General features: G+C 53.3%; 29 protein-coding genes across 57 annotated transcripts; 12 read left to right on the top strand and 17 right to left on the bottom strand.

Annotated features, from left to right (window-relative positions):
- Positions 1-33,987: 33,987 nt before the first annotated feature.
- Positions 33,988-36,103, top strand: LOC117640286 (5'-nucleotidase domain-containing protein 1). The gene has a single exon (XM_034376649.1). The coding sequence runs from the start codon at positions 34,222-34,224 to the stop codon at positions 35,704-35,706; it is 1,485 nt and encodes a 494-aa protein (XP_034232540.1). The 5' UTR covers positions 33,988-34,221; the 3' UTR covers positions 35,707-36,103.
- Positions 36,104-36,208: 105 nt separating this feature from the next.
- On the top strand, positions 36,209-37,388 carry LOC117640290. The gene is made up of 3 exons (XM_034376658.1): positions 36,209-36,693; positions 36,770-36,980; positions 37,061-37,388. The coding sequence occupies exons 1-3, from the start codon at positions 36,354-36,356 to the stop codon at positions 37,203-37,205; spliced, it is 696 nt and encodes a 231-aa protein (XP_034232549.1). The 5' UTR covers positions 36,209-36,353; the 3' UTR covers positions 37,206-37,388.
- Positions 37,389-37,489: 101 nt separating this feature from the next.
- LOC117640285 (serine/threonine-protein kinase PRP4 homolog) lies at positions 37,490-43,019 on the bottom strand. Of its 3 annotated transcripts, none has more exons than XM_034376647.1 (17): positions 42,881-43,019; positions 42,294-42,449; positions 41,996-42,212; positions 41,757-41,896; positions 41,524-41,679; positions 41,319-41,440; positions 40,936-41,242; positions 40,771-40,863; positions 40,610-40,697; positions 40,232-40,528; positions 39,924-40,156; positions 39,693-39,846; positions 39,451-39,588; positions 39,026-39,140; positions 38,832-38,938; positions 38,613-38,744; positions 37,490-38,530 (listed from the first exon to the last, which is right to left on the bottom strand). In XM_034376647.1, the coding sequence occupies exons 1-17, from the start codon at positions 42,883-42,885 to the stop codon at positions 38,327-38,329; spliced, it is 2,664 nt and encodes an 887-aa protein (XP_034232538.1). In that variant the 5' UTR covers positions 42,886-43,019; the 3' UTR covers positions 37,490-38,326. The 3 variants fall into 3 exon arrangements, 2 of the variants coding, with proteins under 2 accessions (XP_034232538.1, XP_034232539.1); XM_034376648.1 differs by having other exon boundaries at positions 38,327-38,530; positions 41,524-41,676; XR_004587419.1 differs by lacking the exons at positions 37,490-38,530; positions 38,613-38,744 and adding an exon at positions 39,223-39,311.
- On the top strand, positions 42,768-45,231 carry LOC117640287 (NAD-dependent protein deacetylase sirtuin-2). Of its 5 annotated transcripts, none has more exons than XM_034376655.1 (9): positions 42,768-42,824; positions 43,188-43,261; positions 43,439-43,587; positions 43,668-43,764; positions 43,852-44,084; positions 44,155-44,278; positions 44,381-44,573; positions 44,647-44,830; positions 44,917-45,057. In XM_034376655.1, the coding sequence occupies exons 2-9, from the start codon at positions 43,240-43,242 to the stop codon at positions 45,010-45,012; spliced, it is 1,098 nt and encodes a 365-aa protein (XP_034232546.1). In that variant the 5' UTR covers positions 42,768-42,824; positions 43,188-43,239; the 3' UTR covers positions 45,013-45,057. The 5 variants fall into 5 exon arrangements, with proteins under 5 accessions (XP_034232546.1, XP_034232544.1, XP_034232541.1 ...); XM_034376653.1 differs by having other exon boundaries at positions 42,783-42,829; XM_034376651.1 differs by lacking the exon at positions 42,768-42,824 and adding an exon at positions 43,064-43,082.
- On the bottom strand, positions 45,222-53,295 carry LOC117640284 (bifunctional glutamate/proline--tRNA ligase). Its single transcript, XM_034376646.1, has 26 exons — positions 53,114-53,295; positions 52,770-52,951; positions 52,530-52,686; positions 52,207-52,456; positions 52,001-52,127; positions 51,721-51,913; positions 51,474-51,645; positions 51,149-51,382; positions 50,923-51,067; positions 50,599-50,846; positions 50,309-50,513; positions 50,120-50,232; positions 49,933-50,050; positions 49,019-49,174; positions 47,992-48,921; positions 47,720-47,890; positions 47,305-47,595; positions 47,073-47,225; positions 46,862-46,979; positions 46,644-46,783; positions 46,434-46,560; positions 46,283-46,350; positions 46,028-46,201; positions 45,788-45,948; positions 45,553-45,696; positions 45,222-45,471 (listed from the first exon to the last, which is right to left on the bottom strand). Exons 1-26 carry the CDS (start codon positions 53,154-53,156, stop codon positions 45,312-45,314), a joined length of 4,980 nt encoding a protein of 1,659 aa, XP_034232537.1. The 5' UTR covers positions 53,157-53,295; the 3' UTR covers positions 45,222-45,311.
- A 55-nt stretch (positions 53,296-53,350) lies between these two features.
- LOC117640289 (inhibitor of apoptosis protein-like) lies at positions 53,351-54,952 on the top strand. Its single transcript, XM_034376657.1, has 5 exons — positions 53,351-53,501; positions 53,741-54,002; positions 54,095-54,276; positions 54,365-54,438; positions 54,587-54,952. The coding sequence occupies exons 1-5, from the start codon at positions 53,475-53,477 to the stop codon at positions 54,864-54,866; spliced, it is 825 nt and encodes a 274-aa protein (XP_034232548.1). The 5' UTR covers positions 53,351-53,474; the 3' UTR covers positions 54,867-54,952.
- LOC117640288 (palmitoyltransferase ZDHHC3) lies at positions 54,896-58,481 on the bottom strand. 2 transcript variants are annotated; one of them, XR_004587420.1, is made up of 8 exons: positions 58,243-58,481; positions 57,800-57,945; positions 57,506-57,691; positions 57,297-57,433; positions 57,140-57,224; positions 56,841-57,053; positions 56,504-56,723; positions 54,896-56,414 (listed from the first exon to the last, which is right to left on the bottom strand). XR_004587420.1 is itself a non-coding variant. In XM_034376656.1 (7 exons), exons 2-7 carry the CDS (start codon positions 57,881-57,883, stop codon positions 56,565-56,567), a joined length of 864 nt encoding a protein of 287 aa, XP_034232547.1. In that variant the 5' UTR covers positions 57,884-57,945; positions 58,243-58,481; the 3' UTR covers positions 54,896-56,564. The 2 variants fall into 2 exon arrangements, 1 of the variants encoding a protein (XP_034232547.1); XM_034376656.1 differs by having other exon boundaries at positions 54,896-56,723.
- Positions 58,482-59,141: 660 nt separating this feature from the next.
- LOC117640498 (MORN repeat-containing protein 4 homolog) lies at positions 59,142-60,287 on the top strand. Its single transcript, XM_034377017.1, has 4 exons — positions 59,142-59,154; positions 59,334-59,517; positions 59,590-59,699; positions 59,818-60,287. The coding sequence occupies exons 1-4, from the start codon at positions 59,142-59,144 to the stop codon at positions 59,988-59,990; spliced, it is 480 nt and encodes a 159-aa protein (XP_034232908.1). The 3' UTR covers positions 59,991-60,287.
- A 3,675-nt stretch (positions 60,288-63,962) lies between these two features.
- Positions 63,963-101,629, top strand: LOC117640584 (arrestin domain-containing protein 4-like). Of its 3 annotated transcripts, none has more exons than XM_034377165.1 (9): positions 63,963-64,086; positions 75,279-75,511; positions 90,257-90,379; positions 95,503-95,633; positions 96,549-96,644; positions 97,659-97,838; positions 98,172-98,369; positions 98,629-98,743; positions 98,826-101,629. In XM_034377165.1, the coding sequence occupies exons 2-9, from the start codon at positions 75,400-75,402 to the stop codon at positions 98,972-98,974; spliced, it is 1,104 nt and encodes a 367-aa protein (XP_034233056.1). In that variant the 5' UTR covers positions 63,963-64,086; positions 75,279-75,399; the 3' UTR covers positions 98,975-101,629. The 3 variants fall into 3 exon arrangements, with proteins under 3 accessions (XP_034233056.1, XP_034233055.1, XP_034233057.1); XM_034377164.1 differs by having other exon boundaries at positions 63,993-64,086; positions 75,270-75,511; XM_034377166.1 differs by lacking the exons at positions 63,963-64,086; positions 75,279-75,511 and adding an exon at positions 87,218-87,287.
- On the bottom strand, positions 101,163-117,089 carry LOC117640581 (apolipophorins-like). The gene is made up of 29 exons (XM_034377163.1): positions 116,943-117,089; positions 114,875-114,910; positions 114,569-114,768; positions 113,921-114,106; positions 113,477-113,819; positions 113,165-113,384; positions 112,922-113,087; positions 112,355-112,835; positions 111,985-112,268; positions 111,504-111,890; positions 111,047-111,418; positions 110,322-110,955; positions 109,644-110,227; positions 109,350-109,552; positions 109,126-109,258; positions 108,794-109,038; positions 108,321-108,708; positions 107,849-108,232; positions 107,027-107,760; positions 106,802-106,949; positions 106,565-106,712; positions 105,567-106,481; positions 105,299-105,483; positions 104,992-105,212; positions 103,614-104,901; positions 103,385-103,524; positions 102,391-103,309; positions 102,119-102,313; positions 101,163-102,028 (listed from the first exon to the last, which is right to left on the bottom strand). The coding sequence occupies exons 1-29, from the start codon at positions 117,004-117,006 to the stop codon at positions 102,017-102,019; spliced, it is 10,215 nt and encodes a 3,404-aa protein (XP_034233054.1). The 5' UTR covers positions 117,007-117,089; the 3' UTR covers positions 101,163-102,016.
- Positions 117,090-121,568: 4,479 nt separating this feature from the next.
- Positions 121,569-132,920, bottom strand: LOC117640342 (serine-rich adhesin for platelets-like). The gene is given in 17 exon segments (XM_034376783.1): positions 121,569-122,551; positions 122,629-122,698; positions 122,780-123,065; positions 123,188-124,365; positions 124,367-129,011; positions 129,108-129,188; positions 129,288-129,680; positions 129,754-129,857; positions 129,953-130,007; positions 130,076-130,274; positions 130,358-130,413; positions 130,489-131,073; positions 131,148-131,283; positions 131,370-131,488; positions 131,679-131,849; positions 132,441-132,745; positions 132,827-132,920. Coding segments are annotated over 16 exon segments (8,196 nt in total). The 5' UTR covers positions 132,484-132,745; positions 132,827-132,920; the 3' UTR covers positions 121,569-122,476.
- A 156-nt stretch (positions 132,921-133,076) lies between these two features.
- LOC117640338 (vesicle-associated membrane protein-associated protein A-like) lies at positions 133,077-137,765 on the top strand. The gene is made up of 6 exons (XM_034376773.1): positions 133,077-133,330; positions 134,279-134,431; positions 134,526-134,629; positions 134,728-134,895; positions 134,976-135,080; positions 135,185-137,765. The coding sequence occupies exons 1-6, from the start codon at positions 133,273-133,275 to the stop codon at positions 135,353-135,355; spliced, it is 759 nt and encodes a 252-aa protein (XP_034232664.1). The 5' UTR covers positions 133,077-133,272; the 3' UTR covers positions 135,356-137,765.
- Positions 137,766-138,218: 453 nt separating this feature from the next.
- Positions 138,219-142,151, bottom strand: LOC117640335 (NEDD8-activating enzyme E1 regulatory subunit). Of its 2 annotated transcripts, none has more exons than XM_034376767.1 (12): positions 141,991-142,151; positions 141,645-141,732; positions 141,391-141,555; positions 141,125-141,307; positions 140,940-141,048; positions 140,625-140,862; positions 140,386-140,537; positions 140,165-140,298; positions 139,851-140,053; positions 139,577-139,707; positions 139,377-139,494; positions 138,219-139,298 (listed from the first exon to the last, which is right to left on the bottom strand). In XM_034376767.1, the coding sequence occupies exons 2-12, from the start codon at positions 141,710-141,712 to the stop codon at positions 139,186-139,188; spliced, it is 1,614 nt and encodes a 537-aa protein (XP_034232658.1). In that variant the 5' UTR covers positions 141,713-141,732; positions 141,991-142,151; the 3' UTR covers positions 138,219-139,185. The 2 variants fall into 2 exon arrangements, with proteins under 2 accessions (XP_034232658.1, XP_034232659.1); XM_034376768.1 differs by lacking the exon at positions 141,991-142,151 and adding an exon at positions 141,856-141,968.
- Positions 142,152-142,513: 362 nt separating this feature from the next.
- LOC117640337 (probable methyltransferase-like protein 15 homolog) lies at positions 142,514-143,667 on the bottom strand. Its single transcript, XM_034376772.1, has one exon. The coding sequence runs from the start codon at positions 143,639-143,641 to the stop codon at positions 142,592-142,594; it is 1,050 nt and encodes a 349-aa protein (XP_034232663.1). The 5' UTR covers positions 143,642-143,667; the 3' UTR covers positions 142,514-142,591.
- Positions 143,629-144,418, bottom strand: LOC117640341 (ubiquinol-cytochrome-c reductase complex assembly factor 2). Of its 3 annotated transcripts, none has more exons than XM_034376781.1 (3): positions 144,357-144,418; positions 144,096-144,186; positions 143,629-143,956 (listed from the first exon to the last, which is right to left on the bottom strand). In XM_034376781.1, the coding sequence occupies exons 2-3, from the start codon at positions 144,170-144,172 to the stop codon at positions 143,656-143,658; spliced, it is 378 nt and encodes a 125-aa protein (XP_034232672.1). In that variant the 5' UTR covers positions 144,173-144,186; positions 144,357-144,418; the 3' UTR covers positions 143,629-143,655. The 3 variants fall into 3 exon arrangements, with proteins under 3 accessions (XP_034232672.1, XP_034232673.1, XP_034232671.1); XM_034376782.1 differs by having other exon boundaries at positions 144,383-144,401; XM_034376780.1 differs by lacking the exon at positions 144,357-144,418 and adding an exon at positions 144,264-144,340.
- Positions 144,419-144,552: 134 nt separating this feature from the next.
- Positions 144,553-176,172, top strand: LOC117640332 (serine/threonine-protein phosphatase 4 regulatory subunit 1-like). 5 transcript variants are annotated; one of them, XM_034376757.1, is made up of 16 exons: positions 144,553-144,776; positions 144,854-144,892; positions 145,686-145,811; positions 152,656-152,773; positions 155,480-155,485; positions 170,243-170,349; positions 171,605-171,744; positions 171,850-171,987; positions 173,123-173,293; positions 173,379-173,665; positions 173,752-174,281; positions 174,379-174,561; positions 174,635-175,068; positions 175,156-175,377; positions 175,460-175,730; positions 175,812-176,172. In XM_034376757.1, the coding sequence occupies exons 1-16, from the start codon at positions 144,770-144,772 to the stop codon at positions 175,988-175,990; spliced, it is 2,958 nt and encodes a 985-aa protein (XP_034232648.1). In that variant the 5' UTR covers positions 144,553-144,769; the 3' UTR covers positions 175,991-176,172. The 5 variants fall into 5 exon arrangements, with proteins under 5 accessions (XP_034232648.1, XP_034232653.1, XP_034232649.1 ...); XM_034376762.1 differs by having other exon boundaries at positions 173,752-173,915; XM_034376758.1 differs by lacking the exon at positions 144,854-144,892.
- On the bottom strand, positions 176,166-177,429 carry LOC117640339 (transmembrane protein 70 homolog, mitochondrial). Its single transcript, XM_034376774.1, has 3 exons — positions 177,180-177,429; positions 176,664-177,020; positions 176,166-176,534 (listed from the first exon to the last, which is right to left on the bottom strand). The coding sequence occupies exons 1-3, from the start codon at positions 177,285-177,287 to the stop codon at positions 176,250-176,252; spliced, it is 750 nt and encodes a 249-aa protein (XP_034232665.1). The 5' UTR covers positions 177,288-177,429; the 3' UTR covers positions 176,166-176,249.
- Positions 177,430-177,718: 289 nt separating this feature from the next.
- On the bottom strand, positions 177,719-186,096 carry LOC117640333 (flocculation protein FLO11). Of its 2 annotated transcripts, none has more exons than XM_034376763.1 (7): positions 185,931-186,096; positions 181,795-182,154; positions 180,583-180,697; positions 179,185-180,505; positions 178,877-179,086; positions 178,548-178,799; positions 177,719-178,466 (listed from the first exon to the last, which is right to left on the bottom strand). In XM_034376763.1, exons 1-7 carry the CDS (start codon positions 186,025-186,027, stop codon positions 178,311-178,313), a joined length of 2,511 nt encoding a protein of 836 aa, XP_034232654.1. In that variant the 5' UTR covers positions 186,028-186,096; the 3' UTR covers positions 177,719-178,310. The 2 variants fall into 2 exon arrangements, with proteins under 2 accessions (XP_034232654.1, XP_034232655.1); XM_034376764.1 differs by lacking the exon at positions 185,931-186,096 and adding an exon at positions 182,564-182,621.
- A 3,434-nt stretch (positions 186,097-189,530) lies between these two features.
- Positions 189,531-195,460, bottom strand: LOC117640499. The gene is made up of 3 exons (XM_034377018.1): positions 195,100-195,460; positions 194,749-194,895; positions 189,531-189,994 (listed from the first exon to the last, which is right to left on the bottom strand). The coding sequence occupies exons 2-3, from the start codon at positions 194,864-194,866 to the stop codon at positions 189,531-189,533; spliced, it is 582 nt and encodes a 193-aa protein (XP_034232909.1). The 5' UTR covers positions 194,867-194,895; positions 195,100-195,460.
- Positions 195,461-196,629: 1,169 nt separating this feature from the next.
- On the bottom strand, positions 196,630-198,608 carry LOC117640340 (pyrimidodiazepine synthase-like). Of its 4 annotated transcripts, none has more exons than XM_034376775.1 (7): positions 198,455-198,608; positions 198,118-198,178; positions 197,832-197,937; positions 197,532-197,754; positions 197,315-197,435; positions 197,112-197,227; positions 196,630-197,027 (listed from the first exon to the last, which is right to left on the bottom strand). In XM_034376775.1, exons 2-7 carry the CDS (start codon positions 198,149-198,151, stop codon positions 196,899-196,901), a joined length of 729 nt encoding a protein of 242 aa, XP_034232666.1. In that variant the 5' UTR covers positions 198,152-198,178; positions 198,455-198,608; the 3' UTR covers positions 196,630-196,898. The 4 variants fall into 4 exon arrangements, with proteins under 4 accessions (XP_034232666.1, XP_034232667.1, XP_034232668.1 ...); XM_034376776.1 differs by having other exon boundaries at positions 198,498-198,596; XM_034376777.1 differs by having other exon boundaries at positions 198,118-198,175; positions 198,455-198,555.
- A 67-nt stretch (positions 198,609-198,675) lies between these two features.
- On the top strand, positions 198,676-203,217 carry LOC117640336 (dnaJ homolog subfamily C member 3). Of its 2 annotated transcripts, XM_034376771.1 has the most exons (12): positions 198,676-198,895; positions 199,378-199,488; positions 199,573-199,697; positions 199,807-199,881; positions 199,966-200,109; positions 200,207-200,388; positions 200,481-200,631; positions 200,704-200,896; positions 200,979-201,147; positions 201,239-201,354; positions 201,435-201,578; positions 201,998-203,217. In XM_034376771.1, exons 1-11 carry the CDS (start codon positions 198,787-198,789, stop codon positions 201,569-201,571), a joined length of 1,512 nt encoding a protein of 503 aa, XP_034232662.1. In that variant the 5' UTR covers positions 198,676-198,786; the 3' UTR covers positions 201,572-201,578; positions 201,998-203,217. The 2 variants fall into 2 exon arrangements, with proteins under 2 accessions (XP_034232662.1, XP_034232660.1); XM_034376769.1 differs by having other exon boundaries at positions 201,435-203,217.
- A 296-nt stretch (positions 203,218-203,513) lies between these two features.
- On the bottom strand, positions 203,514-207,905 carry LOC117640334 (sterol O-acyltransferase 1-like). Its single transcript, XM_034376766.1, has 9 exons — positions 207,560-207,905; positions 206,489-206,604; positions 205,839-206,224; positions 205,615-205,763; positions 205,120-205,393; positions 204,767-205,040; positions 204,365-204,593; positions 204,128-204,276; positions 203,514-204,041 (listed from the first exon to the last, which is right to left on the bottom strand). The coding sequence occupies exons 1-9, from the start codon at positions 207,672-207,674 to the stop codon at positions 203,973-203,975; spliced, it is 1,761 nt and encodes a 586-aa protein (XP_034232657.1). The 5' UTR covers positions 207,675-207,905; the 3' UTR covers positions 203,514-203,972.
- Positions 207,906-209,844: 1,939 nt separating this feature from the next.
- Positions 209,845-221,550, bottom strand: LOC117640346 (protein Star). Of its 3 annotated transcripts, none has more exons than XM_034376794.1 (7): positions 221,431-221,550; positions 212,845-212,889; positions 212,671-212,766; positions 212,391-212,572; positions 212,105-212,299; positions 211,812-212,021; positions 209,845-211,716 (listed from the first exon to the last, which is right to left on the bottom strand). In XM_034376794.1, exons 2-7 carry the CDS (start codon positions 212,879-212,881, stop codon positions 211,576-211,578), a joined length of 861 nt encoding a protein of 286 aa, XP_034232685.1. In that variant the 5' UTR covers positions 212,882-212,889; positions 221,431-221,550; the 3' UTR covers positions 209,845-211,575. The 3 variants fall into 3 exon arrangements, with proteins under 3 accessions (XP_034232685.1, XP_034232684.1, XP_034232686.1); XM_034376793.1 differs by lacking the exon at positions 221,431-221,550 and adding an exon at positions 215,446-215,605; XM_034376795.1 differs by lacking the exon at positions 221,431-221,550 and adding an exon at positions 212,993-213,186.
- Positions 213,340-215,394, bottom strand: LOC117640347 (R3H domain-containing protein 4-like). Its single transcript, XM_034376796.1, has one exon. The coding sequence runs from the start codon at positions 214,900-214,902 to the stop codon at positions 214,093-214,095; it is 810 nt and encodes a 269-aa protein (XP_034232687.1). The 5' UTR covers positions 214,903-215,394; the 3' UTR covers positions 213,340-214,092.
- On the top strand, positions 215,878-220,631 carry LOC117640343 (AFG3-like protein 2). The gene is made up of 14 exons (XM_034376784.1): positions 215,878-216,191; positions 216,593-216,777; positions 216,851-217,036; positions 217,113-217,197; positions 217,293-217,455; positions 217,543-217,669; positions 217,751-217,869; positions 217,948-218,069; positions 218,156-218,306; positions 218,427-218,654; positions 218,761-218,987; positions 219,074-219,274; positions 219,354-219,548; positions 219,639-220,631. Exons 1-14 carry the CDS (start codon positions 216,105-216,107, stop codon positions 219,876-219,878), a joined length of 2,316 nt encoding a protein of 771 aa, XP_034232675.1. The 5' UTR covers positions 215,878-216,104; the 3' UTR covers positions 219,879-220,631.
- Positions 221,198-222,830, top strand: LOC117640345. The gene is made up of 6 exons (XM_034376792.1): positions 221,198-221,409; positions 221,505-221,729; positions 221,811-222,088; positions 222,190-222,327; positions 222,402-222,578; positions 222,647-222,830. The coding sequence occupies exons 1-6, from the start codon at positions 221,382-221,384 to the stop codon at positions 222,716-222,718; spliced, it is 918 nt and encodes a 305-aa protein (XP_034232683.1). The 5' UTR covers positions 221,198-221,381; the 3' UTR covers positions 222,719-222,830.
- Positions 222,831-223,674: 844 nt separating this feature from the next.
- On the bottom strand, positions 223,675-231,272 carry LOC117640344 (RNA-binding protein Nova-1). Of its 6 annotated transcripts, none has more exons than XM_034376786.1 (9): positions 231,102-231,270; positions 229,201-229,353; positions 228,886-229,061; positions 228,650-228,803; positions 228,337-228,564; positions 228,150-228,250; positions 227,764-228,059; positions 227,505-227,667; positions 223,675-227,272 (listed from the first exon to the last, which is right to left on the bottom strand). In XM_034376786.1, exons 1-9 carry the CDS (start codon positions 231,241-231,243, stop codon positions 227,006-227,008), a joined length of 1,680 nt encoding a protein of 559 aa, XP_034232677.1. In that variant the 5' UTR covers positions 231,244-231,270; the 3' UTR covers positions 223,675-227,005. The 6 variants fall into 6 exon arrangements, with proteins under 6 accessions (XP_034232677.1, XP_034232676.1, XP_034232681.1 ...); XM_034376785.1 differs by having other exon boundaries at positions 227,505-227,670; XM_034376790.1 differs by lacking the exon at positions 231,102-231,270 and adding an exon at positions 230,552-231,001 and having other exon boundaries at positions 227,505-227,670.
- Positions 231,273-248,265: 16,993 nt separating this feature from the next.
- LOC117640326 (COP9 signalosome complex subunit 6) lies at positions 248,266-250,474 on the top strand. Its single transcript, XM_034376745.1, has 6 exons — positions 248,266-248,684; positions 249,044-249,217; positions 249,301-249,452; positions 249,549-249,711; positions 249,785-249,978; positions 250,057-250,474. Exons 1-6 carry the CDS (start codon positions 248,477-248,479, stop codon positions 250,198-250,200), a joined length of 1,035 nt encoding a protein of 344 aa, XP_034232636.1. The 5' UTR covers positions 248,266-248,476; the 3' UTR covers positions 250,201-250,474.
- Positions 250,475-250,595: 121 nt separating this feature from the next.
- Positions 250,596-254,983, bottom strand: LOC117640500. Its single transcript, XM_034377019.1, has 13 exons — positions 254,890-254,983; positions 254,607-254,768; positions 254,333-254,529; positions 254,101-254,242; positions 253,915-254,011; positions 253,580-253,756; positions 253,128-253,292; positions 252,739-253,054; positions 251,955-252,479; positions 251,713-251,882; positions 251,470-251,580; positions 251,092-251,298; positions 250,596-250,801 (listed from the first exon to the last, which is right to left on the bottom strand). The coding sequence occupies exons 2-13, from the start codon at positions 254,735-254,737 to the stop codon at positions 250,646-250,648; spliced, it is 2,394 nt and encodes a 797-aa protein (XP_034232910.1). The 5' UTR covers positions 254,738-254,768; positions 254,890-254,983; the 3' UTR covers positions 250,596-250,645.
- Between the last annotated feature and the right edge of the window lie 3,447 nt (positions 254,984-258,430).

Genomic DNA, 258,430 nt, shown 5'->3' on the forward strand with positions numbered 1-258,430 from the left:
AGGTCGGCGGTTCGACTCCCCAAACTTCTTGTGAAATTTTGACCGGGTCGGTCATTCCTGTCGCGTCAAGAGCCCGCCTCACGCCGCTCATTCGTCATGGGCCGTGGTGGGCGAGCGGCAAAAGTCGTGCGGTCCCGGCAGTAGGGTCCTGGGATCGACTCCCATCATTTCATTACATTTTTCGACTGGCTTCCTTCCACTGCAACAAACCCGTTGTCCAACACGACGCCAGACGTACAAGCTTGATAGCGTAGTGGTCAGAGTCACATTCACCTGGCCACTCCGCTGGGGTGTCTAAAAAGCAGCTGCGCTTCGGCGGGTTGGCCTCGGCACTGGAGCGACGGAGTATGATCCGTCAATCCAGCCACCCGTAATTGGTCGCGGGTGGGTCCTCCTGATTCGTCGGGAGGAGATGATAAGTCCTTTGAAGCTGGCCCTTAAACAAGCTGTATGTTTGGTAGAGAGCGCCGGACAGCGGGGTACATTTGGTACAGACCACCCCGCGAAAAGCAAAGCTCTCAAGGCAGAGAGAGACTGTCAAACCCGCCCTTCAAGCCCGGCCCATATACAGACGAGAACCCCTGGGGTCGCCGCCTGTAAAGCACCGGTTCCCCCGATCCACCGAAGTTGCAGGCGGCCCTCCGATCTCGGAGGTGGGAGAAGGGCCCCCCTTTTTTCTTCTTTTTTTTCGATTTTTGTATCGGGGGGGGGGGATGCATTGCGCCTAGGCTTTTTGTATCCCCCTCCGGCCGGCCGAGGGGATACTCCTCGCCTAGGCTCTTTGTATCCGGGGGGGATGCATTGCGCCTAGGCGACGTGCATCCTCCTCCGACCGGCGGGAGATACAATAAGCCTAGGCAAAATGTACCCCGGGGTACATTTCGCCTAGCCGCATTGTACCCGGGGTACAATTCGCCTAGCAACTAGGCGCTTTGTACCCCTGGGTACATTGAACCTAGTCGTCATGTACCCCAGGGTACTATGGCCCTAGGCGTTGTGCACCCGGGGGTACTCTGCGCCGACGGGTACAGTTCGCCTCCTACACCGGTACTTCACAGTGGAGGGGAAGGGGGTTGGGTCTGCACGGAATTGTTTATCAGGAGTGCGTCACGCGTTACTGCGTTACTGCTGCGAGTGCTGGGGGTCAAGCGAGATGGCGGTGAGCGATGAGAGTGTTACTTTCGCCGGCAACAGGAAATGAGACCCACGCTGCTGCAGCGACAATGCGACAGGCTGACGGGGAGCAAGGTCGTGGGTTCGAGTCCGCGCATTTCAACACTTTTTTTTGCGGGTAGGTGGCTGGTGCGAACCCTTCTTGCCACATTGGGAGCCACGGACGTGTTGCGGTAGAACATGAAATGATGAAGGCAGAGTTCGCTGGGGTGGAAAGCATGAACAAGGAAACACCAACTCACTCTGCGAAGATGGGTGGGGGATCCTCAACGTTGTCGTCGCCACCGCTTCGGTTGGGGTCAAGAGAAGGGGGCGTACAAAGACCGTGAAGATACCCCGCGCACAAAGGGTGCCCAGACGGCGGCGCGCCGCGGCGGGGTACGCGCGCCACGCTCCCCCCACGCAGCATCGGCCACGCTCCCAGACGCTCCGCCGAGTGGTGGAATCTTGCCCGGAATGGCTCCAGGGAAGCACAGCACAATGCGCGGGGACTGCGGAAATGATGGAAGAAGCTTCAGGCATGTTTGCGCCGCTGCGCGCCCGGGCCCGCCGAGACGAGAGCCCCAAAATTCAATTAAATAAAACTCGTATTCCACAACAAACAAAATCAAATTTACGTTTTTAAATTGAAGTGTGAACCAATCGGATAAGGCCGGGGTGAAATCAAAATTTGAATCCTGCTAAGCGTTTTTTACGCGGGGCGTCGGGAGCGGGGAGCGCCTGCGGACAGGGAGATAGGCAGCGCGCACGACGTGGGTGTCTGCCGGGACGGCCTACCCTGCCGTTGACAGGCGTTCCAAGCGCGCGGCGGGGCGGGGCGCCGCGGGGCGAGAAAGAACTGAAAGGCCCGCCGGTCTATACGGCCCACGGTCTGCGAGACAAAAATGGTTTCTATCTCACACCGAGACGCCATTACGACAACTACAGAGCCAGGCAGCCAGCCAGGCAGCCAGCCAGGCAGAAGGGGCCGTAGGTCGGGAAAATTGCAGAGCGAAGAAGGCGGCGTCACAGCGGCATCGCAACAGATGCAGTACCACTCTGCCGATATTGCCACCCCTCCCCTCCCCCGGCCAGTATTCAGCGCTGCATGAGAGGACGTCCTCTCCCCCTCCTTCCCTCCCCTCCGCCCCCGCGCAGACAATGAGCCTTATCTGGCGGGGCCGGGCGGGCCGGGAGAGCCACTCGCCCGGTTATGCCCCCTTGGCAAGGGCCGCCGCCACAGTCTCCCGGTTAATTCCTGATGACATGGCCGGGCCGGCCAGTGGCCCGGACCGAGCGAGGACGCCGCCCCGGACCCGTCTGGGACGCAGCCAAGGACGTCGTCAAGGACACCGTCAAGGACGCGACCAAGGACGCTCGGCGACCTGGACGCAGAGCGCACCGCTAGAGCCATCCTGGCTGTGGGTGAGTTAAATTTTTGCGACAGACCGGGTCTTTAAATGAAAACAAACGACCTGAATTCATTTGACTCCAAGCGTGAGAATTATTCGTAAAAAACAGATCACTGCAAAAAAAAATATTTCAAAGTTTAACTGTTAAAGTCGCTTTAGTTTTACATATGTTCCTAGCTCAAGTACTTAGCGGTCAGTTGACGACTCGGAAGTTTTGCCTCTGAAGTCTGAACAAGATACACAAAACCTTCCACCACCTTTCGCCCCCATGTCGGGTTCAGACGATGGGTCAAATCGGCGTATTGACGGTTCATGACGGTTAAAATTGGGTGCGGTCCGAGTCACTGAATGGCGCATTGGCCGGCCGAATGGAGCCGAATTCGGTCCGCGAGTGCAGTGGCGCTAACGACGCGCGTGGAGGCAGCCGAGGCACGCAATCATGCAAATGCAGCCAGGGCGCTACACTGTGTGACTGTGGCCCAGAGACACGCCGCCCCGCCCATTCACAGAGACTGGCCGGTCGGAACGCGTGGAGCGTGGCCCGGCAATCCGATAAATAATTGCAGTCCAAACGGCCAGACAGAGAGAGAGACAACCACACCAAAAGGGCCGGGACAACGAGGCCGGCGGACCGGCACCGAGTCTCGAACCCACGCCCAGCCTTGCGTCCAGCCTTCATGCTGCGGGAGAGCCATGCGCGTGAAGCGTGCGTCCTTGAGACAGCCCTCGAGCGCAGGGCCTGCAGGGCTTCTGGCACGGAGCCCGTCGCCGCGTCCCTCTCCCACTCGTGCAGCGTCCCGGCTGCGAGAGGGACAGCCGCGCGGCCAGCACCCCCGCAGATCATGCCTCTCGAATACCGCGCCGCTACATCGGGGTCGCTCCACTGTGGAGGGCCTCGCCGTCTGCAGGCTGTCTCCGTCGCACTCGTGCGGGACGCCCCGTGAGAGCGAGAGAGACAGTGTGCAGGTTTTACGCGCCGCGGATCGCTGTCTCGGACCGCAGCGAGGCGGATCAATCCAGGGAGCGGGAAAAGCGGCGTAAACATGCGGAGAAGTGCGCACCTGGCTGCAGGCACGCCGATAGGCCCAGAGGGCGTACACTGCCAGGCGTGCGCTCGCCCCTCGCACAGTGGGCCAGAAGACCGGTGGATGCGGCCAGAATCCCGGACGGAGCTCCAGAGTCGCGAAACAGGACTCGAATCAAACGTGTGACCCCACCAATGGATTCCTCCTTCGGAGAGCAATCCATTGGTGGGGTCACACGTTCGGTTCGAGCCCCATTTAGCGACTCTGGAGCTCAAAACGCGTCTAGAGTTTTGAAGTCCCGCCGTCGACACTGCACCGCCATGTTTGCGACCGTGAGCCCGGACGCCACAAAAACACCGTCTGCCGAGTCAAGCCGGGTTTCGTAAGCCGCGAGCAAAAACAACAACGCGCGGTCCTCTCCACCCGCGAAACGCTGCGACCCCGCCGCCCGCCACGCCGCAGGCCACGCCGCAGGCGTCCTGGCGACGGACACTGTTGCGTGCCACCAAGCCTGCCCACGACGGCGTCCTCGTCTATGACGGCATCACCCCCGAAAAAATATGAGAAAAGCCGGGAGTCGAACTCCAGACCCTTCTGATAGGGCGACGCGTCTAGCCCCTCGGCCAACACAGCTGCGCTAATCAGCCGTGTTGGCCGGGTGACTGGAGGTAGCGGTCGGCTGGCGCAGCTCTGCACGGCACGAGTTCGCGCAGGCCTTGCCGTGCCCCTTGCCCACGCGTTCCGTTTATTTGCATAATGTTTCGCACACACACACACACACGAGGATAACGCGAGCGAGCGGCTTTCTTTTTGCCTGAGCCGCTTCCTGCTGCGAGTCGATTAGGTGTTTCCTGTCTCTGTCCGCCGCGCGTATGCATTTACGTCACGACGGCGGAAAAAAAAAATCTCATTCAACGAACGTTAATGAAAGCAGATGATCCATCGCGTTTCACAACTGCTGTGATAGCCGAGAGGTTAGAGACGTGGGATCGAGTTACCGCAGGCCGGCGTTCGAATACCAGCGTCACACAAGTTTTTTCGACTGGGTGGTGGTTCGAGGCCATGAGAGCGGAGCCGTGTGCAACAGGCCCACATGCCGGAGGTTCGACTCCTAACAAATATTTCCATTTAATTTTACTGCCTCACCCAGTGCGGTTCAAACCCGTAAACGTGAGCCCACACTGAGCATGGGACGTGGTGGTCCAGGGAGTAGAGGCGTCGGTCCCCAATGCTATGGTCGGCGGTTCGACTCCCCCAACTTCTTGCGAAATTTTGACCGGGTCGGTCGAGTCCTGTTGCGTCAAGAACCCACCTCACGCCGGTCCCCTCATCATGGGCCGTGGTGGCCGAGAGCGTAAAGTCGTGTGATCCCGATGGCGGGGTCCGGGGGTCTAATCCCATCATTTCATTACATTTTTCGACCGCCTTCCTCCCAGTGCAACTCAAACCCGTCGTCCAACACGCTGCCAGACGTACAAGCGTGATAGCGTAGTGGTCAGAGTCACATTCACCTGGCCACTCCGCTGTGGGTGTCTAAAAAGCAATCCGCTTCGGCGGGTTGGCCTCGGCACTGGAGCGATGGCGTATTTGATCCATCAATCCAGACCATCCGGTGTGTGGTTGCGGGTGGTGCCTCCTCGACTTGTCGGGGAGGCGATGATAAGTCCTTTGAAGCTGGCCTAAAACGCTGTATGTTCGGTACGGGAGCGCCGGACAGTGGGGGTACCATGGGGTACACAACCAACCCTACGAAAACAAGAAGCTCCCACCAAACCTCTTCTCTGTCTGAGTCTCTCTCTCTGTCTCTCTGTCGTCTCACTCTACGTCCCGCCCCTCAAAGAGCTTCGTACTGGGTGCTCTCACCCAGCTGCCTGAGCTTTGGGGTCCTACTGGGTCCCCCGGCGAACGCTTGGGTCGCTGACGGGATTAACCCCAGGTACCTGATAGCACCGGTTCCCATCCCGAACACCGAAGTAAAGCAGGAGGCCTCCCCATTAAGACTGGGGAGGGGGTGTAGAGTTCAAATTTTTTCTTTTCCCTTTCAAATTTCTCGGTTAATACTCGTTTTGTTTCCTTATACGGGGTAGTATGCGGGCTCATTCCAAAGATAGTAATTAAAGAGGTTTTCTGGTGAAAGCTGGTCAATTTGTGTGGTGCGGGATGGATGCTGTGCACAGTAGTACATCACCGCCAGCAGGACATGCAGAGCGAAAGTTTGGCGAGGGGTGGCCGGGAGCAGCCGACAGGGAGCCGCACTACTACATGGAGGCTGGGAGGCTGGCTCCCCTCCAAGTGACCACTACCCCCTATGCCCCCCGTGGGGCCCCACCCCGCGGGGCTTCGGGATCGGTACGAGTTGCTGTCGTTGCAAAGTGTGCGCAACGAGTGATAAATGCGTGCCCCCTCCCCTCTCCCCCTCCCCTCCCCCCCCCTCTCCCCTCCCCTCCCCCTTGCACCCACGTCGCGGCAATTAACCAGTGTCAGCGTCCGCGAGCCCCCCTCCCCCTCCCCCTCCTCCGGGGACCACTGCGGCCGCGGCCCGCGAGCGATGTATCGAGTTCCGATATGGGACGCCTCAAACAACGCGACCGCGGCCGTGCTCGCAATGACACGCTGACACAGACTCACGCACGCACACATTCGCAGCAACCCTCGCACACAGACGCTGACTTGACGACCACACAGACACAGACACACCCACCGCGCACACCGACGAGGCTTCAACTTGCGGTCGTGGCCTCGCCAATCGCAATCCCCGATGCTCGATAATACTAATTTAAGGGAACAGGACGCTGCGGCACCGCGAACCAACAAAAAAATAGGGGAAATGGAACGGTGGGGGGGGGGGGGGGGCTGGCCCTTATCTGCAACGTAGCCGGGGCAGCAGGTTGCCGGTGCGGAGTCCACACAATCGCACACCAGTTTTCCTTGTCGAGAAACGGAATTGGGCGCGCACGCCGCCCGATATGATCCTTCGAGAAGTCGCCGACAGCGTCGAGTCGACGTACGTGGCTCGCCGGACAAGGAAGCTGCTTTTTCTAGTTACGCCCTGCGCGGAAATAGAAAATAGAAAAAGAAAAAAAAAGCGACGAGAGCGCACAGTCCGGTTGCTGACTATACAGCTAATCGCTGGAGGACGAAACAAATCATCGGGACGCTTTGTTGCGTTGGCTTGGTGCCTTTGATTCCACAGAGTCGCCGTTCCGAATCGGATTAGCCGCCGGGATTAGCAGTGTAAGTGCCGCGCAATCCAATCGCGGCGCGCAAGCGGCGCAAGCACACTGCCAAAAACATTTTACTGGACCATCAGCAGCAGCGCGCCGAGAGCCTCCTGGGGTATCGCGCTCACCGTCCCAGCTCCACTTGGACTTGAACTTGCACGTGCACTTGCACTTGCACTTTCATTTGCACTTGCACTCGAACTTCAACTTGAACTAGAACTAGATCTAAAACTAGAACTTGAACCTGAACTTTATCTTGAACTTGAACTTGCCACCGAGGCCACGTGCGCGTGCCAGGGGAATCCCCTGCGGGCACTTCCCACCGGCAGTCCCGAGGATGCGCGCCGCTGGAGTTCTGGAGTTCCGGGAATGCCACTCGGTGGCGCCAAAAAGGAAAATCCCCCCCCCCTCTGCAGAGGCCTCTTTGTGAGGGAGGACCACCAGGCTTGTGTCCAGGCCGACGTTCCTCTTAGAAATCTCCACCATTATTACCCGGAGGAGGAAAAGCCCGGGAAATGCCCAAAGCAGCCGTCCGGCCCCAATCTCCCGCCAAAATAATAAGACGAGCGGAGTCATTATAGACACGCAGCGTTTAAATAATAAAAATGGGTCTTATATACACGCAGCGTGTATATAATATATATACATCTTATTTTCACGCAGCGTGTCTCCAAGGCCCAGTTTTATTATTTACACGCAGGAAAAGTTTTGCTGCGTGTAAATAATATTTTGGCTTTTATTTAAACGCTGCGTGTCTCCAAGACACCAAAAAATTATTGGCACGCAGGATTGTAAAAAGTCTTCCGACCGGCGACTGAGTCCGGCATGGCGGCTTGGTGGGTGAGTGGGTCCGTGCTTGCACGGGAATTTTTTGGCCCGGGTTCGAGACTTGCCTTCTTCTCAAAAAATTTCTGCGTGTTAATAATGAAAACCGGTGTTGTTTCAACGCTGCGTGTTTATAATAAATTCACATGTTATTTACACGCAGCGTGTCTGCAAATTCGAGTTTTATTATTTACACGCAGGAAAAGTTTTGCTGCGTGCAAATAATATTTTGGCTTTTATTTAAACGCTGCGTGTCTCCAAGACACCAAAAAATTATTGGCACGCAGGATTGTAAAAAGTCTTCCGACCGGCGACTGAGTCCGGCATAGCGGCTTGGTGGATGAGTGGGTCCGTCCATGTACGGGAATTTTTTGGCCCGGGTTCGAGACTTCGTCTTTTTCTCAAAAAAATTCTGCGTGTCAATAATGAAAACCGGTGTTGTTTCAACGCTGCGTGTTTATAATAAATTCACATGTAATTTACACGCAGCGTGTCTGCAAGACCCAGTTTTATTATTTACACGCAGAAATTTTTTGAGAAAAAGACGAAGTCTCGAACCCGGGCCAAAAAATTACCGTACAAGCACGGACCCACTCATCCACCAAGCCGCCATGCCGGACTCAGTCGCCGGTCGGAAGACTTTTTACAATCCTGCGTGCCAATAATTTTTTGGTGTCTTGGAGACACGCAGCGTTTAAATAAAAGCCAAAATATTATTTGCACGCAGCAAAACTTTTCCTGCGTGTAAATAATAAAACTCGAATTGCAGACACGCTGCGTGTAAATAACTTGTGAATTTATTATAAACACGCAGCGTTGAAACAACACCGGTTTTCATTATTGACACGCAGAATTTTTTTGAGAAGAAGGCAAGTCTCGAACCCGGGCCAAAAAATTCCCGTGCAAGCACGGACCCACTCACCCACCAAGCCGCCATGCCGGACTCAGTCGCCGGTCGGAAGACTTTTTACAATCCTGCGTGCCAATAATTTTTTGGTGCCTTGGAGACACGCAGCGTTTAAATAAAAGCCAAAATATTATTTGCACGCAGGAACATTTTGTCCCACATGGCCACCGTCGGTGGACGTCTGAGGGGAAAAATCCTGCGTGTCAATAATTTTTTTTCTGTTATGTGCACGCTGCGTGTACATAAAGTCCAATTTTATTATTTAAACGCTGCGTGTATATAATATTAGTCTAAGACGAGAGAGAGAGAGAGAGAGAGAGAGAGAGAGGGAGAGAGAGCTCCACCATCTGCCTTATCAGAATGTTCCCTTCACTCAAACTGGCCGTGTGCGCTCGCGAACTGGTCTGCTCGGTCCCGCATCTTGCCCCACACCTCGCGTTTCGTTTTGCCTCCGCTAATTTTGGCGTCTGCGCGTGCCCGTGCGGCCCTTGCGGTGCGGTATCGAGAATACGTAATCACCTGCCGAAGCAGCATAGCGGCCCGCGGCGCAAATTGCCGCACGCTCGCAGTGCACGCCTTGGCTCGCCTCGCCGCCGCCGTCCACGTGTACAGTGCCGCGACGGGTGTTTCGCTAACAGCAGTTTGCCAAGTGCAGCGCAGCGCGGAGTTTCCGGTGGGGCGCTCCGCCGGGGGGGGGGGGGGGGGGGGGGGCAAGCACCAGCAAGCTGATTTCAAACAGTGTGCTTTTCCGCCGCTGGTTCTCTCTCTCTCTCTCGCGAGAGAGAGAGAGAGAGAGAGGCCGCCCTGTTTGGGAGCAGCCCCCAGTGGCACCCTCCGGCTCGCCCCGGCCGGAGTCCCGGTTCGAGGAAGTCGCCCTGAAAGGAGCATTGCATTGTAGTAAACTATGCTCGCAGTGCGGAACCACTGGGAGCGTGCACAGCGGCCGGCCGCGCCCTCGCCAATGCCATTTGCGGCACTATTGTCCTGACAAACACTCGCAAAAGCATTCAATTTGCCGCCCTGAAACAATGTGCGGAAACTAGGACGCGACTTCTTCCCGCTTCGACGCGCACAGCGCTGTGAGTCTTTTTGCGAAGACCCTGTTGCATAGAGCAGCATTATTAGCTCAGCCATAATTCCAGCGCTCGAAAAGGTCTGCGGCTGCGAGTGAAAGTTATCGACTATTTTGGAGGTTTTTTTTTTATTCCAGCGTGTGATGTGTGGATGCGATTATGGCAGCCCCGCCCCTCCCTGCCTTATTCATGCGGTGCGAGTGAGATGGCGATAGCGCTCGTAAAGTAACGCATGCCAAGGGAACCGAAAAGGCAAGCGAAAGCAGGGCGGGGCGGGGCGGGGCGGGGCGGGGCCGCATGGCTGCTGAGCATCAGGCCAGGCAGGTTTGAGAGCCAAAAGCAGCCAGGCGTCCCAACGAAAGGGGGTGGGGCGTCTTACAAGCGTCCGCTCATATCACGTCCCCCAATCGGGGGAGCGGAGCCGAGCGGAGCAGTAGGCAAGGCAATGGCTGGCAGGGACGCACGCGTGGCAGCCGCGGGGAGCCTGGGCTGGACAATCTAGGTGTCCTTGGCCCGCCCCGGCACATCTTCGGGACCTTCAGGACCTTCAGGAACACGCCCCGCGACTTAATGTTGTCATATACGTACGCCGACTGCCTCGTCGTGGGCGTGCCACGGGGCAGTGGGTTGGCTACACTGGCAGAACCGGGCGTGCTCCCTCTCCGCAAGCGTAGTCCTCCGTTCCGTCCCTCTGCCGCGTACCTCAATGCAGGGCAGAATTTCTTTCCGACGCTTTGATCTCAGGCGTAAAGTCCGAGCGTAATGCTTGAACGAAGTGGAGTGCTCCAGTGCCCTCCCGCTCGCATGGGGCCGCGCCTGCAGCGCAACCAGGACAGCAAAGCCTGTTCCGTTTGCTTTTGGTGCTTTTCGGCAGCGGTCTCAAGGAGGCGATGGCAAGTGCGGGGAGGGCGGTAGGATAACGCCATAACGCCGCCGAACCAACGACGGAACGCACTTTGCGCCAGGCGGGGAGGGGAGGGGGAGGGGCGGGGACCCCCGAGGCGGAAGGCGACACGGCGCGGCGAGGCGCGGAGCGGATGCTAGGCTTGCTCATTTTTCTAATGGACTTTTTCCCGGCGGCATACGCACGATGCGACTTCCAACAACGCACACCTACCCCGGCCGGCGGCACTTTCGCCCCATGCTTTGTCTTTTCCTCCTCCCCCCCCCCTCCTCTCTCTCTCTCCCTGATGGCCGGCGTGCGCGGTGCGCTATTATTTTCACACCCAGGCCGTGCGCGCGGCCCGTCCCGGCCGGCATCACGCCGTGGCAGTCATTTCCGCACCACTGCCCCTGCGGACCGGCCCACCAGCAGCGGCACCAGCGCTGCAATGTTAGTTTTAATGACTCGCCCCACGAGCTCCCACCAACAAGAGAGCTTCCAGCGAACGCCGAGCTTCCAGAGAACGCCGATCTTCCAGCGAACGCCGAGCTTCCAGCGAACAGAAAGCTTCCAGCGAACAGGCGAGCCAGCCAATCCGGACGGGATCGGAGTGCCACCCTGCGGTGGCGGCGCAGCGAGGTTGCTTCGGCGGGGGCGGTCAGAAACGCTGAGTTGGGATAAACAACTTTATTTTTTGCGCGCTGCAATCTCGCCCCCAATTATTTCGTCCCCGAGGACGCGACGCGGAGAAGTGGCGCCACGTGTGCAAAGCACCGCGATGACATCATTTTCGTAGCAAAATAAATTGAGTCCCGACGACGTAAATGGAAAATGTGTGACTGTAAACTCGGTATGGAAGCTTTTTCCTCCTCTCGTATTGCTTGTGCTCGGGGAAGGTCCCCTGTAACTTCAGTATTCAGCGCACGGGTACGGGGGGACTGACCTAACTACCACAAACCCGATTCACTCCATGAAAAGGAAAGTCTTGATTCAAGCGCTCAAGACCCCTGCATTCAAAACAAAGTCAGCACACTTTGGAGGGTCACCTTGAGTCAACATCGCCAATGCAAGACACAACAGTAGTATCTCCTGGGTGCAGCGCGGTCTAGGTCAGGCCTGTGGGCAGGGCGCGGTGGGGGGCTCCACAGTGTGGGCGCCTCGCCCCCAGGCCTCCCACTTGCTCATTGCTGATTTGGCCTCCCCAGTCGCGCCTCGCCTTGCTCATGAATAGGCAAGGAATGTCTGCAGCGTTACGGGCGGTGCCGTGTCGAAACGTGCCCTTTCCGTGATTGCACGCGGACGGCACGCGGACGGCACGTGAGCAAGACTCAATGCCAATTAGGACGGGAATCTGATTAATTCGGAATGCCGTGAGTGTTCTGAAAGGGTAACACTCCAAGACGTCCTTGCGGCCCAGCCATGGCCCAGCCGTCCCCCTTTCTGTCTCGGCCAGAAACCACGCTCGTGTCAGAAAGCCTAAAGCATGGCCCGCCCCCGCCGCGCCCGCCGCCCCAACAGCTCTGACGCTGGCACTGACTCACGCAAAGGGCGACATCAACTGCGCGCAAGGCTCTCAGGAAAACATTCAACAAGATACAAATTTAAGACACCGGGAAAAGATGAAGAAAAAGAAGCCTCATGTATTCTTTCTACTTTTCTTGACGAGGGTTGCCCTCACAAAACACACACGCGGCCTGAAACTGGGCCTAGCCCCTGGGGCGACTGGGGATGGCAGGCAAAGAAGATGAGCTTGAAAGGACAAGGCAAATCGGCTGAGCCCCGCCCATCCGCAGACTACTTAATTCGCTTCAGTGCCACCAGCTAGCCCGGCCCTTATGGCAGACACGTGGGGGCACAGCGAGGCACAGCGGGGGGCTGGGCGGCGCTTCAAGATCATTCCGGGCGGATGGACACGCACGCCACAGAGGGGAGTCCCCCTACGGCAGTGCGGGCAACGGGTTTCGCCCGGAACTGCCTCAAGCCCTGCTGGGAAGAGCGGAGGGGCGTGCAGTTGTTCAAAAGCCGTGACAACTTGCAAGGGCGACGTGCAGAGGGAGGCGTGGCCCTGGGGAAGCCGACTACACGACCTTCAGTCCACTGTCAAGGTCCTTCGCTGCACAGTCGAAAGGAACAATGCGGTGGAAACCGAGTAAGTGTGCGAGCAAACTTAGAACGTGTCTCTGTAAATTATCTGTCTCGCTGGTTGGACTGCTTTGATCGACTTTGATGAAGTTGTACCGCTGCTTGGTTCACGAATTCAGTCTCGAATAGAGTGCAAGCCCAGCCAAAATCTTAATTCGTTTTACTTGAAAGTATTTCTCCTGTGTTTTTTAGGGGTTCCCAAGAACCCCTATTGTCCGAGGTCCGTGGATTCTCCCCCCCCCTCTTCGATTTTCAAATAAACAACGCTAAACTATTTCAACTATAAAAAAACGAAAATTCCAAATTTTTTCGAAAATTCATCGTGGAAATTTTCCGTAAACGCGAAAAACATAAATTTGCAACAATCGAAAACCAGAACCGTTCATGATATGAAAAAATGGTTCAAATAAAAAATGTACCACTCCTCAAAACTAAACCTCCTGGCTCATCAAAGTGACAAGAAATTGTCTGTGTTCTGAGAAAATGGTTAAAACATGAAAAAAAATCGCCATGGCAACGACACGACACCATCATGCCAACTGTCAAAATTTTAAGTGACCCATCAAAAGAAATCAACACGCCGTGAAATTCGAAAATGCCAATGCTAGCGCATTGCACTGTGTCCTGACATTGGAACATCTTTGAAATCCGTCATTGGTAAAACGTTCGTAGCAGAAAAGACGCAATAAATTATTTTTCGTGGGTTGGCAACAATTTTCTCGGTGTCTGCGCCTTTCGAAAATCGCGAGACTGAAAAAACGAGTAGTCGCGCATTGAAACTGCCCCTTCATTGTTGCTGAGGTTGGATTGTTTGGCATGCTTCTAAAGGCTGCGGTTGACTTGTCATGTTTTCCTCAATTCTGTGACCAGCTAAACGGTTGGTTTGACAAACCGCACTCGCACTCCGTAACAAAGGTGTTCTAAAGGAAGGCCCAAAGAGTACCCACCCGTTGAGGGAGAACGATTAGCCGCCTTAGATTAGTCGCAGTGGGTGCCTAAAGTCAGCTCAAACCACGATTTCTACACATTTGTTACCGTTTCAACAAACTTTGCTGCAATACCGCTCCCAAACTAAGGCGGCTAATCGAACTCCGTAACAAAGGTGTTTCAAAGAAAGGCCCAAAGAACACCCACCCGTTGAGAGAGAACGATTAGCCGCCTTAGATTAGATGCAGTGGCTGCCTAAAGTCAGCCCAAACCACGATTTCTTCACATTTGTTACCGTTTTGACAAACTTTGCTGCAATACCGCTCCCAAACTAAGGCGGCTAATCGAACTCCGTAACAAAGGTGTTTCAAAGAAAGGCCCAAAGAACACCCACCCGTTGAGGGAGAACGATTAGCCGCCTTAGATTAGACGCAGTGGCTGCCTAAAGTTAGGCCAAACGATGATTTCTACACATTTGTTACTGTTTTGACAAACTTTGCTGCAATACCGTTCCCAAACCAGGACTCCTTTTTATTGGTATTTCAAAACTTACTTTTAAACTAGTTATGAAACTGGGAACATCCTGCAATGCGATTAGCATTGGAATTTTTTTTTCAGTTGACGCAAACCCTGTCTATCCCCGCGCTGTCGTGCCCACGTGGTAAGTGCCCCACAAATGGTCGCATCCACTGCCCTATTGCTCCAGGGCCAGAACGTTCTCCGGCTGGTGTCCGAACCGCGCCCTTGCCGGAAACCCCCTCTCCCTCCCCCTTCCTTCCACATTCTCCTCGCCGGGTCCGCGGTTCAATTTCGCGCGGCTGGACCAGTGTAGCGTGGCACGCAGTGGCGCGGGTCAGGCCGGACAAGCTGCCGGTAGCACTGATTTAGGTCCGACGACGACCCAGACCCCGAGACCGCGGCCGCACCCTTATCGAAGGGACTCCATCGCCCTTGATCCCGCAGCGCAGCACGGCCGAGCACGGCGCAGCAGCCCTAGGACTGCGACGAGGACGCGGCGAGGACACGGCGAGGACGAGGCTTTATATCGCGCCGCCAACGAGGCGATACACGGCGAGGCTGCCGAACCCGATCTGGATCTCTATTCCCAAAATCCCCGGGAAACGTGGACGAAGAAGGAGAGGGGGATGAAAAAGGCGTAGCGGAGATGGGAACCTGGGGCGGAGTAGTAACGGCACGGCGCTGCTCCGTCAGTAGTAAGGGACGCCCATTCCACAGCGCGCCACGCTGGGGAGGCCCATTGTTACGTGGATCATTCAGGGACTAACCGAACCTAAAACGGCTAGCGTCTTGGTCAAGCTATCCGAAACAACCGCCGTTCGCAGTAAGGCCGGCGAACGCTGCAGGACATGACACGATGCGTCACCGAAATGCCGCATGATAGAGTGGGGTGCTTTTACTACTCGCGTCAAAGCGTGACCCCACATCGCAGAAAGCTCGCGAACGCTATACGAACCCGACTGACTAGTTTACGACATTGATTTAAAAGGCGTTGGGGCAGTATTTTGGAGCAGTACCCGCCGTCAAATTTCAGGTAAGTCTCGAAAGTTCGTCGCTGGTTCGCAAACCTCATTGTGGGATCACCTTACGCGTCACTCCCAGCGGAGAAGAGTAGTGCGCAGTGCGGGGCCGTGGGGTGGAGCGGTGGAACTGGATGTTTCAAAGGGGGCGAAGTACTTGCAAAGAAAACGTTATAATTAAAACACAAAGTAGGGCAGTGCGGGGAGCGAGTGGGCAAACACGTGTTGGGCTTGGCAGACGGCCCAGACGGGCGAGGCCTCAGGTGAGCCCAGCCCGGCCGCAAGACTCACTCACGGACGGGCCGAGTGGCTGTCGGCTGGGCTGCCGTGCAACTTTTATAAAGCATCCCTGCAGCGAACGTTCCGCAAGCACGCTGGTGGTGACAGGCACGTCCTCTGCTGGCCCTGCCGTCACTCGCTGTGCGTACTCTTTCATATCGTGCCGAGCGTCGCGCGTGATTGCGTGCCGTGGCGAGTCCCATTAGCAGAGGGACTTGCCGAGTCAAGCGGCGCCGCCCGCCGCGCTGCCAGTCAAATGGGGGAGCGCGCGCCGCCGCGGTAGCGAGGCTCGCGGTACCCGCATACGCGCATACGTAGCCGCACACAATTTGCCGCGCTTTCCAGTTGATTAGCGGCGCCACTGTACAATCAGCGAACGGAGTGACGATATCCAGATCGATGACACACCGCACTTCCCATGAGCCGCTATCACAATAATATACGTCATGTAAACGTTCTGACGTTTTCACTGCTAAAATCAATCATTTTGGGACTTCATTGATGCAATGATTTTTCTGTTGTGTCAGGAAATAATGCATACTCGGAGTTGCAAACGCAGGAAACTTGGTCTCTGGCAGCTGCCTTGTGGTTGGATGCGGTCACAAAGGACGCCCCCCCCCCTCCCGGGTCTTGCGTGGGTCAATCTAACGACGCCCACCGTTGCCCAAACTTTGGCCGAACGGACAAACCGCGTATTGCTTCTGTAAGTTGGCAGGGCGCGGCTCGCTGGACCTGCCGGACATTTTGAGGGAAAACGGCACTCTTAGCCAGCCGTCAAGTACAGAACAGAAGCCACCAAAAACGAGGGGGCAAGAAGTTAAGCAAGAACCTGTATCTGTTCATACTGCATTAATCATCGTTCTAACATGTTACAAAGGTAAGACTTACTGGGCGTTGAGGAAGTTAAATGCCGGATCCACAAGCGTCTTAACACTCGCACAAAAAGATTCTTCATGCCCTTCTCAGCGACTCAGAGCCTCCGTCCTTCCATTAAGCCTCACTCAGGGTCATCTGCACTGCAGCGAACGCGGTTCACAGTGGCCGCTCCGAAGGGCTCCTCCACGACTTGGTGAAAGTACCGAGAGCGCAGGGGGTGTGGGAAAGACCTGTCGGTCCTACGCCGAGACCTAAGTACGCGGAAGCTACTTGTACTTTTCAGACGACGCGAGCAAGTACACCCCTAAAACACGAACCCTCGTGGGTACACTCTCGTTCGAGCTCTCGTCGTTGCAATCCGGTTTCCGCTTGTCGATTCTTCCCCCGACAGGCAAATCCTTTTGTTTTCTCTGACATACAGACACTTGTAGATCGCGCTATTGTATGCCGAGTCAAGCCGCCTGCCTTTTCGTTTTTCCCCGCTATGTTTTTGTTTACTCTTTCATGCCTGGATAGAATAGCAAACAGGAATCATATTCAATGCCAGCGCGTCTATCCCTTTCTTCCACCTACCACCTCTCCACCGAAAATTCAGAGAGTACAAGCAGCAGCACAAAACATCATTGTTGTACGACACTTTATGAGGGGGAAAGCCTACTCTAACTACGCACGACACTGCGAAATACCCATTGTTGTCCATACTGGAGCAGGAATTATAGGAGGCCCAGGATGGGCATGGCCACGCCTGGCATCATGTCGGTACTATCAGCCGCCACGTGACCGCAATCCGAAACGCCATCGCAAATCACTGGCCGGCGCAACACCGTATGTGTGTGCGGAGCCACTGCCACCATCTGCCTCTGTGTCCGGAGAGGAACCGAACCGCGACACATACTGGGCCACAGCCAATCAAAGAGGCTCTGCCGGGGATGCTTTTTCCTGTCAATTCGCTGCGCTCCTCGCGCGCGCAGGTAGGCGGCAACGCAAACAGGAAACTCGGCATACGTGTTGTGCGTGCCTCATTTCCATACGCCGATAGTCCTTTACCCGCTCACTCGAACATACACGAAACACACATATCCTACTGTATCTCTTCCTCTCTCTTGCCTCTCTCTCTCTCTCCTCTCTCTCTCTCTCTCTCTCTGTCACACACACAGACTCATACACTCTCACGCCCAAAAGCAAGTTCAAACACAGGCAGCGCCAGAGAGATTATTACGAGAGCGTGCGTCCTGGCGGGTCCTGGCGGATCCTGGCGGATGGCGATACGCCGTGTAACAGGTGATGCCGCCGTAATCGCCCCGCCGCTCTTCATTGTTCCTTTGGGGGCCAAAAAGACATAAACCCGCACGCGTTTGCCGGCAGCGCCCGCCTGCGTGCTCCATGGTATTCGGCGCGGCGCTACCCCGCCGTGAATTTTCGCGTTCCGCGCTGATGCCAGCTCGCCTTGCCCGTTTTTGCGCGCGAACGGGTGCACTGTCAAACACTGACAGATTGCGGAATTAAATTTTGATGAGGTCACCGCGGCGGGTTGCTGGTTGGCTGGTTGCCCGTACCGACGACGTTGACGTCATAATAATAACTTGGCCACCGCCGCGCCATATCCGACCGTGATAGCTGTCGAAACCCTTGCCCGGAAATAGGCAACCCAAGCCGGGGGGGTCGCCCGGAAACGAAGTCGGACGGACGAGACTCGCTCCGCGCGGCGCGTAAAACCAGACGGCAAGACTTCTCGCCGTCCGAGGTCCGGAGGACCAGACGAACAGCCTCAGCGTGTCCTCCAGGACGGGGAGTCTCCCCGAATCAAAGGCAAGAGTGTCAAGCGCGATCGTTATCCACCGACCTCATTTAGTGGCTCGATATTCGATACTTTCTCTCGCCGTTTGCAATTACTTCCGTAACGACGGCCGAAAAAAAGGCGCAGCAGACACCCCGAAGAGGACCCAGGGGTGCTGATTGCACAAAGGGGGGTGGCCGGGCAGGGAGATGAGCGGGCGAAAGAGGCACGGCCGTCTGTCTGCCCGTGCCGGTCGTCCCGGTGAGGTGCGGCGGGCGGCCTTGACCGCGAGCCCAATCGCTTCGGCGACGGCTGGTTTGACACGGCGGCCGGCGGTCTGCCCCGTGGGGTTGGGGGGTGGGGGTGGGGCCCCTGCGGTCCAGCCGTTTGTACAAGAGGTGGTGGATGCCGGCGCGGTCTGGGGCGAGTCGAGAGAGGCCGGCCAGAATTAGCCAGCTCCAACTAACTTATTGCCAGTCTGACCTACACGCTAACCCCCACCCCCCACCAAAACACCCCCACCACCCACCGTCCAACCCCCCAACGCCAAACCCTCAACGACAAGGGCAGGAAGCGTCGCAAGGGAAAGTCCTTTCAAAGCGCACAAAAGAGAGGGCAAAACACGGCGGGCAAAAAATAAAAACAACAACAAAGCATAGAGAAAATGGAGATGCCTTCGGCTCTCAAAGCCTATTAAAATCAAACAGGTTCAAGGGGGCATTTGCAAACGCGAATAAGCACCTTTAGTGCCCCGCGTTGAACGGCAAGGACGCGGGCGTCCTTTGTAGGGGGATTTACACACACACACGTACACAAAGAACCGTAGTGAGACTGGCGGGCTGCGCACTACCTGGTCGATAATTATCCTCTGGCCGGACGTCTTGGGCCCCACAGACACCGTGGCAACTCCACTTGAGTTCCTTCTTTGAGTTTTACTTCGGAAGAGGAGAACATGTTAAGTCAAGAGACCCTCTGTTTTCCGCGTGGAAGGCGGTGGTGGAAGGCTTGAAACTTGAGCACGGTTCGATCGAGAGCGTCAGAGGGAAGCTTTGATGCTAGTGCCGGATGGAGCATGATTGATGCCACGTAGGTTGACCTCGTTCGTCCCAAAGTTGCAAAAGACTGCAAAACTAGTCTGTGGCTTCGCGCTTTGTCCCACTAAAGTCTTTGATTTGAGATCTAAAGCGACCATTTAGCAGCCAAACGATAGACCATTTATGGCACGGCCTCGGGCACGGCGAGGCGAGTTGGCAGAGTGGGCATTCTCTGCGCGCTATTGTTCTTCTGCCATTCGTCCGCCTGGGGGTGATAGAATGGGGGCTGTCTGGCTGATCCAATCAGATCCACCAAAATGGTAAATTTAAAGTTTGTGGTTGACGGGGCCTGATTCGCTTAAGAAATTAATACTAATGATTAAAGCACAAGTTTGAGTTACTCTGTCTTCTCCAAGCGCCAACGTGTTGTTGAGTGGTTTCGCGGAGCTGAGTACAAGTGCTCGCTATGGGGCCCAGACGGGCTGTGGCGGGCTGTGCCCCAGACGCCTTACTGCTCGCTTTGCTGTCGTTTCTGCCCTGTTTCGACCCCCTGCTGCCTTGTAATGGCGGCGAACACGTGGTGCTGCATCTACAAGCAGGCCAGCAGGGCGAACACCGCGAACACGCACACGGACACAGTGTCACAGCCCCTCTCTCTCCCACACACGCAAGCTTCTCTGTGTGTCCGTCACACACTCACACACACACGCACGCACACACACACACACACAAGCTCACAGACCAACGGAGATAAACAGACATAGACGACACGCACTCACACACATGCGTTGCTGGTCACCGATTTGTCCTCGGTCCATCCTGCCGCCGTCCGAGTCCATCCCCACAGACAGGCTGATCCCAACGGGACCATTGGAGCGGCGCGAGCGCCCCGCAGGCCGCAGGGAAGTGTCTCATCTCAAATTGATAGGCTCTCTGGCGTCGGGCGCCGAGGCCGTGGCAGTGGGAGGGGTGGGTAGTGAAGGGGGCAGGAAGGAGGTTCCCGTGTCACCTACGTCCGTCCGACCGATCGTCCCGCGAGGAACAGTAAGATTCACGACGATGGACACTCACCACAGGAAGTTGGAGCCGAGCGGCGCCCTTCACTCCGGAGGTCCTTCCCTGCCGTGTACCAACTCCAGCCACAATGAGCAGCTCGAAAAGCGTGTCTCTGTTTTGTGTGTCCTGGCGCTGCTCGTGTTTGCTCTCTGTGTGGCGCGCGTGTGGTGGCGCGGCGTTAGCGCGGTCCGCGTGTTGACGCCGAGTCGTGTCTCGGGAGCGGAGCCGCACCGCGCCGAAGGGGGTCTGCCGGCCGTGCGCTCCGCGCGTCGTCACAAGACTGGGGCCACTGGGCCCGGTCTGCCGCGGCGGAGCCACGCGGAGCCACGCGGGGCGCTCCGGGTGGCGGGCCAGTCGCAGCCAGGCCGGGCCGGGCGGGGGAGGGAAGACCAGCGCGCACCGCCCTGCGCAGCACTGCGCAGCCAGCACCGTACCGCCCGCGCCTCAATGGCACCATCGAAAGGCCGCTTCGTTCTAACGCTTCTGGACCTCCGGGCCTCACGCACCCCGTACGGCGGGCCAAAGCCACATCAGGCACCATCATGGCGCCTGGCAAAGGCCGGGTAGGCAGTCCCGTCTAACACGGCTGCAGCCGCGACTGCCTGCCCTCCATTACCATTTCCATTAGAGGCTAGACCCCTCTGGTGGGAGACTCCCGGAGGCCTCCGAAACATCCCTGCAGCAAAGGCCTGCCTTTTTTTAAGGTGTACATAGTCCACGGTGGTCAGCGCGTTCCAGCCGAGAGGAGTTCCTGCGATCGTCGGCAAGGTGAACGACGGCCTCGTCCTCCACGTTCATAAGCCGCCGGTGCGGCATGCTCCGGCACTTGCTCTGGCACCTGCTCTGGCACCGCCAGCGTGGGCGTCATCACGAGCCATTGTCCGGGTCGCTGGGCCGTCCGGGCCGTCCGGGCCGTCCGGGTACGGGGCAAGGATTAGTGGGCGGTACACTCCTTGGGCTGCTCGGCCAGTGCACGGGGTTAGTGAGGAGAGAAACGGCTTCATCAGCGCCCTGCTGCCGGGGCTGCCGGGGCTGCCGGGGCTGACTCAGCCACGGCCAGGTGGGGAATGGAATACCAATCCCAGAGCCAGGACCAGGGACCGGGGCCAGGCTTTGGTTCCAGACCAGTCAACCCACGCCACGTCCCCCTATTATTGTTTTCGGGCTCATTGGCGATCGCCGAGTTGCGAGGCAACACCGGCCGAGCCGGCCAGAGCGGACTACGAGGGGAGTTTATGACCTCGCGATGACCTTGAAGCCTGTCTCCCGGAACCACCGCAGAAACTCCGGCATCATTGCGTGCGATTCCGAACTCGGGGTCGGCGACCCCCGCGGCGCGGCGAAGCGTCTCAAACTGGATACTCGCACTAAACTCTCCGACGGCCTTGCCGCTAAACTAAGCCGGCTAATGACGTACTCGAAGAAGGGATGAGGACACAGGGCGCAAGTTTGGTACCCCGAGTATCATTACCGGCTTAGACTGACGCATGCCGGCGGCGCGGCCGCCCAAAGTCAGCACTTTGCCACTCGGGGTCCGTCAACATTTGCTCCATCCAACTTTGCGGCAGCCTCGCGCGCCTCCTCACTGAGCCAAGGGGGAAATGGCGAGGGATGATTGGAATGCTCGCGAGTGCTTGAAGTGAGATGCCTGTTGCTCAGCGAAGGAAGGTGGAGTAACTGACTGCACAGCTGATCGAATTTTGGTCCCAGTTATCCTTTTCTCGTATTCAGCGAGCGTGCGAGTGGACCTGCCCTCAATACATCAAAAAAGGGACAGGATGTTGACCCAGCGCGGGTTTGCTGCCCTAGCTGTGTACGTACTGTACATGATTTCATTAAGTTGACAGAGTTGGTGGCGTGCCATAAGTTTCTGTTTTTCGTTCTCTCGGCCAGTTGATAACATTGACGTGAGGTCATCGACTGCTCCGGGCAAAACAACGCCATGACCAATGGTCTGGCTGGCCCCGGCCGAGTGCCAGGCGTCGGACAAAGAAGTGTCCCCCAGGAGGCTGGGTCCTCGACGTGGACCTCGACGGCGACCTGACGGGCACCCCGACGGGGCCGTGCGCGGAGACTTGGACAAAACAACACAGGCCCCGCTGGGGCACCGCGCCGCGACGCTCCGGCCCTTTCCATCAACGCCACCACCCCAGCCGCCCCGGCCGCCCCGGCCGCCGAGCGATTCCGACGAATCGTTTCGGCGTCCTGCCTCTCTCGCCTTACGGGACGCCCCGAGAGTGCGACAGAGACACGCAAACGACGCTTCGGCAGCAGCCGGCGACGAGTTCAGCGCTCGCACGCACAGGTCCCCCGGGGCCGCGGGGCCCCACCCTTCAGCCGGATTCAGATACGGTATGCCACAGTCGTGAGGCGGGCCGAGGGACGCGGGGCCGCGGGGCCGCGAGGCTGCGGTGTGTGCCCCACACTGGGAACGGCAGGCGGGGCTTCTCACCTTTCAGGGGGAACAGAAGACGTCGCCACTGCACTGCAGAGGTGATGATACATTTCATGCAGTTCTCCGTAGGATAAGTCGTCTTCCGAGTCCGACCATAGGATGGAGTGCTCACTCTGTCAGCTTTGTTTTACAGCAAAGGAAAAAGAGAGCTTTTTATGTTGGCACCTCCGATACAAAATGGTGACGAACAAAAGAGTTTTCGGAATTTTCCGAAGATCTGGTAATAATAACACGTACTTCCAGTCCGGGGTTTGAGGCACGTTTTCACAAACTTTGTTTGGAGGTAAGCGTCTCCCTCCTTGGTTTTCCAGTGGCCGTCACAGGGCGTCGGGGCCGGTCCAGCTTGTCCCCGCAGCGTGTCTGGCCGGCCCCACAGGACAAGCCACAGGGTGCCTCTGCGGACTGCCTTGAGGGGGGGGGGTGCGTGGCGGACCCTCCCCTCCTGTGGCGGGCTGGAAGGACTGGAAGGACTCGAGCGCCCCCCGGAGACCCGTGACAGGTGCACGGAACAGCCACGCTGCGAAGCTTGCGAAGCTTTGCGAAGCCTGCGAATGCGAAGCCTTGCGAGGCGGGATTAGTCGCCCCCTCCACCAGCACGCACGCACACAGACCCACTCCTTTCACACACGCACACAAACACGCGGTCTCCTTCACACGCACGCACTCGAAGGCCACACGTGACTGCGCATGCATGTCCCCGCCGATGACGCGGTGCGCCGAAACCAGACAGCCCCCTTCCCCAACGTCCGAGAGAGACAGCCAACCTATCTAGTCGCAGCGCAGGGGCAGTCCTCTTGAACCCCAGAGTAAGTGCGTCCCACACCGCAGGACCACAGTCATCAGCCAAGCAGCGGTGGGTCGGGCGTCCGCTACGGCCACTACGTCCGCTGTGCTACTGTACACACCCGACGGTGGGCCGGCCGGGCGCAGGGGGAGGGGGAGGGGTGGCATTTTGACTTTGACTGTCTCCGTAAGACGGGGTGCTCCGTCAGGATGGGCGCCGGCACTCAAGCGGCCCGCCGCCGCCCGGATCCCACGTGACCCAGAATGCCCAGAATGAGGAGCCGGATCCAGGGCGGGGCGGGGCGGGGCGGGGCGGGGCGTGACCCGAGTGGAGGCGTGGCAAGGCGTGGGTGGCGATTGGGATGCAGAAAGGCCGCCGCGGCTCACGGCGTTCACGGCGCTCACCACTCACTCACTGCCACCCCCTTCCCTTCCCGTGCAGCAGCATCCGGGCCGATCCGGCCCTAATGGCGGCCAGGGCTTACCCCCTGTACACCCTGTACGCCCCGGGCCCCTGGCGCCGAACGCCTCGGGCCGAGCCGCCAAGCCCACCAAACCCAGCCCGCCCAGCCCGCCTAGCCGAGGCCTCCGGACGGACATGCATAGCACTGCTGGAAAATAGAGAGAGGTCGCACCAACACGAAGCGAGCCTGCACTGAAAAAAAATTAAAGAGAGAGGAAAAATGTCGATTGCGATGGCAATGCGATGCGAATGTGGCAAATGGCATTCCTCTTATTGGATAGCTGATAATCCATCATCAACTCCCCCCTCCCCTCGAAAGGTCATGCAGTGGACGACGGGCAGGCGAGCGCGTGGCTGTGTGTGGCTGCGACATGCTGGCTGCTGTGCAGGTGGACCAGGCTGGATTAAGATTAACTCGTGGCAGCCGGGTCTGTTTCACTTCGCCTCCCATTTCGCCCGCTGCTGCGACAGGCGTCGGCGCCGCGGGTTGCATAACGCCTCGTTTCGGGGGCTTCGACCCCGCCTGGCTAATTACGAGAGAGAGAGAAAAGAAAGGTGCGGGGAGCGTCCTCCCTGTGTGATGTGACCCCAAAAAGCGCGCGCGCCCGCCGCCCGGCGACATTAACAAGTTTTTCGTAAACTAAGACTAAAACGTCACGCCTGAGCGGCTCAGAGGACGCCGCCGCGCTGCCGCTGGTCACGGTGGAAACTTTGCGTCGCGGCTCACCCGCGGACACCCCGCCCACCCCGGCCACCAACGCCCCGGGCCCCGGGCGGCATTAGGGGGCAACGGTCGCAAATTGGCCGCGCCCAGAGTTGAACGAGTTCCCCGCCCCACCATGAGGCCCGTGGTGGCGGACCTGGTGGCGGACGTGGTGGCGGCCCGGCCGGGTGTTGGTGTTTGCGTCGCCGCCACACCGGAAGGGAGGGCCGGGGCTCGGCACGGTGCGGCGCGGTGTCGGTGTCGTCCCCCGGGGCCTCGCCGTCGCCGGGCTGGCGGGGCTGGCGGGGCTGGCGGGGCTGGCGGGGCTGCCCCGGCGTCCAATGAGTGGACGCTACACGGCGCGACGCCCTGCCGGAACTTGTGTAACCGGGACTGGCGGGGCGGGGCGGGGCGGGGGCTGGTTTTCCCATCTGCACAACCCAGTCAATCCGTGGGGTCGGGCCGACCGGCCGGCGGCGAGGAATCGAAGAGCGGTGTGGGATCCGATCACCGCGTCCAGCGGAACAAAAACACGACCACCAGGACCGCGAAAAAAAGAGACTGCGTGCGCCACTCTGCGGCGCTCTGCGGCGGCGAGCTAGAGCACCGGATTATGTCTGTCGGCCCGGCCTGCCCCGCCCCGCCGCCACGCCATGCAGGCCCATTGTTGGCGCCTGCAACACAGGGCCCCCTCGGTCCCGCTCCATCTCACTTTTCGGCCGAAACAAACGAGCAGAAAAAGCAGCGCCGCGTCGCCTACACTCGTATTCGGCTGGACGCGCCCGGCAGCGTGCGCGCCGCGTCGCCGCGTCGCCGCCATGCTCACCATGGCCGCCCTCCGCGAGAAGGGCTTCCGGGACTCGCGCTGGACGGCCGAGGACAAGCGCGACCAGATCCAGGATGTCATCAAGCTGCACAGTGAGTGCGGTACACTGGCGCGGCGTCCCCGGCCCGCCGGCCCGCGGCGGGGAGCCTTACACGACGGGGTATTGTCGAGGTCAGCGACGCCGCGACCCCCAACTGCCTGCAGGGTGCGCCCCTCGGGCCCGGCGGCCGCCTGCGAGCAGCGTCGCTCTGTCTCTCTCACTCTCACGGGGCGTCTCGGAAGGGTGCGAGAGAGACAGAGCGATGCTGCTTTCGGCCCGCTCGCTACGTAGTGCTCGGCGGCGTCCTTCAGGCCGAGGCAGAATGTGGGCTGATATGGATACGGGGCCGTGCCGCTGTGGTGTCATCTTACACGGTTAGCCCGGGGTTAATGCGCGGTCGCTGGCGTCGCCCTGCAAACCCCCAAAACTTGGTTCGACACGCGGCGAGGGCGCGTTGCGTTGCGTTTGCAGCGGTTTGCGGTCGAAACGTCTCTCTGTTCCCCTCCGCTCCGCGGCCCTCCATTCCATTCGGCGGCTTGCCTCTCAGAATCCCGTTCGCGATGATTAAAGCACCAGCCGTCAATAACCTTTTGGAAAGTTGGATGTATATGCGAAAGGCAGGGGGAGTTTCCAATTAAAAATTCACGAGGGCGGCACGCCGCGGGGCCGCGGGCGGGGCTCGAACCCCAGACTCCCTTTCGCCGGCTAACCTGCTTCCTCTCTGCTCCGAGAGCGCGACAAGCTGCACACCAACAAGAAGGTGGAGGAGCTGCGCCGCCAGCAGTTCGCCGAGATCCGGCACCTCACCCGCGAGGTGCAGGAGTACCGCAACCTGCTGGACTCGGCGCGGCTCGGCGACAAGCAGACCCTGCGCAACACCCTGCGCCGCCACCGGCCCACCCAGCTCGCCTTCATGGACCACACCTTCGAGGTGGGCACAGCGACCGCAGACACGAGCACTACCGACATATTCCCAAATACGTAAAGGATGAAAACCAGGCTTAGAAAACATGTTTCGGGAATTTGGACGCCAAATCATTGATGGGAGTGATTTCAAAGCAAGCCTGCAAACAATATCGTACAGAAACAGCAACAAAAGGTCTGCATCTCGTCGCTTTGTTTCATAATTTTCCGGTGGGGCTTTGGAAAGCCGGAAAGGCTCGACGCTTGATTGATTGCTCGACAGCTCGGCAGCCCACTGGGAAATCCAGTAGGCGGTGCCGTTCGCGTGGATCCAGCGAGGTACTGCGCGGCGGGCGCACAGCGATCCGTTTGGAAAAATAGGAAATGGGGATCTGTGTCTGCATTCCCCTTCCCGCGCGCTGCGAACCTCATCGGGGGTCCGGTTTGGTCCGCCACGGAGGGAGAGGGGTTGTTCGCTCGGTGGCTAATCCGCGAAGGACGACACCGAACAGTCCATCATGCGGCAGACTCCACGGTCTTTTTCCAAATCCTGGGACTCTGACGACACCGCACTGGGTCACCGGGGCAAGCTGCAGGCGACACTGTAGGACAGTGTGTGTGTGTGTGTGTGGTTTACTCAGCCCGGCAAACTCAATGCGCTGCACTCTTTTCTTTTTAGATTAAAAAAGTGCTGATTGCATTTGTGGGTGGGGCTTCGCCCGGAACTCCTCGACCTTGTTAGTTAAATCCAAAACTTGTTGAGAACATGGCGCCGAATCACGCCGCACTCACCGCAAAAACGCAAAAAGTTGCCCCCGGCCCCGAGGGCAGGAGACTTGTAGCTCAAGAGGAAGAGAGAGGGAGGGGGGAGGGACAGAGCGTGTCTGCGAGGGGAAGGAGCCCCACTAAAAAGTAAGGCAATCTCGGTTCAATCTCCGCGTTCCGTTCCAGAAAGCCATCGACCACGTGGACCAGGCCAGGTTCGCGCACTCCAAGGAGATGGACCGGCTGCGGTGCCTGAAGAAGCAGCGCGCGCGGACGCTTTTCAGCCTGGAGGTGAGCCTCCACTGTGGCCGAGGCCCACGCCAAACACGAGGGGCTCAGCGGCACTGTCACCAGATTGATCGCTCTGTCTCTCTCGCACACCCGCCGCACGCCGCACGAGAGCGAGAGAGACAGAGCGCCGTTCGAAATAAGCCTGCTGTGTGTGCCCGAAGATGACACCACGCTGGCAATTCGACGGAGTGCGGTACGAGATTTCCTGGGCTTGCAGACTGATTCCGATAGTCTCTGTCGCACTCATGGGCGTCCCGTGCGGGTGCGAGAGAGACAGAGCGACGAAGACGGCCTCGGTGTGTTTGGTGCCCTTTGCCCTGCAGCCCCGACAAACGGCGAGGCGGCCGCTAAGGGAAGGGAAAGGACGCGCCCGGGGCGGGGACTGGGATCGAACCCGGGACAGGCTCATTCCGTACAGCGCTCCGTCGCTCTTTCTCTCTCTCGCTCACCCTTCCCTTGAGTGCGAAGGAGACAGACAGAGCGACGAAAGCTCTGCCCTGAATCAGCCTGGCTCGTCGTTTCGAGGAGCCAATGACATGCTGTCGCAGCAGGCACGCCTGTCCCTCTCGCCCTCACGCGGTGCGCCGAGTGGGTGCGAGAGAGACAGAGCGGGGCGGAGCGGGGCCGGCAGTCCAACCCCCACCCTTCGGGCCGCTGTTTGCAGACGGAGAAAATGAACCTGCGCAGGGAGCAAGAGGCCCGCGCACGGCAGCCCAGCCGCGACACACACGAGCAGGCCCTCACCAGCCAGATCACCAACTGCGCCGTCAAGCAGAACGCCGCGTCCTCCGTCACGCACACCTACCAGAAGATCCTGGCCATCCTCAGGAAGGTGGGCACATGGAGTTCGCGGAGTTGCACACAACGAGGCGGTGACAGAAGACCGGCGCAGGCGGCGGCCAAAACTCTAGACGCGCTTTGATCTCCAGAGTCGCTAAACAGGACTCGAACCGAACGTATGACCCCACCAATGGATTCCTCGTTCGGAGAGCAATCCATTGGTGGGATCACACGTTCGGTTCGGGTCCCATTTAGCGAGTCTGAAGCTCAAAATGCGTCAAGAATTTTGACCGCCTCCACCGATCTTCTGGCTCACTGTGCGTGAGGAACTGTCTTTGCTCGGGCGATGACGCCGGGGTTTTGTCAATGTCTCGACTCTCGACGAGAAAAAGGAAGCCGGAACGTTTTCCTCGTCCTGTGCCCTTTGCCCACTCGTCCCTCCCCGCAGGACACGGTGTACTTCGACGCGGTGCTCGGCGCGCTGCACGGCGACCAGGTGACCCAGTGCCGCTGCGTGGTGCGGGCCACGCAGCTGGGGCAGTCGGCGGCCGAGGACGCGGCCAGGCTGCGCGACGAGGCCAAGGCCGTGGAGGCCGAGCTCAAGCACAGCATGCAGGAGCGGGCCTCGGCCGTCAAGGGGCTGCGCGCCGTCGTGGACTCCAACAAGCGCGTCAGCAAGAGCCACGTGCGCGCTGAGGTGAGCGGCGGCCCTAGAGGCCGTGGAGGCCGTGGAGGCCGTGGCACTGCTGGGTGCCGACGAGGACGGCCTTCAAGGCCGAGGCCAAACGAGCGGCAGCGAACTAGTGTCCAAGGCCCGGGGCGGGCCGGGGTCGGGCAGGGTCAGCTCGTCCCAGGGCGGGGCGGCACGTCAAGGTCGTCACGGCCTCGGCCACCAAGACTGCGGCAGCGACTTGTCGGAGTAGAACAAGGCCGAGAGGACGAAAGGAGGGCAGGGCTCCTCGCCTCGCTGCCAACGGCGCCAACGGGGTGTGAGTGCAGACTACCGACCAATCAGACGGGACTCCAGCATACCAGCATCAAATACCAGCATCTCAATTTTTTTCGACTGGAAGAGTCTAGAACTTGTTTAGAAAAAAGTATTTTTATGGGGCCTTTTTTTTTTGCTTGGAAGCGTCCGGAGTCGATCGCCATTTTCCGGAGTGCCGGTCGGGGCCGCCGGGGCTGGGGGTGCACACGCCGCACAGCCTATGTCATCCACGTGGCGGCGCTCGATTCCCGCAGAGTTTGGCGCCAGCCTCCAACGGTGCTGTCACGCCCGCCCCGCCCCGCCCCGCCCCGCCCCGCCGCCAGAGTCCGGCAGAGTTGGGTGGTTAGGACCACTTTTCCTCCACGCGGGGCGTGGGCGCGGTGGGGCGACATGGGCCTGTTCGAGAATTCGCTCTCTCTGACTCCCCTTCCGCCAGACTCTGGCATGGGGGAACCGAGCCGGAACTAGTAGTGCGGGAGTGTCCGGGGCACTGCGAGGCGGACACGTGTGGAACGCCAACACGCGACAGCAGGGGAGGGGTGGGGTGGGGTGGGTGGACCGCGAACCACTACCACCACGCACCGCGTGTGAGGTGTTGGGCAGTGCCGGGCTGGTCTGGTCACGTCACAGGCTTCGCCGCTTCGCAGGACACGGCGGCTTTTTGCCCGGATGGAATCGAACGGGTCATAAATAAGGCCCAGTGCCGCGGCCCGACCGGCCAGCCAGGGCGGCCAGCCGACCACGCCAACCCTGCCTGCCGCACTGCCGTCTTGACACCGGAAAAAAAGGCATTGGCCCATTGGCGCAGAGCACCACCGACCTGCGCGTGGCGCTGCTGCCCGCCAAGGAGGACGCGGACACCGTGGCGCTGCTCAAGGACCTGGACCACATGGAGGGGCTGATGCAGCGCCTGCAGGCCACCACACTGGTGTCCTCGTACATGGACGTGTTCCCCAGGTAGTGCCGCGCCGCCGCCGCACAGTGGGCCGGAAGACCGGTGGAGGCGGTCGAAACTGACTCGATTTGAGCTCCAGAGCCGCTGAACGGGGCTCGAGCCGAGCGTGTGACCCCACCAATGGATCCCTCGTTCGGCGAGCAGTCCATTGGTGGGGTCACACGCTCGGTTCGAGTCACATTTAGCGACTCTGGAGCTCAAAACGCGTCTAGGCTTTCGGCCGCCTCCACCGGCCTTCCGGCCCACTGCGCGCCGCCCCGCCAGTGCCGGCGTTGGGGATGAACGGGCCGGCATGCCTGCAGGTTCGAGGCGCAGCTGCGGCAGCGGATCCGGCTCCTGAAGCAGGTGGAGCGGCGCGAGCTGCGGCGCGACGAGGTGCTGCAGCGCCGCAACCACGCGCAGTTCATCCTGCACGACCTCAAGAGCAACATGAGCGAGACCGAGCAGCAGTGAGTCGTCGGCTCGTCGGACTAGGCCGCGTCGTGAAAACAAATTGTTCCCTTCCCCCCGCGTGGCCTTCGCTTCGGCACTGTAAGCGTCAGCTGAGCGCGAACACGCTGCATGCTTCATGGGTGTCAACGCCGCCCGCGCGCCGCGGCCGGGAGTCGAACCGTCGAACCCCCGCTCCCCGCTCGCCGGAGACAATAAGCTGGGGACAATCTATTTCCCCGCGGTCGCTTAGACGTCCCCTCAGAGTCTCGGCTAACGCGTGTGCTAGCCACGCTAGCCACGCAACGGGACTACGACCTCGACGAGGAGGGGCAGCAGGGGCAGCAGAGCGGTCCGGCGCACTGCACGGACGCGACGTGACCGGCCGGTCGTCACGCGCCCCTTCAAGCTGCTCGTCACGCCGGCCGTCACGCGGGCCGTCACGCCGGCCGTCACACCGGGGCGGGCAGAACGGCAGCCTCAGCTGCTGCTGCACAATGGGCCAGAAAACCGGTGGAGGCGGCCGAAAGTCTAGACGCGCTTTGAGCTCCAGAGTCGCTAAATGGGACTCAAACTGAACGTGTGACCCCACCAATGAACTGCCCTCCGAACGGGGCATCCATTGATGGGGTCACACGCTCGGTTCGAGTCCTAGCGACTCTTGAGCTCAAAGCGCGTCTAGGGTTTCGGCCGCCTCCACCGGTCTTCTGGCCCACTGCGTGCCGCCCCGGACGCCCTCAAGGCTCACCCCGTGATTGATGTCCTGCAGGGCCGAGCTGGAGGAGGCCGAGCTGCGCGTCAAGATGGCGGCCGAGGAGGCGCGCCGCCGGGACGCCCTGGACGCCAAGCAGAAGCTGTGCACGTACATGGTGACGGTGCGCACGGCGCTCTTCGGCATCGTGCTCGTCCTCAACCAGGTAACGGCCCGACGTCCCAGGCGGCAGTCCCGCCGCAGTTCGCGCGGAATGGCAGAACAGAAGGTCGCGGGTTCGATCACCGCCAGGGGCTGTTTTATTGTCTGTTATTTTACAACCCAGGTCGTCGGAACTATCGTCACACTGTGAATTTGTTTGTTTGTTTGTTTCTGCGTCCTGGGTTCGCTTTGCTTGTGTCGCCCAGTGGCGTGACACCCCGCCCTCCTTCTCGTTCCCCGCCAGGTGAAGCCCACCCAGGGCATGGTGAAGACCCTGCCGCAGAAGTACGACTGGGAGCTGGATCAGGAGTTCGTGGATGACCTCTACGCTCGGAAGAAGGGCCCCGTGGCCGCGCCCGAAGCCAACGGTACGCGCCTTGTTCCGTCTGTGTGCGAGAGAGACAGTCTGTTGTCCAGGACACTTGAGAAAGGGTGCGCCTCGTTGACTTCCAATAGCGTGGCTCTCGTGTCCGCAGCGATGGCCATGCTCAAGAGCATCTTCATCAAGGTGGGCGTGCTGCTGAAGCAGATGGACGGCAAGCTGGAGGCCCCCGACGGCGAGGTGCCGGTGTCGCGCGCCCTGCTGCCGGACGTCCTGGCCGCCAAGCCGGAGCGCGTCGACCAGACCACGGAGGAGATCGGCGGTGAGGCCCCGCGCAGGTCACCCCCACGGGACGTCCACTGAGTGCGAGAGAGAGCGGCCTCGCGCCGTGGCGGTAGGCAGTCTGCCGACATGGCTGCGTGCGCGATGCCTACGCCCCAGGCGCTCTGCACTCTTGTCTGCGTCGGCCGGCCGCGCCGGCGATACCCCGCGCCGTCTGTCTCTCGAGCGTGGGGTAGCGACGCGGCAAATCTAGACAGGCGGCTGTAGCGCTGCAGCGGAGGCTTATTGCTGTCTCTCTCGCACTTGCGGGCCGTGCCAGGTGCGAGAGAGACAGCACACTGTTAGGACTCTGTTGTCCGACGCCGGCGTGTCTGTGGCAGTGCTCATGCTGGACTCCGCCGAGGCCATCGGCGACGCCAAGGTGCCGACGCGGGACTCGATCAAGTCTGAGTCGGCCAAGATCATCCGCATGGCGAGAAAGCTGAGCGAGCCGGAGTCGTACGAACGCATCAAGCGCGTGCGGCGCGAGGAGAAGTGGATCTGAAGCCCGAAGCGGAAAAACTGGGGCCGAGGGCGCGCGGCCCGGCGCCCTCGCAGCGACCCCGCGCACCGCACAACGACCCCACCACGCCCCGCCGCGCCCCGCCATGAGGTACGAGGTACGCACCCCGTCCGCGCCACCATCAAGTGCACTTACGCGGCGGCGTGATGGGAATGCCCCGCGGGGGTTACCACGGTTACCACCACCTCGCTGCCGCGCTGCCGCGCCACGCGCTACACGAGGCTCGAAACTCGCGCCCCCGGCCGCAGACACCGCCAACAACTCACTTCTTTCTCGCTCGGCGGACTTTTCTCGTGTGATTCGCGCCTCGTTCAACGCTTGGCGATCCTTATCTTGGAAGCCGCGCTCACTCCGCACACTTGTTGATCGTCGTTCGTCTGTTGGCAGGTTGTGCAAACACCCCATGCTCTTCGCTTCCCAGTTTCCCTCGCGCGGCTTGCGATCCTCAAATAATCGACTGGAAAATTTTACTTGCGCTGTGTGCGCAAGCCCCTGGATGGTTCATCCCAGCAGAGCAAACCTTTGGCGGTCCTCTTCTCGTGAACGGCGCCGGCGAAGACGACGCGAAGAACGACACGAAAGTACGACAGCCAGAGGACCCTGTTTTATTAGCCTACATTATGACTCGTTGTTTCATAGTGTCTGAAGCCAAAAAATATCAAATCTTGGGGCCAGCAGTTAGTACAGTGCCTCCCCTTCGCTCTTATCAAGAAACTTAGCTGCTGAAAGCAATTGGCTTGTACTCCACTTGTTCTCACATCGACCATGAAAGTCATATTTGAGTGCACGAAAGCAATAGCCTGGCGTTAGTAAAATAACTGATGCCTGAAATATTTTCTTTGCTTCATTCTCGAAGTATGTACTACTGGTATAACTCTTCATTCGGACCTTCGGACTCTGACCCCCCACCCTTTCCGTTTACTCAGCACCGAGGGGTCTTCCCCCCATCCCCCTGCCGCAATGGAAAAGGGGGAGGGGGTACATGCAAACTTGGTCCACTCCTCAAATAATGTTGGCGGACCAAAAGTAAACACACTACATTCATTTTCTGTACCACACATTTCGCTTCGAACGAACGTGCCGGCATGGAGACATGGTGGCGGACGATTGCTGTGCTGCTCCGCCAGTGCGCTGTCTCCGTATTTTCTTCTTCATTCTGTGTGTTTGCTTGAGAGTGTTTATTTTTCTGTCAGATTCTTTTTTCCTTTCTGTTAAGTGAGATCTCTTCTTAGTACGGGGCTGGTCGCGTGCTTGGTCCCGCTTGGGCCGAGGGTCGCCGCCGGTCGACGCGCCCTTCCCTTTCGGACGCCTCCCCGGACAGCTGATAGCGCCAGCAGCGCCAGCAGCGCCAGCAGCGCCAGCGGGCGGAGGCGGAGTTTGGCGGTTACTCGCCTCGTCGTTCGTCTGTCTGTCCGTCTGTCTCGTCGTCTGCAGGTGCCCGCGGGGCGGAGAGGGGCGGCGGCGGGGGAGGCGTGTTTACGCCAGCGACGCCAAAGCCTTGGCTGTCAGCTGCTGGCCGTCGTCCGAGCCCTGAGGCTGCTGCTGGCGCTGAACGGGAACGGTCAACACCTCGGTCTGGTGCAGCTTGCCCAGCAGCAGAGCCAGGGCCGCGGTGGCGGCACTCGGTCAAGGACATGCTCATTCGCCGGCTCTACTCCGGGGCCAGGCCGTTGTGTCTGTGCTCGTGCCCCCATTCGCACTCGCTGCGTGTCCTTCGGGCGGTCCCGACGATCACGTCACCAACGTCGCATTCCTCCCAGTGGTCTCCGTCTCCGTGTCACTCTCGCTCGCACTTCAGCGTTGACGCCACCCTTACTTCCAGTGCCATGGGCCCCTCAGCGAGCCCTTATTTCTGCCTCAAGGACTATGACTGCGTCGGATTCGACCTGGACAACACCCTGCTCAAGTACAACATTGCGAACATGGTCAAGCTCAGCTACGAGCTGCTCGCCCGGTTCCTTGTCGAACAGAAAGGTTATGATCCCTGTCACCTGCTCAAGCCTTTGAATTTGGATTTCCTGCAGAAAGGCTTGACGATGGATTATGAGAAGGGAAATGTGCTGCAGCTTTCGCCCGATGGCTCTATTCACCGAGCTTGTCATGGCACCAAGTTGCTGCTGGACGCTGACATTGAAGAAATCTACGGAAAGGATAAAGTGTATCCGCTGGCTCAGGAGTACACGCAGAATATGTTGGACGCTTGGAATGGTCCAATATCTGAAAAGATACGATCTGTTATGGATCATTTTGATGTATCTGCAGCTCTTGCTTTCGCTCGGTGTGTTGACAACATTGATGCAAAATCTGAAAACCCTCCAGCGGACTACAATTTGTACAATGATATTACAGACGGACTCATTAATATGTATCAAAGAGACAATTTTGCCAACAATACAGGTGGTTTCTTCTCTGCTCTAAAAGAAAATCCTGATAAATATTTGCACCGTTGCAGTAGTAATGTTCGTAAGTGGCTAGAAAAATTAAAAAGTGATAAAAAAGTATTTCTGGTAACTGGTTCAAACGAAGACTTTGCTTCATTTACCGCTAAATATTGTTTTGGTGAAGACTGGAAGGATCTTTTTGATGTTGTTGTTTTTTTTGCCCGTAAACCTGGTTTCTTTACTGGACGGCGACCTTTCATCTCTTTAGTCGATGGGAAAGAGAGTGACATTGTCCAGCCTGAAGATGTTCAATTAGGAAAAATGTATTCTCAGGGTAATTGGCAAGACTTATATGAGCTCTTCAAAAAAGAGACTAACAAGAAATTCCCAAAGTGTGTGTATGTGGGTGACAATGTTCTTCAGGATGTATTTGCTCCGGATGAATTTACTCGCTGTGATGCTGTTGCCATTAGTGACGAGATGCGAGCAGAAGGGGTTGGTGACGCAAAGGAATACATTGATGTCTTATCGTCTAATACCTGGGGGTCCTACTTCTATCAGAAAGAGGATAATCCATCATTATGGTGTGATATCATTCGTAGGCATGCTGCTATATGTGTGCCAAGTGTAGATGTTCTTGCTGAGAGGCCATTAGATTTTCAAATACAAACTTTCAAATCTATCTCTCCGGATCCCTCACAACCTATTGGCTTCTTCCCAAGTGCCCCCACAAAATAGTTTTGATCATCTGAGAGGCATCATAAGCTCTTTCATTAACTGACCCCTCCCAATTAAATTTAAAAAAAAAAATGTTACCACTGTGAGATTCAAGAAACTAGTTTGATGTAAGTGTGAAAGTTTTTTGAAATGTTTGCACATATTTTCTTGAGCTCTACCTCATTTGCGAGCAATAGAATTTCTTAAATTTGTTTCTCCGTTCTTTTTATTTTATAAATTATCGATTTTGCCTGTTTTGTTTTCAGAAGAAAAAAGACACTTGGACATGTGTTCATTTTAAAGTGATAAGATGTTCCCCCTTATTTTTTTTTATTTTATTAAGTAAGTAAACAGAGTTTTGATTGTGATACCCGATTTGTACCAATACCAATAAAACCTTATGGAAGGAATGCCTGAAGTACTGTGTTTGTTTTCCCTTCTCTCCGTCACTCTCAAATCTTCCCGCGGATGTCTCCCTCCCCTTTCGCGGGTTAAACAATTATTGGCAGATCGTTACCACATTCAGTTTCGTACTGCGAATATGGGCACGATGGTTCATTGTTTTGATTCGCATCACATGTGTTTGAGGTTATAATTTGTCAAGATTGGTAAAAGTTATTGATTCAACACGAAATTAGGATTTGAAACGCTGTCTGAGTTAATCCAAAATGGGCAAAGTGAGAAAACTGCGCAAGAAGTACCACTTGGCTTGCCAAAAGGCGGCAGCAGCAGAAAGCAACGACACTCCAGTGGTTCCTGTTGTCCAGTCAGTGCCTGGACAAGCTGAACTGCCTGTGAAACTTAGTACAGATTCCAACATTTTTGCTGGAATCACCATATCATTCGCTGATCTTAAACAAACGCTATTACCCCCCTCAACGCAACCACTGGATGTACCCCTAGGCACTGTCAGTGAGCCTTCTGTTGTCGGAAGTTTGTTCAAGAAAAACTTAAAACATGTTTCGAAGAAGGACAAGATTATTGCCAGAAGGGAAGCATTATTAAGAAGTAAGTCCGATGTCTTTTGTGTCGTAAATAGTTCTCTCTCACTTTCATTGGACTGTATTCAGTTGTTACCTTTCAGAAATTGATACTGTTAGGCAGCTAAAACTAGATGCAAGGAAGGCATTTAAACTTTCCAAAAAGAAAGAAGTCCCAAAGCCTATGCAAATGGCAACCCTTATAGATGCTTTGCCAATGCTCCCCTCATCAGACAAGGAGCCAGGTTCTAGCAAAAAGGGTAAAGTTTCCCAAGTGAAAGCTTGCCTTTCAAAAAAGAAAAGAAATAAGCAATTGTAAGTATCTTTACAGCAGTTAAATTTTTTCTTATTTTTTCCATTTGTGAATTTCTTTTTTCTCTTCCATTTCTTTCCAGCATGGATGGTATCAAGGCCTTCAAGGCAGTTTTATCCAACACCCACTACAAGGCGGATCCAGCGTCTGCTATATCCAATTATGTTATAAACACTGTTTCAAGCAATGGTACTCAGAAGTTTCAAAAGAAACTAATTTGTAAGTAACGTGAAATCATGGACTATCTATTTTACTGTTTTGTGCAATTATGTCAAAATTGACTGCAAGCCCTGCAATGTGTAAAATTAAGTTTGATGTATAAAGCCGACTTGGTTAGTTTGGCAAAGAGTTTCAATTTAATATGTTGGGAAAAGGTTGAATGAAAATTAAAAATATTCTAGAAACATCAATGATTATTTTTTATTCACTACTTTTTTTTTATAAATTCATCAAATAAAACAGTTTCCAGTCAAACACCACATACTTCTAAGAATCGGGAGGAAAAACCTATTTTACACACATGCACTACTATGAGTTCGTCTTATTAGTGCATGTGTAAATACAAAAAAAAGATTTATGAACAGAGATACAGTAAAATTAACATATCTGGTAAATGAAATAATTTTTTCATAGACGAACAGTAATATGACAAAATTATAAAGTTCTGCAATAAAATTTCATTTAACAAGGGCAACGCTTGAACTAGGTTACTTATAAAATTAATTTCCCAGTAAAGACAGTATGACCAAAAACAATCAACGATGGTGTTTCTATTGATAGGCAACAACAGCAATCAAAATTCAAATGATGCAATCTACTATTATCAAACACTAGAGATTCATCATTTTCCCAATTAGTACAATCTGTCAATTTGAGAAAATGTTGAAATTCAAAATAAACAAAGTGCACTAATGGAACACAAAGGGGGGAAGGGAGAGAAAGAGGAGGGGAACACCGACTAGAATATTAAGGTGTGAATCTGAGGGAAAAATAGATACATAAAAACATCACAGATTATGATGCATGAACAAAAGCGAACGGAACTGAATGAGAAGTGCTGTACCTCAAAACAGGCAGCAAAGAAGGGAGAGTCGGATACAAGAAAGGCAAAAGTAATATATCAGTTAAATTAAAAGATGTACATGACAATCCCCCTGCCCAACCTTCTTTTAAAAAATTTGAGGACCTGTCTAAACTTGTGACATGCAAAATACAGGATGAAGTCGAGAAACAAAAGTAACAGTCTGCCACGCCTTTGTAATGTAAAAGCTGTACAAAAATTCAGTTCATGTAACAATTTAATAATGATTTAAATGAAACATAAAGTATGACTCTAGAATTAAAAGCTCTAAATCTTCTCTTGAATGAATGGATGTAGAAGAGCTTGATTGATGGCTGGTCGCTTACTCGAATCCAACATGCATATCTTGTCCAGGAGGTCCTTCAGCTGCATTACTTTTCTTGACTGATCTTCTGGCAAGTTTTGATTTCCTACAAGTTCTGAATGCAAGTCCCTGCTTGGATTTAATGTGCTAAGCACCACAACCTTCTCCTATTAACAAAAAAATTATTTTAAAAATCAACAAGATTTTATAATGTACAGTGTACTTCAAAAATTAACAACAGATACTGACCCGCTCTGTTACTTTGTCAACTTCATGGTATAGGAAATTGCAATTAGCATCAAAGTGTTGGTCCCTAAATGCACCTTTCCTTATAATTTTATTAGGCATTTTACCCTTTAGATCCATGAAAAATTTGAGCATCTGTAACAGACCACATTAATACAATTAAAATTGATCAGAAGTAATGCAGACATAAGACTTTAAAAAAAAAAACTGATGAATAATCACCTGGTTGTTAGTTTTCCCAGAGAACATGATCTTCCCAGTGTAAAGTTCATATATAGTACAACCGGCTGACCACATATCTATGCCAAAATCATATGGGATGCCTAAAACTGTAAACAGACCCACAGTATTAACGTACTTTCTTCAAGGAAATACAGTAATTAGCAAACGACACTCAATTTGACTTCATTACTTACTAATTTCGGGAGCACGGTAAAATCGACTGACAAGATAAGGTGTGATTTCATTATCGGCAACATGAGATGCTGAACCAAAATCACAAAGCTTCAACACTAGCTTGCTCTCATTGACCTGAAAGAAAACAAAAAGACCAACTAAAAACACGCTTACAGTTCCAAAGTTGTGAGCCTAGGGCTGGTATGACAGACAGTACATAGCTTCAGCTCTTCTCAGAGAAATATGGAGCTTCAGTTCCCTGCATGGAGATGTGAGGCTAAAAGGCCGGTAACTGCTGCTCAACACCTCAAAAGCAAAGCAAAGCATTAGAACTACCAAAGAGTCTGCTTTGTAATCAAGTCAAGATGAAACTATGTATCAGGTTTAAAGACTAATTGGGAAACAACTAAGTTCTTAGTTGAATATTTGCTGAACATAGACTTACAAGAATATTGTCTGGCTTAATATCGGCATGGAGTATATTAGCCTTCTTCAATAGTTTCAGTGCCAGAAAGAGCTGCTGGCTATAAGACCGCACCGCTTTGACATGAAGACCAACGTCTTTACCATACTTTTTAAGGACCTATAAAACACCAAATTTGCATTAACTTATGAAAAGAGCTAGTCCTAACTTAAAATTCCAAAAATTAGCAAAAAAAGTTTACAACCACATTGACAAAGTCATACCTCTCTCAGGTTCATACTTAGCGGCTCAAAAACCATACATAAATGCTGCTTGTGGAAGAAATGTCTGAAGAGACGAAGGCAATGGCATCGATCATCAGGGTCAGCATCATTCAATCGTTTTAAAACCTCAAGCTCTTTAAGACCAGTCTTGTGCCTAGGAAAAATATTATCATTAAATGCCAGTTCAGTTAAAAATAATGCAACTTACATAAATATGACCTAGTTCAGTACATTATTTCATTGTTGCGGATGATCTTAACTGCCACGTCTTGATTGCCACGAGCACCATCTCGAGCTCTGACTACATTTGAAAATACACCTTGACCGGTGTATCCATAAACATTGTAACGGCCATCCAAAACTTCGCCAATTCTTACTCTATAATAGCCTTCAGCATCATCCCAGTTATCTGTTAGACTCGGGTTTTCAGGAACTCTGCCGTGTTTTTCTAGAGCACTAGGGCTCTGCAAAATAAAAATTTCATTAAGTTTGTGACTCATAAAGCAGGGAAGTGCATACTTCAATAATAAAACACTTACATTAACAGCCGCAAAATTATCTGCTTCTGCAAACATGTCCCAATCATTCTTCTTTCCCAGCTTTTTATCTTCTTTACTTTCCTTCTGAGACGCCTGCTCATCAGGTTCTTGATCAAATCTTGACTTTTTCTTTAACTTTGGTTCATCCTCCGGTGATGTGTCCTTTTCTTCAATTATTGTATTTTGACTAATATGTATAAGCTCAACAGAACCTGGTCTTGTCGCAGGACTGCCAGAATCTGACGCATTTAAGTTTGAGGTGGATAAATTGGAATCTTCACTACCAGCTCCTAGCCTCTGTAAAAGAGAAAAAAATTAAGAAACTCAGTTCAGATTAAACAAAGCAAGACACTAAGCACACATTATGCAAGGTAATACCTTTAGCAACTCCTCCCGTTGTTTCCTTCTCCGCTCAATGATTTGCTCTTCATCTTCTTCATCTTCATCAATATTAATGTCAGGGACACTGTGAACCAAATAATGACTTACAAATCCTTTCAGAAGAAATGAACGTAACAGAAACAATAAACTGAACTTACTCTTCTTCCTCTGAAGACGATTTGTCTTGCTTCAAACCTTCTGACAGACTGCCTTTAAACTTGTCATCTCTATCACGCTTGTCCTTGCCATACCTATTGTTAAATAAACAAAATTAGCCCAACCAAAAATAAAATAATAGAAATTAGAAATGTAGCAAGGCTTACCTGCCACTATAATACCGGCTACGACGGTCCCTTTCCCTACTCCGGGGTGACATGGACCTCCACGACCGCCTATCTCGGTCCCTGTCCCGGTCCCTGTCCAGCCCTTTCTCCCGTTCGCGGTCCCTTTCGCGATCCCGGTCCCTGTCCCTGTCCAGCCTCCTGTCCCTCTCCCTGTTGCGGTCCCGCTCCCTTTCTCTCTCCCTCTCGCGCTCTCGTTCCCTCTCTCTTTCTCGGTCACGATCCCGCTCCCGCTCTCGCTCTCGCTCTCTTTCCCGGTCCCGATCTGGCAGAGCGCGATGTCGTCCACCTAAGAAACAGAACAGGTTCTTTACTCAGTTACCAAAGGTAATCCACCACAGTTGAGGTTGGGTTGAAGTGATCACCTATAGGGGAACGGCTGCGGCTTGATCGTTTCTTCTCATCTCTCTTACGTATTTCATCCTCCTTGCGTCTTGAGTCATCTGCTCTTCTAGAGCGGCTATCTCCTCGAGTTAAATCTTCCTTCCTGAAGGGCATTGACAAAACTTAATGTGGTTGCACAACAAATTAATAAAAATGAGTAAGCTCTGGACCTTGTAATATAGATACCTTGATTTATCTTCAGATTTCACATCTTTTCGGAATGCTCCTTCCTCTTCTCGTGGTCTTTTACTTGGTTCCTTTAGGTCAGAAGATGATTTTCTTTTTTCTTCAGGTGCAGCAGATGAAGTTGTAATTTTAGTTTTCTTGTCCTGCATTCCACTGCTAAGATAATATAGAATGGGAGTTAGATTTACCAAGAGACAACCAAAGAAGACTATTCAAATCCAAAGATAACACACCTAATAATCCTTCGCTTGCGTCTATCATTTCTGAGACCATCATCTTTATCAGAGTCCTCATCAACGAGATTAATTACTTCCGGGTCTTCTTTGGCTTTATCCTCAAATAGGCATTCACCAAGGCGAGCCTGAAGAAGCTCCTGTAGAAACCATGAATGGCAATGTAATTATTATTTGCCCTTTCTGCTTTTCCAAACCAAATATTTCTCTGTAACATTATCAGAAAAACTTGATTATACCTTCTGACGCATGAGTTCATCCAAATCAAGATCAACTTCATCTTCAATAATAACTTCAAGATCAGAATCAGCATCTTTGTCAACCTTCACACTAACAGAGCTAGAAGGCGAGTCTATATCAATGGTTCCAGCACCATTTGTTATCTGCTTTTGTTCTTTAGGTACTTTTTTATCTTCTCCATTCTCACTCTTCCGACGTTTGTGTTTTTTATGTTTTCTGTAATGAGAATATTTTTTAGGTAAAAAGCAAACAAAATTTATCAATACATAAAAATATAACAAAATTTTTAAGCAGTACTTGTCATGTTTGGATGAGTGCTTCTTGTGTTTGTGATGCTTATGTTTTTTCTTTTTCTTCCTGGCATCAGACTCAGACTTGGCAGCATCACTTGGTTTGTCTTCAACGATTTCAGGAGAGTCCGAATCTACAGAGGCATCTGAATCGTCAGAGGACCTGGAAAGATCAATCTAAACTGATCATGATGTTACACTGAAGTGCTATAATAAAGTAAAACCATGAGCACCATTAAAGGTGATAACAAGCATTATGTAGAGTCCCTCTGTAGGAAAATGAATGTGGGAGGTGATGGGGGGAGGAGGGGGTACCGGGGAAACGACATTGAGGTTATTAAGCACATAGCAATTTGTTCAGCAGCCCAGTCACCCATTTAATGAAATGGTCAATTTTGGAAGAAAATAAAATCGGTCGATTTTAAATAAACGACAGAGTGAGTAGACTATGAACTGAAAATTTCTAGAGAAACGTAACGCACACGAATACATCTGCACTTCTGAAGTATCGGTGGAGATTCCACACGACGATCACAGAGTAATGTAATTGGGACTTATTGGGGCGGATACGTTGCTACTAGAAGAACGACTCACCCCATCACTGTTCAAAATAGTAAAATCAATGGATCAGGGACCAAAACATGCAAAGAAGACAGCGGTCGGCGGAGTTTACAAAGACGCCATTTTGGATGATGGTCACATTCCGCCCGTCGCCCGTCCCCTCGGCCGGAACATTTCCTAAGTTCCTCGTTTACTGAAGGCCCCCCGAAGTAAAGCGCCCCTGCGCCCTGCGCATGTGTGTGTGTTTTTGTGTGAACCAAAACATTTGTCTCTTGCCAGCTGGTCCTGACTTTTGTGGACTTGACGATATTTTTAATTTTCTCAAGACGGCTGCCCACAGGTTCCTCCGGCCCTTATTATCACTCCGACGTAGTTTGTCTTCAGTCGGAATCATGGCATCAAAACCAGCTAAAGGTAATTTTATTGTAATTGAATTTGCTTCTTTCAGTACTCAAGTTTGGCTGGTCATCCACTATAGCCAACAAACTTGTGATATTTTCCAGAATTAGTTGGACTGTATCCAAACTATTCAATTTTCTTTTGCGCTTTATGTTTCAAGTGTAACCTCTAAATTGATGTATTTTATTTCAGTGGAATCGAATAGTTCGAGTGACGATGAAGCAACCAGTGGTCCTTCAAGGGTCTCAGATGCGAAGGATGACTCAACGATTGAGATGATCAGGCGCTACATGGCAGACAAGCTAGGATTCCTTGATAGTGAAGAAAAATCTCATCAAAAGGTAATAACAATTGATGCAAAACTAATGTTGTTCAATGACAGGTGGTGCCGTGTGATTATTACAAAGTTACGATCATTCAGGTACTTGAAGAACTCACCTTGGATGGTGTTGTCAAGCATATTAAAGATGGAAAAGTCAAGAGAATAATCACCATGGCTGGAGCTGGAATATCAACATGTCAGTAATTCAAAATTAAAATTAATTTGCATGGTTTTGATTTCTTTTGCCTTATTTCAGTTTCTCACAACTTCTGTGTTATTTCAGCTGCTGGAATTCCAGACTTTCGGTCTCCTGAATCGGGGTTGTACAATAATTTGGAAAAATACAACCTGCCACATCCTCAAGCCGTATTTGAAATTGATTTCTTTCAAGAAAATCCCAAGCCATTCTTTCTCCTTGCAAAAGAATTGTATCCAGGTTCATTCAAGCCAACAATTTGCCATTACTTCATCAAACTCCTTAATGAAAAGGGCATGTTACTTCGCCACTACACCCAGGTAATTATAGCACGGCAATCATAAGAAAAAGAAACCTTTACTGTCAACAATAATTTTTTTGCCTTGGCAGAATATTGATACATTAGAACGAGTTGCTGGAGTGCCAGGAGAAGTCCTTATTGAAGCCCATGGGACATTTTATACATCTCATTGCCTTGAGTGTAGAGCTGAGTACGAACTGGAGTGGATGAAAGGTACTGTTTTATGTTAATTTTGTGATGCATTTTCTTTTTTAAATTGATTTGCATTTGATTTACAAAAGATAACTCAATGTTGTCATCTTGGGTGTCTTGCAGAAAGAATTTTCTCAGACCAGATACCTATTTGTGAAAAGTGTCCTGGTGTTGTGAAACCAGATATAGTGTTCTTTGGAGAAAATTTACCAGATAGATTCTATTCCTCCATAAGTAAGGATTTTGATGAAGCAGATTTGCTCATTGTCATGGGTTCATCTCTGGTTGTTCAGCCCTTTGCGTCATTAGTAAACAAGTAAGTGGCTTGTAAAGCCTTAAGATTTTATTTTTTTGATGTGCTGAAATTAATGGCATATTTAATCTTTTAGAGTGAAACATGATTGCCCCCGGCTGTTAATTAATCGTGAGAAAGCTGGTGAGGGGGATAGACTCATGGCCTTGCTCGGAATGGGTGGTGGTATGGATTTCAGTGACAAGAGCACCCGTGATGTTGCCTGGCTTGGAGATTGTGATGATGGATGTCAACTTCTTGCCGACAAGCTGGGATGGGGAGTAAGTACAGTTGCCTGCTATCTGAACAACCAGTTTTGGTTTTGGACTGAGTAATAGTCTCTGTTTTTCTCTACTTTTTCTTCTAGGACGAGTTGAGAAAACTAGTGAAAGAAGAACACGAAAGAATTGACAAAGAAAAGGAGTCAGAAACCAAAGCTGAGGGAAAAGGAGCAAAGCCCTAAAATTAACATTAAAATATTCGTTTCATCTTTTTTAAATAGTTGCTCTTTTAGGGAACTATGTACCTTTAGATGTAAAAGTTAAATCATGTTTTGCCTTAATACAGTAATCGGCACTGTAAGTACTGTACAAAATTAAAGTTTCTTTTTAGCTTCAGTATTTTTGGTTAACTGTGTGTATACTTCCAGGGGGATACAAAATACAAGAAACATACAACTAAATCATTGTTTAATTCATATTCACATGCCTTCAATATTGAAGCCAAAATTCCCAAATAATATTATCATTATTATTACTAGGATTAATAACTACGTCCAAATAGAGTGTAAGCTTTTGGTTTGGCTTTGCAAGCTGGATGAATGCAGCGGTCAGTTGCAGTAATCTGTGCAGGTGGTTTGAATGGTATGCACAAACTCTTGGCTCCCATAGCAGGTGCTCCTGAGTCCTGAGCCTCATCGTCCCTAAAAACAAAAGGCAAGTTAATATGCAGTACGTAAAAAATTGGAAACATCTTAAATCTTGTACACGAAAGAAAACACCACCTTGCACTGTCTTTCTTAATGTTGTCCTCGCAAGGTATTTCCCCACAGAATGGAGACATAATCACACACTTCTTCTCCAAAGCAGAACAGAATTCATCCCAACTTTTGGATACCACTGTGTGCTCACCAAAATCTTTGGTCGCCCTGCAATCATACACAAATAATTAAAAACTTCATTCTAGCCCCAACTTTTTTTTTGTCCCATTTCACTTTAGTTGAGGAGCTATGAACTTGCCTGTCAAACATTGATTTCTGGATAGTCTCAAGGAGGGAAGCCAGCTCTATGTCCGCCTTTGGGCGCGGAATAGTGGTCTTCTCACCAGTGTCTCTTCTGACAGCAACCAACTGCTGGTTTTTAAGATCCTTGGGGCCAAGCTCTATCCTGATAGGTACTCCCTGAGAAACAGTATAATTTCAGCATCAAAAATATTTCAAGAGAGAGAACTGTTAAATTTTATATATATTTCAATATTACCTTAAGCTCCCAATGATTGAACTTCCAGCCAGGAGAGTAGTTGTCTCTGTAGTCACCCTCAACCCGAATGTTTTTCTTGCGTAATACTTCTTCTAGATCTTTGCATGAGGCAAAGAGAGCCTTCTTCTCTTCCTCCTTCATGGAGACTGTCACACCACACGGAACAATGATCACCTAGAAAGAAACAAGAATTTTAACTTATTGAAGTAAGGACACATCAGTTTCAATAACAAAGAAACACTATCAAAGACTTACCTGAGTGGGAGCAACTCGGGGTGGAAGAACCAGACCTTGATTGTCAGAATGGACCATGATCATGACACCTGTGAAAAGGAAGAATGTATTAACAGAGTAAGATATTAACAGCAATTACCTCACAAATAGCATGAAAAGAACTGCAACATACCAATAGTCCTCGTGGTAAATCCCCAAGAATTCTGGAAGATAAACTTCTTTTCTTGAGTCTCTGGATCTTCAAAAACGATATCAAACATTTTTGAGAAATTCTGTCCAAGATGGTGAGAAGTAGCACCCTGCAAAAATAAAAAGATGAGTCAAGAACAGTGCACACTCAATACTAAAACAACTGCCTGAAATATTAAAAATTGCATTTTACTTGAATGGCTCTCCCACTTGCTGCTACAAAAGCTTCAACAGTCGTAGTAAAATCACCTCCAGCAAACTTTTCCTTTTCTGTTTTGCGGCCTTTCACCACTGGAATAGCTAGAAGCTCCTCATAAATCCTTGCATACAAATCTGGAAAAAAAAAGATTGAATATAGAATCAAACTCTTTTCATAGCATCTAAAGGGATCCCAAAGGGAAAACTATAAACCTAATATAGTGTAGACTTCGTCCTCTGCGTCCTTCTGGTTTGCATAAGCAGTGTGTCCTTCTTGCCACAAAAATTCACGAGTTCGAAGGAAAGGCTGAGGATGTTTGAACTCCCACCTCTGACAAATAAAAAATTCATTTCAGATAAGAAACCAAAACAAACCCTACTGTATGGTAATTAAAAGAAGCTACATATCAGATCAAATGCTTACAACAACATTGTTCCATTGGTTAAGTTTGATAGGGAGATCCCGATATGACTGAATCCACTTGGCAAAAGCTGGATACATCACTGTCTCACTAGTAGGACGAATAGCAATGGGCTCAGCCAAATCAGAATCACCAGACTTGGTGACCCAGGCGACCTGAAAGAAAAAAAAGCCACATAATGGAAAAAAAATTCTTTACTTGAAAAGATTGACTTAAAATTGAGCAAGCCAGTACCTCAGGTGAGAAGTCTGCAATGTGATCCTTCTCTTTCTCAAGAGCAGCACGCGAGACAAAGATAGGGAAGTAACAGTTCTGAACTCCCAACTTCTTGATTTCATTGTCAAACCAACCACTGAGCACTTCCCAAATAGCAAAAGACCATGGACGAAGGATGTAACAGCCACTCACGTCATAATATTCTATCATTTCACCCTTCTGAATTACTTGTGAATACCAATCAGGCAAGTTTTCCTCTTTGCGAGCCTCCATTCCCAAGCGAGTTTGCTTCTTAACACCCTGGCCATCCTGCAAAGAGATTATTATTATTATTTACACAAGACAAAATACACTTGCAATTATTTAATAAAATCGTGGTAATAATAAATACAATCTCAAATAAGAAAGATAAGATAGAGTCTTCCTGACCTACCTCGGTTTCTTTTTCTTTGGGCTGTTGTTTGGGCTTAGACTTTTCTTTAGGTGGAGCAGCAGCCTTTGCTGGCTTGGGAGTGCGACCAGCAACAGGAAAATCAGTTCCGGTAACGGTTTTATATTCAGCCTTTAAGCTCAGAAGTTGTTTCACAGCAGCATCAATTTCATCCTAAAAAGGTTAATGAATGAAAAAAATATTAACAACATGAACATTAAACACAAACCATTGGGCTTGAATAGTAAATGGGTTTGCTGAAGCAGATAACTTACTTTGCTTCCACCAGAAGCTTTCAGCTGTCGGACTTTCTCACCCTGTGCATTCACACTGGAAACCAACGATTCAACCTTGTTGTCAGTCATTTTGGCTGGGGTGGTAGCAGCAGCAGGAGCAGAGGAAGGGGTAGAAGACACCGCAGCTGGTTTCAAGTCTGGCTTCCAGTCTTCACCTGTGACTTTCTTGAACTCTGTTTTCAGTGCTAGCAATACTTTAACTTCAGCGTCAACAGTACTCTTGTCTGCCTTAGCAGCCTTGATGACCCGAACTTTGTCTCCCTGCTGCGCAATCTTTTCAAGAAGGCTGTTACGCTGATCACTGCCGCCAGGGGATGCTGGAGATCCAGGAGCTGGTGAAGCAGGAGCTGGTGAGGCAGGACCGGGCGATGCGGGTGAAGTGACAACTGCTGCAGTGGGAGCTTGACCTGGCTTCCAGTCTTGACCACTTGCTGCTTTGTACTTGGCCTTCAGTTCCAATAAATCCTTCACCGCTGCATCAATTTCCTGCTTCGAAGCTTTGTTTGCTTTGATCTTGCGAACCAGGTCACCTTGTGCGGTTATTGCAGCAGACAACTCATCTGATCCACCAGCTGCAGAAGGGGTGGGGGTAGCAGACACTGGAGCGCTGCTGGCCTGGGCACCAGGTTTCCAGTCCTTACCAGTTACCTTCTTGTACTCAGCCTTCAGCTCCAGTAAGATCTTCACTGCAGCATCGACTTGGTCTTTAGGAGCCTTATCAGCCTTGATCTTACGAACTTTCTCGCCTTGCTCAGCAATTTGAGCAAGGATAGCAGCTTCGCTGTTTCCAAATGTTTTTTCACTTACAGCCTGTGGCACAGCAACGCCGGGTTTCCAATCAACGCCAGCAGCAGTTTTGAATTGGGCTTTCAGTTCTAACAAAGTTTTTACTGCTGCATCAATTGAAGCCTGAAGTGCAAACACAGGAATAACATAACTCAACCCACTTTATACAAAAAATACCAGGTTCTACATCTAAAAAATAAAACTTGCATTCGCACTTTACCTTGTCTGCTTTGTCACCCTTCAGTTTCCGCACAAGATCACCTTGTTGGGTAATAAGTGTGTTGATAGTTGCTGCATCCACTGCACCGATAGGTTTGGCTGGAGTCTCTTCAACAGGAGATTTCTCGGCAACTTTGCCCTTGGCTGACTGTGCTTTCTGTAGACCAAAGGAAAATGCCACAAATAAACAGAGTTGAAACATTACCAAAAAAAAACATGAAACTAGAAAAGTTACATGGATGAATGTTAAAGTTATTTTAATAATTTTTAAATCCCTTCATTATTATTTTCATGGCTCTTCAATAAGTCTTGAGCTAACAAGACAATGCACCATGTCACAAACCCACGTTCAAGAGCAGGCCTTAACAATATTTTGACGCAAATGTATAATTTAACGAGAGCTCAGTCATCATTTCAGCGTAACACATACATCAGCCTTCGCCCTGTGGATCAGTCAACAGCTCGATAACAGATGCTGACAAGGGGCGCAAGAAAGCAACGCGCCGCAACGCAGCACACTGTCAGAACGAACAACAGCTGTGTCCCGCCGGACTGTCCACCCGTGTGGCAGGACCTGCCAGTGCCCAGTGCCAGCGTCGTCCAACTTCTGACTTCTGCTTCCAACACTTTCACTTTCACTGCTTGCCGCCGAACGCGGGCAGCAGACAGCCGACACGTCACGACGCGGGTGGTTGTGGTTCACGACCTCGTTCGGCTCCGCGCTTCGGGAGCTTCGGGTCCAGCCGGCTCGCCTTCGGGTGCCTTCGGGTCGGTCTGCGAAGCGGCTCGCCACGGCCCGGCCAACGCGCGCTCGACTGCCAAGTTCGAACCGCGCGCTCGGCTGTCCTACCTGCCCTGCCTTAACGCCTTAACACGTCAGCCATCCTGAAGAACAACTAGGTTTAGGACTCGTACCTCCTTGGTGCTCATGGCCTGCTCCTGCTTCTTGGGAGCTCCGGCAGTGGGCTGCTCCTTCGTGTGCCCGTCCGGGATGGCGATCAAGACAATAGGAGACACCTTGGCAGTGTGCAGGCTGCAGAGGGGAAAAAAATAAATTAAATGGGAAAGACTGGTCTCCAGGGATGGTTAGGCCTTTACATACCTCAATGGTGCATAGGCACTGTCAACACGGAAGAAGCCCCGACGTTGCAGTTGGATGATGTCTCCCACTTTCAGAGCAGCAAGCTCTGGATCTCCCACCATGGACACTTCCGTCTAGAAACCATGCACATACAAAAGTGAATAAAGACACTAAAAAATTTTACATGACAGGGCCATATTTTTTACTTACCCTTGTACTCTTAGGAATATAAGTCTTGAAGTCCTCATCCTTTGCCAAGACAGCTTTGCTAATGATGTGGTCATAATAGACACAATAGGTAGGAGTGAATTCAGCTTTGGGAGTTTCAGCCAACCAAGTAATCTTCAGTGTTTTCTTGAAGTCCTTATTGTCCAGATTAGGCTCAGCCTCCACTGATTCAATTTTGCCACCCTTCCTGGAAATCAATGGCCAAAGCAGTAGTATTGACTCACACTTTAATTATTACAGGTGTATGGAATTGTAACATCTTAAAATATTACCTGTTAATCTTCTTAATAATGAGGTTGCCCCAATTTATAAAAGTGGTATTCTCTCCTTCCTTCAGAACTTCAGCATCAGCGTAATCAATGAGAATTCTGGGTCCAACCCAAACCTTCTTCATGCCAATGTCAGCATTTTTGGGGTGCTTTGCCACTTCAAGGCACTCCTCTTTCACACCCTTCACAATCACAGGAACAGTCGAACCAGCCTCCAGGGCAGTGAATCGAGGAGCAACTGGGTCAATAACCTGATACAGAGTCAATCAATACATAACCAAGTGCTCCTGAGCAAACCGTGTACAACCCATAAAGATCATTCCTTACCTTTTTGTTGAATGCCCAAATTTTGTCCCATTCCATAACAACAACTGATCTAGAAGAGCCTTGGGCAATGATAAATTGCTTCAATCCTTCAACAGTCATGCCCCTGCGAAGAACTCCACGCACTGTTGGGAACCTGGGGTCATCCCTGAAAAGAGTTCAAGTTGGTTTTAATTAAAAACCCTCCTGAAAAAGGCATGCTTCAAACTATTTCTGAAAATCTACTTACCAGCCATCTACAAGACCTTCCTCAACAAACCATGTCAATTTCCTCTTTGATAATACTGTGTTTGTCATATTCAAACGACTGTATTCCCAAATGTGAGGCTTGCGGAGGCCCAATGCATCGATGAACCAATAAAATTGGTCATCGCGGTCATGGTATTCCATAGTTCTTAGACAATGAGTAACACCCTCAATGCTGTCCACAATGGGGCAAGCAAAATCGTAGGTGGGATAAACTCTGGATAAAAATGGAGGCAGAAAGGCAATGGATTAAGCAATTTAATTACTACACCTACTAATTACAACACCTACTTATTACTACAACTTACTTGTATTTGTAGCCTGTGCGTGGGTGAGGCTCTGGCTTGCAACGGTAGATAGTTGGATCACGCATGCAACCATTTGCTGAGCCCATGTCAATCTTGGCACGAACGCAACATTTAATACCAAACTCTGAAGCCTTAAGCATTTCCTTCCACATTGACATATTTTTCTCAAGGGCTGAAAGAATAGTATATTAACTTTATTAGGAGCAGTTCAGCAGCAAAGAGGAAAAATGTCTGATCAAGAACTCACAGTTAGATCTGTTTTTGGATTCAGTTCTCTGCTCTCGTTCAGCCTTCATCTGTTCTGGTTCAGTGTCATCCACATAAGCCTTACCCTCCCTCATCAATTTTTCACACATTTCAAGCATTAAATCAAAGTAACTGGATGTGTGGGTAAATTGATCAGGCTTTATTTCCAGCATTTCCAAGTCTTCTAAAATGACCTGTTAAAACAAGAGAAAAAAAACAACACAAATTATTTAACATCATTCATAAAACCTATTCAATAAAGACTATTTACAGCCAGGTACCTTTTCAAAGTCAACTTTTTCTTTGGCTGGGTTGGTGTCGTCAAACCTCATGATAAGTTTCCCTTTGAATGCTTGCTGATAATACTGATTCAGTAGTGCAGCTTTAGCATGACCAATGTGAAGATAACTACAATACAGTCAAAATATTAAAGAAGGGAGTGAAAAAGCCTAAGAGAACATGGAAAGACGATTACAATGTTTCTTACCCACTGGCCTCTGGGGGAAATCGGACAACCACTTTTCCCATTTCCGCTCCAGGCAGATCAATGAACTTGCCCTCCTCTTTACGCCCTGTTTCATCTGTCGGCTGACTTTGACTCTTTGGTGCAGCCTTCACTTCTTCAGGAAGAGAGGAAATCACCGACTGAACGGATGGCAGCGATTTAATGAACTCGTACCATCGCTTCACATTTGGATAAGTCTTCTTGTTAAGAAGAGCAGGGAATTTACTGGAACCTGTAAATGATCAGGTTATCAGGTAAGATACTTCAAAACACAATTTAGAAGGTAAAATCACCAAAACACTAACCATGAAGTGCACCCCACACTGCAAAGTCTGCAGCTGTCAATGTTTCGCCAACAAGATAAGTGACAGGCCCCAAAATGCGATCGAAATATGCCACAGCATCCTCAAAGTCATGAGCACAGACCAAAGGGCCTGAGCTGAAGGAAAGCCAGTGGTCAACCTAGAAAATAAAGCGGTAAAAACAAACAAGATCCGCAATACGCATTCAAAATAAAACATGATGAAATTCCTAACAACACTTACCTCAGTTTGTTGCAAAATGTTGCCGCCATAGAGAGCAAGCTTTGAGGCGCTCCGAGCAAGGTATCGACAAATTGTGGGGACGGAGGAGAAAGTTTCTGCACCAATTTTCAACGATGTCTCTTTAGACCATTCTACCTTTACTTTCTTTAGATCCTTCACGTAGTCAACCATCAGCAGAGCGCCTGAAGAAAAAATTAAGCATCAGTCCCGCAAATTAAGTGCATCATAACACGTTCATATTACATTAATGTCTGTGAAAGCTCTCTCAGTTCGATGGATTAATCATTAGGTACTGACAGAAAATCTATCATAGATAATATTATAAAGGTTATAAATGAACTTACCGATCGGCGCATCCGCCGAGTTTGCATACAAGACACAGGCCATGATTGGTGCGGGGTGAGTAGATCGACGTTTTAAACGCCGATACGCCTTAGAAGGTGTAGCAAAAACCTTTACAGGTTTCTGGACACAAGAAGGAAACCCTCCGGGTCCAGTCCAGATCCCACGAGTGCGAGAAGAGAACGCAACGCCAGCAGACGGGATGAACCGACAGCTGACAGCTGACTGCCTATTCGCAGAACAATTCTTTTATCCTTGTTGTTGTTGTTGTTGTTGTTGCTGTGCGTGTTTGTTGACCAACGATTCGACGCATCTGACGCACACGTCTGCAGACGATTAATTGAATTTTGAATAAGTGTCAAGATGATTCGTGAAGCCGGCTCTTCATCGGTAATAGTTGGCCTGCTTTCTTGTTTACAAAAGTCAGGGATGGTGTATTACCGCGTCAGCTTGCACCATTTGGTCCCATCCTGTTTCCAGTGCAAGTTGTTTTGCATTGGCATACTTTTTATTTTGTCTGAAGTTCAACTTTCTGATAGCGAAGGCTTGGTTTGGAGGGCTGCGGAGAGGTATACTGCGACGAATTCCCCTTACTGTTGTATTAACTGTTATCTCAATCTTTGTTGCAGATGCCTCCAAACCCAAAGAGTGTACAATTAATCCCTGTCCCAGAACCTATTGGCTTTGATGAATGCGGGATTTACAACATTCAGAAGTCTGACAACTGTTCCATCGCACTATCCCTTGAAAAACTGGGTATCCACAAGAGGTACAGCCCAGCTCACCCCTCATATATCACATTAGAGGCCCGATTGGAATCCTTCGAAAGCTGGCCAAGTGCATTAAAATTGAGGCCGCAGGAGCTCGCCGATGCTGGTTTCTTTTACACCGGTAAGCTTTCGCACTGAAGTATCACACCGTCGCTATTAAATACACAAATTTCTCTTCAATGCTTTAATCCTTTTTTTCTTTCGATCTGCTAGGACTTGGAGACAAGACAATTTGTTTCCAGTGTGGAGGAGGGCTGAAGGACTGGGCCGAGACTGATGAACCTTGGAGGGAACATGCGCTGTATTTCTCCAACTGTGGATATTTACTGCAAACCAAGGGCAGAGAATTCGTTGCAGAGGTTCTAGGGAAAAGGCCTGCAACGCTTACTCCTGAGGTAATATATTTCTATAAAAGCCTCACATGTAGTAATTCGAATTGCCGTTGTTATGGATGACTCATTCATTAGTTTCTTTTACTTGCAGGAAATCAAAGCTCTGGCTATACCTAAGGATTTTTCAAATGTAGTTAAACAGTGCCCTCAGTCAGCAAGTTCTAGGTCTGTGGATATATTATAAGATTGGCTACTAATCTTTCTTTTTTCCCTTTTTTTTTAAATTAAGAAAATTAAGCAATTAACTTCAACAGTTGAACTTACTGCAAATTTGTCAAATTTTATTTGTTGATTTAGTTTTTCTGCTTTACAGCACTTCTGAGGAAGTTTCCTCCTTAGAAGCCAACTGTTCGAGTGTTGAAGAGAATGAGAGCAGCTTGACCACTCCTAGTATCGCAGTACCTTCCAAGTCATCTGTTACCAAACAGGTGGATGATGCAAGGGCATGTAAAATATGCCTTACTGAAGAAATTGGAGTGGTTTTTCTTCCCTGTGGACATTTAGTGTCCTGTGTGAGGTGTGCCGCGTCGCTCACCACGTGTGCGGTGTGCCGTGAGCCCGTTGTGGCAACGGTCAGAGCTTACTTGTCTTAATACCTATAGTTGCTTTTAATCAAAAGAGAAAGGTTTCTATAATTTTATTTTCATTTAAATTTAATAAATCTAATTCAAGCAGGAAATGTGGGCAGACAAGGATTCAGGTACATTTCTTAGGAATGTAACAGCCACAAACATTGAATGCTGGAACAACTGTTTCATAAGAGAGAAAGCTACAGGGGTAACAATCATCAATTTCTATAAGTGCCACTGATAAAATCTTCCTTAACAGCAGGTGATCCTAGAAAAGCACATAGATTTTCAGACAATACACATGAATTGACAGTTACAGAAGAAAACAGCAAACAAAATTATGGTTCAAACAAATTTCATTCATAATTTTGAAAAGAATAGAAAACCCTCATGAAGTGACTGTTGAACATAATGTTACATTACTTACAACTTGTCACCTTAAACTTGGCAAAGCAAGATACACAACAGACTACATGAAGAGCCTTGATGGCATTTGGGAGGCGTGCAGCCTAATAAATACTGACCTTTTCTCACATTAAATACTTAGTAAATAAAAATTATTATGCATCGCATGAACTACAACTGTATGTCGCAAATAACCAAGTGCAGACGCACACTATTGCCACCACCAAAGCAAGATTTAAACTAAAAAGTCATCAGGAGAATCACTATGTGACTGTACAAAAATGTCCATAATCAAGGTACGTTTCACAAGTCTTAGCTTTGTATGCAGCACTGTAGAGGTACTATCAACAGTTAATTTGTGTTTCAAAAAAGGTTTCATATTTTGCATTCTGCAAATGCAACACTGCACTGTGCACAAATGTGCACACAAGTACATTCAGCACACATGGACTAGATATATTCCTTAGATTTACAGTCATTTGATGCACACATTCTCATAATAAAATTAACTTAAAATATCTAACAATTATTGACAAAGGAATACAATTATCCTTAGACAAAATATTTAAACTTAACACTCAAATACTTAATGAATACCTCATGATTTGGGAAGAGAAATTTTATTAAAACTCCATCACCTATTCCTGTTCTTCACAGAATAAACAAGAACACAAACAGTATATTAGAAAAGAAAAAGACCTTTCAATATTTATAAAATGGCATGATCTACTAAACCTTGAAGTACAGTAATACTGCTCCTGCACAGTACTATACTCATACCACCCATTCAAGTTATAACATTTGATAAAATTAAATTCAGGTAATCTAACAGCAACATACTGCTTAAAATGGACAGTGTCAACTTTTTTAAGTAAAATATCCAAGGCCAACAAAACATGAGTAATAATCTTACCCAGTTTATTTTACCTGGCATCATAAATTTCCTTAATGAAAAATGCTCCAAAAGGAAAATATTAAACAAAAGGGTTGAACATATTGCGTACAAGAAAATGACATAACAAGTCAGTCACACTTTAAAAAAGAAAAAGATGATTCAGTCATGGCATCTGAAAGACAATAGTAAAAGTTATGAGTTTGTTCTGGGGTGTTTTATGAAAGAGACAAGGAGTTTACAGATAGCTGTATTTTGTGCGTAAATGACTCTCCCTGAAAAATAATTAGGTAGCCATTAGTTAATTTTTCATAAAAAACAAAATAATTGCTAAGACTGTATTATTGTTATCTAGGCAGCTTACTAATAGGCAGGAGGGAAAATGATCATGACTTTAATTTGTCTTGGAAGTAAGATCAATGGTGTTACACGGAGTAAAGAAACCCTTCATGCTTCATTCGAGGAAGAGGAGTAGTGAATGGGGAGAACCATGAAATTGAAAACCGTCCGAAAACAGCTTGAATACTCTTCCAACGGGATTTTTTCACCCACCGTGCTTCTTCCTTTTTCAGTTGTTCAATGCCCTTGAGACAGAAGAAACAAGGTAATAATGAAATTATGTACTGCTTTTGCAAGGTAGTAAATACAATAATAAGGAGGGAGAAAATTAATTGAACAGGTGAAACAAAAATGATCCGTACCGTTTCATCATTCCAAATAGCCTGCATTTGGGCCGCCAACATTATGACGGTAAAGATTGCAAAGAGTAGGGCCTCAAATACAAGGAAGAGCAAGAGAACTACAGTTGCTGGTGGAGAGTAAACAGAACAATCCTTCCACTCATGTTTAACACAGGTGATAGTTTGATTCACCGACAGGAAGAGAGCATGGATTGAAATTGAAGCAATGTAAAACTGAAAGCAACATCACCAAATTAGAGTAAGACTCATAAAGATTTTGAAATAAAATTTTCAGATAAATAAAATGAATGTGGGCTTACAGTGAAGAGGACAAAATACTTCTGGTTATTTTCACCAACACAATTATTGACCCAGGGGCAGTGATGGTCCATTTTACGAATGCACCTGGAAGATAATAGGGCTGATGAAAACATTACATGAATAAAACACAGCAACACAAACCCAGAAAATTTTTACCTCTGGCATACAGAACAATGGTGAGCTCTCTCAGGTTTGATACTGCAGCACTTGTGGCATTTGAAAAACATTTGACCCTCTCTGAAACCCATTTGCTGTATCATCTCTTTTGTAGCATTTCCTTTGGGAACAGCGCCCTAGAAAACAGGACACAGATAAATTAAATTCAATCAACCACTAGGAATTGAGTTGAAAAGAATTGCCCTTACTGGATCTGTAAACATTGTGCGAAGATGTGATGCAAATGCAAGAAATGCAAGTGATTGAAAAACAACGCCATTAATTGTGCTATACACTGGATAAGGACTGGGGATTAACATGACGACCATGACCACAAACTCGGCATACAAGATTAGTAGCCATGTTAGGGCAGCACACATAATCCCACATATATCCTTAAAAACAAACAAACAAAAAAAATGACATTCAGATTATAAACGACCCAACACTTTAACCAATACAGGATAAGAAAAATGAGTAAGTGCAAAATTACGAGACCATACCTTGATGCACCAAACAAGGCCTCCACAACATCTATTATGCATGTCTGCCTCTTTCCTAAGAACAGTGTACTCAAATTCCATCATCCAAATACTGATAGAAAAAAATCTTCACTCAAAGACGACAAGTTAGGAAGGGCAAATGTAACCTGGAACACATAGGAAAACAGGAGTCAAATACATCACAGAATACAAAAGATGATAATAAATCGATTGAAAATAAAAAGAAATTTCAATCCCAGCAAAAACCATGGCCAAACGACAAATAAGTGGCCTAGATAGAAATGTTCATAAATTTGAAGGTTAAAATATAAGTACCCTAAAGGACTGGGGATGAGGGTGAACTTGAATCATCGAGATGAAAGTTAGTACTACGGATTCATTAACAAAATTAAACGAGCATAGTCAGGGGAAAAGACTAAGTTGATTCAAAACAGAATACCCACAAGCCATTTATTGGGGCCCGGTGAATTCACCGCTTGAGAGAAGACCCCAGTCGTTTCGGCTCAAATGCGCAGGGAGCTCCATGCCTTTCCGTCTCTCCCTATCATTGAACATCACCACCGGCGGCAATCTCCAATTTCAGGAATGTTTTCCATGGGCGGTGTCGAGGAACTTTTCTTCTGCTATCAAATGAAACAAGTCATACGCTGTTCACAACACAACACGTTCCTCCTTTTGTTGTTCTTTCGCCTCGTCTCGCCGATCGCCGTTTGTTTCACGCTCTGCCAATAAGACTTTGGCGCTAAATCCAAGGGCGTCCGCGTCTCTCTGCGTCTCTCTCGCACCCCTACAGGGGTCGCCCCCATGAGTGCAAAAGTGCCAAAGCAGATGAGACTGCACTCATGGGGGTGACCCGTAGGACACGGACGTCCTTGGATTTAGCGCCAAAGCCTCAGTTGAGACTGCTCTGCTCGCAGTTACTCGCAGTGTCCGAAGAAATGGGGAGGAACCGGGTTAAATGGTTTCGACGACATTGAATTTTCCCTACTGAGGAGATTCTCCCTGACTATTGAGGGACTTGCGCGGGGGTTGCGAGAGAGTCAGAGTGATAAGCAGTGCTTGGAATCAGTCTGCAGGGCTCCATCTGGGTTTCTAGTTTCTCGGCAGGGGAGGATGTTATGTCGGCGTCGTCGGCAGTGCAGTGCACGAAGGGAAGAGGAGAGAAGCCCCAGGTTGTCGACCGCACTCGCCAACAGCCAATGGACGGCCGCTAAACCTGCGCGTGCCCCCGCCCCGCCCCGCCCCGCCCCGGTCGACCTGAAGCCCCTGGGGCCGCGGACTGGCCGGGGCCCCGTGCTGTAGTCTCAGTCTGACTGCGGGGACTGCGGCGGCGACCATCGGCATGGACAAGGAAGGTACGTCGGTAACGCGACGAGCCGGTATCAATCAGGTATTCCGAGCAGTGCTTCGTCGCTCTGTCTCTCTCGCACTGTCGGCGCCTTGCGTCCGGTTCGGTGCGGGTGCGAGAGGGACGGCACGCTTGCTGAGTGGCGGACTGACGCGGACTGACGCGGACTGACGCGGACTGACGCAGGGGTGGCGCGGTCCGGGGCGCACCGCTACGCCGACGGCTCCCGGTACGCGGGCGGCTGGAACGACCGCGGCCTCAAGCACGGGCCGGGGCGCCTCGCCCTGCCCGACGGCACGCGCTACGACGGCGGCTTCAAGGACGGCATGTGCTCCGGCATCGGCGTCATGATCTTCCCGGACGGCGCCAAGTAAGAGTCTCTCCTGCCACAGGCGACGCGCCGTGAGTGCGACAGAGACAGAAGACAGCCCTCTGTCGGCAGGTACGAGGGCGAGCTGATGCAGGGCTGGTTCCACGGCCACGGCGTCTTCTGGAGGGCCGACGGCATGAAGTTCGAAGGGGAGTTCCGGGGCGGCCGCATCTGGGGCCTGGGTGAGCGACTCGTGTGGTGCACCTAACCTAACCTAACCTCCGCGCCCCTGCAGCGCGAGAGACACGCAGGAAGGCCAGGCTGGAGCGTGGTGTCCTTAACGCGTTGGTCCGTTGGCAGGCCTGGTGACCTACCCCGACAACAGCCACGGCTTCCCCCGCAACGAGGGCTTCTTCCAGGACTGCCGCATGGTGCGGCGCAAGGGCTGCCCCGAGGTGGTGCAGCGCGCCCAGAAGGTGGCGCTGCTATCACGCCGCCAGAAGGACCAGCTGCAGTCTTCCCGCGGCGCGTAGGTCGCAGCCTGCAGCAGACACTCCTCACATGAAGCCTCAAGCCACTGTGCCTGCCTGCACCCGCAAGTGGCTGCATCCTCGTCCTCGGAGCCAATCTTTTTGTCAATGCCCTGAAGCGTAGCGCATTTTCATCAAGACAATTACCTTCTCTGCATCTCATCAAGAGCATCTCTCTCTGGACATAAAACCATACTTTTTTTTTCGGGTGAGCGCGTGTATGTTTGTGTGTAAGAACATGTATGTCGAACATGACAAATTGGTTCGATCCGCGCCAAAAATAAACACTCAAGCCTCGTTGACGTGGACCGGTTATTTTTGTCGTCCCCATCGTGACAAGGACCGCAAAAGAGACTTCCTCTTTTTTCCTGCCGCTGCGGTGCTTCCCTCTCCCTTCCCCTCCCCTCCCCGTGCAACAGGTGGGGCTGGTGAGCCCCTGGCTGCCCCTGGCAGGGGGGCAGAAGGGGGCGAGGTCACCGTCACGCGGGGCACCACGGACCCCCCGAGGGCTGCGGGGTCTGGGGGCTCACCTCAACAGGTCACACACACACACGCCGCAACACTCACAAAGACGCACGCACACACACGCACGCACGCGCGCGCGCGCGGTGACACGGAATTTGATTGCGCGCGTTACGGCGGGGCACCTCAGTCCATGAATACGGCCGGCAGCGAGGAGGTGCAGGTAATGGCGTTGGCCGCCGTCCGGCTCACTTTAGGAACTCTCGGCAGCGCGGCGGCAGCGCGGCCGGCGGCTAAATGATGCACTGCAGTCTGCAAATAAGGGCGGGCGGCGCACGGATGGCTCGGGCGGGCGGGGCGGGGCGTCAAGTTAGATGGAAGTATCAATGTTTCAGGGTGGCTGGCGGGCCGCGCGAGGTACCCGGCCGGGGGACGAGCGCCACCACGCCAGGCCACTTGGAGCGCCCCGCCACGCCGCCACGCCGGCCTCCGCCCAGTCCGTTCAGGCCGTCTGCTTGGCCATGGCTTGGGCCCCGCCCGGACCGGAGGTCGCCGAGGGGGCCGCGGCTATGGGCCTCTGGGGAGGCCCCGCTACGGCCCGCCACGCCCCGCCACGCCCCGCCACGGCCCCGCCACGCCCCGCCACGCCCCGCCACGCCCCGCCACGCCCCGCCACGCCCCGCCACGCCCCGCCACGCCCCGCAACACGCCCCGCCACGACCCGCCACCCCGCCACGACCCGCACGCCCCGCCACGCCCCGCCACGCCCGCCACGCCCCGCCACGCCCGCCACCCGGCTCAACGCCCCGCCACGCCCAGTTGTGGCGGCCACCCGCGGGGGACCATTACCGCCCGGGCACGCCTTTCGCAGGAGAGAGGTGGGGGGGAGGGAGCAGCCAGAGTCACGCTTGCGCGCGAGCGACGAGGAGTGGAGTTATGCCAGCGAAATGAACGCCGAGCCCCGGCCAAGCGGCCAAGTGCACTCTGGACGTGAAGCCTTCCCTACCGTACACAGTGGACCGTCGGAGGCGTCCCGGAGAGTGGAACCTGGAACCTCAAACCTGGAACCTGGAACCTGGAACTCGGGAGTGAAAGCGTTGGCAGTGGCGGCTGCAGGAGGGGTTCGATCCCGGATCAACTCGGCACTTCGCCTCACCCCGCGATAACCCTCCCCTCCCCCTCCCTTTGCCGCCACCGCCTCGGGATCATCGCTCGCTCATTTCTTTGGCCGTGTTTTCAACCGGAGCGGGAGAGCTGTCAAGAAATTGGCGCCACGTCGCTCTGTCTAACGCGTCGTCTGATGGGGCCTCTGGCGGCTGCCGGGGCCGGACGAGGGAAAAAAGAAAGTAAGAGCTTTCAGAGGGAATACAAGGGAAGGGGGGCGGGCGGAGCGGGAGGTTAGATAAAAGGAAAACGGATGACATCGTCCCGGAAATTGGGAGTCATAGGCCCCGACCCCCGTCAGGCGGGCGGGCAGGAGGCGGGGTGCTGCTTGGAGGTCTGCAGGGGGAGATCCAACTAACTGTGACCGAGGGCGTGGTGGCGCGGCGCGGCGCGGCGGAGTGGCGAGTGGGCGAGAAGGGGTCCAGAAGAATGGCGGTGAGAGCTGTCTGTCCGGCGCAAGGCGCGCAAGGTGTTGTGGCGCACAGAGCCAGAGCCTGGCCCAGAGCCTGGCCCAGAGCACGGACACGGACGTGTTCTCCTTTTTATTGTTTTTTCTTTTCATTTTTGTTTTCTTCCTCTCCTTGTTGTTGTCTCTCTTTCGCTTCCCGTCCGTTCGCTGCGCGCTGCACGCGTTCCGAGGGAAACTTGCTGTCGCGCGAGAGCGCCCGCGGACGGCCGGGTAGGCAACGCGCGTGCAGCCGAGCGCTGTGGGTTGCCTACACTGCCTCCCGCAGGCGGCCTCCGCGCGCTGCGCTGCTGCACCGCGGTGCCTTGGCCTGCCTGCCTTGGCCGCGGCGACCAAGGCTAAGGCTAAGCAGCACCGAGCGACGCCCCGAATTATTTCTAATCCCGCAAACCGTGGCCGTGGCGCCGCGGCCGCTGTGTATTCGCACCACGTTTGCGTATTTTCGCCGCGAAAACGGAATGGCGGGAGACGAAAACGGGGCGGCGTAATAAACCGCGCGAGCGAAACGAGTGAAACGAGTGAAACGAGTGAAAGGAAAGAAACGAGCGAAACGAGCGGCAGCGCAGCGTCCTTGTCGCCTGCTTTGCCGCGGCGACTCACCCAGGTGAGTCTGCGAGTTCGCCAACAAGGACTTCAACGAGCGAGTCCGGCTTCGAGTCCGACTTGTTGTGACGGTGATCAGCCCCCCCCCCCGCAAAACGTCGGAGCCGCGCACACCGAGCACAGAGCCCCTCGCGCAGAGCTCCGTCGTCGTCGGCCGCGGGGTACACCAGGGTATACAGCGTGTACTCTGTAGCTTTTAGCGCAGCCATGAAACAAGGAAAAATGAAGGGGTGACCCGTTTAGGAGAACATAATGAGATTTTGGGCATAAACTTCCCCCCCGCCGTAGCGCGCCATACGAACGCGGCGGCGGAAGCTAATGAAATATAGGGCCGCCTTGCTGTGCCTTGCTCGCCTTGCTCGCCTTGCTCGCCTTGCTCGCCCTGCTCCGCCCTGCGCATGGCCCTGCCCGTGCTGCCGGTGGCAGGCAGCAGCGCGAGCAGCACCAGCGGGGCCCGGGAGGCAGGAAACTCGCAACACTGTTGGCTCAAGCAAGCCTTACCGGCCGTTCATTCAGCGAGCGCCCTATCGGAGTTTCGACACTTTTTCGTCGACCCAGCCGTCGTCGCGCCACCGCGTTCTGCGTGAAAAGAAATGTCAGGACGATCCTGCCAGGCTGAGAAAGTTAAAATCAGAACGACAAAAAGGATTTTTGTTTTGACGGGCAGCTTGGACTGACCGCTGGACCGACCGGCCGATGCCTGGCCTGCGACTAGTGCGCCGCGCCCCCGCCGCGCGCGTCTCTCCCAGGAGCAAGGTGAGGAAGGCAGCAGCAAGACTTATGACACACACACACACACACACACACACACACACACGCGCGCGCACACACTACACGGCGCGACATTCAAACGCAGCCCTCTCTGGGTTATGGCGAGGGGGGTGCTCCACGGCCCGCGGCCCGCGTGCTGGCGGTGGGGGGTGGGGGGAGGCGCAGGAGCAGCTGTAGCCTAGCAACGGGGCGCTCTCCCTGGGCCCTCTCCCTCTCTCTCTCTCTCTCCCTCTGCGGCGTGGGCGGACGGCCGCGGACGGGACGGCCTGCCTGCCAGCCCTGCCAGCCCTGCCAGCCCCCAGGCTCCCGACCAGGCCCTCATACAACCTCCCCTCCCCCTTCACCCCCCCCCCTCTCCGCCGCTCCACCCCGATCGCGCGCAGTGCCGCGCTCCTCAGTTCCACTCGGGGCGGTGTCGTGAACGCACGCACCCAGGGCCGTGGCTGGCGTCGCGCGACGAGTGCTCACGAGTGTTGTTGTTATTGTCGTCTGTTGTTGTCATTGTTGTTGTTGGCGCTGCGGTGTTGTTGTTGTTGGTCGTCGTCGCTGTGGCGCAGCACGCGCAGCACTCGTCCGGGAGTTGTCCTGTGACAAGGCAGCGGCAGATAGGGAGGGACACCCGTCGCGTCTCAGGTGAGCGTCGCCACGCCGACCCCCCACCCCTCTCCAGTCTCTCCAGTCACTACGCTGCCGCTCCCCGCCGCTCTGATTTCGCAGGTGGCGCGAGTGTTTATTCTGTCAGCAGGGAGGCTGTCGCCGTGCTCGGCGGCCGGGACTCTCCACGACGATGACGACGATGACGATGGCGGGGAGGAGTTTGGGGGGGGGGGATTCGGCGTAGCAGCGCGTAGCAGTGAAGCGATAATTTGGGTCCGCCGCGCGTGGCGGAACGGGGCGGAACGGGGGGCAGGTCGCCGTCAAGTGGCTCCGATTGGACCTCGTTATCCCGGTTATCCCGACGGCGAGTGCTTTCGTCGCGCTGTCTCTCTCGCACTCGCGGGGCGTCACGCACGAACGCGAGAGAGACGGCGCGACAAAACTGGCAGAACTGGCCTCTCTCTCTTTATATCTCTCTGTCTCTTTCCGAACGCTGAGCCCGAATCGGGTCGGCGCGCAGCCGCTGTGCTTTTGAGGCGCATTTGCGCGGGGCGGTGTGGGGCCTACACTGTGGGTGGGCCTTCTCCGGGAAGCCCTGGCAGCGCGCCTCGACGTCGGTGACATGTCACTGGCGAGTTTCACGAGCCCGAGTCGCGAGTCGGGCCGCGGGGACGGCCGCCGCTGTGCTGGAACCCTCGGAACCCTCGGAACGCTCAGGAACCCGCGATGGAACCCCATTCAGTCGCGAGATGAAATCTCCGTCTCTGTGCCTCGCCGCCCCGCCGCCCCGCCGCCTCTCTGCGCGTTTGCGGCACAGTAATAGGACCTCCCCCTCCCCTCCCCCTTTTCGTGTTGTATTGTCCGCCACCCTTCGCACACCTTTCTGCGCCGATCCGTCCTTCTCCTTCCTCCACCGTTCCATAATCCTACAACGGCGTCCCGTGCTCGACCACCGTGTCAGGCGCACTCACACTCTGCCGCCGTCACACGCACACACACACTGACGCACGGCACACAGACGCACTTTGCCGGAATCGAAATCTGGCTCACATCTCGATCGCGAGCGCGTGATCGGAGTCCAATATGACGTCGCGGCCAGGGCGGCTAGGGCGAACCCCCGACGGGACCCCCTTTCGGAGTGTGTGTGCGCACGTGAGCGTGTGCGTGCGTGTGTGTGCGTGTGTGAGTGACAGGGCGTGGCGGGGCGGGGTGTATATCGTTTGTACGACCTCTTTTTGTACGACCTGCCCGATTCTATCCCGACCTCGGCGGACGAAAATTTTTTGTACGACCTCGTTTTGTCCGACCTCATTTTTTGTCCGACCTCCGTTTTGTCCGACCTGTGTACACCGAGGCCGTGTCCACACACCCGAGTGCACCGTGTACACCCGTGTGCACCGACACCGTGTAAACGCGTGTGCACCGGCGCCGTGTACATCCGTGCGCACAGCAACAGTCTAAGGTCCTGCCGGGCCGGGGGAGGCGATTGCTATGCCAGGCCTAGGCTTTTCAAGCAGACTGCTGCCACGCGGCGGGTTGCCTACCTTCCGGGCACACAGCAAAGGTCTTAGGTGCTGGCGGGCCGGGGGAGGCGATTGCTATGCCAGGCCTAGGCTAGGCAAGCAGACTGCTGCCACGCGGCGGGTTGCCTACCTTCCGGGCACACAGCAAAGGTCTTAGGTGCTGGCGGGCCGGGGGAGGCGATTGCTATGCCTGGCCTAGGCCTACCCTTGCTGTGCGCCCGTAAGGTAGGCAACCCGCCGCGTGGCAGCAGTCTGCTTGAAAAGCCTAGGCCTGGCATAGCAATCGCCTCCCCCGGCCCGGCAGGACCTTAGACTGTTGCTGTGCGCACGGATGTACACGGCGCCGGTGCACACGCGTTTACACGTTGTCGGTGCACACGGGTGTACACGGTGCACTCGGGTGTGTGGACACGGCCTCGGTGTACACAGGTCGGACAAAACGGAGGTCGGACAAAAAATGAGGTCGGACAAAACGAGGTCGTACAAAAAATTTTCGTCCGCCGAGGTCGGGACAGAATTGGGCAGGTCGTACAAAAAGAGGTCGTACAAACGATGTACTTCGCCGTCAATTGTTTGTCCTTGCCTGTTGGGAAAAGAAAGAGACGGGCCAAGTTGGCCGTGCGGGGGACGGCGGGGCGGGGCGGGGCAGGGCGGGGCGGGGCGGCGGCGTCGTGGGCGAGGCGGAGTGAAAGGGCTCGCGACGCAGTCACAAACTTAGGAAAAGCGTTAAAAATAAATGAACACAACAGTGTAGTGGAACCCTGGAACGTCCCGCGGTCCGCGGACTCCTCGACGACGGAGCCGCGAAGCGCTACAGTGTACATACACTCTACAGAGACGGTGTCAAACAAACAACTCTGCACAGTTGGCTGCTGCAGATCCTGGTCACCAGCGCGCCCGGCGCCCACCTCACCCCCAAACAACAACTCCGCGTCCACGTCCTGGGTGGTTTAGCCTTCATAGTCTGTGGTTGGCACACTGTTAAGCTGTCCAAACTCTCGGGGTTTACACCCAGAAAAATGGTTTCTTAACTCAAGTTTAGTAAAAGACTTGATTTTTTTGACTTGAAATTTAGGCTTGATTCAAGTCACTCCTACTTGTTTCAAGACTGGTTGAAAACAAGTCCGCGCTAGATTTGAACCGAAATTCTTGCTGCTGATTCCCAGAAACATGTTCATCATGTCACGACAGAACCGATGCGAGGGGGACCTGTCACACCCCGTCCTTGCGCGGCCCTACTTCCCAACTACCCTAAGTGGCGACCGGGGCTGGCCCCGCGAGCGGACGGCAGCACAACGCGCGCAGCGCGCTCTCGCGGCAGCTGGCGGAACCACGTCGGGCGGTGACAAGGCGCCAAAGTCGTTTCTGTGGTGACCATCTAATTCAGCCATATTTCCTTTCGTTTTCTGAAAGGAATCGTCAGAGTCTGCCATTTCAATTACTGTGTGGCCAAGATCTAGCGGGTGATGGTATTTAAGGGCTTAACGACCGGAAATAATCCCAGACGCGTATTTCACCGCAGGCTCTATATTCAAGTCAACCATAGCCTTGGCTGCTTCAAGTCAAATTTCTTGAAACAAGCCCTAACGGAACAAGGCCATGATAGACTAAGAACAGATGTGAGAAATTTCAAGTCTAAAAAACCTTGAACACTGTGTCGCTATCAAGGCTCCATCGTGCCTGAAACAACAAAAAATGACTTGTTTCAGGCTTCTCGTGGACTTGTTTTAAGTCCGAAATGACTTGACCCACGACAAGACGAAACAAGGCAATATCTGACTTAATACAAGTCTTTTCTGGCCTTGAAGCAATCAAGGCCCATTTAGCCTTGTTTCAAGGCCAGCCCGACTTGATTCAAGACACCTTTTTTCTGGGTGTAAAGCTGTTACAGGGAGCACTGTCGGTCCTAACATAAATTGGGACGTTGATCGAAGGGGTGGTTTAATCGAACTTCCTCCGCGGGGCGGTGGTCTTTGGACCTTCCTTTCGCACGTCTTGACGAGGTCTGTGCCACGAAGTCGGCCGAAGAGGTGTGACAAATTTCCGGAAACCGTGTAGGGTGTCCACACTCCCCAGGTGTTAAACCCTCCCTCCCTCCCTGGGGGTTTGGCGGTGCGGTTTCGCACGGCCGCCACGCCCTCCACCCCATCCACCCCCTGGCGGCGCCGTGGCCGCGCCGGCGTCTCGGGTTGAGTGAAGACCGCACGCACGGCGACGACGGCGACGACGGCGTGGTCGGAGGCGGGGGAAACCGGAGCGAGTGGCACCGCGGCGAACTTCCACGGCGCGGCAAGGCGCAGCACGGCGCGGCACGGCGATGGCGGGGCGGGCATGAGGACGTCGACATCGACGGCACCGCGACGCGCCGCCAGCCAGATGCTGCCAACTTTACGAGGGTCTCGGTGGTCTGGAGCTGCGCGACTCGCGGTTCGCCGGCAGTGCACGTCATGGGCAGGCAGGCCGGCTGGAGCCAGACCGGCGGTTCTCACCCTTGGGGTCGCGGCTTGGCGCCTGGGGTCGAGGTGTTTGTCCGGCCTAGAGCATTGCTCCAGGCGGAAAAGGCATTTCTCCAGGCCGAGAGCATAACCACTCGTTTTGATCAACTTTGCGGCGATACTGCTCCCAAACTAAGGCAGATAATCGCACTCCGTAACAAAGGCATGCTTAAGGAAGGTCCAAAGACCAATTGCCAGTTGAGGGAGGACAAGATACCGCCTCGGATCAGACGCAGTGGCTGCTTAAAGTCGGCCCAAAACACGATTTTTCAAAGACATTTCTGACCGTTTTGATCAACTTTGCGGCAATACTGCTAAAGTACGAGTCGCGTGGGGTCGTGAAATTTTTCCTGAGGGTCGCGGAAATTTTTGGCTACAAATTTGGGGTCCCGAACCGAAAAAAAGTTGGGAACCGCTGGTCTATCCGCTTCCCACCATCACGTTGACATTCATCCCCCGTCTCTCTCGCACTCCGCCGCGGCTCACGGGAGCGAGAGAGACGGGCGTCGTGCTCGTATTGCCAAGTGGCTGGCAGCGCGGCTATAGCGATAGGTGACCGGGGTGCGGGGTGCGGGAGGCGGGAGGCGAGGCCGGGCCGCACGGCACAGCACAACACGCGTGCAAACACAGAGCGATCGCAGCGCCGTCGTGTTGGTCGTGTTGGTGGTGCGCGGGCCACGCCAGGCCACGCCAGTCCGCATGCAAGGGATGCAAACAATGCCATCCCGAAATGGGGCGAACGGACAGACAGACGGACAGACAGGTCGCCCGCAGCCACCCGACCCAAACCCTAATCCGAGACGCATTATCGTGCGGCCAGGATTTAGATGGAGAGCAGCTTGGCGCGGCACGGCACGGCCCAGTCGTGTCACCGTGACGCACGCACACTACGAAATCACGCAATGAGTGCCATGCTGGCGATGCACGACGGGGTTCCAAGTTCCAAGTTCGCGGCGCCGCACGGCCGGATGGGAGGTACCCTCCTGGAAAGCCACGCGCTTCGTATACCTTGGTCCTTGCCCCTGTGCGGGGGGGGGGGGGTCGCCATAGCCTAGTACACAACAAAGGGAAGGCCTAGAGATGTGCGAACAGGCTGTGTTTGAATCCGAACGAACACGAACAGGAAATTTAAAACTTAATTCGAACCGAACCGAACCGAACACGTCACTATTTTTTTCGAACGAACCGAACCGAACACAATGTTGTTTGAATCCGAACGATCAAGGCTCGAACAGTCCTCTTAACAAGAAATACTACAATGTGGATTAAAATGTAAATATTGGTTCATTTCAGTTCTCATATGCTTCCGCAAAATAATCGCTATGATTGTCTTTATCATTATAATTTTTAGAAGGGACCGAAACTTGTCGAGCGACATGCATAGAATCCCGGTTCTGCGCTGCTTGTTTAAACGTATCAGTGTAGTGTATCGGGTCGTTGTTCAATCTCGAACGCACCTTACAATAATTTTACGAACATTTCGTGTCCGAGCACTAAATGTTCATTACCGATCGAACTAATTATGTGTTCGGTTCGTTCGTGTTCGTTCGGAGCCGAACATGTTCGCACATCTCTAGGAAGGCCCTCCTAAAGCAGGAGACAATGCGCGCTGCGCAGCCGACCATTTTTTTTTTGTTTTTCACAAATGCCATCGCGTCGTTTCTCCTGCTCTTTGGGGGTGTCTCTTGACCCGGGCGCAGCAGGCTTTTGATGGATGCCCTCTCCCGGCCTAGCAGTGGCGTGGCGTGGCGTGGCGTGGCGTGGCGTGGCGTGGCGGGGGCCTAGCCGAGCCCGGCCCGGCCCGGGGTTGCGCCAGGTCAGCGACTCTCCCTTCTTCTTTTTCAAACAAGCGGGGGCTGCCGGGGCTGCCGGGGCATGGGAACGCGCGAGCAATTAATTAAAAAGTTTCCACTCCAAAATGGAATTTAAGGCCGACTGTTTGCTGGCCGGTGTGTGTGTGTGTGTGTGCGCGCGGCCGGGGACTTGCAGCTCGCCGCGGACTTGGGGGACTTGGGCACGTAGCGGAGCCGTGGACCGAAACTATTCGCTGGGCTGCCCCTTCCCCCTCCCTGGGCCCTGCCCTTGGCCCTGCCCTGGGCCCTGGTCCGTGTACCTGATTCGATTTCACTCTTCCAGCATGTCCTGGGGCGGATGACGAGTATGGCGTCGGACAGGGGTGCCGCCGGCGCTGAGAGCCCAAACTTGGGATGTACTCTAAAAAAAAACGGAACGGGAGAGGACGAGGAGAGATTCTCCTCGTGTGGTCCAGCAGCATCCCCTCCTCTCCCTCACACCCCCAACTTTCTCACCTTATCCGTTCCCCTTTCACCAAAGTTACTCGCCCGCCTCTTCCATTCATCCATTTTCCTTTTTATTATTTTCCTATTCTCGCACCCCCGCTGTGCCGCTATGCTGCGGGTAACAGGACCCGGCCCGGACCGCCCTGTCCATCGGAGTGACCTCTGCAGGCCGCCCCCCCACACCCTCCGCGCCCCTCCGCGCCCCTCCGCGCGCTCTCAACCCTGAGGCCGCCCTCCCTCCTACACGCTCACAAAAAGAGAGTGAGGTAGAATTTACCATAATTGTCCCAGTTAAAGAACTCTTCTTTTTTTTTCATCCCGGCTGAATTACTTTTATATGGGTTCTTGAACAATAATGGTGAAAGCGTAAATTTACATGAACCAGTTTTTCTGGGGTACATACGCAACATGAATCGCAAAGTAGTTGAAGTCGGGTCAGCGGTTCATGGTTCGACACTCGCGTCAAAAACCTTTTTTCTTTTCCTGTTTCTCTTTCTGGAACGTACGCCGTCCCCTGCCACGGTGGCCGCGTGGCCGCGTTGCCGCTCGGGGCGGTGCGGCCGGTCGACCTAATCCCGCTTGGACTCTTTTCATTTCGGGGATATAATTTGCAAGACAATTTGCCCCAGCGCCGGCCGCGCGTCGCCTCTGAGAGGGGCGGGGCTGGAGTTGGACAAAGAGGGGGGGGGGACACAGTGGCCCAGAAGGCCGGACGCGTTTTGAGCCCCACATGCAGCCCCACTGCAGTCGCTTACCAGGACTCGAACCGAAACGTGTGACCCCACCAATGGATTGCTCTCCGAACGAGGAATCCATTGGTGGGGTCACACGCTCCCTTCGAGTCCTGTTTAGCGACTCTGGAGCTCAAAACGCGTCTAGAGTTTCGGCCGCCGGCGCCGGTCTTCTGGCCCACTGTGGGGAGTAGGGTGTAGTAGCCGGTGTAATTCCACCCCGAGTCGCCGAGTCCTCGGCAGTACTACCAGACTAGCAGTACCGGCGCCTGTTTGAAGACACCCGCCCCAGACTTTGCCCCCCGGCCACTCGACTCTTTAAGTCGACAAGCCCCCTCCCCCTCTTTTTCCACTTGCCCCTTTGGCTAACTTTCCGAGAAGGCGACGCGGCGTGTCGATTCAAGTTAGGAGGAGAAAATGCGCACACTGTAAAAGCTTTTTTTCCCCGTTAAACGGCGGGCAGCTCCAATGTAGGTCGTGCGGTTGTTTCTTCGTTAGTGCCTTTTTTCCCTCTCTCTTTTCGTCGTGAGAGTGGCGGCAGTGGCGCGACGGAGCGGACAGAGTGGCGCGCTGGCGAGTACTGCACTCCGGACCGGAAGCAACCCATTCGCCTTGATGGCTCAATTGTTCCCCGGGGCCAGATTCCCTGACCTGGCCGAGGCTGGCCGACGCTCGAGGAGGTCCTGGCCCTCTGCCTGCGCCGGACAAGGCTTGGCGAGGGGGAGGGGGAGGGGGCGCCGAGCCAAAGTCCAACTTTTTCGTCCTCTGCGCCGCGCCGCGCCGTGTCGAATATCTAATGATTATTTTGACGCGCCGCGTCGCCAAGAATACCAACGCCTTCCTCCCCCTCCCCTCCGCTCCCCCGCGACAATGCGCCAGCAGCTGGCAACGATTATGAGGAGGCCTTCACGGCGGGGGAGGGGAGGGGGAGGGGGCGGTGACAGAAACATGTGTCGTTCGAGAAGGGGTACGGTGTTGCGAGGCTGCGAGGGGCGTGGCGGTGGTGGTGCGTGAGAGCATTGCGCGAGTGCCGCCGTTCTTGGTGGCAAAGACTATGTTCGTCTCAAGGTTTGCATTGTACGCCCCAGCTTGAACGTGATGTTGGCCGCGGGCGCTGTGTATCGCAGTGTGCTCGGCACGCTCGCCGCGGCGAACGCAAAGCCAGGCACGCTCCAGTTAGAGCGTGCAAAGCGCGCCGCAGTCGGATTTGTCGGTCGTTTCAAACGAGTTTTTCTTCTAAAATAAAAACAAACGAGTGGACCGACACTGTCCGTCCGTTCGGTCGGGAGAAAAATGAGCGCGGCCGGATGGACGCCGACTCGTTATTCGGCCGTTGTACCGATGAGTTTCTGACTGGGATTAATCTGCCGTTCGTTCGAACCCCGGACTCGGTCGTTAGCGAGCGAGGGCTTTCCCCCCGCGACCACCGCGACCACCGCGGACATGTGTTGAAGTGGTGCAGCACGGAGCCAAGTGGGGATCGGGGCGCACAGTGGGCCAGAAGACCGCTGGCGGCGGCCGAAACTCTAGACGCGTTTTGGGCTCCAGAGTCGCTGAATGGGACTCGAACCGAACGCGTGACCCCACCAATGGATTGCTCTTCGAACGAGGAATCCACTGGTGGGGTCACACGTTCGGTTCGAGTCCTTTTTAGCGACCCTGGGGCTGAAAAACGCGTCTGGAGTTTTGGCCGCCTCCACCGGTCTTCTGGCCCACTGTGGGGCGCCGAGCTGGGCCGAGCACGCCGTGCCGGTGAATATTGAGATTGAAAATGCATGACGGATTGGAGCGGAAAGTAAAGAGGGATTGTGGGTCACCCCCCTCCACCCTGCACGCGCCACTCGGGAACAAACGCGCGATGTGGAAATGATGCGCAACAGTGTGTCGACGTGAGAGCAGTGCTCTTCGCTCGTGCTCTCCGCGCGACTTCGTGCGACTCGGGCGACTCGGGATCTCGGAATGGGATTTGCGTCGACTTTTGGTCGGCGACATGCTGCGCTGGCTGCGCGCTGCCTTCTCTCTCTCTTTCCCCCCTCATCCTCCTCCTGACTCTGACGACGGCCTCCCCCAATCAGCTCGCAGCCCCGCGGCGGAATGAAACCGAATCGAAGATGACTTCTTGCTCGGCTTGCAATTACTCACAGCCATCGGCCGAGTTTTTCCGTCCGCCCGTCACGCCGGACGACGCGCAGTACATGACGGCCACGCAGTGGATTTGCGAGAAGATCGGTGGAGGCGGTCCAACTCTCGGACGCGTTTCCAACTCTAGAGTCCCTAAACGGGACTCGAACCGAACGTGGACCCCACCAATGGATTGCTCTCCGAACGAGGAATCCATTGGAGGGGTCATACGCTCGGTTCGAGTCCCGTTTAGCGACTCTGGAGCTCAAAACGCGTCTAGAGTTTTGGCCGCCGGCGCCGGTCATCCAGCCCGCTGTGCCACGGTTCGGCTGCACACTGTACACTCCGGTGCAGAAGTGTGTCTGCACAGTTAGGCCGGAGCAACACATTGGCCTTGTGGAAAAGTTTGGTTTGGAAAAAGTTTTGGAGCGTGGCGCGGCGCGGCGCAGAGCACATGACGGCTGCTATGGCCGCGTGGCGGTGTCTGTCTGGTCGGTCTGCAGTGAATCCGCCCCCCCTTTCCCCCACCTTACACTAGAAGAAAGTTTTCTTTTTCATTCATTTGGAATTGGCTTACGTCAGCCATCTTTCTTTTGACCAATCACCATTTTTCGGCAGCACTGCGTTTAACGCGCTCTTACTGCTCGTCGCTCACACTATATCTTTGAACAATCCTTGTCTAACGATCTCGCACGCCTTTCCGGTAAGTTACTGCACCACAGTGTACCTACCCGGCACGCGGCTGGAGGAGAAACAGAGCGACACGGCAGGCACACACGTCGCCCCGCCCCGCGCGGCCCGATCGCACGTCCGCCCGTCCGTCCGTCCGTCCGTCCGTCCCCGCCGCCGCCGCGCTGCACATCACCATTTTTGAAAGCGAGCCTAAATAAGAGATGCGGCATTATTTTTTCAGGGCGACTCGTGTGGGTGAGACGTGAGACTTGCCAGGCGGGCGCTGGCTGGGCCGAGCGCTGGGCCGAGCGCTGCTGGGCTGGGCTGGCCGGGCCGGGCCGGGCCGGGGGAATGCTGCTGTCTTCATTTGTCAGCCGAGGCCCCCCCCTTTCCCCCTCCCCCTCCCTCGCGCATGGCTTGGCAGTGCCCTGAACATCCCGCTCGACAAGCAAAGGGCTGCGAAGGGCCCGAAGAGCAGCGCGATATCCCGCGAGGGAGCCCTAGCTTTGAAAAATGGACGGACACACGCGAGACGCGGCCGACGTGGGGCGGCGCGGCATTCCGACTAATATTATTACGTTTTAGCGCTCCTTTCCGCCCGACTGTCCCCTGGAACCTGAAACGCACTGGCCGTCTGTCTGTCTGTCTGTCTGCCTGCCTGTCTGTCTGCCTGTCTGTCTGTCTGTCTGTCTGTCTGTCCGTCTGTCTACCTGTCTGTCTGTTTGTGCGCTTTATGCTTTTTGCCTGCCTCAGACGGAAGCGGAAGCGACCCTGCAGACCGGAGTCTGTGCTGTGTGTTGTGGGGCCGGGGGGGGGGGCATTCGTGGCGCGGAGAGACGGCCGAGTCAGCAGCGTCAGCAGGGACCGGGGAGGCGGGCCTAGGCGGGCCTGCAGGCAGAACGCCCTATAGGGCTCCCCTCCTCATAGGCGCGTTTAATCTTTTAATCTGACAAAGTGGAGGAGCAGGGTCGCCCGAGGAGGGTCCTTCCTCGGTCCTTTGCGGTCCGGTCAACATGCTGGACTGGAACCACTGGAGGAACCACTGGATCCACTGGAGGAACCACTGGAACGGCTGTGTGCCGAGTCGAGCTGAGCGGAGCGCCCGCGAGACGGGCGGTAGGCAACCCGGCGGCCGCGCCTGTGTGGAGCGACAGAGGGCTGCCTACCTCGCATTGCCATTACCATTAAGGGCTAGACCACGCAGCGCTCTCAGCGCCCGCGGACACCGAACTGTATTCGGAATGTGTGTTGGTGTTTTTGTCTTTGTTTTTCTTGCGCTTGATTCGTCACAATGATGAGGGGGTTGTGTGGGACGAGGTCGCATTGCGTGGCGAGGTGGAAATAAAATGCAAACTTGTCCGTTTGGCCGCGTTCCAGGCGTTCCAGGCGTTCCAGGCCCAGGAGGCATGCGCTGAGGCCGCGCCGAGCGACAGAGCGCCGCCGCCGCCGCCTCCCAGGCCGTGCAGGCCGTCCAGGCCGTCCAGGCCCCAGGCCCCAGGCCGCCGCCATGGACTACATCCGCGAGTTCGACATCCGGCTGGACCGCGAGATGTACTACGCCGGCGAGACCATTGTCGGCCACGTCCTGCTGGACACCATCGAGAACTTCAAACTGCGAGGTGAGTCGTAAAAACGGCGGGACGTCGCCGCCGCCGTCGGGATGGCCGCGGGAGTGCATGGGGAATGGGCTGGCTGGAGCCGCGGCGGCTGCAGTCCGATTCCGATCTGTCTCTGTCTCGCCGATGCGGCTCGCCGCGTGAGTGCGACAGAGACAGAGCGACGGACGCGACTCTCGGAGTGGGGCTGCTGGAGCCGATACGTGCCCGTGATTTGGTGCACAGATAAGAGCGCAGGGATACCCCCGCCCCGTCCGACTGCAAAGCCCCGTCGACCAGCATGCCCGTTCTGGAATTCCCCCCCCCCCCCCCGTCCCCAGGCGCGGCCACATGCTGTCGGGGCGGCTTTAGGATGCCCGCAGGTTGCGGCGAAACGGCAATGGAACCCACAGCCCGGCCGTGCGCCCCGTCGAGCCCCTTCGTTAGGGGCGGCCGAGCTCTACCGCTCTCTCTCGCACTCACGGGGCGTGCCGGCGGGCCGGCCTGCCGCTGGGGTGCGAGAGAGACTTCCGCGCTCAGCCTGCAGGTGTGGGCCAGGCAGCGTGGCAACCATTTCGCCAGGCATCGCCGGCGATTCACGACGATTCATTCATCATGCAGCGGGTGGCACGGAAGGGCTCATCACCATTAGCAGAAACTCCCTTCGAGACGACGCGTCTGTCTGTCTCTCTCGCACCCATGGGTGAAAGGAAGACAGAAAGACGGACGGACGTCCTCTGGAACAGAGGCGCCGCCTCTGATGTAAACTACAATTTAAATTCATTTCACGTCCCCTTATTTTATTTTTTCCGTGTCTCACTAAAAGCGAAACAAAAAGAAACACGGAACTTTCCGAGTTAAAATATGGAGCTTCCTCTTCCATGAGCTGCGCGGCGGTTTTAGCCGCCAAGCCACCTGTCTGGCTCGCTGTGCGGGACACCCCCCCCCCTTTCCCCCACTCCCCGTTCCGCCCCGGGCGAGCCATCACGTCTCATTAAATACCGCTGTGGCGCTGCCCTCGGAGCGCCGCCAAGGTTTGTTTAATTTAACGCCAGACTGCCGTACTGCCGTGGCACGCCGGGCCGAGGCGGCCGAGGCAGCGCTGTCTTCGCACCAACAATCTCTCTCGTCTCGTCATTCCGTCCCGACGCGCGTCATGCGCACGCCCGGGCGGACAGACAGGCAGACAGGCAGACAGACAGACAGACAGACAGACAGGCAGACAGGCAGACAGACAGGCAGACAGGCAGACAGACAGACAGACAGACAGGCAGACAGGCAGACAGGCAGACAGGCAGACAGGCAGACAGGCAGACAGGCAGACAGGCAGACAGGCAGACAGGCAGACAGGCAGACAGACAGGCAGACAGGCAGACAGGCAGACAGGCAGGCAGACAGGCAGACAGGCAGACAGACAGACAGACAGACAGACAGACAGACAGGCAGACAGGCAGACAGGCAGACGACGCAGAAGCAAAAGGGGTCGTCGGAGAAAAGATGAGAACGGCGTCTATGATTTGCTGCTGCAAAACAAATGTCCCAATGCAAAGATAAAAAGGCGGGAGGAAGTTGTTTTCTTCTTCTTCTTCTTCTTCTCGTCGGGAAGCCGCGCCGGCTCGGCTCGCGTCGGAACGTCTCACGGACAAGGCGGCAAGGCGGTGGGGCGGGGCCGGGCGGGGCGGGGCGGGGCGAACTGCGTCGCACCAACGAGCGGGGAGTCTCGCTCTCGCCTTTTACTTTCATTCCCACCGACCGCGAGGCGAGGCGAGGGCGAGGCCAGGCCAGGCGATGGGAGCGGTAAACAACAAGTCAGAGTTCGGCGCGCGCGGACTGCCACGCCATAAAATTCTCTCTCCGCCACGGCAAAATCATCGTGTATCAACACGGCGGTGGGAACAACTTTGTAAAAACAAACAGCGAGCCGACCGAGCGGCGAACCGCGAATCAAACTACTATAGACATTGGAAGTGCACCGCCGCCGCTCCCGCAGGGCCCTGCAGGGGTCGGCGTGATGTGACCCTGCCCCGCTGACCTTCGCACGGTGACATTCTGACATTTGGCGGCCGCAGCAGCCTCGCACGTGCATCCCCCCTCCCCTCCCTTCCTTTCTCTCCCCTCCCCTCCCCTGCCTCTCGCTGCATCGCAATGCGAAGCCAGCGACGAGCTAATGAGACAAGTTTTGCCGGAGGGAGTATTTCCCCCTCCCCTCCCCTGCCGCTCTCCTCGGAGTTTGATTCCGTTAATATTTGCCAACAAACTCCGCGGCTCACGGCGGAACCCGGGAACACGGGGCAACGGGGAACGGAACGGGAATTCGCCCCGCAGATTGATCGTCGGAAAATACTTTGCAGCTGTTTAGCGCGCGGGGGCCGCGGCAGGTTCATTTCGGACGGCGGCGCTTTCGTCGCTCTGTCTCTCTCGCACTCGTGCGGTGTCGCCTGGGCGAGCCTGGGTGTGCGAGAGAGACGGAGCGACGACGGCGCCGTGCGGCGTGCAGCGGCCAGGCCGGCCGAGCCAGGCGAACAGGGCGAACACGGGCGAACACACCGCCAAAGGCAACTTCAGGGCCAGCACGGCCAGCTCGGCCAGCCCACGCACCGGCATGCCCCGGCACTGCGTTCGAGTGAGGCTTTGGGCCCTTGGGGCTTCGACCACTGTGCCTGTCAGAGCGAGGGCACATTGGTCCCTCAGGAAATCCCTGAATGTTCTCAGACATCCCTGATTCCCCTCAATCATGAGCACCGCTTTCCCACAAAGGGGGCGGGGCCTCCAGGGGGCGAGGGGCGAGGCGGGGCGAGGCGGGGCGAGGCGGGGCGAGGCGGCATTTTGATTTATTCCAAGATCCCCCGGCCCGACCCGACCCGACCCACTCCCCGTCCCGTTCACTTTCTTAGGGATTCCGGACACGGCGGCTTAGGACTGAAGGACCCGGGAGGAACATTCGGTCTGTCCGTCCATCTGTCCCCTTGTCCGTCTGCATGCCTTTACGCTGTGCGGCTCCCAGTGTAGCAGGAAATTTTTTTCCTCGATGCAGCAGTATTGAACCAACCTCGGCTTACGCACAAGAAGTTGCCTTCAATTATTTTTTTCTAGTGGTGGCAACACTGCTCAACGGAGCGGCCGCTTGTCCGTCTGGGCAGAGCGCCCGCAGAACGGCGCATAGGCAACCCGGCGGGCACGGCTGCTCACAGCGCGAGAAGTTGCCTACGTCGCAGGCGCTCTGGCTGGGCAAGGCGCCTCAGTTGAGACTTTAGGGGTTCTTCTTTTTTTGTTGTTTTTTGTCTTTCTTCAGCTTTAAAAAAAAAGATTCAACTGAGGCTGGCGACGACGCGCGATTGTCTGCGCTCCGCGTCCTTTTGACAACGTCCTCCGTGAAGTCCGGACGTCCTGAATGGCCTGGATGGCCTGGATGGCCGCCCTCCGACACTTGTTGCGCGGGAAGGTGCGCACGGCGAGCGGCGTGCATCCTTTGTGTCGCCCGGCAGCCCCCGGCACGCACAATGTGACAGCGGCAAACAACAACAACAACAATGTGGAGCTCCGAAACGCGCGCTGCCTGGCGACTTATTCTCTCTTCCCGCCATGGACAGCGAGCGATTGTATGAAAAGCTGGGAAAGCGGGAAAAGCCTCTTCCACTCTCAAAGCTTCGACTCTCGAACTCTCGACTCGGCTCTCGACTTTTGGCTCGACTCTCGAACTCTCGACTCGACTTTCGACTCTCGACTCGAAAGTTTTTTCCCGAGGGTGTTGCCTCCGGGGAATATTGCGCGGCGGCCGCGAAGCAGGGGAGGGGGAGGGGGAGCGCTGCGCAAAATTATCCTTGCCAGTTTCATTTCTCTTGGCGAATCGATTCGATTCCGTTATTCGATTACTCGATTCCATTACTCGAGTCGCTTAGCTGCAGCGAATCGTGGCGCGTGGCGGCGCGTGGCGGCGCGGAGAATGGAACAAAAAGAAAAGGGGACCGGATCAAAGGACGCGGCACTTTCATTTAGGTTATCTTTTTCATTTGCCTTTCGTTCGTTTATTACCTCCGCCCCCTTTATGCGCGGCTCCTGAGTGCAAACTTTCCGCCGCCGGCATGCTGTGACAATATCGCGCGTGTGCGGCGTGCCTGTGTTCGTCCGGTCCGTCCTGGTTGTAGTCTGGAGCACAGTGTACCCTGTTTTCACCTGCCGGTTCCCGTTGGCTTGGCTTTGCCGGCGAGGCTGGGAGCGAGGCAGCCAGGCAGCGGGGGTAAGCAAGGCCGACACTGGATGTGACCTTCAACTTGGAGGATTGGCAACGAACCGCGCGTGGCGAAGCACCGCGACGAAACACCGCGAAGCACCGCGACGCACTTGCACCGAGTCAACAAGTGTTTTGCATTTTTAAAGAACCTGCTTTTCGAGGAGGGGGAATCACTCGCGATTTTTGTGTACAGAGAATATGAATATCTATGAATATTCTGAATGTCAAGAATGCTACTGCGTCCCCACCCAAGGCGGGAAATCGTACGCCCTAAACGGGGCGGTATTCTTTGATGCTTCTTTTAGCATGCCTTTTTCTACGGAGTGCGATGTTCCGCCTCGGTCCCGGAGCCGTGTTGCCGTAAAGTTGGTCGAAACGGTGACAAATGTGTAGGAGTCGTGTTTTGTTTGGTGACTTTCGACGAGATTTCTTTTCCCGTAACAACCCCTGGGGAAATATACGGGTCGTGGAGCCCAAGGATCGAGCGGGGATAGTCATACCAATAAACTAATTCGGAAGGAGTTCGGCGACTCCCTCGGGGGGCACGGCTCTGATTGTGTTACTCGTCTGTTAACACCCCGCCCCGCCCCGCCCCGCCTCTTGAGCGAGACGGTGCAGCGCGCAGCCCCCGGCCCGCTTGGCGCGCTAGGTGTCTTTGGCTGGCGTCCAAACGGCATGCCCGTCTGCAGACTGATTCCGAGACGGTCGCTCTGTCTCTCTCGCGGCCGATCGGGCCGCCGCGCGCCCCACGAGTGCGACAGAGAGAGCGCGAGAGCCCTCGGAATCAGTCTGCTGGGAGCAGTACGAGAAGGGACTCGTGGGACGCGAAGGGACTGGCTGCGCAGGCTGCCGAGCGCTGCCAAGACGGACGCGATGACGCCCCCCTCATCGCAGCGCTCTGTCTCTCTCGCGCTCGTGGTCCGCCCCGCGGCAGGTGCGAGAGAGACAGAGCGACATGTGCGGAATGAGTGTGCCCTTTGGCCGGGCTGATGGCCGTGCTAATGCAGCCCAAAGGGCTCTAGGGCCGCCGCCCGCACTGGCCTGCACCCACGAGGGCCCCACGAGGGCCCCACGAGGGCCCCGGCCCCACGAGATCCCCCGGGACGGAACGTGTGCCAAACGCAATCGGCTCCATCCCGTTGGCGAGTCCCATCCCTGGCGGCCCGGACCGCAGTACCGCCGCGAGGGCCTAGTGGTACTGCGCGGACGTGCCGAGCGGTTGTTCTGCAGGCCGATTCCGAGGCTCGTTCACGTCGCTCTGTCTCTCTCGCGCCAACACGGCACGCCCCATGCCCATGAGTGCGAGAGAGACAGAGCGAGTCTGCCGGGCCCTTTGGCCGCCTTTGGCCTTCGGCACGCCGGGGGCACGCCGGGGACGGTCAAGCGGCCGTGTACTACCTGCAGGCTGACGCCGTGCCGAGCAGGTCGCTGCGTCTCTCTCGCGCGCCCGCGGAGCGCCGGAAGGGCCCGCGAGTGCGAGAGAGACGGAAGCAGCACGCCCCGGCGGGCCTCCTGCTCGCTCCTGCTCGCTCCTGCTCCGGGACTTAGATTGAGTCGGCAATTAATTCGGGTGGCCGAGTCCCGGAGTCCCGAGTGGAGGCTGAGGGCTGAGGGAGCACTTGACCCTCGGGGCGGGCGGGCGGGGCGGGGCGGGGCGGGGCGGGGCGGCGGGCGGGCGGCTGACCAGCACGTCGCCGCCAAGCACCATCGATCTAGGCCCCTATTAATAAACGCGGCCGCCACTGCCCTACTCCCCCCCTCCCCCACCCCGCGCGCTGACCAAACCGCGCGCCGGCCTGGCGTGCCCGGCGGAATCCTTCCTGACAGGTGGCCAAGGCTGCGCAGGCTGCGGTGGCGTACGCGTCCAGCTGCCTCCAGCCGTGGACGTGGACCACCGGACTGGCGGCGCCACAGCCCGTACTCTGAAAAAAAACGGTGGGCACCAAAGTCCGTTACTCTGGAAAAAAGAGATGGGCCGGCCGACGACCAGGGACATTGACAAACCACGGAACGAGGACAGGTCGACGCGGTGCTCGGGGGGAGGGGGGTCGCAGCGCCATTGGCGTACGCGAACGTGTAGGAGGCGACCGTGGACCAAATTTGTTCCTCACGCGCCGATGATTCATGCGTTCACGTGGACTGCCTTGCCACATAATTGAGCAGAGCAGAAACCCCGACCGATATGAGCTGCAGGTCCAGGCGAACGGCATTCCAGTGATCCCCCGGCACGCCACGCCACGGCCTCCGCGGCGACGCCACGGCGGTGGCACGGCGTGGCGCGGCTGAACCGGGCCCTTTTGGCTTTTTACATGATAAGGACTGCTATAAATTCAGTATGACGGGCGATAAACGGTCAGGCGGAGGACGGGCTGGGCGGCCAAGGGCGAGGCGACACGGGTGGGGAGGGGGGAGGGGGGAAGGGGGGATGACAACAAAGCAGAGGGATGTGGGGAACGACGGAGAAAAGGGGGCGAAGAAGGACGAGGGAGGAGGAAGAAGGAGGCAGGGATGCGAACCGGACGTAACCGGAGTCAGCCATTGTGTCTGAAGGTGTGCGTGGGACACGGCAGGGCTTGGCTGGCTTGGAGGCCCAGGCCAGGGGGAAAGGGGGAGGGGGGAGGCTGGCTTATTGCATCGAGCCGAGGCTGTATTTCATCCTGAAATCACCCGGAAACTGTGTTCGGCCCTTCAGAGCTTTCCTTTCGTCGGAGGGCTATTTTTTTTTCGCCCCAAGGCGCGCCGCCGGCGGTGGGCGCCTGGCTGCCTCGCGCACAGGTGTGCGGCCGTCTGGCCGGTCCGGCTTCGTCGCTCCGTCTCTCTCGCACTCTCGGACTAGACGCCCCACGACCGGGAGAGAGACGGAGCGACGTGTTCGGAACGAGCCTGGGCCGCGCTGCGCTGCGTCAGGCTGCGTTCTCCCTCCGCGGTTTTGAGCTTCGAGACTTGGAGGCGTCGAGCGAGTCGAGCGCGTCGAGGGCTCTCAAGCCAGCTCGCCATTATTCACTGTGGGTGCACTGCGAAGCGAAGCAGCAGCCGCCAGGTGGGCAGTGGAGGCCGGGGGCGTGGTCAAGCCGCCTCGCGACCAATCACAGCGCGGCGTGGCAGTGCCGTGGCACAATGGCGGCTCGAAACTCGAAACCCGGCCCGCCAGTACAATCCAACGGCCTGCCCGACCCGCCCGACCCGTCCTCGGCCCTAGCCGACCCGACCCGACCCTATTCTATCTGGCGCGCACCGCACTCGCTTTACATTCTGGCCATTAATGAGATATCGGCCTCGCTCTGTCTGTCTCTCTCGCGCTCGTGGGGCGTTCGGTGCGGTGCGAGAGAGACAGACGGCGGGCGCGGCCACTGGCCTGGACCCCGCGGTCCTCCAGGGAAGGCCGCTCCAGGCTCCGCGGCCCGACAATCGCCTGGCAGTGGCGTAGCAGCGCGTAGCAGCGTTAGCGGTGTAGGAGCAGGGCAATCAATAAAAGCAAAAACGACCGCTTTGGTGGGTGTCGATGCCGGGACGGAAGCTGGAACCACACCACGCGTCGCGAGGCCAGATTGTTCGATCCATCTCCTGCGCCATGTCGGGGGCGGCAGCAGTGGACTGATTCCGAGAGTGGTTTTCGTCGCTCTGTCTCTCCCGCGCCGAACGGACGTGCCACGAGTGCGAGAGAGACAGCGCGACGAATACAGCTCTCGGAGTCAGTCTGCAGCGGCAGCGCAGCATCCTCCTCGCGAGCGTGCTTCACTGCTCAATTCAGCCTCCCAACTCCAGCGGCCCTCCAGTCGCGAGCGGCGGCACGGCCAGGCCAGGCTCGGCTCCACTCCAGCAGCAGCCAGCGGCTCCGGGCTCCGGGCTCCAGCGAGGCTTGCTCGCGGTGACGCATCGACCCGGCCGCCTGCCTCCTTGCCGAGTTACAGATCTATCCGGCGGCCTGGCTCAAATTTCTGCGTGTAGTTCCATGTCGTTGGCATGCAAACTCCGGCCCGGCCGGCGAAGTTGGTCGTCCACCCGAAAGCCACACGGCTCGCCACACGGCGGGCAGTCCGTATAAGACCATGAAGAACTGTTACTTCGGTCCTTCGATGCTCTGAAGGGAGAGAGCCGGTGCCAGCGGGCTTTGCCACGGCCGCCTCTGAATACAACTACGGCTTCGGAGCTGGGGCTGGGCCCGAAGGTTATTACAAACCAATGCGAAATTATTTTTTCCCCTCGTGAAAAATATGATACATTAATTATCCCCCCAATTTAGAAAGACGGTAAAAGAAACATTGAAAATAAGGGAATGACCCGCAGTTTTCTTCTACTACGCCAACATTTGATTCATTTTGCCGTAATGGTGTGCAAACAAATTTTTGGAGGTGCCTTTCGGCTTGAGCGTCGCAATCAACCGGCTCGTCTCGGAGAGGAGCGGTAGCCGCGCCGTGCCAGTTCAGTCAAACACGACTTCACAACGACATTCAAACACGCCGGCTTCTTTCCTCCTTGACAAACAACCTCCGTGAGCCGGCCGTTGGGAAGATGGTTACCTGGGCCTCGCCGCGCCCTGCCTCCACGCCCTGCCACCGCGCCACGCCGCGCCACGCCGCGCCACGCCGCGCCCTGGGAGCCCTGGGACTTAGGGGCTTAAACTGTACAAACCAGGTAAACCAACGACGTTGTTGTCCGCTGCCGCGCCGCGCCGCCCGCCTCTCCCCGCGGACCGAGGCGAGGCTATCATTGGAAGCAAAGCAAAAGCGTAGCAAAGCGGCGCACTCCACTCCACTCCACTCGAAGGGACGGACTTTTTAAAGCCACTTTACAGTGAGGCGGTAATCCCATTGGCGAATCCGCCATGTTCTCGCTGGCGTTTGATCGCGCAGCCCTTTCCCCTACTTTCGCTAGCCCCCCCCCCCCCCCCCGCCAATCATCGGAACGCTTCGGCCCGCTTCCTTTGAGGGCACAGCGGCGCGCGGCGGGCTGGCTGGCTCTCTGCAGCGCAGACTCTAATTTCATGTCATTTAAAAAGTAAAAGAAATAAAAACGGAAGCGGGGAGGAGAAAACGACAAACAACAACCAAAGGAGACGGGAAAACGCGATTTAAAAGAGAGTGCGAGAGAGAGGGCAGGGTCGGAATGATTAAAGCGGCACGGCGGGCACGTAAAAGGTGCCGGCCCTCCCTCCTGGCCGTGTGCTCATCGCCGTGCTTCATCGCCGTGCTTCATCGCCGTGCTTCATCGCCGTGCTTCATCGCCGTGCTTCATCGCCGTGCTTCATCGCCGTGCTTCATCGCCGTGCTTCATCGCCGTGCTCATCGCCGTGCTTCATCGCCGTGCTTCATCGCCGTGCTCATCGCCGTGCTCACCGCCGTGCTTCATCGCCGTGCTTCATCGCCGTGCTCATCGCCGTGCTCACCGCCGTGCTTCATCGCCGTGCTTCATCGCCGTGCTCATCGCCGTCGTTCCGAGCGCGGAAAAAAGATGCAAAACGGCTACACTTAGCAGCCTTGCCCAATACCTGGAGTGTGTGTGTGTGGGGGGGGGGGGGGGGCGTGTTCGATGAGTTACGGCCCGTGTCAACACGTCAAGTCAGTGGTGGCGATCATCCGTCACCGTGACATCTCCCTCCCTCTCTCTCTCCCTCGCTCGCTCGCGCCGACGGGGAAAATTGTTGGCCCGTTGGCGGCGGCGGCGCCATTCTCTCGACAGCAATCAGTGTTCCGCGCGGCGGTATGCGCGGCCACGACACGGCGGCGGCGCGCGGAACCAACCGACGCGTTTCCACCGGAAGCGCGCTTGCCGCCAAGACAGTGACACAGGAGCCACGCTGCTGGCCCCCATCCCCCCATTTTCCCCCTCCCCCAGCATCTCCCGATAACTTTTCCCATTACGCAGGCAATATTAATGATGCGCCCTGCACTACGCAGGAATTCGCAAATTGGCCCGAGCTGCCTGGCTCGGCCCGGCCGGGAGGAGGTGAAGGTAGTCGTCGAACAGGCCGCGCTGCTGCGGGCAGGCCGGGGCAGGCAGTCTCGAAAGTCGGAGTGCTGCTCGGGCAAGCTTCCAGCCCGCCTGACGCGGGTTTTCACTCAGACTGTACATACGCCAGCGCTGTTTGTTTTCGCAGAGAACAGTCCATCTGGACCGGAAACAAAGACAAGTGAGGTTAGCCCCATTTGGCTTTGTTTACTCTTTCATTTTCGTTGAATATTAAAGGACGATGAATGGTGAATTAATCATAAAACGAATCCGGCTTAGCCTCAATCCGCCGTTGCCACGGTAGATTACTTTTTTTCCGTTCCCTCGATTGAAAGGGTCCGTTCATCCGCCCCACTCCCTGATCGAGTCCTCGGACGTCCCTGGACGTCCTGGACGTCACGCCGTGGGCTGCGGACATGTGGGCGTGGGGCCAAAGCAAAGGTCTGCAGCGGGTCATCTCGAGCCATTCTGCGGACCCGAGTGTTCCATTTAACCGGGCTTTGTTGACGGACACATTCGAATGGGGTCGCAGCGGAGAGCTTGCTTGGCCGGGGGGAGGTGGTGGGGGGCGTCAGGGGGCGGGCCGTCACTGCTAAGTCTCGCACAGCCCGTCGACCCAGCCAGGCCCGACCCGAGGTGTATGAGTCAGTCAGGCAGTTCATACATCATTCTGACCTTTCATTAAAACTTTTTCAACAAAACCACTTCATCCCTCTCCTCTCTGCGCGTCGCTGAGCTGTAATCGTGTCTCGCGGCGCCACGGCGGCAATGGGCCGGAAAGGCGACAGGCGCGCCAAAAAAAGCGCGCCAAAACGAAACAAAAAGACGAAAGACGATTTTTTTTTCAAGGTGTCTTTTAACAGTGTTGCCAGGATGGGGTTGTCAACGAGCCAGGTCGGAAAGGGGCGCGCTGGTTTCTTTGGACCGTCTCCAGGAAGGGTTGGGGCTGTTTTTCGTATTTATTTACTTTGAAGGTACAGGCGCGGCAAGGCCTGGGAAGGCCGGGAGAGGTCTGGGAAGATCTGGAAGGTCGCCGAAGTCTATCCCCGGACCATCGCCTCGCCAGCCAGCCCTCCTCCGGGCCTCCCTCTCCCATTGCATTTGGATTGTGTTTCTCAGGGTGAAATATTTAAGCCCCGAGCAGGCAGCTCCACGCCACTGTCAGGGAAACGAACACTCAAAGTCGCAAAGCGAGAGGCGCACGCACACTACTCGCGCAATCGGGACCGCCGACATTTTGTCAAATGGAAAACGGAAACACGAAATGGAAAATAAACCTCGAATTTGTTTCCCCCTTCCTTTTAGAACAAACAGAATGGGAGCTGCTCGTCGTCTGCTCGTACGAGGCTCCTCCAGTCTGTTTGCACGCTGCTGTTGTTGTTTGCTCGAGTTGTTTTTGCGCTTTTCGCCGAGTCGAGGGCGAGACGGGGCGGCGGCGCGGGGCGGCGGCGTGGGGCCCAGGATATGCCACTGAGTGTTGGTTCAGGTTCTTAGGGAGGTCCTGCCCCGCCTGCCCCGCCTGCCCCGCCTGCCCCGCCGCCCCCCAGGGAGGCGCACCGCCCCTCTGCATGGCGAGTGAGATGAGCCAGTGTTGGTGGCCACGAGGCACCGCGAGGACGTGTGAGTGTGTCTGTGATACGTATCTGACTTCTTTTGTGCAGCGTCGTCGAGTTTGTGTGAGTGCGCGTGTGTGCGTCCGTACTCGTATGTGTGTGTGTGTGTGTGTGTGTGTGTGTGTGTGTGTGTGTGTGTGTGTGTGGCCCCGAGGGAGTCCGAAGGGTGCCGCGGCTAGTTTCCTTATCTGTCCGTCTCTGTCCGTCCCAGTCCGCCGACACGTTTGGCGTCGCTCTGTCTCTCTCGCACTCAGGTGGCGTCCCGTATAGGTGCGAGAGAGACAGGGCGGAGATAAACGACTCTCGGAATCAGGACGTGCGGAAGTCAGCCGCCGTGTGTCGCGGTGGAACACCACGACGACACACAAAAAGTAGAAAGTAGGAGCACGGCGTGGACAACAACAACAAGCACCGCACGCGGCGACAGCGCGACGGGAAAATCCGCTTGAATTGCATTTCGGCTCCCAATATGTGGATTTGGTTGTTTTCTCCCCCACCCCCTTCCGCAACACACACACACACACACACACACACGCACACACATCCTTCTTATCCCCACCGAAAGCCCTTCCCCTTTGCCGCACTGCAAGGCAATGAGGCCTCATCCGCAAAGCCGAGCCAGCAGCAAGGGGGCGACAGAGGGGGAGGGGGGGAGGCAGCCGCCCCAACATGAGAAATTTGCCGATCGAATTGGCGCGCTGTCTACGCCCTTTACCTTTGCAGGAAATGACGGCCGCGTAAAGCGGAACGACGTGGGTCTTCAAGGTAAACAATGCAAACCCGTTCGCACTGGAAACCCCACAGATTCGTCCCAGCAACGTTAAAAAGAACGTGGCGATCTCCAGACTGACACGATTCCCGCTCGAAATACCAGTGGCGCGATTTCTCATAGTGGGCGACGGATTAGCAGTGGCGCGGCATTTCTCGTTTCATCCGTTTGGCGCTGCCGGTCACAAAGGCAGGCGGGCCGAAGTGGCCGAGAGAGAGAGAGAGAGAGAGAGAGAGAGAGAGAGAGAGAGAGAGAGAGAGAGAGAGAGAGAGAGAGAGAGAGAGAGAGAGAGAGAGAGAGAGAGAGCTCGGAATCAGCCTGCTGGCCGTTCCCTGCTTTCGCTTCGCTTCGCTTCGCTTGGAGCCACACAATGCTGGGCCGCCCTGCTGCCGCCCTGCTGCCCTGCAGGCTGATGCTGAACATGTTGGCTCTCGTCGCTCTGTCTCTCTCGCACCTCTACGGGACGCCCCATGAGTGCGAGAGAGAGACCTCACCCTCGGAATCAGCCGCCTGCTGGCCTGCTGGCCTGCTGGCCGGTCGCTATCGAGGCGCCACTGTAAAAGCAGGGCGGCCGCGCGCCTTTGGCGGGTTCCTGGTTTTCCTGGTTTCATGCAAACGGGCGGCGGCGAGGAAGGGGAAGGGGAAGGAAAGGAAAGGAGGAACGATGCACAAGTTTTTGAAAGGAGCGCTATTTGCGGGGTCTGCCTCGGCCAGCCTTGGCCACAGCGGCCACTGCCAGGCCACTGCAAGCCATTCAGAGACTCGCCCTTCCCATCTTCGGGCGCGCTCCCTCATTTTTTTTTCTTTGACGACGCCAAAGGAAGGATATTTCAGAAAGCGCTTATGCAGATAGCCACAGAGCTATGCGAGAACTTCCCGTGTAATCTTCCGTTGGTTGGATTCACCATTGGTAGTTTGAGTTTTAAAGGTAGCCCCTTTATTCTCCAGGTCCCTTCTGTTTCATAGAGAAGCGAAAGGGGGAATTGAAGGGCGAGGTTTGCCTGCAGACTGGTTTCGAGAGTCGTTTTCGTCGCTCTGTCTCTCTCGCACTCATTGAGCGTCCCGTGTTGGTGCGAGAGAGACGGAGCGACGAAAACGACTCTCGGAAGCAGTGTGCTGGCTCTGGGCCGTGCCCAGGCCGTGCCGTGGGACTGCGAGACCGGCTCGCCCTTGGGCTCGCCCAGTCACTCTCCGCGGACTCTCCGGCCGCGTCGCCGTCTGCCGCCTTCTGCCGCCTCCGCCGTCGCGACGACGCCCGGAGAAAAACGACGCTCGTTTATACAGCGTCGTGGGGCCAAAATCAACCCTGTCCAGCGAGGCGGGCCGGGGCGGGGCGGGGCGGGGCGGGACGGGGCTTGGAGCACCGCGGGAACCGTGTCAAGCAGCACGGCGACGATCTGCTTCCAACGACACCGCCGGGGCTCCTTCTCTCCATCAAGCTGGCCTGCTTCCTGGCTCGCCACGCCCCGCCCCACCACCCCTCTCATTATGGACCATCATCGGCCTCTCTCCTCTCCGCGGTTTTTTTTTTTTTTTTTTCCCGCCAGTCAGGGCGAATAAAGCGATGCGCGACGCGTGGCTCGCAGCGTCAGCAGAGCCATCATGTTTCGCGCCTAAAAAAGTCTTGTCCGTAACAAAAAAAAATGGCAACGTAAAAAGGAACGCACTTCCGAAAACAAAAACGCGCACGGAACACAGATGTGTCCTTCCGTTCGTTTGGCCATTCATTGCTGTTTGGTTTCCGGGTGTTGTTTTAGATTCGCGGCGTTGTGCGGATGTTTTTGGAAACTTTTTTTTTTCGTAGTGGGACAGGGCGAGGACGATGAGAGAGGGAAGGGGGAAGGGCTGGTGGCGAGGGGAGGGCTCGCAATGGATTGGACCGGACCGCGGCAGACTCGTTCCGAACGTTCGCTCTGTCTCTGCCGCACGCGCGGCCGGGCCCGTGAGAGTGCGAGAGAGACAGAGCGACTCTTCGTCGCCACGCGGCCGGTGGGTAGGCACGCCGGGCACGCCGGGCAGGTGATGGGGAGGGTGCGGGGGGCAGCCTCGGACACATTTGCTCCTGCCGGACAGGATAATGGATCCCACTCGCCGAAACAAGAGTCAACCTGGCCCTCTCTTTCCCCCTCTCTCTTGCCCCTGCTGCTCTGCGGCATGTGAGAGACACAGGACGTCGGAACTAACGGTGTGGTTGTTGTGTTTTGCAGCGGTGCGCGTGGTGCTGCGCGGCAAGGCGCACGCCGAGTGGAAGGTGGTGCTGAGCGGGGACCGGCGCACCGTCAAGGACGACCAGTACTTCATCGACGACCGCGCCATCATCTGGGGCTCAGGTAGGCCATCGTTTGGGCTGACTTTGTTACGGAGTGCGATTAGGCGCCTTAGTTTGGGAGCGGTATTGCAGCAAAGTTTGTCGAAACGGTAACAAATGTGTAGAAATTGTGGTTTGGCCTGACTTTAGGCAGCCACTGCGTCTAATCCAGTGGTTCTCAACCTTAGGGTCGCGACCCCAAGCGGGATCGCTAAATTTTTTTAAGGGGTCGCGGCGATGCTGGGGTCGTGTTTTAGGCTGATTTTAAGCAGCCACTGCGTCTGATCCGAGGCGGGCATTTTGCTCCCTCAACGGGCAGTTGGTCTTTGGACCTTCCTTTAGCATGCCTTTGTTACGGAGTGCAATTATCAGTCTTAGTTTGGGAGCAGTATTGTCTCAAAGTTGGCCGAAACGCTCAGAAATGTCTATGAAAAATCGTGTTTTGGGCCGATTTTAAGCAGCCACTGCGTCTGATCCGAGGCGGGCATTTTGCTCCCTCAACGGGCAGTTGGTCTTTGGACCTTCCTTTAGCATGCCTTTGTTACGGAGTGCAATTATCAGTCTTAGTTTGGGAGCAGTACTGTCTCAAAGTTGGCCGAAACGCTCAGAAATGTCTATGAAAAATCGTGTTTTGGGCCGATTTTAAGCAGCCACTGCGTCTGATCCGAGGCGGGCATTTTGCTCCCTCAACGGGCAGTTGGTCTTTGGACCTTCCTTTAGCATGCCTTTGTTACGGAGTGCGATTATCAGTCTTAGTTTGGGAGCAGTATTGTCTCAAAGTTGACCAAAATAGTCACAACGGTTTTTCAAAGACACTTGCGACCGTTTTGATCGACTTTGAGACAATACTGCTCCCAAACTAAGACTGATAATCGCACTCCGTAACAAAGGCATGCTAAAGGAAGGTCCAAAGACCAATTGTCCATTGAGGGAGCAAAATGCCCGCCTTGGATCAGACGCTGTGGCTGCTTAAAATCGGCCCAAAACACGATTTTTCATGGACATTTCTGAGCGTTTCGGCCAACTTTGAGACAATACTGCTCCCAAACTAAGACTGATAATTGCACTCCGTAACAAAGGCATGCTAAAGGAAGGACCAAAGACCAACTGCCCGTTGAGGGAGCAAAATGCCCGCCTCGGATCAGACGCAGTGGCTGCTTAAAATCGGCCCAAAACACGATTTTTCAAAGACACTGCTGACCGTTTCGGCCAACTTTGAGACAATACTGCTCCCTAACTAAGACTGATAATTGCACTCCGTAACAAAGGCATGCTATAGGAAGGTCCAAAGACCAGTTGCCCGTTGAGGGAGCAAAATGCCCGCCTCGGATCAGACGCCGTGGCATGTTAAAGGAGGGGTCCCGTGGGGTCGCGAAATTTTTCCTGGGGGTCGCGGAAATTTTTGGCTTTAAATTTGGGGTCGCGAGCCGAGAAAGGTTGAGAACCGCTGGTCTAATGTAAGGCGGCTTTTTGCGACCCTTTGGCGACCTCTCGGGCGACCCTTCTGGCGACCCTGTCGGCGGCGCCGGTGCGTCAGGGACGGTCGTGGATTGGGGCCTTTCCCGCCCTTATCTGGCGGCAGCGTGGCAGCGCTGGCACTGCAAGTCTTCGACAGGCGCAGTGCGATAGCCGCACGTCGCCGTCGTGGCCCCTCGGGGGGGGGGGGGGGGGGGGGGGGATCGGCCGGGGCGGTTAGGGAGCTGGGCGAATAAAATAACCAGGGCGGCGTCTAGAGAGCAGAGAGAGACACAGAGAGGGGCAGAGAGGGAGGCTGTTTGGACAAGAGGAATAAAAAAGGAAGGGATCCTGTGAAGACCAGTTTATTGGCCATGTTGGCAACGACGCGAACTATTATGAGGGCAGCCTTTACGTCGCGCTCGTCCCTCCCTCCCCCTCCCCCTCCCCTTCGTCTGGAGACAAGGCGCGCGGCTTGCTATAGCTTTTATCTCCTATTGTGCAGATTATACACCGCCTTCTTGCACGGCGCCGAGGACGCGGCGGCCGGGAGGGGGAGGGGAGAGGGGGGGCGCACGTCGGCATAACGGAGATAAAAGGAATTGGAGCGAGGCGGCGAGCCTGCAGACTGAGAGTCACTTTCCTCGCTCTGTCTCTCTCGCACTCGTGGCGCGTCCCGCATGCGTGCGAGAGAGACAGAGCGACGGAAACGACTCTCGGAATCAGCCCGCAGAGTCTGGTCGGGAAGGGTCCCTGTCCCGGCGGGGCGGGGCGGGGCAGGGCGCCCTCCCATACGCTAAAGCGGCGCGCTGTGGAGGTTCGCGCTCGCGAGGCGCGCCCCTAGGGGGTACGCCGTCGAGGTACGCCCCAAAGGTACGCCCCAAAGGTACGCCCCCGAGTCCCCCGAGGTACGCCTCCGCCACAGCTGCCCGGCCGGCCCAGAGGGCCGATGCGCGGTTCCCATTACGTCCCAATTATTTCGATGAAAGGACACTCCACTCGGAGACTGGGCGCGCTGGGCGCGCTGGGCAGAAAGGCGCCGGTCGAGTGGACCAGGGCGGACCAGGGCGATCGAGGAGGGAGGGGGAGGGGGAGGGGGTGGTCACGTGTCGGACTGTCGTCGTCCAGATATCGCCGCGTGCAGCCCTCCCGCCAGGAAGCCGGGCAGCCTGGCTGGCGGCCTGGCGGCCTGGCGCAGGGGCGGGACCAGGCGGGACAAGGAGGAGGGGCTCTGGATGATGAGCGCGGTGGCGGCGGTGGCCCAGTTCCACTGCCTCGCTCCAACCCTCTCCCCTCCCCTCGTCACGGGTAATGGTGCCAGCGGATGCAAGTACACTCAATCGCCGTGCTGCGCCCAAGTGGCCCGGGGGAAAAGGGGGGGGGGGGGCACTACGACTACCTGTAGTGGAGGCCCGGGGGGAGCGGGGGACTTTTCGCAAGTCGAGCATGGCGACAGGCCGTTATGGAAATTGAACTGTGACCCTGCGACAGAAACTTGGAGGGGTAACAGGCTGCTGACCGGGCCGACGCGCCCCGTCGACCTGGCCCGACCTCGGCCTGGGCCGACCCACGCCGAGACCCACGCCGAGACCCACGCCCCACGCGCCGCCAACGAGGCTTTCATTTTGGCGAGTGGGCCGAACACGCTGCAGACTGGTTCCGAGAGTCGTTCTCGTCGCTGTGTCTCTCCCGCGCTTTATAGTTGCGAGAGAGACAGAGCGACGAGAACGCCTCTCGGCATAATTCTCCCGAACACGGCGCTCGAACGCACGACGGGCTGCTGCAAGTCGTCCCGCTGTCGGCGCCACTGTAAGCGAGACTGTGTGGGGCCGTGGGGCCCAGGCAAGTCCTCCAGGCCCGCCAGGTCGGCGGGCCAAGTGAAGTGAAGGACCGCGACATTCAAAGACATTTTTGGAGACGAAAATGACTCGAGTCGGAGGGCGGCAGGGCGGCAGGGCGGGTCGGGGTCGGGGCGGAGGCCAAGAAAGTTGTTATTGGCTTTGACGCTGCTCGGCGCTCCGCGGCAATGCCGGCAATGCCCAATGGGGACGGCAGCGCCACGGCAGCGCGCTGGGAATCATTTCTCAGCACGTGTGTCCTTTGCCTCTCGCCGCGGCCCCGCGTCGCCCTGTCTCTCTCGCACTCGCGCGGCGCCCCGTCGGGGTGCGAGAGAGACAGGGCGACGAAGCCTGCTGCCCGCAGCGTAATGGCGGGGCTTCGACCGCCAGGACCGCCACAGCCCGAAAACAGTTTTCGGAGCGAAAAAGGAACGACGCGAAACACCTTGGATCGGAGCCGAGCCGAGCCGCGTCGGGTCACGACCGCCGTGAATTAGGGTGGTTAACAAGCGCTAAAGAGTTGACGGCCCCGCCCCGCCCCGCCCCGCTGCTGTAATGCTGTAACTCCGAGACGCAGTAACGATATCAGAGCCGCGACACTTTAAAAGTTTCCAGCGAAGCGGCATCGCCCTCACCAATCTCCAATGTCGCGGCGAATGGCGTGGCGGCCTGGCGCCGCCCCTCCGTCTCTCTCGCACGCCCACGGGGCGCCCCTCGAGTGCGAGAGAGACGACGGGGCGGCCTCCTCGGCCCCCCAGGGGGCGGGATGGGCCCCACTGCGGCCCCACTGCGGCCCCACTGGCACGGCGTAATTGAAATGCTAATCAAGAATCACGCGTCAATCACCAATCGGGCTCAGCCAATCAGTATTCAATAATCCGAGCCGGGTCGAGAGCAGTCGAGCCAGCGGAACAGTAGGCTGGCGCGGCTCCGGCGGACAGAGGGAGAGAGAGCGAGAGAGAGAGGAGAGGGAGAGAGAGAGAGAGAGAGAGAGAGAGAGAGAGAGAGAGAGAGAGAGAGAGAGAGAGAGAGAGAGAGAGAGAGCACGAAATAAGGCGACTGCGAAAAGGTCGAAAAAGGGAAACGAACAGAGACCGATCCGATATAAAAGTAATGACCGCACGTGTGGCTGACAGTAGGCAGTTGGCATGCCTGTTACACGCCAAAGTGGCAGTGTTGTGGTAGACTTGACTACGTATTCCGGTTAATACGGTTTCGCGATGGCATGTCGGGGGCCCCCTTCGTCCGCAGGGAGGGGGATGAGAGCGTGCCACGGGCACGGGGGGCACGGGGGGCACGGGGACCACGGGGGGCACGGGGGGCACGAGGGGCGCGGGGGGCGCGGGGGGCACGGGGGCCACTCCATCGGGGACCCGCTCCATAATGCAGGCACACGGCTGGGATGCATCATGCAGGGTTGTGGCACCTGTCAGAGAGGCGGGATGGGGAGGGTCGAGGTGAAACTGGTGAAACTGGTGAAACTGGTGAAACTGGTGAAACTGGAGACTTGGCCGAGGCAACGGCCGCGCCACCCCGGCGACGTACACTCGTCTTGAAGGGGGCGCCTCCGCGCGCAACGCGAAACTAATTTCCTAATCCAAACAAAACGATCTCGCCGTGAAAGCGAATTAAATTCCGCCACGGCAGAGGCGAGAAGTGAGATTACGGCGCTACAGCGGCGTAGCTCAGCGGGCCCAGCCAGGGGGCCAGCCAGGGGGCCAGCGGGCAGGCGGAGTTATCGGATGCAGTTCGGGGGGCCGTAGTAGTCGGCGCCGAACAACGGCCCCTCGATCCTCACAAATCCGGGCCGGCCGCGAAAATGTGCGAAATGCAAATGCGAACTTGTTTGCAGATAAGCCCGAGGGCAACGTGCCGATCCTGCCGCGCGGCCACCACCAGTTCCCCTTCAAGTTCCAGCTGCCCGAGTCCTCGCTGCCCTGCTCCTTCGAGAGCAAGCCTGGCTTCATCCGCTACTACATCAAGGTAAGCAACGCTTTTTCAATTTTGAAAAAAACAAAACAATGAAGAGGACGTTTTTTGTTAAGTTTGCCGTTTGGGCGCACTCCATGTGACTCCAACGTCCCAAATGCTGTCCTAAAAAAAGCGAATCTCCCATTTTATTTTATTTTCGGCAAGCTGGTAGACCTACTAGAAGGTGTGGCCGGGCGGGTCCCGACTGGACACCCACGATAAATCGACGATAAATCGACCACTCGAGCCATAAAGGTCGGGACCGCTACAGCACACCGGCCGCACCGGCCGCACAACGGAGCATGGAGCGAGGGGTGCAGGCCCGCCCCGCCCGGCCATGACCAATTTAAAGGCGGCGCTGAGAAAGAACGCCCCCCTCTCTCTTCCCTTTTCAGTTTGGCCCGGCTGATGTGGCCGGCCGGCCAGAGTAGCGGGTCGTCGGTACAGGCGCGCGTGAGCTGCAAACTACACGTGCAGGGGAACAAAGATGCACTCGCCAAATTTATGAGCAATAACTTTCCGTCGGTATTAGCTTCTCCCCGTCCCTCCTTTATGCCTCTATATTCTGCCCTCATGTGCGCGCGGGTGTGTGTGTGTGTGTGTGTGTGTGTGTGTGTGTGTGTGTGTGTGTGTGGTGTGTGTGTGTGTGTGAGTGCACGTGGGTGTGTGCGTGCGTGTGAAGGGGCAGGTCGTAAGCTTCAAGTGGGGCGCGTCCGCCCGAGGGCAAAAGGTATACGGGCAACGTAAAAAATAGGCAAAAAAAATGGAGAAATAAAAAAAGATGAAAGCAAACTGAGCGTGTGAAGCGGCGCTCGCGGACCCGCTCAGCTCAAAGATAATGTAATCACCGACCTGCTCTCCCCTCCGCCTTCCCTTTTCATTTTTCATCCCCTCTGATGTCCTTTTTCGTCCGACTTTCCATCGCAGGTCACCGTGGACATCCCCTACGCCTCGCCGCCGCAGGGCATGAAGTACTTCACCATCATCGGACCGCACATCGACTGCATGGACGAGCAGTACCTCGTGAGTAGCCTCGTTCTTTTATTAACCGTTTTGCAGGGGCGAAAAGGGATAAACTTCGCCCTTTTCAGGTTTTTGTGTGGCCAGGGGCAGCCCGGGGTGTCCACTCTCTGAACGCGAGTGTGCCCGTGTTTTGTAGTAAACCCTTTTTTTCCATTTCGTGATTTTGTTTCTCGCTGCTCCCAACCCGGGACCCGGGGCCCTTAATTGAGAAAGCGTAAAATCAAGCAGAGGTGGAACGGCACTTTATCAGGCGGTCCAGCCCAGCAGCGCGGTGGGGCGGTGGAGGGGGATAGGTTGCCCGGCACGGCGCGCCGCGGTAGGGGTCGAGTATTGGCCTGTGGCGCTTGGCCGCCTGGCCGCTTGGGTGGGCGCGGTGCGCGCGGTCTGTGGCGGGCTGCAGGCTGACTCCGAACCGGGCGATCGTCCCTCGGTGTCCTCCTCGGTCTCCTTCTCTCTCTCCCTCTCGCCCTGAACAGGGCGCGCGAGTGCGAGGGAGACAGAGTGAGCGACGAAAGCCCTGTTCGGAATGAGCCTGCCGGCTCTTGGCTTGCTCCGAGCGAGAGAGAGAGAGAGAGAGAGAGAGAGGAGAGAGAGAGGGAGAGAGAGAGAGAGAGAGGGAGAGAGAGAGAGAGAGAGGAAGAGGTCCCAAGGCCCGCCGCACGCGCGCTCACCGCTCGGCGCTTTGAGCTTCGTGCTTTGTGGTCGCCCCACCGCACGCCTGATGGCCACGTTCGACCTTTAGCGGAACCGGACCCTGGCACGCCACATACACGCACACCAACACACACACATGCGCGCACACACACACACACACACACACACACCAACAAACACCAACACACGTGCAGTCCAGATGTGCTTTCCATGTTTCGCCACTACACCCGTGGGACCGCAGCGCGGGGATACCGGCTCTCCGAATCTCGGACCCGACCTGCCGAATGCGTATGCACGTGCGAGGAAAGGAAAGGAAAGCCAGTAAGCGGTGTTTGAACCTGGCGAGTGTGGTGGTTGCAGAAGCCGATGGTGGGGCAGGACAAGCGGCCCACCTGCTGCCTGTGCTGCCAGAAGGGCGCCGTGATGCTGAGCACGCAGCTGGAGCGCTCCGCCTACTGCTCCGGGGAGTCGCTCAAGCTGCGCGCCTCCGTGGAGAACCAGGGCGAGGAGAAGGTGCGCCTTAAGGTGCGCCTCATGCAGGTCAGTACCACCACCACACAGTGGATTTGCCGGAAGACCGGTGGAGGCGGCCGAAACTCTAGACGCGTTTTGAGCTCCAGAGTCGCTGAACAGGGCTCGAACCGAGCGTGTGACCCCACCAATGGATTCCTCGTTCGGAGAGCTATCCATTGGTGGGGTCACACGTTCGGTTCGAGTCCAAAGGGCTCAAAGGGCTGCAGCTTGATTCCGAGAGCTGTTCTGTCTCGCTCGCACTCGGGGCGTCCTCTGTCGGTGCGAGAGAGACAGAGCGACGGAATGAGGCCGCTGACTTGCCGTGCCATTCCGTAGAAATTTATTCTATTCGTTCCGCAGTACGTGGAGTACTTCATCGACCGGGGCATGCTCGGCGTCACCAAGGAGCTGCAGCACCTCGTGCTGGAGTACCGCGGCGAGGAGGTGGGCCCGCACTCGCACCGCAACTGGGACTCCGGGGGGACGCTGCGCCTGCCCGTCATGCCGCCCTCGCTGGTGGGGGTGTGCCGCCTGCTGCAGATCTACTACGTCCTCAAGGTCAGTGTCTCTGGACAGCCTGGACAGCCTGGACAGGCGGCGGGGCGGCGGCAGTGTCCCTGGCCGCCGGCCGCCTGGGAGGTAGGCTTCTCGGGGCGCCGCGCGACACGGCTGCCCGGCGGGCAGGCCTACCCTGAGCTTCGCAGGCGCTCTGCCCGCGGGGCGTGCCACGCCACTGCAAAACTTAAACGGAAAAACAAAAGCCACTGCGCCACTGCGGCTCTGCACTTCCTTTCCTGACTCGGTGTCCTGCCCGCAGGTGAACCTGGAGTTCGAGCGGTCCGGCGACGACCTGCAGATGCACTTCCCGGTGACCATCGCCACGGTGCCCTTCCGCATCCCCAACAGCCCCACGCAGCCCAACATCCAATACGGTGCGTGGTCGGCGTGGCAATGCCTATCTAGGGGTGCGGCCCGTTCACGTATCACGTAACACCTTGTCTTGGCTGTCCGCAGAGGTGGCGAGCGAGCACGTGGAGGGCGGCACCTACATCGGCCCCGAGTTCCTCCTGGGCCAGGTCTACGACGGCAGCACCAACCTGCCGCAGGAGACGGTCGTGCTGTACAGGCCCGTGTACGTCGCCGTCGTCCCCAACAAGGAGTAGGAGCAGCGGCCATACAGCAGCAGCCATGCAGCAGCCATGCAGCAGCAGCCCGCCCCAAACCTCAGAAACGGATTTTTCGCGGCCGCACCGCGAGGATTTGTTTGGTGGTGTCAATTTTGAACTCAGCGGGGGCTAAAAAAAATAATACAGTGGAAAACGCCGAAGAGGACCAAGACGTAGGGCTAGAGAAGAGCGAAGGACAAGGACGCCGCCGTCGTTGGGCGGACGGGCCGACCCTGGACCCTATCGGCCCAGCCCTGGGCCTGGGACGCGCCATGTGCCGTCGTGGGTTTTTGGATTATTTTTTTTCCTGTGGACCAGAAGCCATGAGGAAGTGAATTAGTGAAATTGTGATAAGCGCCGCAGGTCGGCTTGAGTGTCAGCGTGAGAGAAATGTGTACAGTAGTCATTCTTGCTATTAATAATTATTATAAGAGTTACTAGTTTTACTTGTGTGTTTTGTCATCGTTGATGTCATTCGGTCTGTCTTTTCACAAGGAGGAAAAAATATTTTAAAAAAATACTTTGTGTGCTATCAATTATTAAAAAACTTTTCTGCTGTCTAGCACTGTGTCCTTCCAAGGAGAGGTGAATAATTGGAGAAGTGGGAGAGTGTTGAGGTGTTGAGGTATGGAAGACTGGAGGAGGTGGCAAAAGTCTTGGGATGCTGAAGTGTGAACTACCATGCAGATACAGAATACAGAACTAAGTCAATCAACAACGTGTCTTTGCTCAGAGCTCACACTATTTTCAAGCAATTGTGCTTATTGGGATAACAGGATTTTTTTTTCCAAAATTTTTTTTGAGGGCAAAGGCAGTGCCACTTCCAAAATTTTAGTTGTTAAAATCACAGTGATTAATTCCCCTCTAGTTTTGAGATGAAAAAATTGCCTATTTTGAGATTGAATTGCAATCGTTCGCAAGTTATTTTTCATTACAGAGTAGGTAAATATCAGGGTTGCGTCACTCATGAGTATGATGGATGTCTCGCTATCTCTGATGAAGGGTCTTATTTTTTTGAGACAGAGAAACAGTTAAAAATGCTCTGTCTTTGCCACCTCATCCTTCTTAAAGAGAGCATTTCTTTCAGTCACGGATGATTATATATGTTATTTTTCCATTGGACTTTATACAATTTTTAAAGTTTACTTATATTGTCGTTCAGCAGCTAAAATGTAGTTGATGACAAGAATATAGCACAGGTCTGTATGAAATACGCTTACTGGTATCAATACAATGAAGATTACCTTAATGTGTGTGGCTAAAAGAAAAAACTTAAATACACTCTCAACTGCTCAAACCTAAACTTTTTAAATGTACGTGTGAACGATGCACAAGGAATTTTTAAAGATTAATTCACCTACTATTGTAACGTTTTAAAAGATAATCATTTTTATGTTGTGAACACATGCTGTATGAAAATGAATTGGCGATACGATGTCATATCCCCCAAAGATATACAGTAATGTTCCTGATGTTAGGTGGGTTTAGAGCCTCGTTTTCTTAAATCATCTCTTTCATCCTTCCCCCAACATGCCCATGAGTAACCCTTTAGTTTTTTCATTTGCTCATGAGGTGAAGTTTGTATCTTCTAATTATAATTATCTAGAAAAGAATGTAAATGTTAAATTTTTGTATGTATTAAATTAGCACTAAGTTATACAGGTGAGGATTGAAGTGCTTTTTGGTTTGTTTAATCATAGAGAAAAATCTTAATTATCTTAAATCATTGTATACGAAAAGCAGTCTTTTAAATCTTGTTCTGAAAGAGGTCTTGTGTTTGGCAGAGCTATTGCCAGCAATGTGCTGTGCTCTGATTGGCATTTGAGTTGTTTCCTCTCTTTTGCCATCATATTCCAAAAAGAAAAGAAACTCTAAAGAGCAAATGGTTTTGCTGATACCATTCTGTCAAACAGTCTTCATAAATTTTGAAATGTCCACTGGAAGCTGAATGCCTCTTTCCCTTTTAACCAACACAACAATAATCAATTATACAGTAAGAATTAAATGTTGTTTTCTTTATGTTGTGTACAGTGCAAAATATTCTTCAAATGTTACTTGATGTCATGACTGAATCTTATTGCAAATAAAAGTAAGTAAGTAATCCAAATGTTCTTATTGCAAAACTAATGCCTCTATAATGTGTTTCCTTAATAGAATACGAGGGTAATAAGTAAGCAAATGGAGATAAGATGTAAATGTTTTATTGAAAAATTGTCCAGAGGAATTTGAATGTCATATCAATCATGGATCAATACAGATGTGATGAAGAATAAACAAGACGGCATTCAAACTGTGCACTTGATTTTCAGAAGACCTAGCTTGAGGCTCAGGAGACCAATTCTTGAAAAGATGCTGTTTTAGAACATTACACCTTCCACCCACACCTACTCTAACGGTAAGAATACAAACTATGACTATACGACAGGGAGAAGTAAGACAGGAGAAAAGACAAGTTTTAAAAAAGGCTGCAGTAGCTTCTCTGTATACTCTAAGAGCTTCTCCACTTAAGTGTTTTCCCCCCTGATTTTTGCATTATTGTTTACAATTGAACTTGACAAGAAACAATATGTAAAAACATAATGAAAGAAGATCACAGCATGTTACTTAAAATCTAACAGGAGTACAAAACCATATCCAAAATGGAAACACACGCACCAACCAAAGAGACATGCTTCCATCAAAAATTTTTAAGACACAAATTAATTTGAAAAATATATCTTGATTAACCATTATCTACAAAGATATTGGTAGTGTTTGAGCCATTGTCAACATTGGAACAATGCCCCTTCAGGTGGAAAAGTTTCATGTTCAATTAATGTGTTAACTCACACATACACACACACACAAACATAACAAACTGATAGTATCCAGACAATAATTTTGAAAATTTATCTAGATAGAAGCACAACTAAACACCTGTTTCTAGCTGGTACTATCAGGAATAGTCTTTGTGACACAAGTGCACAATTTGAAAAAAATATAAATATAATTTAAAACTTGTAATTAAAATTAGCTTTTCAGTTCTTCACAATGTGATCTTCAACCGTGTCTCTGCAAATAATAATACAGAAATCTAATTAGTACAAAACAAACTCACAAAACCAAATAAAATAGATGTCAAAGAATGGATTTGAAAATTACCTTGTCTGTCCGACTGATGACCTTGCAGTTGACCTTGGGGTGAAGACCATCTTGCAGAGAGCACTTGCAGTCCTGAACAATTTCTCCTCCTGTCAGAGAGTCGGTAACTCTCTTGGAGACCACACTGACGAACTGCTTTCTCTGGGGTGGTTTGGAGGCAATAAAGTTCTTTGAGCTGAATGCTGATCCATAGGTCTGGAAAAGACAAAGGGGCATGTTATTATCTCAAAGTTTCAACAAGTCATACACGGTCAGCTCGAACTGATACTTACGCCGAGGGCAACCTTGATGCAGGTGTCTGAGTCATACTTGAGGTGATCACGCAACTCCTTGTTGCCGTCGAAGGGCTTCTTCTTGTCATCACCAGTGGTGTAAACGTGGTCGGAGTCAAAGCCAACAATGTCTGAGGAAGGCTTGTCGTTGTCGAGAGCCAACTCGTTCAGAGGGGAAATGATGTGCAGGGAAATGCCCTGGTCGCGGTATCTGTAGCTGGCGAGGTGGGCGCGGACCTGCATCAGGGAGATGGGCAGGAGAGAGCCTTCGCAGCCCTGGCCCATCACGCCAATGATGGACTTGACGGCACCAGCGCGGAAGGGGAATTCCCCAGCCTCGTTGAAGGCGTCAACCAGCTTCAGGTTTCCGGTTTCGAGGTCGATCTGGTGCTTGATCCACTTGAGCTTCTTCTCGACAGTGTCCAGGGGCTTCTCGTACGTTGTGGGAGCGCCGAACCAGATGTTCTTGGTCTTGCCTTCGAAGGAGAGCTCGCCGCCGGAAGTGTAGTGGGCAGGCCACTTCTGTTCAGGGGCTCCAAAGCCGAGCAGGGAGAAGTGCACGTCAGTGATGCCCTTGCCCTTCAGCTCGTTGCTGAGGGAGGCAATCAAAGGGACAACAAGGTCCTTGAAGACTTCCTCGTTGGGCTTGATCTGCTCCACGACCAGGATGATGTCGGCCATCGTCTGGGGAGACTTGACACTGACGGTGTCTCCAATGGCGATGGGACTGTTGCCGGCGGTGCAGCTGGCACAGCTGGCCGGGATGTCGACCTTGACGTGCTCGAAGCGGCAAGCCTGGGTGTAGGCGAAGGCCAGATCGCAGGCAGCCTTCTTCTTGGTGTCCTCAGACTTGGCTTCGGTGGCGACGTGTTCGCAGGCAGTACGGAAAGCGGCAGGGTTGATGTAAGGGAAGCAAGAGCTGCCACAGGATAAATAAACAAATTAGACTGGGGCCTCAAGTAGTCAGGGGACAAATGAAGAATTCAATGCTTACCTCAGAGGAGAGCTACCACTGAAGAATTTGTTGCATTCTCCATAGGATTCCTTTGAGTGATCATGCTCAACATTGGGCACATCACTGCACTCTGAGTTGACCTTCCAGGCGTTTCCAAAGTCAGCAATTTTGTTGGCAATCTACAAACACCAATTTGAAATTTTAGTACTCAATTCATAACAAATAATAAGACAGAAATTAAAATAGTTAAGACAGCGAGGAAAATTACCTTTCCATTGGGCAGAACCAGGTCATCGAACTGCTCGTAGTTCATGTTTCCAAGCAGACCGCGGGTCTTGCCGAAGTAGAAACCACTGAGGAAGAACTGGCACACCTCCCTCTTGAGGTCGCAAGTCACAAAGACGCCGGAGGCGGACCTGAGGTTGGCAGAGTCATAGCGGCGCCAGGCGGACAGGTCACCCTGGGAGACAGGGAAGTCCTGAGGCTTGCCGTTCACCAGGATGGACATGTCAGATTCGAGCTCGATGGAGTCCTTGGCATCATTCAACAAGATGGACTTGAATTTGCCACCCTCCAGGTTGACAACCAGACTGAAGTTGCCGTCAACGAAGTCCTGGGCCAGGACGTAGGAGCAGGCGCCCTTGAAGTTGTAGTACTTGCGGTCGAAGGTGTAGAAGTTGTGGGAGTCAACCAGGATACCGTACATCTTGTAGGGAGGGACCCAGTCGAGAGGGTTGAGGGTGGGCCTGTAGGTGTAGTAAGCCTCGGACAGGGAAGGCAGGTCGCCGCTCTGCAGCCACTTGAGAGGGCTGAAGTGGATAGGAGCGAAGATGGGCAGCTGGAACCAGGATGATCCGGGCAGAGGCACGGCGGCGAACTTGACCAGCTTGTCGAGGTCGGACTGAGAGATCTGGTTCTTGACCAGGTTCACGAGAGACTTGACGGCAGCGATGGCGCTGTTGAGGATGGCCTTGAGCTCCTCCACGTCGTTGACGGGCTCGTGCTTCAGGTGCTTCTCGGCGTAGCTGCTGATGTCCTCTAGGAGCTTGCCAACCTCGGGCGTGGGCATGGAGGCGCCCAGGGCGCTGATCAGGTCGTTGATCATGGACCAGGCCTGGTCGGGGATCTGGTACTTCTTGAGCTCCTGGTACCTCTCCTTGAGGACCTCGTAGATGGGCAGGGCCTTGAGCTGCTCCATGAACAGCTTGACGAACTCCTCGACTTCGTGGCGGATCTGGCCGACGGCCTTGCTGACGATGCGGCCGACGTCCTGGATGCCCTGGCCGACCACGGTGGCGATCCTCTTGATCTCGTCCTCGTGCTTGCGGACCAGCTCCACGATCTTGCTCATGTAGTTGGCGAGCAGCTGGGCGATGGCGTCGCAGGCACCGACGGCGGACTCGGCCACGGAGCCGTAGATCTCGTTGAGCTTGACGACCCACTGCTTCAGGGTGTCGAACAGCTGCTTCAGGGGCTTCTCCAGGATTTCGGCGTACTTGCGGAACTCAGCCTGAATCCTCTCCAGGATGGCGGTGATGCGGGTGACGGCTTCCTTGCTGGAAAGCAACATAAAACGGGTAAATAAATAAGAGCATTCAAATAATTAAAATAAAGGGTTGCTAATTAAATTAAGGGTTGCTACTCACATGATGTCTGTGATCTCCTTGGCCAGTTTTTCATTGGCAAGTTCATCAGCCAGAGCCTTGAGCTCCTTCTGATAGGTCTCAGTGACGGGCTTAATGTTGGGCCTAGCCTGCTTGATTTTGTCGGCAATTTCACGGACATTGTTGTTGCCTTCCAGGACGGCATCAGCAATCTGGATCCTTGCCTGGTTGGCGAAGGCATTACCCTCCTTGCGAAGGCCATCCTACACAAAGAACAAAGAGTAAAATACACATTGATGCAAAGGATTACAAAAATATAATGTGTTTACACAAGAAGAAATGTACTCACAATTGTTGCCTTAACATTGTCATAGGAACCACCATACTCAGTCTGGAGGAAGTGAGACTCATCAAGAGCCACAGTCACATGGAACAGATCGTTCTTGGTGTCACCATCCTGCTTGGTTGCTCTCACTTCAGCCACCTGGCCCCATGCAATACCACCCTTGAGGGACAGCTTCTTCTTGGGATCCTCTGTACAAAATAAAGATTTATTAATGCCTTTCTTCTTTTTTGGGTAATTTTGGGTAATATTTAAATGAATGCTAAATACTAACCCTTCTTGAAGATGCTGAAGATAGCAGAGTTCAAGTCCTTGATTTCTCCTTGAACAACGACAGGCTTCATACCGAACAGGTCAATGGTGGAATCAATGCTCTGAACATCACGGGCAAGCTTCAGATCAGATTTGATTTTCAGGAGGACGGAACCGGGAACAGTAGCGACCAGAATAAGCTTTTGCTTGGACAGCTTGGCATAAGCACCAACATTGCGGGAGCCCTTCTTCACATCCTGGTACACAAGGAACTGGGATGCAGAAATGACTTCAGGGCTGAGGGCAGCATGTCCCAACAGCTCAACATCCAGGTTAAGACCCTTGCTCTTGGCTCCGATGTTCACAGTGATGTTACGTCCACTCGGGATCTGAAGAGCTGCAACCTTGGCCTCCAAGACAACCTTCTGGTTCTGGTCAGCAAACACATCCAAATCAGCCTGAGCGTCGAGCAGGTTCTGGGGCCCTCCAACGGTGACTTTGGTGGTGGCGGACAAGTCCTTTGCTCCAGGGTGAACAAAGCGGGCTTCTCCAGAGAGGGAAGCACCATCCTGGTTCTGAGCAACGTTACCAAGAATGATAACTGCGGATTTCAGGTTGGGCTGACGCTTCTTGTCAAGCCACAGAGACAGAGCAGCCTTCAGGGATCCTTCCTGCTTTCCGTTGGGGACTTCAAGTTCAGCCAGGACCTCAATGGTGCGCTTCGGCAGGTTGATGATCACACCTGCGGACTTCTCATGAGCATAAGCCTTGCTTGAGATGGTGGTTTTCTCAGCACCAGAGTCCATGTTCAGAACAGAGTCAATATCGATAATGCGGCCGTGGCGAACGCGAGTGTGCTGGAAGTTGAAGTCATGAGGAACACCAAGAGACTTGAGGTCAAACACAATCTTCAGCTCACGGTCAACATCAACAAAATCTGAAAATAATGCCAAAAAAATTAAGATTATCATGAAGATGACAATAGCCTTCAGAAAACTAAGAACAGAATTGGAAATTTACCTTGCTTCTTGATGTTATGATCATACTCAACTCGGGCGCACTTCTTTTCCTTGTCACAGTACACATTGATGAAGCGGTGCTGTTTGTTAGATAACTTCCTCACCAACTGAATGCTTTCTTTGCCACCCAGGTCAACATCAAGTTTATGCTAAAAAAAATATTTAGAAAAAGAATAAAAATAATGGTAAAAGTTGGTGCATAGACAACATGAGCAATGACAATATTTTAGTAGCTCACTTCAATTCCAATTTCCTGGTCCTGGGACAGATCCAGCTGCTGCCTAGTGTACTTGAAGTGTGTGCTGCGAGCCTCATTCTTGATTTGAACATTGCCGGAGCCCTCCATAGTCCACAGTTTGCCTTCCTCCTTAAACTGGTAGTTGGTGCTATAAAAGATTTGGACATATTAGCAAAGGCTAATAATTTTACAAGTTCCACTTAAGCTGTGAGTTAAAATACTTACGATCCACTGAGGATGTTCTGATCAGCAGACTTGCAAGAGAAAGTAATTTGCTTCTTGTCACCTGGTTTGCTGGCGACAGCAATCTCATACTTGTTCAGTTTCAGTTTCTCTGAGTCAATCTTACCCTTGATGTCAAAGTTGTCAATGGACTCAACCTTGGCTTCCACATCCCAAGCCAGCTTGCCGCCACCCTGGTAAGGCCACTGAATCTCACCCTCGTTCTTCACCTCCTTGTCGGACTTCCTCTCAGTCTTGGAAGCCAAACGGAGTTTGCCACCAGAGTGCTCAACCTTAATGTCAAACTTGGGGCTCTTATCAGCCATGTCAAGGTCCACACCAACGTTCAATTTCTTCTCATCCAGAGACAGGGACACATCAGTCTTGGATGCGCGCTCGCTCTTGCGTTTGTTCAGAACATCAATGGTAAAGTCGTGCTTCTGGTTGACGTTGGTGGTACCAGAAAGCTTAGCATGGATGTCACTCAGATCCTTCAGTCCTTCAACCTTGAAGTCCAGCTTGACCTCCTTCTTCTCATCCCACTGGGCATTGACAGTGCTGCTGAGCTTGGGAGGATCCTGGTCGAGTTCATGCACCCAGGAAGTCTGAATGGAACGAGGCTTGTCATTGGGGAGTGTAAGAATGACCTTTGTGGAGCCTCTCCTGAGATCAGCCTTAAGAGCACCATTCAGCTTAGTTGTCTTCTCATCCCAACTGATTTCGTTCAGAGCCTTGACCTGTTTAGGAAAAAATTAGATAATTATAATACTTGTCAAAAAAAATAGCCCATTTTGCTGGAAATTAGACAAATTAGACAAAACTGACCTCACAGGATGGCACCAGGTTGGGCACCAGCAAGGAGAGAGTGGAAGCGAGCTTGAGACCCTTCTGGTTCCTGATCTTCTCCAGCATGTCCCACAGGTGCTTGAAACCCACTTGGCAGGGGGAGCCTTCCTCAGCGGTCATGGTCCAGTCAGTCTTGATCTTAATGTTCTTGATGTGGTCAGAGGGCAGCTTCAGGTCGATGGAAGTGTCGGCATGTCTGCTGTGTTTGTCCTTCTCCAAGCCATGCAGCACCTTACCTTGGATATCGTACTCCAAGGTCAGCACATTCTGACCCTTAAGCTTGTACGAGACCAGGTTGGGTGTAACCTCAGAGTTGAATTCAATGTTAACAGGCTTGGATAGGTAGGTACTCTTGATGGCGCCCTTTACAATTCAGAACAGAAAAAAATGTCAGCATGAGAAAATTCAAATTCAAATAGATATTAGTCTATTTTTAGAATGGTATTCTTACCTTGCCCTCAGAGACCCACTTCTTGTCACCGAGATAATTGTTCTTAGCAGTTAGCTTAGCCTCAACATCTTTGCCACTGGGGGACTTGTAGTTGTAGTCAACAGCACCATCAAAGGCACCATGTTTGACATCAACTCCCTTAGCAGTCACCTTGAGCTCTGAAGATCGAACAGCACTACCATTATGGTCTTCCAGGAGAACCAACAGGTCTCCAGAGCCAGGCTGGTCGGGCTTGAGGTGGAGTCCATGGTTGAAGCGCACCAAGAATCGACGTCCATTGGGAATGGTAACCTCAAGCTCCTTGTTGGAGGTGCCATCACGTTCAGTGCCTGTCTTCTCATGCTTGAAGTTGACAAGAGTTTTCCAGTCCATGATAACAATGGTGTTCCTGAAATATAAAACAGTAAGTTCCAAGATGCCGCAGCCAAAGAAAATGCAGTAATTTTTTTTTAAAAGAAAGGTGAGGATCATACTTGGAGTTGATTGCTTTGGGGGAGAGATCAGAGTCGGTCTCAAAGTGAATCTTCTGCTTGGGATCCTTGTCAGCATTCCACAAGAGATCAGCAGAGACCTTGTGTTTGGAGCCAGAGGCGGACAACTCAGCAGAGCCCTTAATCTTACGCTGGACCTTGGGGATATCAACCACAAAGCTGCCTGATCCCTTGCCTGCGCCATACTTCAATTCTCCATGAGAGTCAAAGTAATCCTTGATGATGATCTGAAAATAATAAAGAAAAAAATATTTTTGTTAAGTTTGATTTGACAGTCCATGTACAATTGGATACAGTTTAAAAATCTTCCTTACCTTGTAGCTGCCACTGGGGCTTCCTGCATTGCGGTCAAGCTTTGCAGAAGAGTCCAAATACTTTGTGTCACCGTAGGTGACAAAGCAGTGGGTGTTGAAGCTGTTAGGGTTGTTGACAAAAGCAGTGCTGATCCTAAAACAGAAAATAGAACAGTGATAAGTAAAACAAAACCAAATTAAATACTTGAGAGAAGACTTCTTGGAGTACTAGATTGATTACTCACTTGATGTCAGGCTGTTGGTGCAGTTTGATCAAATGCTCACCAAGGTAGTTGATGTTGTTCTTTTCAAAATTGTAAGTAACGTCAGAGTTGATTTCATATTTACCACCAGGGGTAAGTTCCAGCACATGGTGACCCTTGGCCTTGTCAGCGGCAGGCTTGCTGCGCATACTCTCGATGGAAATTCCCTTCTCATTCACCTTAGCCTTTAACAGAGAAAAAAGGGAAAGGGTTACTTATAATACATTTTACAGAACAATTATTTATTTTAATTCCAGAGTTGATTTAAGTACTTACGGAGAACTTGACTTCATAATCACCAACTGCCTTCTGGTTGACTTTGGCAGAGAGTTTGCTTTCCACCTTCTTGTTGTCATACTTGAGAGAGACGTCATAGTTAGCACTCTTCCTGGTTGCAGCAGCATCCAACTTGCCGTCAATTCCAAGGGGAGGGTAAGTCAGCTTCTGCTTGGTAGAGACATCAAAGTTGCTCAGGCTGTCACCCTTCAGGTTACCTTGCTGGATAAGGGTCACACGGGATTCAGTGGCCTTCAGGTTTGCTCCATGAGCAACAATCAGCTTGTTATCCACTTGGTTGTTTTCCCTCTTGTAATCCCAATCAATGGCAAAGCTGAAGTCAGGGCTTTGGTTGGGGACCACTTCAATGTGAGCCTTGTAGGCCTGAGGGCCAAGCCTCTGCAGATCAGTCTTCACATTGGCAGATGTCTTGTCCATGGACAGCTTCAGATCATGGGCAACGAGGTTGGCGTCTTTGGTGATAGCACCATCGATGCCGTACTTGCCCACAGGGGTGTTGATGGCAATGCCGTTGAACTTGTACTTACGCCAGGTGTCTCCCTTCTTTTCAACAGTGATGGTGCCTGTAACAGGGAAGAAAAATATAGAGAATAGAAACTTCATAATTTTTAAAAAATAAAGTTTTTTGGGATATGGTATTATGAATTATGACATTACCTTCAATGCTGACAGCCTGCTTCTTTCCGTCTTTTCCAGTAAGAGCTTCCTTGCGTCCACCTGGAGCGTTGTACTCGAGGACAGGGGCGTAGGTGCGTGCTTCCGGGGGACCAGACACATCCAGACCAACATTAACAGAGTACTCAGCCTTGTCATTGATCAACTTGCCAACAAGCATCTGCTTCTTGTCACTGTCAAGGATCTGGCCCTCAAGAGCCAACTTCTTCCAGGGAGAGGTCAGAGCTGCCTTGACAGCATAATCAGGGCTGGAGGAACCTTCCAGGGTCAAAGCCACCTTGCGGTTAGTCTTTGAGCCAGGAGTGTCCACAGAGATTTCAAATGAGCGCTTGTGGGGGTTCTTCTTGTCGTAGAAGGCCTTCAGGTGGTAGCCAGACATGCCAGCGTCATCCTTCTCAGCCCTGATGGAAACCTTGGCAGGACCGCTCAAGGGGAAGAAGGCAGCATTGAAAGTGGGGGTCTCAGTGGGGAAGCCAAACTCAGTGCAGAAGGTGACTCCAATGACAGGGCTCAGCTGGTCAAAGCATCCGTGATAATCCTTGCGCTTGGTGTTGAAAGCCAGAGGGGTGTTGACCTCAGACTGTCCCTTTTCCCTCTTGTAGTTGAAGATCTCAGACTAAAAGTAGAAAACAATTTTGAGAGTAGATAAACAAGTACCACACTGTAAAACGATTGAATTAAAAATTATTCAATATCCACAACCATACCTTGAGTGTGATCAAATCCTGCTTAGGGATGGGCAGACCGAAGTTGACATCAATACCATTGCCACCCAAAACCTTGACAGTAACATCAGAGCCGGTGGCAGTGTGGACAGTGGTTGAGAGCTTCAGACCAGACTGCACAGCGATGGCATCAATGACCATCAGGCCGTTGACTTCCACAGCAGCACTGGGAACAATGCTCAGTTTGGCCTCAGCGTTGAGAGGGTCCTTCAGGATGGCGTGAAGGTCCAGCTTTCCGTCAAGCTTCAGATGAATGACAGCGTTACCAGTGGCAGAGAGCTTGAGAGGCAGACCCAGACCAGTAGGGTAGGTAAGGTCAGTGTCCAGGAACTGGTAGTGCTTCTGGATGTCATACTGTGGATAGAAATTTCATGTAATGCCACTGCCAACAAAAATGTACCCGACAATTTACTATTTCTCTTAATTTCATGAAACATACGTTGAATTTCTTGGCCTTGTCAATGCCAGCATCAATGCCATCAAAGATCTTATCCACAATGCTGTCGGGGGACACCTGACCACCCTGGTAGTTCAACCAGATGCTCTCCAAACCAAAGACTCTCACAGAGAAGTCAATGTCAACATCGGCATCGAATTCCTTAGGTCCAAGGGAGACCTTCTTGGATACAGCATTGATCTGATCACGGCTAACGGAGCGCTTGCCACGGGTAGACTTGGCAAAACGGCTTGAGATCTTTTCAGCAAGATCGACAAGCTTGTCCTTGCTTTCAGAGAACATGTCCTTGACATTGTTTGACCTGACGTAGCCCTTGGGCCCGAAGATGTGCTCCAGAACGCGGTCAATATTTTCAGTACGAAGGCCCAACTAGAAAAGCAAAATAAAAATGGTTTGATTGTGGGAGAGAAACCTGTATTTATGAGCAAACATTTTTTTCTAAACAAATGTGGTTGAAACTCACCTCAAAGAGATTCACAGAGTGGCCAAAGACATCAGTAGTCAGGTTCAAAGAAGCTGAACGAGGCACAAAGGACTTTTGAGAGAAGATGACGTTGGACTCAGCAGAGGCACCAATGTTCATGAGGTCAACCAGGGTGGAAACCTCAAAGTTGCGGGAGAATTTGCGCAGGTCATTGGGGAATCGCTTGGTGGGCTTGATGTTTCCCAACTGAGCCTTAGCAGACTCCTTGTCAGGGTTAGCAGAGGCACGGAGGTTGCGCAGGTGCGACACAATGAAAGCACCCACTGAAACAATCAAGAATACAGTTAAAATTTTGTTAAGTTTTACATCTAACTTCTTTATTTCCTCTACAAACAATCTTAAAACTTACCTTGGTAGCTGGGTTCCTTTTCAATAATTTCCTTGAGGGCATTGGCAACCTGTCCATTGGGGCAGTCCACAAGGGCAAGGTATGCCTTGATGCGGATTTCAGAATCCTCTTCAACATTCTTCAGAATATTCAGAGCAGTTTCACGAAGTTTGGGAATGCAGGCATCACCATGGAAGGCTTCGAGAGCGAAGACTCGGATCCTAGCTGGCAGGGAGGCATCGCTGGCGCACTGAGACACAGTCTTGGCAGTGGCATCATTGAGGTTGTGGATGTTGTGGATAGCCTTCAAGCTGGCGATGATTTTGTTTTCGTCAGCCTTGTCTTTGGGCTTGCAGCCAGCACCAAGAGAACCAGCCAGCTTGGAGATGAGAGTGTTGAACTCTGACTTGTTGTCACATTCGTGCTCACGGCAATAACGTCCAGCCAGAGCACCAGCGCCCAAGACCAGGCTACGAGAGGTGGTACTACCGTCAATGAGAGACTGGAATCAAACAAATTGTATTGGTTTTAGCAGGAAAAAAAAACATTAAAAAATTCAGAACTCTAAAAAAGTTAAGAAAAACTTACAGCAACAGCAGCAAGAGAACCAGGAGTAGCATGGCGAACAAAGCCCAGGCTCATGTACCAGACTTTCTCAGTCGTTCCCTTGATTTCCTTCTGCTTGATAAGTTCTACACCAGCCTGGACAGCATCACCAGTTCCAGTGCGGATTAAAGCTTCAATGAACATAGACCTGTGGAAAATAAGAAAATGTTAGCAAAGGAATAAAAAGAAACCAGAAAAGATTGCAAAACAGAGAGGAAGTCTTACTTGTGGTGAGTTTCTTTGAATGCCTTAAGAATGTCATCCTTGGTAGACTGACGCAGGACCTGGACAACATCACCAAAGTCACGAGCAGATGACTCGCCAGCAACAGTCTTCATGTTTTCATGGGCCTTGTGCATAGCCTTGGAAATAGCCTCAGCATTTCCAGGGACAGTGGTGACATGGGGAACCTCGAAGATAATGGAGCGCTGACGGGTAACGGCAGCTAAGAAAAAAAATTGTAAAGTAAGTACTACAGGTTTTAACTATGAAATTGGCGATGGTGATTTTTGAACAGACACTGTGTTAATAACTTACTGTTTGAAGGAGCCTGCTTCTTGGTGGAGACCAGCTTGATCTTGGTCTCAACGACAGTCTTGGCGCCAGCATCACGGTTGGAAAGAGGGCGGTAGAAGTATTCCTCAACGCTCTCAGCAGAGTCGATGATCTTGTTCTTGATCTTCTGGGTGGACTTGAAGGAGGCAGCCATGAGGGGGGTGTTCTGAAGAGGGGAGCCACCGGCATAGCCGACGGACAGGATGTCGGACCTGAAGTCCTCGCGGTAGGCGCAACGGTTGAGGTTGCGCTCCTTGCGGACGATGAGGACGTCTCCATCCTTGCTGAAAGAGAATTCGGTGGGGCAGGAACCGTAGACATCAATCTGAAACAGCAGAGAAAAGGCCCAGTAAACAACTTGAAACTCTCCCACACACCGTGGCTCCACCGCGGATGAAATTGCGAGTTGAGAGTGATGAGGCTTACCTCGGTGACAGCGTTGCTGCCGTAGGACTGGGAAGCGGCGACTTGGAACAGGGAGAGGATGGCCCGCTTGACGTTGAGGGCGGTCTGGGAGTCGTCCTCCACGGAGCACACCTCGGCATCGATGTGGCCGTCGTGGAAGTTGAAGCGCAGGGGGTACTTCTCCAACTCCTTCAAGTTGTCGTACTTCTGCGGGGCACAAAACACGAAAAACTCATCCTTTGCTCGCTGTTTACCGCAGGTTAACTTGTTTGTGTTTGGGTCCGGCGGAAACAAAACAACATCGTTCCAGGCGACGAGCAGACGACACGAGTAAAAGACAGCCAACTTAAACCAAGACGAGGTGGTCACCGACAATAATAAAAATGCCCCATATCCGAGTGAGATACTGCTTTCCCTACTTTTTCTTTACAAAACAAATAAAAATTTAAATATGCTTCGTTAAAGCATGACGCTATGGCGCTAAGAAGGTGATCCAAGGAACAGTTACGTTGGTGCACCTTGCCGCCATTTGAAAAGGAAATTACAAACCGAAGCGCTGTACTGTCAACAAAGGATTTCTTCATTTTCGCGCAGACGGCGTGTCTTTCGACTCAGGTTCGAGCACGGGAGTCGGGCAGGAGGCTGATAGGAAGCGCCGAGGGGGCTCACCTTGCCGTCGGACCCGGTGACGGAGACGTCACTGAGCTTCAGGAACTGGGCACAGTTGGGCTGGATTGAGAGTTCGGCGGTGGCTTTCACGGAGAGCTTGGATCCGTCGCCCTTCGTTCCGGTCAGGGAGGTGGTTGTGGTTCCCTCCACGCTGTAGGTGTAGGTGTTTCCCTCGGCGTACGCAAAATTGTTTGCCGTCGCTGAAATCGGAAAATGAAACAGGTTAGATTCCAGTCGCTGGAGGCCCTACGCCTCAGGGTATTTTTAAGAGAAGGAGACAAATTGCGGAGTGAAAGTGACACTCACCTCCATGATGACCACAGCCTGCTTTACATTTCGAGTCTGGAAACAAAAAAGAATAAACGTGTTAAAGCAAAGCAGTATCGAGAGATAAGGAGAGGGAAAGTTGAACTTGAAAACGGATGGAAAGCGACGAGGTCACGGTCAAATGTATCACTTGTGTATCGATCAATCGGCGGTCAAGGGTCACGCAAAATAAACAGGCAGATTAGGCAGGTTGAAGGGGCGTCTGCTTGTTAATTACCGCAAAAACACGCCCAGGGACAATCACATCAAGCGGAGATTATGTAGAAAATATTTTTTTTTGTTCCCAACTTGATTTATATGAAGTTAAAAATTTCCACCCTGTATTCAACTCTTTATTGATGACACTGCAGTATTGATGGCGACGGCGAAGAGCGCGCCAAGAAATTACGGGATCGGATCGTATCAGTGTGAGAAATGATAGAAATAACAATTTGGCGTGCCTTTCTATGGGCGTGGCACTGCGTGGCGCTGCGTGGCGCGGGGGCAGTCTGGGCAGGGCAGCCGAATGCTTTGGTTTTCTTCCTGTTGGTTCTGACCATTCTGGCCTGTCGGGGCGGCACGGGGCGGCACGGGGCGGCACGGGGCGGCACGGGGCGGCATGGCGTGGCCCGCATGACCCCGCCCGATAACGAACAAACGACCCCAGACAGTGATCCGCCTGTTGCTTGGGAGCCTGTGCCCCTTCTCTGACCCCGTGTGGGCCCCGTGTGGGGTCGCCGGGGCAAGAATGTTCGGGTGGAAACGGCGGCCATTTTTCTGAATTCGTCAGCGAATCGTCTGCCCCCTCCCGTCAGTCCGTGCGATTTTTGTCTAAAAAGTCGTTGTTAACATGCGGGGACTGTGCGGCTCACGGCTCGCGGCCCGGGGCCCCCTGAGGTCAGAGAGTCAGAGGGAGATAGCCCCCTGGGCCGCACCCTGTCTGCGCTCTGCGCGCTCTGCGCTCGCAAACAGGGTCTTGAAATGGCGCTGAAGGAACATTTCGGCTCTCTTTATCTCGCTGCACGCGGGCCAGGGGCAGCCAGGGGCAGCCAGGGGCCAGACAGAGACGGAGACAGCAGTCTGCACTTCCTTTTGTCTGCCTCTGTCTGTCTGTCTGGCTGCCACCAGGCTGCCACCAGGCTGCCACCGCCACGTCCACCCGTCGTGGAAGCGCCGTGGCCGCGCGGCCGTGCCTGGCCACCCCGCCGGAAGGGGAGAGACATTGCGCAAAGGCGTCTCGGGGAAAACCCCGTACGATCGAGACGGTTCTCAAGAGGAAAGAGGAAAAAAGTTGTTTTGCAAGAGGAGTGAGATAGAGATACACGCGTCCCTGTCTGGGGCGAGATAGGGAGGGCCGTTGGGCTGCTGGGTCGCTGGACAGCGCGACGGGACGGGCAGGGCGGGACGGGCAGGCCGAGGCGGGCAGGCCGAGGCGACGGCGACCGACGGCGACCTCGATGGCCGCCGGGCGGTGTTTGACGACCACACCAATTCCAGCCGACGAGCCGCTCGCTGGAGCTGGACAAGCTGGACGAGCTGGACAAGCCGGCGGGGGAGGGGGGGGACACTTTGGCAGCGCCATTCAAAGCCCCATTCATACCTCGATCATCGAGCCACACGTCCCGGGCCCGTCGCGAAACTTAACCGAGGGAAAAGCACGCACTTGGACCACGACTACCGCACAACCGGCACAGCCCCACTCTCGCGCACATCACCGAGGGAGTCCGTTTTAAACACAGCACTTGTCACTTTGCAACCCCCTATTTTCCAGCACACCAAGTCCGCGGTTGCGCGCACTGTGTGTGGTTGCCAAGGCGTTCCTCGGGGCAGTCCTCAAGGCGTTCCGCGGGGCGTTCCAAGGGGCGTTCCAAGGGGCGCGCCACCAGTTGTCGCGCGGGGCGTTCCGTGGGGCGTTCGGCGGGGCGTTCCACAGGGCGCGCCACCAGGTGTCGCGCGGGGCGTTCCGCGGGGCGTTCCGCGAGGCGTTCCGTGGGGCGTTCCGTGGGGCGTTCCGCGAGGCGTTCCGTGGGGCGTTCCACGGGGCGCCCGAGGGCGCTGCTTCACGTACCTGCTAGTGCGGGCGCAGACAGGCAGAGAGCCGCGAGAACCAGCGGTCCCAGATAGGTCCCCATGTTGTCGGGGCGCTGTGCGCGGTCCCTGTGGCTTGGGGGTGTCAAGCACGGGAGTAGACAAGAAGCGCGAGGCGCTTGGGGGTTCTTATATAGCCTTTCCGACGGGCCCGGCCCGGCCCGGCCGGCCGGCCGCACAGGGCCGAACGCGTCGCCACCGAAAGCCGCCGGTGGTGGGGGCGGTAGCGTTCAGCATCCACCGAGCCGCCCGGCCCAGCAGACTCATTCCGAGAGTCGTTTTCGTCGCCCTGTCTCTCTCGCACCTACACGGGACGCCCCATGAGTGCGAGAGAGACAGAATCAGCCTGCAGCCAGGCTGCCCTATCGACCTTTCGACACAACACCACTCACGCTCACAACACCGAGGCGTTGTCGCATACCCGCCCTGTATACTCCCTACGAAGGACTGTGATGTGCCGCTTTTTATGGTTCGGCCGTTCATTCAATGGCGGCCATTCATGATTTTGGCCGCAGCTTTACGTTTCGTTGCTCTTGACGGAGCTTTCGAAAAGGCGCCCCTGCTGCCGTGCTTTCGGGGAGGCCGAATCTCGGAGGACCAAGAGCGATGGCCTGCCCCTCCCCCTCCCCCTTCCCCCTCCCCTTTACGGCGGCTGGCAGTGAACGTACTGCACGGTCATTGGTCCGTCGGATTTCGGATCCGCGGGGCTGCCGTGCCGTGCCACGCCTCGCCACGCCGGGGCAATCTTTGGCCGCCGAGAAATGCGGTGAGACAATGGCGGGCCTTGGCGGGCTCGTCCCGTATCGGCCCCGCCCCGCCCCGCCCCGCTGTCGCTCTACGGAAAAACAAATTAAGGGAAGGACGCGCCTGAACTGAAGGGCGTGTCGGCCACAGAGTACTGCGCACGGAGCTGCTACAGGTGAGGCCGATTCCGAAGGACGAAGGACCGTCTGTTCGGTCTCTGCCGCACGCCCTCAAGGGGCGTCGCGTGAGGGTGCGAGGGAGACAGCGCGACGCAACGCTCCCTTGGAACCGCTCGGCAGGAGCGCTGCGGCTGCTAACGGGCACCGCGCCGGGCGCCGCCGGACGGAGGACGGAGCGCCCAACGGTGGCGGGGTGGGCCAGCCGCCGCGCACACCTGTGTAACGGGCCGGGCCAGCCGCGCAGCGCAGCGCGGGCGTCGCAGTAACCTGTACCTACACGCGCTCAATGTCGTTTTGCTTCTGCAGGAATTTTTGTTCAGTGTTTGTAGCCCTGGCTCCTCGAAGTTGAGCACTGGATTAGGGTTGCCATTGAAAAAAAAAAAGGAGATGATTGCGGAAGGTTGATCCGGAAAAGGTGATTCTTAGGTTTTTTAGAGTTGCCGTGTCTCCCCTCGCTGTGTCCCTCGCCGAAGGTCTGTTGCATCGCGGACATTTTGTTGTTGTCAAGCTGGATCGCCGGGAGGTTGAGTCGTAAATGGCCAGGCAGTGGAAGGCAATAGCTTCCGAACAGGCTCGGCAAAGCTCGCTAAAAAAAACCTTGTCCAGCTGCGTTTGCTCACCAGCCCAGCACAGCCCCGCCTGAGTCTCGGCCGTGCCTTGGACGCGCCTCGGTGGCCCAAGCGGCGGCCGGTCGACCGGTCCCAGCCAGGCCTGGCCAGGCCGCGCCGGTCCGGTACAATCACCTCCCTCCATTTACCAATTGAGCAGAGGGAGCAGTGTCGCGACGCCACACACTCGCGACCACACACGCACACACACACGCAGACACACACTCGGCCACTTACATTGCGTTTCAAAAATAAAATGGCGTCATCGGGAGGCGATTAGCCGGAACCACGTTTGATGTTGTCGCCCGGTCCTAGCATTTCTTCCGACAGCAGCAAAATATTTCGAGGAACCGAGTATCAGGGCAGGGTCTTCTTGTTTCATTTCCTTTTATTCATTTTGCAGGACAAGACGGACGGGCGGCTGTTCGGCGAATGCGTCATCATCGCCGTCGCCCCGCCGTCGCCCCGCCGTCGCCCCGTCGCCCCGCCGTCGCCCCGCCGTCGCTGACGGACAGGCTGACACGACACTGTCGGCACGACGGCTCAGGGTTTGCCGTTCGCGCAGATCGTGCTGTCCGCCCCCCGCACCCTTGCCGCCGCCTATACGTTTCCGCCCCGCAGAGCGGACCAATAAAACAAAAACAAAACAGGCGGGAAAATGGACGGCTTCGCTGGGACTTTCCGCGCGAGCCGAAAGGTGAGGTGACGACGGACGCTGCGGGGACAGGGACGTTGCAGCAGCAGGAGGCAACCCGGTCGCTGCGGTCAACCCCTCGGCACGGCAGGGTTGCCTTTTCCGACGGTTCCCGGCGGAGAGGCGGCAACAGGAGGGTGCGCGGGAGCGGAGACGAGGCGGGGGAGGGGGAGGACCTCGCAGGCAAATTGAGGTAGATTAGCGGAGTGACTTCCTGACGCGACAGTGACAGCGTGCCGCGGCGTGCCGTCTGCAGATCTCGCAAAGCACGTGACTGGCCGGTCTCGCACGTGCACCTGCACGAGCTCGCCAACAGGCCGGCCAGTGGGCCGCCCAGTTGCTGTCAAAATGACACCTGCACTGCGCACACACGTAGAGCCGCGTAAAGCTCTCCCGCGACCCCCACAAAAATAAAAAGTAAAATGTTTGACCACGTTTGACCGGTCTCACGGGAGGTGAGTCCAGTGAGTCGCGCTGGCTGCGCCCGTTTCCCATCTTATCGCCGTGTCAACGTTGACTTTTCTTTTCGGCTGCGAGTAGGGGATGTAAATAGCGTCCGTGGAGGCCGGGCCCAGACTGGGCAGGCCAGGCCGAGCAGGCCGGCTTGGCGGAGCGGCCGAGTGGATTGGCAACACGGCAGCCGCGCTGCCTGGCCGAACACCACGCACCCTGGTAACTCTTGAACGGTCGGGAGAAGCTAAAATCCCTCTCGCACTACAAAAAAAAAAAAAAAAAAAAACAGGGCAAGCCAAACCCCTTTAAGGCCGAGAGTGCGCCTCCTGAGGGTAGGCAAAAAGTGACTCTTCGACCCTGAGGTGGTCATTCCCCCTCCCCTCTCCGTTTCGAATCCGCCACTGGCCATACATTCTGCCGGGCCCTGGCCGCCCTGGCGATGGACGAAACGATCGAAAAAGACAAAAAGTCTTATGCGCGCGGGAACAAAGCGGCGATAGCGTGGATAACGCAGTGAGGCATTCGAGGAAAAGTCAAAGGAGTTAAGGCCAGAATGCCAGAATGCGTCACCCACCCCGAGCGGCCCGGTCGGGGGCCGCGCCGAAGCCGCGTCCCGAATTCGCACATTTCGACTCGCCCCTTTCCCTCACATTGCTCGGGAAAACATGTAAAGGACCGCACCGAGCAATCAGTGATGTAGCTAGCCTGTGTCTTGAGCTGCCGCAACATGCCGGCCGGTGCAGAGGCTAGGCTGTGAGGGGTTCCCTTCCTCCTTCATACGTGGCAAGCGCTCTAGAGTCTATCGGCGTGCACATGGTGCGCCGCGCCGGCTGCGGCGCCGCGTGCCTCTAGAATGCAGACTTGTCTGGTGGCGGGGCCTTGGCTGTCTTTGCCTTGGCCATGGCGGGACCGCGACCAGCGCATAGGATGACCTGTGGCCCAGGGCAGCGCCGCGGCACGGTGGAAGGCACGGCGACGGCGGCAGGCACGGCGGCAGGCACCGCCAGGGCACCGCGCGGCTCGACGCTGGACCCGCCAATCAAGGAGGGGAGGCAGGAAGGCGGTGCAGCGCCGCGGCCTCCACGACGTCCCCGGCGACGTCGTTCCCTCTCTGTCCCACTCAAGAGGCGTCCCGCAGGGGTGCGAGAGAGACAGAGCGACGAAGTGCGGTTTGGCGCCTTCTGCGTAGTCTAGGGTTTCCCTCCCGTACAATGTGCCGATGCGCGCAGAACACTCGCTAATGCGCCTCTCTGTTGTTTGTCTACTGCGTTCCGAGAAACAACCCGCGGCCGGCGAGGCGACGCGGCGCACAGGATTATCGTCGCCCTCGAATCAATGGAAAAGCGAAAAATAAAGTTTGGCGAGGGCCGTCGGCGATTGCGGTGCAACCGCTGCAAGCATGGCCAGCCGGACTCGAGGTCCCTCCCCTCGTCCCTCAACCCCCACCCCCCACGCACCATATTGGAAGTGCATGACATTCGTGTCGGCTTTCTGCTTCTTCGTTCCGCCTGAGGCACCACCGGGGCGGCGAGGGGGCGGGGAGGGCTTTTGCCTTTACATAACACTCCCGCCTCGCGTGATAAGACGGAAGGGAACACATTCATGTGTCGCAAGTCGTCGCGCTAAATTTTTTTTTGGAACCAAGAAAGACTAAAATAATTTTTTGAAAAAGAAAACGGCAGACTTGAGCACGTGTAGGCCGTACATTGATCCCGAGCAGGCCAAATACTATGCGGCCTTGACCTCAACAAGCTACAAGCCACTGGCAAAGGGCCGCCGCGACGCCGCGACCGCGGACACAAAACAGTGCAGGGCCCGCGCCCCGCTACGCCCCGCGGCTGCAACCCGTATCCTTCAAAGGCGCTCCTCGAGGCCCACGGCACGGAGTCCTTGTTCAGGCCGAGGAAGGTTTGAAGAGACAAGCCATAAAAGGAAGGCGAACACTGGATTTTATTTTCTTTCTGCTACATATGTCTCCAGAGCTATGAAAGACACAGACAAAACCCAAGGTTCAATGAGAACATGTTGCACCACAATGAATGGAGTGGATATACATGTTGCACACATCAACAGACTTGTTTACCTTCAACATTGAAACAAAGAAAAATATGAGAAACAAAGGCAATGATGGCACTTGTTTTGTTAAGGCATGCAAGAGGTTTTAAAAATACTATGCCACTGTAACTATATGTCTAATTGCACAAAAATATAAAGTATGCTTAGTAATAAAAATATGCACAAAGCTTCTATTTCAGTCTCCTTATTCTGTGCATCTCACTAACAAAATCAAGCATACACATACATAATTAACAGGTACACTAGTACAGATGGTCATAAACAATAGGTGAAAAATACAAATTTAAAAAGAAAGGTGAAAGATATCGAAGGTGTGAATTTAAAAACACAGAGACGTCCGCCAAAACCAGAAATTATGGAGATGTTACCTTCAAGGATACACAATATCACAAAATTGGGCAGAAACTAATGAACAAATATCTTACACTGCTTCTATAGTAGTTCTCTGCATTTCAAAACCAAGAACAATGTCTGAACCTAAATCGAGCCGATACAGGTCAACATCTTTAAAATTAGCTAGCTATAGAGAAGGGGAAAGGAGAAAGAACCAATAAATAAAAAGCACCAAATGGGTTGGTAGAAAAGTACTGCATTTTAAGTAAAATCTACAACAGTTTTCAAACTGAGTCAATTTTATGACACTTGTTGAAAAGTCTGGAAGTAGTTTCCACAAAATTTACGCCTTTCTGAATTCACCTTAACTTATATTACTATTATCACATAGCACATTCTCCACACATGAGCAGAGAAGTAGGATTTATTATCCATGAAGCTTGGATAGGAATGACTCCACATCAAGGTTTTTTATAATTTCAGTTTCTGCAACTTTTTCCCCCTGAAAAATTATTGAGAAAATTAGTAATCATAATAAAGTCAAAAGCATGATAAGATCGATTTCACAGCAGACTTTACCTTATTGTTAGGCTTTGACATCTTGGCAGGAGGAGCAGTTGAACAGGTTGCAGCTTTTATTGAAGATCGACTGAAAATGGAAGATATTGTCATTATTTATGTTCAAAATAAATATGAATGTAAGGTCAAATATCGAGTCAGTGGAACTTACACTTGGCCCTCAGGGTTAGTTGAGCTCAGCACACTGTGGCAACTATCCTCAGAAGCAACATCAGGAGAAGTAGATAGCTTTCTCTTCCCCTTTTGAATTGGGGTACAGGTCTCCATAGCAGACACCTTGTGAGCATTAACTGAGCGTGGTGGAGCTCTTCGTCGTGTAACCACTCCACTCTGATCATTCTCATTGGAACCATTTGGTTGTGTTTCCTTGGTACTATTTTCAAAATCGTCAGCATCTTCGCCAAGAACAGGAAATATTGTATTATCCAGGTCAAGATCTGCAAACACAGAAAATATGATGAATTGGTTCCAAATCAAGCAAAGAACATAAAATCCCTCAAGATACACACAAATACATATATGTGAGAAATTATTAAAAAAAGAGAAGAAAACCACACACCATCTACATCTTCATCCTGGGTATCCCTGCCAAGCTTTTCACTAGTTGTAGTTGGGACTTTTTGACTCTGTTTTTCAACAGTGCCTTTTTTCTTGGTTTTTCTCTCTTTCTCAGAACTTTCAGTCAAATCCATACTGAATTTTGCAACAGACTGAGAAACTCTTCTAGTGGTTCGTTTCACCTTCAGTGGACTGGAATGGGTTTTCTTTGGCTCACTTTCTTTTGAACCTTTCTCTGTGGTAGTCATACCTTCCCTTGCACTTCTTTTGACTTGTCTCATAGAAGGAGGGCTGGAGGCTTTTCTTCTCCTGTTGTTGGTTTTAACTTCAAAGTCACTACTATCAGAGGAAAGTATTTCACCATCCTCTGCCTCTTGCCTCTCAACAGGTTTTGTCCTAGACTTCGAGGCTTCACTAAGCCTTGACTCATACTCTGAGGACCCTCTGTGATGTGAAGAATTGGCTTCATGCCTTCTGTTGTAAGAATCTCTCCTTGGATAGTAACCCTGACTTCTGTGGGTATCTCGAACAGAACCTCGGTCATTATTATGATGACTGACCCGCCTATATCTTGGAGAGGGAGATCTATTCCTTCCTGATCTGCTATTCTGGTGCCTGGAACAGGTGCCATCCCACGTTGTTCTGACTAGACTGCCACCAGAAGTTCTTCTACTGAGATTACTCTTAGAAGTTCTACTCATCTTTCTGCTTACTGGTTCTTGAGCTTGCTTCTTAGCGGATTCAGATTTAGGACTATGTTCGCCTGGTATCCTTTCAAACAAGGGAAGAAATAAAGTTGGAGCAAGAGATATTGGTTGACCTTCACCCATCATGATTTTCAGTGGTTTAGCAACACATAAATCACGCTTTGGTACAAAGTGTCCAAGTCCTTTGTAGGTGAGTTTAAGCTCCACGGCATTACCAAGACTTGTATTGATTTCTTCCATACAAGCATCATCTTCATCATCTGCATCCGAGTGATGTTCTTCTGCATCTTCAGGGTACATATTTACCCTTGAATTAGATCTCTTACTTGAATTAATGTCCTTTGGCCTGCTCGTCTTCACATCAGGTTTCTCTGATGTTGATACTGCTTTCTTGTTAGACTTTTCTGAATTTGCTGCTTTTTTGTCACAATTTTCTGCAATAGTCTTAACTTTATTTGACTGTCCTGTACCTGACTTCAGTCTTTTTCTCATTGGACGCAATTTTATCACCTTTCTTCTCAGAGTTTGCTTCTTGAACATTAGGTTCCACTTTTCTAATTTTTCCTGGTGGAGGAGGAGGCAATGCGCAGCCAAATCCTTTTTCCAGAAGTGTTCTTAGGACTTCATCAGCTGCTTTGCTCGACGCTTTAGCTAAGACAGGCTTGCCACCCTGCACAGATGCTTTAGGTCTTTCTGGCAGCTGGTCTTCTTTCTCCACCTCATCTATTACCTTCTTGGTTCCAATTACTAATGGCTTTTCATGAGTTGACATCACAACAGGAGGTGCTTTTGACAGCTGATCTACTTTCTCCAACCCATCTATTACCTTCTGGGAGTGCCTTTCTGAAGGTTCTTCATGAATAGATGTTCCGGGTGCAGATACCTTTGAAAGCTGATCCTCTTTTCTTACCTTACTAACTACCTTCTGAGAGTCCATTTCTAAGGACTTTTCAACAGAACCCGCATCCAATGGCTTTTCACCGAGGTCACTCAGGTTTTTTCTTACCTCATCTACTACCTTCTGGCTGCCAACAACAGTAGGTTGTTCATGTGTTATCACATCAGGAGATAAAATACTTTCATGCATAGCTGCTATTTGTTTTTCTACTTCGTCTATTGGCTGAGCTGATGTTTCTGGTGGTGGTTCATCTTTGTCATCTTCTTCATCTAAATGAAGTTTATAACCTTCATCTTCATCTGACTGTGGATTAGTAGTGCCATCAGACAGAGAGCGACGTCCTTCTTGAGATTCTCTTTCATTTACAGGCTTTTCAGGATCAGATTTGGAATGTTGATTCTTTGGCGCTTCAGTACTTGAATTTGGCTCTTTGGTTTGTTGCTTATCAGCTATTCCAACCTGCTTTCTTCGAGAGACTATCTCTGGCTTCATAGATTCCTGTGTTTTATGCATTGCAAATGGATTTAATACTTTATCCTTAGAATTTTTTGACCGGCCAGATGAACCTTTTTTTAAAGCATCAAGAGTGCGCCGCCGTTTCTCTTGCATTTCGTTTATTATATCAGACACTTTTGCACTATGAGCATTTCGACTGCTGGCAATTCTTTGACAAGTTCCCATATCTTTGGTTTCTATTAAAGACTTCAATTCATGATTAACATGTGCTGCTGCCTCAGCTTCTTGAGACACTTGTCCAGATGAACCCACAACTTCTGACACGTTGGAGCAAATCTCAGTGATTTCAGCTCCAGAAGGTTTCAATGGTGGAGCTTCTTGTTCGAGAGCACTTGGAGAAGCAGCAAGGTCAGGTTTAGGTTGATCCTTTTCAGCAGACCTCCTAGTTCTTGATTTCAAGGGAGTAGGTTGCTTTTCAGGGGATGCATTTTCTTTGACAGGTGTGCTTTCATCACTGCTAGATGAACATGAAGAAGAATTTGTGTCTGAAGCAGAGCTTGACCCTGATGATGATGATGACGATGAATCTGAAGAATCATCATCATTATCTGATTCTATAGGATTTCGTTTCCGGGGTGTTTTCTTCTTAGAAGAGGGCAAATCATCATCATCATCATCATCATCTGATTCTAAAGGATTTCTTTTTCGTGGTGTTTTCTTCTTAGAAGAGGACGGTTTCGACTTTTCCACACTTTTCATCTTCACAGGAGTTGAGAGAGGTTTCCTCAAAGGTGAACTTGCTTCATGCCTAAGAGGGCTGACGTTAGAAACAGCCAAACCTACACCAGGTTGTTTTTTATCTGAAGGAGATACAACAGGAGATGAAAGAATTTTTTGAAGTGGCTGGAGTGATTTAGAAGGTGTAATCGAAAGCTTAGTGCCAAAAACTTTCCTACCAAGTATCTCTTCAGCTTCTTGAATCTCAGAATTAACAGTTTCTAATACTGAATTTGTGGCATTCGACAATGAATGTCTACAAGATGTTGCTACCTCATCATTGTAGGTACATTCAGGAGAAATCTTTGACTCTGAGCTTTTTGATACAGAGGGTCGAGGTGATGTTAGTATCTCAGGATCACATGTACATTCTTTAGGTTGAGATTTATCATTAGTGGAACTTTCCAATGCGTCTTTTTGAGGTGACAGCGATTTATCATTAGTGGAGCTTTCCAATGCATCTTTTCGAGGTGAAGGCGGTTTAGCCTTAGTGGAACTTTCCAATACATCTTTTTGAGGTGAAGGAGGTTTATCCTTAGTGGAACTTTCCAATGCATCTTTTTGAGGTGACACAATCATGCAGTCCACATTTTCATCCGATGAGCAATTTCTTCTCCTAGAAGGCTCTGACAGCGCATCTATTATTAGTTTGTTCATTTGATCTGGACGCGGCTTCCTTTTGTAGCTCATTAGTCTGGCACATCCCAATTTTATGTCGACCTCCATGACATCGTTATTTTGCTCCTTGTTTGCCGTAGAAGTGCCATCTTCACTAGAACCCTTTGTGATGTCAGCATCATCTTCACTTTCAATTAGGACTTGAATTTGGTCCTGGTTCTGAGAGGGTTCAATTACACATTTTTTGGGTAATTCACGCATCCCTGATGCTTCTAATCTCGAGCACTCTTGAACTAGTATACTATTTAGGCTGTCAAAAGATTTCATTTTAGGTGAACTTTTGAAAATCTGTGTTCGGCGGGATGGTGACTCCTTGGGTTGATAGTAAGGGATAGTGGGGGACACCGAAGGAGTGGTGGTGCGAATAGTAGGGGTGGGTGGAAGCGTTGGTGTGTTACTTTCACTTGTCTCTGCTGAAGGCATCATGGGAAGAGGTATAGCTTTGATAATCTTGGTGCGTGGTGTATCTTCATTAGATTGAGAGCTAGGGTCCAGGAAACAAGGGGTTTGTGGGATCATGTTAGCAAAAGCATTATCCTTCAATGGTGTCTCAAATGAGAAGGATTCCTTCAAAGTTGCCTTACTGAGACGAAACTTTTCTACTGCTGATCCAATTATGCCATCAGCCACTGGAGTGCTTGCCTTATTTGTGACAGTATCTTCACAATTATTTACAGATTCTTCGTGTGCTTGAGCTTTGGTAGGGATTGTTTCTTTTGGAGAATCTAACAATCCAATATTTGATACACTGTTCAGATTGCAATCACTACCACTGTTTGACTGATCCATTTCAGTTAAAGTGTTGCTTGAATCCTCATGAGAGTTTCCTTCTGTTGCGGTTTCAGACAATGCTGGTTTTGCACAGGATGATTCACGATTAGCAGCACTCTCTCCGATGACTTTCCCCTCACAGGGTATTTCCGTGTTTCTCTCACTTATCAAAGCAGTTGTGACAGAAGATTTTGGTGGACTTTCCTTCTTAGTACTCTCAGAACTTGCATCCATTAAATTATTTTCTAACATTTTGGCCATTTCACAATCTGATGCAGTACTAATTTCATGGCTTTTTTCAAAGGATTTCTTCTCTGCAACACTTTGATCAGTAATTTTCTCAGCTTCGTCCCCTTTATCAGGTGCTTCTTCTTTTGACTTTGTCTCTTCTGTCTTCTGATTTTTCTTCCCTCTTACTCGTCTTCTCTGAGCAGGAGGTGGTACTTTCCGTTTAGGAGCAGGTTGTACACTTGAAGGTTCTTTTGGTAAAGGCTCAGGATCCGAGCTGATAAGAGATCTCAGATCAGAATCCCAGGACTTAAGTCCTTTTTTGCACTGAGGCTCCACACGCTTCACAGGTGACACAGCTGAATCAAGGATGAGGCTTACTCCACCAATTTTGTCCCACGCACTACTGGGTTGTTGTAGAGAGTCACCATCTTTACTGCAACTTGCTTCACAAGGTGTACTAGTAACAGCAGAAGATGGAATTTTGTACCCACTTGACAAGGAGAAAGGGTAGTCAGGGGACTTGAAAAGATGGGCCTTGACTTTACTTGTCCTCTGAGAGCCGTCACCTGGAGCCTTGAACAGGCTTCCCGCTAATGATGACTTAATCGATTTGCCTGTAGTGTTTGGTGACAGAGCATTTACAGACATATTTTTGGGTGATGTATTCGCTCTTCTGATTGATTGGTCACTATCTTTGGGTGGTGTATTGAAGTCAAGAGCTCTAATGTGGCTGAGACGCCTTCGAGGAGTGCTGAAGCTCATACGTTTCTCATTAGCTCTGGCAGCGCCATTGAACCCAGGCGTATTGCGAACTAGGGATGCATTCAGAGGTGGTAAGCAGTTATCTTCTGCCTTTGGACCATCGTTTTCAATACCTGCCGAAATTGGTGCATCATTTGTTAATTCAGGTGGTCCGTCACTGCTGGGCTCGTTTTGAGCATTTTTTGGCAAGTCCTTATTACTACTGTCACTTTCTAAAGGCTGAACCCCAGTGGCTTCATCAGAATTATCTGACATGAGAATGGGTAGATCTGATGAGCTACTATATGAAACAGTGTTGCATTCTATACCATCAGCAGCATAGATTGTTACTAATTCTGCGGTGTCAGTCATAGCAGCTGCGTCTTTGGCAACATCTGCATCTTTGGCAGCAGGTGCATCTTTGGAAGCAGCTATTTCTTTGGCAGCAGCTTTGAGTTTGGCAGCTCGCGTTTGCCCACTGGACTGCCGGCCTCCTCTTGTAATGCACTGCTTTGCACGCTGCTGCCTTTTCTTTGGTTGTTCTAATTGAAATGTTTCAAAAGGAACTAGAAAAAAAATAATAGAAAAGGAAAACAAAGTTATGAACTTGGTTACTTCGGACTTGAAGACAAACTTGACAAACTTTTAGTTAAGTTACATACCTTGTAGCAAAACATCACCTGGTTCTAATTTAGGGGCAATTGGTACGAATGTACTACGTACTACCTCAATTGTACCTGTAGCTAACAAAAATGATGGATCAGTTCGCTTATAAACAGAAGATAAATTAGTTGATGTAATTTTAAAGCAAGGAACTAGGCACCAATAACAGCAGTACTCACAAATGGTGCTAACTCCCTCTTGATTGGTGTACTCCACCACTTCCGTTGGACTACAATTAACTACTGGCACATGAAGAGGAGGTCCATGAGGTCTAGGTACCTCAATTGCATTATTGAGAGCAATAGGATAGGTATGAGAAAACTGATTTGGTGCCTGCAAAGCTGGTAAAGATTGGTCTTTACATGGAACATCAATAAGATTAGAGAATTGTGAAGGCTCCAAGTAAAGTTCTCCGCTAGGTGAGGTAATAGACTTGATAAGTTTGGTCATAGGAGTCATGACTTCAGCTTCTGAAGCCCCTTTCATGGGTGTTGCTCGTTCAGGTACAGTAAAATTGGCAGAGTTTATAAGTTTGACAAGAGATTGTTTGGATGGCGTGCTGCTTTCACCACCTTTAAGAAAATAAAAAAGAGCATAAGAATTTCTAATAATAATAATAATGTTGCACCAGAGGAATTTACTTACTTATATTTGAGACAGCATTTTCACACAGTTGTTTCAGCTTGCTGACACCACCATTATTGTTCTTTGCAACAGATTTCTTTTTCTTTGAACCCGGTGAACTATTTCTGAAAAACGATGGTGATAATGATAATATCTTGATCACAAGTGATACAGTATTTTTAACTAAAGTACGGCCCAAGAAAACAAAAATCATACTTACAACACACGAACTTGCTCTCCTTCAGAACTTATAGTGAGATCGTGATCATCTGTAGCTGACAGAAAAATACAATCAGTACAGCAATACTTAAATCAACACTCAACTAGAATACTAACAACATACATTGTAGAAACTCATGAAGAAAGTCATCAAGATAAGGCTCTTTGGAAAATTCAGCAAATGATTCTGAGGGAACTGCTAGAGAATTATCAGATTCCTTTGCTGGGGTGAAGACTTTGTTAATATTTTCTACAAGTTTTGAAACTATTTCATCATTATTTAAAAGTTTTTCTTTAAACTTTTCTGCAGCTTCTGCTAGTATCTGTAAACACAATTTAGAAGTGTAAAGTTGAAAAGTAACTTCAAAGCACATTTACAAAATAAATAATTCAATGATGAACATACTCTTCTATCATATGGAGTCTTAGTTGGAGTGAGAATTGGAGCATAGTCATAATTTTCTGAAACAAAGACATTTAAAGATAGCAAAATCTAAAATGTACCACAGCAACAAGGGAAGAAAGAGTGCTACACACCTTGAATACTATTACTGGGGGGCAAAGTTTTGGATGTGCATGGCTCAGAAAGAGCATTGTTATCCAAGAAAACAATACTAGAGCCGTAACATTTGGTGACAAACGAACAATTAGGTTCTTCTGGCTTGGAACAGTTGTTTTGAGTCTTGACACTTTCTAATCGTAAATATTCAGCACCTGTATGCATCACTACTTCATTATTAGAATTGATAGCTGCAGATGGAACTTGTTGAACACTTCTTAATACAAGAGACGAATCAGATTGTTGGGTGGTAGTTATTAAGGAGTTTTGTTCCTGGGTATCCATATTCACAATCTGAAATGTGCTGCTTGACTCTGGCAGAGCATTTTGAACAGGTTCTGATGATAAGCCAGCATTTTGACAACTTGGAAAGTTTGATAGGCTGGGTGAGCTGAACTCAGTATCAATGTTGGCATCTTGATTCACTTGAGTACAGACTGGATTTCCAGATGTCACAAGTTGTGGCTCATGAAGAGGGGGTTGGGCCGTGAGGTGAGTATCTGAAGTGCTTATTGCAACTAGTCTTTCAGCTGTACTGCTATCTTTGACAGTTGAATTTAATGCTGAAAGAGAAGAAAACATTTAAATAAAAAGCATAAGGTCTTTGAAAAATAAACAAATGTTATTTAAAACAAACCTGGTTGAGAGGTGGATGTTTGATCTACATTTTCAGCAACTTGCCCTTGGGTCACAGTGGTCTTTCTTGAACGTGGGCGGTTGGAACCCGTGGACGAGTCAAAAACCTCAGATTTATTTGTTGATGAATTTTGACCCTGAAATAAAGGTTCAGAAGATATAGCTGAATTAGCTAACAACATGGCACTTGGCAATACTACAGGAATGTGTAAAAGATACAAACCTGTGGATGTAAATTTATGTGAACTTGAACTGGTTGACAATGTCGAACCACATACCGCAGGTTGTCAATCAAACTTCCACCATTTGGCTGTTCTGTCATTGAAGAGAGACTCTCCTGGACTGCAAACCAAGTGATAGTGAGAGAGTTGAAATATTAAGACAATGAACAAATTTATGTTAACAAAATACCATAACCTCTTGAATGGTACAAACGCACATGGAAGAGTAAGTATACATGGGGTACACAGGCAAATAAGACACTGAATTGATGATGAAATACAATAAAAGAAGGTAAGAATAACCAACTTACCAATTGTATAAATCAGACAGTATTCTTCTAGCACCTCTGCCAAACTAAATCCATTCACTTTGGTAGGATATTTTTTTCCTTTTTGAGCAAGGATGCGAATTTCGTTTAAGTGAAGTGAGGAATCCAGGAAACATTTTGCTGCATCTGTGCATTTTTCGTCCTCTAGATAGCCTGTAACAGGTTAAAAATGGGACATATGCATTACGTTTGTCGCTTGACACTTATTATCACTTCCGCAATGAGAATGACAAGTATTTAACTCTGACAAACACATAGAATACAAAAGCACACCATAAATCCCAGAGATTTTGGCAAGAGGATGAAGTCAAGTTCAAGGATTGATATAAAAAATGTGTGTCAAAAAATTGTCAACATGGTTGATAGAAAGTTACAAATTGTTGAAAGGAGTAACATAAAGATAATAAAGAAAAGACTGATATGGTTGATTCCTTTCAGAAGAGGAGCAAAAACGTTTTACGTGCCACCAAGTCAACATCGTACCGAAATATTAAATAAACAAAGAAAGTAACCACAGCCAAGGAGCAAGTCTCTTCAGCACAGAAAAGATATTTTAACTTAGAAATTAAGGCAGAGAGCACCATTTAATTGAAAAGGGAAGAGCCACAAAATGCTTAGAATGCAATAAACCAAGAAGGGTGTAAAAAGCAAATGTGATAAAATAAATAGTACAAAGAATGAGATCAAGGGCTTAGACGATTTCCCGCCTAGACGAACAATCCAAACAACGTTGTTTCTACGAACCTAAAACTAGTCTTGCGACCTCGGAAGGGAGTAAAGTTTCCATTGCGATAGATGCGAGCACCAATCATGTGAACAGCGAACACCTCACTATAACAAATCAACGCACAAATGTTCTAGTTTCTCGTCTAAACCATCACAATCACATCGCCACACTTCGGTCTTAAATCTGCCTCTCTCTCTACTTTCCTTCTCTCTCTCATCACAACATTTAACATTTGTTTGTTTCTTTATCTTGTCGTTCTCTTGAGCCGTTTGGCTATAGAGCCTGGCAAAGTTTTGAGCCTGAGGACAAAGCTTGTTGCATTCTGTAAATCGCAATAGGACGTTACTAGCCTATTTTTCTATTTGAAATATTCTCATTTAACTCAATTGTCTGGAAAAGAAACCTTTTCAGCCGCTTGAGAACTGTTTTGGAGCGAAAATAGCTGAAAATAGGAACTGCAGTTTCCGTTATGACCGACAGATGGCTCTTGGAGCAACCGACGGTCTCGACTTTAACAGTCTTTTTCTGGCCAATTTTGAAGTAACATTCTTTAACTGCTTGCCTCAGAGCCATAAAATTTGGTCATCTACGAGAATCATTCTTTTGTAGTCACTGTCAGTTCGCTGTCTCCGTCCACTGTCAGTCCGCTTGAGAACTTTTCAAATCTAGTGCGATAATTTTGCAGCATATGACGTCACAGTGTGCGCCACACGCTATGTTTCCGCCGTGACGCATGCGTAATTTTGAGAAGTCTTGGTGAAGACTGGGTGAAGAGCTGTCCCGGTTTTGTCATTTTTTGTGTTTTAATAATCTGATTGTTTCAAATTTGGTTGTAAACACGCCTAGACCATGTCGAAAACGGACCAGGTTTTAATCATAGAGCCTCAACATGAGCTGAAGTTTGTAGGTGAGTGTAAAATTCTACTGAACCCTCGGAGGAGGAAAAAAAATGGACCAGGTTTTGATGTTGGCCTAATGCGCTTTTGAGGTCTCTGTCTGTTGCTCGAATTACACGTTCCTATCATCTAGTTTTCATCTGTTGGTTTCGACATAAAATTCCCTAATTTTATGTCTGGCGTTACGCCCCCTCGCCTCCGACGCCCAACCGTTTTGTACGGGTTTTCCTAGGGGTGCCACCGATGACAGTTTCCAAGATTTGACCTGTGTCGCATATTACTTCGTTATCGGCGTCGTCTTGGCACTTTTTGTGTTCTCTTTTTCATTCCGTAACACTGTCTGGTATTATCCGCTTTACATTGTTCAACCTTCGTTCGTTCAAAGTCTTCACCCTCCTTGTGGGTCATCTTTTCTTTACCTCTGTACACAATATAATTGTTAGATTATTCATATGTGAGGGCATTTTAAACATGGTTTTCTTTTTTTTAACCTGTTGATATTTTTCTAGGTTTTAATTACGAGTGATAAAAGTTTCATATGCTGCCTTCAAAGATAATTATAACCTAGTTAGGGTTAAGTCAATATTATCATTTTTTGTCTTAAAATATGCAATAAGGCACAAAAATCTTTCAAGTCAGCACCCTTTTCAAGTTTTTCCAAGCAATACATTCTAGTGTGTACAGGTTCTGTGATTCTAGTTCAATATAAAAGTTCATCAAATATTTCAATCGTGTCATCAATTTCTAGGTTTAATTGGGAAGGGCCTTCTCTAATCTAATGGGTTGTCTTGATATATTTTGCAGCAAATAATTTAGAGTACTGCAAAGCAAGAATAAGAATTATATTAACACCCACCTTTCTTGAAAAATAACTTTTTTGTTTTGTGATTTGGGTTAAATTTTGACCAACTTGGCTAGTTATCGTTTTACAAAATTCATGTGTTTTGTTTATGTTGCAGGGTCATTCAAAAGTCCGATCACGTCATATATAAAACTAACAAATCCCTCAGATAAAACAATTGGTTTTAAAATTAAAACAACAGCACCAAAGAAATATTGTGTTCGGCCAAATTCTGGAGTTTTGGAACCGGAAGAATTCACCAACATTGCTGGTGAGTATGGAAACTGATACAAGGTGATGTGCAAAATAAGATACAATTGAGAATGGATCACATTTAAATGTATTTGTTTTCAAATGTCTTTCAGTGAGTCTTCAGGCACTTGACTTTGATCAGTCAGAGAAAAATAAACACAAATTCATGGTGCAGTCCATTTTTGTACCTGATCGAGACTATAATCTGGAATCTTTGGTTAGTTCAGATTTTTGTTTACTATCCACATCGTCTTTTACCCACCATGATATATAAGTTTTGCCTTGTTCTTTTACTGTTTGGTTTTGTTGTTGCAGTGGAAGGATGTTAAAGAGGATGCTGTTATGGGCACAAAGTTGAAATGTGTGTTTGAAAGAAAGGAGAGTAACACAGTTGGCACAGGACCTGCTGTGGAAGCATCAAGTGCTGTTCTTTCTAATTCAGCACCAAGTCATGAAGACAAGAACAAGAGGATTGGTGATTCGGTGTGTTTTTTTTCTTTTGTCTGAAAAGTAGTGTAGCTTTAGTCCATTCACAATGCTCATATTAGCCATATTTTGTACAGCCAAGCATTCATCATCAAGACGGAGAACTACAAAAAGCTGCGAAAGAGGTAAAGCAACTACGGGAAGATGAAAGCTCTTTGCGACATGAAAACATGATGCTCAAGGTTGGTGTCCTTTTCTGAACTTAATTCTGAATCTATTTTTGTGTGTGGCTTTAAACTGAATCAATCATTTCTAATTTTGTTGTGCTTCCTTTTGAACTTATCAGGAAGAGGTCTTGAGACTTCAACTCCTATGCAAGTCAGAAGGCCACAGCCAGTCAGTCCCAATGCGTTCATCAATGGCACAGCAAGCGGCACAGCCTGTTCAACCCGTGATGGTTATCATTGCAATTGTTGTTTGCATGGTGGGCATTGTCCTTGGCAAATTTATCCTTTGATTGCATGTACTTAATGCAGCTTCAAATTTGCTGATATGGAATTTATTCTCGGCAACAGTATGTGTATCCCTTCCCTCCATCTCTCTCTCTCTCTTGTTGCCTTAGTCATGTCTCCATTCCACATAAAATTTAATGTTAGTGGATAAATTCTAATTCCCATACAAGAGCTTTGGTTGTACTCCCTCTCTACCCTCTCTATATCAGTGAATCCCTGAAGTGTTATTGTAGGAAAAGTGGTTTGCCTTTGCACTCATTTCTTAAAAAGCATTTTGCCCCTCCCCCTTTTTTTTTTAAATAAAAGAAATATAAAATTTTTACCTATTTCAATTGACCCTCAAATTTGCCAGGCTTAAGGTGTAAGATGCAGTTGTGAATAGATAAAATATAGGTTGTTCCATATTATCTGACCATTTGATGGTTGTTTATGGACTCTGCTATACGTTATATATCCAACACTATGGCCACATCTGGTAATTTGGATCATATTTTGCTTAATTCTGAGCCTAGTTTAGTGGTTGAATGAAGAGAGTTTCTCTCCAGTTACAATGTGCTTGTAATATTCCTTCCAAGTGCAGGCTCCTCTGAAGCTTATTAAATCAGTTACTGTTTTTAACCCACCAGGGGCGCTTCAATTTTGTTTCATCTTAAATCTCTTGTGTTATCTATTCACCTGCTTCTCATTTTTCATTGACTTATAAGTGATATTTATATTTTGAGGTGTAATATCTTTTTGGTGTTTGTGTATGTGTGTGTTTGTGTGTGTGTGTGAGTATGCGCGCGCGAGTATCATTAGCTTTCAAACTGCCCTCCGCCTATAGTTCTCAAAAGTTCTTTTAAATGTGAGTTTGTATCACATTGGGAATCCTAGCTACTTTTCAGAAAATGAATGAAATTGTTGTCTCCTATGGACAGCTTATTCTGACTTGTCGTTTATATAGGCTGTGACACATCAAGATTGCGCTAGTTGTTAACATTATTTATTTACCTTGTGTTGCAAAGCTCAATGCTTACTCCTGTATTTTGTTTCCTTTATTGTCAGGTCTCCCAGTAAGAGGTAATGATAATAAGCAATTCCTTCAGTCTAGCTTTGTTTAATTCTTGTTTGTGCTCTGCTTTTACAAATTTCTTATCACTGAGATCAGATAAGTTCGGATTTAGTAGGAAAGAAGTCAAAGATCTTTTGTTCATGTTTTCCTATAGGTTTTACTTGTTTTTAGTGGGTGATAAGATTTCAACTGTCACATTTTGCATAAATTTTCCAGCAGCATAGAAAAATGCATTTTTTCACTTCTCTATAGAGGAACCTGCACTGTCCTTTTTAGCAAACCAGATGTATCCTCTGTGTTTGATTGTGTATAACATATTTTGGAGAGCTTTAACTTATAAAATGAGTTTGTTACTACAGTGTATTTTGGTCATCTTATTCTTATGCCTTTACCATTCTCCTGTCTGTGTGACATTTTATTCTTTTAAAATTTCTATGAGTAGTCATTTCTAAGTTCAGATAGTTGTTTGCTGAGGGGATTGATATCACTTTTTCATTAAGTTGTGGCTTTAGCTGATTATCTCCAAATAAATGTTAACAGCAAACATTTCTGTGATTCCCTCTTCATCATTTTAAAGAGACAAGTGGCACTACATGGTGTGTTTTAGCGCTCTGCTCAAACCATTGATAATGCTTTCAATATCTGTCCTCTTCGACACATCTGATTTTTATTTGTTGACTTCATTAAAAAGTTCAGAAAGAAAGCTTCTCAGATGTGACATGTGACTGTCCTGTTTTAAATATTATCATTTATGTTTTGCTTTAATTTTGGAACTACTTAAGCTTCTGTTTTCTGTGGGTTTCACCAAGCTCTTAGGGATGTTTACAATCACTTCTTAGACTAAAGATTTGGAGACCGTTTATTTTCTAATAATAATTAAAGTTTTCGACCATCTAGATTTCATTTATACTATGATTTGATTTTCTGTCACCCTAAATATTAACTGTGAGACTGGAGAAGAAATCCATTTGTTTATAAAATACATTGGAACATCCTGATATAAAAGAGTCCAGATTAGATGTAAAAATGTAAATTTAGTCAATAATGGCACGTTTTGTAAATAATTTTTGTGTGTTTAGGCTGATACTACCAACAATTACCATTTTGAGCAAAATGAAATAAAAAATGTTTCTGGTCTATGAATTTATGTATAAAGTTACATGTCTTTGGTTATAAGTATAAATGCTGTACTTCTATATTTGTGAAGGACGTCTGTTTTCCTTGGGTTATTTTAAAAGAGAAAGCAGGAAATATGTTGATGTTGGTTGCAATCTTCAGGCAAACTTTCAAGCCTGTTCATGGTTGAAGATTGCTTTAGTTAAACATGTTTTGATTGAAGAAGAAAGGTCGCCTTTTTGTAAGAATTGTAGTCTCTCTGAACTCGCACGTTACAGTGCTGGCCTCATTTCACCTCTCAATACCTTATTTTGTGCCATTGGTTGCTTCTGATCCCACACATTGCTAGTATGTGGGGAAAGAAGTCAAAACAAAGAATCTTGCAGACATATATCTACTGCAACGAATGGCATAAGATCCTAGAATGTTTCCGAGAGTAATTTAATAATACTCAGGAATTTTCTTGTAGTCCTTTAGGATGTATGTTATTAGCTGTTTCCTTGGCTAGGAATAATTAAACAGGAATTTAAAGACATTTGGAGCCACACTCTTTTGGGTCAGGTGATAAATTGGTTGTTTTGCTTGACTTATTTTATTCTTTATGGTTGCCTCAGCCTTCATTTACAGTCAGGTTTCACCTTCAAGCAAAAATATGAGTACCTATGATCATTATTGATTGCAAATGGAAGGGATTGCTAAAGTCAGTCAATTTGAGGTGTTGGCTTCACAACACAATGAAAAACATAATCCTACACTAAGTCATTAGTGAAGTATAATAGCTGCATTTTAAACTTTTGAGTATATATTGTCCGATTTGCAGAATTTTATACTTATGATAGGTGTCAGCATGTCATCTTGGTTATGGTGTGTATTATTAATAGTGAAAATGCTACAAAGCATATGGCAAGAAATTGTCAGAAAAAGAAAAAAAAAATTGTTATGTAATTACTATGAATTATTAAATGTTAGAAGTGCAATACTTTGGTCATGTTTTGCCTTAAGCTTGAGAGCCATGTGAGAGTTAAGCTCGTCCCATCATTTTTTCAGAGTTGAGATGTTGCAAACTAGGAGTCATCTGTGAATTTCTACTCTCTCTTTCCCCAAGTGGTGGCTTGGCTAAATATCTGAACAGTTCTGCAACACTATTTAGTGATGAACAATTTCTACCATGACTCAACCATGAAAATCTGAGAGAATCTGCAAAGGCTCTAGAATTGTAGGCATGATTATGCTATTTTACATTCTGTTGCTGTTTGGGAGTTCTGCCATGATAGCTAAGGATTTAATAGGCTGTTGGTTAAGAAAATTGTATTTCCTGTTTGGCTTGTTGAAAACAAATCCATTATATTTAAAAGTATAAAAACAAAACAAAAAAAGGAACAATAATCAAATGGGTTTGTTTGTGACTGGTTTACAAAGCTAATTAAAGAAAAGCAAAATGAAAAAAAAAAAAAAAAAAGCTGTTATGATTAGATTTAAATTATGTTTCCATATGTAACAATTCAGTTTAGAACAAGCAACGATTTCATCCATCAATTTAATTTGTGGAGAATAAGAACAATCAGAAAGAAACGGGAACTGGGACCTTCCACACACATACCAGCACACTAGGTTTGAGGAACAGGAGAGCCATATCAGTCAAGTAAGCATGCTTCTCAAGACCACTTCTCAAAAACTGTATGTTACAGAGTTTGAAGTCATTGCATCATAGATGAAAGTATTATTAACTGGCTTGTATTGATGAGTTATAAATTTGATGACCTCTTGAGCAGCACAGCCACCTGAATAAATAGAAGTGATCTCTGTGACCAAATTCACAAGAAAAAGAAATGACAAGGGAACATTTGTTTAATACTTACCGATAAATGATGAAACTGAGTGCAGTTCAGCTCCTCCATAACGACAAATTTCATGAACATAGTCATCCTTGGCTAATGTTCCACATCCCCACTCACTTAAGAGTTTTGATATGCAACTCTGTTTTCAACAATCACAGTTTTACAAGACTTTGAGGTTTCATTGAAGAAATAATACAGCACAAAGGGTAGACACAACTTACCTTCAGTTTGATTATATCAGGCTCTACCTCAAACTCGCCTGGGTACACATTGTATTCAGAGTAAAATCGATCTATTCCACGAAGCATAACATAGTACACCATCATACTGTCTGGGTTCTCTAGCTCTTGAGCTGAAAATATTTCCATGACGATGAGAGACAAGAAAAGAAAAGTAAAGAAAGAGTTAGAACAAACCCGACTAAAACAAATTTCTTTTTCTCACAGGATTATACATCACTCATTGATTGGTTTGTTTCAATGCTCACTAGCTTACCTATTAATGCAGCATTGGTAGATTTTGAGACATATTCTTCCGCAATTTTGGTACCCCTCATTACACTAAGACATGCTGCATGTTTGCAAAATAGTTTAACATCAGACTCTGAAATGGTGTCTGCAGGTTGATTGAGCTGGTGCAAAAGCTGCTGAACACGGCGATATACCACGTCGGTATCACGGGCCGCTTGTTCATGATACCTGAGAAATCAGCACACGTCATAATTTCACAAGAATAGAAAAAGCTAAACGTAACCAACACTAAACTAGATTTAAAAAAAAAACAAAAAAAAAACACAGAAACGTCCTTACACTTGCTGAAGAGCAACATAGTAGTCAGTTTTTGCTGTCATGTCAGGAACAGAACCACGCAAAGGTAAGTTACCATTTCCTTCATTTTCAACAAAGTCTCTGATAGCTTTAGCCATAATCCAAAATGGTTTGCTCTGCAAAACAATTTTAAGCCATGAACTGAAGTCTGAAAAGACTTAAACAAAAACAAGAATCACCATAACGTAAACAGAAAAAAAAACCTTGGCTGTGAGGTTGACACAAGCATCATCATCCAGTATCTCTTTAACACTAGAAGGTATTGAAGTCGGCTGAACAGTTGAGTTCACAGCTTTAATAGCTTCCTCAAAATTTTCCTCAGATTCTACATTGCCATGCTCATCCACCAGAAGACCTAAAGCATTTTAGATTTACAATTTGAAAATAAAACAACAATGGATTTGAGAAAACTCTTAATTAGCAGAAAGTAAAAAGTTTAAACCTTGTCTTATCATCTCCTTAAATTGCTCTTTTTCCTTTCTATCCTTGGGAAGGGAAGGTCCCTTTTCAGCTTTCCACTTTTCTAAGAACTTGAGTAAAAGGATCACATACGGTATGTGAGCATGTTCCTTCAGCTCTAATGAACTTAGTTGTATGGATTCAACATGCTCTTGAAGGCTAGGAAAAGGCTGGTCTAGGCGCAGGTCAGGATTTTGATTATCGGGATGAGACTCCACCACCTGAAATACAACACATGAAATGTGCAGTCGATAAAACGACAATGAAATTAACAAAATGATATTGAAGCATTTCTTACAGTATGTTCAGCTACTTGAATACGCATGTATCCAAGGAAACCATAACTGCGACAAGTGATCAGAGGTATTCCACATTCCCAAAGCTTTTCAGAAAGAGCTGTCAGTGTCCTGCGACCGAACAAAACCAACAAAAAGTTGAAAACAAGGTAAGTTAGCCTTGGGTTTACATTGATCTGAGCAGTACCTTTCTGACAATGCTGTTCCAATCACAACATGAAAGCTGTTAAAGAAGTCAGGGTTGTTGACAAGAACTTGATCCACATCCTCATCTACAGAATCTCCATGTACATCAGAATTTAATTCCAGCAGTAAACGCAAGGCCACAGCAGCTCTGGATTTGCCAACATTATCAGCTTCTAAGAAAAAGCTGCACCGACACAAAACAGTAAGTAACCAATTTGTTCCCAAAACTACTTCCAAAGGAAAACAACAAATGAAAATTCTTCTCACTTCGATCCAATGTCTTCCTCTGCAATTTTTTTCCCGTCCACAATAGTAAAACCACCAATGCCAGGAAGAACCAGAGATTTTAAAATTTCTGTTCCCATTGCTGTGGCATTGATGAGACACACTTGGGATGCTTCAAGGGCAGCCTGACCATGATCACCCCATAATCTGAAAGAGAAACTCTTCAATGTCAACTTTCTGGATTTGTCTCATTTGGAAGCTGGCTTCAACCATCAATCACCGAATAAGTGCCTTACCTGAGTTGTCTGTCATATTTCTTAGTCTTGTCTGATTGCTCAGGAGACTTTGGAGCAGGAGATGACATGATGCAACTAGAAATGAAAGCTAACAAAACATATATATTAGTGCGTTGACTTTGACATTATGTGAACGCATTCAAGTGAATTCAGGTATGGTCATTTCATGTACAGGGAAACTCTTGAATGTGAAAAAAAATGTGCGTAGTACCTTGGACTGAAATAAATAGGAAACTAAAGGCAACATGACTAGGAGCCGGTACTGCATTGATAAGTGAGGTCGAACTGTCAAAACAGAAAGTCTACATTCCATCTGAGAAAACAGTATGAAAGTGACAATACTCACTTAAGCTAAAATGTTTCCCTTAAACAAAGGACTCTCCGAAAAATCCAGCTCGGGGCCACGATGGTTGACAAAGCATGGACAAAAATAAATAAAGCCGTTGAGAAGATGTGACAAACTAACCAAACATTAAGCAGGAGCAGAGGGGGAGGGGGGGGGGGAGAGAAGATTATTCACCCCACACCCAGCAGCTGCAAATAAACACTTGTCAGCTCTTTGGAAACAGTCCAGACAGTGTCCACCGTCCACTCTTCTTTAAATTTCTTCATGTTTATTCTTGTTTTTTGAAAATATCACATGTTGGTCCCTTCAAGTTTCACTTTTGCCTCATTTGTTTGACTTTTAACCAAGTCTTAACCCCTTCTCGAGATTTGGTTGGTAAGACTGGAACCACTGTTCGGAGAAAAACAAGCGGGCATTTCAAGCTGGAGGTCTTTTCTCATACGTGTGGTATGCTGGTAACTTATGCATGCTTTCAATGATAAATTTTCTACAAAATTGTTTAAAATAGGGAACTGAAAAGTCGTTTTATTTGTCAATATTTTATTTACTGTACTAATATGATTCATTACACAGAATATATCAATTCCAATTTGTTCCTAGATTACAATTTCATAGCTCCTCTTAGCTTTGCTTTTCTAACACGACCATCAGGGTGATTAAAATGCCCTTTTACAGTTATGACATGCTTTGTCAGGGGTGACCACTGGGAATTTCTCAATTCATTTATTTCGTCTGGGGTCAAATTGTAAGACTGGCTGTAATATTTCAATGGGACTGGATTTGGGTTATTTTCCAAGACATTACCAGTGATGTGTCTCTTTACAATTAAATCTTCTAAGTGATTGAATGTTAATGATACAATGCGTCCACCCTTCTTCAAATATTGCTCTGCCAAGAGCATAGCATAATTAAGTTCATTAAATTCGTTATTGACAAATGTTCGTAGAGCATAAAATACATTTTGTACTGCTCTATTGCTTTTTGCATCACAAATTCCTCTAACAAAATCTCTTAACTGTAGCGTGGATTTCAAAGGTTCAAATGTATGTCTACATTTTACAATAGCTCCAGCAATTTTTTTGCTCTGCTCTTCCCCACCATATATCCTTATTATTCGAGCCAAGTCATGTTCATTGGCAGTCATTAGAACATCCATAGCTGTAATGCCAGAGGAATCAGAGCCATCCATTCTCATATCCAATGGGCCATCAATTTCAGAAGAGAAACCACGTCCTGCATCATTGAGCTGTTTTGAAGAGCAGCCTACATCTAAGAAAATGGCATCAAGGAAATTTCGTGAAATTCCCAATGGATTCAGAAGCATTGGCAGGTCACTAAAACGCCCCAACAGAGGTTTCACTCGACCAGGATATTTCCCCGCAAGTTTTTCTGCTCTAAGGAAAGCATGAGGATCTCTGTCTAAAGCTATCACATTGACCGTAGGATTAGTTCTTAAAATGGCTTCAGTATGAAAGCCTTCACCAAATGTCATATCAAGAATAGTATGCCCATCTTTTAAATCGAGCTGCTTCAAAACTTCATCTAACATGAGCGCAGATTCTCCTCCGGACAGATTTGTACACAAGTTTCTACCTAATCTCTTGAAAAGAAATTTACAAAGCTGTGACGATGAGACAGGAAAATTGGCCATTGTAGTGCACAGATCTAGGCTTTTTCTTTACCTGAGCCTTGTCTAAATGAACTAACAATACGTTGAAACAAGGATGTAGTTGCCGATGTCTCCAGAGATTTCTGATAGCTATCGGACAAGGCAAAAACACATTGATCGGACGTCAAACCTAAGGCACCTGTTTGTTGGGTTCGTGGATAGGCACGAGCGATTTGGTTCGTTGTTAGTCTTTCAAGACTGCTCAGGCGTTTTTCACACTGCAGTGTATCTCCCGAGAATTCTCCTCTAGCCGAGAAAGCAGCTTTACCCTGATCTCTTAAGTGCGCAGGAAGGCTCCTGTAATGTAAAAAAATATCTGTTGAGAGAAGGACAGGGCAGGTGGCACGCAGTAAAAAAAAACATGGTAAAATATTTTTGTTTGACGCTCTGTCACTGAAGTTGAGACAAAAATTTGTTCAGGAGCAGTATTATTTACCTCAGAGGGGGAGGATAATCAGCATTGAGTGGCCACTTTTGAAGGACTTTCAGGAATCTCTCGTACAGCTGAGCCATAACATCAAACGAAGCTGTGAAGTAAGAGAAGTACAACTGAAAACATTAACAACTTAGTACATATTTCACGATTTGCAGAGATGCAAATAACCTTAGCAAACTAAACGGTGTGCTTATGTGAGCAGAGCAGGGAAGGAGGGAAGCAGTGGAGGGGGGCGGAGGGGGTGGGTTGTGTTTTACCAACATAAGAATGGTTGTTTTGTTTCGCACCAAACTATCCCCAGACTAAACGCATCCTGCAACAAATTTTCCCGTTCAGTCCCTGAAATTCTAAGCAACCTAATCAGCAGTCCAAGCTGCCGAAATTTTTCTGCAAAAACAAATCGCTTGTGTTGTGGTTGGTGTACAGCATACGGGAAATTTCGCGCTCGAAACTCATCATTCGCCAAGTGAAACGGCAGGCTCCGTTCGTCCGATTTCACTGGAACATTTGCATCAACTTAAATTGGTCCTACGTCACGTTCGCATTGTAATTTTTAAGCATTACATTGGTTTAGGGAAAATGTCCGCCCCAACTAGCTAGAACGACCATGCGCTGAGGGAATCCGGCCGGTATTTACCTGGCAACTCGGACTCTGATTTTGTTTCACTTCCATCATGGCGGGTAAGTAGCAAGTCTGTTGTTAGTGGGCCAGATAAAATTCGACCCGGATGTGTGCAAGCAAGATTTTTATATTGCAGAAATGGTGAATCGGGACGTAGGCGAAGACTCTGATGGAGGTGAGTAACCGCTTCAGACGTAGCGCACCATCTGTTGAATTATTGCCCTATGTATCACATTCTTTAAATTTGCCAGTGCCCAAAAGCATTCATGAATGCAATCTACTTTGTTCTTATTGCTACGTTCAGTCCTTTTCGCATTATGTTTAGCGTTATTGTCTTCATTTTTTAAGTGCCTCGGAGTTATTTTCGACGAATTTGCTCTCTTTCAAGTCACATGAGTCAACCATAACCTCTTTGTATGACGATGGTGCTGCACCATCGTTCCAAGCTGTGTTTCTCCATCTTACAATTTTTGAGCTGTGCTTTGCTTCCCCGTCGTGTTGCAACTTTGTCGATTTTGTTATCGTGTCCTCAAGCTCCGTCTGAGTGTAATTAACGGCAGGTTTTGCATGAAACACACAATGTCAAACCTGTCATCCCCATTGTTTTCTTTGTGCTCCTGTAGGCTTTGAGGAGTTTGATAATGCATGAATTCGTTGTCCCGTTCGTGGATCTAAGTTTGGGAGAATCAGTTTTTTTAGTCTTTTTGCTGAGAGCGCCCTGTTTGTTAGTTGAGGAGCAACATAGTCAAAGTTTGATTACTCAAATGAGAATTTGAACTGGTGCTGACCCAAGTTTTGTGGGCAACAGTTCTATTATCTATTGTCAGAAGTATCGTTGTGCAATGTCCTTCTCCAAAATGTGGCCCACTGCTTATGAATTTTGGAGATTTTCATGTATTGTTTAGGGTGTTGTTTTGAATTATAGTACATGTAAATGTTTAACACTTATTATTTTTCCCATCTTTCAGTGGACAGAGGGGAAACCTCCCACACTGCAGAGCTGGAGAATGAGGACGAATTGGATGAAGATGAGGACGCGTGGGCCCTTCAGGAGAGTTCTTCAGGTCCCTTAGGCGATGTGGCTGTCGGAGCAAGTAAGTTGACTCGCAAAGAGTGAAATGTTGACGCATGCACATTAGTTTGATATCTTAGACAAAGTACGTATTTTTTTTAGAATCTATCAAGGTTTCCATAAAGAAGCGAAAATGAAGGTTGCTTTAAAGTATGGGATGAAAGACAGGATGAGGAGAGGGGGGAGCGGGAGGGGCAAGGGGAGGGGGTTGAGTACCCACTCTGGAGCGTGCCACTCGGCTGCATGACGTGGTTCTTGTTGATGCGGGCCGAAATTTAGTCTTGCGCGCCCATTGGTCCGGTGGACGGCGCCACCCCACCGCGTCGAGTTTAACAGCTTATTAACTAAACTAGGCGCTGGATTTCTTGCCGGCTCAGCGGAGCGGTCGTCGGCCCGTTGCATCTTTGAAATTCCCCGCCCTGCAGACGGATTCCGAGCAGTGTGATCTGTGTCTCTCGCACTCATAGGGGGTTTCCTGGGGGTGTGAGAGGGACGGATCGACGAACCCGGGGTCCCAGCAGCCAGACGACGCGATGCGGCACATGGCTGGGTGCCTGCCTGCCTGCCTGCCAGCCTGCCACCGGAAGCGTCAAGGGCGGGGCACTTCTGAGCATCCGACCCACTGCTTACTGGTTGGCTCGCCTGGCCCGCCACATGTCGGCCGCCACCACCACACGACGTTGATACAAAACTCACACACCCTGAGCTGCTCGAGCAGCGTATCCGTGTCCACGCGGGGTCAACGCTCGACCCGCCGGTTCGGGCTTATGGCGTTCGGACTGTTGTTGAGACCGCTGCCCGGAACCGGAAGTCCTCAATTGGTGAGGGAAAAGGGGGGGGGGGCCGTCCCAGGGGTGGAAGCCCTCCCCGGCAAGGCCGCGCCGCCGTGGCGTACCCTGGCGTGCGTCTAAGCGTGCCCGGCGTGGCGCTAGTACGCCCTGTCCTGCTCCTTGACCTCCGCACCTCTTTAGGAACTTGATGAAACTTGATGCAAGTTATGGGCCCGTTCGTTGACCCGTGGCGTTTGTCCGGTCCGGGGCAGGCCGGCAGGTCCCGTGTATGTACGTGGTCTAGCCTTCCAAGTCAAGTCAAGTGTGCGACCGGGCCCCGTTTGGCCGCCGCGACGCCGCGCGTGTTGCCTACCTCGGGGCTGGGTCTTTGTTTTCACGCGGGAGTTGTCTTGTCAATGGAATGAATGTCGCCGATTGGGCTTTCGGAATGGGGCTCCCGAGAACGCCGGGGCTGCCGGGCCCCGATTGGCGGCGCCGTAACGGAAAGCCGGTGTCGTGGAGCTCGTGACGCTTGTTTGCAAAATATTATCTTTAGCACCGTGCGGCGGGGCCAAGCAGGGCGGCGACTAAACGCCGCCGAGATAAGTTTGAAATGGGAGAGTCAGTCCCGTTGGAAAAAGGAGGGGGGATGCTTGGCTGGGGCTCTTTTTGCCGGCCAGGTTTGGAGCCTGGTCCGCCGCAGTGTGTGACGTCAGCAGGCTAGTGCCATGCAGTGGCGTCGCCCCGTGGAGGTGCGAGAGAGACCGAGCGACGAAGGTACTGTTCGGAATCATCATGCAGCCTGGTGTACTCTCTGTAGTTTCGCTGCTGCCCCCGGCTGCCCCCCCCCCCCCTCTTCATGTGCCCCTCTGAATGCATGCTTCACCGCAGAGCCCCCCGGGCGGGCGGCACACTGCAGACTGATTCCGAGAGTCGTTTTCGTCGCTGTCTCTCTCGCAGTCATGGGGCGTCCCGTATGGATGCGAGAGGGACAGAGCGACGAAAGCGACTCTTGGAATCAGGCTGCAGGGTCGACGACGCAAAGCAACGCAAAGCAAGCCGCAAGGGCGGCGTGGCGTGGCGCGGCGCGGCGGTTTGTTTTGATCCGTCTGGTCATGATGGTGGGGACTCCAGCCCCCCTCGGCCCGTCTGGCCTCCTCGGCCTCCTCGGCCCGTCCCCTCAGGTGGTTGGGGCCGGTCCGGGCCGCCGTCCTGGGCCGTCCTGGGCCGTCCTGGGCCGCGGCGCTCTGGCTTGACCCCCTCGGCCTCCACGGCCTCCTCGGCCACCGCCGGGGATAAAAAGACATTTCGTGCGGAATGAGAGAGAAGTGCGGCGGGCTGGCTGCTTTTGGCAAGGACGTGTTGTTTGTGCGCGGCGGCGGCGCGGCGGCGGGGGAGGAGCGGGCGGTCCGTGTTCTCCAGCCTCGTCCGCCGTGTCGTGGTCGCCGTGCTCGTCGTGGTCGCAGCCCGCCCGCCACGGCACTGCCACGGCCGACGCTTCGGCCAGGTTACACTGTTACACCCGCCAAGGACAAGACGCCCCTGTTGGCGAGTATCGAACCCGCGGGCCGGGCTGTACTGTGTCCACGCGGTGTCGGCGGCCCCGATGGATGAAGATCGATGCGCAGTTGGGCCGTGCAGCAGGCCGAACTGCGTTGCGTTTGCCCTCGCTGCGGGACGCCCCGCGAGTGCGAGAGGGACGGCGCGTCCAAAGCCCTTCGCTTCCCTCTTCCGACCGTCATCGCGTCCTGTCTTCGCGTCGCTGCCGCCGCGCTGCCGTCGTGTGGGGCGGGCTGCCTACCCTGCAGCCTGTGAGCCTCGAGTGCCGCGACGCTGCTACGCTGCAACGTGATGCATGGAGATTGGAGACAATTACACTGGCGCGCAATTAAAACGGGTGGCGTGAATTAGCGTTCGGTGCGCGTGGGCGGGGCGGGGCGGGGCGGAGTGGGCCGCCGTTCGAGGAACGCCGTTTGTTGCGCCTCTCGTTTTTCCAAGGATGTCGCGCCCGCCTCGCCCCGCCCTTGCCGGCCCTGGACGGGGAGCGTGTCGGGATTTGAATTTTTATGTCCACTGGCGCCGTGTATGAAAATGAAGCCTGCAGAAAAATACGCGGCCACGGCGTTGTACCGCGTTCTGCGGGTAGGGCGTCGCGCGCTGCATGTTTTGGCGGCGGTTTGAATTTGGTAGCGGCGGGCCGGAGGGGGAGGCGGGGTATCCAGTCCGAGACGCACCGAGACACACGATGAGGCCTCATGGCACGCCTCATGGCACGGCGTGGCGTGGCGCGCCTCATGGCGTCCGTTGGCCCCGCCGGCCTTCCTCACGAAACTGCGCAGAAAACAAGCGAGTGACGCTTTGGCGCGGCTCGCCACGGCCCGGCGGCCCGGTCTGGCCGAGCAATGCAGTACGGGTACTACTCCGTTAGCCTGGGTCGGGCAAGGATGGCTGCGGGGCCCCGCGGGGCCCTGCGGCATCCGAGGGGCAGGCCGGCAGGCGGGCAAGCCAAAGGGGTACTCCCCGGTACTCGCCCCGCTCTCTACGCGGCCCATGCGGCGGGGCGGTGTGACGGTTTCCGGCCGTGCGTTGCCGTTTCTCGCGTGTCCCGCCCGTGGCACGGCGTGGCACGGTGCTCCAACCTGCAGTGTCCTTTGCTCTCTCAATTTCTCTCTCCTGCAGCGCCTTGCAGCGGTGCGGCTTTGTGGCGCCGGCAGTGTCTTTGAATGGCCGCAGTGGGTCACGACTTGGCTAATTGCCGCACTTTCTCTAGTGCTGTTCATGTTCATGCAAAGTTATCTCCCCTGCCCTTGGGCTGCCTCGAGCATGTGGCCATTCTGCATCGCTCTGTCTCTCTCGCGCCCACCCGCCATGTGGCCCGCACTCGACCCCGTTCACCTTTCTAATTTTTGTTTAATTAATCCCGCCGGTCGGACGCGTGAAAAAGCGATTCTTTTTTATTTGGCGGCGCGCGGCGCGGCTGGCGCGTCGAAGATGGCCGCGGCCGCCCTAGTTTCGCTGACCGACTGACTTTGACTGAGTCGGCTGCCTTTGAGCTGACGGCGCCGCGCGGCTTGGGGCGCAAGCAAAGAGGCGCACCCGAAGTTTTTTTAAAATTTTTATTTTTGCAGGGCCCCTTGTTTTGGGTGTGTGGTTGGCTGCACAGAAACATAATGAAAACGGCCCCAGTTCCGTTCTGGCCTTGCTTATCTTCTGCTACTGCGCAGTGCTGCTGGAAGTGGCGGCTGGCACACTGTACTACGGCGGCGCTGCGGCGCTCCCTGTCTGACGTCAGTGGGTGAACGCGGTCTATGAACCTGGTCCCCTCTAACCGCCGCCACCGCCGCCGCCTTCACACACCGAATCTCGGGGGCCGGCGTGCAGCCCGTGCTCCATTTAGCACGTGTGTGTGGCGGCAGTTGGTACGACGGCGGTACGGCGGTACGCACTCGCGAGATGGAATGCCGCCTTCCTGGTTGGTTGACAGCGCTTTGTGCGTGCGCATGTGTCTGTGTGTGCACGCACACACGCGCAGCACGCGGACGTGGGAACGGCCCGTGCTCGCTGTCGCCGTGTGTGACCCATCCGTGATCTGCGAACCCGCAGTATGGCGTTGCAGTTTGCGATAGCAGTCGCTCTCGGGCTCACTGCGCCTGGGTTGGCGGTGCTGCAGCTACACTGCAGCTAGCGTAGACTGGCTCGGCTCTTGGCGCGCACTTGCTCGGGGCTCGGCTCGTCCCCGTGGCGTGGTGCACGTGGCTTGGCCAGGCTGGCCAGGCTTGGCGTGGCCGCATTCCGGAAGTAGCTGTGGCCCCGCCGCGCCGCCGCGCCCCGCCGGTCGGCGTGCTGGCGGTGCTGGCTCGCGGCGCGCTTGCGCTGCTCCTGGACGGATGCCGCAGCGGCGTGGCGGCACGCGCTAGCACGCGCTGGCCGAATTTGGAGGAATATTCCACCAACAGGCCTGGAAAATGGCCAGGGCCAGTGCCGTGCCGCTGGTGCGACTCGTCTTCTCGGCGACCTGTTGGACCTGGCCAAATGGTTGGACCGGGGGTGAGGCGGGGCGGGGCGTACTACGCGGTGCGGCGGGGCCGTTGGGCCTATCGATCTAGAATCCAGCCTCGGCAGCCACGGCAGGAGGCTGGGCGGCGGCAACCCAGGCGATGCTGCCCCCTGGCGGCGGCCATCCCAAGCTGCGCTGCCGCGGCGAGGCGCGGGGAAGGGAGGGGGGAGCTTTGGGCGTGGCGGCGGGGCGCGTACGGCGGCGCGCTCGAAGCTTGGAGAGGCGGCGGCGTCGCGTCCGTCGGCCTCTCTTCTCCTGGGCCTGCATGGCGTGGCCCTGGCGTGGCCCTGGCGTGGCCCTGGCCAGCCCCAGGCGGTGCTTCAGATGACCGGCTTGCCCCCTGGACACGTCCCTGGACTCGTGGAGGACCTCGATAACGCCCGGCCGGCGGCCAATGGTCGCGGCGTCCTCCGTTTCCAGCCGCTCCAGCCGGCGGCCTGGAAGCGCGTCCTGGAAGGCAAGGGCGGGGCGAAGGCCTAGGGTCGAGAGCGGTCGCTGTCCTGGAACGCCATTTCCCTTTCGCTGGAACTCGGTGCAGGGGAGGCGCGGTTCTGGACGGTCCTTGTCGGGCCGATTAACTTTGCTCCAAATTGTCTTCCGCTGGTTTCCGACTTTGCGACGCGGCCAGACGCGTCCCTGCCGCTGCAGCAACTCTACTCATGCTCCGCTCTGCCGTGCCGTGCCGCGCCGCGCCCGCCAGTACAGCAGCCAGACAAGCGAGTGGTTCGTTGCCCTGCCTGCCCCCACCCTCTCTCCTCTCTCTCTCTCGCTCGGCCGGCCGGCGCGCCTCGCCAGGCCTTGCCAGGCTTGCCTGTCTCGCTCGCACCCTCGTCCTTTCCTCCCTCCGTCGGTTCGCCGCGCTCGCCGCGTTCGCCGGGCGGACTCGGCCCGTCTGTCGTCCGGCCCGTCCCGTCCGGCCTCCGGGTGTGTTGCCCTCTGCCTCAACACGAATGCAATGCAGCTGCATGGGGCCCGTCCCTAAAAACGCGCCGTTTTTGGAAATGGGCCGTGGGGCCCGTGTGCCGGCTGGAGCCGGGCTGGAAGGCGGGTGCGAAGGCCAGATGCTGGAGCAGCCCGACGTCCTCCGTTGCCGCCGTCCTCGCGACGAGCGAGCAACAGGAACGCTGTGGCGGTGCTTTCGTCGCTCTGCCTCTCTCGAACTCGTGGGGCGTTCCGAAGGGGTGCGAGTTTTGTTCGAATCTCATCTGCAGTCGTCTCCTGACGCGATTTCATGGATGCCTAGGCGAAGCCAGCAGCGTGCGTCGCGGTGCGCTCCTCCAAGGTGTGTCGACGGCCAATCGAGTTGCCGGAAGGTTGCCGCCCTCAGCGCCACAGCCCGACCTGAGCGACTTTTGGAGGCGTTTTCGGCGTCTGGTTGACGCTGCGCCCGGCCGCGTCCTCGGCGACAAGGGTGAAGGGCGGGGCCAGCGAGCGTTCTAAGGCGCACGGGGTACTGCAGGGGTTTTGGAGCGGGGCGGTCGATAGTCATAAGGGTATTCGCCCTGGCCGGGCCTGGCCGGGCCTGGCCGGGTGCACGCTGCAGTGGAAGGGGTGGCTTCGGGCTCCGTCGGGGTGGACGCCTCCCCCTCTCTGCCCTCCCCTCCCGGCGGGGCTCCGCTGGGATGGCCCCACCTTCCCCTGACTTTCACTTTTGGCCCCGGGGTTGCGGGTGGGGGAGCTGGAGATGGGGGCGCGCGTGCCGCTACCCCTGCAGGGCCTACAGGGCTAGGGGTAGCAGGGGGCAGCTGGGGGCAAAGGTCCCCGCGTCGGCGAGGGGATTTCTTCGCGTCTGCCGCCACGACGCACGGAGGTTCTGAGGTGGCGCGTGTGATCCCCATGACTGGTGCGGGGCGCGGGTTCGACTCCACCCGCCGCCGCCTTTTTTCCCGGCCACGTGGTGAGCGTGTTGACACGCGTGTCGCGGCCCCGCCGTGCGCCGCCGTGCCACGTGCGCGCCCTCGACGCGCCCCCGCGTGTTTTTCCAACCGGTTCGCTTCGTCGCCCTGCACTTCCTGACGGCTTTGTTGTTGTTTTTGCAGTGTCGGACGATGGGGCGGGCGACACGGACGCGACGACGGCGCAGGGCTACGACTCGTACGACTTTCTGCCGCCGCTCCAGCGCCTGGAGAAGTACGCCCTGACGCTGCTCTACAAGAGGTGAGTTGTAGTACGCGTCGGTGCACACAGTGTGCCCACGGCCTGTCGCCTTGCAGGCCCCGTCAGTCTGGTGCCGAACGGGCGGCGCGGCGTGTCGTCGCTCTGTCTCTGTCGCACTCGCGCGGCGTGCCGTATAAGGGTGCGAGGGAGGCAGAGCGACCAAGCGACCCTTCGGAGTCGCCCGGCAGGGCGCGGCAGACGCCAGGTGGTGACTCGTGCCCCTGCACTGAAACCCCCTCCGGCCCCCTCCCCCTTCCTCGCGTACCCTCTGCGCTTTTTGTCGGCTCCCGCTTTTCTCCGCGGCTACGCGGCAGCGGGTCGGTCGCTGTGGATGGGCCGTCTGGGCGCGCCGTCTGCGCCCCGCGCAGCCCCGCCCAGCCCCGCGCTCCTCGAAGGAGGGTCGTCTCCTGGAGGGAGGGTGCGTGGTGCTCCGCGTTGAGTCCCCGCCGACTGCGCCGAATGGTCCAAATGGCCCGGTATGGTAACGACGGCATTGTCGTCCTCTTCGCCGATCCGCGCTGCACGCGCTGCACCGGCCTCGTCGCCCCGATTCCCCAATTACAAATGCGGCCCGGATTAGCGGCGCATTGTGCGCGAGGTTCGACGGGTCCTGGTTCCAACATCCTCTGTCTCTCTCTTCCCGACGGCGCGGCTGCTCGGTTTGTGGGTCTGATCGCGACTGCACCCGAGGGTCACCCCCCGCCCCGTTCACCCCGACGACGACGACGCCAACGGGACGACGCGGACAACGTGACCCGGCAAGGGTTCCGGGTCTCTCGGCGGGCTGGTCTAGCCGCCGCTTGGACGGACGGACGGACGGACGACTGGCGGTGTGCGAATGGTAAAAGGTCGGCGCGCTTGGCCGCGCCGCCTCATGCGGCGTTTCGTTTTCTGGAGGAGCTCGATTCGTCGTTCCTCCGCCTCGTGGCCTTTTTCGAGAATTGACTCGATTTGGCGGCGCGCTTGCCTCTGCTCTCATCTCCGCCCGCGGCCCCCCGCCCCTCCGCGCTCTGGGGTTTGAAGCGGCAATTTCGGCCAGGAGTAGCGCACCGCGTCGCGCCGCGCTCCCCGCCGAGGAGTGGAGAGGACCCGCTCCTAACGGTATTTGCTTTGCGGCGGGGAGGGCTGCTGCTGAGTGAGAGGGATTTCGGCGGGACTTTGCTCGCGCCTCCGCCGCCAACGCCGTGAAATGGAGCTTGTTAGCATTTCTTTCTTTTTTGGGGGGGGGACGGCGGGAATGGGCGAGGCGAGGCGGTCTGCCGCGAAGCGCGTTCCGTCGATATCCGCGGCGGCGTGCGTCACGGCGGGGAGGGGTGGGGGCGCCCCTCGGCCCGCTGATGGCGCTTCTGCGAACGGTGGTAAGAGCGAACCCGTGTGTCACCGCCGTGAGGTGCAGCCTCGCGCCCTTCTTCTCCTTCTCCTGCCACCGCGGGCGGGCCTTTGATGGGCGTGCTTGCAGTGCTTGCAGTGGAGGCGCGGCCATTGTCAAGCGGCGGATCGTAAAGCCCGTTAAGCGAGTGCATGACTCCGGCCAGGCGCGTGTGGTGGCGCCGGGGTCACGGGGCTTTTGCTGTCTCTGTCCCTCTATTGGTCCCGCAGTCCGCAGGGCAGCGAGAGAGAGAGAGAGACAGACAGCGGCCTGCTGGACGAGGTGGCGTGTGACGGCGGCGTGACGCGGCGCCCGGTTCGCCGGATTGGCGTGACGTGTGCGTGACGCGGCGTGACGTCGGCGCCGTGACGGCATCGGCCGCGTGACGCGCCCGACCGGCCGACCGGCCGCGTGTCTATGGGTTGTCGCAGTGCGGGCACCGCGCGCGCCACGCCGGTGTTGTCCTTTTTATTCAGGCGGGGGAAGTACCCAAGGCCCAAGGTGCGCGCCGAGGCGGCCGAGGCGGCCGGGGCGGCCGGGGCCACGTGCAGAGCACTGCTGCCTAATGTAAGAGTGGCGCTGCGCCGCTGCTTGCTCTGCTGGGGGCCGCGCGCCGCGCAGACAAACCTTCCAAGTTTAGAGCGGCGTGCTGCTTATTTTGGGTGCGTGCGCGTCTGGCCGAGGAAGGAGAGGAGGGTGCAGGGAAGTGCAGGCAGGCAGCCCCCCTGCGGCTCACGTGAGGCTCCCCTCCTGGGCCCCCCTGAGTCTGGCCGGTCCCGGTGGCGTAGCGCGCGGCTCACGGGGCTGGCTTGCCTGGGGGATGCTGCCCCTGCGTGTCCGGGGTGGCCGCTCGGTGCCACGCTCGTGATGCTTTTCCTTGTTGCATTTCTCGATTTTCTCCTCTCACGCCCCACCAGAAGCGCCTCAGTCCGTTGGGGCTGTTGGTGCCACTGCGGAAGCCCCCCTCCTCGCCCCTCCCCAACCGGCAATGACTTCCTGCCCCACGGCGTGGCTGGCGCGGCACGCGCGCGCGGCGAGAAGCCCCCGATGCACCTCGACGCAGCCCCATGTGTGTTTGACATTGCGCCGCGCTTTGCTTCAGCGCCCGGCTTTCCGTCGATGAGGCTTGAAACGTGATGTGGCAACGCCGCGCCCTCCGCCCCTGGGAGGTAGGCAGACTCCGCGCGCCGACGACGCCGGAGCGCTGCGGCTGCCTACGCTCCAGGCGCTCTGGCCGCTTTGGCCGCGCCGCGCGGTCTTGAGCTTGGATGTACGTAGGTTAGCGCTTGGAATGTAGCTTATTCTTGTCTAACGCCTGTGCTTTTGTCTGATTCCAGGGACCGGTGAGTGTGGCGCGACACTGGCGCCGTGGGTGACGACCTGGCCTCCAGTGGCGGGATTAGCAGTGTGCTGCAGTCGCTCTGTCTCTCTCGCACGCCTCGAAAACGCCGGGTTTCCAAAGCGACTGTTTGGGATGAAACTACGTGGTGTGGCGCGGCGCGCCTCGCGGGGATGAGGCTCTTGTCCGGGAGGGTGGGCTGGCGAGGCTGGCCGGCCACCAGCGCCGCGTTCTCGTCGCCGTTGTCGCCCCTGTAGGTGGGGGAGGTTTCGCGTGTGCGATACGCGCGCGTGTGTGTGAGTGCGATGCGCGGGGGAGGGCACGAACGCTATCTTTTGTTGTGCTGCGTCGCTATCTGGCCGGCTGGGCGCGCTGCGTGGCGCTGCGCGTGGTGCGGCGCTGCCAGGCGCTGCCCTCGGCGCGTTGAGCACTGACCTTGCCCCTGGCCTGTCGGGCCTGTCCCCGTCGGCGTGATCCTCTCGCCTCTTCACTTTTACGGCGATGTCGGCGTGTGGTTGTCGTTTTTTGGCCGGCCGCGGCCTGCCGAGCGCTCTGTCTGTCTCGCACCCTGACGGAGAGCCGCATGAGTGCGAGAGAGCCAGTGGGCACGTCCACCGGCATGGCGGGCGCGAGGTGCATCTGCCGGTGTCTGGCTTTCTCGGTCGACCGGGCAGAACGAACCAGGAGGATGGAGGAGGACCCACCCTCTTTGACGCGTGGCGGCGTGGCGGGCGCGTGGGCTCGAACGCGTGCTCGCCGGCCTGCTCGCCGGCCTGCTGCCCGCCCCTGGGCGCACCTGGCGTGCCACCTGCCGGCCCCCTCCATGCTGGGGCCTGCAAAGCCTGCAAGGCCTGCTGCAGTCCTACGGTGCTCGGCGTGCGCCGGCCGTGGCCGTCGTGGCCCTGGACTCTGTTGTTGCTGCACGGCGGCAGCTGCCGCCCGTCGGACTGGGAGGGGGGTGTATTTGGCGTTTGCCGACCTCCCCGACGTGGCGGTGGCGGGGACGCGCGGGACGCCGAAAGCCGCTCGCGGTCCTGCGTGGCGATTTGGCCGCGCGGGCTGCCGGCCGGGCAACGCCGGGCTACGCCGGCCCGGTGCAAGGTTGGGGTCGAGGCCCTGTGCTGGCGGTCGCTCTCTACGACCTTGCGGCGGCGCGCGGTGCGTATCGCTAGCGCGGCAGCCCGAGCAGCCCAGCCGACCCTGAGGAGGCGATCTGCGCCCGCGTCGAGCGGGCAGGATCACGGCACGCCGTGGCACGCTTGCGACGCACGCGACGCACGCACACGCGGACGGCCCCCCTCGCCTGCCCCTTCCCCTCGCCGGTGCCGACAGTGTGCGCAGCGGGCAATGTCCTTCCGGCCCGCGCGCTCCAAGACGGATCCTCCAAGTGAGCCGTCCGCCTCTCCCTCCCTCGCTCCCTCCATCAAGCACCCCGAGGGGAGCCCCAGGACCGGGCCCGCTGCGCCCCGCGCGGCGTACGTCGCGTTCGGATGCCAGCTCGGGCGCCCCGGTTTGAAATGGCGGCCGCGGAGGTTCTACTTCACGTGGCGTAGTGGCGGTGGTGGTGTTCCACTCCGGGTCGCTGTGACTATTTTGGGGGAGAGGATCGCGCCGCACAGCGTGCGACCCCTGCAGACTTACTAGTTCCGCTGGGACGCGAGTGCAACGTAGATATGAGAGGAGCGCCCCTCGGGCCCGAACAACGGGGTCCGCGTCACATTCGGGCTCTTCGTGCGGCCTGGTGGCTTCGTGGCCCCGCCGTTCGCAGCTCGCGGTGGCGGAGTGTCGCGACGCCCTGCAGCCTGCAGCGACTCGCCGGCCGGTGCGGCGCCCTCGCCGCTCGCCGACGCCCCGGCAGGAAACCGCCGCAACACGTGCGCCGCGCTGACGGCTTCGTCCGGCTGCTAGAGGAATGGCGCCGTTTGAACCCGCTGCTCGACCTGGGTTCTTCCGTGTCGCCGGGCCAGGCCGGGCCGCGCCGGGGCCTCTTCGGGGGGGTCTCTTGGCGACATTTTACAAACTTGGCGCGTCGCGGCGCGGCCCCGGTTATTTTTGGATCCGTTAGACTAAACCTAACCTCGGCGGCGGCGGCGGCGGCCCCGACGCGGCCCGCGTCCGGGCATTCCTCCTACGGCCTGCGCCTGCGGCCACTTCCGGTTTCGCGCGAGAATAGATTATTTTTTCGGGCGGCGCGCTCGCTGCGCTCGCACTGGCGCGGCGGGGCGGGAAGGAAGTGATGAAGACGGCGGCGGAAGTGAAGCGGTCGGGTTTAAATTTACTTTTCGGTCTCGTTTGACTGCGGGGGGCGGTCCCCTGTGGTCCTCGCGACCCCTTGCCTGGTGCAGACTCGTTCCGCACGGCATTTGTGCGCCCGGCCCTTGACTCCGAGAGAGCCCGAACGATGACGAAACCTCTGGCCTGCAGCTACGCCACCGCCCCGGCGTACTACGACAACGTTGCACCGGGGGCGGGGCGAGGCGGGGCACTCGGTGGCGGGCTGGCCGGATGAATGGACGTGTGTAGGCTTACGTCACATCCGGTCCAGGATGACGCTGTGGAGGCGGCGGTGGCGGCGTCGGATGGCTTGCTGCAGGGCTCGTAGGGAAAGGACGGCCTGGGCATGGATAGTGGCGGCAGGACGGCGCGGGGTGGGGGAAGGAGAAGGAAGCCTTGCCGAGTCCAGGACAGGACGCGCGTCGCCCGCGTGGCGCGATGCGGTGGGGTCCCGACTCCCGTCCCGACGATGCTCCCTGCCGCTCGATCGATGCCGTCTCGGTGCCCGATGGTGCCCGATGGTGCCCGATGGCGGCGTGTCTGTGTGGCACGGAACGCCCTTTTGGCAGCCCTCAGGACGCCCCCCGTCAAAGGGCGGCCGTCCAAGGGCTGCTGCAGGACGGGCCCGGGAGGAGGAAGAGGGCCTGTTCAGCCTCTCCGGGGGCGGGAAGGGTGGGGTAAGGAGCAGCCCTCGGCCGAGACGGCGTGGACGGGCTCGCCAGGGCCCGGCTCTAGGCCCGGCTGGCTGGAGCAGTGCGCCGCTGGTCCCTGCTTGCTGCTTTCCAGGGCTGCGTCGCGCCGTGCCGCGCCGCGTCGCTGTTGTACGCCGTACCGCGTCGCGCCGCACACCGAGCGGCGGCCTGGCCGCGCCCTGCTGCCGCGCACCGCGCCGTGCCGAGCCGCGGCAAGACGTCCGCGCTGCGCTGTTGCTGCCGCCGCTGCCGCCGCTGCAGGGGCTTTGCCTCTGGCTTTGCCGCGCCGGCCGGGCATGGACGGGCTTCGGCCTCCCTGTCGCTCCCGCCGCCCCATTGCCCGTCTCTCTCGCACGCCATCCCCGCTCTTTCATATCTAGAGACCCCAGACCCCGGCCCTGAGAACAAAACACGAGCGGTTCCCGCGCTGCGCTGCCCGCCCTGGGGGAGGGGGCTGGAGAGTGAGTGTACTCTTGGCGGCGCGGGGCGCGGCTCGCCACGGCCCGGCACTCGCGGCTTCCGGCCGTCTGTCTATCCGTCCCTCCCTCGTGGGGCTCGGGCGGCTCGGGCTCCTCGGCGTTGGCCCCGCCCCTGGCTGGCGCGCTGGCGGCCCGCCTGCCTCTCAGTGCGTTGGCGCTCTGGTGGCGTGTGGCGGCGGTGTGCTGTGCGACGAAGTGGTGGTGCGCGCCTTGCTGCAGACCGGGGCCCTGTCTGACTTGTCTGACACCGACTCAGTGGATAAAGTGACCCCGCGCAGTGACAGTGGTGTGGTCAAGATGCGGGTGACTGTGGTGGTGCAAGTGATGGCGGAGGTCGCCGCCGAAGAGGAGGTCGCCGACGACGCGGTGCCGGTGGAGTCTACCTTCCCGGGGAAGGCCGTCGGTGGAGTTGTCTTGGCTGAGGTGAGTCTTGGCGTGCGTGACGGCGCCCTGGCGCACGTGGTGTGTGGACGGCGCGGCCGCCACGCCCGGTCGCGGTGCTGCTGCCGCGCTGCCGCCGCCGAGTCGCGCGGTCCCGCGGCCACGCCCCGCCCCCCCGCCCCGCCACGCCCGCGGTGGTCGATGACCCTCGCTTGGCTCGGCCTGGCTCTGCCTGGCTCGGCGCATGGCGGTGCCGGGGCGGCTCTGGCTTGGAGCGCTTGGAGCTCGGAGAGAGGATGGATTGTGAAAGTTGCCATGCTTGTACAGCGAGCAGCGCGAGCAGCGCGAGCACCACACGGCCGCCATGTTTGTACCGTCTTGCTAACGCCCTGGTTGCCGAGCAAGCCGAGCAGTGCCGAGCGGGGCGCCCGGCGTAGCCCGGCGAGGCCCCCACTTCCCACTGCTCCTCATGGCCCCCGATACCACTGTTTACTCATCTCCAAACAAATAATGCGTTCCGAGACTTGCCGCTTTATCAGTGTAGCTTCATTGATAAGGTGCGCGGCCCCGCCAGGGCCCCGCCGGCAGTGCGCGCGGTGGGTCGGCAGCCCGGCGGGCACGTCGCGGCTCCATCCGCGGCTCCGCGGTCCGTGGTGGGGGGTGTTTATGGTGTGTGAATCGAGTCGGCTCTTCGTCTTCTTCTTATGGAGATTTTCTTTTGTCTCGCCCGGGCCTCGTTTTGGTTTTATTTCGGTGTCGTCGTCCCCGCCCTCTCCCCTTCTCCGCCGGCCGGGGTGCGCGCGTCGCGGCGCGTCGGGGCGCGTCGGGGGGTGAGGCATCTGCGGCGGCGCGGCGGCGGCGGGGCGCACCCAGTGCACTCGGCGTCGTGCTCTTGAAATAGCTGACGGCGGTGCCGGCGGCGCCCGTTGGCCGGACGCTGCCTCGCCGTGCGGACAGCACGGGGTGACTGACTCACTGACCCCCCTCTCCCCCTTTTCCTCCTCTCTCTCTCTCTCTGCCACCTCGCCGCCCTTTGGCGTTTGAGAGGGGCGCGGCGCGGGCACCCCTTGGGGGCGCTTGCCGTAAGCTTGCCGGCTCCTGGCCGCCCCGCGTCGCGGTGTTGGCCCCACGGGGGTTGGCGGCGTGCGTGCCACTGCGTCGCACTGCGTGGGCGGACGGCGGCGAGGACGCGTGTTGCGGACGGCCCCCGCCGCGCCCCGCCGCCAGTCTAGACGGCCTGCCCCGGCGCTGCCCTGGCGCCCTGGCCCATTTCATCTGGCTAGCGGGCATTAGCGGAATGGCACCTGCCGGGGGACTGTCCGGGGGAGGGGCGTCGGCGTCGGCCTCCGCGCATTCTTAGCCTCGCCGTTGTCTCTGCATCCGCCTCGCGGGGAAGGGGCCGAAGGGGGGCGTCGCGGTCATCTCGCTTGCACGCCGCGCCAGCCGCGCTCGTCAAAGGGCGGGAGGGGAGCTTGAAGGCGTCGGGCGCGTCGCGCGCGTCGGCCTTGCGCTTGACGGCGCGGTCGTCGCCGTGATGCTTATCGCGGAAGTCCATGGGCCGACGGGCTGACAGCCCGACAGGTGTGTGCCGTCGTCGCGGCGCCAGCGCGCAGAGGGCTGCCCGAGGCCCGGCCACACGGCCTGGCCAATGGGCGAGCTCCAGTTTTGGCGGGAAGAGCAGCAGCGCTGCCCGACCTGTAGGCGCCTCCGTCGAGTGGTTGCGGGGGATCGTTTCGTCGCTCTGGCTCTGTCGCACTCGAGGGGCGTAGTGACGACGGCATCCTCCGGAATCGCTCGGCTGTGGTCCGCGGCCTGGAGGCGGACTGCCGTTGCCTGGCCTACCTCACTGGCGCAGCGTGCCGCCGCCGTGCCGCGGCGTCGGTCCAACAGGGTCGCTCCGTTTTTGAGCGTCGAAATGAAGCGTTTTGATTGGCTGCCGCGCCGAGAGGCAGGCCCCGGCGGGGCCTGTGCCGAGGCCTGTGCCGAGGCCTGTGCTGACGTACCGCGGAATTTCACTTAACGGTGCATTTTGCCCGTCCGTCCGTCTGGCCGCTCGTCCGCCGTTGGTTCGGCCGGGTAGGTAGGTCAAGAGCACGCCAAGGTCGCGACGCGCCACTGCTAGCCACTGCGCCGCGTTGTCCGGGTGCGACGGGCTCGGCCAGGTTTTGCCGGTGGTCGACGGACTGCTTGGTCGGCCTCGGCTTCTCGGTTCGATTTGTCCGCACCTGGCGCTTGCGAGCGGCCATTTCTTGGTTTTTGTCGTTTTGAATTCCACGCGAGGCGCCCTCGCGAATCGATTCCGCCATCAGGACGGGGAGTAGGGGGCTCGGCTCGAGGCCCTGTTCGCAGATCGTCATCGTCGTCCTCGCGGCCGTCTGGATTTGGGAGCGTTTGGTGTTGTTTGCTTGGCAGTCCGGCGCGCCGGCCCCATGGCGGTGATGGCGGCCCCCGCATCCGGTTGATGGGGCCGGTTGGTCGCTTCCCCGAACGAATCTGTCACTCCCCTCCCCGCGGCCGGCATGTTTTTCCGCCACCAAGGAAGACTTATCCGTCTGTCGCCCCACTATCAATGAGAGAAGAGCCCCCCGGCCTATGGGGCCACACAGGGATGTGGGGCCCATGGGGCCCTCGGTCGCCCCCCGGACCCCGCCACGGACGTCCACGGACCATACGGCAACACCATGCCTGTATCAAGTGGCCCGCCGACAGGCGGGGCAGGCCGGCAGGCCAGGCCCCTCAAGCCCGCCGCCTCTGTGAAACTTGGCAACCAGGCGTCTGCCTGCTGCCTGCCTGCCTGCCTGCTTGGCCGGCTGTCTGCCAGTGCGTTCGCCTGCATTTTTGTCGGAGTGCGTGTGACGATTTTCGGATGGCGTCGCGCTCGCTGCGTCTGCCGCGTTGCCTCCAGCGCGCCAAAGGCTGCCTGAGGCCTGAGCGCTCAAGGGGTCGCTGTCTGGACTGGCGCTTGGCGTGCACGTGCGGTTGGCCCCGCTGAAAGCCAAAGCCCCGATCACCAGGCGCAGTGAGGCGCTCCAAAACACCCTGCCGCGGCCCTCTTAGGCCCTAAGACGTTCAAAGACGTGTGCGCGCACTCGCTCCACCGACCGTGTCAGGTCGTTCACTTTGGAACGCGCGCGCGCGCGCGCGTGTGTGTGTGAGCCCGCCATGTCCCCCGCCCCTTTCCTCTCTTCCCGCGTCATACAGCTCTTGGAATGCTGTCCCGCTGCTGCTGCGGCGGCCAGACCGAGCTGGCGGCCGGGCCGACGGTGGCCGCCCCGACGGGGCTGGCAGCCAGCCTTCCAGCTCCAGCCAAGTGGTCGAGGCGAGGCCTGGCGGCCTGGCGGCCTGGCCGGCCGGCCTGGCTGCACGCGGTGGGGCTGGCGGGGCTGGGGCTCGGCGAGGCCTCCATTCTCGTGTGTCCGGGAAAACGTGGCCAGGAGGCTGGAGAGAGAGGGAGAGGCTCCTCTTGGCGGGAAATGTAGCCGTTTGGGGGAGGATGGGGGGGGGAGGGCTGGCCTTGCCCTTCCACATTCCTTGCGACCCAAGTTCCTCTAGCGCAGAGCCGACGCGCCCCGCCACGCCCCGCAGGGTGTGTAGATCACCTCCCCGGTACTCATTCTTCGAAATGCAAGCGAAGGAAGGTTGCCGCCAGGTCCTTGGTCGCTCTCTGGGTGGGCGGTGATGCGGCCAGAGCGCTCTTTCGAGAAAAAGACGAGGGGGAAAAAAGGGGGAGTCCGTTTGGAATGCGCCGTGGATTAGGATTGTGTGTGTGTGCGTGTGTGTTGCTGGCTCGGTTGTCCCCGAGTGCCCCTCTTTGTGGCATTTGGTCTAAAAACAGTGCGGGCATCTGAGCGCCGTGCTCTGTGCTTTCACCGCGGCCCAGGCGGCAGGCCGCGGCAGGCCCGGGTTCCCACGCTTCCACGGCGCCGGTGCGCGCGCTGCGAGCCGCGAGGACCGCGATGTCGAGAAGGCTGTGGTGGCGGCGTCCCGGTGGTGGCGCTTCGGACGCGACCGACCGGCCGAGCAAGGACCGAGCCAGCAACGCCAGCAAGGAGGACGGGACGGCCCGGGGCTGCGGCATGGCTGCGGCATGGCTTGGCCGCCGCATTCCGCGCGTGCCTTAGCGTGGCGTGTCGCTGCGTCGCGCCGCACCGCGCACCGCGCTGCGCCTTGGCGTGCCTCGGCCGTATCGCGTCGCGGAACGGAACGGGACAGCGGTGGGGCCGGGGCCAGGGCCGGGCCGGCGTCGTCGCCCTCTGGAGAGGAGTTGGCGATTATCGGGAACGGGGATCTTGTGACCCGCCTCGCGCTTCGCCTCGCGCTTCGCCTCGAACTGCACTGCAGCACCGCACCTCGGCGTCGAGGACTCGGCGACAAAAACGCCACCGGCGGCGTCCTTTGCCGACGCCGACGCCCTCATTGACGGGCCGACTGCAGTCACTGCACCGCGGCCCCGCGGCCCCTCGCTGAAGAGCGCCGCGGCGGCCGGCGTGGCTTCGACGGGCGCTGCGTAGCGCTGCGGGCTCGGACGTTTTCCCTCCATTTCTATGGAAATGGAAGGAAGGCCCCCCTCTTCTCCAGGGGGCTCCAGGGGGAGGGGGCCCAGGGGGCCGGGTGGTGGTTGGTTTCCCGCCCTATCTCGCCAGACGGCCGTCGGGCGCGCGGCGAAGGCGGCGGGCAGGGCTTCTTCACAAGGACCGCCGCGTCCCTCCCCCTCCCCTTCTTCCTCCTCACACGTACACGCTCACACATCGGCAGCGGCCCCCCTCTCTCCCCCTCCTCGCCCCCATTTCTCGGAAGGCGTCGTAAGGCGCTGAGAAGAGAAGCTAGCCCGGACCTTCTCGGCGTGATGCTGGGCCCGGCCGAGCCGCTCAGAATGCATGCAGTGCGCAGTGCTGTGCCCTGGCTGTGCCCCCGCAGCCCCCAGTGCCTCGCACAATGGCGTAGCCACATAAATCTGTCGCAAAGTGTCTCCAAGGGAGGAGAGGGGGTGGGGGCCTCCTCTCTGCACTGCAAGCCGCTATGTCAGGTGGCGGCTGTCGTCGGGGCGGGGGTCCGTCGGTCCGTCCAAAACGGCGTGTAACCTTCGCTTGTTTTTACGGGTAGGGCTGCGTAGCGACCCTCCTGTAAGAGATGCGCAAGCTCGAGCTTTGGTGGTCGCTGGGGAGTTGGGCACCTGCGCGAGGCTACGGTATGAAAAGATAGTCGGTCGGTTTATTGTCGCGCGTGCTCGGGCCAATTAAAACTTGTCAGGAGGAAGAATGCGGGTGGACGACGCCGGCCAGTCAGGAGCTAAAGTAATTTATTTCCGATTCAGTGCACTGCTTGGATCTGAAAATCAAGGCCAAGGAAACCTTCGCCAAAGTACAAACAGTGTGCACCAATAACCTCAACTCCACAAAGTTTCCGCCAGTTCTGAGCTGCAGTTATTGTTGTTTACCGCGGCACGGTTCCTCTCGGAGTAAATACAATTTTGATTTTAACATTTTGACGTTAGTTGCACGTCTTCACCAGCAAATTAAACTTTGTTTGGCGTCTTTGTGAAAACGCGTGTCGGCAACGCGGGCGTCTGCATTCGGGCGACTACTGTTTTCATACCCTAGCCTCACACAGGTCGTTTTTCGGTTCCCCGAGGCCCAGGGACCACCAAACGAACCAGGAGGCCGGATTCGGGCTCGGCTTGCGCATCTCTTACAGGAGGGTCGCTAGGGCTGCGCCGGGCTGTGCGGCATTTCCTGCGAAGCGGCCCGTCGGCAGGCCGACGCCGACGGCAGGCCGACGGCAGGCCAGCCGAGAGCGACTCCACACAGCGTTGTGTCGCTGTCTCTCTCGCACCGCCACGGAACGCCCCGTAAGTGCGACAGGGACCGAGCGACGAAAGCACTGTTCGGAGTCAACCTGCAGGCCAGGCCGGTCTTGTTGTTTTCCAGAGGAATGTCCGGAGGCCGTTGCGGACCCTGCCCTGGCTCGTCGTACTCGGGTTCGAACTCGGGTTCGAATCCGCGCGTCGCGCCCTGTGCTTTTGGTCCTCGGCTGTGTTCTCTTGGTTCCCACACCGCACTGACCCTACTATACTATATATACTACACGACGGCGTACTACGACGTGGCGGCGTGGCCTGGCGGGCCTGGCGGGCCCCAAGGGCTGGGATGCTGGAATGTGGCGCGGCTCGCCACGGCCCGGCGGGGCTCTGGACGGCCTGGATGGCGCGCGGGAACGGAGTGAGCTGCTGCCTCTCTTTCTTCTTCTTCTCCGGGAGAGCTCTGAACCCCTCTTTCCCCCTCTGGGGCCTTCGTCTCTCCTGGAGCGGCGACATACATACCACGCCACCTGGACGTAAACAAAGCTCTCCAGCGCTTGGGCCGGCTTGGGCTCCATGAGGCCGGGGCACTGCCGGGGTATGAACGAACAGACCGAACGAGGCAGGGTCCGGCCTGGAAGGCCAGAAAGGCCTGGAGGCTCCAGGACTGCTCTTCCCCTTCCCCTCCAGCCATGGCTCCAGCCGCTGGACCGGCAGAATGGACGGGAAGGTTAGACCTGCCTGACTGCATTCCAGGTATTTGAGTCCTTCGCTCGGCTCGCATCGGCTCGCCGTGTCTGAGGCTTGACACAAAAGGCAGCGCCCCAAACGGGGCCCCACGCCGCCGCCGCGAGTGCATACGCGGCCCCCGGTGCCCCCGGCGTGTGGGCGTCCCGACGCCGCGTCTCTGGCAGAAATAGGCGCTCGTTGTTGTGCTGAAAAGACCAGACCTATTCCACGGCGCAGCCGCGTAGCCGCGTAGCACCGTGACGGGCCGGCCAGCCGCGTGACGTGCCGTACCCGACTGACAGCTACGCAGCGTGTGTGTGTGTGTGAGAGAGAGCGTGCATGTGTGCGTGTGCGAATGGAGTGGAACGGAAACTGGCGGTCGTTCGGTTCGCCTGAACGACCGACCGGGAAATAGCGGGCCTCGGTGTTTTCAGGCCCGCGCTCCTGCGTCGTGGACGTCGTGGAGGAGGGGGAGGCCGCGCGTCATCGTCAATGACTTCTGGATGCACTTTTGTTGGCACTGCTGCCTGCGCTCGCCGCGCTCGCTGCACGGTGTGCCGGTGTGCCCGTTGGAATGTGTTCCAGCGGAGGGCGGCTGGCGGAGGGTTGGGCTGGGTTGGGCCGCACAGGATCGTCGTCCTGGGTGGGTGCGGCTGCTCGGGGCTCGGCCAGGCTCTCGGCCAGGAGGACGCCAGCCAGAACGCGGTGCGTCGCGGCCGCCGCGGTTGCCGCAGCTGGCGCAGCCTGTAGCCGAGCCCCTCGACGTCGCTGCCGCGGCTGCCGCGCTGCGCGTACGGACGCTGCAGTGCAGCTGCTGCCGCTCCCCACCGCCGCTGCACCGCGCGCTGTGCGGCGCTGTGACCCTCCGCCCCCCCCCCCTTTCCCCACGCCGCCAGGCCCTCTCATGAATGGACGCCGTGTGGCGGCAGTGGCGGGGCGAGGCCGGGCGGGGCGCAACGTAGCGCAGCGTAGTGAACGGCGGCGTGGTGGCCATGGTGGCCCACTGGTGGCCCACTGGTGGGGCGTGGCGGGGCGTAGTCCTGGCCACGTGGCCCCCACTGGGTACGACTTGGTCGTGTCGGCGGGCAGGACATGGCAGGACAGACACTTGCCGGTTTTCCGTTTTCGAGGTGTCCATCGTGCTTCGACCCCCCGCGCGATTTTACGGAAGGGATGCGTATTTTTGGCGTGGCGCCCCCGGGGCGCGTTTGGAAACGGCCTCCACCTGCCCCCGCCCCCTGGGCGAGCGGTGCCGAGCGCCCCTGTCCCTGTCACTCGCTCTGCCGCGGCCAGGCGGCGGACGAGACGGAGACAAAACAAGCCCTGCCTGCACCGGGAGGGCCGGGAGGCTAAGGGGCCGCTCTGCCGCCAAAGCGCGCTCGCCTCAAGTACGTACGTTCTACCGATGATAACCCGTTCCTCCTGGCATTGGCGCGAACATGATGGCGGCGCGAGGTGGGGCGACGAGGCGATGACCGACCCCCTCTCTTCCCAGCCGCAGCGAAGGGGGAAGGGGCGCGCTATTTTTCATAAACACCGCAACATGGCGAAACGCGCTGTTTGGCCGCGGCGCTGCTTCGCTGCTTGTTTGTGCCGCGAGTGCCCCGCGCTGCCGGTGTAGCCGGTGTGGCCGGTGTGCCGGGTGAGGCCGAGGCACATCCTCGCCGGCTCCGCGGGGCTACGCGGGGCCTGGCGGCCTGGCCCTGGCGGCCTGGCCCTGGCCTCGCGGGGCTCCGCCGCTCCGCGTCCGCGGCGTGCAGCGGCTTGAGCGGTTCGAGAAAGGGGCCCCCGCAGGTAGCGGGCTCCGGCTGCCTCGCTGCCTCGCTACATGGTGAAAACAAGTTTGGACTTTTCCTGTAGCGACGCCGGGGCTCCCTGTCCGTCCGTCCGCTCCTGTGGCGGGCTGGCCGGGCTGGCCTGGCTCCGCTTGGGTGTCTTGGCGTGGCGCGGCGGTTATTTGCAGACGCCTTTCCAGGAAAAGCCGCCTGCCTGCGTCCCTGCCAGTCCCTGCGTGCTTGGCCTGTTTTCGGTGGCGTGCAAAGAGGGTGGCGGAGGGCCGCTGCGCGCTGGAGGTGGCGGCGGCGGCGCGCGCACCACGCCGCTGTTGTGGCCGGGGCCTCAAGCAGTTCGGCCAGCCTTATCTGTGCGTCTAGCCGGCCAGCGCGGCCACCGCCACGGCTTATCAATGGTTGCGCCGCGTTGCCTCATTCATTGGTTGTTCGTCCATTCATTTGGTGGCGATGCGCCGATGGGCGACGTGGGAAAGCGAGAGTCCCGAACGGCGACCCGAGTGCGGAATGCTGTCTTTTAGTGCTCCGCCAGGGCTTCGGTTATCTGCGGCCTCGTCGGCCTCATCACTCGGGAAATGAGTCGATGTTCCGTTCTCGGGGAGCGCGGCTTTACCATCGCCCCTCGCGTGGCGGAGGGCGGGGCGGGGCGAGGTTGAAGGGGTTTTGGCGGGAAAGGGGCTACGGTACCCGCCCTGGCTGCCCTGGCCTTTCGTGACGTCGGGGAGCGGCGCAGGGCGGCGGCGTTGGCGTGTTGGAGCGGATGGGGCGGGGCGGGGTGGGGCGGGGCGCGCGGGAGAGACCCGGGGGACTAGACAGCCGTACCGCCTCCATCCCCTACTCGCACCAACCGTGCCTCCGCCTCACCCCCCGATGCGCACAGAACGGACCCCGACCGCGCCGTGGCGAGCCGGGCCGGCATGGGGCAGGGCACGCCACGGCACGCCACGGCGCGGCAGCCTGGCGGTGCGGCACGACAGGGTACGGCTAGTCGGTTTGGCGCGGCTCGGCGCGGCCCGGTCTCGGCTTGGGCTCGGCGCGGGACGGCGCTGGCGCGCGGCGCGGGGCAGGGTGGAGGGGCGGCGCGGCGCGGTGCGCTGTGCAGCAGTCAGTTCGTCCCGTGAGCGGGCCGGGGAACCGCTGAGGCGCTGTCCGTGCGTTTCGCCTCGCACCGCCTCGCCGCGGCGTCGCTTGGAGCCAAGCCGCCGCCACCGCCGCTTGTGGAGCCTGGCCAGCCTGGCCCCTCGGCTTGGGTGTCGGCCTGTCGACGCGCCAGGGCGACGTCGCCGTGCTGCTCCGGTCTCCGCGCGTCTCTTTGGATTTGGAGTGCAGTGTCCCGTGTGTCCGAGTGCAAGTGCGAGTGTGTGAAAGTGATGTGGTGCAGTGCGATGTGGATTGGGTGCGCGGCGCGCAAGGCGACTAGCGGAAGGATGGCGGCCGCCAGCCCCAGCCGCCCGAGCGTGGTGGCGTTGCAGCGCCGTCGATGTGGGGAGGTGAGTTTCGTGTCCGCCGCCTGCGTGAGTGTGTGAGAGAGAGAGCGAGTGGGCGAGTGTGGGTTCACGGCGTTCACACGTGGGTGTCCGTGGGGCTCTCGGCGTGGCGTGGCGTGGCCAGCGATGGCGGCAATGGCGGCCGGGCGGTGGCGGGGTGTGGCGTGTGTGGTGCCGGCACCCGGTCCGCGCCAAGGCAGCCGAGGCCCGGCCCGGCTCGAAGCTCTGCCGGCGGGACTGGCGTCAACCCTGTGGCCGGGCGCGGTGCCGCGGTGCCGCGCTGCCCGACCCTTGACACCCCCGCAGCAGCAGCAACTCGGCGTGGCCCCCATGCAGGCCCCCTTGCCGGCCCCACTGCGCGGCGGTTGAGCCGGGATGGCGTCAGGCCCGGCAGGGCGACGCGCCGTGCCGTTGGTGCCGCGTTCCTGCGAGCATCCGGCGGGGAACGAGACGAGTGGAGCCGGGCCTTGCCTTGCCGGGCCTAGCCGCCACGCCGGGCGATTGAAGCCACACCATGGTGGGCTGCATGACCTACCGCATGCTGCAGCTTGGTGCAGCTAGGCGCAGCTGCAGCGGCGCCGACCGGTTGCCTGCAGCTCTGCAGCTGCCGTCGTACGCGCCCTGCCTGCCTGCCCGGCCGCGCCGCCGCTTCGGCGTCGCTTGGCTCGAATCCACCCGGCGTCCATTTTACTTTGCCTACGCCCCCCCCTCTCCCTCCACCCCTCCCGCTTGGTCCGCTGGACTCTCCACGTGGGTGCACGTGGTTACAAGCCGGCAACGGCGCCTACTTGGAAGTGGCCTGGACGCGGTTTGGGAACTCTCGGGTGTTGGGGTTTTACGTCGCTGTGTGCCGCTTCGTGAGATGAAGCCGGCTGGAAAGGTATTTTCTTTCGCGATAGATCCGATCCTATTAAATATGTCAGTTTTTAAAATCTAAAAAAAAAATGGGAATAAAATTGAGCTAATTTTATTCTTGATAGTGATGGATTTCTTGTAAACTCAACAACCCCCCCCCCTTTTTTTTAAGAAAGTCGGGAAATGTTTCTCCAGACGCGTTAATTTTCGGCAAATTTTCAGGTCTTACTGTTTGGTGAAAAATTAAAAATTAATGAATGTTCTCTTTTCTTTTCAGGAACATGGTCGGGAGGTTGTTCCTGGAGACATTAAAATCCGTGGCCGACAACCCCCATGATGTTGCTACCGTTATGTGGATTTTGTACAACATGTCCGAGAATGAAGGTGTGTATCTCAGTTGCACGGTAGATCCTCGACGAACTCTCGTCTCGTCTCTGAAGGCGCTTTACTTGGACGCTGATTAAATGACATTATTTTGGGTTATCAGCTCCAAGTGAATGTGACCTCTCAAATTCTGCACCTTGACGTGCCTCGACTGGTCAGCGGGACCTTATCTTGACCCGAGTTGGCAGTGATTGGCGGAACCGTGGCGCATTGTGACGCTCATGGATGTGTGATTACAGATCTAATTGACACACATCTCTGGTTCGGTTCGGCCTTTGATGGCACCGTATTTTTCCCCCTTGCGGTGATGCAGTGGGCGGCGAAGCTCTTTAGTCTCCCAATTCCCGGCGTGATGCTGGAAGGTGTTGGCGGAGCGGCCCGGGGCGGCCTTGACGGTGCAGGGCCACCACCTTGGTGGCGCACAGCGCGCTCTGCGCCGAGGCGCGGCACATCGGGGTGGCCCTCCTACCGGTCTAGGCCTGGCTGGCTGCCTGCGTGCCTGGCTGGCTGACTGCCACCCCTGGCTGGCCGCCTCGTGCACCCCTCCCGCCCGGCCCTCCCCGTTGTCGCGCGCTCTTGCTCCGGCGGGCCGACCCGCTGCGCGTTCTGTCTCTCTTCTCAATAGTCTTATTGATCTTGTGGGTCGGCTCCGCGGCCGCCCCACCCCACCTCACCCCGGTCCGCACCCTGCCCGCCCCGCCCCACCCCGCGAAATCCACCCCAACCCTAGCGCAACGCCGCGCCACGCCTCGTCCAGCCTATCCGGGTGGCGCGGCGCGACGCGGCGCTCCTAGGCGGAGGAGGAATATGTGGAGGACGCGGGCAGCGCAGCACCCCGGCGTCGGCGTCGCCTCTGTGGCGCGAGAGAGACGGGATGTCGCCTTCATTAAGTCCCGCATCGTCCCCTCGCTATTTCTGTTCGGTGCCTCGCCGGCCTCGCCTCCACGGCGGCGTGCCGGTGCGACGCCGTGCCGGTCTAGCACACGCACTCGCCGCTACGCTCCGTCCGCGCCTCCTCCCCTCCCCCTCCCCCGCGAGCGTGGCGTGGCGTGGCGTAGTGGTGAATGGAACTAACGCTTTCGGCTCTAGCCATGTTGACTGCGACGCGCCGGCGCGGCGCAGGGCAGGCAAGGGTAGTTCGCCCTGAGGGCCGCCAGGGCAGCCCTCCCGACGTGGGTATCTGACCGACGAGGGGAGGTGTTGGAGGTGTCCGCGGCTGCCGGTCCTAATGTCGGTCCGGTTTCGTTTGTTTCAGATCCTTCGATCCGTACTGAGCTGATGGACCACATCCCCCACATTGCAATGCTGTGTCATTCGGAGAAGGAGAAGCTGTTGTACGTGGTGGACCACCTCCTGCCCTTTGTAGCCAAGCAGCTGACTGATAATGACGCTCAGGTGCGCATTTTGAAATAATACAGTTGATTTTATCGCCATCTTAGTCGTTCTTTCCCGCTGGTTTCGAATTTTGGCCGTAGTCTAATGGTGTGGTTTGCTTGGCAGGTTCGGAAGGCCGCTCAAGTAACTCTACTCGTACTAATGGACCAATCCCTCGTGGGTCAGTCTGCTGTGGAGGAAATCGTTTGCCCTGTCGTCAACGTGCTCTCCGAGACGGACCAGTACCCTGTAAATGCAGTTCAGGTGAGACAGTTCAGCCACTTTCTTCTTCAGTATGTTGTGCATGCTTTTGCACAAGACTATGTAAGCTTTGTTAAGTGTGCATGGTTGGCTTTGCATTTCATTGGAATCAAGTTGAAGACTTTGAAGAAAACTGCAGTTGGGTGGCGTGAAAGACATGGGTAGTGAGATGTTTGCTCATGTATATCTCACTACCTTGTCTTTCATGTTGCTTTAACTGCATGAACCCTGTGAAGTTGCTACATGGCCTCAAGGTTCTGACGTACGCATCAAAGCTGGTTTGTCATAGATCATATTGCAAGGCTATCACAGCCAGCTTTGATGAGCTACGTTTGAGCCAAAATCATCGTTCAAGATCACTCTTTGGAAGGACCACGTCAAATTAGAAGAGGCTGGAGCCATCAATACGGCTGTGAGAGCGTGATTTTGATACCGTATCACAGCCACTTTGATGAGCTTTAGCTTCTTCCCAACTCTGCTGCCATCAGAGGGAAGCTTTTGCATGCATTTCCCTCCCTTCATACTGTCAGCTCTTGTACACTGGTGTTTGATTGCATGTACTGTGTTTGGGTGAAACTTCTTCTCTTGAGTTCTTTATTGTACAGCATAGCAGCGAGTGAGCTTGAGCCCCACCCGTCAAACTGGCTGTGACTTATGTGTATTTTTTTCATATCACAGCCATTTTTGACGAGTTGGGTTTCAAGCCTAGCATCGATGGATTCTGCATTCAACACTGCCTTCCAAGAAGATTGTGAAGCTCTATGCTCTGCTCACAAAGTGGCTGTCATGTGTGCTTTTAATATCATATCACAGCCAGCTTTGATGAGCGGGGCATTTTGCCACGTCACCAGAACTGAAGAGGATCAGAGTGTTACTATGCTTAGTTGAGCACATCAAAGTGGCTGTTGTGTGTTATAATTTTCATATCACAGCCAGCTTTGATGAGCGCAAATGAGCAATTCTTTCTGCACATCATCGAGTCACACGGTTACAAGAGCTTGCATGAATTAATGAGCTTTGTATGTGGGAATTTGTAGATAGGGTGTAGAGATTGTATTTAGAACTGATTGTTACATGCAATTTATTTTATAGTCTTTTATTTTGTCTTTTGCTAACAAACTTCTTGTTTGTGTTGCAGTTAATGAGCAAAATGGCGCCATTTCTTGGGCGTGTAGCAACTGAGCAGTTATTTCTGGCCAGATTTTGTGACTTGTGCCGTAATAGTGATATGCAAGTCCGCAAGATGTGTGCAGCATATTTTGGTGAATTCTGTGCTGTAGTTGGACAGCCTACAACAGAAGAAAATTTGGTATGATTTATTTTATTCTTTTCATTTATAAATGGTTTGTGCCTTTAAATTGTCTTTTTAACTTCATCCTCTTTGTCCCTTACAGTTGTGCAGGTTTGTTGACCTATGCCAAGATGATGTTCCTGGAGTAAGAAAAGCATGTGCTGAAGTCATCATGTCAGTCTCATGTGCCTGCACTCTTCAAAGGCGTAAGACAGTTTTAGCACCAATGTTTGTCTCACTATTGTGGGATCCTGTGCGTTGGGTCAGATCGTCAGCATTTAAAACTTTAGGCCCATTCATCTCCACATTTGCTGTTCCAAGTGTTGCTGACCTTGTTTACAATGAGAATGGAGAACTAGTTCTTGTTAATCGTGAGGGCTGTGAATTCAGGTAATTTCAGATTATTATTTGCATCTCCCCATTAATTATGAATGAATTTAAACATGTTGTCTGACATTGCATTTCTTTTTATTCAGATTGAATCCCAATATAGATAGAGGTGATACAGATATGGAAGATGATTTAGGATGTGACACACGGAAAGACAAAACATTACCCAGAGCTCACAAGAGTCGACCGCCTACTAGAATTGAAGATATAAAGAACTTCGACCGCAAGGGAGAGCAAAATCTACTTCAAAGTGAGAATGGCAATAAAACGTCTGAAGAAAAGCATCTTGGCTTGGATAATGCTAATGAAAATAATCTTGGAAAGACTGGACAAGTTAATGAGGAAAATAATGGTATCAAACCTTCTGTAGAATCAACCAATCAAGAAATTGTTAATAACAACAATAATCCTGAGATTGATAAGGAGAATCTAGTGGAGTCTATTGCTAATTCTAGTAAGCAAGTTACTACTGATTCAACACTAGGGCCATTTGTGGCATGTATCAACAATTTCAAGATAAAGAATAATTCTTCAGATTCAATGGAGGCTGCGAGTGAATCCAGCTCTGATTGTGTTACCCAAGAAACAGATTTAGATGATTTTTGCCATAGTCAGGGTAGGTTTATTTCCCTTAAACAGTTCAGTCTCCCCATCCCTCTCTTGTTTGTTGTTGATGTCCCCCCTAACAAATTTTTATTTTATTTGTTTTACAGGAGACAATACAATCGAAAATTCTTTGGATCAGGATATGAGTAGTACCTCATCTACTCCTGTCACTACTCCTGAAGAGAATGATTTCAATAGTTTTTATTTTTGGAGGGTGCCTATTCCTGATATATCTGATCAAGATGAAGCAGTGGAAGATGGGGTTTTGGACTACCTGACTGGATTAGTTAGTAAGTGTGCCCTAAATTACAAACAACCTTCTTTCTAATTGAAAGGATTACTAACATTGTTTTAATCTTGCAGACGCATCCAATGCTACTGTCGCTTATCGAGAAGATGATAACAGTGACCTGTTTAGTTCGAAGACCTCCGAAGCAGGACACAGACAAGACATTGTGCCACAAGAACTAGTTGAACTCTTTGTGTCAATGACCAACCCCCCTCATGCTCACATGACTGACATTGAAATAGCCCTACACTGTGCCTTCAGTTTACCAGCTGTTGCACTAACGCTTGGTCGAGAGAACTGGGGCTTCTTAAGAGGGACCTATGAACGTCTTGCTGCGGACATGCAGTGGAAAGTTCGAAAAACTGTGGCTTGCAGTGTACATGAATTAGCTGAAATTCTGGGAGAAGAACTAACAGCTAAAGACCTTGTACCTATCTATACTGGATTTATTAAGGACTTGGATGAAGTTCGGATTGGTGCCCTCAAGCATTTAGCTGATTTCGTGAAGGTACTTTTAGTTACAATTATTATTGATCCTTTGCTCAAGCAGTGTTTATTTATAAGTCTAATGTTCTCTTGTGCTTGTTTTTTGCAGCTCCTTCCTTCCTGTAAGCGGAAATCTTTCTTAAGTCAATTTGAAATGTTCTTGGTGACTGACAATGAATGGAACTGGCGATTTCGAGAAGAATTGGCTCAACAGCTTCTAAGAATCATCCCCCTTTATACCCCGGAAGAAACTTGTGTGCATTTGGTCCCAGTGGCTATTGCCTTATTACGGGACAAAGTAGCTGCAGTGCGCACCACTGCACTTCTATTGGTTAGTGTTGTCACTGGTTTTGAATTGGAGTGGTTCTGTATACTTGACTTGTACTTATGCTTGATTATTTTTATTTTTTTAGGTGACATGTTTAATAAACCATGTCACATCGGAGGGACCCCTTCTGCGTAAACTCTTGCCTCTGTTGGCTCAGGAATTTGCCAATAGTACCAGATGGGAAAGGCGGCAGGCTTTTGCATTGCTGTGTTCCCACCTTGTGGCCGGACGAGTTTTAGGTGGTGACCAGTTTGCCCGTGAGGTGCTACCATATTTACTGGACCTTAGTTATGATAAAGTCCCTAATGTGAGACTTGCTGTGGCCAGAACTCTGGCATCTGATATTATGGCTCACCGTAAGTATTTATTGTATGTACATCAGTTCTGAAGTGTTAGGTTCATGAGTTTAATTTGAATTTGTTTCTTTTTGTCTGTAGAATTTTTCAGCAGTGATCAATCACCTCACCAAGAAGTTTTAATGCAAGTGCTTAAACGTCTGATAAATGATAAAGACAGAGATGTAAGATTCTTTGCTGATCCTCGGCGTGGGGCTCCCAGTCAAATACAACAACAGTTATCCAGTGGTGCCAGTCATGTGCAACTTCCAACATGCTGAATTTTCTACCCGCCTGGGAACAATTTTTTAATCATGAATTTGTATTAATGAATTTTTATCATTTTCTTGTCTGATTTATTATCTTTTTTTTGTAATTAGGTTATTAAAATTGTCTTAAAATTATCAAGTCTTATTAAGAAGTGATGTTGTTATGTATGATAAATAAATTGTTGAATATTGTCCATAAGATTAGTTTATTATCCTAAGACCTTCAACACAGTAACTTAAACAGCCAACATTAGACTATATTATGTACAATTTATACACGATCAGATTTTCTCTGCCTCTCTGAGGCTTCATCTACATCAGTCTGTTTGGGTGTAGCCTCGGCTTTTGCCTTCGCGGCTGCTCGGTCAGCCTCTTCGATCATTGCTGCTAACCTTTCATGTTCAAAATCCATCGGCTTGTCATACCCTAACAAGCGAATCAGATGGCTCTTATCGAAGGCCTCCGTCTCGACCATGAGAGGAATTCCACGAACTTCCATAGTTGTAAACATCCCTCCATTGTCAGGCACTTTCGCCTCTCCTGGTGCGATGGGAATCTAGAGCAAAAATAAAATGTTGGGCTATTCAGTGAAATTTCATTGACATGGGACAGTGATGTGAATGGACAAATTATGACTACTTTATAGGGAGTGGCAAAAGAAGTGCAGTTAAGTTGATAGACTCACCTGAATGTCCTTAAAGAAGAATGAAGTCGTGTGAGCAATATAATTGTCTTCCTTCTTGCTGTATGTAATTCGGTTGACATGGCGCTTGGCTAGTTGGTGGAGCAGAACAGGGGTGACAAATGTAAAAAATCCAGCAACCGTGCAGGTTGCTATTAACACAGGAAGACTAGAGGCCTGATTATATAGAACTGGTTGGAACACAAGTCCCATGACACTGGTTGTCATAGAAAATACTTTAACTCTAATAATTTCTCTCTCTAGTCTGCCTTTATAAATGATTTCACGCGACTCGTCATTGTTCGGTTTAACTGCACTGCTTAAATTGCGTTGAAGAGAGAGGTAAAGTCGCTCTGACACCTGGAAAAATCAAGTGGAATTAGCAAACTAAGGTTTATTGAAAGCTCCCATCGTATTCATAAGATTGTTGTAAAAACCAAATAGGTTGTTTTTTTTTTCTAAAATGATATAAACGTTCAAAGCTGAGTTATTCATCTCGGAGAGAAAATGAAACCTTACTTGACATGTTGGGGTTAGGTTGGAGGCGACGCAAGTTTTAGCAACTCTCAGCTCACTGTTCGAGGTGATAGCTCCATACAAACACCGGCCGCTGAAAACTCGCAACATTTTAGAAACTGCGGTATTCCTTTGTAAGCTAATTGTTGCAGAACTTCGATAGATGTTCGATTTGCGACTTAGATTTGAAGCGAAATGCCTTCAGCAGCAGACATGTTTAAGCGAAGGACGGACAGACGACATTCTATGTAATTTCTCATAAATAGAGAGTTTATATGAAAAACTCTGTCGTCGCGCGCGAAGAACGAACACCCAGGAAATGAAACGATTTGAGAGAAACACACTGCAGCTGTTTCTACTTTATCCCTTTCTTTTGCGCTTCTGAGAAGCGTAGCTTAGTCACATTTTCATTTTACTTTCGTTCGACCATTTTCTCAGTCTTAAACTGAAAACAGAATACAGCTTCAACTTTGAGCCAATTGGAAAACACAAAACTTTGTGCGGGCCACGGCAGAAAACAACAGGAGGGGGAAAAAACCAAGTCAGAATAACAAAAATTATATTTTTAATACTTAATTCATATATACAACAGACAGATGAATCGACACAGAACATTTTATACACACTGTACAAACTGTTATTTACAAAAATCACACATTATGAGCAAATGGAGGTAATACCTCTTTTTATTGGTAAATTCTCTTCTACCAATATGGCATTTGAAGGAAACTACATGATTGAGATCGAATAAGAAATTCAGGCATCTTTCTTAAGTTAATTAGTATCACAAAATTAGCTTATTAATTGTAATAGAGTAAATTAATTTTTTTGGCTGCTGCTTTCCAATAGTACCTACTATTGTCCTTAGTATAAAAGAATCGTCACATCAATAAATACAGTATCTAAGTACTTGAAAAGACAACATCCCTAAAAGATTCTGTGGAAGTGTGTTCAGAAAACTTGTAAAACAAGACATGGACTATACAACCATCCCAAGGAACATTGTCCCTGTGTACACAATATTTAGGTGTAAGATTGTTCTTAAAAGAAAACACACAAACCCTCTTAGGGACGGACATTCACATCATTGATTGACTAACAATTATTAGAAGTGAAAGCAGCAGTAGGGTCACCTCACGCAGGCAACAGATCAAAGTCATCACTAACATGCACCATTGGAGGTGGGCACTCTTCACACGGACCCATTTCTTTTACTTTCCAATCCCAATCCATGCGTTGCACGGCATGGAGCGACTCTGCCTCATTATGATGGCGAAGCAGCATTGACTCCTAAGAACAGAACAAACGGAAATGATACTAATCAAATGAGAAACACAGTTAATGAATGTTAGCGGAATATTAATTGCATACCTTTATTTTTTCCCATTTGTCATCCACGTCCTGCAACCAACTTAAAAACAGTCGCCCATTGTAGCGTGAACGTGCATTTCTGTCCTTCTCTTCCTGTTCTGGAGTGATGACGTTATAAACTTCCTCATCCTTTAGAATAGAACATGCAGAGAAAGGCAGCGCCTGATTGGCCAAGGCTCGAGCTGCCCTACCATGGACTCTCAGAATCTCTTGTTCTACTGATAATACTAGTTTTTCTTTCTCAATAATATGCTGAAAATATACAACATCTTCTTAGTAAAAGAAAAATAAATAAAAGTTCCACAAACTTATTTCAAAGCCCTACTCACCTGCATTTTCAATTTCTGCCTTTCTTTTTCTTGGTCAACAAATAATTCTTTCAATCCTCCTACTAATGAAGCTGGTGGTGAATTTGGGGCAGCAATTCTAGTTGAGGCATTGCTAGCAAGGACATACGTGCAGCGGTTCATCAAGTAATCTTTGAATCCTTGAGGAGGTTTGGGTTGAACAGGAAAGAGGTTCTTTCTTCGCCTTTCAATCTGTTAATGAATTTAAAAAATTGCAATAGAGTAAACCTTTAACCAGAAAAAAAGATAACAGAACAGAACAGAAATTTGTTAATCCAACACAACAATACCTGTTTTCGAATGTTCAGGAAGAGCTGGTAACAGTTTGTTATTGGCTGCTCATGAGGATGCACCTCCGTTGTTGTGTATGGTGCTTCAGTGCTTTCTGTGTTCACAGCGCTGGGAGTCGGTGCAGGAGGCTGCTCCCGGTGAGGCTTCAATTTCCGCTTTCGGGGGTGCAACTCCATGGAAACAGTCTGTGGTGGAGGTGCAGGAGTTGGTTGAGAAGTAATGGGATTAGTTTCAGTCGGTCCAGGTTTTTCATCCACAGGAGCACTGATAGGGGCAACAGTGGTCGTGGTGGTTGTTTTTCCTGGTGATGGTGCAGATGTAGTCTCTGGGACAACAGATGCTGCAGCTTCAGAAGGGGCTGGTGATTGTTGCCTGGACTGTTGAGGGGATGTTTCTTCACCACCACCTGATCCTGCAGTGGGTGATGAACTTCTACTCCCCGACGGATTTGGGCCTCCATTGCCAGAACGATTGGAACTTCTTAGCACTCTCTGGTGATGCAAAGCAGTTCTCTGGTCTTCAGTGAGATTGCTATCCTTCTTGTCAAGAGCATCTGTTGGACTAGCAGAACCAGAGCCACCACCTTCTTTATCAGGAACTGAATCATTGCTGTTAGAAGATGCGACAACATAGGGGAGTGCTTGGTGGTGTCTTGAATTACCGTTCTTTCCTACTCGAGTCCCTGGCTCCGGCTCTAAAGTTGCACTTTGTTGTGGTATCACAATCTTAAGCGGAGGCACTTTAGGGCCCACAGCGTCACCTGTTTTCCCTTGCGAATCTTCAGCATCAGCCTCAACAACTTTGCTGCTCGTCAATGTTGATGATGTTGCAGCAGCACTTGATGGCTTAGGACTATTAGAACCAGAAGAGGTGCCGCTTTTTAATTCGGGGTTCTTCTCAACATTGGCAGCAGGCTTCCCTACAGGGTTGGTGGCTGATTTGCTGGCAGTAGGTTTGGTTTTGTCGTTGTTAGCACCCCCATTTCTGCCATTGGCTGCTCTTCCAGGGGCAGAGCTTCTAGGATTGTCTTTGGAGGAGCTTTCTGTCTCCTTCCTTTTCTTCCTCCTGCTTTCTTCATCACCTTCATCACCATCCACCATTTCAGTTGCATTCCGTTTAGCACCAGTATGAGTTGGTTCGGTTGGGGCATCTGCTTTCGACTCTCGTTCCTTGCTGTCACTGGAGCTCGTCGATTCACTCATTTTAGTTGGCGGCTCAGGAGATGCACTGGCACCACGGACTGGCGTGGCCTCCTTGCTGCTTTTAAATTCATACACATCGTCTCCACTGCCTTTGCCTTCCATGTTCCCACTCAATGCCCTAGAACACAAAAAAGAAAATGAATAGGACAGGATCCTGAAGAGGCTCAGGTACAAAGTTCAACAACACAAACTTACCTAGTGTTTGAATTAGATTCTCTTTCAGCTGGCTTGGCAGCACCTTTCCTGTCATCCCTTGTTTTGACGTGATGGAGCCTCAGGGTAACTCGTGGAGATGTGGACTTCTCAACAGCTGCAGGAGCAGACAAAACAAGACTCGGTTAAACAAAGGCTTAAAAATAACTTAAAGACGAATACAAAATTGGTTTAGCAATGATGATAATCCAGCACATAATACTCTAAGAATAGCGTGGACGTATAAAACGCGACGGCTGATGTCCAAAATTAGAGTTTCTAAACTCTCTCAAGATTCATCTAGAATACAGCAAGGGTCACTGCTCCTCAGTGCCGGAGCTCGGAGCTCACTTAACCTCAAAGCCGAGTGCTTGTGTTGCGCGCGGCTGCAATCGCCACGCAGCAAACGGCGACAATTGTCCAAGTCCAATTGACAAGCGAGCCGCAGTCACAACAAACGCGCATCCCAGTGCAGACGAACTTTAGGGGCGATCAACAGCCTCGACGCGAACCAACCCTGCCCCCTCCCCCCTCCCTGACCGCGAGTTCAAGGCTATTTCAGGTCACTCGCAGGTCGCTCTTAAGCTCACGTACCACGACACTTACTTAACTACAAAACACACAGCAAAGGGTGGTCCAGTCAAGGGTCAAACCCGGTATAAAAATACAAAAATCGCTACCGGCGAAAGCATTTAAAACAAGTCTGAAACAAGCAAGTTTGGGGACCCAGGCCGCACCGCACAGGCCTCCGCAGGGGGAAGGGAGGGGGAGGGGGTGTGTGACTGACGGCCGGTGGAGTGGAGGTGGGTGGAGGGCACGCCGACTAACGCCGACCGGGTTCCTGACGTCGCCGCAAGGAGAGCTGGTGGCGCCGGCGACTGGCTTGACTCGCAGCCGCGGCTCGCACGGCGGGAGGCGCGGGGTATCGCCACTTCCCTTCCCTTCCCTTCCCGGCCTGTGCCCCGGCCTGTGCCCCGGCCCGGTCCAAGACGCTCCATCTCAGGCACTTTTCTTTCCGAGAATAAAGGACGGTCGACGAGGGAGAGAAAGAACTAATACCAACTGAATGTAGTAATGAACTAGAATTGCCACTCGGCACAGCCTTCCCACTCCTCTGGCACTTTTTCGGCAAAACACGCGATGACACCACGGACACCAGACGCGCGGTCAGGTGCACGTGAGCTGAAGACACGCAGCACGCAGTGCGTACTGTACCTTTGTTCTGTGGTGTTGCTCTCCGCATCTCAGACGAAGCCCCCCGAGCCGACGCCGTGCTGTTCCGCCGCGTCGGCGTCCTGGGCAACACCAGCGCCCTGGCCGCGCCCTGCCCCCTCGTCGTGGAGGTGGTGCCGGACGACGTCGTGGAGGACGAGGACGACGAGGACGCCGTGCCGGGGGCCGCGCCGGAGGCCGTGCTGGGGACCGTGCTGGGCGCCGCGTCCCCCGCCTCCGCGCGCTCCGCGGCCCCGGTGGACTCCGACGTGGGGCCCGCCAGAACTGCGGCGAGCTCGGACTCGGCCTCCTCCTCGTCGGAGAGGTCGGTGCTGTCTTCGTCGCTGGAGAACGGCTTGGGATCTGCGAACAGGCATCAACACCAACATCATGAGCAGTCCGACAAAAGTGCATGCGAAGGACGGGAAAGGGCTTGGAAAGCAGCAGCACGCAAAATCGTTGACAGTTTGTAAAGTTTCAAAATCGTTCGGATCTACAGCAGGTGACCCCAAAACCATAGAACGGGTTGAAAGTACCAATGCAGTCAGACTCTGCTCCCCGCAGACAACCAGTGACCAGCTTTGGTAAGATTTTGATTCCCCATTCCTCAGACCATGATGAGCAACGACGAACGAGAGCTAGACGCCCTTGGCCGGTCAGGTAAGACCACACCGATCAGAGCAGCCTTCGGATACACCGCCCAGAGCTCTACGCTTCCAGAGGGGCAGACAACTTGGCTTGATCACGAGGCATTCAGTGCAACACAACGCACCCGGCTGGCACGCAGAGTGCATCCTGGCGGCAGTAGACTGCATCGCGACCAACGCGTCAGTGGGCAAGGTCGTGGTCGCGTCAGGTGACTCAGCGCTGAGGAAATCCCCAAAAGCGGACGGGACACCTCACCGTCCTGGCCGGACGCGCCCCAGCCCGGCCTTAGCCTGGCCAGCCCACGCAAAGCACACCAAGCTGGCCAGCTCGTCTCCGCAAGCCTCGGCAAGCCTCCACGCTGCCAGACGCCAATCAAGGAGGCTCCTCTCCTTCGCGCGGCCGTGCTGGGCCGAGCTAGCTCGCCGTGCTGTCCTGGCCGGCCGATCAGCTGACGGCGAGACTGGGCCACCGTTCTGCTGCCAGACTCTCCGCACGGCCGCGACGTCGCCGCCACGCCGCCGCGGTTCCTGGTCCGGGGAAGTCCTCGGATTCACAGGCTGCGTGCGCTGTGCGATTTGTCTGGCTTTGCCACCCGGCAGAGACAAGCGCGACAAGCCGGACAAACGCGACAGGGGGCGTAAGTGCTCGGCAAGGGTGCCGCATCGCCCGCCAGGCATCGCCTTTAAGACCCAACAATATCAACAGGTCAGCTTGCCGGGTTTGCTTGGCGCTTCGCGTGTGCCGGACGCGAACACAGTCCACACCGCGGACTCCTCAGCCTGTCTCACAGCCCACCCACCCCTTCGCGACACCTACCCTCTCTCTCTCCCACCCGCACCAAACGCAGATGCACACGCACACTCGAGCACACACGCACACCAACTCACAATCGCCGGCTGAGCGGCTCCGAAGAGATCTTCCTGGTCACTGCTAATCCACACACAGCAGCTCGGGGCAGTGGCACGCCTCGTGGCGGACGCGGACGGGCGGGCACCAGGACGCTGGACCACGCCGACGTCTGTCCTCCCCGGGGCCGTCGCGCCCCTCGCGCCGATCCTGCGCGAGGCCAAGATGAGCCGCGCCGAGGCGAGCCGGACGGCGAGCCGGACCGGTGCGGCAGACACGCGATGCACGCGCGGTGCGGGACGGCACGGCGGGTAGGGAGCGCCAAGCGCCGCGGCGTTGCGCGCCGAGCCGAGCCGTCGAGCACCCTCTCGCTAGCGGTCTTCACCACGCTCTGCCGCCATCTTGCCGCCGGATGGGCCAGGCCCTAGCCAGGCCGTCCCCCTCCCCGGCGAGGCGCGGAGAGCGCGGAGCGCGGAGCAGCGCGGAGCAAGCCGCTAGGCCCCGCCCCTGGCGCGAGGCCCCGCCCGCCCGCCGGTCGCCAGCCAGCACCGGGGCCTCCACGGCCACCGCGGCCACCGCCCCAGCTGCATGGGCTGCACCGCCCCGCCGAGCCACGCCGCCACGCCGGGCCACCGACACCATAATAACACACGTTGGGCTTCTTTATGGACAAAATTTTCAGCCATCATAACTCTCTGCCTCAATAAAACTAATGCACGGGACGAAGCTGCGTCGCCGCGGCCGCCGCGAAGCAGGGCAGGTCCCCGAGGACGAGCTCTGCACGCCAGACGCGCCCCTGTCGCCGAATTGGCAATCTAGACTCGGCCGGCGTCGCCGGGGCCGCGGGCCACACCCTAGGCTCAGTAACTGCAAACCATGTCCAAGCCAGCAAACGGGTCGCAGTGTCGCGAGGTTGACTGTGCCATTCAGTGCAACCGAGTGCATGCTTGCATGCAAAAGCGCAGTTCGCCTCGCCAAGGAAAACTGGTGGCCCGCAAGACGGGAGCATGCTAACTAGTATAGTACTACTATGTAGCAACATATTGCAAGCGGCTGACGAAAATGCACGGCTGCAGCCACCCTTTGCATTCCACGCGGTCTGGCCGCAAAGTGGCGATAAGCGAAACCGGAAACAGCGCCGCGCGATTTCGAGTATACTTCACACATACCCTGCGCATGCCCTCTTGCAGTACGTATGTTTGCACACCGAGTACAGTTAGGAATACAGTGTAATGCTCTATTTTGAGGATGGATCGAGTCGACGTGAGTCACCCAGACTGGAGTTTGGCCGCATGGGATTCGAGAAGCCTTGAACCTTATTCGACTCACACTGGGAGGCATCCGAGAAACCTCGTGGGGCCACCGTGTGTGAGTGTGCACGTGTGAGTTTTCTTTCTGGGGGTGAGCGCACGCCAAGCGAGGCCACAGCCAACCAGAAAAAAGAAAGGCAGGGGGGGAGGGGGGGAGCTAACGAACTTCGCGGTTCTTGGACTTGAACCGGCACGCGTTTTCTGCGAAGTGTTCCAATAAAATGAAAGGGGGCTGGCTGGAGGGGTGAGAGAGAGAGAGAGAGGGAGATGGTAGGAGAGATGGCGCGCCATGGGCTCGACGGAGGCTCGGACTTTGGGCCTGACAGCCTGACGCTCCGTCCCTGGCGTTTTGTTTGCGCCACATTTTCCGCGCAAAAACAACAGATTTCTCCCGCCGGCCGAAAACAAAGCGTGTAATGCGACACCACTCCGCGCGCTTGGGCGTTTACGGAGTATCGGGGTGTTCGTCCGTGCAAGGGGCTGGTTACAATGTAGTACAGTAAGTACAGTAATGGCGCACTACGCCGTGGTGGAGAGAGAGAGAGAGAGAGAGAGAGAGAGAGAGAGAGAGAGAGAGAGAGAGAGAGAGAGAGAGAGAGAGAGAGAGAGAGAGAAGTCGTCATACAAATTCTTTGAGTAATCTCTTTGCAAATGCCCCCCCCCCCCTTTTCCAGCGTGTTTTAATCAAAGCCCGGCGCCGACGCGTGTACACACACAAAATTCCACTAATTTGACACGCAAGCGGCGGCAGCCACAGCGGCGCCCGCCAGGCAGATTCCTCGAAGCCGCCGTTCTGGCTGTGAGCGCGCTTCGTAAAACTGTTTCAATTACTGGATGATTATGATTCAGTCAGACGTAGGGTCGCCAGCTCCGCGGCTGATGGCGAGAGAGTGCCCTTCCTCTCGGACAGGTCCTTCGAGTGCGAGAGAGACAGCAGCGGTGTGTAGAATCGCGAATCGGAATCGCAAGGCCCTTTCCACAAAAGCGCACTTCTCGCCAGCCACGACCTGGGCCATACTGACCTGGGTTATTGGGGACGGGGGCAGTGTCTCACCACGCTCACGCCCGTCGTGTGCTTCGTGGCATGCCACGGCGTGCCCTACCTGAGCGGCGTGGCACCGCACCATATAAATAGCCACGGAGAGACCAGCTGGGCCGGTCGCGGCCGCGACTCTGCGCGCTTGTGTGTGTGAGTGTGTGTGTGCGCGCGACTTCCACACACAAACAACCGTGGCCCTGCGCGGGCACGTCCTGGCCACGTCGTCGTGGACGTGCCCGCCGTGGACGTGCCCGTCGTGGACGTGCCCGCCGTGGACTCGGACACCTCGGACTCACCCGTCATGAGGAAGATGACGTCCTGGCGCGCCACGTCGAGCGGGGTCTTGCCGCGGACGTTCCGGAGGTGCGGGTCGGCGCCGTGCCGCATCAGCATGCGCACCAGCTTGAAGTGGCCGTTGACGGCGGCGTCGTGGAGCGGCGAGTCGTCGTCCCAGCCCTTGACGTTGACGTGCGCCCCGGCCCGCAGCAGCGCCCGGGCCACCCGCAGCCAGCCGTGGTTGCTGGCCTCGTGCAGCGGCGTCCAGCCTGCGATCAGAAAGGGGAAGGCGTGGCTTCGAGTACGGCCTCTTCCAGGCACCGTCCGACACCGTCGATCCGGCCAGGAGGCCGAGCACGCCGTCGTCCTGGACGGGCGGCTGGCGGTGCTGCGGCACGGCGTAGCACGACGGCGTAGCACGACGGCGGGACCGCGGCCGGCCAAGGTCACGTCGCACCGCGCACGCCGCGCAGAGGAATGCCATGCGAGGGGCGCCGAAGTGCAGTCGAGCCTCGTTCAAATGACATAACGCGCTCGCCACCGTGAGGGCACCGGAGAACAAGGAGTCCAGACAAAGCCACCGTTTCGACAACCCGATCCTTGGGTGCTGCCATGCCGTCTCGGCAGTCTCGGCCTCGGCTCGGCGGCGTGACCATCATGACGTTACAGTTCCAGCGAGGATCAAAGTGTAAGCCGAGCAGCCTTGGGTTGCCTTGGGCAGACCGCCAGGGCCGACGGGGACGTCTCTGACGTCGCCGACGTCGCCGGGGTCCCTAATCCACTCCTCGAAAAGATGAAGTAGCACTCAGGACGTGGGCCGGCCCAACGCGGATGTTGTGGCGGGGCTGGCGGGGCCACCGATACACCGACGAAAAGGCCACCGCGCGGCCGGACATGCAGGCCTCTCTCGCCGGGCGGCGGACCCTTCGTCTCGTCGGTCGACGCCCAACTCCCAAAGAGAAGCCCGTCATCGAACCCCAGTCAGGGCTAAAGTACGCGACGGGCACCGCATTCACAAAAACAGCGGAAATGACTATCACGTCGAATTCTCCGCTATGCCCCCCCTCCCTCCCCGGACAACGTTATGAAGCCGTCCACCCCGCACAGTGGGCCAGAAGACCGGCGGCGGTGGTCAAAATCCCGGACGCGTTGTGAGCTCCAGAGTCAGTAAATGGGGTTCGAGTTTCGTTAGCGACCCTGGAGCTCAAAACGCGTCTAGAGTTTTGGCCGCCTCCCCCGGTCTTCTGGCCCTCTGTGCCCCGCCGCCACGAGGCACCCGGGCGCTCAGCGTTAGAACCAGAAAATAGAACCTCTCTGAACCTCTCCAGCTGGAACCCCGCGAACGCGAGAGCAGGCAGCAACTCGCGAAACCTGGCACAAGGGTCCTTTGCACACAGGGAGGCGGATTTTGCTGCGGCAAAAAAAGGGGCGAAATGTAATCCGAATGCTACACAAGAGGGTAGGTATTGTCGCGGGGTGGAAGTGCAGTGCAAGTAGGGGGAAGGGGGAGGGGGTCGAACCCGAAACCTGCCGCCAGGCTAAAGCAGGCTCCACGCTCCACAGCGGGGACGCCGTGGCTGCCGTGGCGCGGCCAGACGGGCCAGACCAGACGAGGCGAAGCGGCAACGCCGCACCGGCTCGATCCTCACACCAGCCGGCCCAGCCAGCCCGCCAGCCAGCCCGGGCACAGCCGACGGCAGGCAGCCAGGGCGACATGACTTAGGGACCGTCTTTACGTCACAAATACACCGCATGCTAACGAGCTGGCTGCCTGGCTGGCCGCCTCGGCGACAGTGCACTTGGCGGACCATGCATGCACGAGTCCCCCACAAGGGCGTTTTGGGCACTAGGGCATCGGCCTGCCCAGCGCACGCCCTGCACGCGCCGTGCAGCAAAGTTGGCCAAAACGGCGACAAATGATTGGAACCGTGATTTGGGTCGACATTGGCAGGCCGCTGTGTCCAAATCTAAGCCGGTCAATCGTACTCCCTCTAAGGGGCGGTGGTCTTATTGGACCTTCCTTTGGCATGCCTTTGCTAGGGTGTGTGATTAGCTTCCTTGATTGGACGCAGTGGCCGCCCAAAGTCGATCCAATCACGGTTTCCAGACGTGTATCGCTGTTTCGCCAAATTTTGCGGCAGTGTTCCAAAACCACTCTCCAGCCAATACAAAATGCGCAACCGTTCTGATTACTAATGTATCTTTTATTGACGCCCCAACCGACCGGCCGGCCACTGGAAAGGAAAGGCGTAACACACGACGGCCGTTCGGAACCGCGTGACTCAGCGCCTGCAGCATTCCGAACAGTGCTTTCGTCGCCCTGTCTCTCTCGCACTCGCGGGGGCGTCCCGTATGGGTGCGAGAGAGACAGGGGTGTGCTCTCTTCGTCGTGCTTCGCCTGACTCATCGGACGTGGCGGGGCGCGGGACGTCGCGCGGTCCCTGCAGTGTCCCTGCGACGTGACGCGCTGGTCCACCTGGCTTGTGACGCCGCCCCGTCCGTCGTCCCGCCGTCGCGCCAGCGCCGCAAGGCACCTGAAGGCACCGCGGCCCCGCGTCCTTGGGCTACTGACTGGCTCGGTGCTCTGGTGCTCTTTGCGGCCCGCCTAGGCCCGCAACTCTGGAACGCCTCGCGGTTCGAGCCCCGCCGCGGTGCGGCCGTGCGGCCCCAGGGACGCCGTGCCACGCCCCGCCACGCCCTTGAGGCACTCCTCCAGCCCGCGTGGACGCCCGGCCCTGCCCTGGCCGGGCCCCACCTAGGCACAGCAACACCGTCCCCGTGGTCGCCTTGTCCCATTCATTGGCACTTCCACCACCGATTCCCTCGGCAGTGACCGCCACTCGGCCCGCTGCCCGCATGCCCCAGCGGACAGTGTCGCACGCCCACGGCGAGCCCAGCCCAGCCCCAGCGAGTTTCCCTTCTCGCTGCAACAGACGTCACGGCGACGCGGGGCAATCACTGATAGCGCCGCGTCGTTCGTCGCCAAGCCCCTGGAGGCCGCCGCCGACACGTCGCCGACGCGTCGCCGTCGTGGTGGCGAATGTGCACGGGATGCACGGTGGCGGCCGGCCTGGCGTGGCCGCGGCGTGGCGCTCGGAGGGTCTCAGAGGCGCGGGGCGTAGCGGGGCGTAGCGGGGCGTAGCGGGGCGTAGCGGGGCGTAGCGGGGCGCCAGCGCCATGGATGTAGCGGGGCGACGTGGCAACGCCGCGCGAATGCCATTCCATTCCACAACGGGCCGCGATGAGGGAGAGAGAGGGCCACGCGGCCACGGCCCGTCGCTCGGGAGCGAGAGAGACGGCCGCGGCGGCCCCGGACGCGGCCCCACGGCCCGACCCAGCAGGCGTAGCAGGCGCCGCCGTATCTGCTCGGCTCGGCTAGGCCGGCTAGGCCCGGCCCCGGCGATGGGCCGTTTTCGCCGGGCCCGCGACGAGGCCCGCGACGACCGCGGGTCCAGACGTCATCGAGCCTGACCTTCCCCAGCCTCAGCCGGGCCGGCGCCGATGGCCAGGTCTCGGCTCCAAATCAGTGCGTTACCGCGTTACCGCCTGCAGGCCGGCGGGGAGCGTCGCGATTGGTCGCCGGAGCGAGGCGGCGGGAGCGGCAGCCAATCGGGGCGCGTTCAGCGGGGAGGCCGATCTCTGCCGCTCCCAGGCAAGGTGCGCCATACGGCCGTAATTTGAGATCTGACACATTCCGACGTCTGCAAAGACTCTGGCTTGGCGAGCTTGGCGCTGGCGGACGTATACCGCCCGGCGGGTAGGCAATCCTGTGAGGGGTGCGGGTCGCCCTGGAACAGGATTTCCATCGGGGACTCCAAGCAGGACACCACGGCGCCGAACTTCGGCGCACACTCACCCGCGAAGTCCGCCACGTTGGGGTCGGCGCCGGCCTCCAGGAGCCGCTCCACCTGCGACAGGTCGCCGCGGATGGCGGCCAGGTGCAACGGCGTCTCCCCGCGCTCGTTGCGCGCCCTGGACCTCGACGGCGAGGGGTTGGCCGCGGGGCTGGTGACGGCCGCCACCACCGCGCTGCCGCCGCTGCCACCGCCGCCCACCTCGGAGGGCCCCGATCCAGGTCCTGGTCCTGGAACACAAGAAGAGGCGCACAGACTGTCAAGTCAAAACTCAATGAACGATTACTGAGATCATATATGCATGCTGGAATGATACGAAGATATAAATAGTAACAAAAATAGGTGGCGTTAGGCATGACTCGGGTGAAGTCGACCCCAGGTTGCGACAAGCCCAGCCCCCTGCCTCGCTTTTTCCAGGAGGGCAGCAAGAGAAAATGGAGAAAAATTAGCTGCGATGCGGGCGGGGCGCGGGGCCCCCGTTGGGGTAAAAGTTCTCTCCCCGGGCAGAGACCTCTCCGACCTCGCCCTGCTGCGCCCCGCCACACCCTGTCCTCTCTCTCTCTCTCTCTCTCCTTCCATCTGCAGCCTTGCGGCCCCCAGAGTCACGTCCGAAAGATTCTCTATTTATTGAGCGGACCTCGGACCTCGCGGTGACACGACAGCAGGTCCTTCGTCCTTCGCACTGTCTCGCTGATGATGTGAGCCGTTAGTCATTTCCTCTGGTATTGGTACTTTCGCACGCAGTCCAGGATGGCTCTCTCTCTCTCTCCCTCGCACCCAGCCCACGGCCTGATGACGGCACTCTCTCTCTCTCTCCCACGCAGCCCGGCAAGGCCGTAAAGGGCCGAAACGCGTCCGGGCCGCAGCGCTGCAGCGTGCAACACTGCTGCAGTAAAGTCGCGAGGGAACGACCGGAGTCGAACCCGGGACTTTTACTGCAATCGCGCAGTGCACCAGGCAATGCCCTGCGCGTCGTACTGAACGAACACGCTCCTCATATCCAAGTGGTGGGGCCAAAGCATGCAAAGCCGGGCCAAATGAAAAGCAATTGTAATGCCCCACCACAAGGCACACCCAAAACAAAGGATTGCCTTGAACCTAACGTATTTTCATTACGACCGAGGATCTCGTCAAGAGCGTCTTTAGGGATAAGATCACGCTTTTTCTGCTGCCGCTGCTATCAGCACAAACATGAATCTACACCATTCATGAGTTTGATACGGTGTCCACGTCCACAGATCTCTCAGCATGGTTCAATCGCAATCGGCCGCCACGCGCTTCCCCCTTTTCGCACTCTGTTCTGTCCTACGACTTTGCCCCGTGCATGGCGGTGCCCGCTGCATGGATTTCGCTGTTATCGGCGGTGATGCGAGATTGACGTTTCCTCCGATAAGATGCCGACGGGCCCTGGCTAGCCCTGGCCCAGTGTGCCGAGGTTCGAGGCAGTTCGAGGCCCCGGCTTCGAAAGCACACGTCCCCGTTCCCGTGGCCCCATCCCGTCCATGCAAGCAAATTTTCAACTTCGGCAGCAGCGACAGCCAGAAAGCGCGGCGCCGGGTTGGTCTCGAACCAGAGAGCGCAGCTAGCGCAGCCGGCCCCCGGGAGCCTGGAGCAGATGAGAGAGCGAGAGGGCGCACGGCGACGGCGGGGGCGGCGAGGGTGCGAGCGAGACGGACGACGCCACCAACACCACCACCCCCCTGGCCTTCCCGGCAATCAATACGTACCGCATGGGGCGGCGTGGCAACGCCGCCAGAACGCCGCGAGCAGGGCGTGGTGGGGCGGGGCGGGGAGCGGCGTCCCGGGCCAGGCCTGCCAGGCCTGCCCGGGGCCGGCAGCGGACGATGAAAACTTAAAGGGGAACACCCCTTCTAGGGCCGAAAACCACGCCCCAGGCCCACGCCGCCCGCAAACCACGCCAACGCGACGCGGCCACACTCGGCCCTTCTCGCGCCACAGCGAGTGCAACGTGCAGCCGGGTGGGCTCGTCGTCGGCGAGGTCCTCCCTCGGCGCACTCGTGCACCTGGCGGGCCTGGCGGTGCTGGCGGGGGTCTTGGGGCGGGCCGCGAGCACCGCGAGGCCGTCATCTTACTTGGAAATGGCGGGCCGCGGGCCGCGAGCACCGCGTCGACGTCCTGAGTCACTCCCCGAGCGACTTGGGCGGACTTGGGCGAGCCCCCACGCCGCCACGCCCACGCCCCGGAGCCCCGAAAGAGCCCTACGAACGCGCAGGTTGGCCCGCGGTGCGCGTACACAACATGTCTCATTGGAACACGCCCCCCGAGCGACAACTGCGTACTCCTCCGCGGGAGACCTTGGAAAAGGACCGAACCGCCGCGTCGGCGTGCCTGCCAGCGTGCGTGGAGATGGAGAGTGCCTTGTCGTTCTCCGCGGACATACACACACAAAATGAATACAAATTCGAAACAGGTTCCCAAACCAGTCCGGCCTTTTTACCCGCTCGTTAAGGGAATGGCTTGGTAAATAGGAGCCAGCCGCCGCGAGGGCCGCGACGAGGGCCGCGACATGACGCCGTCGACCAGCCCGGTCGGCCCTCTGGCAGTGGCGTGGCCGCTGTCTCTCTCGCACCCATACGGGGCGCTCCACGAGTGCGAGAGAGACAGAGCGTCGGAAACGACTCTCGGCATGAGCCTGCCGGCCGGCCGAAGAAAGCACTGCACCGGCCGAGTGACGTCGCGAACCGCTACTCGCTGCGCTGCGCTGCCCCGCGCCGGCCCGCCCGCAGGCAGGTGCTTCGTCACATTTCGGATCAAATTAGATCACGTTTGCACCAGACGCGCGCTCTCGGAGCAGAAGCCGCCTATGAATAGCCGGGCACCCGGCGGCATCCCCCAGGGCTAGGGCGGGCTAGGACTGGCTAGGGCGACCACCCATGCGGATCCAAGGCCCTTTCAAAACGGGAAGCGCGCCCTGCCTCCACACAATCTCGCATTGCATCTCCCCAAACTTTCGGAATCAAGAGCTTCCAGAGTTCCAGCCAAAGTTCGGCCCCCAGCCCGTTTTGATGTGGGAAGGGCAAAGAACCAGACAACGGCGTAAGTAGTTCGGTGCGGGTCGGTTGCACGGAGTGGAGTGGCACGGCGGTACCCGCCTGACGCCGACCGAAACACCAAAACACACAGCCCAGCCCAAACGACACGTGCAACGCGGTGCCACGGTGAACGAGCGTCTGTCCAAGCCGCTCCATCGTGCAGTGAGAGAAATGCCCTGCTCTCGTGGTTCCAAGTTCCACGACGTCGCGTGCGCGCGCCGGTCTGCACTTCGAGGCCCCCAAGTGCACCGCGTGGTCTGCTGGCCGTCCTGTCGCTGTGCCCGCTCTGCCAAGGACGAAGTGCTCCGGCCTAGTCAAGTCCAGTCCGGCCTGCCCGGCCCCCTCACCGTCGTCGGCGTCCCTGCCAGGTCCCTGCCGCCCCGTCCTGTCCCCACTTGAGCCTCCATTCCCACACGCCTCCATCCGGCCTAGAACTAGTCAACTAGTCCGTCGTCGTCGTCTCGTCCAATCCGCGCGGACGTGACGTCATTTGGAGACGCTCTGCCTCCCTCGCACGTGGGGTACCCTGCGGGTGCGAGGGAGACAGAATGGCAGGCTGGCGCAGGCGTCTCCCTATCTTCTATGTTTTCCCAAAGCCCCACTGCGAAGAGGCGAGGGCGCCATTCAATAATCCGGAGTGATTGCGAATCGACGGTCAAGTGCATGCAGTGCAGTGCATCAATCGGAAGGCCCGACCAGCTCGCTCTGCCTGAAGAGGGCCTCAAGGGGACCAGGCCCCGGCCGCCTCAATCGGAAGGATCGTTTCATCGCCGTCTCTCTCGCACTCAAGGGATGGCCCGAACGGGTGCGAGAGAGAAAACGACCCTTCGGGGACCTGGCTGACCTCTGGCCTCGCTTGCCTGTTTGGCGCAGCCAGGCGGCGGGTAGGGCACGTCGAGGGGCTTACAGTCGCACACCACATCGCCGCGCAGGAACTTGGGGCTCGTGGACGAAATGAGGCATCAGAAGGCCTAGAAGGCTCACTACAAGGCCGGCCGCAGCCGCGGGTCAGGGTCAAAGGCCGTCCAAGCCGGCAGGCCGCGGCTGGCCGCGGCTGGCCGTCCCAGCCTCGCCGCTTGCATGTCCTTCCCGCGGCCAGTCGAAGTCGCGAGTCGCGCCCGAATGGGGAATAGCGCCTCGTCTCGCATTCGCACGGCCTGGCTGGCCTGGCTGGCCCGGCATGCACCACGTGCACGGCCCGCGGCCCGCTGCAGCTGCAGGTGTCTGGGCCGCGGCGCGGCGGCGCTAACTCGCCACGCACCCTAGCGGCGGAGCGGGAAGCTCGTCTCGTCTCGTCTCAACACGATGTCGCGTCGCTACCCCTTGCGCAGGAGGCGCGCCGCGGGGCTGGGCTGGGCCGACCCAGACCGCCGCCAGAGTGCAGCACCATCCGGCTCTCGTCCGCTCTCGTCGTTCCCTTTACGAGTCCCCCTCTCTCCTCTCCCGCCCCCGGTCCCCTTTCCCTTGTTTTCCACACCCAACCGGCTGAAATCTGAAACAGGAGACTTGCGCCCAGCTGATCCCACGTCTTACACCTGTCACCTACACCGCGGGGACGCCCGACGGGCCAGTCTGCCAGTGGCCCTTAGGGGCTAGCTAGGTCTTGAAGAGTGAAGCAAAATGATTGCTGGGTCCTTAAAGTGGTGTCCCAGAGGAATAGGCTGATGGGTTAAATAATGACTTGGTGACAGTTATCATAACCTCCAATCACAAACAACGGCACAGACCAGCCTCAACTGCAAGATCAGAGGAAAGCGGGTTGAAGCCCTTTCTACTGGCGAAAGAAGGTAAGTGGCACAACCAATGTCATAGAGCAAGCTACAGAGAACATCTTAAGTACGAGGAAATAATATCAGAATATTCGAAAAAGCAACAGTTTTCTGATCTTTACCCCTAGAATTATGATTGTTATGTTTCTCAGGAAGACATACCTTGGTTGTCATCGGATGTCATCTGCATCAGGAGTGCCAGCTGCTGCCTTTCTGAGACGGGAGCCGTCGCTCCTCGAACACCTTTGGAGACTTTAGCACGCACTGTGGAGCCAGGCATGATGAAATCATCCCCTTGCTGAGCCGGGCCTGAAGTCAAAGGTTAGTTCTATTAATTTAGATGTGAGGTAATTATAAATTAATATTGGTCTACCAGACTTTAATCTTTTAAATTTTAACCTGTTCTCTGTATCCATCCAATTCATAGGAATAAATACAGACATCAAAATAAAGTCTTGGAAAGGCTCCAACAAACCCCTTGGTTCAAAAAGTTGAAACTAGAAATTTCCTTACCCTGTTGCGGTTCCCATTACCATCTGACGCAATTTCACCATTGTTAAATAGCAGTGAAACTTATCAGAATAAAAAATTAAAAGTAGATGTGTAATTGACAGTTGTTTAAGACCACTCAATAATGCACACAAGAAATAAAGAAGGATTTAAAGACGAAAACCAAACAGGAGTACTGAGCAGACGGACTGGCAGTGGCACTGGCACACTGGAGACGCGCGAATGCCTCAGAACAGAATGCAGAGCAAGTGTTTTGAGGTTATATGCTTAGGTGTTGCGTGGTTTCTGTTGGTTCAGCACAATCGTGTGGGCAAGTGTCAACACTACTCAATGGAAGCGCATGAGAAATTACAATAATCTGTCTAGTTTTGGGTGCAAAAAAACTGATTTTTAAGGACAAATGCTGGAAATCGATCGTTTACACCTACCAGAACAAGGGACTGAGAGTGCCTTAATGTGAAAAAGTTGCCTCTGAACGACCTTTATGGTGACTCATTAGTGTGTTAGTGTTCCGCCAAACATATTCTCTGCTACTGAAACGCATTTCAGAGAATTTAGGAACGTTTTTAAGTGCTCCGTTCACCGGCCAGTGTAACATTCCATAGGGATCATGCAGATGGTGTTAAGCACAACTTTGTAAGGAAGATTCTCTCTTTCCCGCAGCGCGGCAAATACCGAAAGCCACCACGTCTCACCTTTTGTAAGAGGTATTAACACAGATTTGGCTCGCAAAAGCCACAATATTGGTGCGCTACGATTTCAAATTCAAATCGCGAGAAATCACAACAAAAATACTACGCACTGCCTTGTGTAACTGAAGGTCCTGCGCCTGCGCTTGTAAGCGCTTAAGCGCCAACGACTTTTTGTAGATCATTTTTAAAGCACAGGGTTGGGCGAACCACTTATTTCTTTGCGCTCCTCGTATTTTTATAGCAGGAAGACCGATTAAAAATTGCCGAGCGATTGCCAATTTTTTTGGAAAGACAAGAAACTTCGTCGTGACGTGCGCCCTCCACACCCTTCTAGACGGCAAGCGACTCGATTTATATTTTAAAACTTTTTGGGACAGGATGCCACTGTCTTGCAAACGACAACATAATGTTACGAGAACCCATTCCTTCTCAACTGCACGTATCCAACGCAATTTCAGCCATGTCGCCCAGCAAACTTGGCGGAACTCGACGTTTGCATGACGTTTGTTTCAGGGGGCGCCTTGTGGGTAGGCAGCCCATCGCACGCACATGCGGTGCAGGCCGCGCAGGCAGCACTTTGACACTAGAGCCCTCCTACATACATCCCCCGAAGGGGTAACGTAGGGCTCTACTTGACACCTTGACCCGCCACTCGGCCTGCACCATTTCGAACGCTGCTCGCTCTGAATGTGTAAGAATCTCAACAGTTCATTTTGTTGGCCGTATCGACTATTTTCCTCTATGTAACGCGAACACTTGGCACTGACAAGTGAATGGTACTTCCCCAATATTCAAGCTGACCACAGGGCGATGGAGTGGGAATTAAATTTCACAGCTTGAACATCTAGTTTTTTAAAGTGTGCTTTATTAGCTCCTGATTAATAAACATAAGGGTACAGCATGAGATTTGTATTAGAAGGAATTAACATAGAATAAAAACTAAATAGTTATCGGCAAACAGAACAGCAAAATAAAATTTACAGATGCTCCAGTCTGCCAAATTTCCAAAAATATGCAGAAGAGACATGGACAGTTGTGATCAAATGAAAAAAATAATACAAAACAAGAGATAAAGTAAAATTATCTTGGTCAAATTCTTGTGACTAAAACCTATGACACAAGCATATCATAATCTGGAGTTCCACTTTCACGGGACTTCAAGAATTTCACATGGTCGGAGGCGTCTAAGGAGGAAGCCTTAACAGCTTCATCTTCCTTCATAAACTTCTTCCATTGCAACTGCAACCATACATAAATATGGGTAAGAATAAAACATTAGCATACATACAACTGTGCATAAAAGTTAATTTTAAAAATACTCACCAATTTAGGGAATCTTTGTGGAGGCATCACAAATCTATCTCCAGCAACAATGACCAACATATCAGCTCGTTCACACCAGGGCCATATCATGTAATCCACCATACCTGGGCGTGTACCTATGAAATTAAAATTGATATGATTAAAAGTTTGTTGTTTAATATATTTTTAATTTGAGTCATTAAGTAAATACACAGTAAACTTACCACTGAAATAAGGTGTTTCACGTTTAGAGAGTTCAGCTTCAAATTCATCAAGCGATTTCATAACATCCTCAGAGACAAGGGCATCAATATCTGAATATATCTTGTAAAATAGAACAATGAACTGAAGGAAGAAGATGAAAACACAGCAAATTATTACAGTTGTCTAGCTATATGGTTTAAGGAAAGGTTTCAAGAAATTCAATGCAAATTTGAGTACCTGAGAGAAGCGATCAATCAAGAGTTTGTCCTTGGCTCGTTGAAGGGGGTCTGAACTTGCCAGGGGCCTAGTTGTTGAAGAGCTGTCCAAATATTCAGCCAGTATGAGGCTTTCGTAGAGCACAGTGCCATCTTCCAGTTCAATGGCTGGAACCTTGCCAAGAGGGTGTTTATTAAAAAGCCACTCAGGCTTGGTTGACAAATTTACATAGACAACATCATATCTGAAAAAAGGAACATTTATTATAATTTAACCATCATATCCACAAAAAAAAAAGACATAAAAAAGAGTGAAACTTACGGAATTTTCTTGGCATCAAGAACCAAATGCACTCGTTGAGCATAAGGGCAAAACCTCATGCTGTACAGACGAAGTTTCCCATTCACTAGTGGAGGGGAAACACTCCCTGAAATTCCCCCAAACAAAGAAAATAAATCAAGCAAGAGTCAATGTAAGTCAAACATGACACTGACAGAACAAGATCCTGTTCTCATTATACAAATAAACCAAACTGAAAATTGAGGCTGACAATTGGAAACTTTAGAAATTTCCACCAGTTTTATGGAGAAAGTTATAAAATACTCACCCGTTGACAGATGGTGTCCCTGTCCATTGGTCATGATAACAGGTTGGTTGGTACTAGACTGCTGTGGAGAAACAAGGAGACATGATTTATATTAGTCTCTTGTCCTTGCAACGGGGACAACCATGACAAGCCAAAAAGGAGTGATAGCCAGTCATTCGTCGCATGATCGTGACACCTAAACTCGTCACAAACACTCCCTCCCTACACTCCCCATCCCTATCTTGACTTCTCACACCTGTGTGTGAGGAAATAGTGTAAAGTACACTGCACTGTCTGATTACACAAGGACTCTTACGTCATGTGCTGCTCTCACTTTTGGATTAGATTCGTCTCGTACCTTACTCAGAGTGTTTATCTTTTGCAGGTGACACTTTAGGTACCTTTCCTTTTATCGGCTTCCACTTCACTCCGCTTCACTCAACTTCACCGTCACCGAACATGAATGAAGATGTGATCTTGGTCTCACATTCATATTGCAGTTCGGACTCGGGTGGTTGTCGGGCGGAGAACGTTCGGTCGTCTTCGCTCGTCTCGGTCTCGACCAATCAGGACAGACCACGATTATCAACATTTAATCATGGTGGGGACCGCACAGTTCTAGTTGTGTCAGCCGTTCAGCGGAATGACACTTTTAGTCTGTAAAACGTCATTTTTAAATAGGGTAATTGAATGACAGCTGTGGCCCGCCACACAGTTAATATGGATCGTTCTTTTAGACTGGGCCCGAGGAAGTTGATACCCTGGATAGTACTTATTACGTTGGATTTATTATGCGATGGTAAGTTAACCTGCTCAACGTAGACAGACAGCAAGGCATTAACACTTGACCGGACAGCCTGAAACTTTGTTCTCGACATTCTTTTAATTTGAACGCTAGTAATTTCTTTCACAATTTACACCGAATTGTAAGTTTTGCTCTGTCTCATGAGTGTCATTCACAGACTCAACACGCTAGTTGACATTTAGGAATATTTCTCTGCTCTGATTATTTCTCTATCCACTTTCCTTTGTTCTCTTTACTCCTGCTTTCATTCAAGTACCGTCCTCAAAATTTGTAAGGTTTTTCTACACACCTAGGTACTTGACCATTTTTCAGCCCCACCTCCAAACAACCGATATCACGACAACTCAGCAAACATTTTTAATTTAACTGCTGTTATGTTTTTGTTCTTTTGTTTGTTATTGAAAATGCACTCTTTTATGCATTTATTTTCAGTGGTAAATTTTGGCTTGTGCAGTAATGTGAATTGTGATATTTAGTTTCAGATGGTGCTTCCCAAGCAGAAATCAATAAGCACCTCGAGATAGGTAGGAAATTTTTGTCCAGTGGGCAGTACCAGGACGCTTTAACCCATTACCATGCTGCTATTGGTAAGTCTTCTCGTGAAAATTTTTATTCATTTGAATGGATTTCATTGTTGTTAGCGCGTCTAACGCATTGTATTGGATTTTCAGAAGGGGATAATTCGAATGCAGTATCTTATTTCTCAAGAGGAACTGTGTACCTTGCACTTGGCAAGGCCAATTTGGCTCTTGCCGACTTTGATAAAGTTTTGGAGCTGAAACCTGACTTTGCGGCTGTGAGTACTATTTCAATTTTTATACCATTAAATGATGCTGAAATTTTAATGTAGTTTGATGCAATCGATGTCATGAGCACCATCACAGTGATATCACGTTGACTTACAGGCTCGAGTTCAACGGAGTCATATTCTTGTCAAACAAGCAAGACTGGATGAGGCAGCAGAGGAACTTGACAGAGTTGTAAGTTTTGTGGATTATATGTGACAAGGCGTATCAGCTGTTCCATAGTTAACAGTAACCATTAACTTTTCTTTTTTCCTTCAGTTTGCATGGGAACCCCACAACCCAGATGCAGCTCATTTCAGAAGCCTGATTGACCCAGCCAGACATGATATTGCTTTAGCTGAGGCATTCATGAGAGGAAGGGACTATCCTGCAGCTGTAGAACTGATAACTAAAATTCTTGAGGTGCGTTTCATACATAATACTAAATTTCTTTTCAGATCAAGTTGAATTTTTTTTTTAATTGGTTGAATGTTTTGTACTATGTTTTTCTGACTTCTAGATCTGTCCTTGGTCATCAATGTTACGAGAATTGCGTGCGGAAGCTCATACTGCCTTAGGTGACAGTATGGCTGCTATTTCCGATATTAGATCTACTACTCGACTACTCTCCGACAATACTGCTGGTTTTTTCAAGCTGTCTTTACTCTATTATAAACTTGGACAAGCTCCTGAATCGTTAAAGTAAGTCTTTTAAAATGTTTTTTTAATACCAACTGACAGTGATCCTAATTTAGGTGCACCATCATATTTCATGCCCACATTTTCTGTTGCAGAGAAATTCGGGAATGTTTAAAATTGGATCCTGAACACAAGGATTGCTTCCCTCACTACAAGAAAGTGAAAAAAGTAGAGAAACAGTTAAATGATGCTCAAGAAGCACTTCAAGCAAATGATTACAAGAGATGTATTGATATGTCCAAAAAGGTTAATATTTCTCAATAATTTGTAAAATACTAATTTTATAAATATCCATTGCTAAATTCAATCTTGTGACAGGTTTTGGTGTCAGAACCAAATGTGGCTAACATCCGCTTCCAAGCTCATGATAAATTGTGCCAGTGCTATCACAAAGATGACCAAATCACAGAGAGCTTACAAAGCTGTCAAGATGCTTTGGATATTCATATGGACGCGAGAATATTGTGTGATAGAGCTGAAGTTTACATAGCAAGTAGTATGTTTGATGATGGTATGTATTTATGAACCTTATGTTGTAGCATAGTGATAGTAGTACTGGAAGACATATAACTCTTGACTTCTCTTGTCTTCAGCTGTTAGAGATTATCACAAAGCCTTGGACATTGAAGAAGACTATCAGCGTGCCAAGGAGGGAATTCAAAGAGCCCAAAAGCTACAAAAGCAGGCAGAGCGTAGAGATTATTACAAGATACTTGGAGTATCTCGAAATGCAGGAAAACAGGAAATTATAAAGGCTTACAGGTAAATACCATGTTTTAGTAGTCTTTGTCTTTATGTTGGCAATATTAACAGATCTTTTCCTGACCATCTTTCTTCCTACCTCAATACCTAGAAAAGCGGCACAAAAATGGCACCCCGACAACTTCCAACAAAATGAGAGTGAGAAGAAAATAGCAGAGAAAAAGTTTATTGACATAGCAGCAGCTAAGGAAGTCTTAACTGATCCAGGTAAATTTCGCATGGCCTGAAACCAATACAGTAGTTGTAATGTCTTATCTTAAACTAAACTATTTTTTATCTTTTTACAGAAAAAAGGCAAAAGTATGACAATGGAGAAGACCCTCTTGACCCTGAGTCCGGACAGCATAATGGTTTCAACCCCTTCCAACAGTTCCACCAATTTCATCATGGTAGTCCTTTCCAATTTAAGTTCCACTTCAACTAAACTCTTGGTGAGAAGTGAAATCAAGCATACTTGTGCCACTCTCAATGGGCCTGCGGATTTTGTGTTCAGTGCTGACTTTTTGTTAGTCCAAGCTTCAATTTATGATAGAAAATCTATTTTCTATGAGAATGGTAAGGATACTTATTTATTTGTACTGTTACCTTTCCTATTTCTCCTCAGCATTGAACACTTCATCTGTAACCTTACAACTAGATTTATTTCAAGTACCTGGTCGTGGAACATTTTGTAAAAAAAAGAATTCTGAATCAAATTTTTGAGATTTAATTTGAAGTTCTTACTCTTTTCTGATTGTCTTTTCCTTACAAAAGAATAGTTGAGAAAGGTACAAGTAATAATCACTTTAATAAGTGGGTCATATGTTCTGCATATGCCGCATTGACATGTTAACTGTGATTTTTTTTCTAGATTTGTTGTAATTTGAAGAAGAGCACCGTTATATGAATTAGCTAATTTATTATTGTTCAAATAAATGAGAGAAGGCCTTCCTGTACCAAAGCTGTATGTGTAGTTCTTACATGTCTTGTGTCTTATTCAGGCCTTCCCTCATCATTTATGGTTTTTATTACACACATTTTGGCAATTAACTTTGGAAGCAGATGGAAAAAACATAACTAGAGGAGTTCTCATCAAGGTGAAATTGGTCCTATCATTAGCTTGATTAACTTCTGCATTTCAGTCCCCTCTGGTTTAAACTTTGTTCTTAAAAATTGCTGCATATATGCTTTTAGGAAAACCGTTCCTCAAAATACACATCAAGGCTAGAATTGTATGTGTTTTAACCTCTGCCTGTTGAAAATTGGAATGTTTATGATTTTACCTCTTTCTTTTCTTTTCCATACTCTTGGTTTTAAACTATGTAAGGGAACCTTGACTAGCAAGTGTTTCAGATTCCTATACATTATAGTCCAATGAAGTATCAAAAACAAATTTCAGGTGTGCGAGTGTGTGTGTGCCATTGAGATGTTCTTAGAAAGGAATCATCTAATCCTAACATGCATTAAGAGTGACTTTTGAATCTAATTTGTGTGCTCTACAGCTCTGCTGCATGCATATCGTTATAAATTTGGATTCTCAGGAAAAATATGTCCTTGCAAAATTTATGCATTTTATAACAATTAAAAAAGCGGAGGTGAAGATTTTTACATATTTATATATTCAGGTATTTATCTTCCTTGTTATTTTTTCTCAAAAATGTAAAGGGAAACAAATCGAATTGACTATTGTGTGACATTGTATTTAAATGACCTGTTTGTGAACGGTGGACATTCAAAGTGAAACGTTCATAGTTTATGTACGAAGATGATCTCGAGATGATTTGAGAGGTTCTCTCAATCATTGTGGGCACAAAGAAAAATAAATTTAAAAATTGTCAACATTTGTGATTTTGTACCCAGACTAAAACTTACTTATAATGGATTAGTTTTCCTAGTACGACTTTCACTATGGAATACCTAAACTGTGAACTCTGTAATCTTCCAAGGTTTTGTTTTAAAGATCTTTTGTTGGTAAAAAAACATGTGCATGTGAATTATGCATACATGTAAGTGTGCCGAATGATTACATTGTACGTGTTCTGAACATTTTGGCTTTTTGCTTTTTAAGTAAAGACTGACGTTACATTACGAGTAATGGCCATTATTTTTGCAATGTGTCGAAGGATTATCATCAACCCTCTCCCTAATGCTTTGAAAACACTGACTAGTCCAATCTAGTCTGCTCTCTGTGAGGTAGTAATGGAGCCATTTCTGTGGTGCTGGTTGTACAGAAAGTTCATTTTCCTCAAGTGCTTGTACAACACAGCACTTGAAGTGAACCATAGAAGATACCATCAAAACAATACAGTTTTATAAGTGTGCATGTATGCGTGTATGCATTTTTGTAAAGGTTTATGCAGTGCGCAGGAGGAATAAGAACAAGGAAAGAGTAACAAAATAATCATACATTTCTATGAATCTTAACAGGAATAAAAGACATAAAATACAGCAATAAATGAAACTTAAAATACAGTTAAACCTCTAAGCAAATTAAAAAAATCAGGAGAAAAACATTAAAAAATATCAAGTCAGAAAATTTGGCAACAGAAAAATTGTCTTTTGACAATCAATAAAGACATCAAAAACGCAAATATCACAAAATGCAGTGGATAGCAGTGTAGCCATACAGAATTCCTCAACGAGAAAATAATTGCATTGACTTGATGTGAACAACAGGTTATTCAATCTCAACCTGGACAACAACCTAATTTCTAATGTGTCGCATACACACCAAATGGCAGATTTATTCTCAGACCCCGATCTTTATAGTCAGTCTTATAATCGTTACTTTATCTGACAAATAGTCAGAAAAGTGTAATACAATGCTTAACTTACAGGCAAACTACTCATGATGTCTGACCTAGCAGGGATGTGCAGTTCCAGGACCGTGGGACGAACAAATCCCAAGATGAATCCTGTGGCAAATAAAAGAAATTCAGTTTGTTTTATTTTTAAGGGGGAAAAAATGTGAGACAAGGCTACGTGTAACGGGACTACTCACTATAACTTGTGCGCAGTTTTCCCGTGCGAAGTGCTCCATCATGTACAAGCTGACCAGGATGCCGTCACCCAGGAACAGAGACAACCACAGGCCGATGTTGCCCACCGCAGAGGAGCCGTCCTGGCTCACGGACAAGAAGGACAGCAGCACTGGGAAAGGGAAAACAGGGCAGAGCGTGAGATTCGCTCTCAAGGGGCGTGTCTGGGTCCGCAGGGGTGCGAGGGAGACGGAGCTTACATCCGATGATGCCGAAGAAGACGTAGAGCGCGGGGTAGAAGAAGCGCAGCGTGAAGCCCAGGATGAACTCGTGCATCACGGCGGAGATGCCGAAGATGGCGAAGCGCGCCGGCACGCCGCCGAAGCCCATGTGCACCACGTCCTTGTAGATGTACGAGTAGAGCCAGTCCTGCACCAGCACGTTCCAGGTGCGGTAGTAAGCCGAGAACGAGCCCTGGTTCCACCAATCCTGCAGCAGAGAAAGCAAATTAGGGAGCAGAAATATTTTTAGGGGAGAGGTGCGGAGGGCATTAGGTACGAGCCGTAGATCGAACCCATCGAAACGCCCGTGATCTCAGCACGGACTGCTTTCCTACAACAGCAAAGCCGAAGCTGACGGGGAACCAGCCTCACGTCGCTCACCATGTAAAACATGCGATCGCCGAAGCGCATCATCTCGGCCCAGGCGTTCTGCCACGAGTGCAGCAGCAGGTAGAAGCTGCACACGAACGCCAGCCCGGAGGGCAGCACGGCGGCCATCACGTTGGAGAACACCTCCAGCGGGACCACGGGGTGGTTGCCGAAGTCGCGGTACAGCGGCAGGATGTAGCGCTCCGCCAAGAAGCTGCAGTAGAAGACGCAGCCCACCACCTCCAGCATGTGGCACGCCACCACGCGCCAGCGAATCGAGGGGGTCCTGGGGACAGTCGGAGACGAATGTTAGGATTCACAGTCAACAAACCACTGCACTTTCAGATCATCATTATTCGGCGTACCTGGGGTAGTTGTCGCTGTACACGAGCGTGGGCGCGAACATGAAGTACAGGTAGTGCGAGAACCCGGGACAGCTGCCGTCCGTCAGCGCCCGCGGGGTGTTGGAGCGCACGAAGGCGTGGGTCTTCATGAGGAGGCGCACGGCCTCGGTGAGCAGGGCGAAGGACGACGCGAAGGGCATGGCGTAGTGCAGCATGCGCAGCACGGGCAGCGTCAGCAGCGCCGCGTCGAACACCAGCAGCGCCGCCAAGAAGGCCCAGTCCCAGCACCGCCGCGCTGCCGGAGAGCGAGCAGAGAAACCGTCAGTGGAAGGTCTCGGTCGCACTCACGGGGCGCCCCGTGCCGGTGGGAGAGGGACAGGGCGAGTCCGCGCTGGAGGCCGAAGCGCCCGATGACCGCGGGGTAGGCCACCCGCCGCAGACGCGCGCCGCGCGGCACAGCCTACCCCGAGTCCTGCGGGCGCTCCTTGCCGGGCCGTCCGGGACGGGGAGACTCACCCAGGACGGGGAAGTGCTGCCGCCGCTGCGCCCAGTTGGTGAAGGCCACGTACTGGACCATGGTGGCCAGCATCATGACGAGCCAGATGGTGATGACGCGGTGGAAGCCGCCGAAGCAGTGCCAGATGAGCCCCACGCTCATGTTTATCCTAAAACAAACACTCTTGGAGAAAGGACGCCGGGGAAATGGTTCACGGAGCCGGCCGTCCCGCGCCCACACTTACGTGCCGTGCGCCACCAGGTCGTCGACCAGGGTCTTGAGCACCAGGATGATGAGCACCACCACGGCGACGTGGTAGATGGTGCTGATGTGGTTCACGGCGAACAGGTCGGTGAGCGGCGAGTTGCGGACGGCGAACTCCTTGTCGCGGAGCTGCTTCTTGGCGTTCTTGCCGGGGCTGGCGGGCGCGCTGCCCTTGTCCTTGGGGCTGCCGTTGAGGCTGGTGTACCCGTTGGCGTGCCCGTTGGCCTGCCGCCGCGTGCCCCACGACGTCGCCACCGCCCCCGTCTCGGGCACCAGCGACGGCCGGTTCTCGCGGAGCGTGTCCCGTAGGGTGGCTCGCAGGTCGCGGATCTGGTCCTCGGCCGCCTGCACCGCCGACGTCATCGTCTGTGGACAGGACATTTAACTTGAAATGCAAATCACAACTCCCACTGACAAAGAGAAAATTTAAGAAATTCCGCTGGGGAGGCGAGGGGGAGGAAAGTCGTCTTTAAATGTCTAAAACTTCCAATAATTATTTTCAAAAAAAGAGACAAAAGCAAATAAAAATATAAACAAATTAACTATGTTGGCAATGTTGCAAGGGAAAGACTTGACGATTATTTCTCTCTCAAATATGTCCTTTTGAGAATGTCCAAGAAAATGGCCCACCTTGAGTTTGTTGTAGACTTGGGGCGACATGGCGACGTTGTCGCGGCCCAGGTCCCTCCGAATGGGGGACCGGTCGCGGGCGGGAGAGAGCCGCCCGTTGGGAAGGTATTCGCTACCTGTAAAAAAAAAAAACAAGTTGAACTCAAGCATTTAGCCGAAGACGATGCGACAGTAGTGTTCAAGTACTGTACACACGGTTGTGTCCGATGACCCTAGTCAGCGATTTGGTTAATAGGAGTGGGGAAACCGCCCAAACAGAACAGTACAGGTCAAAGTGAGGCCATGATGAGGTCGAAGGATGTCATTCGACGTTTGAGTTAGACGTCTCAGAGCTGGCGGCGCGGGGCCGGACAGAAGTGGAGCCTCTCACTCGCACTCAGTGACTCGATCACTCCTCAGAGCGCCGTCTTTTTCCACGCGAACCTAGTCCGGCCTGCCGGCATGCAAGCCCTGAGCCAGCAGCGATGCGGCGAGCGGGCACCAAGACAACCCCCTCAAGGCCGTTTACAGTGCACTCGACGGCGGCACCGCCTTATCTCGTGTCCTTGCACCCATCGCACATTCACTGGGCCGAAAAGTTCCAATTGGTAGCGGACAAACATCTCAAGTCCCGTAAGCCGCCGGCGGGCCGCCGCCGCCTTGACAGCGCGACACCGATACGGACCGGCCGGCCAGGTGTTCGTCTGTCTCTCTCGCACCGACCAGGGACGCCCCACGAGCGCGAGAAGGACAGTGCGACGAGTGCAATGAGCGGAATCTAGGGAGTCTCGCCGCGCACCGGAAGGCCTGAAGGCGCACACGAGCGTCTAGCCGGGGCTGAGTCAGGCAGGCCTCGGTGGCCCTGGCCGGCGTTTGTAGAATGGGGGATCTCGGTGAGCTTGGCGTCGGGCCGTCCACAACGGTTCAATGCGATCGCCGCGAGTGCCAGTCTCCCGCAACCAAGGCCGATAACGTGCCGATACGAAGGCGGAGCGGAACGGGGACCCGAATGTTACATGAACTATTACAAAAGTTTGAGGGGCGGAGGCCGACGAGGCACCCCACGCGGCCGGACTACGCCGTCAGACTCACCGGTGCTCCGCAACTTGACGGCCTCCAGGCCGTTGACCACGTTGTTGTTGTCGTGGTGCGTGGGAGGGTGCTGGCCCTGGCCGGGCGCCGCCTGGCCCTCGTCGAGCAGCTGCATGTCGCCTTTGTTGCCGCTGTCTCTGTCTGGGTCTGCGTCGTCCACGCGAGGCTGTCCGTCCGTCTCCGTCACGCTCCACGCGGCGCGCGTTGTCCCTCAGGTCGACGAGTGGGCGAGTGGCGCGAGTCCCACAGTGCACCCTCTCCGTCCCGACGTCAACGTCTCGACCGACTGGGCTGGACTGGGCCGGCGGACTGGGCTCAAGATTGACCGGCGGCTGCCAGCTCAGTCCGCGCCGCCGCTGCGCTGCCGGTGGCTGCCTGCAGGCTGCCGCCCAAGCGTGCGTTTTGCTTGTGTATCGGCGCTCCGTCCCTCTCCCTCTATCGTGCGAGAGAGAGAGCGGCAAAGCACTTTTCGGAACCAGCCGCGTTTAATCTCAGCACCTATAATTTGCCTGGGTTTCTGCGACGAGGGAACACCTCAACACTCATGGACGCACCGCGCATTGCGTCCATGAGTAAGCACTCGGCCGCATCCTCGGCGGTGCAGCGGTGCACAGTGGGCCAGAGGACCGGTGGAGGCGGCCAAAACTCGAGACGCTTTATGAGCTCCAGAGTCGCTAAATGGGACTCGAATTGAACGTGTTCAACGTGCTCGTTCAAAGAGCAATCCGTTGGTGGGGTCACACGTTCGGTTCGAGTCCTGTTGAGCGACTCTGGAGCTCAAAACGCGTCTGGAGTTTTGGCCGCCTCCACCGGTCTTCTGGCCCGCTGTGCGGTGCAGTGGCGCGCAGAGACGGCCAGCTTATCACTGGTGGCGACGGCGCCCAGGGAATGGGGTGGCGTCCCCGTCTCTCCATGTCCCTGACTTGACATCCCTATGCATTGGTCTTATGACCTGCAGATTGCAAACGTGCGGACCATGCACATCTAAAATCGGAAGACAGTGAAGGCGGTAACACAAAGCGTCTTGAAGCGGGGGTCATTTTTGAGCAGCTTCTGTCCTCCGGCGCCTTTGTCAATAGTATCATTGTTGGGCTTTGGGATATCTCCCGTGCGAGAGGCGCTGCTCTTCACGGTCGAGGTTGTCGGGCAGGCGCGGGCAGGCGCCAGTCTGCAGGCGCAGCCTGGTTCGGAACACTGCTCTCTCGCACTCATCGGGGCGTTGGAGTGCGAGAGAGACAGCGACAGCACCACTGTTCGGACTCGATCCGCCGCCCGGTGCAGGCGCACTGGCATTTATTGAGAGGACTGACCGAAGATCGAAGATCGAAGCACGCTCCAAATACTACTTATCAGCGTTTTATCTGTGTGCGTGCGCGGGCGGGCCGCCAGCACTACATCGGCTGGGCAACACCAACACACGCACGCCGCGTGGTCCACAGCCCAGCCAGCCCGGCGCGGATGCTGCTCGCCTGGGCCGCGGCCCGAATCCGAGGGAAGTCCCGCCCGTCCGTCTCTCGCATCCAAGCACGCCCCATGAGTGCGAGAGAGACACCTCGTCCTTCCCTGTCTCAGTGTGCTGGTGCGAGGACGAGTGCACCGGAGTGTACCGAACGCACTCTGGGGAGCAGCTTGCAGAGTTCACACGCATCCCCCTCTTTCTCTGCCTAACCGCCGCTGCCCTCAAACGAGTCCTATGAGGACCGAATCGCTCAGAATGAGTCCAGAGGTCCCCGGGCGCCCAGAGGGGGAATTCCCTTCGTTTTTTGGAGGGGTTGCCGAAATACAGCGCTCCGGGCAGAAGACAAGAGGTACCGCTGTCGTCGTCGTCTCCCTCGCACCCGGGACGCCCCTTGAGCGCGCGAGAGGCAGAGTGACGAGGCCTTCACCTCCGTGGAAATGCACCGTCCGGATTAATCGGTGGGGTTCCGCTCGCGAGGCGTGGCGAGGCGGAAGGCGGAATGGAACGAGAAGGGAGTGGCGAGGCATCGACAAGGAGAAGGAACACGCCACCGATAAGCAGGGGCCACTTCAACGAGCTGACGATGCGGATAGCTCTGTCTCTGTCGCACTCGTGGGGCGACCCGTATAGGGGTCCGTGAGCCGGAGAGAGAGAGACAGCGACGAAGCGGTCCTGCGGAATCAGACGGTCCTCGAAGAGAGGGCAGCTACCGAACCCGCACGATGAGGCAGCACTTGTGTGGCCACAACGTGGTGGCCGCCGAGAGGGATGTCAACACAGCATGCAATGCCCTGTTGCACTCAGGAAAGAAGAGAAAAAGCAAGTCTTTTCATTCTTTTGAATATAGTTTGAAAATTTAATGCAACAATCGTAAATACATTACAAGTAATTAAATATAAATTTGAATGGTTTCTCATCACATGATTTTAGCTTGAATTGGTTAGAGATGGGACTCAAAGTTTTCAAGCAGCATTTGTGCCAATAAACAATGGCACCAGAAGCCCTACCTTCAACTCAATTGAAGTTGCAACTACATTAATAGTTCTTTGATTTTCATCACTCAGATCTTACACAGCAAAAACTGCCCAGGTAAAAACAAGTTTCATATTTTTAACAACATTGGATAAAAATCCAGAATACATAAAACTTTACTTTGGTTTAGTACAGACAGTAAAACATTAGGTGTTAATAATACTAGGTAGTTACAATAAAATGTAGATTTATTTAACAAGTCTGTAGTAAGTCGTTAAGATGGATTCAAACTTTGATCAAAATAATTTCAAGAGGGAAATTTGTGATAGAATAGTTTGTCTGTTAATAAGTATCAAAATTACCCCGAATCCATGTCAGCCTTTCCTAGTATTGGTAGCACCAAGTTTTCCTTGGAACAATCACAAAATGACTACATCTAAACAGTTATAGAATATATCAAACAGTTGCTTTAAAACAGTCTTTTCCTTTGGTGAAAGACCTGACACTGGCATAGAGGCCATAGGGAGCTTAACGAATGTAGGAATCACACAATAGGTGTTGACATTTGAACATTAACAGAAAAAAAGACAGTACAAAAATCTACTTACTTTATGGACTGAGCTAAAGTTTGTCAGTAAAATGTTTGGTCAGACCAAGGACAGCTACTCTCAAATAAGTTTTAAAAATAATATCTGTCTATGTCTCATAAGCCTCCGCGATGAAACAGTAGGAACAAAGCAAGTCACAGAATGAAAGCACCCTTCTTCTGATTACAGAACAAAACAATCAAAATACATAGCACTTAAGGTGCTCTCACACTAGCCTTGCAATTAGCTCATAAAAATAATTCTCAAAATTTTGTAATGCAGACTGCTTAGAACGACTTTCAGCAAATTACAGTGCTTCTCAACAAACCAAACACCCGCTTCATCACATACGCCCATGTTAGGAGGAACCCCCATAAATTTGAGCTCCACTGCTAAAACTATGGCAGATTTTGAGTATGTTTATCACAACAACAAATATTTGTGAAAATACAATGGTAGTTAATTCATTAATATCCATAATCACAAGATAAAGTTGATTGAATAAATTCTACTCATGGGACAGAATGGCACATTTTGTACCCTACAGTCTATGGAAAAAGATTACAGTAAGAACAAAAGAAGATGACTGACCAAGCAGACAATATAAAGCTCTAAAATAAAGCAAAGAGAAAGTGCGGGTGGCTAACAATGGTAATGATTCAAAATGACTAAGGAGTAGACATTTCCCCCACAAAAATGACACATTGACAGCAGACCAGCAAAGTTGACCAGAGCAGCAATATTAATCAGAGTAGACTAATTAATAATGAATCAATAATATTAAAGTACGTATATACACATTTAAGCATTGCAAATTGATTGTGCTCTGTGATTTTATAGCAGCTTTCACATCTAAAATTTAAATTAAAAAAACAACACAACCATTGAGCAACGGTGCATTGAGATGGGGATGCCAGCATAGCCATCACAAAAATACAAGTCTTTCCAAATTTGGAATGGGAGAGTGGAGGGCAGCTTTAACAACAAATTTTCTTATATTAATCTTTGACAAAAATAAAGTCATTAGCCAGATTGTTGGAATGAATAACCGTGTCCACAACTCTGTAACCTAAACTTTCCATATAGTTCTGTAAAGCATCTTTTCCTTCTGGCCCATGAATGAATTCTACAGATAGAACCTGCAATCAGAACATTTAATTACAAACATAACACTTACAGGTTCAAGGTTTTTTTTTTAAATCAATAATTGCAGTGTTAATCATCTAGATCTTACCTTAATATTTACTTTAGACCATGGTATTGTTTTAAGTACATCCAATTCGGCACCTTCCACATCTAAACTGAAATAGTCAATTGTTGTCTTGTCAAGTGCAAGCAAAAATGAGTACAGCGGAAAGCACTGCACGTCAACAAAGCCCGATTGTGAATGGCCAGCGGGGTATTCAGAAACTTGACCCATGTTAAAATTCTGCTTGAAAGATACCTGCAAAGAAAAATAGTCCTTAGTAGACAGGGGTGATAGACACTCTCACATCTCAAAACCTAAAATGAAGTATGAATACTCACAACAGAAGGGTAAGGCTTCAAGGAGAGGCATGCTGGAGAGAGCCAGGCTTTCCTGTGTTTGTGGACCATTGCAGCATAGTTGCTGGGATCTCCTTCAATAAGCAGGCCTGTCCAACCTAAGTACCTTTCAAAGTAAAGCGTGTTTGATCGTATTTCCCCATCAAGAGCACCACACTCAATAAAGAAACCATTGCGCTAAAAGTGAAGAGAATTAACAATTGTAAATATTTTTTTAATTGGGGTAAAATTTAATTTTAAATTGCATTGCATCATCCATAACACCCACCTTATATTTCAGTAGTTTTTTAATAGTTTGTGCTTGTCCCATACTAGTGTCAAACTCCTCTGGATCTGTAAGATTTAGGGGCACACTTGCTGGAGGTGGAGGTTTAAGATACACAGCACGGATCTTGGCTATGAGGCGATCATCATCTTGTGAAATTGATTTTCCATTCAACCCATCATTATCTGCACAGAAAAACAATAAAAATTTAAAATAAATTTTCTCAAAAGCAGAAAGTTACGATAGTTAAAGTTAAATGAAAACAAGCATATACTGTTGTTACCTATTATAATACTATGGAATACAGGTACAGGCGGGCTAGACCCACGGTGGTATATCATGATGAAACAAACGAGGAGGAAGAGAAGAAGGAGAATTCCTGCAGACAGCAAAAATTTAACTGGTAAAATATATTTTCCAGTGGATGAAATTACTAACAGTACACAGGCACGTCTACCTTTGGTTTTGCCCAGTCTCCATACTGATAATTCCATTCTTCAGCCTGAAATCAAACGCAAATCATGAACATCCTCACATTCACTTTCATCACAATTATTACTGAGGGAGTCTTTAATCTACTGAGATGTAATTGAAAGGGGACTTAATTATTGGCAGGTAGGCTACAGGTCTAAGCGGCTCAAGCCGCGCATGACGGCCTCTTTCGTCATTTGTGCCGGGCCTTCTTGGTTGCTCCTTCCTAGACTGTACTGCAGCCATGTGCCTTGACTTATCAGTCCAGGCACTTCCTGTCCCTATCATGCTTAAAAAAAAAAAAAAACTCTCTCCAAAAGATTGTTTTATGGGTACATATATTAACTTTCTTTTCCAGTTCTAAGAGGCAAGGTCTAACACTTACTCATCATAAATCAATGTGATCTTGAAGAAATGAGGAGTGGTTTTGGTCCAGTAAATGGTTCACTCATGGCTCAGGTGATGATTAATAATAACAGAGTTATGAAGATTTTCTCATTTTATTCGATTTACATTGTAAGTACACAAAAGATGTAAATCATGTCTCCATGATTTTAGAGCTAATGGATTAACATCCATTCAGACCAATTTGCACCAAAAAAGCTGCATGGTAGAAAAACCCTAAAAAACAAACAAAATGCAGGCCAAGCCTTGACCACCCATTTTGAAAACAGTAGTAGTGGTTGGTTATTGACACAAAGACAAAAAGGAAAAAAAAACCTAACAAATATTTTTTTAAAAAGTCAGACTCAATTGTACAGAAACAGGGATTACCCTTCATAACATTGGAAAAGTGATTCAACCCTGTTGAATACAAGTCTACCAAAACAGATTTTTTATGACAAATCAGTGAGGTCACCAGAGCAAAATTAAACCATTGAAAACCAAGCTGTTGCCTGTACTTGAAATTTTACCAAAACATTTTTGGATGTACAGTGCTCTTCCACAACTGAATTAAACTGAAGAAACCACTGCCAATCTTTGACAGTACAAAAACCTAGAATGTAGCGAGACTAAGGAGATCTTTCCTGAGCAAAATAACAACAAAAATTAAATTAACATAACATAATTATTGTTTTCAAGCCAACAACACTAATTATTATTATCAAAGGTATTTAACCTTCGGTCAATGTTTGATTTCGTTAACATGCAAGCATTACAGGGGAAAAACAGAACAAAAATTCATGTCACATTGTAGGTAATTCATCAATCATAAGACAAAAAAGTTATCAATTTAAGCTTCACATTTTAACACGTCTTTGGTCACACCAAGATAATCTCCCAATGACAATGCAGGAACTCTGAAATCGAGGTGTGGATTAATTACTTTGACAAATCTTCCCGGTGATGTGCCCTTGGTATCAACACTGTGTGATAACAGTTGATGATACTGAGAAATGGCATGCAGCATTAGGCGCTCATAACTAGACATGTTCTCAGACACAAAAATTTCCAGGGGATTTTCAACGAAGAAAGTAGTCACTCTCTCTTCCAGATAACTAAGCAGTCCCAGAGGAACTTTGCTTTTCCGTAGAAAAGAGCGAAGATTACGATCCATGTTTTGAAATGCGTCTTCCCCTGAAAGCACCTCTCCCTTATTATCTCTCTTGCGTTGAACCTTTCCTCTGTTGCCGAACTGCATCAAAAGACATTGCTGAGCTTCCTCGCTGCTTTCAATGAATTCATTCCACATAGCCATGGAGACGTTGTCTTTCAATAGATGAGCAAACTGAGAGTCATTGTGCGGGACAAGATCCGTGATGGATACTTCACCAAACTCATCCTCTTCTACCAGCGTCATAAGGGTGCAACTATCTTGGTACCTGCGGGATTTCTTCTTGCCCAGAACCTTGCGCAGGCGGAAGAAATTGGTCGGGATGGGAGGGACACGCGACTTGGTACCCTTTGAGTGGTGAACAACAGGCGGGGCAACAGGGGGAGGCAATTCGTCTTCGCTCGGAGGCTCAGAGGGAATGTGAAGACTTTCGGCTGAAGAGGCGTTAAAAAGCCCCTTGACTGGATCTTCCTTGGAAATCAGCCCCATCGTTACAGAAAACAAACAACGAAGACAGTAGTAGCAGTAGACAAGATGTCAGCTGTGGTCCCTCTTCAAAGTCTTGCGTTTAGCTCCCTTTGCTTTGTGTTTATCGATGCAATGGCTAGGTTCGATGGAAAGCAAAACTCTTCTCGGTCTCTTGTTCACTTTGAAGGACGCGATGCATCAACAAAATAAGAGGAGATCGTTGAAAACGGGCGAAATGTTAGAGGAATGATAAACACAGTTCGACCTCCAACACATTAGACAGCACAGGCAACTTGAAAAAGTAACAAGAGTAAACGACTTACTTGCGTGTAAATCGATACTTTATGCTGCTGTGACACTAAAAATGTATTAAGGTAGGCGCCAGTAAGTATTATTTTTACATATGATAAAGGCACAGCGGCGAACGACAAACCTCTAAACAAGGAAAGTTGGGAACTTTCGTTCAAAGATTGGCAATGCCGTCCGAAACCTCATTTCGGCAAAAAGTTTCTGCGGTCGCAGCATTTTTCACGTTTCAGCGTTGAATTAAGTCGGTTTTCTCACCTGTATGAGTGTTGCAGTCAGGTCCTTCGCCATCAGCACAAATCCTTCAAAAACACACAAAGTTGTTTGATTTTTGAGGGCCGTTCATTTGACAAGCATCTCCTCGCATGCATGCCGACCACTATGTCACGTGACCTTGCACTGCCGTCGTCTGCTGCAGCGGAGAACAGTTGACTGTTGTTACCGTGGAGCGCGTAGTTCAAATGTGTGCGCAATCAGGACAGACAGGCATCCCGACAGTTTAAACTTTCAACGCTTTCAATAAGCACAGGAGCATCAGTAGGGTAACGTTTCAATGAAAGCCATTGACAGACAAACTGCTTCATAATAACCAGGAAGAAAAACTTGAGAAAAAAACAACAGGACCCCCACCCCAGGGCGTACCAACTTTTCAAAGTGAAACTCAGTCAGACTCACTCTCTTGCAACGTTACTTGGTACTTGATGGCCAACAGTTCCAGTGTCTGATCATAGAAGTACCGATTCCTAAGAATTTATCGTCAGTCACGACATCCCTTGACTTAGACGAGGCATTTTGACAAAAAGAATCAAGAAGGCGTTGAGAGAGAGGGGGGCTGAAGACAGAAGTTTCGTGACGTAATCCAAGAGGTCCTGGGCAACACTTTAAAAGCATAGAGAATTTCGCCATTAGCGTTCGCAATGGCTCACCGATTGTTATCATACAATCGTAAATATCAAAATGTGCTATGGAAGAGTCTGTGTAAGGGTTCTCCCGAAAATGTCTGGGTATGTATAAGGAATGGCATCCTTTCTAAGTGCCACTTTGTGTTCAACCCGTCGTCATTTTCTAGGTTATGTATTACATTATATTTATTGCAGTTTTGAGTTAGATTTGACTATAATGAGAGAAAGTGTGAAAAATCTGATCTGCTCAATGCTCCTATCTGAGGTGTTGTCTGATCACCCTACCAGGCTATTGCCCTAACTTACATAATCATCATGGTGCAATAGTTACAGTTTATGTTTCCCCTGAAAACATTTTTGATGTAACAACAGTTGTACTATTCGTTGCACTGATTCACTGTCAGTCTACCAATCGTTCTGGTTTTCAACCTTTCTTTTTGTGCGAAAGGTGACCTATTGCATCATTTCTGCTGACATGAACTCATTCTTGTTTTCATTTTTAGATGCAACGCCAGTTGGGAACCTTTCGAGGTCTCCGATCAACTTCGCCAGTACTTAATGATATACTCGAACGAATCCTAAGCCTATTTAATGAACCTCAACTTCCTTCAGCTTTAAATATGAGTGCTGATAATTCCAAACCACGGAAGAAATCAGGGAAGGAATGGCCAAAACTAAATTTGAACCCGTAAGTCTTGCTTAACGCCCCTTCAGTTCTTATTACCGTTTCCTGGGTCTCTTTATCCATCGTTTTTTTACAGCCTCAACAAAAAAGAGACAGGAAGTGGTGGAAGTGGTGGGAACGAAGGCGATTCTCAAAAACCTAACCCAGACTTTGACAAACTTGCCTTGATAGGTGGAGGTTTGGTTGCTGCCTTTGCAGCTTACTCATATCTAGTATTCTCAAGAAGTGGTGAGGAAATTACTTGGAAGGACTTTTTGAATAAGTAAGTTGTCGAGAGCTTTTTACTTTCATTAGTGAACCTTACAGATAATGCTTATATAATATTGTTTCTTTTTCAGTTACTTGAGCAAGGGTACAGTAGAAAGACTAGAAGTAGTTAACAAGAAATTTGTTCGTGTGATTTCAACTGGGGGTGTAAGTGCTGTAAGTGTCTAGTTGTTAATTTATATATTTATTGTAAATACAATATTTTATATCATAGTCATGTGAATTATTATTATCATGACTCTAACTTTCAGCCTGTTTACTTCAACATTGGAAGTGTAGATTCTTTTGAAAGAAGCTTAGAAAATGCACAAGTGGAAATGAATCTGGATCCTCAGCATTATGTACCGGTAGTGTACACATCTGAAGTGGAAGTTTTAAGAATTGTCCAGGCACTCCCCACCCTACTCATGATTGGTTTGTTCTTTCCATTCAGTTTCTGTTATTCAAATTTTGAAGACTATGCCACAATTTGTTCATAAATTGATGTTGTTCCATTGCCAGGTTTCATCTTTGTGCTCTACCGTAAGTCAATGGGAATGATGAGCCAGGGTGGCCGTGGCCTTTTCAACAGTGTAACAAATACCAAAGCCAAGTTGGTCAACCCAAAAGATATTGGAGTTCAATTCAAGTAAGCAAACTACTGTATGGTAACAATTCCAAAACATCAGATTTCTTCAAATCTTATCTTACCTTTTCTTTACCCATCAAGGGATGTTGCAGGGTGTGAGGAAGCCAAAATAGAAATCATGGAGTTTGTGAACTTCCTTAAAAACCCTGATCAGTATCTTAATCTTGGAGCCAAAATACCAAAGGGAGCCATCCTCACTGGTGAGATAGCACTTCCTGTCATTTAAGTACTACCCCATTTTCTGAAGTCACTTCTATATTGCTTTATGATTTCAACAGGGCCACCTGGAACTGGTAAAACTCTGCTAGCTAAGGCTACAGCTGGTGAAGCCAATGTTCCATTTATATCTGTATCGGGCTCTGAATTCCAAGAACTGTTTGTTGGTGTTGGTCCATCGAGGGTATGTTTGTTTGATAATTAAATTATTGTGGAAAATTTTGTTTCTCTTCAGTTTGGTCTGTTACTGACATACTCTGTATTTCACAGGTTCGAGACATGTTTAAGCTTGCCCGAGATAAAGCTCCATGCATTTTGTTTATTGATGAAATTGACGCTGTTGGAAGGAAGCGCTCCCAGCGAGGCTTTGGGCATTCAGAACAAGAAAATACTCTGAATCAGCTTCTTGTTGAAATGGATGGTAAGTGTGTCGATCACAGTTTTATTTGGATGTCCAAGTATTGACTTTGAATGTTTTAGAGATATTTAGAGCAGTCTGCAGCAGAACAGCAGGATATTTACCAATTTTATTTATTTGTAGGTTTTAACACATCTTCAAATGTAGTTGTATTAGCTGCTACCAACCGTATTGACATGTTGGACAGTGCTTTGCTCAGACCAGGGAGGTTTGATCGTCAAATTTATGTTCCAAAGCCTGACATCAAGGGAAGGTCATCTATTTTCAAAGTTCATCTTGCCATGTTGAAAACATCCTTGGACAAGGATGAACTGTCCCGAAAAATGGCTGCCATGACTCCTGGATTCACAGGTCAGTAATTTCATTATTACCAAGGTAATGGTCTGGTTGTCCCTTTTCCTTTTAAGATTGAACTTTGTTGATGTACTGTATTTAAATTGTAAATTCATTTTTACAGGAGCTGATATTGCCAATGTCTGCAATGAGGCGGCTCTCATTGCTGCACGTAGCCTTGGTGAAGATATCACTATCAAAAACTTTGAAGCAGCCATTGAAAGAGTCATTGCTGGATTGGAGAGGAAAACTGTAGTATTACAACCAGAAGAGAAGAAAATTGTAGCATATCATGAAGCCGGTCATGCCATAGCTGGTTGGTTCCTTAAAAACACAGAACCTTTAGTCAAAGTAAGTGGTGAAAGAAGAATTTTTGTTAAAGTGTTGTTTTGTGGTTCCTTGTTTGTAGCTTTTCTTTGGTGTTCTTTGTTTCTTAGGTTTCTATTATTCCTAGAGGCCAAGCCCTTGGTTATGCCCAAGTCCTTCCTAGGGAAATGTTCCTTCAAACCAAAGAAGACATTTTTGATAAAATGTGCCAGTTGTTGGGAGGCAGGGTATCAGAAGAAATATTCTTTAACCGCATAACAACTGGTGCTCAGGATGATCTGAGAAAGATAACTCAAATTGCTTATGCTCAGGTAAAATAAATATATTTATATATAAATTTATTTGAAGGGATGTATTTCATATTTTAAAACTGTTACTTGTGTTACCAAGGTAATGGAGTGGGGAATGAATGAAAAGGTTGGTAATGTCAGTTTCCAAATGCCTCGAGAGGGTGATTATATGTCAGAAAAACCCTACTCAGAGAGCACAGCACAGTTAATAGACACAGAGGTTCGTCAGATTATTCAAAAAGCTCATGAAGCAACAAAGCAAATCCTTACAAAACACAAGGCCGATGTGGAAAAGGTATTACATCAATTTTTAAAAACCTCAGTGGGATTTTCTAAAGGTACATTTAATCAATTTTAATGCGCCTTTCTTGTTTTTGTTCTTTAGGTTGCTGAATTTTTATTGAAACAGGAGGTGTTGAGTAGAGATGATATGATCAACCTTGTTGGCAAAAGGCCTTTTGCTGAAAAGACAACTTATGAAGAATTTGTTGAAGGTACTGGTTCATTAGAAGAAAATACTGAGATTCCAATCGGACTGAAGCAGTGGAACAAGAAGGCTGAAGGAAAAGATGCATCAGGAAAAGATGCACCAGGAAAAGATGCATCACCGCCTGAAAAACGTTGAACCTTAATCTTTTGTTATGAAAGTGTGCGACTGTGTGAGGGAAAGTGTATGTAAGTGTGTTTATGAATGTTTCTATGTATGAATTTGCTTGTGTGTAAGTGTGTGAGTGAGACAATGTTCAAGAGAGTAAATTATGATTCATTTTAGATGATTATTGTAAAATGGCATGTGACACTAAATTATGTATTTGCATTTTCTAAGTCTATTTGATTGGGATATTGCTATTGCTCAGGGCCTGTCAGAGATACCCATGTAAAGCAATAATTTAAATCAAGTGTCATTCTTTGAACAAATGAAGTTCACTTTAGCTGATTTTGGCATATGCATGTAGCTTGGAATTCCTTGTTTTAGTTTTGCACATGCTCTTTCCTTTTTCGGAATATTGAGCGGCACCTTGGTTTTGTTTATAATACTTGAGTCTCAAGGTTTTGTTGCACATTTATGCAAACACAAGAAAATAAAAGTTGCATTTTTAATGCTTGCTGTGGAGCAGATTATCTTTTATTTGATGTTGACTTTCTTGTTAAATGTTGAGACTCGTGATTGGTGGCTGTGGTTTCCATCGCAGTTTGGTATTCTCTTAAGAGCTGACGTAGCAGATGTCCTTCTCTCTGACCTCTTGTTGCATAGTATGTATTTCTTCTATTGTCATTGCTTTGGGCGCAGGAGCAATAGTGATTGATCTTGTGAGTATTGTTAGATTTTTTTTTCTTTTTATTTCGAATTTGCCAATAAAAGAGGAACTGTTAATTATTCTTTGTGTGTTCATACTGTATCAATGATCCTTCGCCACGTCGGGTATCGGCAGCAATCGCAGAGCGGCAGAGCCATTCCCTCAGTGCCTGTTCCTGAGATTTGCTCCAGTCAACATGGGACCACATGCGCGTTGCGCGAGGTCGATGAAAAAGAGATCTCTCTCTCCCCAATCAACGTCAATTTTTCGACCAGTAGTTCATCGTCTGGACGGTCTGTTTCGAAGTCAATGTGATAAATCCGAATCCTAACTGAGGTCATCAAAAAGATCCAATAACCGAATGAGACCTAAGGGAATGACCACCAGTGTACAGTACACACAGGGCGGGAAGATGGATTCCGTTGCTTCCACGGTACCCCGTAGTTATACATCGTCGCACCCCACATGTCCAATTTTACAACAAAAAGATTATATAGAAGCGGGAAGTAAAAACCACAGGTGTTGAAAAGAGGCGAACCACCGATTTCCCCCCATTCTTTACCGAACACCGGGAAAGACTCGACAGTGATCGATTTAAAAACAGTGGTGCCCTGGCAGCGCCACCTGCTGGGCCGGTGGCCAAAACACGAATCAACGGCAGTCGGCACGGCAGTCGTCTGGAGACCGGAAAGGACGAGGGTCAGGAGTGAACAACGTCAAATCCCACCCAACTGACGCGACGATTCGGTCAACGCTACATCGAGCTCTTCAGACAAAGTCCTGCCGACCCTCACCATCCTATTTTGTTCCAATCCCTTCCAACCAGCGCGATGGACAGAAGACATGGTCCACTGAGGAGTAAGTTGCCGTGAAACTCACCCTGCCTCATTGATCCGCTTGTCACCTGTTGCACACCTTTGAATGGGACCTTGTTTTGATCCGTCCAATTCCAGGCTACCGCTCGGTTGACAACTGGCCCTCGCTCGGGCCTGTGACGACTGGTAGGCGGCCGAGTCCGTGGCTCACGTTGCCTCTGCAACTGAGTGCCTCTGCAACTGCAACGACTTCGCTTGGCACCGCATCATCTTCCATGAGGACCAAGACCCAGCGAGCAGGCAGAGCGGGGCACGCCCGGCACTACGGACACCGTTCTACTGGGGCAGGGGCCTCCCGCTATGGTGCGTTGCCTGCCTCCACACACTCACTCAAATTCTTACCTTACCTTGTACCATGGTCAATTCACTTATTTCACTTATCAGGCGATTCTGCATCTGCGTTTGATCTGGGAACATTTCACTTTCGTCAGTTCTCTGATGACAGTGGGTTTTCTAGCTGTGGCTCTAGTGCCTCTAGTGTTGCTGACGAATTCGAAACCCCTGGTCACCTGCTGTCTGTCTCAAAGACACCCATTTTCTCGGAGCGCCCCTCTAGGTGGAGTTCTGCGCAGGTTTGTGGCGCTCAATCTGACACAGTCGCTTCAGTCTTGGCAGCAGGTGTCTCCGACTCTGAGGAAACTGACCACTGCGAGTCCGATGATGTAAGTGTAGAGGGAATAAAATTTAATTTAAATCATACTTATTGTAAATTTTAATAGGTATTTTTCTGATTGTTTTTCTAATGTGATACTTTTACCATTAGGATTTTGATACCAACTTTATGGACAGAATGAAAAGTAACCGATTTTATAGCCCTTTATTGAAGACACATGCTTCTTGGCCACATGCATTGTCAAAATCACATCCTCCCGCAAAGAAAGAAGGAAAACACACCCTCAAAGTATGTACTGCTTCAAACTCACATCTGCAATGTCAATGAAATTAATTACAACTAATTAAAACAAATTGTTTCAGGAAAAAATGCAATATAATCTCTTTGGCCGTGACATTCTGGACCTTGGTACTAATTTGGTGACACAATTTCCCTTGAAAGCAACAGAGTTACCTGAGAAAAATTTGTCTTTGTTTCTTCAGAATAGGTCTCAGTACCATCGTTTAGGCAAATTTGGAACAGTTGAGAAGCTTCTCTTTGTGAGTACAACACTGGCTATATTTTCCCTTCACATCAAATTCTCTTGTCATGATTTTTTTTTCCACAGGCCAATTGTAAGGAGGAGTGTGGCTTTACCTACCCCATTCCGCCAGGTGAATATGGAGAAAGGCTTTCCTGATTTTAATCGTTATGTATGCTAGTAGTTTATTTTGACGAATGATCTGTGATAATTCAATATCTGTTCATTACCTAGTAAATTTGACAAGTGATTAAATTATCTTTTCAATAGACCTATGCTTTCCATATCCCTTGAAACCTGCAAACCAATAATAAAAATAAGGGTCTTATTTACAACACCATTTTTAACATTCTAATATATTTTATTGAGATTTCTTTATTATGAAACAATCTTTCATGTCATGCATGTAGAATAAATGGAACATCAGTGAACATGCTATTTTTCAGTAAACAGTAATCACCTCCTAATATAAGTCGCAGGGATAAGAAAGTCTTTCCCCTTACATAAACCTGAGATGTATCACCTTGCTAAATGTAGTCACAACACAATTTAGCATTGCCAATAACATTTTAATGGAAACCCATCCACACTTCGACTTTGAAATAGCACGCCACAATGGAGTGTGGAAAGCAATAAAAGCAGTGAACTAATTAAAATATCAAGTCTGGCAGTCATCATGGAACTTTCATGTGCCACAATTTTATCAAAATGAACATTTACAGCACTCAACCGAACTGCATTTGATTAGTGACAACTTGATCAGCTACACTTGCTACATTGAATGTCACGGAACAAAACAAATGAGAATCATTGTAAAAACTACCTTTACAAAGTTTCATGATTAAGAGGAACTTGTGATGATTAACATGTTCTATTCAAGGACTGGCTTAAAATTATTTCAGTGGAATTAATGAATATTTGACAGCATGAGTAGCGTGGCGACAATGGAAATTTTTTAATGAACATATGGCACGCAACACACCCGAATTAATGTAAATATCAGTACATAAAATGCCAACTACAAATGTTCAAAGCTGTATGTTGAAATATCTGACGTTTTTGTTTGGTTGTTTCTTTTTTCCAATCAGATCTTCACTGAATGATGACATTCAATATAGTTTTAAACAAAAGTACTTTATGAAGAAAATGAATAGGGTGGAAATGTTAGAACATGTTATGTAATGGTGAGCAAGATATTAACAACTCAATTTGAGCCAAGGAAAATGCAAATGAATACATAGCAAGGTGCTACAGTGGTAAGAAGACACTTGTTAGTACCTCGATCAATCACATTTTGCTGCCATATGCAACATCACTTTCTTTAGCACTACAAACTGTAACCATTACAGAAATAAGAACTGAACCTTGAAATCTCTCACAATGTTACCAACAACAAATACTCTAAATAGTAATGGACAAAAATAGAACATCTATGTATCTATTCACACAAGTGGTAGTGGTGGTAACTCAACAAATGATTCTGATGGCCAGTCTTGTTACCCATGAGATGATGGTGACTGGACTTAGTCCTTAAAACAAATGCAGTGCTCCTACATTTATGATACATACCATCACATTTGTAAATGCTTTCGTGATCACATACAAAATTTCAAAGAAAACAATGAAAAATAATGTATATTAAGTAAGAGCCAACACCACCATACATCTTATCTTCCATTTAAAAAAATAATGAAGAGCTACATCATTAAACAAAGTAATGAACAAACAATTATTTTGAGTTTTTTTAACAGGTAAGCCACTCAAAGTGGGACTAGTCATGGTTTTATTGATGCTGCCCAATCTAACCAACATGCTGGGTCGGTAGCATTTGTCATTTAACTTGAAATTAATAGCAGGATATTAAATGTATTCTATGAACACAAAAACACTTCACAACCCAAAATGAAAACGATTGCGCAAACATGAAAAACAAAACTGCTGGTGAAGAAACAAGAACATTTTTGAAAGGAATATGAAGACAAACATTGATGATGCCATATTTATGTTAAACTAATGGAAGTTAAATCATCAGCAGAAAATTATGCACATGCAAATCACATATCAAATATCAACTCTTCAATGAGCAGAAGAGGCAATAAGAAATTAGGTAAAATTAAAGAGAAACTCAGTCAAGTAAATGACAGGAGTACAAGAGTAAGTGGGTGTAGTCATAAGGACAAAGATACAATCAACTGGATAAAGCATTATCACAAGCTGAAACTGTCTGATGGGCATAACATGTCTCATTATAACATCATTTTAAAACAAAACAAAAAAGGAAAACAAACAATCATTTGGCCAAAACATGAAACTGGGATGAAAATAAACAACAAATTTGTAGAAACAATTCAAGGAGGCAAACAACCTGAAGTTCTTTAACAGTTTGCTTCCTTCTTTCCTTCAGTCAATTCAATCCTTTTCAATATCACGTTAAATGTCCTCATAAGAACAGCTAGCCAGTGTACCCACCAAACCAGAACTGAAGAAATTCTAGAAAGCATTAAGTAAACCCCTCCCAAAATAGCACATACAGTTTACAGCCATATTGTTTTAAAATTTCTGTTGGTTGCGATTCACATCCATGAAGTGTACAGATAAAAATATTCTTTACATTTCAGGAAACAAACGAAACTTCAATTTCCTTTTTTTTCTTTTTCCAAAAAGAAAAATGCCAACATAGGATGTAAAATGTAAAGGTGAACATCAGTACAAAAGTTCAAGGCAACAATATCAATTTCGTATTGAAGTTCAATGATCAACAACATGTGAGTACTCAATCTTGATTTGAGTGCTTAAATGAACAAATATTTGGCATTTGGCACATGGTGCCAAAATTGCACATGTGATGTACATATATAAAGAATATATACACATACAAAGGCTGAAATCTGAATATTTACAATGATTGTTTACTACAATGGAAACAAAAAACATCTAACTAGTGATGAATAAGGCTTTGACAGCCTACAGTCCACATGACTGCCAATTGACTGACTTGTACATTGCTGACTACAATTCTGACTGAAATGCACGCTGGCTTGCTCTCACATACTGTAGAGCAATTACAAACAAAACAACCCAAAATAATAAGCCACTTGAAGTCATTATGAGAAAGAAAACATACCCACTGAGTTCAAAATTGAGCTACAATAAACACATACAAACATATGCACATGCACTCACCCACTCACACAAAAACAAAAGTATTTGCAACAAAGGATGATAAAAAGCTTTCAAAAATACAGTATAGCATGAAACATGAATTGATGTTGCCCCAGTGGCCTCGTCAAGCCCTTACGGAATATGTTCTCCGTATTTTGACCATGTGGGGTGCCTGAGACTGATGATGATACTTTCCATGCTACTATGATACATGAATTTAACTCTTAGTCACAGCTTTATTCAGGTACATGTGCTGCAACATTTAACATGGGCTGAGTTATTCTTATGAAATCACAACACTTTTTTTATCATAGTTAAAGTACAAAATAACCAGGAAATATATATAAAAAGAAATATGATAAATTGAAATAATTAGGCCAGAAAGGCAAAATGAAGATGCAATTCAGCACCAGACACCACCACTAAAGAATAAATAAATAAACTTAAACTTTTAAAGTTATGAAAACAGAAAACTCTTCATGCTCGACATGATAAATTAAATGATAAGGTAACATTTGAATCATTGAGCAGACGTCACACATATGCAGGTCAAAGAGGATGCCAATGTTTTGGGACTGATTGATGGAAAGGACTAGTGGTCCAATATGGCTTGAGCATCTTCAAAATTACCTCATCTATAAATCTACCTCTCTTTCATTTTTGTAAAAATTTCTGCCCAGTTTCACTGTCCTGCAATGCCATATGCTTTACAAAGAATATGACCAAAACCAACAATAAACAATTTTTATAGCTGAACTATGTGCATTTATATGTCAACAAAACTAACTATTACGCACAGCTCTTCTTGGATGAAAGAGGTAAAATGCTGTGTTCAACACAACTTTTACCCTAAGCTCTCACATCTTAATCTATGACTAAGTTAATCGTTTTCTCTGTAAGTTACTGTAATCTTAAGGGTGACCAATGATTTAAGATAAAATTAAGTGGATCACCTTTAAACGTAACCCCAAGAACATGATAAACAAATTTAATGAAGAAGACCTCTAGCAAAAGCAAAGTAGATAAAAAAATGATTGTCGAAACATAGCACAACTAACAGAGAGCGCCTAAACCATAAATTCTCAAAATTTCTTTAACTAAACACTAATTTTAACAACATACCAGAAAACTCTTCAAAACATTTGAGAAATAACAGCTAAATGTTCTTTATGATTTTTTTTTAGAAAACAAATAATTTTATGAAAACAAACATAAATGAAAAAAAAATGTTTGAGCATAATATCAACAATTGAAACAGAGCATAGGTTCACTTTACTGCCTTAATTAGTTAACTAGTAGGCCTCCAATCTGATTTTGACGGGCGCGTTTGGCCTCCTCTTCACTGACACGCTGCTCTATGAGGTACTGTGCAGTTTGGATAGCATTTGGCATGCCTGAAATTGTCACAATGCGATTTCTGGTTCCTGGAGCATACTGGCCTTTCTTTGAGATCTGTATCGATGCTCCACTAAGGTGTTGGATTTCCACTAGTGACCTACCCCCAAACCCCAGTATGGCCCCAACAATCAACTCAGGAATCTCAATATCGACCTGAAACAACATAAATTCTTTTAACTCTAGTTTGGGGGCATTTAGGTTTTCTTTCTTTCAGTTTTTAATGTTTTTTTCTTTTTTCTTTTCTGTTTAAAGGCACAGAACCAATATTGTTTGTTTTGATATTTTCCTCGGCGTATTTTAGCCTATCCAGTGATACATCTTAAACTGTACTGTATTGTATATATGATGGATTAATAAATGAATGAATGAATGATTCAATGCATACCTTCCGACCATCCTTTGGATCTGCTGGGGTAGGACTGTGTTCAAGAGATTGTCCACTGGTACCCAGTCCAAATGAGTTATTGTTAAGTGACGTAGAAAGGGCAGAATGAGCTGGGCTGCGGAGGAACATGTCAAATCCTCCGACATCACCTGCATCACCAAACCTACTAGACAAGAAGAAAAACAAAAGTAAGTTAATTAATAATTAAGGGTCAACATAGACAACAGTTTCAAAATTTTATTTCAGAATGCAGACTCACTCTTTGACATTTGTGCGGGGAGTACTGGCAGCAGGCCCTAGCCCAGTAATAGTGCCAATGGGTCCAAACACACCGCTATCACGGCCGCTGGCGAGGCTTGGTACCTGGGCAGGTGCAGAGTCCATTGGAACACCAAGATAGCTACCAGCAGGCAACCCTGTTGCCCGGTGCTGAACAGGGGCAGTTCCGGCAAGCCCCAACCCCATGCCAAGAATTCCATAACGTGCCAAAACGGCCATGGATGCAATAATTTCTGATGTTGCCAAATCAGAATATCCACTGGAGCGTAGTGTAACCTAGCAATAAAAATTTAAAAATTCAAGTAACATAAACCACAGCAAAAGAGGCACTTAAAAGAACCAACACTGTATGATTGATGAACTGACCTTAATGTGTTCCAGTAATTGAGACGTTAGGGCTGAACCAGTCGCTGAATTAGGAGCACTTAGGTTCAAACTGAGATTGATGCCATTTCCTAATGCATTTCCTATGATGAAACAAATTTACAAAAGATTATAGCATAACACTTACTTCAGAGAGGCAGGAAACAGGGGAGAAAATTAAATAGAGTACCTGAGGCAATTGAGTTTAAACTTGTAGTGGAATTGAAACCTGACTGTAGAGTCCCAGGCTGAGAAGGTGTATGTGTTGTGATGGCATAAGGAGAGCCACGAGGATTGAAATTGGCTACAGGGCCAGCAATATCAGCATAGCTCACATTTAAACAAGTACCACTGAGAGAATCCTCCATGACCTTTTGAAGAATCATCAAACATGCCTTCTGGTTCTGATCAAGTTCACCTGTAAAGATAGGAACATTATAAATTAGCATCAGTAAACAAAACAACTCAAACTAAAAAAAAAGATTGCTTTAAGGCCTACTGACCAATAACTGTAATGCAACGCTCTTGGAGAGAGACATCCTTTGCCTTCTGTGATATTTGAACATATGAGCCACTTTCTTCCTTAATTTGTTTGATGTAACTACCACCTTTTCCGATAATCATTCCCGCTGTACTGTTGGGGACTAAAATTTTAACCTGAAAGATAATTGAAACTTGGATGTGAATCACCTTCAAATTTGCCACAGGAGAACAAAACCATGATATATGAACCACATACCTGCTTTTCCCTCTCTTGGCTGATTTTGTTATCAAATGAGTCATTTTGTACAGGAGTATGAGTGGGAGTTGCTTTACTGAAGTCTGGCCTGTCTCGGATTTTTTCCATAATGAAAGTGAGCACTTCCATAATAGATTCTGCATTGCCTGATATTAAACAAACTCGCTCAGCAGTTCCTAAGAAACAAGGAATCATTTCAATAAACCAGAAGAAAAACATTAAGCTAAGCTTGATTTGAACACTTCATTCAACTTGACCGATCAATCACTACATTGAAAAGCATAAACTAACAGACGTCATGAGTAAATTCATTACCTGGGTAGAAGTCTCCAGCTTTTGACATTTTAACACGTGCTTTTGTGTCCTTCTGCAACTGCCCAATGGTTTCACCACCGATGCCAATGATGGCTCCAGCTGCCACACTTGGAACGAGAATTTTGAAGTGGTACACTCCATCATTGCTTCCTCCTGTTCAAACAAGTTTAGATATATGGTTGAAATAAACAGGAAAAGAAAAATGAAATTCTTCATGAGACAGAACACTGTCACCATGCTGTCACCAAAGAGAAAGAAACTCTGACAAAGAAATTAATAAGCAATGGAAAATTGCTCATTCACAGAAAGGACTTTAAAACCAATATGAAATTTAAGCTGCACTTCTTAGGAAAAGAATATCCCAAAAGAAAGCTAACTAGCCGACAACTGTTTCTGTCAATAATCACAATAAATTTGCTTCTTGTCTTCAATCTTCGACCACTAATCACCACACACTTTCATACCATTATGAAAACTGATGATAGTCATCACAAATATGTTCTTTGAACCACAACACTAGAGCTTCGTTGGAAATGGAGGAGTATGTTGCAGCAACTATGTCACTTGAATATCACACCAACACTGTCATCACTGAACACCAATGTTGTGTCACTCTGCAAATCCAGACACCACACATGGCAGGCATCACACAGGCCTGAATGAATCTGCTGCTTTCTTCTTGTCTTCAGAGTGTGCAGGTGGTGCTGGGGACCTCAGACCTCAGCAGTGTGGTGGTGGTGGGAGCAGGTGGAGGGGGAAGCCCTGAAGGACACCTTGTCCAGAACCATGTCCAAAAGATTCAGCTTCCCTGAGCCGTACGGGTACAGAGTATGGTGTGTCTACGTACCAAACTGCATAGGATGTTGCCACATACGCCAGGATGATAACATGTCGGCTCTTGTGTACACACTGATAGCAACAGCTGATCACTGGTCTTCACCAAAACTAGTCTTTATAATCACTCCACCAATCAGTGCAGTCATCAGTTACTGGCATGGCGACTCGACAGTCTGCACCATCAGCACTCCCCCAATTCCAACTTCATGCTCATGTGAACAGGGTCAAGTTCAAATGGATACTAAAGGCCTTCCATCAACACAATTACAAGATTAGGTTGACTTGTAGGAAAATTTTAAATGAAACAAGTGACCAAAACCGAATGAGACATAAATCTTATATGGAAGTTGGGTCTTGGATATTGAGTTGGCAAATGGGACAGATGCAAAGTAAGTCCATGGAGGAAATGTCTTGACCACACAAGCATTAACCTTGAAAATCACAGTCACGACCAGACGCGCCCTGCAAATAGCTGAACCAGCCACCCCAACGCCATTAAAAGAGCGATATGTACCTTGAAGCTTGATGAGCATCTTGGCTGAAAAGACGGACCCAAATTCACCATGTGTTGCACCCGTAGTCTGCAGCTAGCACATCGAAATGGACAACCTAACCTTACTTTCTCAGTGAGACCTTGAAGCCAAACGTGTTACCACGACTATCAACAATACTCAAACAATCGCAGCCGAAAGGGCCGTGCCTTGGGCCAGCCTCTGACTGAGGCAAATCCGGCCGACACGTCCAAAATCAACCCCGCAAACGGAATTGCGACACTGAAATGACAGCAGGTGCCACACAACACATCGATCTTTGAGCAGGCTGGTTCGTAACATGTCACTCGAAAACAAAAGCCTCTTGGCACTATTCGCACAGAGCAGTCTCCGAAGGATTAACCACGACAGCTCTCCAAAATTGTCACAAAATGCGAGCCGGCCTTGCAGCAGCCCGGGGCAGCAGCCCCCCTCGGGGTCCGCGGTGGGCCCCTCCGTTCCGTGGCACCTAGCTTATGTTTCGGCGCGCTTGCGCCCCGCACCGCGGCACCCGCTGGATTTTAAGGCTATTACCTGCACCGTAATGTGACCTCTTCGTCGTCCCATTTTCATCGTTTCCGTCCCACGGCCTTTTCTTGTTTTCCGGATTATCTGGGGACGGACACGTCTCCATTCCCGAATCCGCCGCCATCTTGGATTGCACTGCATACCACATAAAAAAGGCAGGCAGGCTTGGACGGCGCTGGCGGAGCGAAGCGGGGGGGAAGGGGGCGGGGGGCGGAGGGGGGTAGGGGCCCAGCAGCGGACCGAGCCGCGTCGCGCCGCGCCTTGCCGCGCGAGTGGAGAACGGGCACGGGCAGCACGGGCACGGGGAGCGAGACGGGGACGGGGAGCGACGGCACGGCCAACGCGGCGAACGGCGAGGCTATGCGCGGAACGGACTCGGACTCGCGAGGAGCGGGAAGCGAAGCAAGCGAAGAGGGGACCGCGGAGCTCGCGGAGCACGGCCAGGCCTTCAGGGCCTGCAGGGCCTTCAGGCGGGCCGAGGCGAGGCGGAGGCACAGCCGGCAGGGTCAGGGAGCGATGGCGCCGGGGAAGGCCGGGGAAGGCCGGGAGCCCAAGCCGAGGAGGGTGTCGCCGCGCCGGCGTCGCGGGGATCGCGGGTCGCGGTGACCGAGCTCTAGAGGGGCACAGCGTGGCACAGCGTACAGGCCGCACCAACACGAATGTCACACACTATCGTCTGTGCGGCCCGCCGGCCCCGCCGGCCCTGCCAGCCCTGCCAGCCCCGCGAGCCCCCACAGCCCCGGCGTGCGAGCGCGACATACGGCACGGGCCGCCCTCGGGCCGCCGGAAAAAATGGAAACCGAGCCGGGCCGAGCCGAGCCGACGCGTGCATTCCCTACTCCACCGTGGCGGCGTGGTGCAGGCCCGCACAGCCAGCACAGCGCGCACGATCGGCAGCGATAGCGACCATCGTTTGCAGCCCCGCGCGGCCCAGGGCGGCACGGGCCCCAGGCGCCACCCCCGCGCGGCCGGCCGGGGCCACCTGGGGCCTCGGGGCGAGCAGGGGTGGGCGGCGCGCAGCGGCACAGTTCTGGCGGCCACAAAAACACAAGAACGCACGCACACCCACGGCCGGGGCGAGGGTTCGATACCCGGCGAAGCGCGTGCCGCACAATGGGCCGCGTTGTTATGCTGCCGGCGTCGTGCACACCGTGCACACGATGATGGCGTGGGCGGGGTCAAGAAGTCCTTGGGGGCGGTCGGGCAGCCCGGCCCGCCCAGCCCGCCGTGACTGTCAAGACCCTACCAAGGCCGACGCGGCGGCACGGAGGGGCTTGCAGTGCGGGGAGCAGGAAAAGGAAGGGTCCTGCGCGCTGTCGCACTCACGCACGCGCGCTCTCAAGAGGGAGCAGCGGGAGGAAGACCGAAAAAGCAAAATTTGGTCGACGAATCCCTGGAAGTTGCGGACGTTGCCACTGTAAAGGACTCCGTGCCCGCTCCTCCCTCCAGAGAGCACCTTCCGTGGGCGACAGTGCGAAGCGTGCGAAGCCGAAGCGTGCACGCCATGCCGATTGGGCGAGCCCGGCGTGCCCGGCGTGCCCGGCGAACCGCCCCCAGCGGGCCCAGCCAAGGGCCCGGCCAAGGGCCCGGCGGCCGCAGTGGTCGAAGGCGGTCAGAGCGGCCACGCCACTGTCGCGCTGTCGTGCTGTTCGAGGGCGCAGGCGCACCGCTGCATCGGCAAAGTCGTTAGCTTGGACGGGCTGGGGGTCTCTCTCGCGCTCATGGAGTGGCCCGTGAGGGTGCGAGAGAGACAGAGCGCCGCTGCTGCCCCGGCCTGTGCGCCTGCAGTGCAGGCCAGCGCAGACTAGGGCTCGAACAAGTCCGCCCTGGAGGCGCCCGATGTGTCGGCGATAGGCAACCCGCACGCTCCGCTGCAGCCGGGCTGCCTACCTCGTTGTTGCAGGCGTTCTGTTGGTTCTGTCCGGCCCGCCACGCCGCCACCGCGCCCGGAGGCAGCTCTAGGCGGACTCTACTCGACTGGGAGCACGATTTCCCACCAGGTGGTCCCCAAACGCGTCGAATCAGACCGCCAGACACACGACACCGGGACCTTTATTCGAGCGAGGAATGTTTTGGTCTTGGATTCGAGTCCTCTAAACGTGTCCGCCGAATCTGGCCTCAGATTGAACGGCCTCGGCGTCATTCCGGATGCTTTTATCAATCAATTAAAGTGTGCAGCTTCTGTGTACACTTAGATAACGACTATGTGTAGCGGTTGTCCGCGACCAGTCCGTGCTCGGCACTGCAGACTGATTCCGAGAGGCGTTTTCGTCGCTCTGTTCCTCTCGCACCTGTACGGGACACCCCGTGAGTGCGAGAGGGACAGAGCGACGCAGACGACTCCCGGAATCAGTGTGCCGGCGGGGAGCACTCGAACGGCAAGCCGAGGCGGCTTATCTCGGTCGGGCGGCTCGTGCAGGGCACTGCCAATGGCACCGCGGACGAGCCGTTCCAAAGGGTCGCTCTGTCTCTCTCGCACCCCCTCGGCACGCCCCGCGAGTGCGACAGAGACAGAGCGACGGTGCGACTCTTCGGAGCCGCTCGGGAGGCACGTCGCCGGCGGGCGACCGCTTTCAGATGCAAAAGAAGCATTTACCGAGGGGAAAAAATGGGCCTGTTTCGGTGGGCGATGGACAGCAGTAGGAAAAGCCACGTGGAGAGCAGCGAGGCCGGAGGGGAACTCCGCCAGACCAATTAAGTTTTGGTGAGGCTGGGTTAGCCTGTGTCTCATAGACCACGCGGATTTCAACCGGGTTTCAACGAGGAACCCGCCAGAGATACTGCTCTGATTTGACAGTACAACCCGCACTTGATTGACGCACGGACAGCGCGGAGCGGAATAGGAGCAGTGGGGAGGGGTGACATTTGCTCAGGTGTGTTTGTTGCTGCGCCACGCGAGCCACACGTGTGCACACGTGCCCGCATGCATGTGGCGAAGGGCCGCGGCGGGGCTATTATTACCCGGGGAGGGACACGAAGGGACGCGAAAGGACCCGAAAGGACCCGAAAGGACCCGAAAGGACGCGCGGGGGAATCGTCGAATTGCAGTGGAGTAGCGTTTTCCAAGCAGAGACAAAGGCACCTGTCGCTCGCCGATGTTGTCTTCTCGGTTTTCAAAAGTTTCCAAGTCTTCAAGTTTCCGAAGTTCAAGGATTCCAAGGTTTTTTTCCGGGTTTGAGGCGGGAGGATGGCTTGCGGCCTGACTGACGGCACCGCGTCTGGCTTGGTGACGGCCCCCCGCCGCCCCCGCCTCCTTCGCCTTGTCTTGGCCCTTCCGGAGGGAACCGGAAGTGGAAGGTCCTTCTGCGGGTTATCTTTGTTCGCCTTTCCCCCTCCTTCTTTGTCCCTTTTCCCTTTCGCCGCGCGACGGCCAAATGCGTCGTTAAAAGTAAATCGGAGAATCCCGGGTAGCGCGTTCCATCCAAAATTTCCAGAGGCATCTTTTTATATACGTTTTGGTGCTATACCTGCCGGAAACTCATAAAAATTAAGAAACAACGGAGGTTTCGGAATTTTCCGAAGACCGGAGGCAACTCTTTTTTTGACGACAAGTCCTCCGGAGATTTTCCCACATTTTTATTTTCACAGTGCGCGCGCAGCAGCGCGCCGCCGGTCCTTGAAAGCCATTTAGTGAAGGCGGTTGAGAAAGAGAGAAACCGTCACAAAACCAACGCGGCCTCTCTGGGCGCAGCGCGCTGGGCCGGCCCTCGCGGCACGCGGCACCGCAGCGCCGCGGCAACCGCAGTGCAGCCGCAGTGCAGCCGCACGAACGCGACGTCGGGGGGAGTCGGCGGCAATGTCGGTCGCGATATTTGTCCAGCCCAGAGGATCATAGCATTTTCTTGTCAGGAAGGGCTTTATTTTTGGCTGCGGGGTCGCGATAATTTTCAGCCGCTTTTTATGGGTCGCGAGTAGGATAAGGTTGGCGAGAGTGAGAGAGCACGAAAGCGCTGTTTGGAATTGTCAGCTTACGCTCAGCGGCTCGCGTCGGGTTGCCCTCTCTAAGTAGCCCGTCCTCCGGGTAGCCTGGCCGTGCCACCCCCTCTCTCCGTCTCTCTCTCTCTCTCTCTCCGAGACCGTCGATACTCCGACGCTGTCCTCTGCTCCGCCCGGCTAAGTGGCCATGCCGGCGGCCATGCAGGCCACCTTGCTGCAGTGCAAAGTGGGGGCCCCGTCGTCCGCCGGGCCGGGGCGGCCGGGGCGGCGGGGTGGCCCTCGGATGCGGCATGCGGCATGGCACACTGCAGTGCAGCGCCACCGCCCCGCACAATAACGAGATCCACCGTCCTGTCCCCGGGTTCGAATACCGGTTCGGCGCGCCTATTTTGCATGCCGCTGTTGTCGCGGAAAAACACGGCTGAGAGTGCGACGACGCGTGGCCGCTGGCCGAGCGGAGCGCGGAGCAGCGCGGAGCGCACACAACACACCGCGCCGCGCTGGACAGTGGACACACAGGTGGCTGTTACGCAACGGCTGGAGAGGCGACGCGGGGGGGGCGGGGGGGGCGGGGCGGGCGGGGGGGCGGGCGGGCGGGGCGGGGCGGGGCGGGCGGGGCGGGCGGGGGGGCGGGGCGGGGGCGGCGCGGCGCCGAGCGCCTTTCGAGTGGGCGCGCATACGCAGAGCCGCGGAGCGCCACGAGCACGCCACGCCGACACGACACACCTTGCAATCCGCATGCAGCTGTCCAGTGTCCATGACACTCCTGCCGACCCGGCCGGCCGGTGCCCCCCCCCCCCTCCCCACACGCGTCTCGTACGGATTTCAGAAATCTCCGCACTGCAGGCTGCCTTATGACGACACCCCGCAGCATTCCGAAGAATTTGCGGGGCTTTACACCGACCGTTCCAACGGCTGTCGTGAGTGCCACATGCAGTTGGTCGTCGGAATGCCCACTGCACTGTAACTCTCCCACGGCTGACCGTCTACGCCCTGGCCTCCTCGTGTCTACCCCTTATCTCCCCCGGGGCTGTCCCGGGGCTGTCCCGGGGCTGGGCACCGGACGCGCCATGCCTCCCTCATGTCCTTCCTGTCCTTCCTGGCCGCCCCCCGCCGCCTTCCTTGCTCTTTCGGGCAGTGCCGCGCCCCTTGGCCCTAGCCTCGCCCAAGGCCTCAGGGCTGCTCTACGCGGCTCTACGGCCGACCGCTGACGAGTGCCAGTGCCATAATGTGCGTCTGAGGCCGCCTTCTGTCGCCCTGCAGCCCCCTCCCCTCGCCTCCCCTTCCTTCCCCATGCTAACTAGGTTCGACTGCTGGAGTAGTGGAGGAGGGTGACGGCAGTGTAGGAGCCACTCCGCACGGCGCGGACGAGAAACGGGAAACTTTTGGAGGCCGTTTTGGGAGAGGACGCGAGACTCTTCTCCTCGCGGGTGGGTCGGGTCGGCGCCGGTTGCGTCGTTGGCTCATCGCGCGGCCAGCAGACTCATTCCGAGAGTCGTTTTCGTCGCTCTGTCTCTCTCGCACCTATGCGGGACGTCCCATGAGTGCGAGAGAGACAGAGCGACGAAAATGGCTCTCGGAATCAGTCTACTGGGATTCGGCCTGGCCGCTGTTCATCTCCGTCGTTGCCGTGCAGAGCGCAGAGCGGCGGCGCGGCGCGCACCGTGCCGGTACCGTCGCGGCGGCCTCCATGTCCTCGATACCGTGTTGACACGGCAGGGCTGCGCGGCGGCGGGGCCACGGCGGGGCCACGGCGGGGCGGCCCACATCATATCATTGATTGTCCCCGAAAGTAGGGCGCAGCCGGGCGCAGCTTTAACGCCGGGGAGTGCCCTAGGGTCAGGGCGTACCAGCCGGCAAACTGATTCCGAGGGTCACTTTCGTCGCTCTGTCTCTCTCGCACTCGTAGGGCGTCCCGTATAGGTGCGAGAGAGACAGAGCGACGAAAAGGACTCTCGGAATGAGGGCGTTCTGGGTCGGGGCGTACCGGGCGTCGTACACTACACCGGCGAGGTCTCACAGGGCCAGGCCCCAGGGCCTCGCGCCGCACCGCCACCGGCCGCCACCCCCTGTCCGGATTTTGACTTTATCGACGTCTCGATTTAGCGATTTAGCGAGCAATGCCACGCGGCGAGTCGAGGCAGACATGCGATGCAAACGATGCATGCGCGGCCGCGGTGAAGCGGGTGAAGCGGGGATGTGGGCGATGCGGGTGGTGCGGCGATGCGGCGATGCAGCGCGCGCTTCGGGGAACGGCCCAATGCGCCGCCTCGGCCGCCGCCTCGGCCCGGGCATGCCTGCGATGCCTGCCCAGTGCCTGCCCAGTGCCTGCCCGCCGCGCCCCTTCCTGCCGCGGGCTGCCCTGCCCCGATCGAACCCGAACCCGACGTTGTCACGCGGCCCGGGGCGGCTAGTGACGCCCGGGGCCCACCTACACTTCCGGATCGTCCGTCTCTCTCGCACTCACTGGGCGTCCAGGCCCGCAGGGGTGCGAGAGAGACGGAGCGACGAGACGCTGTGCGGAATCGCCCTGCAGGCCGGCGAGCGATTCCGGAGGGTCGCTCTGTCTCGCTCGCACCCTTCCGGCACGCCCAGTGAGTGCGAGAGAGACAGAGCGACGAGGCGCCTCCTCGGCGACACCGCGACACGCTAACGCGGCCACCGGGACGCGCGGCGCGGTGCAGTTAGCGCGCCCCGGGCACCGCTTTCGTCGCTCTGTCTCTCTCGCACCTGTACGGGACGCCGCATGAGCGCGAGAGAGAGACAGAGCGAAGAAGGCGGCGCTCGGATTCAGCCTGCAGGCCGGCCGGGAGGCGCCGTGCACGAGCACCGCCACGGCAATAAACGCATTCACATTCACGTTCATGAAACATGCATGGAATCAGTGGCAACCAGTGTAGCATTCCGTGTTTATTTGCAGTCACGAGGGAAGTCGGCTCACAACTGGAACTGGGCGGACCGCAGCGCAGCGTCCAGAGCGCCTGCCGATTCCGGGGTAGGCCACCCGCCGCACGCGAGAGCGTGACGTTGCCTACCCTGGAGCCATCAGGCGCTCTGGACGCTGTGCAGCCTGGTTCGGAGAGTCTCTCTCGCACTCACGCGGCGTGTGGCATAGGTGCGAGAGAGACACGGGCTCTCGGTACACTGCCGGCGCGCCCCGGCGGCCGGCTTAGAGAGAGGATCAGTGCGTCCTCTCGGCGGTGCGGCGTACACCGGCGCGTCGCCCGCGGGGGTATTTTTACACGGCGAAAGCGAGCGTCGCGGCGGCGAGGCGACTCAGTGTATGTTTTCGGCGAGGGGTTGTTGCTCTGTGCGCGCGGCGCGGCGTGTAATGCCTGTCGCGGCGCGGCGCGGCTGTCGCGCGTGGCGCGGCGTGGCGCGCCGGGGTGAGTGGTCTAGCCTAAGGCCGCCTAGTCGCTCGGCGGGCCGCCAAGCCGCCAAACCAGACTCAGCTGACCGTGGCGCGGCCAGGCGGCCAGGCAGGCAGGCAGGCCGGCAGGCAGACAGGCAGGCCGGCGGCGCGACAGGCTCGCCGCCAAGGTAGGTCGTCGCAGAAGGACGCCTGGACACACGCGGCCTGCGGAAGCCTGCGGAAGCGCGGCATCTCCCGCCGCGCCATTCCGGAGGATGTCGCTCTGTCTCTCTCGCTCCCTTACGGAGGGCCCCATGAGTGCGAGAGAGGCAGAGCGACGAAACGGCCCTTCGGGATCTCTCGCTTGGAGACGATGCCGCGCGGAGGAGAGAGACAAGCACCCTCGCAACGCGTGTTCTGGGATGGAATCTAAGGAACTGGTCCTCGCGGGTAGCTGGAGCATGCCTCCAGCGCGTCCAGGTCGCGCTCCGCGGCCACAGACTCCAGCGCCGCAGACTCCAGCGCCGCGGCGCCATACCGCGGCGCCACGCGGCCAGCCGGAGGGCAAGGTTGGCAAGGTCTAGAGCAGCTGCCCCCTCCCCTCCCACTCCGCGGCCTCCGCCTTCTGCGCCGCGCCTGGCCTGCCCGGCCTGCCTGGACCACGCCACGCCGGCCGCGCAGAGAGCCTCTTCCTCTTCTTGTTGGAAACTCGGGCCGCTGCGCCGAGCATCCACACTCCGACTCAATCACCTTCACCACTGTCACCGCTCCGACCACGCCACTGCGAGCCGCTCTCCTGGCCCGCCTGCAATGACGTAATTTCATTATCATTATCACTGACCAGTGCCATGGCGGATGCGTCGTGCGTTTTATCAGAGGGGCACACGAGCGTGACCCCCGCAGCCCCCCCTGCCCCGTCAGCTGGTCGTCATCGTCTCGGTGTGTCTTTGAGTCGGCCGCATGTCCACCGGCGGCCTTCGTTCGGCGAGCCCTCTGGCGCGACCCGGCTTGGGCCTCCACTGTATAAAAATTTAAGTCATTGGGGAATGGCTTAAAGCACCAGAGTAGTATCCACTGGACTGGTCGCCGCGCCGCGCCCACTGCAGGCTGGCCGACCACAAAACAGTGGCCGTCTCTCTCGCTCTCATGCGGCCCGCCGTGTGAGTGCGAGAGAGACAGAGCGACGGCGCGGCGCTGCGGCGCCAATTTGACGACTCGGCGTGCTTTGGCCGCTCGGTTTGCACGGTTTGCACGGTGTGCACGGTGTGCACAGCCAGACCTGTTTTGTTTTATCAGTTGGCCGGCGTCTCTCGAAGCGCCTCGGCTGCCTCGCTGTTTCTCGGCGTGTCTCGGTTCGCCTCCTCGGGGACGTGTCTTTCCTTTCCCCTTGACGTGCTCGACGCCCGTGCCAGCGCCGTCGCCGCCCTGGCCGCCCCGGTCGCCCTGCCCTTTGCCACGACCCCCCCCCCTTTCCGCCACGGGCAAGCTTTGCTTCGCCACGATAAGCCCTCGCGAACCGCCAGCCCCCAAGGGCGGAGACTCGACGCGCAAGCACAAAATTTTGACTGCCGCAGCTATTGCACCACGACCTTCACGCTCCGCCTTGCATCACTGTTAAGTCCTTTGGTCAAAGTACACGATACACTGCGCGGAGGGAAAGAGACTTCTTTTCACGTGTTGAGGACAAACGGGTGCGATCTGGCGTTCCGAGGCACGTACACACACACAGACACACTCACACACACACACCTCTAATGAGACCCGGGCGTGCCAAAAGCCGCTCTGACCGGCCGGGCCAAGCGGGCCGCCCCTCTAACTCCTCTTACTTTCATCGGGAGGGGAAGGGGGTGTAAACATCGCACCGAGTTTATTATTTTTCTCTTCGGGGTTGGCGGTGGGGCGGTCGACCAGCACACTGGCCAGAGGCTGGGAAGGCACGAACAGAGTTTGCTACGGCCAGTAGCCTCATCTCTTTTCTCTTTCCGACCGGCCGTGGAAGACAGTGTACTAGATGAAAGATGGAGATGAAAGGAAGGGAGGGAAAGGACTCCCCCGGCGGAGCGATTTCTCATCCTCGCAAACTGGCGCAGAGGCAGCGGCAGGCGCCTGGGCGGTCAGGTCGGGTCAAGGTACGCCCCGCCCCGCCCCGCCCCGCCCCGCCTCGCCCCGCCCCGCCGCGCGCCGCCACGCCCGCTCTATTTCGGCGCGAGGAGTTGGCAGCCCTCATGTTGGGGTGGGTTCCAACCGAGTGTGATGTCGCCGTCGTGAGAAAGGTCGGCGTGTATAATAATCCGGCGGAGTCACGCCCGTGCGTGCGGCGATGTCACGCTCGGTCACGCCCGTGCCTGCGGCGGTGTCACGCCGCATAGTGGGCCAGAAGACCGGCGCCGGCGGCCAAAATTCTAGGCGCGTTTTGAGCTCCAGAGTCGCTAAATGGGAGTCAAACCGAACGTGTGACCCCACCATTGGTTTCCTCGTTCGGAGAGCAATCCACCGGTGGGGTCACACGTTCGGTTCGAGTCCCATTTAGCGACTCTGGAGCTCAAAACGCGTCTAGAATTTTGACCGCCTTCGCCGGTCTTCTGGCCCACTGTGCGGCGTGCGTCTTTCCCTTGCCGAGCCAGGACAGAAAGGCCGAGCCGTAAACCGGGGGACGAACGGCGGGATGGATCCGGGCGGAAGGCCGCGGGGCGCGCGTGACGGGCACGTGCAAGGCACGTGCACGCGGTGGTGCCTGCCTGCCTGACCCGCTGCCGATACCACGAATCGAATTTCGGGTCGGCCCGGGGGGGAGGGGGAAGGGGGGCAAGCACCGGTATACGGCAACAGCAGGCAACAGTCAACCAGCATGCGATGTCCGGGTCCGCGCGCGGCCCGCTCCGCTCCACCCTCTGTTGTCAAAATGTAGGTCGTGGATCGGCGGCGCCGAGTGTGAGGCCGGGCCGACATGCAGTCCGACAGTCCGTCACATCGCCTACCTCGCTACCCGCCACGCCGCGCCACGCCGCGCCACGCCGCGCCACGCCGCGCCGGCGTCGGTGTGGTCGGTCGCATGTCAGAGAAATATTCATGACAGTAAAGCCCCTGCCTTGCTGGCGTTGCTGGCTGGCTGCCTTGCACCGCTGTGTTTTTGTTGCTGTTTGAAATTCAGAACGGGAGGAAAGGCACCGAGGAGCCGCACGCCATCAAGTGGGTGGCGCCACTCGTACCTTCGTCGTCACACCGCGCCAACGCAGGGCTGCCTATCTCAGCGGTTCTCAACCTTTCTCGGCTCGCGCCCCCAAAATTTTGTAGCCAAAAATTTCCGCAAACCCCCCAGGAAAATTTTCACGAACCCCACGGGACCCCTCCTTTAGCAGGGCCACTGGGGTCTGATCTGAGGCGGGCATTTTGCTCCCTCAACGGGCAATTGGTCTTTGGATTTTCCTTTAGCATGCCTCTGTTACGGAGTGCGATTATCAGTCTTAGTTTGGGGGCAGTATTGTCTCAAAGTTGGCCAAAACGCTCAAAAATGTCTTTAAAAAAAATCATGTTTTGGGTCGATTTTAAGCAGCCACTGCGTCTGATCCGAGCCGGGCATTTTGCTCCCTCAACGGGAAATTTGTTCTTTGGACCTTCCTTTAGCATGCCTCTGTTACGGAATGCGATTATCAGTCTTAGTTTGGGAGCAGTATTGTCTCAAAGTTGCCCAAAAACAGTCACAACGGTTTTTTAAAGACATTTCTGAGCGTTTGGGCCCAACTTTGAGACAATACTGCTCCCAAACAAAGACTGATAATCACACTCCGTAACAAAGGCTGCAAAAGGGAAGGTCCAAAGATCAATTCCCCGTTAAAGGGAGGACGAAATCCGCCTCGGGTCAGACGCAGTGGCTGCTTAAAATCGGCCCAAAACACGATTTTTCAAAGACATTTCTGACCGTTTTGGTAAACTTTGAGAAAATACTGCTCCCAAACTAAACTGATAATCACACTCCGTAACAAAGGCATGCAAAAGGAAGGTCCAAAGATCAATTGCCCTTAAAGGGAGGACGAAATACCGCCTCGGGTCAGACGCAGTGGCTGCTTAAAATGGGCCCCAAAAACACGTTTTTTCAAAGACATTTCTGACCGTTTTGGTTAACTTTGAGACAATACTGCCCCCAAAACTAAGACTGAAATCACACTCCCTTAACAAAGCATGCTAAAGGAAGGTCCAAAGCCCAATTGCCCGTTGAGGGAGAAAAATGCCCGCCTGGGATCAGACGCAGTGGCTGCTTAAAATCGACCCAAAACATGATTTTTTAAAGACATTTCTGAGCGTTTTGGCCAAAACACGACCCCAGCTACCTCGCCGCGACCCCTTAAAATTTTTTCGCGACCCCACTTGGGGTCGCGACCCTAAGGTTGAGAACCACTGGCCTATCTGTCCCTCCTACAGTGTGGGGCCGTGCTCCGCGGGACAGGCCTCCAGGGCGTTCTCGGTGCTTGAACTTGAACTTGAGAGGCTAGACCACATCCGCCGCCCTGCGTCCCCGCTAGAGTCCGCACCCGCAAAGCGACAACCCTCCTCCGCTTGTAACAGTATCGCACATCGTGGTCTACTCTTAGCGCATGGGGCGCAGGCGGCAAGCTGAAGCCCTCGTCGCAGACAGTGGAGTTGGCAACTACTTAGCGGTGGCTACACTGCAACACGGTGCAGGACGGCCAATCGGCGGCCACGCCACGCCGGCCGTGACGCACGCCGTCTGACACGGACACAGATCGCACCCAGTTACGACTGCACCATTTCCCCGGCCTAGTCGTTAGCGGGCCGCAGGCTGGCCGCCAGGGAAGGGGCCCGGAGGGGCGGGCGGCGCCGTAGCGGCCACGAAAGGCTCACCCGGGTTTGGAGGAGTCGTTAAAAACGGACGGGAGCGGTAAATATAGAGTGACCTCCGAGTCCGACTTTCGCTAGCGCCAAAGACTGTCACTTGAAAAAAAATATCAAAAAGTAGTGTAAATGAAAATCTTGAAGTAAACAAGGCTTCCGAAGGGGTTTACACATGCACCGCTTCTTTTCCCGCGAGTCACTGCCGTCGCTCGCTGCGATAAACGTGAAGAAGTGCAGCGGAGTTGGCCAACGGGAGTGAGAAGTGTCGCCTCGACGCCGCCTTGCCTTGCCTTGCCTCGCGTTGACGTGACCCAACGACCGACACTCGCTCGCACCACTATGCTTCACTTTATCATCACCCATGCCGAAATCCGCTACATTGTGGCACGCCTTTGTGACTCGCCTTTGTGACACATCCCGTGGATGGACACTTGGGTCGCTCCGAGGCGCCCTCGTCGCTCTGTCTCTCTCTCACCCCGACGGGACGCCCATGAGTGCGAGAGAGACAGAGAGCCCCTGCAACTTTGTGCGCCTGCACTGCTGGCACTGCCACGCGATCGCCACTTGATCCGTTTACGATTATCTTTGGGCCGCGCACCAATCGTCCACGCATCGGCCGTAATCTGTGCGCCGAGTCGAGGTGCTTGTGGGGATCGATTGTCTCGATTGTCTCGATTCGAGAGTGACTCACCAAAGCTCACCCAAGAGCCGAAAAAGGTAATCTCATCGTTGATTAGTCCAACCAAATTTAGCCAACTCTCCACAACACCACGTCGTTTTTTGAGCCTAACTTTTACGACACGAATTCGGGCATTTGGGTGAGCAAAGTTCAGTCACAAGAGTCCGACTTTTCCTGCGACGATTTTCGACCCCGTTTGTCGAACACGGCGTATGCGTGTCGGTCGATGTCGATACACTGTATCGACAGACGATACCGCAAGCTGTAATGGTAAGCCGCCCCCGCCTCGTTTGCCAACGTTGAGCCACCGCCTTCTCCACCGCCCGCAACTTTCCCACGCTGCCCGCAACAACGCTCGCCGCAAGGCTACGCCAGGCGCCCGCAGCTGACAACGCCTCACCATTAGTTCAATCACTTATTCGCGTTCGGAGTGGCGAAGTCGCAAATCTGTCCTCCTTGTTTTCTTCTTTCGCCGCGGCTGAATCAATACGGACGACGCCAACTGCGCCACGCAACCCAACTATGCGGTCCTCAAATAAAAGAAGCGTGTGTGTGTAGTGTAACAGTGTGGGTACGAGTGCGTGTGCGGGGGTTGGTAGATTAACCTAGATATCACGCCCTGCATGCACTCGCTCACTATGTATTCGCCTCCTCCCACACACATGCAAGGAGGCACGCGACGGCGGCGGCGGCCCTCCCCGGATTCCTTCATTGATGACACGGCAGCGGTAAAAAATGCAGCTGCGCACCGCATCGCTCCGACCACAGCGTTTACGTTTCTCCGCCAACCCCGCCCTCGTCTTCGCCCCGCAGGGCCCTCAGCACGGCATGAGGTCGCGGGTCGGGGCGCGGCAGTGCAGGGCAGTGCAGGGCGGGGCGTGTATTTTTGGCGGCCGGCGTTTGCGGTGTTTGCGCGGCTGGCAAGTGCCCCTCCCCCCTCCCGCGTTATATTTCATTGAAAAGTGTTGAACCGCGTCCGCCGGGAGTTTGTACGACCGTTTTCCCACGGGCGGGGCGGGGCGGGGCGGGTCACCTCGCGTCCGCTGGCGTCGCTTTCGGCGGGATGGCACGCGACGCCGCGAAGCATGCTCGCGGCACGCAGCGGGACCGCCAAGCACCCGCGAAGCGGCGACTCGAGCGGAAAATACGACAAGTGACTAAAGCGCATCTCTTGCGTCTCCACCGTCAAAAAACAAAACATATAAAGTTGGAATAAAATTGTTTTTTTAGGGGGAAGGGAAGGCGTCCTGTCCAACCAATGAGGCTCTTGCTGTTTGCAAGGCGTCCTGTCCTAAACTGCCCGAACTGAAGACGGCTACGGAGCGTGGCGTTGCCGGTGAGGTGCGTGCACGCAGCAGCAGCGAACGCGGGCCGTGCCGCCGCGCCGCCGCGCCGCCGCGCCCGGCCGAACCAGCCAAACTTGTCTGGCGCGTCCAGATGCAATCCATGACGGCACCTTTGGGTAACGGAGTGAACGCAGTGTAGTGGTGCCCCTCCCTCTCCCCCTCCTCCCCGCTTCGCGACCCACCCGATCCTGCCCTCGGCCGAGGCGGCCGTGGCGACCACGACGGCGTCTGCTTGTCTCCACCCCGCGTCATCGGGGTTCAACAGGTGGGGCTGGGGCTGCCGCCGTGCGCCCTGGGGCAGCCTGGCGCGCGCGTCGCCTAGTAGAGCTACCCCGCGCGTCGGAGACACTAGCACGCCTTCCCCCGATGCACCGCGAGTCCGCGACCGCGGGGGAAGTGCCGCGTCGTCGCTACCCCGCGCGACAGGACACGGTGCAGCAGCCGAGTGCTGCACTTGCGCTGCGTCGGGAAGTCGCGACACGGCATTCCGCGCCTGGTTCACGACGCCCCGCCACGCCCCGCCACGCCCCGCCTCAAGGTCTCGCCGCCGATGTAGGTCACACATGTACGCCATGCGCGTTGCCGCGTTGCGCGTCGCGAGTAACGAGCCACTGCGAGCTACCGGGGTCTTCGGCCGCAGTGCCGCATGGCCGCAGCCGGACGGCCGAACGGCCGAGCGGGGCGCCGCGGAACTTTTCGAACTGCCGGGGACGCCGCCGACTGGCCGCGGCCACGGCGGGGCGCTGGGCCTCTTAGGAATCGGACTGCTGCTGGACCGAGTGCTGGACGGACCCGGTGGCTCCAAACAACGCGGTGCAGCGGCGCCGACGTAACCGAGGGGCCTAGTGCTGGAGCAGGGCGTGGCGGGGCGGGGCGGGGCGGGGCGGGGCGGGGCGAGGCGGGCGTTGGCCGTCCTCCGCCGCGGAGCAGCAGGTTCAAGGAGCGGCAACGGGACTGAAAGGATCGAAATGCAGGCGGCGGGTACGACGAGGCGTGCGCCGGGACCCGCCCCGCCCCGCCCCGCCCGGGCCGCCGAAATCGGGAGCAAGCCAGAGCAGAGCAAGCAGGAAAGGGTTCCCACGTACGCGGACCCGGGACTCGCTCGGAGGTTCGAGGGGCCCTTCGCTGCTTCGCTGTTCCGCTTCCGCTAGCGATAAGCTCCTCGGCTTGGTCTGCTTGTTGGCGCGGGGCGCGCGGGACGCGATGGTGTTTCCACTGGAAATGGAATTGGGGACACAGAGGCCGCCACCGCCACCCGCGGCCACGAGACGGGCGACACAAAAAAATGCAGCGATAAAACAACCCGTAAAGAAAACAAACTAAAGGTTCCGATGGCCTTTGCCGATTCTGCAGATGCGAATCGGAGGTTATCATAGCCGTAGCCCAGCGGTCCCAGCGGTCCCATCCCAGCCGTTGCTACGTGCGCTATGACAAGGCAGCCTGGCTGCGTCCTTCTCTGTGTCGCCCAGGGCTGCCCAAGTCCCACAGCGCGCGGCTGGGTAGGCACACCTGTCCACGCCAGCGGCCCACCGGGAGTGCCCACCTCTCTGGCACACACACGGTACGCCCCATGAGTGCGAGAGACAGAGATAGAGATAGACAGCTGTGTTTGTTTTCGTCGTTGCTGTCGCCCCGTTACCCCGTTACCGCAGGGAAGGACATAATCACAGTGACGTGGCGCGGAGCGCACAGTGTGCCGCCTTGCCGATGCGGCGCGGCGTGGCCGGGCACGGCGGCATGGTGCGGGGGCACCGCGAGCGGGCCGCGTGGGTGAGTCCGTGCTCCCCCCCCCTTCCAAATCAGATTCCCCCTCCCCCTCTCGACTCCGATCAGCATCGTGGCCTTGATGCAACACAACGGCCAAGCGGAAACAACACACACCTACTTCCTTCCCCAACTCTGGACCACTCGAGGCTTTGTCATTAAGGCCGGCCGGGCCGGGGGGCCGGGCACTTCGGATAGGCCACCAGTCGCTCTGGTTCATGTTATTGTTGTTGTGGTTCTCTTCGGAAAGGCGCGAAGCACGGAGGCGACGACGAAAACAAAAATAACAGCTCTGCTTCGCAGCTTCGCGGCGTCATTCTGGAGTCTCAATGCCAGCCGTTTGGACAGGCACCAAATATCTCGCGCCGCCACGCGCCGCCACGCCTCGCCTCGCCACGCCTCGAGACACTCTTACGGGGCAGAGTTATGCGGAGACGCCACGCTACGCCGTTGATTAGCAGATTGTTCCCAAGGCGTGGAGCGGGCCGCCACGCTCGTACTACAACGCACACAGAACGTCGTGTGTACGGTGTGCCAGGTGTACGCACTCTGCGGACGCGTTGCGTGCTGGCGCAGGCGGACGCATGTCCTCACGGAGATGCGGGTTCGGAGAGGCTCGGAGAGGAGGGGCTGAATATCGACGAGAGGAGGGACCTTGACTAGGCCATTTCGATCAACGGCTTGGTAAAGCCGCCTCCAACACTATTCCTGAGGAATGAAAGAAAGAAAGAAAGAAAGAAAGAAAGAAAGAAAGAAAGAAAGAAAGAAAGAAAGAAAGAAAGAAAGAAAGAAAGAAAGAAAGAAAGAAAGAAAGAAAGAAAGAAAGAAAGAAAGAAAGAAAGAAAGAAAGAAAGAAAGAAAGAAAGAAAGAAAGAAAGAAAGAAAGAAAGAAAGAAAGAAAGAAAGAACGAACGCCACGAACACGAAATGCCGCGTACTGCCCGCCTTGCCTCGGATCCACGAGGCGACTTTCAAGTGAACCGAGCCACTGTTGGATAACTCGAATAATGGCCCAGGCAGTAATGGAGCGCTGCATCACTTCGGAAAGCTGCGCGGAAGCCTGAAAGCTTGAATCGATTTGAGATAGCGCGAGGAATCCTTGATCCTTCCGCGTCTCCTCTGGTCTTCCCCGGCGCGGCGGGGAGCGCCTGCGGCCGAGGGAGTAGGCCACCCAACGTGCAGCACCGGGAAACCTGCTCACCCCGCCATCTAGCGGTGGCGCGACGCACTCTCGCCCGTTCTCAGTTCTCTGCCTGTGAGCGGCGACAGTCGTGGAGGGCGGTGCGTGTTGTTGATGTTTGTTTCTGGAGCGTTTGCGGCAAGGTTGGCGTTCGGCCTATGATTACATGTTTTGCGTGTGACATTTACCGCAAAGAGTTGAGCGTTCGACGCGTCGTCGACAGCCAGCGTGCCAGAGTAGTCCGCAGGCAAGGAAATCCCACCCGTCGTCAAGATGAGCGCCGCGGCGGCCGGCCCCTCCAGCTCGCGACAGCAGACGGACCCCGACACCGAACAAATGGAGGTGGATGACACCGGGAAGAGCGTGATGGCCTCGTCGGTGGCGGCGGGCAGCGTCTCCGCGCACCTGCACCCCCTCGTCATCATGAACATCTCGGAGCACTGGACCCGCATCAGGGCCCAGGAGGGCAAGGCCCAGCAAGGTGAGGCCTAGGCGACGGCCCCTAACCTCACTGTGGCATTCATTCGCTGCTCCTGGCTTTCCTGGTGGTGGTTGCGTCTTCCACGGGGTTGTGCGTTGGTCCTGGCTCGCGTCGACGCCCCCTGGCACTTGGCTGCGTCTTGACAGACTGCTGTCAGAGTGGTCAGTCTCCTTACAGACTTGCCGCAGTTGGGTTGGCATTTGGTCCAGCAACGATCCGAGAAAGATCTCAATCTGAGCTGTAGCCTGCCAGGATGAACACACTATTTTAATTTAGTTTTGATTCATGTTTGAAATTAGTAGGCATTCAGGCATTGCTGGCTCTTTCTTTACTAATCCCAAATTGTTTGTTTGTTGCAGTCATTGGTGCCCTCATCGGAAAGCAGAAAGGCCGCAACATTGAGATAATGAATTCTTTTGAATTGAACTTCACCATTGGTGGTAGCACATTTGGTGAAGAGGAGACCAAATGTACTGCTCCAGTTGGTGATATTGTTATTGACAGAGAATATTACAATACAAAGGAGGAGCAATGTAAGGAGACCAGTCTCTATTACACATGTATATTCATTCATCTTCATGTCCCCATGATAATTTTCATTCCTTTCTCTTTTCAGTTAAACAAGTATTTAGTGATCATGACTTCTTGGGCTGGTATACAACAGGAGAGGGTGCAGATGAGAATGACATCAAGGTGCACAAACAAATTTGTGAAATAAATGAGAGTCCGGTGTTTTTAAAGCTTAATCCTAATTCTAGACAGTCTGATGTAAGTATAGAGGCCAGGACAGATATCATAAACTTAATCACAATTTTAGCATAAAATGAATACACCTGAATATATATTTCTTTTTTCCTTTGTTAGCTTCCAGTCACATTGTACGAATCTGTTATTGATCTGGTTGCTGGGGAAGCTACTATGCTATTTATTCAAATTCCATACACATTGGCTACAGAAGAAGCTGAGAGGATTGGTGTAGATCATGTTGCCAGGATGTCTAGCAATGATTCAGGAGAGAGCTCTCTGGGTACGTAACATATTTTATATTAAGTCAAATTATACTGATATGAATCAGTTGCTCACTCATATTTTTTTTTTAGTTGCAGAGCATTTGTCAGCACAGCACAGTGCCATCAAAATGTTACACTCAAGAGTACGTTTGGTGCTGCAGTACGTGAAAGCTGTTGAAGCAGGCCAACTGCCTGTGAATCGTGAAATTCTTAGGGAAGCTTATTCACTGAGCAATCGTTTGCCGGTCTTGCAAAGTCCTAAGTTTAAGGGTGACTTTTACAATGTGAGTATTTCACTTTTAATTATTGAACTTTTAGTTTACAAAGTGCAGTCCTTAATTTTGATATTTTTCTTTCCTCAGCAATGCAATGATGTCGCTCTCATGACGTATCTTGGAGCATTAACCAAATGCTGCAATGATATCAACCAATATGTCAACAAATTTAATGTAATGTATGACCGAGCTGGACTTGGCCGACGCATGCGTGGTTTGTTCTTCCCCTAAACGACTGATCTTAGATACTTTTGCAAGTTACTGCTACATCAATAATTCAGTAGCAAACTTCTGCCCCCAGCATTGTTATTGTAACCTTGCATAATTTTTTTAAAAATTGGAGATGCTATTGTACTGGAAAGAATTATCTAGTATCACTTTTGTGTTTTCCCAGTGTTTTTCAGTTTCTGGATCTGATGATTCTGTCTAACAATAGAACTTGTCCACTAAAATATTTGAAAACTGTAATAATGATGAATAAAATCTGTTTGATAGTTGTGATCACTTTGATTATGTTTATCAAGTCTCCTGTACTCCAATTCATTTTGAAATGTGGCTTAATCTGTGGTCACAGCATTTTAGTGTTAGACACTGTAGGGAATGCTCATAGTGAAAAAATTACAAAGTCCGATTTTTCACAAAGACATTTTTTTATATAAGAACAACACATAAATTATTATCGTTCCACCCCAAGTAGAGCGTCAAACAGAGCTTGTCCTGAGTTGGGTGGACTGGGGCTGTCAAGGCAGGTTTGAGCAAATCCTAGGGCAGCTTCCGCCAGCTCACCGACAGTCCAGTGTCGGTCAAGAACTATTCTGCAGATAGTGTCCAACTGAAACAGAGGGACACAAACCAAACGGGTGAAATAACTCAACAACTAGTCAGGGAGGATGGAATATAATTTTCGTTGTATGGAGAGACATCAACTTGACACCAAATTAAAATAAGGTAACCTCCCAATTGGAGTCCTGTGCCACGGGCGCCCGGCAGGCAGGCAACCCCTCGTGCATCTACAGACAGGCCTGTAGGGAAGGCCGCCTTCAGAGGCTCTCTCGTCACAATCGCCGAAACACAAACAAGGCCTACATTTATTGTCCCCCAATTTGTAGTCGCTTGCCTTACCTTGAGAAGCTTGTGGTGGCCGCAAGTGTAGTAGACCAGGCAGGGCGCGCCGGCCACGCTGGCCGCCAGCCACTGGATGATGAGCTTGAGCTGCGGGTCGCCCGCGCGCTCCGAGCCGCAGCCCCAGTTCCCCGAGGCCACGGCGCGCATGCCCGACCCCGCGGCCCCGGTGTGCTCCCCGCTCAGGGACGCCTCCAGCTGCAGGACCTGGAGGAAGGACCGCAGCGGGTAACAACAACAAGAACGCAGTAAAAACGAAAACACGAGCCGCCGGTGTCGTCGACCTGTCTCTCTCGTACTCGTGGGGCGTGCGAGAGAGATGGGGCGACGAAGCGCATTTCGGGATCGCTAAACGGGGAGGGGGGAGGGGGCACGTACGAGCTGGCTGGCCAGGCGGTGGCGGTGCTTGGCGAGCTCCAGGCTCATGCTCCTCGCGATGTGCGCCAGCTTGAGGTGCCGCTGCCGGCCCGTCCCCGTGGCCGAGGCGCCCTCCAGGTCCACCGAGGCCGCCGACGTGCCCAGCGACGCCCCCGCCAGCAGGGGCGGCAGCTTCCGCCGCGGCAGCACCACGTCGTCGTCGCCGAGGAGGCCGTCGCCGAGGAGGCCGTCGCCGAGCTGCACCCCGGCGAACGAGTCGCTGAGCGTGCGCTTGAGGAGGCGGCTCGCGAACTGCGCCACGGCCAGGTCGCGGTCCGGCCCCTCCGACGAGTGCGAGCGGCTGCCCGACGACGACCGGTGGTCCTCGAGCAGGCGGCCGAACTGCTCGTAGGCCTCGTACGCGTCCTCCACGTCTGAGACAGAGACAGAGGTACAGTGGCGTCGACAGGGACGGGAACACCAAGTGCGCGGCGGACAGCACTAACCGGAACTCAGCTCCGTGTCGAAGCTGTACATCGAGGAGCCGGAGCGCTGCAGCTTGGGGGCGAGCGCGCGCCGCACCGGCGGGGCGGTGTAGCTCTCCACGGACACGGAGTCGTCCAGCATGAAGCCGCGGGAGCCACCGCGCCGGAGCCGGATGTCCTCGTCCGAGAGCCCCGTGCCGGCCACGGTGATGCCGACGGCGTAGCTGGAGTCCTCGCTGTGCGAGCTGAGGGCCTCTCTGCGAAGGGCATCGCGGAGGCGCTCGGCGAAGGCCGTCCTCCGCTGCGGCGAGTCGAGCTCGGCGCTGTACCTCCGCGCGCCGTCCTCGTCCACGTCACCCTCGCTGCGCTCCGGGCTGGACTGCGCGCTGTGGAACTCGTCGCTGTCGTCGCTGCCGGCGTCCTTCGCGGCCTGGCCTCGCGGCACCGACGGGGCCCTGGGCTGCACCGCGGGGCCCAGCCCGCCCGTCATGATCTTCCGCCTGCTCACCGGCAGGCACTCCCCCGAGGAGCCCAGCACGATGAAGCGGCCGCGGCGCGCCGCCGCCGCCGCCGCCCCCGTGGTGGGGGGAGGCCCCGCGTTGGCGGCGGCCTTGGGGCGGCGCGGCTGCCGCGGCGGTCGTCCGGGACCCTGGGGTGGACCGCGGCCTGCGCGCGGCCGCGAAGGCGAGCTGGAGCGTCCCCGCGGCGCGGCGCGGACCCGCGACGAGGCCTGGTCTTGGTGGGGCTGTGGGCAGTGAGGTCATCGTGGGTGCGCGATACTCGTAACCATCATTTTGCGATTAACTTTTATGTTTATGTTCCTTCTTGAATACGGCTTGTAAATCTCGCCGATGTCGGCTACTGCGCTGCGCCGCTGCACCCACCTCCTTGGCGTCGGACTGCTGCGAGCTGAAGGACTCCCCGATGGGCGAGAGGCGCCGCTGGTGGTGGTCCCGGTGCGCGTGGCCGCCGTCGGGGGCGGCGGGCTGCGGCGGCGAGACCCAGCGGTGCTGCCGGAAGCCCAGCAGGGCCTTGTTGAGCTCCCGCAGCACGTTGTCCTCCTCGAACTGGCTGAGCGGCAGCCGGCGGTAGTTCTCGGGGTCCAGACAGCACACTGCCAGCTGTCAAAACGTGAAACACGGGGTTCAATTTTTCGTAAGGCCTGATGCTTGCAAGGGGCTTAAGAGCGCTCACCAGCACGCCGCCCGTGACGGGCTCGAAGGTGGCGCGGTGCCGGGGGTCCACGATGCGCGACACCTGCAGCAGGTTCTCCACGATGAGGGCCTCGTTGTCCTCCAGCGCCTCCACCCGCAGCAGCACGGCCACCAGCTCGGGGCACGTCGTGTACTGCACCGCCTCCTGCGGAACGCGGCATGCACCTTTGGAGGGCCAGTGCGACCAAAACACCGCCGTGTCGGTCGCCCTGCAGACTGATCCCGAGGGTCCTTTTCGTCGCTCTGTCTCCTCGCAGTCGCGGGGCGTGCCGTCCAGGTGCGAGAGAGACAGAGCGACGAAAACGACTCCCGGAATCAGCCTGCTGGTTCATCTCTAGCGAAAGGAAGGGGTGTGTGTTTGTGAGTGTGTCGGACGTGCGGTTGCTAGGCGACGGGGCGACGGGGTCGAGACGGGGCCACAGTGTAGTGTACCTGGGAGGAGCCGTCCTCGAGGGCCGCGCCGCCGAGCCTGCTGTTGGAGAAGCACACCCTGAGGGCGGACGGCTCGGCGCGCTCCAGTCGTCCTTCGTGGCGCACCGCCAGCGGGCACAGCGGCAGCCCGCACTCCAGCCAGTCCTCGATGGTCAGCCACTCTCTGCCCGTCATGACCTGCACAGTGCACCGGCCGCCAACACGGGCCGCCAAAGAGGCGTCAGTCCAGCCACCAAGGAGCGCCACGTGGATCAAGATGCACAATGCCACTTCCACCCTGAAAGTTTATCCATTTCCCCCCGCACAGCATTCACGGTCCCCGAGCCTATACTCACTTCTCTCGATATCACAACTTTTTCAGTCGGCGCTGTCTCCAGCTCCATTTCGTCGAAGTACCTCCAGATACTTCTCAACTTCGCTCTTTGGCACTTTCTGCAACAAGGGAACGCACCCACTCGAGAGGTAACAAACAAGCAAAAATTGTTGGAGAGGTCTTCATTGAACAATGAATACGTGCTTACTGATCTAAATTCTTGAAAAACATGGAAAAGTTGCAGTCTTGTAGAGTTGGGTGAGTCTTTGGGGTCCTCTTCGGGTAGGAAGAGAAGAAGGCGTGTGCGAGCAGGCTGGCGACGAAGGGCCTGTCGTACTCAACGTGGTCCCCTGCAAAAAAATAAAAAAAATAAAAATAAATGATGACGCACGCAAAATTACATTTAAAGCAAAACTGAATGCTTCCTAAAAAGTACATACCCTGCTGCTGCAGACTGAAGTGCAGCCCGCCGGCGGGCTTGAGGTTCTTGAGGTCCAGGGCGCGCCGCACCATGGCGGGCCCCGTGTGCTGCAGGAAGTGGTCGCGCTCGGCCGCGTCCACCTCGTCCAGGAACCGCTTGAGGCCCTCGAACACCGTCTGGTCGGGACGCTCCGGCTCGTCGGGGTCCAGCCCCACGCTGGAAAACAACAACAACAATAACAACAACAGTCACGGCGTTGTCCAAGTCGGCAGCAGACACCGGCCGCGCCTTACTTGCACATGCTGTGGATCTTGAGCATGCCCTCCACGAAGTCCGCGGGGTTCTTGGCCTCGCCGATGAACTGCAGGTGCCTGACGAGCGTCGGCCACCAGGGCACGTCGCATGGCAGCATCACCAACGCCATGGTGAGGGCGGGCGGCCTGGAGGGCTGGAAGCTGGAACAGGCAACGAGGAGGCTTGGGTGCTTTCCAGCTCCAGGCGGTGGCGCCTGCCGGGCAGGCAACCCAACCACCACCACCCTGTTCCCGCGGCCCGCGGCAGAGCCTCGAACCTCACCTTCAACTATCTGCGCTGCGGGCGGCACGAGCGGCACGAGCGCTGCGGCCGTGCCTGGCGGTGTCGCCGACTCTCCATGCCCCCAACGAGGCCCCCGCAGCCCCGCAGCCCCGCGGCCCCGCAGCCTAGTCCGGAACGAGGCTCGACTCGGCTTAGCACCGCGGCGTCGCCATCCAATTTGAGTTCCGAGTCCCACCCCCCTGCAAAACAACAAAAAACGAACCGTATGAGAGTCAGTCAGCAACATCCTCTGCGACACGTTGTAATGAACGAAGTGGTTCTTCTGTCACCCAATTTGCGTTACGAGTTAAGACGCCAGTAAGCGCCAGTACTTGATATGGGTTTTGCAGTGTGGCCCAACACATGCACGAGGAGGAGACGAACTTTCAGCACACGTGACAAAACTGCGCAGGTATGCGTGTGTCCAAAACTCACGCCTCGCCTGCACGCAATACATGCAAACTGCGCGTTTGTCGTGAACGTCCTGCAACAGGCGCACCGGGGGTCCTTGACTCCCCGTAAGCACGAACAAGGACGCAGCGACGCAGTGTGGGCCCCAGGGTGGGGTGGGGCGGGCCTGGGTGCCTTGGAGGGCTTCGCCACCACCTGTGCTCACGGGGCATTGTCGTACCGTCTCTCTCGCCGTCTCTCTACCGCTACGCAAATCAGAGTGACTTTGGCTGCGTCCCGGTGTTTAGCGACGGTCGCCGGCACGCGACAGACTTGGCGGCTGAGGCGGCCGAGCAGCGTAAACAACCCCCGGCACCGCCCCCGGCACGGAACTAGGAACCGCCACCGCCACCCTGCCAACGCGGCCGGCGGGCGAGGATTCGTTGCATCGCCCCGTCTTTGTCGCACTCATCGCGGGGCGGGGCGTCCCTTCGGGTGCGAGAGAGACAGAGCGACGAAGCGACTCCTCTGCGTCAGTCGGCCCGCCGCCGGTGTAAACACCGCCGTCACGCGAATTTGTTTGTTAAAATCCGCGCTCGCGCGCGGGCACTACACCGCAATGATTTCCTTCAATGTTGATTTGCGCGGCTGCGTCTTGCGCGTGGAGAGAGGGCCGCCGGCGTCGGCGGCGTCGGCCTGCACTTGCACCTCCGCAACGGACCCCCTCCCCTCCCCTCCCGCGGGACAGCGCCGCGCACTACCTGCCGCCCCCCCCTCCCCTCCCCTCCCCTCCCGCGGGACAGCGCCGCGCACTACCTGCCGCCCCCCCCCCCTCCCCTCCCCCGACTGGCGGCTCACCAACGACTCGGCGTATTTTTAACTGGTGCGATCCTCGTTCAACTTAAGGACTTGCCGCCTCTGGACGCCGCCCTGCCGCCGCGGCGCGCTGCTCACTCACGGTGGGGTGGACGGGGCGCGGTGGACCTCCTCCCGCAGTGCTCTGTCTCTCTCGCACCCATACGACGGCGACCTCCCCGCGGGCCGGCCTGTGTTTACTTCGCGCGCCGGGGCGACTCCATCTCTGTGTGTGTACACTGTGGACACAGCGCGGCAACCAAACAAACACGCCCTTTCGCGAGTAGTGAGTAGCGGCCTCGCTTTCGGCCAGTTCCTCACTCGCGTCGTCTCGCCATCATTTTGTAGAGACTTGAGGGAGCACGCAGTCACAAGTCACCCTGCCGACGACAAGTGCACTGGCTGGGGCAATTGTCCGAGACCATCCCTGTGCCGCGCGGCTGCGTTCGAAGAAGACGACCGCCGTGTCTTCTGCCCCTGTCGCTCTCACTGTCGACCGGTGGGAGTGACGAGGACGAGGAGACCGCCGAGCGACTGCCTGGCACCGGGCCCCGCCCCGCCCGCCCCTGGCATCCACACTGGCGTGCCGATCCGATCGCCTTGGTTATGAGTCTCGGGGTCACTGCTCACTCGCGGCGTGGCGCCCTGGCCCAGTGCCCCAGGCAGGGTGCCCCGCAGCCCCGCAGCCCCACAGCCCCGCGGCTCGGCGGTTCCGAACACCGCTTTCGTCGCTCTGTCTCTCCCGCACCTCCTCCCGCCCCACGAGTGCGAGAGAGACGGGGCGACGGAAGCCCGCGGCCCGTTTACCCCTTCCCCGTTTCCACCTGCTGTGCCCGGCTTGCCTGGGCTTGCCTGGGCTTGCCCGGCCGGGGCGGCGTCACGCGAAGCGAAGCGCGCGAGGGGCGGGGGAGGCGGGGCGGGTGCGCGAGCCACTTGTCGGGCTCGGCGGGGGCGGCGTGGCGGCCCCAAATTCGACGCGGAAAAGAAGAGTTTTTCTGGCAGCCGCGGCGGCGGACGCTGTGCACAGGGGCCACTCAGTGTGGTGGCTAAACGCCGCCACGCCCCGCCCCGCCACGCGTCCCCACGCGCCGACGGCGATGCCGCCAACACCGCGCTCTCGCCACCTCACGGCGCTGTCCGTCACACCACAGGAGGCGGCGCCTCCACCCGGGTCGCGGGTTCGAATCTCCACGGGGGATTTTTCATTAAATTAAATTAGATTTTATTCGATTTCCGGATAGAAGACGAGGAGCTTAGCGCTGATAAAATAGCTTGAACAATCAAATTTTGCTCTTAGCTGGGCGCAATGTTTGTTTTCCGTGTACTTACATTAACGAGTTCCTGCAACAACAAGGACCTCCTTCTCCCGCAGTCTCCCGCTATTGACGTCTTGATTGAGACATCGGGTAGCCCTCCCCCCGTTTCCCCCTACCCCTCGTGGGAGCGAGTGAGTATGACGAGTCGGGAATGCCATGACGAAACGAGACGCCTTTACCCAAAACTGTTTGCCGTGGAGGCCGCGGACAGGATCAATATAGGACGTCTGTTTCTCCGTTACGCGCAGGGCGGGGCGGGGCGGGGCGAGGCGAGGCGGGGCGGGGCGGGGCGGGGCGGGGCGAGGCGAGGCGGGGCGGGGCGGGGCGGGGCCGAAGGGTGGGCGGGGGAGTGGCCTGGGAGTCAGCTGCACTACAAGCATGCCGTTCACGGCCACGCCGCCACGCCGCCGGAAGGCCGGCGAGACGAGACAGCCGTCTCCCTCTGCCTTCTGGACGCGTCGTGTCGATAGGCCAGGCGGTGCTATAGGCAGCCTGCCGATAAGCTCACGGCGGGGGCGCTATTCGCACGGAGATCGAGCGGGCTTCGAAATGCTCTCGCCCAGAAGAAATGCTCCTGGCAGGAAAATGCTTCTGCCCGAAAGAAATGCTCCGGACCGGCACTGCGGCCCGCGAACCCGGAGCGCCGGAGCGGCAGCAGCTTGGCCGACGGACAGTCAATGATGGAAGCCGACGTTTTGTTTTCTCTGCGAGAGACGGGAGGGAAAGGAAAGATGCGAGTTTGAAAATGGCAGTCGAGAGGGACTGGGGATCCTCTCCTCGTGCTGACGGCCCTGGCGACAAGGCCCGCGCGCCTTCGCGCGTTATGTTTTGGTCGCAGTGGGATGGGATGGATGTTTTGGGTGAGGACGGCGACGGCGGGAAAGAGGGAGGGGGGGGGGGAGGCGACAGGCCGGTGAACTCTCATTGGTGGTTTTCGCGCCGCATGTCAACATGTGGGGCATGGAAATGGCGAAACAATG

This window comes from Thrips palmi, unplaced genomic scaffold (assembly GCF_012932325.1).
Source record: "Thrips palmi isolate BJ-2018 unplaced genomic scaffold, TpBJ-2018v1 HiC_scaffold_12, whole genome shotgun sequence".
NCBI classification, from domain to species: Eukaryota; Metazoa; Arthropoda; class Insecta; order Thysanoptera; family Thripidae; genus Thrips; species Thrips palmi.

Coding starts and splice junctions, on each gene's coding strand:
- LOC117640332 (XM_034376757.1), top strand. Junction 171,745..171,849: donor TGACTGATAATGACGCTCAG/GTGCGCATTTTG, acceptor TTTGCTTGGCAG/GTTCGGAAGGCCGCTCAAGT. Junction 175,731..175,811: donor ATCTGATATTATGGCTCACC/GTAAGTATTTAT, acceptor TTTTGTCTGTAG/AATTTTTCAGCAGTGATCAA.
- LOC117640285 (XM_034376647.1), bottom strand. Junction 42,213..42,293: donor CACTCATCCAAACATGACAA/GTACTGCTTAAA, acceptor TTCTCATTACAG/AAAACATAAAAAACACAAAC. Junction 41,680..41,756: donor CGCAAGCGAAGGATTATTAG/GTGTGTTATCTT, acceptor ATATTATCTTAG/CAGTGGAATGCAGGACAAGA.
- LOC117640284 (XM_034376646.1), bottom strand. CDS start 53,156: ATGGCCTGTGTCTTGTATGCAAACTCGGCGGATGCGCCGATCG. Junction 50,051..50,119: donor AGTGCCTATGCACCATTGAG/GTATGTAAAGGC, acceptor TCCCCTCTGCAG/CCTGCACACTGCCAAGGTGT. Junction 45,949..46,027: donor TCAATCATTGGGAGCTTAAG/GTAATATTGAAA, acceptor ACTGTTTCTCAG/GGAGTACCTATCAGGATAGA.
- LOC117640341 (XM_034376781.1), bottom strand. CDS start 144,172: ATGGCTCAGCTGTACGAGAGATTCCTGAAAGTCCTTCAAAAGTGGCCA. Junction 143,957..144,095: donor GATTATCCTCCCCCTCTGAG/GTAAATAATACT, acceptor TTTACATTACAG/GAGCCTTCCTGCGCACTTAA.
- LOC117640581 (XM_034377163.1), bottom strand. CDS start 117,006: ATGGGGACCTATCTGGGACCGCTGGTTCTCGCGGCTCTCTGCCTGTCT. Junction 105,484..105,566: donor CTTCAGCATCTTCAAGAAGG/GTTAGTATTTAG, acceptor TATTTTGTACAG/AGGATCCCAAGAAGAAGCTG. Junction 103,525..103,613: donor TGGTTCTGCCCAATGGAAAG/GTAATTTTCCTC, acceptor TGGTGTTTGTAG/ATTGCCAACAAAATTGCTGA.
- LOC117640339 (XM_034376774.1), bottom strand. CDS start 177,287: ATGTTGCGAGTTTTCAGCGGCCGGTGTTTGTATGGAGCTATCACCTCG. Junction 177,021..177,179: donor ACCTAACCCCAACATGTCAA/GTAAGGTTTCAT, acceptor TGATTTTTCCAG/GTGTCAGAGCGACTTTACCT. Junction 176,535..176,663: donor TCTTCTTTAAGGACATTCAG/GTGAGTCTATCA, acceptor TTTTTGCTCTAG/ATTCCCATCGCACCAGGAGA.
- LOC117640334 (XM_034376766.1), bottom strand. CDS start 207,674: ATGCAGCTGCTCGACGAGGGCCAGGCGGCGCCCGGCCAGGGCCAGCAC. Junction 204,594..204,766: donor GCGATCGCATGTTTTACATG/GTGAGCGACGTG, acceptor TCTCTGCTGCAG/GATTGGTGGAACCAGGGCTC. Junction 204,277..204,364: donor CTTCTTCGGCATCATCGGAT/GTAAGCTCCGTC, acceptor TCCCTTTCCCAG/TGCTGCTGTCCTTCTTGTCC.
- LOC117640286 (XM_034376649.1), top strand. CDS start 34,222: ATGCTCATTCGCCGGCTCTACTCCGGGGCCAGGCCGTTGTGTCTGTGC.
- LOC117640347 (XM_034376796.1), bottom strand. CDS start 214,902: ATGGGGCTGATTTCCAAGGAAGATCCAGTCAAGGGGCTTTTTAACGCC.
- LOC117640289 (XM_034376657.1), top strand. CDS start 53,475: ATGATTCGTGAAGCCGGCTCTTCATCG. Junction 54,003..54,094: donor TGCTGGTTTCTTTTACACCG/GTAAGCTTTCGC, acceptor TCGATCTGCTAG/GACTTGGAGACAAGACAATT. Junction 54,439..54,586: donor CCTCAGTCAGCAAGTTCTAG/GTCTGTGGATAT, acceptor TCTGCTTTACAG/CACTTCTGAGGAAGTTTCCT.
- LOC117640346 (XM_034376794.1), bottom strand. CDS start 212,881: ATGGAATTATCAGTATGGAGACTGGGCAAAACCAAAG. Junction 212,573..212,670: donor ATTCCATAGTATTATAATAG/GTAACAACAGTA, acceptor TTTTCTGTGCAG/ATAATGATGGGTTGAATGGA. Junction 211,717..211,811: donor GGTCTAAAGTAAATATTAAG/GTAAGATCTAGA, acceptor TTCTGATTGCAG/GTTCTATCTGTAGAATTCAT.
- LOC117640344 (XM_034376785.1), bottom strand. CDS start 231,243: ATGTGGTATGCAGTGCAATCCAAGATGGCGGCGGATTCGGGAATGGAG. Junction 228,060..228,149: donor AATTACTGGAACACATTAAG/GTCAGTTCATCA, acceptor TTTTATTGCTAG/GTTACACTACGCTCCAGTGG. Junction 227,671..227,763: donor CCCCGCACAAATGTCAAAGA/GTGAGTCTGCAT, acceptor CTTCTTGTCTAG/TAGGTTTGGTGATGCAGGTG.
- LOC117640345 (XM_034376792.1), top strand. CDS start 221,382: ATGGACAGAAGACATGGTCCACTGAGGA. Junction 222,328..222,401: donor AAGGAAAACACACCCTCAAA/GTATGTACTGCT, acceptor AAATTGTTTCAG/GAAAAAATGCAATATAATCT. Junction 222,579..222,646: donor CAGTTGAGAAGCTTCTCTTT/GTGAGTACAACA, acceptor TTTTTTCCACAG/GCCAATTGTAAGGAGGAGTG.
- LOC117640326 (XM_034376745.1), top strand. CDS start 248,477: ATGAGCGCCGCGGCGGCCGGCCCCTCCAGCTCGCGACAGCAGACGGAC. Junction 248,685..249,043: donor GGAGGGCAAGGCCCAGCAAG/GTGAGGCCTAGG, acceptor TGTTTGTTGCAG/TCATTGGTGCCCTCATCGGA. Junction 249,712..249,784: donor TTCAGGAGAGAGCTCTCTGG/GTACGTAACATA, acceptor TTTTTTTTTTAG/TTGCAGAGCATTTGTCAGCA.
- LOC117640498 (XM_034377017.1), top strand. Junction 59,518..59,589: donor ATCTTCCCGGACGGCGCCAA/GTAAGAGTCTCT, acceptor CTCTGTCGGCAG/GTACGAGGGCGAGCTGATGC. Junction 59,700..59,817: donor CGGCCGCATCTGGGGCCTGG/GTGAGCGACTCG, acceptor GTCCGTTGGCAG/GCCTGGTGACCTACCCCGAC.
- LOC117640584 (XM_034377165.1), top strand. CDS start 75,400: ATGGACTACATCCGCGAGTTCGACATCCGGCTGGACCGCGAGATGTAC. Junction 75,512..90,256: donor CGAGAACTTCAAACTGCGAG/GTGAGTCGTAAA, acceptor TGTGTTTTGCAG/CGGTGCGCGTGGTGCTGCGC. Junction 98,744..98,825: donor GCAGCCCAACATCCAATACG/GTGCGTGGTCGG, acceptor GGCTGTCCGCAG/AGGTGGCGAGCGAGCACGTG.
- LOC117640288 (XM_034376656.1), bottom strand. CDS start 57,883: ATGATGGAATTTGAGTACACTGTTCTTAGGAAAGAGGCAGACATGCAT. Junction 57,225..57,296: donor CATTGTTCTGTATGCCAGAG/GTAAAAATTTTC, acceptor ATTATCTTCCAG/GTGCATTCGTAAAATGGACC. Junction 57,054..57,139: donor AGTATTTTGTCCTCTTCACT/GTAAGCCCACAT, acceptor TGTTGCTTTCAG/TTTTACATTGCTTCAATTTC.
- LOC117640343 (XM_034376784.1), top strand. CDS start 216,105: ATGGCTCACCGATTGTTATCATACAATCGTAAATATCAAAATGTGCTA. Junction 217,037..217,112: donor TGGAAGGACTTTTTGAATAA/GTAAGTTGTCGA, acceptor TTTCTTTTTCAG/TTACTTGAGCAAGGGTACAG. Junction 217,456..217,542: donor CCCCACCCTACTCATGATTG/GTTTGTTCTTTC, acceptor TTCCATTGCCAG/GTTTCATCTTTGTGCTCTAC.
- LOC117640287 (XM_034376650.1), top strand. CDS start 43,081: ATGTGTGTGTGTTTTTGTGTGAACCAAAACATTTGTCTCTTGCCAGCT. Junction 44,085..44,154: donor TACTTCGCCACTACACCCAG/GTAATTATAGCA, acceptor TTGCCTTGGCAG/AATATTGATACATTAGAACG. Junction 44,831..44,916: donor CCGACAAGCTGGGATGGGGA/GTAAGTACAGTT, acceptor TTTTTCTTCTAG/GACGAGTTGAGAAAACTAGT.
- LOC117640500 (XM_034377019.1), bottom strand. CDS start 254,737: ATGGCGTTGGTGATGCTGCCATGCGACGTGCCCTGGTGGCCGACGCTC. Junction 251,581..251,712: donor TCAGCGACTCGTTCGCCGGG/GTGCAGCTCGGC, acceptor GTGGACCTGGAG/GGCGCCTCGGCCACGGGGAC. Junction 251,299..251,469: donor ACCGCCTGGCCAGCCAGCTC/GTACGTGCCCCC, acceptor TCCTTCCTCCAG/GTCCTGCAGCTGGAGGCGTC.
- LOC117640499 (XM_034377018.1), bottom strand. CDS start 194,866: ATGCCTGGCTCCACAGTGCGTGCTAAAGTCTCCAAAGGTGTTCGAGGA. Junction 189,995..194,748: donor GACATCCGATGACAACCAAG/GTATGTCTTCCT, acceptor CTTGTGTTCCAG/GACCAGGACCTGGATCGGGG.
- LOC117640338 (XM_034376773.1), top strand. CDS start 133,273: ATGTCGAAAACGGACCAGGTTTTAATCATAGAGCCTCAACATGAGCTG. Junction 134,432..134,525: donor AGAATTCACCAACATTGCTG/GTGAGTATGGAA, acceptor AATGTCTTTCAG/TGAGTCTTCAGGCACTTGAC. Junction 134,896..134,975: donor ACAAGAGGATTGGTGATTCG/GTGTGTTTTTTT, acceptor TATTTTGTACAG/CCAAGCATTCATCATCAAGA.
- LOC117640333 (XM_034376763.1), bottom strand. CDS start 186,027: ATGCTGATGCGGCACGGCGCCGACCCGCACCTCCGGAACGTCCGCGGC. Junction 180,506..180,582: donor GAATCTAATTCAAACACTAG/GTAAGTTTGTGT, acceptor TTTGTGTTCTAG/GGCATTGAGTGGGAACATGG. Junction 179,087..179,184: donor TCCTGAACATTCGAAAACAG/GTATTGTTGTGT, acceptor ATTCATTAACAG/ATTGAAAGGCGAAGAAAGAA.
- LOC117640340 (XM_034376775.1), bottom strand. CDS start 198,151: ATGACCAATGGACAGGGACACCATCTGTCAACGG. Junction 197,436..197,531: donor TGATTGATCGCTTCTCTCAG/GTACTCAAATTT, acceptor TTCTTCCTTCAG/TTCATTGTTCTATTTTACAA. Junction 197,228..197,314: donor TGAAACACCTTATTTCAGTG/GTAAGTTTACTG, acceptor TTAATTTCATAG/GTACACGCCCAGGTATGGTG.
- LOC117640336 (XM_034376769.1), top strand. CDS start 198,787: ATGACAGCTGTGGCCCGCCACACAGTTAATATGGATCGTTCTTTTAGA. Junction 199,489..199,572: donor CCATTACCATGCTGCTATTG/GTAAGTCTTCTC, acceptor TTGGATTTTCAG/AAGGGGATAATTCGAATGCA. Junction 200,632..200,703: donor GTATTGATATGTCCAAAAAG/GTTAATATTTCT, acceptor ATCTTGTGACAG/GTTTTGGTGTCAGAACCAAA.
- LOC117640290 (XM_034376658.1), top strand. CDS start 36,354: ATGGGCAAAGTGAGAAAACTGCGCAAGAAGTACCACTTGGCTTGCCAA. Junction 36,694..36,769: donor AAGGGAAGCATTATTAAGAA/GTAAGTCCGATG, acceptor GTTACCTTTCAG/AAATTGATACTGTTAGGCAG. Junction 36,981..37,060: donor AAGAAAAGAAATAAGCAATT/GTAAGTATCTTT, acceptor ATTTCTTTCCAG/CATGGATGGTATCAAGGCCT.
- LOC117640335 (XM_034376767.1), bottom strand. CDS start 141,712: ATGTCATCTCCTGCTCCAAAGTCTCCTGAGCAATCAGACAAGACTAAG. Junction 140,054..140,164: donor TATGTTGCTCTTCAGCAAGT/GTAAGGACGTTT, acceptor CTGATTTCTCAG/GTATCATGAACAAGCGGCCC. Junction 139,299..139,376: donor CTCAGTTTCATCATTTATCG/GTAAGTATTAAA, acceptor CTATTTATTCAG/GTGGCTGTGCTGCTCAAGAG.
- LOC117640337 (XM_034376772.1), bottom strand. CDS start 143,641: ATGGCCAATTTTCCTGTCTCATCGTCACAGCTTTGTAAATTTCTTTTC.